Here is a 243,793-nt window from a genome sequence, read left to right on the forward strand (position 1 = left end):
CCATATCCAGTTGCTCCCAGTCTCTTTTACCTTTAAAGCCAAATGTGGGCATGAGTCACCAGTAAGATTCTGGTTACAGCCAAGAATAGTGGGAGGATGACGTCATGGACCTTGAGCCTTGCCTGAGATGCTCCTTGGAGCGCAGCTCAGGCACACACATGCACGGGGTGCGTCCACAGAGCAATGTGAGCCCTGTGGTGCTCAGGCTGCTGCTTCTGCCCAAGGAAAAGTGCAGAAAGAACGTCTGGACTGCAAAGAGCTCTTCCTTTTGCAAAAGTGAAGCTGGCCAAAGCCAGAAGCTCTGACTTCAGGAACACCAAGAGAGCCCCATACCTATGCAATCACAAGTCCTGGATTTTCCAGAATCATCTTGACTTCAAAAACCCTATTCTGGGCTGGGCGTGGTGGCCCACACCTGTAATCCCAGCACTCTGGAAGGCTGAGGTGGGAGGATCGCTCAAGGTCAGGAGTTTGAGACCAGGCTGAGCAAGAGCGAGACCCCATCTCTACTAAAAATAGAAAGAAATTAATTGGCTAACTAAAAATATATAGAAAAAATTAGCCGGGCATGGTGGCGCATGCCTGTAGTCCCAGCTACTCGGGAGGCTGAGGCAGAAGGATTGCTTGAGCCCAGGAGTTTGAGGTTGCTGTGAGTGAGGCTGATGCCACAACACTCTAGCTCGGGCAACAGAGTGAGACTCTGTCTCCAAAATAAATAAATAAATAAACAAAATCCCTATTCTGATTTGCCAAAAATTATCAAACTCTCCTAGAAGTTCCAACATGTCTGTCTCTAAACCACACCTAAGAGAAGCCTCTTGCATGTAAAGTCAATTTTTAAAAAATGATCTTTTGGCAGACAGTGTGTTTATATCTTATTTTAAATGATATGGGCAAGAATCCAAGTGTTTCAAAGAGCAACATCCCTCTGCTTGCTCCGGCCTACAGTTCTGCCACCAGAGCCGTGCGTATTCCCTTTTATCTTAACTTGTTGTCAGGCCTCTTAGCAAATATTCTGTCAGAGGTGCTATTTTAAACTATAATCAGATGTGTATCACTTAGTGGAATTGTGCTTTAGATTCTTTGCTGAAAGCGAAGTTTTGGTCAGAAGAGGGAAAGGCCAGAGCATCCGAGGAAGGATGAGGGTGGCATTTCTCAGGCTTGTAGCCATTGTCACTCCCCTCAAGAGTGTTCAAACGCTTCTGTGTGTGCTGTGCGTATGTCAGAGCTGCATGCATGACAGAGTGTGATTTTTTTCAGTCCCCTGAGAATCCGTCTCCCCACCTCGGGAGCAGTGTTCCCAGGCTGAGAAGCCACGACCCCAAGGGAAGGTGCTCGATGGCCACGAGGGAGGGCAGCAGACCCGCTCCCTGCATGGCGCTGCCTGGCTGGTGTGGCCACGGCCTCGCTGCCTCCTCCTGCTCCCAGGACAGACAGCCGTGCCCAGACGGCAGGAGCAGAGTCGAGCCCCTACAATCTGTCCTCGGCTTGCAGGGTCCCATTCTCCTGGCCCTGACTGTTCCTAGGCTAATGGCCCGGGGCAGAGACAGTGCTGCAGGGCAAGCCGGTGCCTAACCAAGCTGTCCATCTTAGTCCCACTGGGACTCACTGGGGCCAGCAGGAGGGCTCAGGTGCCCCTGAAGGTAGTCAGGGTCAGTCCAGAGGTCTGTGGGGAGGGTCTGCACTTGTCACCCTCCCACGGCTGGAGGGCGCTCCTGGCATCATGAAGCATGTGACTGGCAGAAAGGAGAAGGGAACACCAGTTCCACCCTCCTTCCATGTCTTGGGAGGCCACAAGACACTAAGAAAAATCATCACAAAATGCTCAGCCGGGGCCAACGTTGTCCATTTTCTTATAATACTAGTTACTGCCTTGGTAACTAGAAGTTGAAAGAGCACCACAGATGAAAGCTAAGAGAAGAAATACAGAGGAATTGGGACTCCAACAAGGCTAAGAACAACAGGTGAAAAGCTGCTCCACAAATGCAAATCAGAAGATCTCCCGGCCAGGGCTGGAGGGGCAGGAAAGCGCTCTCTAAATATAGCCGGAAAACAAATGTTTGTCTCGGCTGATGAGGTCACCACGTGGCTCATGATCAGGCTCTTGTGTTGCTCCCATAAATGAAGCTTGGAAGAGAGCAGAGATGGGACCAGAAAGCAGGCCCAGGTATTTTTAATCAGTTGCAGCCAAAGTCACTACACCGCAGCCTGGTCCATCTGGAAGGCGCCTGTGTTGTCGCTGACCTGCTGGCCCCGCCCACACCCTGCCCAGCACCGCACTGGCTAGTGGCTGACCCCTACTGGGCAGGAGGTGGAGGCAGACCCCTGAGGCTGGACACAGGCCTGGGGGTGGGAAAAGCTGAACAAGCCCTCATTCCCCCTTCCCTGGGACTTCCTTTTTCTCCAAAGGATACTCACCATATAGTCCAGGAGCCAGAGCAGAACTGGAGACCACCGCTGACATTCAGTGCCCACTGTGTGCCAGGTAGGGCTCTAGGTGTTGGGAGGAGAGCGGTGAACAGACAAGTCCCACCTGAGGGAGGCAGAGATGAGAGACCTGGGGGCAGCTGTGGACAGACAGCATAAACAAGGTACTCTCCTGCCCTGATAAGTGCTGAGGAACACAAGGTGGAGAGACAGTGACGCTGGGCTTCTTTAGCTTATGAGGTTGGGGTAGGCCCGTCTGACAGGGGGCATCAAAGTTGCAGCCTGAAAGGTGAGAAGGCCGGAGGCTGAAGGCCGTCACACACGGGGGAAGAATGTTCCAAGAACATTTGAGTCACAACGTCGAGTCGGAAAAGAGCTTGGCATGTTCCGGGGACAAAATGAAAGCCATAGGCCAGTACCATTGTGACCCAGGGGAGAAGAGGGCACAGCTGCAGAAGCAGGCAGGGCTAGGTGTGTAGGGCCTTGTGGCCACAGAAAGGGATTTGAATCCTGATGGACTTTTTTAAGACAAGAGGCTGTGCTGCAAACCTATTTTAGAAAGACCATTCCGGGCCAGGCACGGTGGCTCACCCCTGTAATCCTAGCACTTTGGGAGGCCAAGGCGGGAGGATTGTTTGAGCTCAGGAGTTCAAAATAAGCCTGAGCAAGAGGGAGACCCCGTCTCTACTATAAATAGAAAAAAATTAGCCAAACAACTAAAAACAGAAAAAATTAGCCAGGCACGGTGGTGGGTGCCTGTAGTCCCGGCTTCCCAGGAGGCTGAGGCAGGAGGATTGCTTGAGCCCAGGAGTTTGAGGTTGCTGTGAGCTAGGCTGACGCCTCGGCACTCACTCTAGCCTGGGCAACAAGTGAGACTCTGTCTCAAAGAAAAGAAAAGAAAAGACCATTCCAGCTGCTTTGTAGAGGATGGGCCAGAGAGGGCGAGAGTGGAGCTAGAAGACTTAGAGAGGGCATTGGTGCCAGCAGGGGGGGCGGAGGTTCGGATCTGGGTGGAGGAGGTGGAGGTGGCCGGCGGTGGTCCTTGGTAAATGCACCGGAGGTGAGATGCAGAGGCCTGGTGCTTCATCGCGAGATGTGAGAGAGGCGGAGAGTTACCGATGAGGCTTCTGTCCTGAGCAACTGAGTAAACTGTCGTTTCATTTAACATGATGGAGAAGACTAGGCAAGAGAAGGCCAGGGCTCGCGGAGGGAGGGAACTAGGCACTTGGTTTTAGGTTTGAGACGCCAGCTGGACGCCAAGAGAACACAGACGGCGAGGGGGCGCGCGGCGTGAAGCTCAGGGCAGGGCCAGCACGAGCCGCGAGGTGAGGTCGCCAGCGTTTGCGTGGGTCCAACAGCCGGGGGTGGACGAGCCCACCGCGGGTGTGGACGGGGGCAGCGTGGTGGGAGGCGGAGGACAGTGAGAGGACAGCAGGGCGCGGGGGCCGGGCTGGAGTGCCCGGAGAGCAGGAGGGGCGCGCTTTCAGAGGACAGCCATGGCATGTGTCAAGTCGCCAGAGGCGAGGCGGGGCGGGCGAAGGACAGTCAGTCACTGCGGTCAGCACGATGGAGGTCAGCCTCCCGGGGAGCCACGAGGGACGCCGGGGCCACAAGGAGCAAGGGTAGGAGAGAGGGTCACAGCCGGAGTGACGGCGAGGCGCTGGCTGCGAGGGAGTGAAGGCGGGTCCTCAGGAGAGAAGCTGTTGACCCGAGCTCTCGGCAGGGGCAGGCAGCTGTCTGCGCCCCAAGTCTGCGCATCAGCGGCAGGACCTCGGGCAACCCATGGCTCCCCTTCCTGTTTGAAATAGAACGGCACCTGCTCCCTTGGAGGAGGAATGCGAAGATTCGATGAGCTGGTTTGTGTAAAACAGAATGGTTCCTGCCACAGGGTAAGCAGCACGACACGAGCATTTGTTATTAATATTAATATGAAGGCAACTTTTTTCTTTTTAATTGCAAATGAGAGAGAGAGACTAAAGCTCTGGGAGAGGAAGGGGAGAAGCCAAGTGAGGAGAGGAGGGTGGTCCCCGAGTCCAAGCAGCAGCCCGGCGTGGGAATGGGGACACTTCTGGTGCTGGAACAAGGAGGCCCGCGAGGTCCACATGCAGCTGGACCGGGGCAGTCCTCCTCTGGCCACACCGATGCTTTCTTGGAGTAGGAGGCAGGCCATCAGCTGACAGGAAGGGCAGGGAAGGGGTGCTAGAGATTTTAAATGAGTGTTGGGAGTATGCAACTGTGTTCTCCAACGCCGGGGGGAGCTTACCAGGGAGTAGAGTCTGGCAGCGCCTCACACAGCGTGAGGCCGATCGTGCCGTTCATTCCAGTCACTTACTTTTAATTTTAATTTCAGTCGAGCAAGTTATAATGGGTAGCTGCTGTTCGTCTGGCACTGGGCTGTGCGCTCTCCAGGGATTAAGGGGGGACAAGGTATTGTGCAGTCTGGCTAAGGAGCAAGGTTCTGTGTAAATGGAGTAATCTGAAGACAAATATAATGCAATCTGGAGCCTAAAGACCGCACTACAGAAAGCTCGGTGCCAAACTGAGAGGACATGGAACCCGTGTGCTGGAGTGGGAAGGGGCGCCTCGGGGTGGCGAGCCGGGCAGGGCTGTGAGTGAGCTGTGCAGGGTGCATGACAGGAACTCAGCCTTCCCACAGCCAGGGCCACTGCTGCCATCATCCCTGGAACTTTGTGTCCATCTCTGTCCCGAATACTGCCCGAGACGGCTCTAACAAGTGAGAGAACTGCCTCTCCCGCTTTGTCTGACCAGGGGCCGTCTCATGCCCGCAGTAGAAATGGCAGCAGAACCTCCAGTTGGCGTCTGTTTCTCTGGGGGTGCTGACCTCCAATCCAAGAGAAGCCCCCTACCCTCCACCCCTGTCTTTGTTGGCTTTCCTCTCCCTAACTTCGTCACTTGCAGTGCATATGGGGAAGAGCTCATTGGGCAGATTCCGGCAGAAAGAGAATCGGAAAGGTCATGCTGAAATCCAACTACTTCTCTCTCCCCTGACAATGGGGCCCATGTTCTTGTTCCTTGCACAAAAGAACAGTCTGTTTTGCTGTCAATAATTATCAACCATATCCAACTTGGAGGCCTGACTTCCTCTGAGGCCCCTGGGACCTACCCCAGCAAAGGGCCATCAGAGTCTCCACTGCCTCTCTTAAGCAGGCAGTGGGCTAAAGAGTGACTGGGGAGATTTGGGGTTGAACTCCAAAAATGTGCTCCTCACAGTATTCTAGATAGAAGGAGCCAAGACTTGATCTCTGCTGGTGAAGTTATTTTTCAAACTGGAGCTGCTGGTAAGGCTGCTTCCCTAAAAGGCAACTCAAATCCTATCTTCTGTCTGCCTTTCCCTGGAGCCGTGGCTCCCTGCCATCATGCTTCCACGGGGACTTCTCCAGACTCTAGGGCACAGGGTTCCTTGAGTCCATTCTCCCCTATCTCAATCCCTTAACTCCCCCTTCATCTACCCTCAGCCCCGCCAGGATAATATCAAACATTTGGAAAACTTTTCCAATAATGCCCTAGAGAAACAAAATACCCCTCATTCCGTGTGGTACAGCCCAGCCCATGCTTTCAGACTCTGGGAGGGTACAAGGGTATCCTGGAGTCACTTTCCAATAGGCTTAAGTTCAGCCCAGGACACTGCAGAACCTACACCTGTGTGGTCCAAGCTGGTCTCAGGTTGTCCCTGGTTGTCCCTGGTCTATCAGATCACTTGGAAACCAGATGAATTCAGTTACCTCTTCCAAATGAGTGTGATCTGCTCAAAGTAGGGTGGCTATCACAACTGAAGGGAATGACGGGTTTATAAAAGGCTGTGGGTCTCCTCTTCTTTGCCCTCTGAAGAGTAGATTTATGACACCGGAGAAGGAGACATGACGGGAAGTACTTCTTACCACTCCCGAGGCCTCCCGAGGGTCGGTTGGGTTTACACACTGAGAATACGGACCGTGACCTAGACCCTGTGTGTAAAAGCTACATCTTGCCATCTTTCTCTGCTCTGGGTGCTGCCTTCTCTGCCTCCTTTGCCTGAGCCTTCAGGTGAATTCTTTCTTGGGTCTATCTGACTTCCCAGGCCAAGGGATGGTAGCAAGAAACAGGGGAAATTTCAGAAATCCCCATAAAAATGAAGTCATGAAGCCTTTGGAATAGGAGTGGGGACACTGCCATGTCAAAAAAATTTTTAATTTAAAATTTAAAAAATTAAAAAATAAAGAAGGAGTGGGGATAATAAGGGAAATCCATCAAAGGCAATATGAGACAGACAAAAATTGGTGGTTGAGAAAGGAGGTGAGTAAGGGGAATGGGGTGAGATGACAGGAGAGGAAGGAGCTTGATTTAATGACAGCAGCCGCAGGCTGCCCTGTGTGTTTGCTGTGCTCCGTAAATGGAGAAGAGCAGAAAGCATTTCTGTTTGCCTTGCACGGAAGCAACTAATCCCCTTGGGAAAAGAATGGGTTCTAAGAGTCTAAAGAACTGCTGGAGGCACCACAGGACTCTGCAGAAGTAAGGGAGCATAAACCAGCCGGAGTGCAGCTCATGCTCTGGAGTCTGTGGAGTCTGTTGTAGTTGTGCTGGCTTCCTGGGAGGTCCTAGATCTGGCATCTGCTTCCTGGATTCTTAAATGCATGAGCACATGGTGGGGACTTGACATTCTCAGGCCCTAGAGAAAATTCTTTTTTTTTTTTTTTTTTTTGGAGACAGAGTCTCGCTTTGTTGCCCAGGCTAGAGTGAGTGCCGTGGCGTCAGCCTAGCTCACAGCAACCTCAAACTCCTGGGCTCAAGCAATCCTTCTGCCTCAGCCTCCCAAGTAGCTGGGACTACAGGCATGCGCCACCATGCCTGGCTAATTTTTTGTATATATGTATTAGTTGGCCAATTAATTCCTTTCTCTTTATAATAGAGACGGGGTCTCGCTCTTGGTTTCGAACTCCTGAACTCAAATAATCCACCCGCCTCGGCCTCCCAGAGAGCTGGGATTACAGGCGTGAGCCACAGCACCCGGCCGAGAAGATTCTTGTTTATTCTCACTAGTTTATTTACATTTCATGACACCCACACCATCTCTGTAAGAAAATAAATGTGAGATGTGACTCTATAGGCACAGGGTCTATAGTGCCAGAGGGTGTGTGTTGAGATTCCAGAATATAGGCTATTATATCCATGCCGTTAGTGCTGCTTTAGAACCAACGTGCTTTGTCGGAAAGTACTGTAAGGGCTGCTCCCCTTAGAGGGCCCAGGGCTTTTCTGAGCGTCATTGCTGTTTGTGGAGAGATCCGCAGAATAACCTTCTGAAGAAAGTTCTCTGTTTTAACTCAGTCATTTGGGCCTTCAGGTTGATCTGTCTGTTTCTTTTTCCTTCTACAAATGACCATCTGATTTTGATCCAGTGGGAAGCCCCTAAACGCTATGCAGATACACCTTAACTTCAACCGCTTCAAGTTGCCATCTTGAAACAAAATGGCACGCAGCACAGGTTCCCGATGGCATGATTCTGCATTCGTCCTGAGAAAGCCCGGATCATAGGTTATGGGTCCCACAGTCTGTGGGTGCCACAAGGCCTTAAACATCATGCAACAGATGGGGAAACCAGGTCACTTGCCCAAGGGCACACAAGCAAGGTGCAAAGCAAGATCAAGTCTTTATTTCCACTCAATCCTGTAGCATTTCATGTTTCTTTGTAGATGCCATGATAACACTTAAAAGAGTTGATGGCCGGGCATGGTGGTTCACACCTGTAATCCTAGCACTTTGGGAGGCTGAGGTGGAAGGATTGCTTGAGGCCAGGAGTTCAAGACCAGCCTGGGCAACATAGTAAGACCTCGTCTCTACAAAATAAAGAATAAAAAAATTATCTGGGTGTGATGGCGCGCATTCAGTTATGCAGGAGGCTAAGGCAAGATTGTTGCTTGAGCTCAAGAGTTCAAGGATACAGTGAGCTATGATGACACCACTGCACTCTAGCCTGGGTGACAGAGCCAGACTCTGTCTCTAAAAATAATAAATAAATAAATAAATAAATAAATAAATAAATAAATAAATAAATAAATAGTTGAGAGATTATGACCACGGCTGACACAGTAGAAAGGCAAATCAAATAATTTTGGTGTTGCTTCAGTTTATCATCTTGAAAGAAAATGACAGCCAAAAAGTTTGTCAACAAAAGCCTGACTTTTTATTGGATATCAGTGATATCTGGCAAGCAGTAGAAGCTACAAAATGGATGTGTCTCATAAGAGGACAAAAGCTCAATTCTGCCACCTCAAAAATCACCCGTTGGATGTATTACTGCCAATATTCTGTTTGTATAAATTAAAAGGGTACAAGTATAGTTTTGTTGCACGGACACATTGCATAGTGGTGAAGTCCGGGCCTTCAGTGCAGCTACCATCCAAACAGTGCACACTGTGTACATTTAGCGATTTCTCATCCCCACCCTGCTCCTACCCTCCCACCCTTCCGAGTCTCCAACGACTGTTATTCCACATTCTGTGTTCACGTGTACACATTGTTTAACTCCCACAGATAAGTGAGAACGTGGTATTTCACTTTCTGTGTCTGAGTTGTTTTAATTAAGATAATGGCCTTCGGTTCCTTCCATGTTGCTGCAAAAGACATAAATTCATTCTTTTTTATGGCCGAATAGTACTCCATTGTGCATATATATCACATTTTCTTTGTCCATTCGTCTGTTGCTGTACATTTACATTGATGTAATGATTTCTTTTCCTTTGGGTAATTGTTGGATTGAATAGTAGTTCTATTTTTAGTTCTTTGGGAAATCTCCATACTGTTTTCCATAGAGGTTGTGCTAATTTATATTCTCACCAAGAGTATATAAGAGTTTTCTTTTCTTCACATCTTCGCCAACATCTGTTATTTTTTGTTTTTTTAATAATAGCCATTCTGACTGGTGTAAGATGATATCTCACTGTAGTTTTAATTTGCATGTTTTCTGATAAATAGTGATGTTGAATTTTTTTTTTTTTTTTTTTTTTTTTTTGAGACAGAGTCTCACTTTTGTTGCCCAGGCTAGAGTGAGTGCCATGGCGTCAGCCTAGCTCACAGCAACCTCAAACTCCTGGGCTCAAGCGATCCTCCTGCCTCAGCCTCCCAAGTAGCTGGGACTACAGGCATGTGCCACCATGCCCAGCTAATTTTTTGTATATATATTTTTAGTTGGTCAATTAATTTCTTTCTATTTTTAGTAGAGACGGGGTCTCGCTCAGGATGGTTTCGAACTCCCAACCTCGAGCAATCCGCCCGCCTCGGCCTCCCAGAGTGCTAGGATTACAGGCGTGAGCCACCGCGCCCGGCCTGAATATTTTTTCATATGCTTTTTGGCCATTTGTATGTCTTCCTTTGAAAAATGTCTATTTCATATCCTTTGCCCACTTTGTTTTTTATTTCAGCATATTATGGGGTTACAAATTTTAAGGTTTCAAATAATGCCCCTTTCCCCCCTCCCCCAACAAGTCTGACCTTCCAGTGTGACCATCCCCCAGGCAGTGCACATCTCACTCATTATGTATGTATATACCTGCCCCCCTCCCCCCCACCTGCCCAATACCCAATTACTGTAGTACCTATGTGTCCACTTAGGTGCTGCTCAGTTAATATCCGTTTGCTGGTGAGTATATGTGGTGCTTGTTTTTCCATTCTTGGGATACTTCACTTAGTAGTATGGGATCCAGCTCTAACCAGGAAAATACAAGGTGTGCTATATCACCGTTGTTTCTTAGAGCTAAATAGTACTCCATGGTATACATATACCACATTTTATTAATCCACTCATGGATTGATGGGCACTTGGGTTGTTTCCGCAGCTTTGGAATTATGAATTGTGCTGCTATGAACATTCGAGTGCAGGTGTCTTTTTTGTAGAGTGTCATTGGCTCTTTTGGGTAGATGCCTAGTAATGGGATTGCTGGATCAAATGGTAGATCCACTTGTATCGCTTTAAGTTATCTCCATATTGCTTTCCAAAGAGGTTGAACTAGTTTGCAGTCCCACCAGCAGTGTAGGAGTGTTCCTATCTCTCCGCATCCACGCCAGCATTTATTGTTTGGGGACTTTTTGATAAAGGCCATTCTCACTGGAGTTAAGTGATATCTCATTGTAGTTTTGATTTGTATTTCCCTGATGATTAGAGATGTTGAGCATTTTTCATGTTTGTTGGCCGTTCTACTGTCTTCTTTTGAAAAATTTCTGTTCATGTCCTTTGCCCACTTCTTGATAGGATTGTTTGATTTTTTTCTTGCTGTTTTTTGTGAGTTCTAAGCAGATTCTAGTTATCAGCCCCTTATCAGATGTGTAGGATGGGAAAATTTTCTCCCATTCTGTAGGTTGTCTGTTTACTTTCATGACTGTTTCTTTGGCTATCCTTTGCCCACTTTTTAATGAGTTCTGTTGTTGAGTTGCTTGAGATTCTTGTATATTCTGCCAATATTGTAATCGTTAACAACTGTCCTTTTCACCTACATTACCAGGATGTGTGACATATCAATTTATTTACATAGCAATACTTTTATAGTGCTTTTTCTGAGTATTTTTTTTATTATTTTTAACTCCCATTTAAAGGGTAGGCAAGGCTGGGCGCAGTGGCTTATGGCTGTAATCCTAGCATTCTAGGAGGCCGAGGCAGGAAGACCGCTTGAGCTCAGGAGTTCAAGACCAGCCTGAGCAAGAGCAAGACCCTGTCTCCACGAAAACTAGAAAAATTAGCTGGACATGGCTGCAGTCCCAGCTACTTTGGAGGCTGAGGCAGGAGGATCGCTTCAGCCCAGGAGTTGGAGGTTGCAGTGAGCTATGATGACGCCACTGCACTCTACCTGGGGCAACAGAGTGAGACTCTGTCTCGAAAAAATAAATAAATAAAAATATATAAAGAGTAGGCAGAAGTGAGTATTTTAAAACATCAAGACCCAGGAAATGTTCCTTTCCACCCTCATTGCTTCACTTGACCAGCCTAAAAAGAAAAAAAAAGACCCAGAGAAGTAAAGATGTCTGGTTTAAGGGTATATGGGCGATGCACTGTGGAACCAGCAATAGTCTAACCAGAGTATCTAGGCCTAGGGCCTGTGGTAGAACTAAGACTTCAGAAAGAAATAGGGACAGATGGGGTAGGGGTGAGTCAGGAGAAGTAAAGAAAGAAAGAGAAGGTTCTGCTTCTTCCTGAAGGCCTCCTAGCAGAAGCTGTCAGCCAAGAGCAGAAGCATTGCATAAAGAATTAGGAGCACGGCAGGCAGAGATATTTTAGCACTATGCACAACCTGAGTTTAAGAGTCTTACTGAGCTGGTTCTGGTATTCAAGTCACACAGAACTTACTGCACTTCCAAGCTTTACCCTCAGAGGGTGTCCTTCCCTCTCCTGTAGCCCCAAACTCAGCAGTCTCCCTGAGCTGTAAGAGTGCCACTTAGTCCTTCCAAAGAGAGGAAGAAGAGCCCGTGGGTTCCTGGGCCCTAGAGCTGCACTCGCAGGAGTTGAGAGGTCAGGAGGGTGGGAGGGGGTGAAGAGAAGGGGAAAGAAAAGAATTTCATCTCTAGGCATGGAGCCAGCTGGGGAGGAGAGTGATGGTGAGGAGAGTCTGGCTGTTATTTTTCTGCTGGGGATGGGAGTTCCTGGCAGCTGGCGCTGGCCCTGGCTTTGGCCTTTGTTTCCCCACTCTCCTCTCGCAGCACAGTCAGAGCTTTCAGTGTTGTGCTTTCAGGTCACATGGTTAAATCTTTGCACAGCTGCCTGGGGAAAAAGAGAAAGCAAGGGAAAGACTGAGACAGAGAGAGCACCCGCTGTGTTCTTACCATATATGAGGCTAAACAATTATTATTGGCATGACTCAAAGCCCATCAAGGCATTCTCTCCCTGACTCTTATCCCTCGTTATATAACAGACCACCTCTCACTCTGCTTCTGGGCTTTTCACACCCAAATCACGGCCTGCCCTCCACACACGTTTTTACTGACCTCCCCTCCCACTCTCCCCTGAGTACACACACACTCGCACACAAATAGCACAAAGGATGTGTGCATGTATTATCACACCTCAAAGAAAAGTCAACATTTTAATCAACCCGATAACTTGTGCACTTGATATTGAATAAATAGTTTGATTTTTTTTTTCCTAGAAGGTATCAATGGCTCTGGCAATGACACATACACACACTGTCATGTGTATGCCACTAGCTTTTTCCATACTATTTTTAAGGTTTTACAGTCCACATCCTTGGCTTCTCTCTCCAGTGCAAACTTGTGAGTGCCAACCTACTGTTTTTCCACTAATGCTTCACCTTTCCCATCAGAAAAGCTACGTACTATGACCAGACCTCACACAACCATGGTTTTTTTTCAAACTAACCCTCATGTCTCTCTAGCCCCCAGTAGGAAGTGTCTCCCTCAGCCTTTCCCACGGTACCTCAACCACTGCTCTGTTGTCTCTACATGTTTCTACCACTACTAGTGGCTTCTGTCACCTGCTGCAGGCAGCAGGAGCTAATGGGCAACGCCTGTAGGCTGCCCCGGGCTGCTTCAGGGTCCCACAGATCGGTCTATTTTAGTTTCACATCAGGACCGTCACCAGTAATGTGGTCTTACAAAGTGTGGTTATGAGCAAGATGATTGGTTTTCTTAAACAACAGACCAAGTCTTAAATATTCAAATAAAGCTCCATGTAAATCTTGTGATCAGCATCACCAAGACTGGTCTCTTCCCTCCCAAGGTCACCAGCAGGAAGGCAGCGTTCATTTAGATGTGAAATTGTTGTTATGTTGTTCCAAAATGAGTCTCATTATTTTATTGGTCCAGTTCTGCCACATCCAAGGAGGTTTTGAAACATATAGAAACACAAAGATAACCAACAAACACATCGTGAAGGCTCACATTGCTCAGACCTTGGGTAATTTGTAGAAATTGTTTCCCGTATAGGACGGATTGGCAGACTACAGCCTGGGGACCGAATCTTGATTTTGTATTCTGCAAGCTAAGGATGGCTTTGATATTTTTTAGATGAGTGGGGAAAAAAAGCAGAATAATGTTTCATGATACATGAAAATTACATGAAATTCAAATTTCAGTGTCTATAAATAAAGTTTTATTGGAGCACAGCCATGCTTATTTGTTTACATATTCTTTGTGGCTGCTTACGCACCATAACAACGGAGTCTCAAGCCTAAAATATTTATTATCTGGCCTTTTACCAGAAAAGTTTGCTGACCCCTGCTCTAGAATATAGCTTTTCAACCCTTAAATATCTTGGGGAAAATATATCTATCATTCAGGAAGAAGATTGGTTTACTAGAAAAAGAAGCCTTAAATAACAGTGGCTTAAACAAGGTAGGGGTTTATTTTCCTTTTATGTAAAAGAAGTCTGGAGACAGGCAGACGGGACGATACAGCAACCTGTGGTCATCAAGGACTGCAGCTTTTTCTGTCTTTCTCTTCTGCCATCCTTACTGCGTGGCTTTCATATTTAAGATGGCGTCACTGTCAAATAATGGTTACTGGAGCCCCTGCCATCACATCACGTTCCCAGCAGTAGGAAGCAGAAGAGGTCAGGACAAAGAGTAGGCCTGCCAGCTGAGTTAGTGCTCGTGAAACAGCCTCCCCAGAAGTTCCATCAAAACATTTCCTCTTGCCGGGCGCTGTGGCTCACGCCTGTAATCCTAGTTCTTGGGAGGCCGAGGCGGGCGGATTGCTCAAGGTCAGGAGTTCAAAACCAGCCTGAGCAAGAGCGAGACCCCGTCTCTACTATAAATAGAAAGAAATTAATTGGCCAATTGATATATATATATAAAATTAGCCGGGCATGGTGGCGCATGCCTGTAGTCCCAGCTACTCGGGAGGCTGAGGCAGGAGGATCGCTTGAGCCCAGGAGTTTGAGGTTGCTGTGAGCTAGGCTGACGCCACGGCACTCACTCTAGCCTGGACAACAAAGTGAGACTCTGTCTCAAAAAAAAAAAAAAAAAAAAAAAAAAACATTTCCTCTTAAAGAGACTGAGTTTTATAGCGGAGAACATGGCCACCCAGACAACACCAGGGTTCTGCTAGTGAGGCAGAAACAGAGAGCAGATAACGGTTGGATAACCCACAATCTCTGCCCTGGGAACAAAGGACGGATCTCCACATCCTTTTCCATATATGCTGCCTATCAGTTTCTTGTAAACATGGCTTCTGTTTCAAGTGCCATCTATGTCTTTAAGCACACATCCTCGCTCAACCTCCTCAGGTCTGACTCTTCATGAAGTGTTTGTTTTTATACATGTTGAGTCATTTAGTCTTTACAACAACCCTGTGAAGCCCAGTGACTACTAGAAAAATGAGGAAATTGAAACTTGGAGAAGTTTTTTGAGACAGAGTCTCACCCTGTTGCCTAGGCTAGAGTGCCATGGCATCAGCCTCGCTCACAGCAACCTCAAACTCCTGGGCTCAAGTGATCCTCCTGCCTCAGCCTCCCAGGAAGCTGGGACTACAGGCACACACCTCCGTGCCTGTCTAATTTTTCTATTTTTAGTTGTTTGGTTAATTTCTTTCTATTTCTAGTAGAGACAGAGTCTCACTCTTGCTCAGGCTGGTCTCGAACTCCTGAGCTCAAGCAATCCTTCTGCCTTGGCCTCCCAGAGTGCTAGGATTATAGGCGTGAGCCACCACGCCCAGCAGTGAAATGGCAGTATATTCTATATATTCTGCACCTTACTTTTCTTACATAACAGTCTATCTTAAGGATTATCCCACCTAGATCAGCCATCTCTATCTAAACCTCAGATCTGACCATGCCACCAAGCTGCTTAAAAGTAACTGTGTCACAGTACTGCTTTAAATATGACTTTCCAGTCCCCCTGAATGAAGTGCATGCTACTTAACTTAGCTTGGGGGTCCTCTCAACCTGGCTCCTCCTGGGTCTTCAGTCCCTTCTTTGCTGTTCACTGGCTCTTTATGTTCTAGTAGCTGCGCACTGTAGCTTGCCCTCAAGCTCACTGGGCTTTCTCACAACTCAGAGCCGTTCTAAGGCCCTTCCTACCTTTCTTCACCTTCTCCTTCAAGACAGTTCAGGTGTTTCTCCCCCAGGAGGCTTTGCCTGAACTCCCAGCCTGGCCCAAGGAGCCCTCTGTGCTTCCTGAGGCCCCTGCATACCTATGTCATGGCCCTCATCCTGTTAGATTAAAAGCTATGTTCAAGTGTACATTTCATCACTAAACTGCCTCAAAGCAGAGACTACCATCCCTTGTTCACTTTCGTACCCCCTGACCCTAGCACTACGTCTAGCGTATAGAAGCTAAAGAAACATTTATTGACAAGGACTGATTTGAACTACTGCACTTCCTCTAAGCTAAGATTAGAACCCGTTTTTAAGGCTGCAAGAGAAATGAAACAGGGGACATCTCCAGAAATAAGGAATTGTGACTCATAGTTTGGGATGGGGTTGTAGAGGAACTTTTTTGAAAAGTTGATTTGAACATGTTAAGGGTGACTGGAAAGTGGCCAGGGGGCAGGAAATAAGGAAACAAAACAACCATTAATGAAAGGAGAGAAGTGGGGAGGGGCTGCAGCAGGGTGGGGTGGGGGTATTAGGCCCTCAGTTAGACAAGCTGGGGCTAAGGCCACAGGAGGAGCTTGCAGTGATAGCTTCTAGTACAGGAGCTTTGTCTGCTGATAGGAAGCCCGCACATCATAGAAAAGGTCCCGCACGGGCGATCTCCGTAGTTCCAAAAACGGCCTTCTTTCCTCCACCCTTCACTCCCTGATGAATGAGTAATAATTCTCTTGATGGTGTGAAAAACAAAAAAGCTGATTTCTCACACTGACGAGCCAAGAAGATGGACATGGAGCTGATTAGTGACAGCCATGGTCAGCGCTCTGCCTGGCCGATGCAGGCGCTGCAGCACCTAGAGCAGGGGACCACCTTCTCAGAGAGGCCAGGGGAGGCGTCCTTCCCCGTGAGAAAAGAAGTCACAGCTGAGGCCGGGCGCGGTGGCTCACGCCTGTAATCCTAGCTCTCTGGGAGGCCGAGGCGGGTGGATCGTTTGAGCTCAGGAGTTCGAAACCAGCCTGAGCAAGAGCGAGACCCCATCTCTACTATAAACAGAAAGAAATTAATTGGCCAACAAATATATATAGAAACAATTAGCTGGGCATGGTGGCGCATGCCTGTCGTCCCAGCTACTTGGGAGGCTGAGGCAGCAGGATCGCTTGAGCCCAGGAGTTTGAGGTTGCTGTGAGCTGGGCTGACGCCACGGCACTCACTCTAGCCTGGGCAACAAAGCGAGACTCTGTCTCAAAAAAAAAAAAAAAAGAATTCCAACAACTCAATACCAAGTAAACAAATAAACTGATTTAAAAATGAACAAAGGACTTAAATAGACATTTCTCCAAAGAAGATAAATAAATGGCCATCAAGCATATGAAAAGATGTTCAAAATCACTAATCATCAGAGAAATGCAAATCAAAACCACAATGAGATATCACCTCACAACCGTTACGATGGCCACTATCAAAAAACCCAGAAAATAGCAAGTGTTGATGAGGATGTGGAAAAATTGGACCCCTGTGCACTGTAGGTAGGACTGTAGAATGGTGCAACTATTATGGAAAATATGAAAGTTCCTCAGAAAATTAAAATAGAATTACCATATGTTCCAGCAATCCCACTTATGGGTATATATCCAAAAGAATTGAGAATAGGATATCAAAAAGATATTTGTACACCCATATTCATAACACCATCATTCATAATAGCCGAGAGATTGGAAGCAACCCATGTTCCTCAGTGGGTGAATGTATAAACAAAATGTGAGATATACATACAATAGAATATTACTCAACCTTACAAAAAGAATGAAATCTGCCGCACTACAACATAGATGAACTTTGAGGACATTATGCTAAATGAAATAAGTCGGGCACAGAATGACACTGTGATTCTACTTACATGTGTTTCTACAGTAGTCAAACTCTTAGAAACAGAATGTAGAGTGGTGGTTGCCAGGGCCTGGGGATAGGGGAAGGGGAGTGTTGTTAAATGGTTATTGAGTTTCAGGTTTTCAAGATGAAAAAGTTCAGCTGGGAGAGGTGGCTCATGCCTGTAATTCTAGCAGTCTGGGAGGCCAAGACGGGTGGATGGTTTGAGCTCAGGAGTTCGAGACCAGCCTGAGTAAGAGTGAGTCCCTGTCTCTACTAAAAATAGAAAGAAATTAGCTGGACATCTAAAAATATATAGAGAAAAAATTAGCTGGGCATGGTGGCACATGCCTGTAGTCCCAGCTACTTGGGAGGCTGAGGCAGGAGGATCACTTGAGCCCAGGAGTTTGAGGCTGCTGTGAGCTAGGCTGACGTCAAAGCACTCTAGCCTGGACAACAGCGTGAGACTCTGTCTCAAAAAAAGAAAAAAGATGAAAAATTCTAGAGATCTGATGTACAACATTTTTATAGTTAGCATCACTATGCTGAACACTTAAAAATGGTCAAAATGGTAAATTTTATGTTAGTTTTTTTACCACAATTTAAAAAGCTGGTAAAAATGATAGCTTATATGGTTTATATACTTTACTACATTAAAGAAGAGACATCGCTCTCCCTACAGGGTGAGTTTAAGAGAGGTTAAGAGCATTGACTGGGTGTCGGGTAGGTCCAAGCACAGAGATGAGAGCTTGTGGCTGAATGGTGATGGCGGAATTGAAGAAAGTGCACAACATGGAGATCAATCTGGGGGGTAGAACAGACAGGTGATTGGATGGGTGGAGGCTGGCATAGAGACACACTGCTGCCCACTCTGCTGTCCCTCAGTTGGGTGAGTGGACGGCTATTTCCTGGGGGACTTGGAGTCAGGGCCCTGGGTTTTAGTCCCAGCTCTGGCTCTGGGACATCAGGAAGGTCACTCCCCTCTGTAGGCTGCAGTCTCATCATATGAAGCCCTTCCAATAAATGGCTCTACAATCAAACTATTAGACATTTACATCTTAGTGTAAATTCATTTCTGAGATGAGTTTTTTCCCATGGCACTAGGTGAGACGTGGCGTGGGCTTTGAATGGAAAGGCAGATGCAGGGGAGAAGCGACTTGACAGGGTAGGGTTCTGGAGGCCTGAAGGCAGCTCAGAGGGAGCGTGGAGACAAGGGGTGGGATCGCAAAGAGAAACATGCAGAGTGGACACTAAAGGGTGCACAAAACAAACTATTCCTGCACCACAGGCTGGCCGAGGGTCAGCCTTCCCCTAGAGGGAAGGTTACAAGGGAGGAATTTTGACAATGATTAATCAGTTACAACAGGAGAGAAAGCCTCAAAAATAACCAGGAAGAGGCCAGGTACAGTGGCTCACGCCTGTAATCCTAGCTCTCTGGGAGGCCGAGGCGGGCGGATTACTCAAGTCAGGAGTTCGAAACCAGCCTGAGCAAGAGCGAGAACCTGTCTCTACTATAAATAGAGAGAAATTAATTGGCCAACTACAAGTATATAGAAAAAATTAGCCGGGCATGGTGGCGCATGCCTGTAGTCCCAGCTACTCGGGAGGCTGAGGCAGGAGGATCCCTTGAGCCCAGGAGTTTGAGGTTGCTGTGAGCTAGGCTGATGCCACGGCACTCATTCTAGCCTGGGCAACAAAGTGAGACTCTCAAAAAAAATAAAAAATAAAAACCTAGCATGATCCAAATATGATGGGATTTCATGAGATCTCCCCCTCTAATCCACTTTCTTTTGCTTTGTAATTGATTTAGGTTTTAGCCAAAGCAAGTCTCCCCAGGTTAGGCTGCTATTCCCAACCTTATTCTCATATTTGCTTTGAGTATATTATCTCCCCAGTGAAAATGTGAGCTTCCAGAGGAATGAGCCTCATATTCTTTTTCTTTCATATCCTTATACTGTATCCATAGCAGAAGCACTGTAAGTGCTTATTGGTATATCACATCTAGAAAAGTTACTACAGAAAAATCATGCCTCACCTGGAGAATGGAGACATGGATGTGATGCCTTTTTCTCACGAGTTCAGTGACTTGTCACTCTTCCTAGAGGAGCTTTGGGGGCAAACTGAGGTCTTCTCTATAGAATGGGGGGTCTTCTGGCCTGTGTCTTGGAGGCTGCAGGCTTTCTTCGGGTCAAACGAGGCCCTAAAGCGGAATAAGAAAGGAAGAGCTCCCCACATCTGGGAGAAGAGGGGAGCCAGCAGATCCCACAGCTAAATGACGTCCCAGGGAAGCAGAGAAAAGAAGGCTTGTGAGCCAACTCTCCCACTGCCCTCACCCTGGCCTGCTGCCACCAAGCTAGCTCGCTTTCTTCCTCCCTTTGTGCCACAAAGAGCCATGAGAGCAGGGAGTGCCTGCAGCGTCTGCCCGCCTGCCCGTCACGCAAGGGCTGCGGAACAGGAGAGAGAAGTGAGAAATGGTGGCCCTGGAGATCCAGGGGTGGGGACAGAGAGGCCTACGTGTGTTTTCTAGGCCAAATAAAATCCTAGAGAGAGGACTGCAGATGTATGTGAAGCCTGCAGCTTCCTTATGTGAGAACATGCTTCTGACTTTCAGTATCTGGAAAAAAATCCAAACAGATAGGCTTTTCTATATATACACATGTGGTTTTACCTGTGTGTGTGTGTAGCATGACTCTGCTTGTCCAGGTTGTGTTACCTGCTTATGTACACATGTGATTCACACACACGGGGGACGCACGTCTGCAGAGGCTGGTTGTATCTGTGTCGGTGTGTGTCTGGCCAGCGAGGGAGGAGGAGGGAAGGGTGTTGAGCCAAGCTTCGTCCCAGGAGCCCGACTGTGCTTCCGGGCAGAGGAGGGCAGGTGAAGGCAGCAGGCTCTCCTGCTGCCAGGCCTCCAGTGCCTCGGGACGTGAGCTGGCACCGCGCCACTCCCCAGCCCTCTTCGCAGTCCCTCGTCCTGCTGATGTAGGAGATGATCAACCACTGTCTGACGAATGAGCCTGAGAAGTTCTCTGCCTCCCATAGAGTGGGCTGGGCGGGAGCACCTATGGGTGGCTCAACAGGAGAGAAGAGAGAGGGCTGCCAGGGAGCTGAGCCACGGGCCGCCCATGCTTCTGGCTTCCTAGCGCCTTTAACTTGCACCCCCAAAGCCTCTTCTTTCCATCAGGAGACATTTGATTGAATAGGTTTGAGACTCAAGAGATTGGATTCCTACTCATCTTCATTCAAGACCACACATTCTTTGCCCACTCCCATTTCTCTCCAACTCAAATTCTCAGTTTTAGCCAAATTAGCCTGAATATAGCTGGAGATTTCCTCCCTCTGAGTCTTTCTGCCTGCTCGTTCCCCTGCCCCAGAACACACCTCTTCACCACTAGTCCCATTCCCAAACACTACAGCAATGTCACTCCTCCAAGAAGCCTTCCCTGACTGCCTGGTTGAGAGTGAGCTCTCCCTCCTCAGAGCTTCCTGGCTCTAGTCCATATGGCTCACCCCTCCCAACTCTGCCACCCCACCCCTGGCCATCTACTGCTCACATTTAGGGATAGCTCTCTCCCTGGGCGTGCATCTCACCTCCTTAAACTAGATTACAAACTCAGGCCAGATTACAAACCCTGGCGTACCTGAGGCCCTACTCTCACTGTCTTCTCAGGCCATTTAAGTGTCCACAGAGTCTGTTTCAACACCTAGTATCTGTGACATTGCTTTTAACACACAGCACAGGCATAACAAAATGATCAAACAGAACACTCCTGCTAACCACATATGGCCCACAGTCAATTTGCAGCCCCTGACTTAAACCAAATATTAATCGATTAAGAGTTTATTTTTCGGGCCGGGCGCTGTGGCTCACGCCTGTAATCCTAGCTCTTGGGAGGCCGAGGCGGGCGGATTGCTCAAGGTCAGGAGTTCAAAACCAGCCTGAGCAAGAGCGAGACCCCGTCTCTACTATAAATAGAAAGAAATTAATTGGCCAAATGATATATATATAAAAAAAAATTAGCCGGGCATGGTGGCGCATGCCTGTAGTCCCAGCTACCCGGGAGGCTGAGGCAGAAGGATCACTTGAGCCCAGGAGTTTGAGGTTGCTGTGAGCTAGGCTGACGCCACGGCACTCACTCTAGCCTGGGCAACAAAGCGAGACTCTGTCTCAAAAAAAAAAAAAAAAAAAAGAGTTTATTTTTCTTAACTTGGAGAAACTCAGGAGGACTGGAAGTCTTTGTTTCTTGAGTTCTTTACTCAGAGCACTAAGTCTTAATAATCTTCTCTGGAAAATCATTTAAGGGGCCCACTGTTGTTTGTTTTTTGCTTTCTTGGTCTACAAACTCACCCCTAGGAATGGGTGAATATTAATTTGGGACCTGGCACTCTGGGTTCTGTCCTTACTTACCCACTAGGGTGAACTCCAAGGATTGACTGGCCAGTTTGGGAAGGATTTGAACCATCTGCACTGTTCTCCCTTGAGCACCCTGATTTTTTTCATAAACATCTCTCTCAGGGGTTGGTTTGGGTAACAACGGCATGCTTACTGCTAGGTCTCTCATTCCAGACACAGTAAGCAGCTAGCAGTGCAATGTTCACTAAGGATGAAGTTTCTGATACCAGAAATGTAGGCTTTCTCCCCATGAGCCAAAATTGTCTGCTTAGGAATCTGAACCAGCAAGCCTGGGTGGCCGTGGAGACGTGAGCAGATTCCACGTCTGCCTGGGGGTGTATATCTTTCCACCTGGACAGTGACACCAAAGGCTGCTGGGACAGGCAAGGACCCTCCCGGAGGGGGACTTTCATTTGCTCCAGCCAGCCAATGGCCAGATTGGAGGTAACTAGCGATTTCTGAGCGGTTCAGGATAGGAAGTCTCACTCTGTAGGGAGGCCTTGTCAAAGCACCTGCATGCTCAGCAGCTGTTACATCTGTCTTGGCTTTAGACTTTGTTTGAGATCACCTTTTGCTTGACACTGACTCTTGGCTGATGGTCAGCTCTGCCTGGAGGGGTCCTACCCCAGCCAGCCCTGAATTCTGTCTGGTTCTATTCCCTTACTAGGATGAGTATGCAGGTGCCTGCCTCTTCTGTACCTCGTATGTTCCCTGCAAGTTTGCACTGCACCTCATGGGCACAGCCCTGCCTGCCTGCCTGGGGTAGAGTATGACGAAGGAAGTGAGAAAAGAATGGCAGATCCCAGCCGGACTTGGTGGCTCATGCCTGTAATCCTAGCACTCTGGGATGCTGAGGCGAGAGGATTGCTTGAGCTCAGGAGTTTGAGACCAGCTTGAGCAAGAACAAGACCCCGTCTCTACTAAAAATAGAAACAAATTAATTGCCCAACTAAAAAATATATAGAAAAAAACTAGCTGGGCATGGTGGCGCATGCCTGTAGTCCCAGCTACTCGGGAGGCTGAGGCAGGAGGATCGCTTGAGCCCAGGAGTTTGAGGTTGCTGTGAGCTAGGCTGACACCACGGCACTCTAGCTCAGGCAACAGAGTGAGACTCTGTCTCAAAATAAATAAATAAATAAATATTTCTAATAATTGTTTGCATTCTCATAGCACTATGAAAGCTTACAAAGTGTTCTCCTATGCATTGCCATTTGCTCCATCACGCATGCCTGTGAAATGGGGGAGACTGATGTTACCATTCCCGTTCTATTCCTGTTTGACAGAAAAGGAAATATGTGATCTAGAGAAGTTCACTGATTTGCTCAAATATAAATAAACAAATAAATGCTACTACTGGAACTCAAACTCAGTGTCTAAAGACACTCTTCTTTTTCTTTTTTTTTTTTTTTTTTGAGACAGAGTCTTGCTCTGCAACCCTGGGTAGAGTGCAATGGTGTCATTATAGCTCACTGCAGACTCAAATTCCTGGGCAAGATTCTCCTGCCTCAGCCTCCTGAGTAGTTGGGACTACAGGCACACACTACAACATCCGGGTAATTTTTCTATTTTTAGTAGAGGTGGGGGTCTCATTCTTGCTCAGGCTGGTCTTGAACTCCTGACCTCAAGCAATTCTCCCACCTCAGCTTCCCAGAGTGCAATGATTAAAGGCAGGAGCCACTGCACCCAGTGTCCTCAAACTCAGTGTCTAAAGACACTTTTAAAGTACCCTTAGTGTTCAATTACCCTTGCTCATCCTGTAGCAGGGCCAGATCAGAAATGAAAGATCTGAACACTCTCTGCATGATTTCCTAAGTGCAGCCTCTGTCCAGCCTTGGTCTTGGCAGATCGGGCTGAGTCCACAGGGAAGCACGGAGTGTTTCCAGGCACACAGGCTCACTGTGCCCAGGTGGAGAAGAGCATTGACCTGCTCATTTATTGCTTCGAGCTAAGGAGCCTCTTCCAACACTTCAATACCCAGGGACCTCCTGCAGTGGAGAACATTCACTGGAATAGGGATTCACACGACTTTAGACAGTGTGTTTGGTGCCAGTGACTCAGCTGGTTAGCATGAAGGAAAGGGACTGACTCCTGGCTGTGTGGGAAACCTCATAAAGGAGGATGAGGTTCCCATGGGCACACCCTTTGCTTCTGCCTACCCTTGGGCTTAGCTGTATCTAGCAGGAACAGCAGCAGGAAATGCCAGGCACAGACTTGCCCCCCTTCCACCCTGGCCTGGACAAAGCCATAGGCAGGGCTTGGTCCTATCCCTATCTCCACCTGACATGAGATGTCATCATCAGAAAGCTCCTATTAAGCGTCTACCTGCAGGTCATAAGCAAAGAGCGATTTCTGCAACACCATGCCCTCTAGAAACAACACAGGCCTCTTGGTTTTGCAATACTGTGGGGTAATTCTAAGTATCCTTGGGGTAGGGTGAAGGGGCAGGAAGTGTTGATACATTTTTAAAGCTAAATGTATCAAAATTCACATTGATTTAAAAATAAATATATACCATCTGGCATTTTTAGGAAAATGAAGAGGTGGTGGGTTTGGGGAGGAAGAATTGCTAAATGGCACAGAAATAGGCTATAACCACTCCAAACAGATGTGAGTCACTCTACGCAGCTCAGTTGTATCTTTCATTCCAAAGTCCTGAGCCAAGCAGACCTGGTGTAGAGCTGGAGAGCAGCCAAGCCCAGGAGCTGGACTGGGAGGGGAAACAGCAGGGCAGCTTCTTAGCTGGTCTAGGGGAACTGAGAGGCAGAGGATGGGTAGAGGAAACCCATTACCACTTGGTATCTTGCTACTAAGAAGCCAGAACTCACTTCAGACTTTGGTCCCTTGGTGACTTAAATACACATTGAGGGTAGGCAACTTCCGAGAGACAGAAGGTATAGTGCGCTAGGAGCACAATATCTGGAGTTGGTAGGATGAGATGAGTAAATATACTTAAATCATCTAGAACAGTGCCTGCGTTCTAGGAAAGTGAATGTGAATGTTGGTTATTGCTACTGCTGGGTACAGTGGAGAGCTACAGAGGAAGGAAAGCCAGTGTCACAGGGCAGCAATAGCCTGCAACACAAATGCGTTTAGACAGAAACCTGTTTTGAAGGCCAGTAGATGTGATTATGTCATTTTGGGGCTTACTAGAGGCCAAGTTCATGCTACCTTATTGGAGCAATATAATATAGTTCCAGATTTGTGACTTGTAGCCTGAGCAGGCTGTAAGAAATCCATCTTCCATGAACTTTTCTACCAGATGTTGAGAAAAAATTAAGGAAAAACATTTCCTATTTCATCTTTAAGAAAGTCAAGTCATTCAAAATATGCTGAACATCTATTCTGTATAAAATAGTCTGGGCCGGGTGCGGTGGCTCATGCTTATAATCCTAGCACTCTGGGAGGCCGAGGTAGGCGGATCGCTCGAGGTCAGGAGTTTGAAACCAGCCTGAGCGAGACCCCGTCTCTACTAAAAAAAAGTAGAAAGAAATTAATTGACCAAATAAAAGTATTTATACAAAAAATTAGCCGGGCATGATGGCGCATGCCTGTAGTCCCAGTACTTGGGAGGCTGAGGCAGAAGGATCACTTGAGCGCAGGAGTTTGAGGTTGCTGTGAGCTAGGCTGGTGCCACCACACTCACTCTAGCCTGGGCAACATAGTGAGACTCTGTCTCAAAATAAATAAATAAATAAATAAAAATTAAAAAATAGTCTGATATTTGTTGTTGGAGTTAAAATGAAGTAAAAGATTTATTCTCTGTCATTAAGGATCTCATAATACCGTTAGGAAGCCAAAGCCAACACTAATACAGATGAACATAAGCATCTATGATATCACACATTTCTCTTTTTGCCCAGACTTTGAGCAACCTTAGGTTGAAATTCAGTGCCAAAATTCTGTAACAACTTACTTTTTCTCAGGGGTCCTCTGGATTGAATTTTTTATTAAAAGTTTGTTTTATTAATATATATATTCTAATATTTATAAACCATTCTTATTTGTTTTTGGAATTGCAAGGTCAAAAGCACTAAAATGTTATCTACTGGAGTGAAATAGCAGTACAAGAAAAATAGTGCATAAAGTCTCTCAAAATCTTCCAGTTAAAGGGGACTTAGAAGTCATGGAATCAACTTCTTTTCCAAAGTTCTTTTCTAACTTCTTTTCCAAATAAGCTCTAGGGTGCATGGATGCCAGCATTTCCCTGAACACACTTCAAGACCATTCTGTTGTAAGTCAGCAATATTGGAAAATTCTTTGAACAGAAATGCATTTCCCTTTAACCCCTATCCCTAATGATCCTCCTTCTGCCCTATGGAGTCACATAGAACGAGCCATCTGACAGCCCTTCAGATATATGAAGCCAGTACTCGTGTCCTGCAGAGGCCTCTAGGCTAAACATGCCCAACTGGCCTGGTCCCTCATCCTGTGGAGCAGTGCCCAGGCTCCTCACCACTCTCCTCTGGTGGATACATCCTAGTTTCTCAATGTCCCTCTTGGAATGTGGTACCCTGTACAACATGTAGTGGTACAAGTGTGACCTGGCTCACACTGAGTATTCCAAGCTGGTCACTCCCTGCACGTCGGTCAGTCTCTGTCCATTAATACAGCCTCTGAGGTGGCAGAGACTGTTTCAGTGGCTGCGGCCCACGTGGGCTCTTACTGAACCCATGGTTGACTTCACTCCCCCATCTTCTGTTTCTTTCTTTCTTTCTTTTTTTTTTTGAGACAGAGTCTCCCTTTGTTGCCCAGGCTAGAGTGAGTGCTGTGGCATCAGCCTAGCTCACAGCAACCTCAATCTCCTGGGCTCATGTGATCCTACTGCCTCAACCTCCCGAGTAGCTGGGACCACAGGCATGCACCACCATGCCCAGCTAATTCTTTCTATATATCTTAGTTGGCCAATTAATTCTTTATATTTATAGTAGAGACAGGGTCTCACTCTTGCTCAGGCTGGTTTCGAACTCCTGACTTCAAGCGATCCGTCCGCCTCGGCCTCCCAGAGAGCTAGGATTACAGGCCACCACGCCCGGCCCCCCATCTTCTGTTTCACATGAACTTTAGCCAAGTCAGGCCTGTACTGTGCCATAGATTTCCCAAACAAAAAGTGCGGGTTATTATATTTATTCATGCTAAACCCCAACTTATTGGTTTTAGCCTATCATTCCAGGCTGACAGTTTCAATGTTTATCCTATCAACTATAGATTAGAAACAAATTTTAATCTATTTCTATTAGTTATGTATCCTAGCTTTCTGTCGTCTACAAACTTAATCAGTCTGCCTTCAGACTTCCAAATCACTAAAGATTAGTGACCTTGACCTCTAGAGGCTTTGGTTTCCTTATATATAAAACAAAGAGGCAGGGAATGACCAGCTAGGTCCCAAGGAATTTCAATTCGTCTTATACAAATTCAAATGACCAGGTGAAAGATCAGGAAGTGGTAAAAAGAATGGACTGACCTCTTCCCCTTATGGCATAAATCGGTCAAGTAAATGTTCTGTGTCCAAATATATGGATTTCAACTGAGAGAAACCTCAGGCATTCTCTTAAAGAAATTAAACTCTGAAAACAACATGGTAGATCATTTCATTCATAATTAGACATTCAATGTTTTCATAGCTCTAGTTTGTGGGGGAGAACAGCTGCAAAGATTTACAGGCTTTTTGCCAATTTAATTGCAAATAAATTCAGTTCTTAAGTTCAGTATGCTATCTAAAACTACTTGAGGAAATATGAGTCTTATACTCACTTTAATGAAGCCAGTGCAAAACACTTTTTAATATTCAGAAATTCACTCAATGAGAGAATTTATGAAGTCTATTACCATGTTATATCCACTCTCATTAATTTTGCAGCAGCTTTTAGCTCTTTAGTAAAGAGCAAAAACCTTTTGGCCTGATCTGGTTTTAGAAGCTACCTTTTTAAATAGTTAAAAAGACTAGATCCCCCTTTCTCCTTGTCACACTTAGCTTTCTCAGTGGGGAAACAACAAATGTCTAAAAGGCTTGTGGAGATTCCAGGGTCAGTGTTGCCTCAGTCTCCTCTCTACGAATCCTCCATGCTTTGCCGTCTTCTCCAAAGGAAGAAAAAAGCCAGCAACAGGCTTCATTTTACCTTGGTGACAGTGATGTCATGCCGCCTTATCTCTAACCTTTGAAAGGTCTGGCTGCTTTTCTAAGGCTCCCCCACCCTGCCCATCTGAGCCCAACCCTCTCTGACAATGATTTTTAATTTACCTAATCATCTGACCAGTGGTAAACAGTGAAATAAAAATGTGAGGATCAGAGGGAAATCAAGGGCAGCTATCCTATAGCAAGAGTGGGCTGAGGCTATCACCAGAGTCAACACTGAATGAGCGCCAAGTTCTAGCACTCTTTACTGACCGTGGGACCCTGGGAAGCTTACCACTTCTCTCTCACATTTTTCCTCCTTAAGGCCTGGTGTTCATTTTTTTTTTTTTTTTTTGAGACAGAGTCTCACTCTGTTGCCTGAGCTAGAGTGTTGTGGCATCAGCCTAGCTCACAGCAACCTCAAACTTCTGGGCTCAAGCCATCCTCCTGCCTCAGCCTCCTAAGTAGCTGGAACTACAGGCATGTGCTACCACACCTGGCTGATTTTTTTTTCTTCTATTTTTAGTTGCCTGGCTAATTTCTTTCTATTTTTAGTAGAGACAGAGTCTCCCTCTTGCTGAGGCTAGTCTCAAACTCCTGACTTCAAGTGATCCTCTTGCTTCAACCTCCCAGAGTGCTAGGAATACAGGCATGAGCCACCACGCCCTGCTAAAATGTTTTTAAAAATCCTCAAGGCCTGGCGTGGTGGCTCACGCCTGTAATCCTAGCTCTCTGGGAGGCCGAGGCGGGCGGATTGCTTGAGGTCAGGAGTTCGAAAACAGCCTGAGCAAGAGCAAGACCCTGTCTCTACTATAAATAGAAAGAAATTAATTGGCCAACTAATATATATAGAAACAATTAGCCGGGCATGGTAGTGCATGCCTGTAGTCCCAGCTACTCGGGAGGCTGAGGCAGAAGGATTGCTTGAGCCCAGGAGTTTGAGGTTGCTGTGAGCTAGGCTGACGCCACAGCACTCACCTAGCCTAGGCAACAAAGCGAGACTCTGTCTCAAAAAAAAAAAAATTCTCAAAAGAGGGACAATTTTTCACAAAGTTACTTTAAACAAAAAGCAAGATGTAATTATATATCTTTATATATAGTCTTTTTTTTTTTTTTTTTGAGATAGAGTCTCGTTCTGTTGCCTGAGCTAGAGTGCTGTGGCATCAGCCTAGCTCACAGCAACCTCAAACTCCTGGGCTCAGGCGATCCTCCTGCCTCAGCCTCCTGAGTAGTTGGGACTACAGGCATGCGCCACTGTGCCTGGCTAATTTTTTCTATATATATATATATATATATTTTAGTTGTCCAGATAATGTCTTTCTATTTTTAGTAGAGACAGGTTCTCGCTCTTGCTCAGGCTGGTCTCGAACTCCTTCCTGAGCTCAAGCAATCCTCTCGCTTTGGCATTCCAGAGTGCTAGGATTACAGGTGTGAGCCACCGTGCCCGGCCTATATATAGTCTTATCTCGACTTAGTTTAAAGATAAAAAGCTAGGAAAAAGACTGAAAGGAAACATGAATATTAATCATGGCTTTCTTGGGGTGGTAGGTTTATGGATGATTTTATTCCTGTATGTTTCTATATTTTTCTAAAATAAACATTTTATTTCCTTAAAGACAAAATAAGGAAATAGATAAAATCAGTAAATGAAAGGTGGGAGAAATTATCAGAGATTCTGGACATCCTAGAAAGTTTTCCTCCAAGAGCCACTTGGGCCATATCCCAGTGGCCTCAAGCCTTCGGCTTGGCATCAGACAGGACGGGGGTGGGAATTCTAGCTTTGCTGCTTATCCAGCTGCATAACCTTACACAAGCAAGTCACTTACTCTTTGTGCTCTTAGGTTTTTTTTTTTGTTTTTTTCTTTGAGACAGAGTCTTGCTTTCTTGCCTAGGCTAGAGTGAGTGCCGTGGCGTCAGCCTAGCTCACAGCAACCTCAAACTCCTGGGCTCAAGCAATCCTGCTGCCTCAGCCTCCCGAGTAGCTGGGACTACAGGCATGCGCCACCATGCCCGGCTGATTTTTATATTATATATATTAGTTGGCCAAATAATTTCTTTCTATTTTTATGGTAGAGACGGGGTCTCGCTCAGGCTGGTTTTGAACTCCTGACCTTGAGCAATCCGCCTGCCTCGGCCTCCCAGAGTGCTAGGATTACAGGCGTGAGCCACCGCGCCTGGCCCGGTTTTTAATTTGTAAAACAGTGATGTAAAATCCTACAGGCTGACAAAAGGATTCGATGAAGTAGCTCATAAAAAGCCCAGGCATATTGTCAAAGCTCAGTACAAATATGTTCCCTTCCCTGTGTTAGAGCCGGAGCAAAACACCTGCAGATGGCAGGTGAAGCCAGCGTGAGTGCACAGAGTGGTATGATGTGGGAAGCCTCCCAAGGAGGAGCAGGGACTGCCTCTGAGCCCCAGCCCTGCCCAGCAGTCCCACTACTCACATTATGGAAATCAGGGAATACTAATGAGGCAGATGATGATCTGATTAAGGAAACACCAACTGGGACAGATAAGAGCCCCTTCTCACCATGTCACCATCTGGGAGCCAGCTCTCTTCTGAGAGTGCTGACTGGAGTCAGTCTGCTTGTGACCACAGCTTTAGATGGACATAACACTGAAGCCAATGATCCTTGAAGACAAAATAATCTCTTGGCTTCTTTCTGCTCTAGTTAGAATGCTGTGATTATAATAAGCCGATAGTGATAGGAGTTTGTTCGAATCCGTCCTGTCTTCCATCTAATTTATTTTCGTGCTTGGTGGATTTCATTCACATTCCATGGGCCGTGACCAGGCCAGGGGTGTTTGGATGTGTGGAAGAGGGCTACCCTGGCTCTAGCAGCAGGGCCTTTCTCAGAAGGGTGGGAAGGGTATGTTCTGAGACCTGGTGCCTCCTGCACCCGTAGCCTTCTCCCAGGGCCTGTGCACTAAGCTCCAGGCTGTTGTTGTAATAGCAATGATGACAACTTCATTTTATGGCATTTTTCATTTATAACACAACTTTGTGTCCCTTAATTATTCTGTTGGAATTTCACCACAATTCGGAAAGATTGACTAGCTCAACATCCAACACTTGGTTCCCGCTCCTGCTCCCCAGAGACCTGGACTGGAGCTGCTGCTGCTGGGAGCGGTATTTGCAAGGGTGAGACTAGCAGACATTTAGCTTTGTATCTAGCAGGATTCTCTGGGGGAAGGGGCCTCAGGATGGTGCTGGAATTTCCAGCCCTTAAGGTGCTAGTTTGTGTGTTGAGGTAGGGATTGAGAAAGGGGTAAAAAAGGAAAAAGACCAGGAGGGGGAGAAATGGTTTGGGTTTGGTTTTGGGTGAGCCTCCAGATAAGACTTTCTGGATGATACTATCCAGGAGCCCCACTTCTCTTAGGTCCCTGGTGGTTCAACAGCTGCCCAGGAGAGAGCCCAGAGTGTCTTCACTAATCTGTTACCTTTTTTTTATTTTTATTTTTTTGAGACAGAGTCTCCCTCTGTTGCCCGGGCTATAGCACTGTGGTGTCAGCCTAGCTCACAGCAACCTCAAACTCCTGGGCTCAAGCGATCCTGCTGCCTCAGCCTCCCGAGTAGCTGGGACTATAGGCATGCGCCACCATGCCCGGCTAATTTTTCTACATATATTTTTAGTTGTCCAGCTAATTTCTTTCTATTTTTTCAGTAGAAACGGCGTCTCGCTCTTGCTCAGGCTGATGTCGAACTCCTGAGCTCAAGCGATCCCCCGCCTCAGCTTCCCAGAGTGCTAGGATTACAGGCGAGAGCCTAATCTGTCACCTTTTCTCCACTGCCTTCCCCAGCGGCCGCCACGGGAGGCGCCCGCTCCGAGTTACCATGGCAACGCGCCGAGCCGCAGCCCGCCCTGCCGGGCGGATTTCAGCCTCGGCTGGGATGCTGCGGTGACCGCCGACCGGAGACGCAGGCACGGGGACCGCCTCCCTTGCTCAGCGCCTCGACCGCGAACCTCCTGAGAGAGACCCGAGGGAGAACTGGGGCGGAAGGACACGGGGCGGAAGGGCGACCTTGGAGCTCCCCGACGCTGACGACCGGGGGTTCCAGCTGGAGGCGGAGCGCGGCCCCAGGGAGCGCCGCCGGGCGGCCCTGTGCTCGGAGGACCCGCGCCCTGCAGGGGCGGCGCTCGCCCCCGCGGAGGAGATGCGGGTTTGAAGCCCTCACCGGTGAGTACCGTCAAGCCTGCCTTGGGTGAGCGCACGTCATAAAGGACAAGGTTGTGTGTCTTGACGGATGCCTTTAAAAAATCACATGTTTACATTGCTCGTGACGGGGACGCGTTTTCCTTTCCGACATCTTTGGGATTCTCGGAGCGATTTCACTTCCCTTCAAACGCGCTCCTCTCTTAACGCGTGGCAGCTACACCCGCATCCCTGTCCCGCCTCCCGCGCGACCCCCGTGCGGACACCGCGCGTCACCGGCCCTCCCCAGAGCGCACGGGGGAGCGGCAGGGCTGAGTCTCCCAGCCGTGAGCGTCAGTTTTCCTGACGTGCCGGTCCCGCAGTCTGAGGCAAGCCGGCGGCGGGCTCTCGGCGAGGCAGCGTCCTTCCTGGCGAGCCCGCGGAGGCGACTTGAGCTCCGCGGACAACGGCTCGCGGGCAGCGACGCCGGCCGGCCGGCCCAGGAGAGGGCGCCACGCGCAGCCCGCGCGCAGGCCCAGGGCGACCGCCGCGTCCCCGTCTGCGCGGCTGCCGCGGGCGCCCCGCGAGCGCTTCGCTCCGGAGTTTTAACAAAAGCATGGTTAAGCTCAGTCCCTGCTGGAAACAAAGGGAAGGCCAAATGACTTCTGGACGCCTGCATTTGTTTTCGACTCGAATGATTATGATTCCATGGCAAAATACTTGCTGTGTGTCAAGTGCTCTACTGGCCTTCCACCCATACTTCCTTCCCCCAAAAAAGCTTTCTTCCTGGTCTAGCACTGTGATCAACTAATTTAGAATTTTCTTTCGCTGTTGTAAAGATTCAAGGGAAGCGAGAAGCCTTGTTAAAATGGAAGACAGACTGAAGACTGAAATGCTGGGCCCTGCAGTACTCCCGTGGTTGCAGGCCCTGGCTGCATGTCGGAACAAACATCTAGGGGGCTTTAGGAAATACTGATGCCTGGGTCTCATCCCCAGAGACTCTGACTTAATTGGGCTACAGTGTAAACATTGGGATTTTTGTAAAGCTCCCGGGTGATGATTCTAAGGAACTAAGGTTGCAGCTTACCATTCTAATTAATCAGGATGACATTTTTCCAGGTGAACTTGGTGATAGTTTAGCTTCTCAAATAGGCGGCTGTTGTACGGCAGAGTATGTAACTCTCATGAATAAAGACAGCTGTAGGCAAAGAGAGCTGGCAGGGGCTTGAGCTGCTCAAAGGAGCTCTGGATGAAGGTGATATTTCAGAGCAGGGAGGAGTCATCTCTCTCTGAACAGATCTTTCACTAAATGAAATGTTCTGATGTACATTCCAGAGCAAGGGGAAAAGGAGATGCACACCTATGCTAGTCTATAGAGTAGGAAGCTATGGCCCCCTGTAGATTTGTGGATTTCATGTCTGCATATACTGGCCAGAGTCACATGTGTAAATGGCCACCCACCCACTGCAAGGAGAATGGATGCTTAGAAGAGTAGGGGTTGGGAATGCAGTGGTCATTCTAGAATCTAGAGAAGGAGGAAGCAACAATAACATCACCTAGAAATTATAAAGTGTTATCCTTCTCATGCCTAAAATCCCTCACAATGGCTTGAATGCCTCCTGAGCCTAAAGGAAATCCTAGAAACTTACTTTCCCTGAAAATTGGAGCACTAGGGCAAGATCCTCTCCACAAGTACTATTTGCAAACTGGGGGACAGAAAGGTTCTTCTAACCCTTGCATTCTATGCATTCAGCTATTTCATGAATATTCATATATGCGTGAAACAGTTGGGAGGCAGAAACCACACAGCAAGTCCACAATGACTAAGGTGCTCCAGGAAATTAGATAAGGCCTTAAAACTCTTTGGGCCTGGCCGGGCGCTGTGGCTCACGCCTGTAATCCTAGCTCTTGGGAGGCCGAGGCGGGCGGATTGCTCAAGGTCAGGAGTTCAAAACCAGCCTGAGCAAGAGCAAGACCCCGTCTCTACTATAAACAGAAAGAAATTAATTGGCCAACTGATATATATATAAAAAAAAAATTAGCCGGGCATGGTGGCACATGCCTGTAGTCCCAGCTACTCGGGAGGCTGAGGCAGAAGGATCGCTTGAGCCCAGGAGTTTGAGGTTGCTGTGAGCTAGGCTGACGCCACGGCACTCACTCTAGCCTGGACAACAAAAGCGAGAGTCTGTCTCAAAAAAAAAAAAAAAAAATTCTTTGGGCCTGAGACATTAGAATTTTAAATACATTAGAAAGTATAACCTATCAACCTGGGCCAGAACTTCACCAGGCACAGCTTCCTAACCCTCTTGCTTTAATTTTGGTTAAATAGAGAAACGTCTCCTTGGGAGATAGGTATAAATGATAGTATTAATACCATATCTTGGCTGGGCGCGGTGGCTCACACCTGTAATCCTAGCACTCTGGGAGGCCGAGGCGGGCGGATTGCTTGAGGTCAGGAGTTTGAAACCAGCCTGAGCAAGAGTGAGACCCCGTCTTTACTATAAATAGAAAGAAATTAATTGGTCAACTGATATATATAGAAAAATTAGCCGGGCATGGAGGCACATGCCTGTAGTCCCAGCTACTCGGGAGGCTGAGGCAGTAGGATTGCTTGAGCCCAGGAGTTTGAGGTTGCTGTGAGCTAGGCTGATGCCATGGCACTCACTGTAGCCTGGGCAACAAAGTGAGACTCTGCCTCAAAAAAAAAAAAAAAAAAAAATACCCTATCTTCTGAAACCTGTGGGCAAGGCTGTCATTCATTTCTGAAATGAAGATGTTCTTTAAAAAGCATATAACCCATCCGATGTGGATCACAGATCCTGTGTGTCAGGGGGCCTCAGGGAGTGGCTAGGAGGGATGGCCTCACTGCAGAATGGCCACAGCTCTCCCACTCTGCCCTGTCTGATCACTTGGCTCTGCAGCCCCAGGTACTGACTACACAAGCCCTCCCCTTGTAGCCACTTACTGTCTGCAAGCAACCTGAAACACTTATAACAACTTCCATCCTTCTCTTTTAGTCACTATTTTTCTAGTCTGTGCATACCACATACACACACATTATTACATTATTTTGGCCCCTCCTGGAGTTGACTTGATCTCCTTAGATAAAGCCTTCACTTCACCTGGGCCTCCCACTGGTTTCCCCAGCACCCACTCAGCTGAGTGGGACCTGCTTCTGACTGGTTCCATGTGAAGGAGGGCTCACAGTGGCTTCAGCTACTTCCAGCCCAAACACCCTTTCCTGACAGGTCACCTTGGGCCTGCTCCAGCCCTGCCCTCCAGGCAGGCCAGGCCAACCTGCAGAGGCTGCCAATCCAGTAGATGGCTAATCCAGGAGCAGCAAAGCCATGTCTCATTTTTCATTACTCTGTTATGACCACCAATATCTGTCCTCTGAAAAGGGCAATTTACTTCATAGGCCACTGGGAGAAAATATCTGGCTGATCTAGCTTAATCCATGTTGGTCAGTTCATCTCTAGGTACTACCTAAACTCGTAGTGGGAATATGGAGAGATTGTGATGCTTTAATAAAACCCTATTTTATACTTTTTCAAATTGTGGGTTGTGATTCATTAGTAGGTCATGAAATCAGTTTGATGGGTCATTTTAGAAAGAAAAAATAGAATAGAAAATATGAATGCATCATCATATGTAATGAAGGGAGGTTTTGTGTTCTGAAATTTGTATTTCAGTTTTATTTACTGTATATGTATATTTTTGTTTGTGCGTACTGAATCATGATGTGAAATATATTTCTCATTGTGGGTCATGCTCAAGGAAACTTTAAAGTCATTACCTTATGGCAAACACTGATGGAAACTAGAGTTGAATCAAAATGAAATATTAAAAAGTAAAATTCTAGAAGAGCTAGCAAAAAAAATAGATCAATATATTTCAGATCAGTGGATCATTCTGAAGTGATAGAAGAATCCATAATGGGGAAAACTTGTTTTTTGGTTTTCTTGTTTTTTTGGGTTTTTTTGAGATAGAGTCTTGCTCTGTTGCCCAGGTTAGAGTACCTTGGTGTTAGCCTCTCTCATAGCAGCCTTAAACTCCTGGGCTCAAGTGATCCTCCTGCCTTAGCCTCCCGAGTAGCTGGAACTACAGGTGTGAGCCACCATGCCCAGCTAATTTTTCTATTTTTAGTAGAGATGGGGTCTCATTCTTCCTCAGGCCGGTCTTGAACACCTGAGCTCAAGTGCTCCTCCTACCTTGGCCTCCCAGAGTGCTAGGATTACAGGTGTGAGGCACCATGCCTGGATCATAAGGGGGAAAACTTAATTCACATATCAAATTTCCATCAAATGAAAAATAGACAGAGTGGGGGAAATATTTGCATTATATATTACAGATTAGAAGTTAATATCTGTTAACACACTGACTGCCACAGGGAAAAAAAATTTTTTTTTCCTTGGGGCCATGGTGTTTTATTAGGAAAACAGAATAAAAACTTCAAAAACAAAATGATCCTTTCTAATTTAATGAGAAATTTGTTATTTTCTATTGTTTTCTGTTTGAGTTATATGCAACTTAAAAAATAGTTGTCTCGCCTCCCAAGGTGAAGAAATGTTTGAGTCACACATGCTTTGTGAGGCCCTGGGCTCAAAACTAGCAGTGAGTTAAATACAACTCACATGGCACTTAATGTGTTAAACAAAGAATCTATTTCAGAAAAGGAGAAGAGGTCTGTGTGTGGGGGGGGGTGGGGTGGAAGAGGGAGAAGCAGAGAGACTTAAGTATTGACTTGGGTCTTTGGAAAGCCCAGCTCCACATGGCTTTTTTCTAGGTGTGCTGTTATAGGAAAGTAAGTTGTAAGGTAGAGTTATACCTTCTGTTCCTCCTATGCCGTACTGTTCTTTTGATATTAAGCCAACCTATGATAAAGCATTTGGAATACTGCAGAAAGAAAAAAATCATTTAAAAAATTAAAAAAATCATTATAATTCCATGCATTACAACCTACTGTGTAAAATTCCATTTACATAATATTCTGGAACACACAAAACTATTGGGAAAGAAAACAGAGGAACCATTGCCAAGAACTGTAGGTATAGGGGATAACTTGACTACAAAAGGATACAAGGTGACTTTTCAGGATGATAGAACTATTCTATAACTGTATATATTTGTTAAAAGTCATAGAACTGCACACCAAAAAGAATAAATTTTATAATATGTGAATAAACCTCAATAAACCTGACTGGAGGGGGAAAAAGTCCATGGGTAAATTCACAGTCCATAACTTCATCCATATGAGGAAATGCAATGAACCAAAACATAGATGTATTCATTATTGACTGCAATCAAAAGTGCAAATTATAGGCCAGGTACAGCAGCTCACACCTATAATCCTAGCATTTTGAGAGGCCAAGCCGGGAGGATTGCTTGAGGCCAAGAGTTGGAGACCAGCCTGAGCAACATAGCGAAATTCCATCTTTACAAAAAATAGAAAAATTAGCTGGGCATGGTGTTGTGTACCTGTAGTCCCAGCTACTTGGGAGGCTGAGACAGGAGGATCCCCTGAGCCCAGGAGTTTGAGGTTGCAGTGAGCTACAATGACACCACTGCACTCTAACTGGAGTGATAGAGTGAGTCTGTCTCAAATAAATAAATTAATTAATTAAAAAGTGCAAATTATAGCAACACCATGGTACTGTTTTATTTCTTGCTAATGATTAACAGTTTTTAAAAACCAAAACACATCATGTGTTTGAGGTTGTAGGAAAATTGCATTGTTTATTATAGGTTGCATTGTAAATTGGTAAAATTTGGGGAGAATGCAACATGATAATATACAGGAAGAGCCATAAAATTACTACATCCAGGAATTTCTTCCAATAAAGTTAGTTAACAAAGACTTTTAAAATTCCAAATGCATAAAAAATATCCTCTACTGTGTTGGTTATAATAGAAAAAAAATAGAAATACCTGAAATATCCAATATTATAGGAACAGTTTAAAAATTTATGGCATATTAGTATAATGGAATATTTTGCATTCACAACCAAAGCCTAAATCCAGAGACATGTAGAAAGAAACATAAAATATTTCTGATTAAATGAACAATAGCAGGATACAAAATAGCAAGCAAAACATGTTTGTAATGTAAATAATCTGTTTGCATGTGGAAGACAACATCTACCTGCAAGTAGCTGTGCTAAAGTGATGGATTAGAGATGAGTCTTAAATTTGCAAAATTCATTTGCTATTGTCATATTGCCATTCAACAACGAAGAACCCTCAAATAAAACCTTCAAGATTAGAAGAAATGAATATAGAGGAGGAGAGGAGAAATCCCAGATATTATATTACAATGTAGAATGTTGTTTCCTTGGTCCTAGAAATCAGAAATATTGGAGAGTCACAATTATGGTGAATAAGTCAAAAGTATGTGGATTTTCTGTCACTGTTGCTATAAGCTAATGTTAACTTTGATAAAGTCCTTGCTTGTGGCTAGTAGTTTGTGAAGCTACTGACTGACTAAATGTTCAGGGCCATCTTTTAGTTGTACTTTTCACAATCACAGTCTTGGGAAAACCTGAATTTAACTCTAAAGAAGCATCAGAAATCTTAGTACAAATAACACTTTCATTTTAACTGTGTTTTAAGGGGACTTTAATTTTTCCAGCATAGGGAACACATCTCTGGGAACTTTTTTTCTCCCCCATTAAGAGGATTGTAAGAACATTTTAAGTAGGTCACAACTCATAGGGGAAAGACAAGTATGTAATGAACAGAGCTCCAGGGAAACTGTCTTAGAAATTTGCCTAATGTGGATGTTTACGTGATGTAGCTTTTTCTTTTTAAGTGGGAAAGAAGGAAGGGGAAGGAAGAAGGTGAGGGCAGGAGCAAAACCAACAACTTGGTAAACCTGTTCTCATCTTTCCAGGCTCTGGTATTTTCAGATCAAATGGCCTAGTATATAGTTCTTGGGTCCTCCTTAACCTTTGCTTTGCTATATAACCTGGAGACAAACATGTAGTGTCTCAGTGTTTCACTGTCACTATCCTTAAGAGGAATGAAAATTCTTACTCTATTCCTTCTCCTGAGGCAGGCTGGATGGAGGTTTAGAGTGTGCTAATATTTATGCACATCCTGTGCTCTTTTCCTGAGGGCATCTGAATTCTCTGGTAGGCCTTCCACAGAGAAGACACCAGGAAATGCCTAAGTTTTAAAAAGTTACAGTGGCTCACGCCTGTAATCCTATCACTTTGGGAGGCTGAAGTGGGAGGATTGCTTGAGGCCAGGAGTTTGAGACCAGCCTGAGCAAGAGTGAGACCTCATCTCTACTAAAAATATGAAAATTAGCCATGTGTGGTAGTGCATGCCTACAGTCCTAGCTACTCAGGAGGCTGAAGCAGTAGGATTTGCCTGAGCCCAGGAGTTTGAGGTTGGTGTGAGTGATGATCATGCCACTGCACTCCAGCCTGGGCGACAGAGCAAGACCCTGCCTCAAAAAAAAAAAAAAAGTAATGAGGGTGTGGGGACAGAGGTATGAAGGAAACTCCCATGAACAAAGCTTTGTGTGTGTGTGCATGTGTGTGTGTTTGTGTGTGTGTGTGTGTGGAGAGGGAGGGAGACAGATAAAAAGAGATTGTACATGGATCAACTCTGAATCAGTAATCTTTGAATTATAGAGAACGTCAATTACTCTGTTTAATTTACTATGCAGATATAATAATTTTAATTTTTAGTGAAGAGGCATTAATATTTATTAAGCACATACTCTAGCCCAGGTCTTTTCATATATATAATTTTCATCAACCCTCAACAGCTCTGTGAAATTTTTCTGATTTAGAGAGAGTTACTACGATTCAGAGACATTAACATGACCAGGGACTTTGTGTAGAAAGCAGAGAAGTGGGGATTTGGACTCATCTTGCTCTCACAACAAAACCCATGCTCTTGTCGTGTCCCCACGTCAGACGGAGTTGTGTTCAAAATCCAGCTGTGGCACTCATTAGCTATGTGACCCTGGGCAAATTTTTTAACTTCTTTGAAGCTCAACTACCTTATATTAAAATAAGGATATTGACAAAAAATGAGGTTCTTAAGAGGATTAGAGCTTATACCTCTGGGGATTTTTGGGTTGCAAACAACAGAAACGTAGACTATAGGGCTAACTTTGGGGAAGGGTAGAAGAAATTTATTTGAAGGATATGAATTAGCTGACATAAATGAACAAAAAGTAAACTAGGGAAGGCCTTGGGAAGGATGAGGACCCAGGGAGCTAAGGGGAGCCAAAGGATAGAAGGACAACTGGTTTACCTCTTTGGAGTATTCTTGACTGGGCGGATCAGCTCTGCTTGCTTTCAGTTCTGTGTCTCTCTCCTTAACACTTGAATTCCAGGAAGAGAGGTCAGACAGGACGAGGCTGGGCCATGTCCCACCTGCCTCATGGATGGAGAGCAAGGTCCCTTGGTGCATGTGCCCACCAGGCCTGCAGGCAGTGGGGGAAAGAGAGTTCCCACAGTAGAAGACATAGGTCCTGCTGCAGAGCAAGAGGGCCTATGTGCTGGGTGGGCAAAAGCTGCAGATGGCCACTGCAGAGCTGACAGTCAGACATCCCTGCCCAGGACTGAGCACAAAGTGGCTCTGTAAATGCTCGCTTTGGTTGGTGGTGTTTTCACATCACCTCCTGCAAGGTGGCAGTTGCAGACCAGTAAATTACAGTATAACTGCATCTAGAAATCCTATCTCAGTGCTTTCTGTGTGTCCTGTTACGATACATATAGAAGATTATATTTGAACAGCACCCTGGGATGAACTGACAAGGTACTCGTGCAAGAGGAGGCTGACTGGGGGGCTCTGGCCCTACCCAGCAGCTCTGGGAGCTGAGGGCATCAATATGTGACACCCATTAGTGACCCAGGGTGGGGAAGCTCAGCTTTGATGGTAGAACTTTAGGCCGCTGCCATTGCCTAGCTTCAGCTCAGCCTGCTCCCCCCCCCCGCCCCCCCCCCCAGTGTTTAATGAGCTTCCAGTGGGCAGGGGAGTGGAGTCAGCAGTGGTAGCTCTGCCCTGGCTCCACCAGTGATTGCAGCTGCCTTCTGTCCATTCTCTCCTTAGGGCTTTCTTTGTCAGGAATTCAAGCTTTTCAGGAAATAAAAGCAACTTCTCATCTCCATAGGGTTAGAAACATCTGGCCCAAGGGACTTAGACTGTCTTAGAGGCTTTATATCTGTGCATAGTGTCAGTTACAGTATTGATTGTTAAAGTCAATGATTGTGCTGTGATACACTCCCTGGAGGCACAGTGCTATTCTTGCTGTTGCTTGTAGGGTGGTCTCCAGGCAGGGCAAAGGCAGCACGAAGACCTGAGATCAAGGGGTGTCAGAGGATGGAAAAGACCCTTCAAGAGATAGATAAGGATCTTCTTCTCCATCTCTTCTCTTTTTTCTCTTTTTTTGGGGGGAGGGCTGTTGTTTTAAAAGTATGCTTATTTTTTTCTTAGTTACAAAACTGTTCCATACTCTATCTTCTCCCAAAATGAAAGCACAAATAAGCAAAAGAAGACAATTAAAAACACCCACATCCCCACCCATGCCTCTATTCATCTAGATATTAACATGTTAGAATTTATCTTTCCAAATACTCTTTCTTTCTAACCCTCCAAGCCACCTCCTCCCTGAGGCAATGAAGTGCCTCTCCTGAAAAATTCCTAAAGGAGGGTAGGAACTCTGCCCCTTCTCTGCAAGTGGGAACTAGGACAAGGAACGAGGAGGCTCACTTCTTGGAATAGCTTTTTTCATCTCCCCATGATGAAATCCTATCTTTCTTTTGAGAGACCACTTGAATACCCACTCTTCCATTAAACTTATCCCTGAGATAGACGTTTCCCAGGCTCAGGAGAGAGCAGTTTCTGTTAGAGCCAGTTTCCTTCGGCCCCAGGAACAGAGAGCAAGAATTGCTGAGGCTGCAAAGCACAAGGAGTTTATTGGCTAGCTCGAGCTAGGGTCCAGGTCCCAGAACGCCACAGCAGTGGCCTCCCTACGAACCAGGACCCTGCCCTGGGGTATAAGTCAAGCTTTTATACTTTTCCGCAAGTTATACACGCTGGGTACACCTTCCCCCCTCCCCCCTTAGTCCATTGGTTCCTTTAAAAGTGGCTGATCATGTCAGCTCCTGATTGGCTCCTTCAAAAGCGGTGCGCATCATTTAGGGGAAGGGTGCAGTGGGCGAAGTTTCAGGGAAACCGAAACTTAGGCCTACTCCAGGAAGTGCAGCCTGTCATGGAGTCACTCCTGCTCTCATTCCTGTGTTACAGTTTCCACCTCACAAAGACTCTTATTATCCATGTCTCACTTTCCCTGTACTATTGTTAGGTACTTGAGGTCAGAACCCATATCTAATTGTCGTTGGTATAGCTCTCAGCACCCAGACAAGTGCTTTGCCCATCACAGACACCAAGGAGGAATGAATGAAAAAGAAATCAGAGATTCAGATCAAGCAGAAGTTCACAAAATCTCAAATGGGAGCAAGGAGAAAGATTGCTCTTTGGGGTCCTGTATATGCCCTCACTAAGCAGAGTACAAAGGGATGTTTGACTTCTTACCCTTCCCCATAAAAGGTTGATACCCTTGGATGTGTCTTGTCTTAAATCTGAAAATGCCAATTTGTATGCTGGTAGTTTTGAGTTTGTTGGGTCCATTCTGAGGCTTTATCAAGGCATATTCTATCACTATTCTATTTCCTTAAAGTGTAGTGTCATACACTCTCTCCCCTTCTCTCCCTCCTCTTCCCTCAATCCTTTCCCTCTGTTCCTTTCTCACAATTGAAAACAGTGCTGTGTAAAGTAAATCATATTCAATTGGGCTGAACTTGACTTTTGCCACATGTAATTTTGAAGCTAATGATTTTATTTTGAAGAGCAATATGTCTGAGCAGTTTAGGAAGGTGAGATTGGAAAGACTGATAGCTTCTTCCCTGCCTGACTGCAAAAGGAACCAATCACTAGGGTGAATTTACTTCTTTTAGTTCTGGAGCTCTATAGCATTTAGTCTTCTCTGATGCAGGGCACAGAGTCCTAAGGCTTGTGCTCAAAGAATCTAAGTCCTACAGAATGTGTGTGTGTGTGTGTGTGTGTGTGTGTACATCTATATATATGAGATTTTTGTTGGTAAGTTTTTGTTAGATGTAGCTGCACATGAAGATATAAGTTCAGAAAAGCTCCATTGGCAAAGTTTGCTGTGTTTACTAGAGACATTCAAGTCTGAACTCAGTCTGAATGGGCTTAGGGAATGGTCTTCCTGCCAGTTACAGCAGGGCTGTAAGAATCTCTGTTTTGATGATGATGATGATATGGTGATTGTAGATTTTATTTTCCAGTGGCTTTGGTGACTAGAGATTTCTTTCACATATTGCCATCTTGTTTTTGCCTGCTTTCACGGCATAGAATTTCTGGCTACTACAGAACATATATATGCCAATGAGTTAGGGGAAACACCTTCCAAGTTTTTGCTAGAGTGTTATGAAAAATGCAGAAGTAGATTTGCAATTTTGTCAAGTTGCATTTAATTTTCTTCCTCCTGGCAGGGTAAAAACTTGCGAATCAGTCTGGAATTAGTTAAAAAGTAAAATATATATCTAATTTTTTCCCCCTCACTATGAGATGTTAGCCTAGAAATCAACCCTAGAATCCAGGATGTCATTTTCCAGCTCTGGGACATCCCAATCCATGGATTCCCTTAGCTTTCCTCTGGAAGTCTGAGTTGATCCCACACCAGTCCCTCAGCATAGGAGAGAGGCAAGAACATCAAGCCTTTCATATCCCATGTCTTCAGTCAGTCCATATGACAATGAATACAGCCCAGGAATTGAATCAGACCTCCCTGTTCCTCCTTCTTGACTCCCTTCTGCTGCAGATGGATGGGATGGGCTTCTGAGCTTATCCAGGGCATCCTGGGAGCCATTATGCTACAACATGGCTTGGGAGTTCCCTGGATGTATCTTAAAGCTGAACATCCCTGGAGGGCATGTTAATCAGAGCTGGTGGCAGGCATGGGTGTAGTATTTGGAATTCTTGGAAGGGATGAACTGAGTTCTATTGGATGGTGGAATCCATTCACAGCAAGTGTCTCAGTCATCATCCTTTGCTTTGCTAGCTAGTGACAGAAAGCTGACCCAAACTGGTTTAAGTTTAAAAAAAAAGAAAAGGAAGGAAGGAAGGAAGGAAGGAAGGAAGGAAGGAAGGAAGGAAGGAAGGAAAGAATTCATTATCTCACCTAACTGGCTTCCTATGAGACTTAACTCAAGGGCTCATAGATGTGAGCAGACCCAGCTTTCCCTTTCTCCGTTTCTCAACTCCCCTCCTTAGAGCTGGCTCTCCCCTGTGGCCCTTGATGGCTGCTAGCAGCTCCCAGAGCTACCTGCATCCCCAGCTCCCAGAGTTACCCATCCCTGATCCCACTCAAGTTCAGAGAGGGCTGTGGTCAATCCCAACCAAACCACACCCAAACTGGGAATGGGAAGGGGTGAATTCTTCAATACACTATAATAATTAAAACATTGAGATAATTTTTTTTTCATCTGTAAAATTGGCAAGGATTACAAAAGAAGAGAAATGCCCAGGATTGGTGAGGGTTTAGACAAATTGTTCCATTTGTCTATTGCTGGTGGCAACATAAACTGGTGTAAACTTCCTGAAAGATGATTTGGCAATATATGTGAGACATTTTAAAAATGTGCATACCCTTTGACCAAGCAATTCTATTTCTAGAAATATTAGGAAAGAATCACAAATATTTACATTATGGGCAATCCTTGAAGTTACATGTAATAATGAAAAATTGGAAATAATGACTAAAAATTGAGTCTTGGCTAAAAATCATAAGGTATTGCCATGTGATGAAGCCATTTAAAATCATATTTTAGAATAATATATAGTGGCACGAGAAAATTCCTAGCCTATTAAATAGAAAAGTAGATTGCAAAGCAGTTTGGTTAAATTTTGTTAAAAAGATACATACATACCAAAAAGAAAAAAAAGAAAAAAAGAAGGTACATATACATGTACACAGAAAAAATACAGGAAAACATATATATCAAAATAGCAACAATGATGTGCTGGTAAAGGTCATGGGTAATTTTTATTTTTTGTACTTTTCTCTATTTAAAAAATTCTTCTACGATGAACATGTAATATTTTTTTCTTAAAAATATGACAATACACCACAAGTCTTCTAATGGCCAAATTGTGGATTGACATTAGATTATTCTCCCTACTGTTTGATACATGTCCACTTATTTTTGGTACCCTCGACCTCTCTACCTTTCTCCCCAGTACACCACCCATTCCCCCCACCCCAGCCCTTTTCTAGAACTCAACCTAATGCTCACTCTCCTATTAGGGGACAGGACATTCCAACATGAGCTTGTACATTTCACAGAAGATGGGATCCTGTCATGCACTTTCTGAGGTGCTCAGGCTGATTCATTCCTTACTGATGTGGGTCTGATATTTATCACCTGATCCACTTGTTAGGTACACCTTTCATGTGTAATCCATCAGGAGAACCCCACACAACCTGACAGCTCTTTGCTCGTAGTGAGTGCTCAATAAATGTTTGAATGCATAAATAAAGCAGTCAGATAAACAGAGACATTTTAGAGCTCTCTGGGGATGAGAAGAGACAGAAGAGCTATGGAGTGAGAACTAACTGGATGGATTGCCTAAGGCTAGGCGAGGCAAAGAGCAACTCAGAAGTATTGGCTTCGGAATTACCCCGTTCAGTCTTCTTAATCAATATTAAATGTTTGCTGCTTCCACACAATTTTGCTAGCATGTCCACCCCTGTGAGGATGTCCACATTTTAAAAAGAATGAAATCATTAGCCCAGCCTATATTTTCAGGGCTGTGTTACAACTGCCAGTGGACCAGGCATATTGAGAACTTCCCCCAACTGGTTGACAGCAATGCTGCACACAGAAGCCCCTTTTTCATGGACATGGGGCTGACTCTAGCTCCAAGCATTCCAGGCTGTGGGGGAGCAGTTTTTGTGGCCCTTTGCTATTGAATTTGCCAGATATGTCAAAGGCACAATCTCATTGAAAGCATATAAACAACAAACCACGAAAAAGAAGTCCACAGTGCTTCTCACTCTTCAGAAGTCTTCCTTGACTTGCTTTCTGCCCCATTGTAAGCACTTCTTGTGCCACACTCCCTGAATGCCAAGGCATAGCTTTTGCTATTTTGTATTTGTTTCCTTGTTGCTTATAATTGTTCTCTGGTTGTTACATGTAAAAAGGTTGCATTAACTCAGCCAGCAGAGATTGCAGTGGAAAGAATGTACAACTTGGAAAACCAGGCACTATGATTTACCAGCTTGTTCCCTTAGCCAAACTGGTCATCCTCTCTGAGCTGTAGTTTCCTTCCTCGTCTGTAAACAAATGACTATTACCTCTCCTCACATGATTGTTTTGAAGCTGAAATGATATTACAGATATAGAAATAAACGTAAAACATAATGTAAGTGTATGACATTGTCTTTTGTATGGAATGCAGTAGATTCTCAAGAAATTGGAGATAGTATTGCATTGTGGGGTTACGAGGGTGGGCACTAGAGTGAGACCTCTGTTTGCACTCAGGCAAATCAGCTTTTGTAAGCCTTAGAATGATAATGGAACTCCACAGAGTTGACATGAGGGTGAAATGAAATAATGCATGCAAAGCATTTCCCAATAGTACCTAGCACACAGTAAGCCCTTAATAAATGTAAGCTGCTGCTGTGTCCCAGTGAGACAGGGAAATATGTCAATAAGAAATGTATATGTTGACAGAAAGCATGGAAAATTGGGGTTATGGTGGGGCAGACATTGTAGAAATGGGAGGTCTGTAAGCTGGCAGCTTCTGGTAATCTGGGAAGGCTTCATGGAGGAACTGGACTTTCTGGAACTCTTTGGATTATAGTTGGAAGATGAGTTTTCTCATCTTCCAACTTGGGAGTGGAGCTATTAGAAAGGGTGTCCCAAACACCTGATACAAGGTGCAAGCAGGTTGAGTGGAGGTGGGGTGACCAGATATGGGGAGGTGGGAAGATTCTGAAATGAAGAAGGTGGAGTTTGTCTGAAGCTTGGTAGCCAAAATGTAAGCCTAGCTGTCCTGTGTGAAGCTCTGAAATAGAGACTAGGCTCTCCAGGAGTGTTTGGACAGTCTTAAATTTGACATGTAGTGTGCCTGAAAGCACAATTGGTCATGCATAGCTGAAGGGCATGTTACAGACTTCAAACAGGGTCAAGCACTTCAGTGGCTCTAATGAGGGGTGACCAGTGGGATTTGTTGCTGAACACAGGAATGCTGAACAGTTCAACAGGCCAATGAATTATTAATAGAAGCTTTGATTATGAGGAGGAAGGGAAAGAGCGTGTCTGTTGGTTGAGTAGAAATTTTGAGATACTGGGGAGGGAGTAAGTCTCTACATCTAAGAAGAATGCTCTTCTTCAAGAGATGAGGGACCCAGAAAGAATGTTGAATTTGCCTTTACAAAAAGTGGGGTTGATACTGTCACTACAAAGGATTTGGTGTCAGACTCTACTTTCAACCAAAGTTCTTTAAGGTGGTGGTTCATGCCCCCAATTGAAGAAGATATGTAAATATTGGTAATCCCATGCAAAGATGGTAGGATCACAAAATATGAGAAGAGCCATTGGAGATCAACTGTAGTCCAATATCCTCATTGGACTAGATGAGGAAGCCGAGGCTAAGAGTTGGCATTACCCACTCAAGGTCATGCAGATATATCTGGTTCAATTCTCTCTATATTTTCTTTTAGCTCCTTCCTCCAAAAATTTGAAGTTCCCTTAATCTCTTTGTTTCCCATCTGGATAGGGTCAGGAAGAAAGTCCTAGTTTTGTTTTGTGGCGGCTACACCACAATAAGCAAGTCCCCTTTAAACGCCTCCTCTCTTCTCTCCATCTGGCAGGCTTTGCTATGCCCACCGTGTTTTCCCATTGGCCATTTCGTGCGGCTTCTCGCCCCCCCTTTCCTCACTCCCAACCAATCAACTCCTCCCTCTCCGGTACAGGCGGCGCCCTGTGGACTGTACCATATGGACCGTGCGGGGGCCGCAGAGGAGGAGGGGCGTGGCGACAGCTTATTTCTTTAGGTTATGCATATGATCCATGAGATTCTGGAAAATCTGAGCCTGCACGTAGCAACTGGGGCCCTGAGGACGGGATCCACGTGCCGGTCGCAGAGGCGCACTGAGATCGCCCGCCCCCGAGGCTGGGGTCCCGTGGTCGGGCCTGGAGGGCCGCAGCCCCCGCCCTTCCATGTGCCCGCCCAGCCACCGGCGGCGGCGCCGCTGCTCCTGCCGCCGCTGCTGCCGTTGCCCGCGCCCGACCCTGACCCTGCGGGCTGGGGCTGCGGGTCCCGGAGCAGGGCGGGGCGGCCCGGGGCGGCCACGGGACGCCAGAGCCGACGGGACGCAACAGCATGAGGCGGAGGTGAGGACGGGGCTTCGGGTTCGTGGCGGCCCAACCGCCCCTGAGGAGCCGCATCCCGCCCGCGCCCCGAGCGCGGGGCTCCGGGCCCGGCTGGCCTCCACGGGCGGCTGCGGAGCCGGCGGCCGCCGCGCCAACATGTGGGTGAAGCCCTCGCGCTCGGCGGCGGTGAGCACCTGGCGCCTCCTTCTGGCGGCCGCTTCCAGCCCGCTCGCTGGCGGGCGCGGCGCGAGCAAGCCCCTCCGGGCGCGCGGCCCTCTCGGCCCTGTCCTTGACCCTGGGGCTTGGACGTGCGGCTGGGAACGGCGGGCGGGTCCCCGAGTTCCCAGGCAGGCCGGCGCCGGGGCAGCCGAGGGGGCTCCGGCTCCTCGTAGGGGTCGGAGCGGACGGGAGGCTCAGGGGACGGGAGGCTTCTGGGGCGGGGCGGAGACGGCTCGGCTGGACCGGGGTCCGAGGTCCGTCCTGCTGCCCGAGCCCGGGCCCTGGGAAGCCGGGTCCTGGTGGCCCGGTGTGGAGCCTGGGGTGCGCCGTGAGTGAGGGCTGCTGCGCCGTTATGGCAGGTGGCCCCGAGGGAGCCCTGAAATGCTTTTTTAGTTTTTGGTGGCGGAGGTGTGTGGGTGAGGTGATGGCAGCCACGCACTGCACTTACCTAAGGGCCGCCCCCTCCCTTCGCTGCCTTACAAGGTGGTAGCGCTGTTGGAGGTCTCTGTACGCTGAAATTAGGTTTGAAAATCACCTTGAAGCCCTACAGAGGTTCGGGGCTTGCCTGGTGTTAGCAGAAAGCCCGATGTAGCGAAAGGCCTCAGCGTTGCGGGTTTCTGGCATCAGCTCTTTCACAAGTGTTTGCTGGGAGGAAGGGGTCTGCCAGACACCCCAGGCAGGGCCTCTGTACCTCATCCCAGTGAGGGACGTGGACCTATATCTTGGCTGATTTTTCTCCTGGGTCTGAATGCAGACAAAGTATTTCCAAGAATGCAAAACCACATTCATATTCTTTTCATGTTGAGGTTTAATGCAGACGTTAATTGTAGTTTGCATGAAATGGGTTAATGCAGAGAAATGTAGATGAACTGTAGGCGGTGTTTTTGTTTCTGGGTTTGTGTGTGTGTGTGTGATGGAGAGAATCGCATTTAAATATCAGGACACCAATGTTCATTGGGTCCCATCTGACAGTTTGCTACATAGACAATAATTTAGGTACCTTAGGGGGAGAATGAGTTGAGATTTATGGTGAGACCGAAGTCTTACTATAAATCGCTGTAGCCGGCAGGAAAGCTTCCCCTTCTCATTACCTGGCCACACAGATGCCAGTTCATTGTTGTGGTTGCCTTCTCCTGTGAGAACATCTCTGAAGGGCCTTTAAGAGAATATTATAAATTGCATACTTTTTTTTTTTTTTTTTTTTTTTTTACTTTTTTGCCACATTCTTCACATTTGTAATAAATTGCATACTTGATTATTAAATGTGCTACTCAGGTCAGAAATTTGGCCCAGATTGTTTTAGCCCTACAGTGAGTTTTTCTTTTGCTCCAGGTTGTAAACGTTCTTAATCTTTTTAATAGTGTATTAAATAGCATGAATTAATTTCAGAATTATAGTAAAGACATGATTTGGGTGTTCCTCTTATAAAGAATGTTTCAAAACTTGGACCTGGTTCCTCAGCCAAGGCTCTTTTTTGTTCACAATGCTAACATTTCGAAGTGTCTAGACTACAGATTGTGTCCCCCGCCCACCCATTTGGGATGACCCCCATTCAGTGGTGGTTATTTTGTGGTGGTTACTAGGTGTGGGAGAGAAAATGGGCTTTGGAAAGAATGTGTGTAAAGTACTTAGCACAGTGCTTGCCACATGGTAGATGTTCAGTAAGCATAAGTAAATTTTTCTATTCCTCCTTGGGTTTGAGACACCTGGGGATAATGAAATTGGATGCAGTTTTGATTGCATGCACCATCTATAAATTAGAAGGATTAGCTGCCCTCACTCCTCCTTCTCCAACTTCCTGCTCTCTGGACATCCTAATGGTAGGTTAAAAATGAAACACCTTGGGCCAGGCGCGGTGGCTCATGCCTGTAATCCTAGCTCTCTGGGAGGCCGAGGCAGGCGGATTATTTGAGCTCAGGAGTTCGAAACCAACCTGAGCAAGAGCGAGACCCCTTCTCTACTATATATAGAAAGAAATTAATTGGCCAACTAATATATATATATAAAAAAATTAGCCAGGCATAGTGGCGCATGCCTGTAGTCCCAGCTACTTTGGCTGAGGCAGGAGGATTGTTTGAGCCCCGGAGTTTGAGGTTGCTGTGAGCTAGGCTGACACCATGGCACTCACTCTAGCCTGGGTAAGAAAGTGAGACTCTGTCTAAAAAAAAAAAAAATGAAACACCATGGACTTAGAAATAAAAATAAGGAAAGATTGGCTCATGTGTTGCATTTTTAAAGAAAGGATGGTGTGTGCCCTGGAAGAGGTCTTATACCACTCAGTACAGGAGAGCAGATAGTAAGGATTGACCTTTTCCTGGGTCTGTTGAATAGTCCTGCAGCAGGTGAGGATTTTAGTTGTTGGTTTGACATGTCTAGGTGGAACTAGAAGCATTACCTGATTTCTTCTGGTACTGGCATCTTAGAAGTGGCTCAGGATGGTCAAGGCCTGACCAGTGCATAGGGATAGGGTCTTGGCTTTGATGGGCCCTGCCTCTAAACAGGGTTGTCTGATCAGCAGTCGTTTCCCTCCTCCTGCTTGTAGCAGGCTCCATGTGAGCAGATTAAAAGGCCATCAAACCTAATGTTCTTCAAAAAGTAAGGACCATTATTGGCTTATTTATGTCCTGTAATACTGGGTTTGGCATTTTAATAATCCTCTGGATTTACTTATTGCTTTTTCTTTGAGGAAGTGAAAGCTTTTTATCACCTGTTAACTCATTGATTCTTGTCTCTGAGGTCATGAGAGTTTAGTATGGTATATTATTCTCATTTTATAGATGAAATGGAGGTGATATGATTTGCTTTAAATTGTAAGTGAGTTGTCCCTGTGCTGGAACTTGAACTGGGTCTTCCTTCTTATATTACATTTCATTGATACCTTTGGAGAAAAAAGCCTGCCACACTTTTTTTTGGAAGCCAAAGGACTTAAAGAAGTGAAAGGCCATTGTGCTTTTCTGATTACTAGATAGCTAAGGATAGTTAACATTTATTGAATGCTTATCTGTGGGAGCCTGCACTTGGTGCATTATATTCATTACTTCAATTATTCCTTACAACGGTATTCAAGGTAGGACTTATCCTCAATTTTACAGGGTTTGGTGAGATCCCAGGTCAAGGGAATAACAGTAAGTGACAAAGCCTTGACTGAAAGCAAGGCTGGGGCTCAGTCCTGGGCTTTCTGATTCCAGAGTGTGTGCATGCTCCTATCTGCAATGCTTTAGTGGTGACTAATGGGCAGACCTCAGAGCCCCTAATACCTGCCGCTGCTGCCTCCCTGGGTCTCATAGGTGTCTGTGGTTAGATGAGGGCTTATTCTTCATTGCAGTACAGTTTTCACGCTCAGGTCTTTTCCTTTACCAGAAGCATTCCTCTAGCAGGTGGGAGTGTCATTACTTTAGAAAAAATAATCAGAGCTGAAAAACATCTACATTTGGAGAATACGAAGTATTTAATAAGACCACATGGGGAGATTAGGGACAGAGAGAGTTGAAGTGGTTTGTGAACAAAGGAAATTTCTGGTAATCTAACCCAGAGGGCATCTTTAGTGCCCAGGCTTTTTTACTTAAGCTGCTGGTTGAAATTGTAAAACCGGAGGCACAACACTTGTGCTAAAATCTGTGCAGCAGATAAGACTCTCAGTTTCTATTGTAGATGACAAAGTTGAAACTCTGATTCCTTTTTGGTCTTTAGCTTTCACAAATAATGCAGTGCATTGTAGGAACAGTAGGAATGTTGTTTGGAAATTTACCTAAACTCTCTGTGGACTTCCCCTTCCCTCCAGCTACCTCTTCTGTCATCTTTCGTCGCACTTTTCAGAATTCAACTCTGATCCCATGGAATTGGTTGGGGTGGGTGGTGGGAAATATCATTCACTCAGGTGCTTGGGATATCCCAGTGGATAGAACAACATCCCTGCATCCAACAACATCACTGCCCCGTGGAGCACAGAGATGTTGTTCACCAGTTGCTGTTTTCTTGCAGGTGGGATTTATTTAGCCATCTCTAGGTATAAAGGCATTGTTATCAGAAAGCTGGAAGGGATGACCAGGAAACTATCACCCCAAACCCTATATTTCATTGACTTTTTGTCATTGGTGAGTTGGAGTTTCATAGAGGAGAGAAAATTGTGCCATATCTTTAAAAAAAAAAAAAAGAAAGTGATCATTAGATTGAAGCAGAGAGAAGAAATAGGACTGTTGGTTTGTACCTTGGTGAAATGTAGAAGAGGAAGGGCAGGAGCTTCTGCTAAGTAGTAAGTTCATTGGGCAGGACAATAGCCTTTTTGGGCTCTGCTAAGCCGTGCATCCCTTTGCAGTGCCCAGCTCAGTGTCTGTCACAGGAGTGGATGGTGTGTCATGTGAGAGTGAAATCTAGCGGGGGAGGGGGACAGGGGCAGGGGCGGCTTCCTGCGTGAGGTGTTTAACTGTACATCCAGCAAAGGTTTCAGTCTGGTTAACTCTGGGAGGAGAGGAATAGCACAGGCAAGTGGGTAACTAGTAGCTTATATTGACTTTTCCTTACTGCTTTAAGAAAAAATAAAGGTGAAGTAAAACTTCAGTTGCTCCCAGCCTTGTCCTCTCCCCTCCCCTGCTGATTTAAGTCTAGAGGAGGCTTGGGTCCTAGGAGGCCTTCTCTATGCTATTGTTGGATGCTCGGGAAGAGAGGAGGAACGGCAATTGGGCAGAAGCTCCAGAGTGCTCACTCCTCGCACCTGCAGCTCCCAGGTATAATGGACCTTCTTTAACATGGACTGTCCCTGCCCTACAGAAAATCAGCTTACTAAGGTTCCAGCCAATACTCCTCCCTGCCTGCCCCCTCCTGTCCTGCCTCTACCACCAAAGCTGCCTTGTGGTGATCGAGCACTGGGCTGTGGATGGACAAGGGACAGGAGTGGGAAAGCAGCACTGATGCTGAGAGCGATGGCAGCAGTGGAGGCTTGGAGACCTTCAGCTGTGCCGGGTGCTGTCCTGCGTGTGTGTGTGTGTGTGTGTGTGTGTGTGTGTGTGTGTCTCAACGCATTCAGTCCTCACACAGCCAGTCAGGGTGGGTACTGCTGTGCTCCTAGCTTTACATACGAGGCTGCCGAGGCACAGAGGGCTAAAGAAAGTGGTCAGGATTCAGACTTTCAAAGGCATGTGGTTTCGGATGTGTGCCGTCACGGACCAGTTGAGGGCAGCTGTCTTGGGCAGAGACTCCTGGCAGGGTTATCTCCTTCCTGGGGGGGTCTCCCCTTCCTCTTTCACATCTGTCTCCTTTTCACTCTTGAGTTACAGATCTGCAGTGCTCCAGGAGAGGTGCATTTAGGCTAACTGGCATACTCCCTCAGATATTCCTGGCGTATTTTTCAGGGGCAGAGTCAGGAGGTAATTCTGAAGTACTAGGAAGAGAGCACAGGCCCAGGTGGGTTTCCCAAAGGGCACTTAGGGCAGTATCAGTGTCTTCAGGGACCTGGGGGCTGTGCCATGGGATGCACAAAGAGTGTTGAGTATAGCCCTGCTCCCAGAAAAGGTGAGGCAATCCTTCTCTTCCTTCTGGTTCCTAAAATGTAAAACTCAAGCAAATCCATCATCACCCTATCTAAACTACTTTATTTATTGATGACTTTTTAAAAAGAATGAGGTAGTCTGGGAGTCCTAACATCCTAACCACTGGATGCTTGACAAATTAACTTTTGGAACAGAACCTTTTGCCTAGTTTGGCTATGACTGGTCAGAGTCATTATTTCCTTGGGAAATAATTTCCTTGGGAAAAAGGAAAAAGGAAGCATTTTAATTAGTGATGTGGACTTGTGTCAATTTGTGTCCAAAACATAGGCTTTTCTCAAAACCAGCCTTGTAGAGGTAGGGAAAAAAGTCAATTTTCTGCGTTTGGTATTTTAAGTACCTTTAGACAAGTGGGTCCTGTGGATGGTTACATAGAATAGCCATATAGTTATCACTCAGACACTGTGCCAAGGGTTTTCTGTGCACACATCATTTCTAGTTGTTAGGTAGGTGCTGTTATCCCCTTTTTACAAAAGGGAAACAGTTCTAGCAAGGTTAAGGACGCAGTGAGATGCGGCGTGGCTGGGTGACTCCAAATCCAGTGCATTTAATCACCTTGCTGTGAGATGGAATGTTGAGGGAGCAAAGGAAGAGGAATGGGGGAGAAAAAGGCAGCATGAGATGAGAGAAATATTCATAAACACTGTATGCCTGGCCCTAGCAGGGAGGGTGGGGCACAGAAAAGCCCATGGGAGCCAGGAGATTTGGAACTGAAGAGCTTTGAAGGGCTTTAGTAGGTTACACACATGCACTTTTTTCAGCACATGTTTATTGAGCACCTACCATGTGTAAGTGCCAGATAATAAGACAGCATCCGCCTACAAGAGAGCACATATTTCTAGGGGAGGGAGACACTTGCAGTAACCTATAGCATGTTGTGATAAATGACTTGACTGGCCAGGGAGCCGCATGCATGGAGTGGTAAGCAGATTTATACTAACTAGCACAATACTCTTTGCCTCTGGTTTTTTTTTTTTTATCTCTTGCAGTTTGAGAATTTCTAGAATTTACCTACCCTCTGTGGCCATTGTCTCTGGAATGTTTGTGTTTTGCAAACAGGCTCTTGCAGCTCCTCCCTGAGCACCAGCCCTGTGCCTTCCTTGCGAGAAAGGCTGGGGCCACCTCTCCTTCCGGGCTGCCCTTAGTCCCATCACCACTGTGAATTAGTTGGGTGTGGTGTGATTGTCCTTGCTTGGCCAGCCAGGCTCACCAAGAGGTACAGGTGCTCCCATGGACGGGGCAGCCCTTCTTACGGCGAGCCATGCCCTTTCCCAAGTGTTGCTGCAGTGGTGGGAGCGGTACTGGGCGTGGAGGCGCCTCCTTGATGCTTTGGGCATTAACTTGACCATGTTGCCTCCAGGGCTCCTTTGTAACTCTAGGACTATGATACTGTGCCTATCATGGCCTTGGAGCCAGTCAGAGCCTTGTGGTGGTATTGGCCAGCCTAGTAGTACCCTCCCATTCTTCCATCTTCCTTAAGTATTTCTTTGTCATATGCTATATTTGGAAGCTGATGTAGTGTGTAAAAAGGCTTAACAGGACTTCTTACTGCTGGATGTGCTTAGTGGGATACAGTTTTTGTTTGAGTTTTAATCTTTATTTTCCAAGACTTTTGGATCACTTTGATCAGGTCCATTCAAATAGAAATTACTTATATCTCCTGGAAATTAGTTAAACATCTTCTGACCTCTACTTTCTGCTATGTTAATTGAGTTGACTCAGTTTGGTAGTAATATTTAGGACACTTTTACATGCAGTTAATGAAAAGTTCTCTCTGTCCATAACCAATGATCCCAGAGAAATGTTTATCAGCTCAAAGGTATTCCTTATGCTTTAAGCAAACAATTTATGGAAATGTGGATTTACCCCCCACATAAAATAGTATATATCTGTATTTCTTAGCTTTAAATTGAATACTTCACAGTGAAGGAATTTTGCAACAGAATTCGTTCTCCAGGAATGTAAAATTTTACTTCTTTATATATAACGTTTTCAGGCAGCCTGATCTGTCACTATTGGTGGGAGTGACTGCCTGTCCTTGTACCCCTACAACACAAACACATGCAGCCTCAGAGGCACAGATGCTACTGCCTCTGCCTTTGCAGTTTCCCAAGGTCTGTCGTCTGGGCCTGTTGGTACGGCATGCAGAACTAGGTGCTGTCATGGGCTGTCAGTCCTGGCACATTCTGGCAGGGCCTGGCTGGCCCAGCCTTTGCTCATACAGTATTCATTTGCACGCTGGGAGCCGTCTGGACCATCTCTGTCTGTGCTGCCTCACTCAGTTCCATGTGCAGTTGCTTTCCTTTCATGCTTGTCTTCAGGCTATTTTTGTAAGCTTTTATGAAGTCCAAGTGCTTAGGCATAGGCAGTAGGCAGGAAAATCCAGAATGGCATGTAGGTTGTTTCCCGATCTTAAAGGAGGTCATTTGGCTAAAAACCTCAGTTGTATTGGGATATGGGAAAGGTGGGGAGGGCACTGACTTATCAGGAGTCTGCTTTGTAAATATACTTTATGGTATGATCTACTTTACTCCTTATAACAATCTTACAAAGTTAGGTATATGGTGCTTACTAACAACAGGTTGGGAAACATGAGGCTCAGTGAGGTTAGATGACTTGCCTGAGATCTCTCAGCTGGTAAGTGGCAGAGCTAAATCAGATTAAGGGAATCAAAATGTGTAGTGTTAAGAGCATGGACTCTGGAACCAGACCATGCTGTCTACACCAGTTGCTAGAGTGTGTGACCTTGGGGATATTCCTCATCCTCCCTGGAACTCAGCTTCCTCATCCGTGCATTTAATGGCATAGCAGTCCTACTTACCTTGTATGGCTGGAAGCATTTACTATCCTGCCAGGCACACGGTATCCTGCAGTGAGCACCCCAGGTGTCAGCAGTGCCATATTGACCAGTGCTTAGGAAACCTGGAGTGGAATACTGAGGCTGTCAACTTCCTCTCATTCAGGGAGGAGCCCATGGGTCCAGGCTATACGGTGCATCATAAGCAGCTTTCTTTGCAGCGTTTACATGGGTGAGAGTGAACAGTGCCAGCCCCAAGGGGGAGATTTCTCCTGTCTCATGGCCTTTTCCCCTAGTCAGTCACACCCAGGGCTGACTCCTCTCCCTTGCTCCCTTCCTCTATCTGCCTTTCTCATCAATATAGAAGTGCCCACAAATGCCTGCTCTTTGTCTTGTTAGCCCCTGATGCTTTACATTGTTTTATTTTAAGCTATTCTTTGAACTTCCTGAAGTAACTTATTAATTAATTTTTTGTCTATTGGGCCTTGCCTCCAGATTTTGCACTGTACTGGGTATTAGGGCAGGGACAGGTTCATAGACGTGTATGACCTGTCTCTGATCATGACAAACCTATCTGCTTCAGAAGATCCAATACTAATATATACAACAATTAGGGGGAAGAAAAATGATGAAATACCAAAGTGGCATGGACAGTGTGATTTAGGTGTTTGGGGAAAGCAAGGACGGTAACTGTCACCTTTGGCCAAGTGCTAGTTTAGGTGCTCTATATGCATTGTAAGCCCTGCAGGTTAGGTGGTACTGTGTCAGCCCTGCCTTACACGTGAGGCTGGAAAGATAGAAGCATCTTGTCCAAGGGCACTCAGCGCACAAGTGGGAGGAGCCTGGGGCTTGAACCCTAGTCCATACTGGCTTCCGTGGGCCTACCAGGAGCTGTGACTTGACTGTTTCTCAGATCATTGCTAGGATTGTCTGGGTGAGATGAGGCATGCTGGGGTGAGCTGGGGTGGGCTCAGAGCCGAGAGTGAGCGGGATACATTCAGGGGCAGCGAAGAGGCCAGCCTGGCTAGGCTGGAGTAGAGCTCAGCGTTTATGAACAGCTGTGCCAGGTTCTTTCGGGTGATGGGAGATGAGTAAGATGTGTTCCTTGCCCTCTGGAATCTTGCCGTAGCTGGGGAGACAGACACACAAATAGATGATTTCAGTGCTGCATGGCAAGAACTGTGATGAGGGTAAGTATAGGGCGCTGTGGGAGGAGAAGATAGGGAACCCGAAAATGTTCCCAGAGCCTTTGAACAGTGGCAGGCTTAGCAGTTGAAGGCAAGGAGTGTTTCCTCAAAGGCAGAGAATAGAGTGAACGAAGGCATGGCCTTGTGGGCTTTTCTTGTTAAAAGCCAGTTTATGGTACAGAGTGGGGTCTATAGGCAACAGGGGGTCCGGCAGGGGTGTTTGAACACAGCACCAGTGTGGAAGTAGTGTTATCTTAGCTCAGTTAATCTGGTGGAGGCAGGAGAGGTGAGAGTCAGCAAGATCAGCTGTGGGAGGAGTCAACTAAGTTTTCTGTAAAGAGCTAAAAAGTAAAAGTTTTAGGTTCTGTGAGCTAGATGGTCTCTCTGATGCAGCTGTTCAGCTCTGCTGTTGTAGTGTGAAAGTAGCCACAGATAACACAGCAACGGATGGGTGTGGCTGTGTTCCAGTAAAGCTTTTAGTTTATGGCCCCCAAATTTGAATTTCATGTAATTTTTACATGTCATAAAATAGTCTTACTCTGATTTCTTTTTATCCCCCAACGATTTTAAAATGTAAAAATGACTTTTTGCTTGCAGGTTGGATTTGGCCCATGGGTCGTTGTTTGCCCACCCCTGAGTAATGAGTGATAATTCAGGTGTGACATGACAAGGAACTGGAACAGAATGTTGGCAGTGGAGATAGAGAGGAAGGGACCTGATGCCAGAGACATTTTGGAAAGAGGACACTGATTAGATAGAAGAGATAAGGAGAGGGAAGAGCCCCAGATAATGCTAAAGTTTCAGGTTAGGTGCCTTCCCAGCCCTATTCGTTTTCCCCTTGCCAAGAATATGACTTAATTCTGGAGAAAAACCCAGGGATAGTTGACGCCTTAGGTGCTCCCTGACTTCTGTCAGTGTTGTCAATTGTTCTGAGTGTGTCCCTTGAGAGTGTCACTGCACCAGTTGCATTTGCTGCCTCATCTCCCAGGTGAATTGGGCGGAGGCGGCTCCCACTGTCACTGGGACAGCATGCCCACTGTTTGCTGGCCACTGGTACAGTTTCTTTTTTGGTTAGCTTTATTTTGATAGAATTTCAATTTTATAGAGAAGTTGCAGAAGCAGTTCTAGGAGAGCTCCCCCACACCTGGTATCTAGATTTATTAAGTAGATTTTATTATTTACATTTCGAGCCATTCTCCCCCTTGCATTTTTTTCTGACCAATTTGAAAGTCAAAGACATTGTGCCCCTTTACCTTAAATAATTCAATGTGGATTTATCAAGAATAAGGATGTTCTCAGGTCACAACCACAGAGTGATCGGCATCAGGAAACTTAAGATTGGTGCCATACTGTTATCTAATTGTCTTTGAAGCTAGCACCCCTCCTGTAGCTATCACACACGGCTTACCTGCCATGCAGAAATTATGGTGTGGCAGATGTTATATCACAGGTAGGTAGGGGCCTGCCTGTGTCTGGGACCCAAACTCCGGACAGCAGTTCCCCAGCACCTGTGCTGGAGCTGCTCAGGGGGACAGCAGGCCCACCAGTTGCCTAAAAGGAGAGCAGTCTCATAGCTAAAGGGTCACTTGTTATCTTGGACTGCTAAGCTTTCAGAGGGCAGGGACTTTGTTTTTCTTCACATAGTTCCTACTATTCTCTGCTACCTTGGTGAGAAGATTTATCTCCTAAATGAAACAGCAGCACCTGAGATCTCAGTTATGGTTACAAACACGTTCTCTCGCACCTCTGCTCTCTTCTGCTGCATCGTAGCCTGTGGAAAATGATTCTTCTCAGGTGATTTTTTTTCTAGACTTACTCTGGAAAATAAAAAATGGAATTAATTTATTTTGGAAATAAAATGTGAGGAAAAAGGTATCATACCCTTTCTGACTGAGGGCAAAAGGGGATTTTCTTTTTGCTGCTTTAGAAGACTGAAACCAGAAATAGAGAAGTTTCTGATGCATATTCCTTAATTCCTTGCAGAGGTGAGTGGGAGCTGTGGGAAGGAATCTGGACACACTGCACTTGGTAGGCAGGAGCAGAGGGCGGCTCTCCGGTGTGCATTGGGGGACTCGCTGCGTCCAGCTGGATTCTCTGTGACTTAAGTGAATGCTTAGTCTTTGCAGTAAGCCTGTGTAGATGTGATTGGGGTCCTTCACTGTGTTCAGTCGTCACTGACCTCTCAATAGCCCATTCTTGTGATCCAGGACATCTGAAGTCCAAGACTCAAGAGTCTTCCTTGTCTTCAGGCTGTAGGGCCTTGTGCTGGGTCTGGGAGAGGGTGATTTGTTTGGTCATAGGTGGGTGAAGAGGCCAGTTGCCTCTGCACTCCCTGGGTCCCAGTCTAGATGAGAAAGCTTTGATTCTGCTGCGGTGACCCGTGAGGATGCCATGTCAGGTAGAGAGATGTTGGCTATCAACGGGTTTGAAGGGGCATACTGGGGACACCATTTGAGTATAAAATAGGGCAGATGTGACTTGAAATAAGATACAAGTACTGTGCTTGCTGATGTTTCCTTAATACAGACAGGTTACTGCCCACGGCTGGTGCAGAGGACCCATGGGCAGAGGTGTCAGAAGCTGCCCTGCTAATCCTCCTGGGCCTTGTAGTTGGTGGAAGGCAAGGCAGATAGATCCAGCAAACATCAACTTAGAAGTATCAGACACTTTGCAAAGGGAATAGAGGCTACAGGCTGTGTTTTCAAAGTTCACAGTTTGCTTTAGAAATGAAGATTAATAAAAGAGCAGATGATGAACACCAGGAAGATAAGGAGACTCAGGTCCAAACGGCACCTATGTGAGCATTCTGCTGCACAAAAGGCAATGGTTACAATCCCCTGCTCTGCCCAGGTTTCTCCATCTGTCCCTCCCACACTCCAGGCACACCTGCCTCAGGGCCTCTCGCAGACTCTTCCCTTTCCCTGGAACACTCTTCCCTATTACGTGACGTGGTTAACTCCCTGGGTGCCTGCTTGTCTTTGCTCAGATGTCACCTCCTCTGTGAATCCTCCTGCCACCCAGTTAAAAATTTCAGCATCTCCCCTTCCCCTGCCCCTCCAGATTCCCTTTTCCCATCTTTCCAAGCACTTTCGCCTCTAGCATGCCAGTCACTTGCTTATGCTTGTTGAGAGACATCAGGGCCTGGGTACTGGATCCAGGCTGCCTGGGTTAAGTCTAGGCTTCACCACTTGCTACTGGTGTGTCTCTGGGGAGATTGTTTAACTCCTTTGACCTTGGTTTCCTCATTTGTAAGAATAATACCTAACTCATAGAATTTTTATAAGGATTAAATTAATTCATATTATTATTAATAATAAAATGCTGGCCGGGCGCGGTGACTCACGTCTGTCATCCTAGCACTCTGGGAGGTGGAGGCGGGCGGATTGCTCAAGGTCAGGAGTTCGAAACCAGCCTGAGCAAGAGCGAGACCCCATCTCTACTATAAATAGAAAGAAATTAATTGGCCAACTAATATATATAGAAAAAATTAGCCTGGCATGGTGGCGCATGCCTGTAGTCCCAGCTACTTGGGAGGCTGAGGCAGTAGGATCGCTTGAGCCCAGGAGTCTGAGGTTGCTGTGAGCTAGGCTGATGCCACGGCACTCACTCTAGCCTGGGCAACAAAGCAAGACTCTGTCTCAAAAAAAACAAAAACAAAAAAACAACAACAAAAAAATAAAATGCTTAGCATAACACCTGACAGAGTAAGTACTATGTAAGTATTGGATAAATACATCTTTTATTGTCTGTTTCCTCTCACTAAAATGGGAGCTTCATGAGGTCAGAAACTGAATCTGTTTTGTTCTCTTGGGGACCCCTGACATTTAGAAGGAGGCCTGGGGCTGTCAGCATGCATCCAGTGAATGAGGAGGCCATGGGGTATGTGGTCTGGGAAGGTGTCAGGGAGCAGAGAGGTGTGGGTTGGCACTGTGGACAGCACAGGCCACCTCGGCCCCTACTCCAGTTCTGTATGTAGTGGCTGGTTAATTTTGCACCAGTGTCTTCATCTCTGCAAGTCTTGGGCTAACGCTTTCCTCAGAGGTGTTAGCAGAATTAGAAATAATGAAATAATGTACAATAAGTGCTGAGCACAAGTCTGGCCTGGCTGGTAGCAGATGGTCAGTGAATGCTAGTTCCTTTCTTTCCTCAGCACCCCTGGAAGAAGTGAGTCAGGAACTGGCTCTCAGGGCTGTGAAGGAAGTGTGTTGGTGGGGAGGGGCAGAGGAAATCCTGAGTCTGCGTGCAGAGAGGGGGACAAAAACAAGGTGTCAGATAGAGATGTAGTTGTCAAAGACCAGCCTGGCTAGAGTGGTTAATAAGACGAGCTGTTCATTGTTGAACTTCGATGCTAAGGTGACGGTTTGGATTTTCTTGGGAGGGAGGTAACTTTATTTTGGTATAATTCCAGAAAAGTATGGGAACAGCGCAAGGAACTCCTGTTTACCTTTTACTTGGAGTCACCAATGGTTTGCATTTTGCCGTATTCACTTTTTCATGTTTTTTCCTTGAATTTTGTTTTTCCAGAACCATTTGTGAGTAAGTTAATGACAGTGTGCCCCTTGACTCCTAACTCCTTCAGTCTCTGTTTCCTGAGAACAGGAGTATTGTCTCGGGGTCTGATAGGGAGCCCTAGTATAAATAAGGTTCTTCAGTAAGGGAGTGATAAGATATGAAAGTGCTTGGGGAAGATGGGCTAGCGGCCAGGAGGGCCATGACAGGCAATTTGGAGTGGTGTCCACTGGAGGGGTGGTGAGGATCAGGTAGCCACCAGAGATGGGGGGAAAAGGGACGTGGCCCCCAGAGGCATGGGTGTGGTCTTGGGTAGGTACTGCCTGGGGTGGGCGAGGAGAGGGAGCTGAGGAGTCTTGTGTGCTGGTAAAAGCAGCACTGCCTCCTGTGGGAGGAGAGTAGCATGCAGAATCTGAAAAACCAAGTTTAGTTTGGTGCTTGGGACAATGAAACATCCCCTGTCCCTTCTATCTATTTTCTGATCTACAGAAGGTAAAGTTCCGCCTTAGAGCAGTGGGCTGACATGCTTGTATCTGTCAAAGGCTTAGGCATCAACAGGTAGGCGATTCAATCTGAAGGAGGTTTTGTCAGGAAGATAACAGGTAGAGATGAGCATGCAGGTCCTCTGATGTGGACTTAGGAGTCACTAATGACAGCAGCAGGCGGTTAAGGATCATGCTAGAGGCGAAAGTGCTTGGAAAGATGGGAAAAGGGAATCTGGAGGGGCAGGGGAAGGGGAGATGCTGAAATTTTTAACTGGGTGGCAGGAGGATTCACAGAGGAGGTGACATCTGAGCAAAGACAAGCAGGCACCCAGGGAGTTAACCACGTCACGTAATAGGGAAGAGTGTTCCAGGGAAAGGGAAGAGTCTGCCAGAGGCCCTGAGGCAGGTGTGCCTGGAGTGTGGGAGGGACAGATGGAGAAACCTGGGCAGAGCAGGGGATTGTAACCATTGCCTTTTGTGCAGCAGAATGCTCACATAGGTGCCGTTTGGACCTGAGTCTCCTTATCTTCCTGGTGTTCATCATCTGCTCTTTTATTAATCTTCGTTTCTAAAGCAGAGAGTATGGTGGGAAGCTCGGGGCCAAAGGCAGCCTGGGGGTGTAGGGAGAACCCACAGGGAAACTGGGGGAGGGGAGAAGATCGGGAGAGAGTGAAGGCAGGTAGCAGTGGCAGTGTAAATAGAGACAGGATCAAGAAGGAGGACCCTCCAGGAAACACTATGGACAGGGAAACAAAAGATAAGGGGGAAAAAAAAAGAAAGAAGGAGGGCCCACTTGAGTTAGAAGAGACCCAGGGAGCAGGTGATCCAGAGGTTCCTTACCAGCCCAAGCCCTCTGGGCCTGAGGTGCTTGTTGGGCAGTTCTTTCCAGACTGGGGGCAGGAACTCAAGAACTTTACGGAACACCCTGTGACTAATGCCACCCAGGGTGCTAAATGAATCAGACTGTTGAAGGTTTTAAAATTCACCTCCTAGCTACTAAAGTGTTTTTGTGGAAAAAAATATCTTAGGGAGAATTTATTGCAGAAGATATTTTACATTTGAGCTTATACTAAGTATTAAAAAGACCTTTTTCCTTTTTCTTTTTTTTTAAGATAACGTGTTATGTGGGAGATTGTACTATTTTCTTTAGTTTTGAAAATTCCCAACTGTAGGAAAGTCTTGATTCCCCCTGGAGTAGTAGATTCTTAGGTGGAGGTAACTACAGGATTGTACTTTGTTTGGAGAAAGTACAGTAAGCACCTTTTGTATACTAAACACTGTGAATGTAGTAGTGAACCATGGCCTGCCAGAGCCAGCTGGTACCCTGTCATTAAATTTTTAAGGAATTTTGCAAGTTGGCTGTTAAATACACCCATTAGTATAATTAAATAAATTATAGTAAAGACAAGGGTAATAAATACTTAAAACTCGTCACTTCCTCATTATTTTAGCGTTACCTGGCTCTCACATGTACTGTGTTTATGTGGTGGAAATAGCATATAGTATGTACCGTGGCTCATCTCTTCCCACCCGTGTCTGCATCCGGAGATAGCCTGTTGGGGCTTGACGTTAGCTGTGGTGGGAACATTTACCCGATGGACTCTGGCAGACACTACAAGTCAGGGCTTGGTTTATTGTTTTGTTCATTGTCTAAGAAAGTGATGGAGAAAAATGTTAACATTGCAGTTTAAACTTCAAGTATTTTGTGTCTGTAGCCATTACATTGTGAATAGCATTAAAAAATTGAGTAAATATTCTTCTGGTGTTTGAAAACTAGTGTCCAATTCAGTAAAAAAGATGTTCATACTATGTTTGTTCTCTATCTTCCTTGTTTGGCTTTTGTTTTACTCCTTAAAGTAAATGAAAATATCAGCCAGCATTCACCCATTTGTCAGTTGCGTCCATAAGTTAGCCACAGATACAAGAGTTAGCAAGACAAAAAAAGATAAAAATAAATGAAAGAGGGGGAGAATCAATTGGCTATATGGAATTTATAATAAAGAGTATATGTTTTATTACTATACACTTTATTACAGTATATATTATAAAATAATATAATATAAAAATATATAATAAATAAAATATAATATAAAAACCATATTTTTATTACTATATTATATTTTTAACCATTGTGTACTCAGTAAAATTGAAAATAAATACTTATATTAATAAATACATGCACATGTTTTTTGAGGCCAGGCTGTTAAATGTTTACTGTGCACTACCACAGTGAGTTAAATAAACATGCCCCCCACAGAGTCCACAGTGTGTGTGGGAGACAGGTGAGGGTTGATGACAGACATATCTGTGTGCTAAGGGCACTGGTGAGAGTGCAGGTTGGAGGGGCTAGTCAGGCCTTCCCAGGGGGCGATGGTGGGGTGAAACAGGAGCCCAGGGTGACCGGTGAGTGGAGCTGCCTGTGGATGAGGCCGGGGGAGGTGTGCGGGCAGGAGTGGCAGGCAGGCAGCTTGTGGGGCTGCAGCATGATGATAAAAGGGAAGGAGGTGGGAGTTCTGGAGAAGAGGTGTTGCCAGAGTAAATGGGTGGGCACTTGTAGGTCTTGTGAAGGTTATGTTAACAGTATAAGGATGCTGTCTTTAGGGAGGTTGGCTACTCAGTTGCCACAGACACTTAACAGGCTTCAGAAAAGAGGTGTTAAAGTAATAATTTTTGTGACATAAGTACGTAAATTCAACAAATACAAATTGTCTGCTTAATGTGTACAGGACTGCTGATGATTTTCAAGGAGCCATTAATTTTGATTATGAGTTGGGGAAGGCCATATGGACAAGGCAGGATCATAGTTTGCAATAATTTCCTCGGGGGAACCCTAGAACAGTATCCCACCTTTTACCAAAGGCTCTCAGTGTCTTTATTTCTCAGTTCATCCCCATCTTTCACTGCCCTGAGTGTTTCTTATTTCACGAATGCTCATTCTACCTAGCCAGGTTGCTAGCGAGGTCCACATCCCATACTTCCCTCCTATCCCTTAAGAGCTCATATCATGCACTTTGAAAAGATTTGTTGGTTTTTAAATGTATTTATTTATTTATTTGTTTTTGAGACAGGGTCTCACTCTGTCGTCTGGGCTAAAGTGCAGTGGCGTTATCATAGCTCACTACAACCTCAAATGCCTGGGCTTAAGCAATCCTCCTGCTTCAGCCTCCTGAGTAGGTGAGAGTACAGGCATGTGCCCCCATACCAATCTAATTTTTCTATGTTTTGTAGAGATGGGGTCTTATTCTTGTTCAGGCTGGTCTTGAACTTCAGCAATCCTCCTGCCTTGCCCTTCCAAAGTGCTAGGGTTATAGGCGGGAGCCACAGCGCCCAGCTTATCTTTTATTTTTTTGAGACAGGGTCTTGCTTTGCTGCCCAGGCTGGAGTATACTGCAGCCTTGAACTCCTGAGCTCAAGCAATCCTTGTGCTTCGCCTCCCAAGTAGTTAGGCTTACAGGCTCATGCCACTGTGCCTGGCTAATTTTTTTTTAATTTTTTGTAGGCAGGGGGTTTCACTATGTTACCCAGGCCAGTATCAAACTCCTGGCCTCAAGTGATCCTCCTACCTTGGCCTCCCAGAGTGCTGGGATTACAGGTGTGAGCCACTGCACCTGGCCATTTTTTTTTTTTTTTTTTTTTTTAGTATCCACCAGCAGAGCTTCATAGCACTCAGGTTAAGAAGTGACTTTAGACAGAGAAGATGAGCCTGATGTTTGAGAGTGTGTTGGCCTGGGAGAAGATGCTAGAGGGAGCTCCCAGGAGCTCCTTTAGGCTGGGACTTTTGCAGAAGTCACTGGATGCAGCAGGGATTTCCTGTAATGAATTCTTTGCTAAAAAGACTCAACACCTCTATTCCTTTACCAACATTTATTGAGTACCTACTGTATGCCAGGCCCTGTGTTACTTATGAGAATACAGTGGCACATAAGACATGGTTACTGCCCTCAGGTATTTTTTTGGAAACAGCTTTATTATATAATTCCCATACTATTCATTCATTTAAAGTGTATACTCCAGTGATTTTTAGTATACTTAAGAGTTTTACAACCATCACCACAGTCAATCAATTTTAGAATGCTTTTATCATTCCCAAAAGAAGTCCTGTACTCATAGAAGTCACTCCAGCCCTGGGTGACTACTCATCTACTTCCTATCTCTGTAGATTTACTATTTTGGACATTTCATATAAATAGAATCATACAATATTTGTCCTTTTGTAATTGCCTTCTTTCACTTACTGTGAGGTTTTCAGGGTTCATCCATGTGGTAGCATGTATTAGAATTTCATTCCTTTTTATGGTTGAATACTCCATTTTATGGATATAGTATATTATCTTTTTCAACAATTGATAGACATTTGGGTTGTTTCTACTTCTTGACTATTTTGAATAATATTGCTATGAACATGTAAGTGCATGTTTTTGTATAGATGTATGTTCGTATTTCTCTTCAGTGTATACCTAGGAGTGAAGTTGCTGGGTCATGTGATAACTATGTTTAACATTCTGAGGAGCTGTCAAACTGTTTTCCAGAGTTGCTGCACTATTTTACATTCCCACCAGCACTGTAGGAGGGTTTCAGTTTCTCCACATTGTCACCAACACTTGATATTTTCTGTCTGTTTTATCATAGTCATCCTAGTGGGTACAAAGTGATATCTCATTTGTGGTTTTGATGTTTTGATTCGCATTTCCCCAATGGTTAATGATGTTGAGCATCTTTTCATGTGTTTGTTTTGGCTATTTGTATATCGTTAGAGAAATGCCTGTTCAAATCTTTTGACCATTTAAGAAATTGGGTTATTTTTTCATTATTTTTTATTTTTTTGAGACAGAGTCTCGCTTTCTTGCCTAGGCTAGAGTGAGTGCCGTGGCGTCAGCCTAGCTCACAGCAACCTCAGACTCCTGGGCTCAAGCGATCCTCCTGCCTCAGCCTCCGAGTAGCTGGGACTACAGGCACGAGCCACCATGCCCGGCTGATTTTTATATTATATATATTAGTTGGCCAATTAAATTCTTTCTATTTTTATGGTAGAGACGGGGTCTCGCTCAGGCTGGTTTTGAACTCCTGACCTTGAGCAATCCGCCCGCCTTGGCCTCCCAGAGTGCTAGGATTACAGGCGTGAGCCACCTCCCCCGGCCTATTTTTTCATTATTGAGTTGTAAGAGTTCTGTATACATTCCCGATGCAAGTTCCTTATCAGATATGTGATTTGCAGATATTTCCCCCCATTCTGTGAGTTGTCTTTTCACTCTCTGCATGGTGTCCTTTCTGCTTCAAAGCATACATGTTTTTTTTTTTTTGAGACAGAGTCTCACTTTGTTGCCCAGGCTAGAGTGAGTGCCGTGGCGTCAGCCTAGCTCACAGCAACCTCAGACTCCTGGGCTCAAGCGATCCTTCTGTCTCAGCCTCCCAAGTAGCTGGGACTACAGGCATGGGCCACCATGCCCGGCTAATTTTTTCTATATATATTAGTTGGCCAATTAGTTTCTTCCTATTTATAGTAGAGACGGGGTCTCGCTCTTGCTCAGGCTGGTTTTGAACTCCCGACCTCGAGCAATCCGCCCGCCTCGGCCTCCCAGAGAGCTAGTATTACAGGCGTGAGCCACGGCGCCCGGCCCAGCATACATGTTTTTAATTTTGGTTAAGTCAAATTTGCCCTCAGTTCTTGAGTAAACCTAGATTTATATGTCAGGTTTCTTTTCTTTTTTTTCAAATTTCTGTGTCTTAGATATTTCTGTTATATTTAACAAGTCTCTAGAGCTAGTCTGTAACAGTCTCGTAGCCTTTAATACTCAGAGCTTATGTTGGTCACTGTTTCAGCTTTTGGAAGCTGAAAGTCCTTTGAAAGCAGAGGCTAACTCACAAAAGCTTTTAAAAATATTTTAGTTACCATGCTGCTGATTTTTAAAAAGGCCAGGTGTAGTGGCTCACACCTGTAATCCCAGCATTTTAGGAGGCCAAGGCAGGAGGATTGCTTGAGGCCAGGAGTTTGAGACCAGTGTGGGCAACAATTGAGACCCTGTCTCTACACAATTGTAAAAAATTATTGGGCCGGGCGCTGTGGCTCACGCCTGTAATCCTAGCTCTTGGGAGGCCGAGGCGGGCGGATTGCTCGAGGTCAGGAGTTCAAAACCAGCCTGAGCAAGAGCGAGACCCCGTCTCTACTATAAATAGAAAGAAATTAATTGGCCAACTGATATATATATAAAAAATTAGCCGGGCATGGTGGCGCATGCCTGTAGTCCCAGCTACTCGGGGGGCTGAGGCAGAAGGATCACTCAAGCCCAGGAATTTGAGGTTGCTGTGAGCTAGGCTGACGCCACGGCACTCACTCTAGCCTGGACAACAAAGTGAGACTCTGTCTCAAAAAAAAAAAAAAAAAGACATGGAATTTAATAACAAGAAGTGAATCTGTGTTATGTGGATGAGTTACCAGAACGAAAAACTTAAACTACCTCCTACCCTGATCCCTACAACATATTTTAGCAGTTCACATTCTCATTTTGTTCAGACAAGATTAAAAAGAAATAAAACATTTAACTTACCTAATAACGTTGCTGCCTCATGTGCTGCCTCCTTTGAGCGATGGGGTGGTTCTGTAATAGTAAATCCTGTGTCCCAGAGATGAAGGAACAAGCTCAAGAAGGTGTTCAGGATGATCTGCCTCTTGTGCAAGGTCATGTGGCTCACTCACAGGTGGGACAGCTGGGTTCTCTGCTTGCAGCCACACTTCGGATGACTTGCGTATGTGCTGTTTCAGAGCCTCATTTGTTCTGTATCCCCTTTAGTTCTCTTTATCAGGTATTTCCATTTCTAAGTTGGGGTAAATGAATTTGTTGCATTTTTTCTTTGCATGTAATCTGAATACAAATCGTATAGCTGGGGGCTGGGAGTGGAGCATGGGAATGAAAACATGGAGTGCCTTTTTCTGAAGATCCGGCAAGATGGCGGAAGTGGAGCAGAAGAAGAAGCGGACCTTCCGCAAGTTCACCTACCGCAGCGTGGACCTGGACCAGCTGCTGGATATGTCCTATGAGCAGCTGATGCAACTGTACAGTGCGCGCCAGCGGCGGCGGCTGAACCGGGGCCTGCGCTGCAAGCAGCACTCGCTGTTGAAGCGCCTGCGCAAGGCCAAGAAGGAGGCGCCGCCCCTGGAGAAGCCCGAGGTGGTGAAGACACACCTGCGGGACATGATCATCCTGCCCGAGATGGTGGGCAGGATGGTAGGCGTCTACAATGGCAAGACATGATCATCCTGCCCGAGATGGTGGGCAGGATGGTAGGCGTCTACAATGGCAAGACCTTCAACCAGGTGGAGATCAAGCCCGAGATGGTGGGCCACTACCTGGGGGAGTTCTCCATCACCTACAAGCCGGTGAAGCACGGCCGGCCCGGCATCGGCGCCACCCACTCCTCGCGCTTCATCCCCCTCAAGTAGCCTCCTCAGCCAATAAAGACACTTCTCTAAAAACCAAAAACAAAAAAAACATGGAGTGGAAAGGAAACCTGGGTAAGGAAAAGTGGAGAATCTGACAAGTTCTGTCTTTCCAAATACAGGAAAGTTTTGGGAATTTATTGGATGAGAAGTGAATCTAGTAGGGTAGAAGACAGTTTTTAAAATTCCCAGGCTTGTTCATTAAGTGTTAACCGTGAGCCATCAGAATCCTTGGGTGAGTTTCCAGTGAGTATAATTTTGAACTGAAGCATGGTCCTGTTCCCATTTTGAATGGAGCTGCTCCTGATCTAGTGGAGGATCATGATGGTGGTTTCTTGGCTTGCTCTGGCTTTTTTTTTCCTGCAGAAATTAGAACCATTTCCTTATGATTTTGTGATCACAAGGCCAACCTGGAAACTGTCAGTTCTTTTAAAGAAGCCACTCTTGAACTATTTTTGGGAACTGTGCCTCCTTTTCTTTGCCGGCTGAGTTCCTTGGGGGACATGTTTCCATGCTTTGAAGATGGGTATGTTGTGGTTTCAGTGTGGGGCTCCAGAGTCAGGCTGCTCGAGTTCAGCTCCATCTTCTACCACTTAGGAACTGTATAACCTTGAATAAATGAACACATTTCTGTTTCTTCATCTATAAAATGTGGATAATAGTACCTATCTCATGAGTTTATTGTGAGGATTAAATGCAGTGTTGTGTGTAAAGTTAGAAAGAACAGCATGCAAAGTAGTGCTTCTCACAGTGGTAGGCACACATTATATGTTAGGTGCTACTACTATTGTTATGCAACAACCAAAACATTAATTTGGACACAGCTTTTGTAAATGAAGTGAGTAATCAGTTTGGGTAGCAGTATTTTTTGTAAAACACGAGGTTTGAAAATAACCGCAATACTAATAATTCTCGTTCATTGAGTGCCTTCTGTGTGTTGAGTCCTGTGACTTAGGTGCTGTTGTATATTGCCTCATTTAATTCTCACAGCAGCCATGCAAGGCATGTTTTGTCAGCACAGTTGAGGGACGTGCTAGGGCTCAGTCAGCCGCTTGTTGATAGAGCTGGTCTTCCTTATACATCTCTCGGGAGCTGGGCATTCCTCTTGCTGCCTTGTTACTTGCCCTGACTGTTTACCTTGGGAGCCAATGTAACAGTTGTTCTTTGCCTTGAACCTGTAGTATTGGCTACTCTCATAAGCCATGGTCTAGCGGGAGGTAAGATTTCCAGGACATAAACCTTTTTCTGGGTGAGTTTAGTCTTTTTCTTTTTCTTTTTTTTTTTTTTTTTTTTTGGCGACAGAGTCTCACTCGGTTGCCTGGGCTAGAGTGCCATGGCATCAGTCTAGCTCACAGCAACCTCAAACTCCTGGGCTCCAGCAATCCTTTTGCCTCAGCCTCTGCGGAGCTGGGACCACAGGCATGCTCCACCATGCCCAGCTAATTTTTTTTCTTTATATTTTAGTTGTTCAGCTAATTTCTTTCTATTGTTTTAGTAGAGACCGCAGTCTCACTCTTGCTCAGGCTGGTGTTGAACTCCTGAGCTCAAATGATACCACCCGTCTTGGCCTCCCAGAGTGCTAGGATTACAGGCGTGAGCCACCTCGCCCAGCCAAGTTTAGTCTTTTCTATTGTCATAATTAATTAGTTAGGAGGAGGACCTTAGAGGGCTTGTCTTTTAGCAAGGGTGATCACCTATTTCTAAGATGCCTGCTCTTACCTGCCCCCTGAGGGTGGGGATGAGGCTGGAAGGTGGCCATCTGTGGCACTCCCTGCTGCACCCTCCAGTGTCACAGTGTGTAGACTGTGTCTTGCTCCATCTGTGCCTCATGATGGAAGCAGGGTCTATGGCCATGCCTGTGTCCTAGACTCCCTTGGGAAGGTACATGTGCTCAGTTATATATTCTGCAGAAAGGAGATCCTTATCAGATATGATTTGCAAAAATCTTCTCTCATTTGTCAGGTTGTCTTTTCACTTTTATTTTTTTTTTATTTTTTTATTTTATTTTTTTAATTTTTTTTATTTTTACTTTCTTTTTAGCTAACTACAGTGAAAATGAATCTTTTCACTTTTATGATGGTGCCCTTTGAAGCACAATATTCCTTCTGCCATCCCCGCCTCCCACCTTGTTTTCCCATATGGTGAGGCTTGGCAAGCATTGGTATGCCTGAAGACATGAGCCAAGAGGGTGGCAGCAACCTCTCCATCCCATGCACATGCTTCCCTTCTCTCTCTTTCTCCCACCTGGTTGGTTAAGGTGGGGCAACTCACCCCACTCCACAGTAAATAGGCTTGGGGTCACAGCGAAGCTCTGCCTCAAAGAATTGGGGACTGTAGAGCATGGCCGAGGGCCCGTCACACTATGGGCAGCCCAGGTGAGCCTGAGCACAGTGGGCCTGGCACCCCTGGTACACACGGGTGCCTGACAGCAGGTCTGTGTGGCAGTATGTGGGCTCTTGGGGGCTTCGCAGCTGGCAGTGCCAAAGGCTACATACGCAGACAGGTCAGGTTACAGTTGCTGTGGGAACTGTGACCTTTGAATTTCTTGGCTTATGCATGGAATTTCAGTTGCATAATACTATAACAACTTGGATTTTTTTCCTCTTTTCTCCCTACTCTTTGGCATTTAATTTTTTATCCCAGTGAATGAGATCCATAGCTCTCTGTTCCTCCTTCTCGTCTTGGGACAGTCTCACTGGCTTCCCTCTCCCACTCCTCCAAGCTGTGCCCACCAGAAGACCATCCTGGGGCCTTGGCCTGTGGGAATATTCCTTGTTTCCAAGCAAGGCCTTGAGGAGGGAGTGAGCTGGCACTGTGGTGGACTGCTGTATGTTTTAGGGTGGGCTCAACTGTTCTGGTATAGTTAGTCCTCCCGAATGCTCCTTGCTGTTCTTGCTTGCACATTTCTGTTTACACTGTTCTATGTGCCTGCAGCATCCTCCCCAAGTGGCTTAGCTGAATGAATTCTCCCCAGACTTCAGTTTCTACTTGGAGTCCCACCACCATCTCTGGGGAACTCGTTTTCACTGCCTTACCCTGGAATTATTTCCCCTCCAATGAACTGTATGAGTTGAACATTTCATTCAGCATTTAATCAGACATGCCTCAGGATATATATTTTCATGTCTCAAGCTTTTTTGTTTTTTGGGGGGATAGGGTGGAATGGTCTGGTATCTTTTCTTCTACAAACCATATCGTAAGATCTTTGGGCCAAGATTTTAAGTCACTGCCTTGCTTGTTAAATAGTCGTTGGTTTATATTTGATTTGCTGAATCGAGCATTTCTTTGCTTTTTTTTCTTATTCTTTTTATTTGTGTGTCCAATCTATAGTCAGTGATGAACATATGTTTTCTTAGAGTCTGCCTTGAGGAAGGCATTGGGTTTGGGAGCTATGAAGGCCTTTGGTTACTGGAAGGCCCACATCCATTCTCACCTGGGGCCTGGGCACCTGTGCTGCCTTCTGCCCCTGCAGCGAGCTCTATACTGGGCACCCTCCCTCGGTGTGAGGCAGGACACCACTTTCTACCCACCTAAGCCAAGGGGTCCCTTTGGATAGTTTCTCTTATATTCTGCTGTTCTTTTGGTCACAGTACATAAGTATGAACTTACTTGTCTATGTATGTATTGACATTTTTATACGAACAGCTGTGTCCACCACTGTGCTTCCATTTCTGGGGCTCAGGAGACATGGGAGTTTTGTGCACATTCTGTACTCAGACCCAACACAATGCCTAGTACGTGGTAGACTCACAGGAGGTGCTAAATGAGAGTTCTTGTAGAAACGTGTACTTTTCTCTAAGGGACGAGAAGGAGATACGAAGTGACTAGTGATTTATCCTGTGTAGGTCATGCTGCTGTGGTTGGTCTGGAACAGATGGGCTCTGTGGAACCACCTGGCATCCCATCTCAGATAAACATTGGTGCTTCTTTGATCTAGGCAAAAATGCATGTGCTTTTTTTTCTTTCCTTCTTTCTTCCTTCTTCCCTGCCTTCTTTATTCCTTTTTTGGCTTTCTTAGAAATGATTTATGGCATCTTAGGCTCTTGATCTAAGAGGTGGGTGAGACGGGACTATTATTCTAGTCTGAAATTCTAGATACTAATTTTGAGACTTTTGGGATACTTACTTTTTCCTAAATTTAATCATTTTTGAGAAGTAGCCTATGCCACTGGCCAGAACAGCTAGGAGAAATACAGTGTTTAGAATCTCTTTGCTAACTCCCCTCAGGCAAGTCGGTATGTATGCTTTTCCTAATCTTTTAAAGAGGACTTAATATCAACTTTCTTTGTGTACTGGGGGTACTGTCTCTCTGACTTGCCCAAAGGGCCTATTGAAGTCATGTCTATGAAAGCACTAGGAGCTGTCAGAGAAGAAGGAGGTGCTCTGGGAAGTCAGAGCATAACAATTAATCAGACTTTCCTTTGGTCCACTTCTCTGCCCTGGGTTTGCCTTCTGCTGCTGCTCAGCCTGCCAGGATTAACATACGGAAAGTAACTGGGCCACCTCTCCCAGCCCCTCCTGGCGCAATGGCACAGACTGTAGATGAACAGAACTCTCAGAGCCACTGTTTGCAGTGAGGAACCGCAGATGACAGGGGCAACAGCAGTCTCCCTGAGTGAGCATGCTGCCACAGGTCTTGGGGTCCCTCTGGGGACTCTTGTTATGCCCCTCTTCTGGTAGTGCATGGCATTTTCAGCTGCCTTTGACACCACTTTTCTCTTTCACTGGCCCCGACTCGGGTACTAAATCTTTCAGTCTGTCCTTGAGTGAGCAGTTATGAGCTGTGGAGCCCACACTTGGGGAGGGGCTTCGTTCTCCACCCCAGGTCCCAGTGGTTGGAGATCCCTTTGGGAGTCAGATGAAGAAGTCTCATCTGCAGTCAGAGCTGTGTCCATTTTATTACAGGAGCACATCATCTTATGTGCTTTTCAATTTTAGTTTTCACTTCTTAAAATGCATGATATTTTAACGTTATTATCCTATATACATTTTTTTGTTTTGAGACAGAGTCTTGCTTTGTTGCCCAGGCTAGAGTGAGTGCCATGGTGTCAGCCTAGCTCACAGCAACCTCAGACTCCTGGGCTCAAGCGATCTTCCTGCCTCAGCCTCCTGAGTAGCTGGGACTACAGGCATGCTCCACCATGCCCGGCTAATTTTTTCTGTATATATTAGATGGCCAATTAATTTCTTTCTATTTATAGTAGAGACGGGGTCTCACTCTTGCTCAGGCTGGTTTCGAACTCCTGACCTCGAGCAATCTGCCCACCTCGGCCTCCCAGAGTGCTAGGATTGCAGGTGTGAGCCACCGCTCCCAGCCTCATATATACATTTTTAAACCTTCAAATTCAGGAGCAGAATTTGGTAATTTTCCCCTTACTGTCTCTTCCTGTCTTTGTCCCATCCCCCGATGCCTGGCATATTCTTGGCACACAATAGGTGCTTTAAACAGTCCTGAAATTGGGGGTGGTGGGAAGAGGTGCCAAGTCCAACTGTCTTTCCAAGCCATGTAAGTTAGCAGGACTTAAGAAAATGTAGAAAAACATTTTATTTGTTGTGTCTTTCCTGTTTCTATTTCTTTTGTCCTCTTTTGCAGGACCCCGCTGGCTCGCAGACAGTGCTTCCTGAACGGTGGCCCATGGGCTATTAAAATATCCTCTGGAGAAAATTAAAGAATCTTCTTAATAATATAAATGATTGAATTTTACGGATTTTTTTGTGTGTAGGGGAGGACAGTTTTGTTTACAAAACTTAAAAAACTGATCATTTTCTGCAACAGTTAATTTACCCATGAGACCATTTATTTGTGATTAATAAAATACACATTTATCTAAAATGTTGAATTCATAGTTTTTGATCACTAGACATTTTAAAAATTTGTCATCCTATGCTAATCAAAATGTACCTAACACCTCTTGTGCTCCTGTAGTATTCTTTTCATAAACTTTTTTTTTTTTTTCTTTTTTTGAGACAGAGTCTCACTTTGTTGCCCAGGCTAGAGTGAGTGCCGTGGCGTCAGCCTGGCTCACAGCAACCTCAATCTCCTGGGCTCAGCGATCCTACTGCCTCAGCCTCCCGAGTAGCTGGGACTACAGGCATGCGCCACCATGCCCGGCTAATGTTTTGTATATATATATATTTTAGTTGGTCAATTAATTTCTTTCTATTTTTGGTAGAGACGGGGTCTCGCTCAGGCTGGTTTCGAACTCCTGACCTTGAGCAATCCGCCCGCCTCAGCCTCCCAAAGTGCTAGGATTACAGGCGTGAGCCACCGCGCCCGGCTCTTTTCATAGACTTTTATTTCAAACTATTTTGGTGGTCAGATGTGTTTCAGGAATGCTAGACTAAAGCATGGAACTAGTCTGAACCTTTAAGACTTCTTTGTGGATTACCAGTAGTGATGGTAATTATATGTCACGCTTATTGAATATCTGTTGTCTTGGACACTATCCTTGGCACTTCAGAATGGTTGCTTCTTTTTGCCTCACCTTGAAGATCATTATATCCGTATGAGGCAAATACTATTATATCTTTGTTTAGCGGTGGGGGAAATGTAACCTGAGGAAGCTGGACTGAGGGTCTAGTGGTGGTAGGTCCTCGATTGGAATTTGGGTCTGTAGAACTCTGGGGCCTCTGCTCTTTCTAGAGCAGCTCCTGGCTTCTGTACCACTCACCTTTTGAGAAGCTGTGTCTCTTCAGTATTGTAGGTCTGAACTTTGTGGCAGGCTGCTGTCCTTTTCTACCTTCTCCCCCTACGTTCTCACAAAGGCAGGCCGAGTGCTTGGGTTTGCTACTGCACTTCTCCTGTGCCTCAAGTTAACTCTCTCCTGGTCCTTTCCTCTTCTCTCTGCTGAACTCGGTCTCACTCATCCTTTAGGATCTCCTCAAATCCACCTTTTCTTCTGTAAAACTTTCCTGGATCAATTTATCCATTTTTCAAGCATTGTTTTTATTATATTATGTACTTAGTTAAATGTTTATTGAATTAGATTTATCACATTGTTTGAAACAGCAGAGGAGCTCAGAAAGGACAAGAGGAGGTAACAGGACTCTGTGAAGGAGTCCGTAGGAGTTCTGTAGGTTTCCGAAGGAGGACTGGGTGGGGGGGGCATTCCAGTGTGGGGAAGTGCGCACCCCTACCTAGGCTCAGGCGAGGGAGGAGAATGTGCACCTGGGCGGTGGGGCAGGTGGCGGCTGGGCGGCCAAACTGGAGGGTGGGTTTCTCAGGGAAATTGGGATGAGGTTGGGTAACCACGGTCAGTAGGACTTGAAATCAGGCAGGAGACATGATGCAGTAGATAATGAGTAAATACATATGGTTTTAAGCAGGACGTGACAGGATAAAATTTCTGTTTCAGAGTGATGAAGTTGGCAGCAGATAGCAGATTCCTCAAGGCAGGATGGTTGTCTTCAGATTTTCTTGTCTAGTTCTTTTTCTTAATTATTCCGTCTCTGTGTGCCCTTGGGACCTAGTGTTACCTCTTTTAGTCCTGGGAACAGCTGTGTAGAGGTCCCACGTTTGTTGATCTAACACCTGGAGTGTGGTAAAGTGAAAAAGCACAGAATGTAGAGATCAGAGATCTAGATTTTTTTTTTTTTTGAGACAGAGTCTTGCTTTGTTGCCCAGGCTAGAGTGAGTGCCGTGGCGTCAGCTTAGCTCACAGCATCCTCAAACTCCTGGCTCAAGCAATCCTCCTGCCTCAGCCTCCCAAGTAGCTGGGACTACAGGCATTCGCCACCATGCCCGGCTAATTTTTTGTATATATTAGTTGGCCAATTAATTTCTTTCTATTTATAGTAGAGATGGGGTCTCGCTCTTGCTCAGGCTGGTTTCGAACTCCTGACCTTGAGCAATCCGCCCGCCTCGGCCTCCCAGAGAGCTAGGATTACAGGCGTGAGCCACCGCGCCCGGCCTAGAGATCTAGATTTTTGACTGCTGGCCCTGTAGCTTACTAGCTGGACAAATTATCTAGCTTTTTTTTTTTGAGACAGAGTCTCACTTTGTTGCCCAGGGTAGAGTGAGTGCCGTGGCGTCAGCCTGGCTCACAGCAACCTCAATCTCCGGGGCTCAGCGATCCTACTGCCTCAGCCGCCCGAGTAGCTGGGACTACAGGCATGTGCCACCATGCCCAGCTAATTTTTTGTATATATATTTTTAGTTGGTCAATTAATTTATTTCTATTTTTGGTAAAGACGGGGTCTTGCTCAGGCTGGTTTTGAACTCCTGACCTTGAGCAATCCGCCCGCCTCAGCCTCCCAAAGTGCTAGGATTACAGGCGTGAACCACCACGCCCGGCCTTATCTAGCTTTTTTTTAATGCTTGTTTCATTAATGCTTTTTTAATGCTTGTTTCATCTGTAATTTGCTGCTAATTGTAACTATTCATAGAGTCATTTCTGGATTAAGATGATAGCAGATAGAAGTATAGAGGCTGTTTAGTCCTAGTGGTTCCAGACTTATTGGGATCAAGTGTCAGCTATATCACTGTGTGACTTTGGGCTAGTTACTTAACCTCTCTGTTTCCTTTTTCTTATCTATAAAATCATGCTGATAATTATGCCTCACAATGAGAATTAATATCTTAAACAATCCCTGACACATAGTAGTGATTAATAAATTATAAATGTAGTTATTACTAATAATATCATCATCAACATCACTATCATTACACTGTGTGGTATGGAGTAGGTGCTTTCTCTGAGGTAGGAGACCAAAGAATGAAGCCTCTCAAATGTGTGGTAAGAAACTAACTTAAATCACTGTGTAGAAAATGATATGCCTTCAGTGCTTCTCTCTCTTTTTTTGAGACAGAGTCTCGCTTTGTTGCCCAGGCTAAATTGAGTGCCATGGCGTCAGCCTAGCTCACAGCAACCTCAAACTCCTGGGCTCAAGCCAGTCCTCCTGCCTCAGCCTCCTGAGTAGCTGGGACTCCAGGCATGTGCCACCATGCCTGGTTGATTTTTTCTCTATATATGTTAGTTGGCCAATTGATTTCTTTCTATTTATAATAGAGAAGGGGTCTCGCTCTTGCTCAGGCTGGTTTCGAACTCCTGACCTCGAGCAATCCCATCCCATCCCATCCCCCCACCCTCGACCTCCCATAGTGCTAGGATTACAGGCGTGCTTCTCTTAAGCACTGAAATTATAACCATGTTGTGTCAGTTCCGGGCTCTTTTATAGATTACAGGTATTACTGAAATCCTTTAAAAAGACAGGTATTGTTTTCTGATTTGGAAGAACTCTTTCAGTCACATCTTTTCTCAAACACAGAAGTAGTTGTCTTTTTTAAATAGAAAAGAGTGGGGGGAAGGAAAGGGAAAGGAGAGAGGAGAATGCATGGTTTTCCTGCAGTGGCAGTTTCCTCCCTCTTTCAGAGGACTTCCACAGTGCGTGGGAGACTCCTGCCAGGGTTGGGCAGCCCAGCTCTGCTGGATCTGCGCTGGAGTCACATGGTACCAAGGTCCCCATAAGGAGCTTTGTACCTGTGGCTATTGTGCTTCTGTTTTGGAGTATTTACCTTCACCTATTCCCATACCTAGGCTAGCCACATTTAGTTTTAGCTGTGCAGTTCCATTCAGCTGCCAAGGTCAGTGCCTTAGGGCTACTGCTTCTAAAATTCCCTAACCCCTTGTTCTTGAACCAACAGTGTGTCAGAGTCTTAAATTTATCTGTAGAGCGATTCTTTTTTTTAAACACAAATCGTTGGACCTTGTCCTTTGTAGATGAAGTGAGAGCTGCTTTTTGAGGACTGGCTCATTCCAGAAACCAGCTGGTTTTAAATTGCTGCAGATCTTTAAAGGGACAGCTTATTTGTGGACCAAATTCCATGCCCACAGAACCTTATTGTTTGGAGGATTCTAGTGTGCACTGTGACAGTGGGCTACAGCTGGCAGAAGTGCATGAGTTAGATTTTTAAGTGTTTGGTCTCACATAGAGTCAAAGTCCTGTGGAGCTAATCCCTTTGACACCCCCTCCTCATCTCCACCCAGTTATGGTTGGTATTCGTGTGGGTGTGTGCTGTGTGTAGAGGTGGTGGACAAAACCCAAAGACACACGTTAGTCGTGTGGGCAGATTGTCAAAAGAAGTAAAAACTCAACATTTGGGGGCTGCTGGCATTGGCAGTGGTGTCCTACGTGGAGTGATGTCCTTGGCTAGCAGCTACTTTGTAAAGGGCTGAAAGATTGGGCTTTGCATATTTGGCCTCAACTGTGCAAGATAAAAATGTGATGGGAAGGATGTGATGGAAGGGCCGGGTGCCACAGAACACAGAGTGACAGGGAATAGCAGCAAGCTGGCCTTGTTCCAGCTTTGCTCTTCTTGAGTTTCCCAGTGGAGCTGAAGAGGAGAGGCTGATTCTTTGGGTATTGTCCGGCTCCTTTCTTCATTCTTGTTAGAACATAGAATTACAACTCCAGTAATGACACCATTTTGAACACTCCATTTATAACGTCCTGTGGCCTGGGTTAGAAAACACGCTGACCTCTGTCTGCCATTGAAAACGACTTGGAAGGGAGTCTCTATGAGCACTTTTGTTGCTATTGCCATTGCATTAAAAAATATATGAGGGTCTCAGATTTTACTGTGTACTATAAATGTGATGTGAGTAGGGACACACACACTTAAAGTATGTCCCTGGAACCTTGTGCATGGTTGACCCTGAGCTGGTTGCTCAGTGGGTATAGTGGCCACTTGTCTGGAGCCAGGAGTATCTTACCTTGCAAGGCTGTTACCCAGCCTGTGGTATTGATTTTGGTGCGGGTTAGGAGGGGAGGGTGCAGAAGTGACTTTCTTGGCTCTCTTGATGCAAGTGTCTGTGTCTTTAGTGGAGCCTAATTTTACCCCCTTGCCAAGTTTGTGCTGATTCCTGTGGCTTATAGAGCATTTGACAGGGGTTTGGGGGCCAGATAAAAGGATTACCTCAGTGCCAAGGGGTATCAGAGCCTCAGCCCACTGTTCTGTTGGCTGTGGCAGGGTAAGGAGTGGGTGAAGTAGGCCCACCTCCTGTGAACAGCCTTCTTGCCGTATGCTTAGGAGCTGGGGATTGTCAACTCCTTCCCCCACATTTATGTAATCACTGTCATTGAGGAACAGAGTTGGTCGTCATTTCATCTCATGCATGGGTGTCCCTAACAGAGTCTTCTTTTAAACATTCTGCATCTAGGAAAGTTGTAAAGTTAAGTCACTGATTGGAGTATAGAAGTGTTTGTCACCTCCCTGCTCCTGAACAGCAGACAGAATAAATGAATAAAATCAGCAATTGGTTTACATACCCTGTGTATCTCATCTGCTTTGTTATTTCTGTCTTCAGAATGTGTTCAGAAATTGCTTATCCCCAGCATCTAAAACTACACCTGCCACAATTTGTGCTGTAGCATTTGTTAAATGATTTTCCATTTTAAAATTCTGGTTTCCACTGCTGCAGTTGTAATCTGGTCTCCCTTCATCCCATGCCCAGATGATCACCCAGGCTTCCATGGCCTGACGGCAGTTGCAGCTTCCTCAGTGCCACCCACCCTCCTGCTGTGGTTGGGCCAGGCTGCTTTGAACACTCCTGTCCCCCTCCCACATCCCTCATCAGTTCTCCTGTTGGCTCCCAAAGCTCCAGCAACCTCCTGCTGGGCAGCTCTGCCTCCTGGCCTCCCCCAGCCTCTCTGCCCCGCCAGCCTCCTCCAGCCTCTCTGCCCTGGCTATGCCTCCTCTGTCCCTGAATGCCCTGCTCTCTCTTCTCTGCTTATCCAAATCCTAACCATCCCTACCCTGTAGATGGCCTGGCCATGCAGTTTGGGACATGTTTGCTTGTTTGTTGTAACAGGTGCATTAGTTCTTTCCCTTGATTTCCAGGATCCTAAGCTTCTGGAGAGTTGGAATGGTGTCTTGCTTTTTGTGAGCCTCTTTGAACAGTCATCACACGGGTTATACTGTAAGCAGTCAGCAAACATCAAGTGACAAACTTACCCCCTCTGCAGTCATTGGCCTAGAGAATTACCTGTACGAAGCCCTTTCCTGTCTTTGCCTCTTTTGAATTCTTTTTTCTATAGGTCTTGTAGTCCGTCTCCATTTGAATGTCTAGGAAATGGGCTGTGTGGATTTGGCTAGGAACAGAAACCCCAGACAGTAGGTTTTCAAAGACAGTGTCATGGTCCTACAATGCCTCCTTGCTCTTGGGAAGGTGAGGTGGTGCTGAAGAGCAGCTGCAGGTGGCCCAGGCGGTGGAGCAGGTACTGGCAGCAGGGCTAAGGGGCTGGGGCCTGCCTTTGAAGGGGAGCTATCTCCAGGATGGCTAGGGGCAGGCACAGCCCCAGAGCAGGTTTGGGGTGCAGACCCTCTAGCCTCTCTTGCTGTCCTCTTCTTGTCCCCTTTTCTCCCCTCCCCATCCTGAGTCTGGGCCACCCCCTGCCATGTTGGAGCTATTACTGGCTCCTTAGTAACACAAGGGCCTCTGTGTGGGGAGGAAACTCCAGGAGCTCGTGTATGTGCGGAGGATGGGGCTTTTGCTTTGTTGGGAGCTCTGTGAGGACCTGTGTGGACTTATTCAGGGTTGATGAGGAACTCCAGCAGGTCCCGCTGGTGTGAGGCCTGTGCTATCCACTGAGGGAGGGACTGTGGGGTGAGAGGCTGGATCCAGAGCCTGGCACCCTTGGGGTGGGAGCTGAGGGGAAGAGGACTACCTGACTTCTCAGGGGCTGGCACTCCTGCAAGCGAGAATGGCTGGGGGCTAGTTCATCTATTCCTCTGCCCCTGGTGGGGCCACCAGGAAGGAGATTTATGTGTTTGTGCTTTTGTCAGTTTGTTCTTCATTTATCTTTTCAGTTCCTCAGAGCAAAAATCTTTGGAGTAGCCTCTCATTCCCACACCTCATATTTTACCCATTAGCAGATCCTATGAAGTCCACCATCGTGTTTTGATTCTGACTTCGACGTACACTGAGACTTCTCCAGGCCAGGCCATGACCATCTGTCTGTCTCCTGGGTTTCTGCAGCAGGTTTCTAACTGGTTTCCCTGTTCCACCCTCAAGTCCCTGAATATATCATCAGCTGCCGGCCAGAGCAGTCCTGCTAACATTCTCCCTTGTCCAACCCTCTGCGGTGATTCCTTGTTGCACCCCATGTGGCTAAAGCCCTCATGGGGGCCCATAGGGCCCCACGAGGTCTGCTTGTTCCCTGCCTTGCCATTCTACCTCGCCGATGCCATCTTTTTTTGAGCATGTGCTCTTCCTGTGCCGGAAAGGCCTCTCCCCCGACCGCCGGTGACCCCAAGGCTTGCCCCTCCAGCCTCTGCTCCCACTTGCCAGCCTGGGTGATGGTGCAGCCCCCTCCCCAACACCCCCTGCTTCCCTGTCCTCACCACTCGGCTTCTCCTCCACAGCGTGTTTCCTTCTCATGTGTCAGGGTCACTTGTGTGCTATCTCTCCTCACTAGAGGACAGGAATTTTTGTTTGTTTTGTTCATGTTCTGTCTATAGTGCCTGGCACATAGGGAGTGAATAATAGATATTTGAGGACTTCATTTATTTATTCTGCACCTGTTATGCACTAGGAGCCAGTCTCTGGGGGGCACACACGTACACACACACTCTTACATAAATGCAGAGGAGTAGGCCGCGCCTTGCTGTCCCCGGTGAGCTCACTGCCTGGCGAGAGTGTGGGGTGGTGAGAGACGGCAGTGCTGGGGAAGGTGGGCGCGCCATAGGGACACCTCAGCTCTGGAGGTGATGCTTGCCCCAAACCATTCTGCTGTTCTTTGGGCACATCTTGTCTTCCTATCTTCCCATGGGGCTGAGAGAGAAGCTTTCTGTAGCTAATCAGTCAGTCAACACATATTAAGTGCTTTTTGCATACATAGTATACTTATAGGCTATGGAACATTACTGGATCTTGAAGGCAGAGAAGGTATCATGATTTTTTTCATCTTCATGTCAAATGAGTCTGATTTCTTCAACCTTGCCTTATGAGGTCTGTCTTCTATCTAGTTAATCTTTTTTTTTCTGTACCCTTTCCATTTTTTTCCCCTCATTTATTTATCTTTATTTTTCTGTCCCACAGGATTCTCTCCATGTGGGGAGGGAGGGGTATTTATTTCCCTAACCTACCTAATTCTTTACTAGCAAAAACAATGCTGTCCCCCCACCCCCAACCCTTCTTCCAATGTAGGCTGTCGTTGTAGATCACTGCTAATGCTGGCTGCATTTAGAACCATACCTCTGTAAAACAGGCAGTAAGACCAGGTTACTACCTCTTAAGCCCCTTGTGGCAGTTTCGGCCCTGCTGGCTGTTGCGTGCTAGTGTTGTAGTCTACTCCATGATGGACAGTTCAGCATGACCTGTTGATGATTCTGTGTGGCTTCTGGGATAGAAAAGGAAGTCAGTTCCAGCTTTTACAGGGGATGAAGCTGAGGCCGAGGTGTCTGGCTGATTGAGACACCTCAGGCGGGAACACAGAACCTAGCTGTAGCTCTGTTTCCTTTCTTCCATAGCTACCTCCAGCCATTTGTTATCATCGTCACCATTACCTGGAGTGTGGTCAACTCTTTCTCTGTCTGTTAGAGATTTGCATTTTTTGGAACTTCTGAAACACAATTAGCAACATGGCCTGAGGGCCTAATGTGGCCCTAGTGAGGATGAGTTAATGAAGGTTTGAAGGTTTGTTGAGTTTTGTATTGGGAGGGGTTTTCTGCAGGAGACAGTAGAAGAAAAGCTCTCCTAAAAGTGTTATAGGTTAACTGTAATGGAGTTTGCATTATTTTAATTGGTGAGGAAAATGTATAGGTTTATGTCATCCAGGGTCCGCTTAAGAGATCAAATCATGCTGCTTCACTGGGTCAGTTTATTCTAAGACTCCAGTTATGGGTAACATGGAATATTTAATTTCTTAGGGATGAGTCTTCCTTGCCCTTAACTCCCTAAGAAAAGCTCTGCTCTTTTCTCAGTAGCAGGAATTGAAACTTAAACTCCCGGCAAAGCTCTTTTCTGTAAGCAGGACAAGCAGCTGTGGTGGGAATCTATTCAGTCTCCATCTATACCATTTTATCTCCTTCAGAGCTTCCCTTAGTAAATAAAGCTCTCTGTTTGGGTTATTGCATCAGTTAGGATTAGTTTTAGTTGGAAATTGCAAAATGTAGCTTAAACATGAAAGATTTTCCTCTGTAAAGGAAGGGAAGCCCAGAGCCAGTGTGGCCAATGAGTTTGTTTCTTTTCTTCTATCGAGAAAGATAGATGTTCTTTAGCTGCAGCATGGTAGTTGTGTGGTCCACTCTATGGATTGACAGGTAAGAGTTTATCTTGACCTAATCCTGCTACCCTCGCACATAGTTTCTATCCTTAAGGGTTACCTCATGGTCAAAAATAGCTGCTGGAGCTCTAGCCATCTTATATCTGTTTCCAGGGAAAACATTAAAGGGAAGAAATGAAGAGAAAGGCAAAAGGTGCTCTCCTATTTGAGAGACTCCTTTAAACAAGTCTTTCTGGAAGGTCCAGACACTGTTGCTTATATCTTATTAGCCAGAACTTAGAAAACATGGTAACAGCTAGCTTCCAGGAAGGCTGGGAAATATGATTTTGTAACTGAGCACATTACTGGCTCTAATAAAATTGGGGTACTATTTATAAGAAAGAAGTCTTTGCTATAGTAAGTGTGTCTGATATCTTTGCTGTAGTTAATGTGTCTACTATAATCACTTCTTCCTGTCCTGTCTCCTTTGCACATAGAGAGGAGCTGCATGTGTACACAATGATCCTCTCTCCAGATACAGGCTGGCTGTCCTTGTATCTCTCCTTTGTTCTCTTCTCTGGCTAAGTCATACTCTAATTGCAGGAATCAGTTTGAAGCCCTGTGGGTGACAGTGCATGTATTTCTGTGGATAAGAGTCTTAGTCAACAGTAATGGGTGGCAGTGTGGGCTTGGGCTGACTTGTGGAAGGTTGCTGTTACTAGGTCTCTGGGCTCTTCCTCCCCACCCGCCTTCTGAATCCCATCTGTTAAGAGGTGTGGTGGTCTTGATATGTGGTCCACTTAGCTTACCATTGCAGGGCTGGAGGAGTGGGCCCAGATCTATATGCAGCACCTCTGAACAAGTTGAGTTCAGCCAGAGGAGGCATTACGTGTATGTTAATAGGTGTGTTTATGTCCCCTCCCTGTAGCTGTACCTCCTACGAGATCAGGAGTTAGAGAACACTCTCTCAAGAGCCTCTCTTGCTGCTCATTTTCTTCCTTTGTGCCCATAAACATTCACAGACACCATTTAATGGTCCAAGATTTTGGCTTATGACTAAAAATCTGAAATTCCTAAATTCTCTCTGGACCCAAATCCTTAGGAAACCTGGAGTCTGCTGTCAGCTCAGTAAGTTAGTCAAAGATCTCAAATCTTTTCCAAGTCAAATGCTCAGCATCTCTGTGATGATGGCTTGGGGCTTTTCAGGCATAAGATCTATTTCCACCTCCCACCTGGGGCTGGAAGTTGTCCAGGAAATTGTCACTGACATATTGAGATGCATAGCAAATGGAGCTGTCAGGAGAAATGTAGGATTCATCTTGGAAAACGTTTCTCCCAGGAGCAGCTTGAGAAAGTGTTAATTTGTAAGAATTAAAAGAATATATTCTGGGATGTTGATAGGTGGGAATAAGTGTGTGAGTGAGTGTAGGAGAGCCTGTCTTGGTTCCCAGATTCTGATTGGCTCTCAGCTGGGGGCCTCTCTGGATGCCAACTGTTTTCCCTGCAGCACACAGCTTCTTCCAAGCCTCTTCCATGCTGGGTCGGCTTTGGTGAGTGTGTTGCTGCCAGTCCTCAGCATACTGATAGGCGCATCCTTTCCTGGGGAGGACAGAAGGAGGGTCTCTGTAGAGGGGGATGGGTAGACATGGCTTTCACAGGAACGAAAGGTCAGAGAGGGCGTTGAGGGCAGGGCAGACACACCTTTGGTGGAGGGGCAGGACAGATGGAACAGGGCTGCAACTGCCACTCCCAGATGATTCTTTATGGTGCCTGCTTTTCTTTTTCTACCCCAAACTAGGGAGATTTTTGAAGGAGTGGGGTAAGGGAAAAAGAAGATGATCATAGGTAAAAGTCACCATTTATGGAGAGCTTCTTTGAGCTAGGCATTCTCAATGGCCAAATGTGTTGTCATTTAGTCCTTAACAAGAATCTGTGGTGTGGGTATTGAGTATCAGAGAGATTGAGTGCTTAATTAAAGTCACACAGCTAGTAAGTAGCAAAAAAAAGATTTGAATCCAGTTCCTTTCGACTCAAAGCCTATGCCCTTAACCATATTGGATTTCTACTTCTCCCTGTCTTTCATTCATTCAGCAAGTGTTTGAGTGTCCACTGTGTTTCAGACATGGTTTGATAAAGATTCTTTGTCTGATCAACTTTAGTCAGGGTTCGGAATCTTCTCCTAGACCCATCTGTGCACTTCTTCGTAAAATCTACTTTTAGCACAGAACTCTTCTAAGTTAGTTTAGCCAGAACCCCTCATCCTTGATATCTGATCACCCTTGATATCTGATGAGGTTCTTTATCCTCCACCGACTCCCACGTGATGTTTGATCACCCTGGCCATCTTCTGCAAGAATCCTGTTAGGTCGGTTCAGCCGGAATCCCCCAACCCCTGGTGTTTTCTCTTACTCATTTTCCATCCGCTCACCCCTACTTCTCCTTGGCTATAAATTTCCAATTACTCAAGCTAGATTCTGAGTTTAGCCCAGTCTCTCTTCTCTACTGTAAGACCCTGTTGCAGTGGTCCCTACACCTACCGTTATGGTGGTCCTGAAGAAAGTTTTCCTTACTGTGTTTTAACAAGTATCGTTGAATAATTTTTCTGTAACAGGTTCTAGGTGCTAAAGGTGGTAGCAGTGATCCCAACAGATAAAAATTCTTATCCTCATGGATCTTATATTCTAGGAAGGGGGAATTTCCCACCTTCTCTCACAGTTTCCAGTGTTACAGCTTTCTAACCTCATATCTTACATAATGTCACATTCTTTCCCTAGCATGCTCCTTAAGTGACTCTTCTTTCTCTCAAAACCAGAGGGCAGGGTTTCTGTTTGTTGTGCGACATTGGGATATTGATACCTCCCAACCCAGACCCCACAGTCCCCTGTCCCAGAAACATCATATGTAGACACCAGGGCGGCTGAGATGCAGTGTTCTCTGGCAGGCCTAGGGAATCAGGCTTTCATCCACCCGCGCTTCAGGTCCCTTCCTGTCACACCATTTCTGTCTTTCTCAGGGAAGGGGACTTCTGGCTCACATGGAAATACTTTGCCCACCGCATGCCCCAGAAGTTATTTTTGAGGTGCGAGGAGAAAAGATCAAGAATCTGATAATGTCGATTCTTGCTATGAGCTGTCCTGAAGGTTGGTTTCAGAGAGGTTCTTGTGTTCAATTTATTTTAGCTAGTTAGTTAAGTTTTTTCCTCTGGCGTCTGGTTCTGGCCTTATGTGTATAAGAGAAGGTAAGTTGACTGTTTTGTTTACCTTCATATCATATTCGGGTGCCCGGAGATAGAGGAAAGAGTCAGGAGGCAATGAGGAGAGTACTTTCCACTAAGAACAGCACATGTAGAGGGCTTAGAGCAGGTTGTTCTTTCTGTGTTCATGAGACCTGTTGAATGAAGGATTTGGATTTGATGCTACTATTATTTTACTGAAGTTAGGAATGGAAGGCAGACTTGCCATCATCATCATTGTCATCTCCAGGCTTTATTGAATGCTTGCTATGTGTCGAGCACTATAAAAGCCATTTTACATATGTTACAGTCTTCCTCCAAGTTAGGTTTTTGTCATCTTTTGTCAGAAAAGGAAACTGAGAGGTTACGAAACTGCCCCAAAGTCACATGGATAGGAAAGGGACAGAGTTGGAATTGAAATGAGGTCCCCAACTCTTGTGCCCTTGACAGTGCTTCCCACACAGACAGTTGTCCTTTGCTCATCAGGTAAATCCTGTATTGTCAGGTGCTCTGCCTGGAGCATGCTCTGTGGCATTCTGTGTGACAGACCAGCTTCCGTGTGGATTTCTCTCTGCACAGCTCCCTTGCCCTAATAGCAGGTCATAAAAGTTCAGAGGCTTATTGTTGTGTTTTGTGGCATGTGATTGGTTGATCGTTGAGCCTCTCCTTTATATTTGATTATTCCCTCTTTCTGTTCCTACTCCTTTCCCACTCCCTCCCCAGGTTGGGTTAGTTCTGCCTACTCGGCTCCAGAATTGCCACAGATTTTAGGAGGCTGTGAGAGTGGAGTGGAGTGGGGAACTGCAGGAGGCGGCTCCAGCTCACCCTGCTTGCACACCTGCCCTACTGTCCTGGGAGGCCAGAGCTGGGCTTAGACACCGCTCAGAGGCTTACAGGGTGGATGCTGGAATTTCCTCGGTGGTTCCTCAAGGAAAGGAAAATATGAGGTTGCTGAGAGGGTCTGGGGAGAAGAGAATAGGATGTTGGGATGACTGGGCAGCACCTACCCCTACTTAGAGCAGCTTTTACCTATTCTAGGTGTTAGAGATTGGCTGCTAACAAAAGATTTAACCGCTTAGCTAGTCTAGTCCTGTCTTTTTACAGAAAAGGAAACTGATTCCTTGCCCAAACAAGCATTGTGTCCAAGGATGTATGGTCTAATAAGCCAGTGCTGGAATCTTGTTCTCACCCTTCCAGTCAACTCCACCCTGGGTTTTCATGTGTCAGATAACAGGAGGTGAATTCTAAGTGATTTGGCTTTTGTAGGGCACCTTTAAGAAATGTTAGGCTGGGCCGGGCGCTGTGGCTCACGCCTGTAATCCTAGCTCTTGGGAGGCCGAGGCGGGCGGATTGCTCGAGGTCAGGAGTTCAAAACCAGCCTGAGCAAGAGCGAGACCCCGTCTCTACTATAAATAGAAAGAAATTAATTGGCCAACTGATATATATATAAAAAATTAGCTGGGCATGGTGGCGCATGCCTGTAGTCCCAGTTACCCGGGAGGCTGAGGCAGAAGGATCACTCGAGCCCAGGAGTTTGAGGTTGCTGTGAGCTAGGCTGACGCCACGGCACTCACTCTAGCCTGGGCAACAAAGTGAGACTCTGTCTCAAAAAAAAAACAAACAAAAAAAAAACAAACAAAGAAATGTTAGGCTGGCTGGGCGTGGTAGCTCACGCCTATAATCCTAGCTCTCTGGGAGGCTGAGGCGGGCGGATCGTTTGATTTCAGGAGTTCGAAACCAGCCAGAGCAAGAGCGAGACCCCGTCTCTACTATAAATAGAAAGAAATTAATTGGCCAACTAATATATATAGAAAAAATTAGCCGGGCATAGTGGCGCATGCCTGTAGTCCTAGCTACTCGGGGGGGGGGGGGGGGGGGGGGGGCTGAGGCAGCAGGATCGCTTGACCCCAGGAGTTTGAGGTTGCTGTGAACTAGGTTGACGCCACGGCACTCACTCTAGCCTGGGCAACAAAGTAAGACTCTGTCTCAAAAATAAAAAAAAGAAGAAAAAGAAAGAAATGTTAGGCTGGGCACGGTGGCTCACTCCTGTAATCCTAGCACTCTGGGAGGCCAAGGCAGGAGGATCATTTGACCTCAGGAGTTTGAGACCAGCCTGAGCAAGAGCGAGATCCCGTCTCTACTAAAAAAAATAGAAAGAAATTAGCTGAACAACTAAAAATATATAGAAAAAAATTAGTTGAGCATGGTGGCGCATGCTTGTATTCCCAGCTACTCAGGAGGCTGAGGCAGGAGGATTGCTTGAGCCTAGGAGTTTGAGGTTGCTGTGAGCTAGGCTGGCGCCATGGCACTCTAGCCCGGGCAGGAGAGTGACACTGTCTCAAAAAAAAAAAAAGTTAAAATACTGATTTTTCTAGAGGTGCATTGATAGATTGCTCTCTAATTATTCTATAACAAAAATGTTTGACTTCTTGGCAACCTTTAGCAGTTGTTTTATTCCTCAACAATCATGGATTTGGTGTTTGACCCGAATAAGTTCATGGCTTCTTCTCTGTGCTTTGAGTTTTTCCCTTTGTGAAATAGAAATAATGAATACTAGGTCTGTACAGTGGCGTGTGTGATGAAGGGAAGAGTGTCATAAAGGGCCTGTCCTTATCTCTTAGACCCTTTAGGAATGAGGTCTTGTGTTTCTGTGGTACTTGACAGCATTTGAAGGACTTCCTATGGCTTTGAAGTTTATCCAAAATAGTAAAGTAGTAGATTCATTTTGTAAATGTGAAAATGTATTTAGAGAGGTTATGTAGCTTATTAAATGACAGAGCCCTGGTTCAGATCCCTGTCTCCTGATTCTGAATCCAGTGATCCTGGCCATACCACCCCGCCTCTTCACAAATATACAGTGTGTGTGCTGCAGGGTCATCCGGGTGATGTTTGCTTATAGCCTGGACATTCATTTCTGGTTGCTGAGGAACTTGTTGAGTAAGGGCAGTGCCAATTAGTCTGAGACGGCAGAGGAAGTAGCCCAGCCAGGAAGCTGGGCCACATCACCAAATAGCCCAGTTGGAGAGACCACTGTGCTGGCCTTTCCCCTGGGACACCCATGTTAGTAGGTGGCATAGGGTGGAGCTGACAGTGGGATTTCCTTTCTTGTTCATTATGGGATGGTAAGTATTTAAAAATGTCTCATGAGGCTGGGCGCGGTAGCTCACACCTATAATCCTAGCACTCTGGAAGGCCAAGGCAGGTGGATTGCTCAAGGTCAGGAGTTCGAAACCAGCCTGAGCAAGAGCGAGACCCCGTCTCTACTATAAAATAGAAAGAAATTAATTGGCCAACTAATATATATACAAAAAATTAGCCGGGCATGGTGGCGAATGCCTGTAGTCCCAGCTACTCGGGAGGCTGAGGCAGGAGGATTGCTTGAGCCAGGAGTTTGAGGTTGCTATGAGCTAGGCTGACGCCATGGCACTCACTCTAGCCTGGGCAACAAAGCGAGACTCTGTCTCAAAAAAAAAAAAAAAAAATCTGTACCCCCATAATATGCTGAAATAAAAAAAAAAAAAGAGTGAGACCTCGTCTCTACTATAAATAGAAAGAAATTAATTGGCCAACTAATATATATAGAAAAACTTAACCGGGCATGGTGGCGCATGCCTGTAGTCCCAGCTACTTCGGCTGAGGCAGAAGGATTGCTTGAGCCCAGGAGTTTGAGGTTGTGTGAGCTAGGCTGACGCCATGGCACTCACTCTAGCCTGGGCAACAAAGTGAGACTCTGTCTCAAAAAAGTAAAAATAAAATAAAATAAAATAAAAAATATCATAAAATAATAAATAAATAAATAAAAAATGTCTCATGAAACATTCTTTGGCTAGTGGCTTGTGGTGTGCCAAAGTTCATTACTTTAAACCTCAGGGCTTCATCAAGAATTAGAGTCACTGGGACTGCCCTCTGCAAGATGTTTATCATGAATGTTACTCTTTTTTAGATCAGCAAACAAAAGCCATTCCCTACTTTGAACTTATTCTCAGGCTAGTCAATAAAAGTCTTTCTTCAAAGAGAATTAGGAGTTCTTCAAAGAGAATTGAGTCTTGCAATTTCTGGCAATCAACTGTGATACAGTTTAGGAGTGTTTTTATGTTTTTTAAATAGATGGCGATATCCTAAAAAACCTATGCAGTTGTGCTTTTTTGCCTGACTTTTTTTCCCTTTCTATCTAAAATACTATTTCCTCTCTTCCTGATGACAATCTACCCCAGACTTCTCCAGATTCTACTTAGTGCTCTAAAGGCTCTGCTTCTGATTCACTTCTTGACCTTTTCTAGGCCCCCAGCCCAGGTAGTCTTGGGAAGCACTTCAGCTCCTTGTTGATCGGTTCATGGCCCAGAAGCTCATTAGAAGTGCAGCATCTTAGGCCCCACATAGACCTACTGCTTCCAAATTTGCGTTGTATTAGGTCATTAAATATGAAATGTCTCATTTAAAATAAGAAATGTAGTTTATTATATCTCAGACAAGAAGCAGTAGAGTTAATCAAAGTATGCACCTAAGGTATCTACACAGTTTTGCCATCTTAACGGTAGCTAATTTATGCCAGCCAATGAAGAAGCTTGGAGAACAAGTGGCGATGAAATCGTGAAAGGTGTTTTCCACAGCTTGTTGAGAATTGAGTATTTTTCCTTGAAGAAGTGGTCCAAAGCCTGGAAGAAGTAGTAGTCAGTTGCAAGGTCTGGTAAATACGGTAGATGACAGAGAGTTTCCAAGTCCAGCTGCTGTAGTTTGAGCAGTGTTGTTTGTGCGACATGTGGTTGAGCATTATCTTGCAAGAGGATTTTTGGCCTGTCTCTGTTGACCAATCTTGGCTGCTTAATCACAAGCATCCTCATCATTTCATCCATGTGGCTGCAGTCGACATCTGCTGTAATTGATTCAGGTTTTATGAAGCTGTAATGGATAATACCAGCACCAGACCACCAGACAGACACCATTAGCACTTTTTTTGACAAATATTTGGTTTTGAACTGTGCACTTCTTCTTTATCCAGGCACTGTGCCGAATGCTTGCAATTGTCAAAAAGAATTCATCACATGTAACAATACAGTGTAGAAGTGGCTCACTTTTATGTTGTGACAGCAAAAAAGGGCAAACTTTGAGACAGTTTCTCTTGATTCAAGTGGAACCCATCTTTCCAGCCTCTTTACCTTGCTGATTTGTTCAAGTGGTCCAATATTGTTGGAATAGTAATGTCATTCAAACCTTGCTGCTAATTCACATGTAGGTTGAGATGGATTTGTTTCCACTACAGCTTTCAACTCATCATTATCTACCTTGGTCTCAGGTCACCCATGTGGCTCATTTTCAAGATTAAAACCACCAGAATGGAACTTATCAAACCATCGACGTACTGTGTGCTCATTAGCCACATCCTTCCCAAACACTTCATTGATATTTTGAGCTATTCTGGCCTGCATTGGCTCCAGGACAGAACTCATATTTGACAATAACGCAAATTTTTGACTTATCCATGGTTTCACAAAAATCACTCAAAAAAAGTTTTGAAAGACAATTACAAACCAAGATGTGTGTTTAAAAGACTGAGGATATACCTTCACACTAAAAATAAACAAGAAGTGTCAAAGTGAAATGTCAAGAGATATCAACCGTCAAATTTAATACTTAAGGAAATCGAACATTTCATATTTAATAACCTAGTAACAGGCTCCCCAGGTGATTTTTGTGTACACAGAGAAGCATTTGCTTATATATCTCATATGGTACTTACTTTTCACTTTTTATTATTAACTGTTTTGCAGATTTCTTCATTCACTTTACAAATTCGTCTTTTGTTTGGATCTCTTTGCAGCACCTGATGCAGCTTTGACACACAACAGTCAGTATGTGTGGACTCGCTAATAGTCACCACTCATTAAAAAAATATGTCAGATTATATAGGGAATTGAATAAGAGATGTGACATGTACACTTATAAAAATTTACTATAGGCCCGGCGCGGTGGCTCATACCTATAATCCCTAGCACTCTGGCAGGCTGAGGCGGCAGTATCGTTTGAGCTCAGGAATTTAAGACCAGCCTGAGCAAGAGACCCCATCTCTACTAAAAATAAAAATAAATTAGCTGGACAACTAAAAAAATATATAGAAAAAAATTAGCCAGACATGGTGGCGCATGCCTGGAGTCCCAGCTACCCGGGAGGCTGAGGCAGAAGGATGGCTTGAGCCCAGGAGTTTGAGATTGCTATGAGCTAGGCTGATGCCATGGCACTATAGTCCGGGCAACAGAGTGAGACTCTGTCTCAAAAAAAAAAAAAAAAAAAAAAAAAATTACTACAGAAAGGGCAAGAAAAAGTAAGAAAGGACACAGTTAATAAATTTGAACCCACCAAGTAAGGCAGTGTTTTAGGAAGGGGGTATAGACACTGGAGCCAGCCAACGCCCAGTGGGTCAGTTCTCCCAGCTCCATCCATCACTTGCTGTCTGTGTGTGGCCTTTGTGTGTGTGTGTGTGGGGGGTGTGAAATTATCCTCCCTGAACCTTAATTTAATTGCTTATTTCTAGAATGGGGATAACATTATACTTACAATGTTATTCTGAAGATAAAATGAAATGATGCAGATAAAGCACATAATAAAGTGTTTACCACATAAATGGTACTAGATGGTACAAAATGCATTCAGCTATAGTGCATTCTGTATCATCTAGCTAGATGTAACTAGATGGTACACAGTAGCACTCAGCTGTAGCTAGAGTTTTTAGTTGCTCAATTGGATTCTTGTTAATCTTTGAGAAATTTTCTGTTTTATAAAAGGTACAAAATAGAAACAACTTGCTGAGAGTCATGTTCCATCTACCTCTTGTATTGTTTTATGATTTCCAGGATGGGCCCTCAGCTTCTGAGGAGCAGGGACCCTGTCTTGTGTGCACATCAAGCTCAGGGAGGAGAGCCTGGTGTCAAGTGCCATGTGGCTGCTGTATGAGGACTTGGGGGAAGTAGGAGCTTGACAGGGAGGGCATTGCTGCCTTCCATGTCTTGCCTTGGATATGCCACACAAAACCAACTACCAAAGGTAAAATGTGCCTAAAATGACCATCCTCAGGAATCCAGCTAGAAAGTCAGCAAGCTTGTGGTAGCACAGTGGAAACATCCTCCCCCAACTCTTACACTTCCTCCCACCTAAGGAGCTGCTTGCAGAGCACTGGCATAGGTGTGGAGGGAATAAGAGCTGCACCATGCCAGAGCAGGGCAGGGAGGGATAGTGGGGACTTGCTAAGTGGCACCATGATGTCCTCTCCAATGGCAGGTGGTGGGAGGAGAGATGGATGGCATAGGCATCTATCTGGTAGGTCAGTTCCGGTGATCTTGTGCCTTACTCTGTAGGGCTGTAGTCCTCCACCCCTGGCCCATGGACTGGTACCAGTCAGTGACCTGTTAAGAACCTGGTGTAACAGCAGGAGATGAGATGGCGCTTCATCTGTATTTACAGGTGCTCCCCATTGCTTGCCATTCTCCACCCCTCATCCATGGAAAAAATTATCTTCCATGAAATTGGTCCCTGCTGCCCAAAACACTGGGGACCACTGCATAGGAGCAGACGCTTGAGAACCTGGAGACCTTAGAGTAGGTGTCCTAGATCTATACTGACAGGCTTTTTTTTTTTAATCTTTTGCAGTTGAACATATTATGTCTGTCTGGCAGAAGACATGGTATATGTGGATGAATACACAAATGTATTTCAGGCTCTTTGAAGATGAAAATCATTAAGTTAACTAGCTGGACTATCATTTTCTTTACTATTGATTTTTAAAAAAGAGGATATTCCAGCCATGTTTGGTAGCTCTTGCCTGTAATCCTAGCACTCTGGGAGGCTGAGGTAGGTGGGTTGAGACCAGGAGTTTAAGACCAGCCTATGCCTGTCTCCATAAAAAATTTTAATTATTAGCTAGGCATGGTGTGCACCTGTAGTCCCAGCTGCTTGGTAGGATGAAGCAGGAGGATCACTTGAGCCCAGTAGTTTGTATAAGTCATGTCAAAATTTTTTTAACTCTTTTTTTTGAGACAGAGTCTCACTTTGTTGCCTGGGATAGAATGCCGTGGCATCAGCCTAGCTCACAGCAACCTCAAACTACTGGGCTCAAGCGATCCTCCTGCCTTAGCCTCCCGTGTAGCTAGGGCTACAGGCATGCACCACCATGCCCAGCTAATTTATATATATATATATTAGTTTTCTAGCTAATTTCTTCCTATTTTTTTAAATAGAGACGGAATCTTGCTCTTGCCCAGGGTTGTCTCCAACTCCTGAGCTCAAACTATTCACCTGCCTTGGGCTCCCAGAATGCTAACATTTACAGGCATGAGCCACCTTGCCTGGCCAAAATTTTTTTAACTCTTGAGGGGATTTCTGTCCTTCTGATTTTACAATGACAGGTCTATGAAAAACCAAAATGAGCAGAATTCACTTTTCAGTTCACGTTGACATTCTTTCAGAGCTGCGTGTATGAAATACTCTGAGGTTTAGTGAAGGGGCCATATCTTGTAGTTTAGAGTGAGGCAGGTACCCAAGTCTTTTCCCTAAAGGATCTTTTTACTCCAAATTACCTGCTTTGTAAAGGGAAGATGCTGTCTTCTCGGCAGTACGGACATGCAGTGGGTTGGTCTGCTCTTTGGGGTATGTGGGACTGTCTCAGCCTTGCCTGTTGGAGTGCAGGCTGCAAAATTAATGCGGGCAGTAGTGAGCTGGATTGGGAGAACAAAGAGAAGAAGGTATGACAACCTACCCACATGGCACGGTGGCCTGGCTCTGATCTTGTGGACAATAGGCATTTTATGTGCAGTGTTTCTCATCCGAAGTCACACTCCTACTTTCCTTGTGATTTAAAAAATTTCTTCCCTTCCACTTTTTGTCCCAGCTCCTCAGTCCTTATTCTTTGAAATCTGAAGTATGGAGAGGCAATACCAGGGCCTTCCCAGGCCACCTTCCTGCTTGGTGGTAAGATCCTGTGCTCCAGCTGAGCAGTTTGCTGGAGAGCAGAGGGAGGGGCATTCCCGAAGGAGGAGGGCAGGAAAGACCAGGGGCTAAGAATAGGCAACTGCTAAGAACCTGCTTATAGCTCTCAGGTCAGATATGGTCCTCCTGAGATACCACACTCAGAGTGGAGTACATTTTTGGAACAGAGAGAAGAAAAATAAATTAATCCTCATTAAAATATCACCACTCAATATTGGCTTTTACTATGTGTTCTAGATAAGAGGAACTTTCCCAAATCACCTGGTGATTTTGGATGTGTAACCCCTGGTACTTCTGGGGATGTGTGTGTGAATGTGCATGTGATACGTGCACATGTGTGTGCGGTGCCTGGGTCTGCATGTGTGTGGCACTATGATGGGTCAGAGTTTCAGGCACTGAGGCATTCTTGCACTGTGGATGAGTATTCTCACGGAGGCTTTGCCCGATAGATCTTTTGTACATATAAAGGTGTGTCCCATGTACAAGGCAGCTTCCTTACACTAAATGAAAGAAACTCCTCTGGGTCATGTTTGTAAGTAAATACACAGCTGGGGCCATTGCTGCACACAGGAGGCGTCCTGGTTGCAGAGCAGAGGGCCAAAATGTAAGCTGGGCTAGCTATTCTAATGTGGTTGACAAGCTGCCTCGTTCCGTTTTTGTTCTTTTAAGAAGTAGAGTTTTTCTCTCCCAAAGCCAACGGAAGTGAAGGCTTCTCTGGCCTCTCAGGCTGTAAAGCAGAGGGAGTACAGCTGCTCTGGTTAAAACTGGCAAGAGTCCCTCTACACTCCCTGGGACAGCCAGAGGGAATCCAAAGAAAACTCCATGAAGTACTTGAGATACTACCTGCTTTAGGTAATTTATACCTGCTAGTCACATCCTCGTCTGAATATTTAGTACCCTCTTTTTACTAGGGAGGATTTTCTGTCCCAACTTTCAGACTGGATTTTGAATAACTTAATAAGGTTATTGCTTTTGTATCCCTCTGGGCTTGTTTCTGCTTTTCCCTGTAACTGAGAAAGTAGCTATGCTCTTCAGTAAACTGCCCCCAGCACTGATTCTGCAGCTCAAGGATGGCCCTTCTGCTGTGCTGAGCAGCGGTTAAGTGCTTGTGTAGTGTGTGGCCTGTGTGACTCATTTCGTTCCTTTATCTTGGTCTGCCAGCTAGCTATATATAGCCTCTTCGGTCTCTCATCCCTTCTTTTTCTGATCTCTGGGCAGAAGAGAAGCCTTGCCTATGGCCTTTGATATGGGAGGCTGGGCTGGGAGGCATTCTTGTGTGGGTGGGGGCTGTGTGGTGGAATTGTGGCATGCTGGGCTACTGGTAGGCTCGTGTGGAGAGGGTCCTGGGGCTCGTACAGAGCCCATTTTGCTCCCTGGGCAGTGGGGTGTCCATTGTCACTGTTGATGTCCAAGTCTCTAGGATTAGCTTCTCCGGGAGAAAGAAAGCAGTTCCTCATGCGAATCTTGCTGTTGTTTTATTTGGGGAAACCTGGGAGTGTGAGTGGTTTAGGACCTTCTCAATTTGGTGCCTTAGTTCTGATGCTTCTTTTTTCTTTAACAGGTGCAGAATGTGGGTGAGGTGCTCAGAGAGTCCACACAGATGTGGGTAGCACATGCTGCAGGGGAACTGGCCAAGGACCCTGCTTTCTACCTGGGCCCAGAGCCCCAGGTGTCCACTTAATATAAATTTTCATGTATATTAGTAGATGAGGGCAAAGGGAACAGAGGCCCCTCGATGTTTTCACACTTAGGCTATCAGCTGGCAGTCTTTTCGCTTCCCCACTGGCTGAGCTGGGAAGGAAGGAGGTACAGATGGATGCTCCCTGTGCCAGGGAAACAACCCTTGGGAAAGGTAAAGACTGCAATGGCAGTGTGAGAGGGGTGAGGGCTTTTCTCCTGGGAGTCATGGAGAATTGTATTTGACAGCAGCCAGCCCTAAAGGTCGCAGGTTGAGTCTAGCCCGAAGTAAGTATTAGAGTGTATATTTCTTGGCTTGATCTTAATCTTAATTTTACACCTAGTCATACTGTTTAAAAATATAAACAAGGTCCAACTGCATGTCAGTGAAGCATTCATACTTAATGGCATTTGATAGTATATTTATCATTTACAGTAAGTTTTAAGCACTCAGAGGTATGCAGTGATATTACTGGAAGTAAATAGTGCAGTGATTTCTTAGTGACTGAGGAGAGCCCTGCTCTTGCCTAGGGCTCTCCCCTACCCCCCCAACACTGTGGCCTGTGGTGGCCCTAGGTGGCTGCTGGAGGACCCAGCAGTCTGTGCTTCTTTTAATATGTTCACCTGTAATCCTAGCACTCTGGGGGGCTGAGGCGGGTGGATTGCTCAAGGTCAAGAGTTTGAAACCAGCCTGAGCGAGACCCTGTCTCTACTAAAAACAGAAAGAAACTAATTGACCAACTAAAAATATATATACAAAAAATTAGCCGGGCATGGTGGCGCATGCCTGTAGCCCCAGCTACTTGTGAGGCTGAGGCAGAAGGTTTGCTTGAGCTCAGGAGATTGAGGTTTCTGTGAGCTAGGCTGATGCCATGGCACTCACTCTAGCCTGGGTAACAAAGTGAGACTCTGTCTCAAAACAAAAAACAAAAAAAAACAAACAAAAAAAACATGTTCACTTGCACTCTGTCTTCAGTCAAAATGTGATTTCTCCCATATGCTTCTCCCTATAGCTGTACAAGAACTGGTTCAGTGTCCATCTCTTGAAACATAGTCTCTTAGCCAGGTGTGCTGGCATGCACCTGTGGTCCCACCTTCTCAGGAGGCTGAGGCAGGAGGATCACTTGAGCCCAGGAGTTTCAGGTTGCTGTGAGCTATAAATATGATGAATGCCACTGCACTCTAGCCTGGGCAAGATAGCGAGACCCTGTCTCAAAATAAAAGAAAGAAAAAAAGAAACCTAGTCTCTTGAGCCTTTAATCAGTAGAGTGTGGGTACTCCCTCCCACCTGGCTGTGCCCAGCAGTCTCAGCTGCTAGAATCCCAGGAGGGCTGGCACACACCGTTGCCAGAGCAAATTTTGCATGGAATGTTGCCCTCATGCCATTAGCAAAGCGGAGGCTGGGTCGGCTGTGCTCTCCCTGCCTCCGGCTTTATTGTTTGGGACTTAATGTAATAATATGCTTGAACAGGCAGAGAGATCACATTAGCTTGGCTCTGCACTTATAAACAATATTTGCTCTGTAAGTTTTCTCCTCACCCCCTGCTCTCCTGGAGCCCCACCACCCCCTCTCTCTTTGCACATTCTGACCTTGGCTAAACAGCTTCATTCATAATATGGCTAGTGTTTTCTGGGAAGACAGTGGACTGAAAACAACCAAGTCCCAAGAACCTCCAGCTGTGATGCACAAATAAAAACTGGTTAGTTTCTGGATAGAGATTTTAACTAATGTCTGCACCAACCAAAGTCTTTTGCTTTTATTCCCCACTCCCTTCCCTGCTTTGGAACCCTATTGAAAACACACACATACACATAACACACACACGTGCTCAGGTAACCATCAACAGCTTTCCAAAAACTCTGGCTCTGTCCTTGGCAGAGAGCACTGGAAAGACGCCACTGATGGCTTTCTGGAACAAAGGCTTCCACTGTGGGTCTTGGCAGGGGTGGGAGGTGGGGAGGTGTAGGGGCACAGGTACATTCCTGGATGGTCTGTTGCTTAACACTGAGGGGCTTTTAGGCTTTTGTGTTTTTTCCATAGGAGGTTTTTGTCCCCTGCTTCTCAGTTTCTTCTATAGTTTAACCCAGAAATAGGGTAAAAGGATAACCCCACCTCACACCTGTGTTACCCTTTGCAGTTTGACAATTGTAGTGGTTGGTTTCACAGACAAAACCTGCTCCACTTTCCCTGTGTTGATTGGTGCCTGATGATGTCATGGCATAAAACTCAAACTGATTGTTTTCTCTATGGGAAAAGCCCCCCAAAAAGCAGATAGCAGAGCTCTTGCCCTTTTGTTTCCTCCAGTTCACACTATCAGACAAGATGGAAAGGTGGGAGCAGAGCCACGGTTGCAGATTGCTCTGAGTTATTTATGAAGCTCAGTCTCCAGCACCTAGAGTAGGAGGGCTTCTCAGATAGGGAAAGAGCCTTTGTTTTTCATGAGAGCACATGGTACTTTTTGCAGTGAAGAGATTTTGGTCTGTTTGCCTTAATCTTTTCTGTTAAGAGAAAGATAGAGGCATTTTCAAAGAAATCATATTCTACTGACCCAAAAAAGGTTAAGAAGAGGAGTTTCTTTCAGGAAAATAAATAATAATCAGAAAAATTTCACCTGGTTCCTTGCAGAACTTGGGAATTATTCCTGCCAACAGCATGTGCCCATGATAGAGGTAAACTTCAGCTATACAGTAATGACTCAGATGTGTTAATTAAGGGGATGATACAGTCTCAGAGTGTTTCTTCTAGTTAATGGGAGGAAGTTGCTTGAGAGTTCACTCTTGAGTGGACTTGATGAGATATGCTTTCACCTGGGACCTTCCTGGGCCTACTGTGGTGCAGGAAGAACAGTTGGGCTGCTGGTGACCCAGCAGAGCAGGCCTGGCCTGAATCTTGTAGGGTGGTACCCATCAAATTTGAACCTTCCAGGACTGCCTTGGTTGACTTGGTAGATTGTGCTCACCTTTACTGCCCAGTGGAATTACTAGAATTGCTAGGTACTTGTCATCTGTAGCAGCTTGGATCATTTGGAAGCCTGATGTAAGGTCAGGTTCCTTCAGAGGGCTTCTGCAGCAGATAGTATCAATAGCAGTGCCCGCATGGAGCTCTCTTTTTCATCAGGGATCTGCTGGTGACTGTTTTAGACTTGATGAGGTCTCTGAGCATCTGAAGGCCATTCTCGTATTTTACTTATGATCATTGCCAGTTCATGATCATGGATTAGCACTGACCTTAACAGACATTTCTAAAAAGCTTAGTTGGAAAAGTTATCCCACTCTGCTGAGTGGAGGAGGTGGAATATGTCTGACAGGAGGCATCATTGGTAGGTAGAAGACTAGACACGTGTTTCTCCCAAACCACAGAGCTATCCTTGGTGGGGCTGGGCTACACTTGCCCTTCTTGGAGCACCCAGGACTTTGATTTGTTGGGCGAGAGGGAACTCTAAAGCTAGCCAGGCAGCCATAGTCACTCAGTGCCTGGTCTTCCTTCGCCCACTTAAATTGTGCTTAATTCTCTGCTTCCCTGCAAACATACAATCACTAGGCTATCTTTAGACATGTTGTGGTGTAACTTCACCTCAGGAGAGACAGAACATTACAGCTGGTTTACATTTCCCTTAACAAAACCCACATGCTCAGAGGTTAGGCATGTTGTTTCCTTGAATTCTGTGGATGTTACTCGGTTCTTTGGTTGGGCAACTCTCCTCTTGTTATTGTTGTTTTCAGGTTGGAGATAGTAGACATTTGCCAAATAGGAGGTTGACATGTTTGTAGGAGAGAAGGCCCATTTGAAGGTAGAAGAACTTCCAGTTATTGGCCTGAGTGTGTGTTGCATTCCCAGATCTTCCTTCTGTTTCCCTTCTTCTCAACCCTGGTGGCACATTAGAATCAGGGGCAGGGGTTGCCCACACCTACCCCATGCCACCACAGAGATTTTGATTTGATTGGTCTGGAGTGGGGACTAAACATTGCTGTATTTTTTTGAGGTTCATTGATGATTCTGATGAGTTTTATGTATACCCTGGGAAGGTCAACCAAATAGCTAATCTTAGAGTATAGTGAAATACAATAATATTTTCCCTCTCTCAGTTCACATACCCCAAAAGTGGCATATATAAAGCACATGGTAATTCTTCTTCAAATTGAGAATTCCCTGAATTTTATGAGCAATGACAACTGTTGCTCTCGTGTGGCATTTGAAGCTCAATTTGTCTCTACTTTCCCTTTTTTTACTTATCTTTGTAGGGGATCCCCTTGTCTGGGAAGAACCTAGTTATGGGGTCTGCTGAGGGCTTCTCTAATCCACTAGGCCTCCCTCCAAGCCCCAGGTACTTTTCTCCAGAAAAGCTGAGAGTGAGGGCGTGCTCAGACCACAGCCTGTCACCACCTCAGTTGGTGCCTTTGTTCACTGTTCTAATGCTGGACTCTTTCTGGGCAGGAGTCTTCTGAGGTTCTTAGGGCAAATGCAGGCCAGAGAAAAATAACGTAGAACAGCTCTGAGCCTGGTTTTCTCCCAGGTAACCCAAATGAAGACTTGTTCTAAGTCTATGAGAACAAGGTGAATTGTGGGGTCCAGTTGGTGTTGATAACGCACCTGTTGTGTCCATTATAGGATGAGTAAAAGAAGTCTCTTTGGTCCATTCATGTTGTGGCCTCTGGGCATAACTGTATATCTCCTACTTTCTTTAATGGGCAGGTGTGAGAGGAGTAGGTCGACCCATCACTCTACCTGCCGTTATGATATCACGGGAGTTTTTGTGGTGTTTGATTTGTTTTGTATAATTCATCCTATCCTGATTAAATAGCTCTCAATGAGCATTTGATGCTGGCCTGTCCCCTGAGGCAGAACTTACAGCTTTTCCTTTGAGCAATTAGGCCACAGATCTGGAAAATGTTCTTTAACTGCTTGAATATTCTCTACCTAATTTCTTCTCCCTCCTCTGTTTACTTTCCCTTTCTGGTCCCCTCTCAGACTGCCATTACTTTTGTATTCATGCATCTTGGGCTTATGCTATCTTTGCACCTTTCCTTGTGATGAATTTATTTTTATTCTTTTACTCCCAAGTTTATTATATATTTCCATATATTCTGCCACTAGACTTGACTATTTCATGGAAGTGGTAGTCCTTCCCAGTTCCCTTTGCTGTTTGGGTCTGGTTTGGCTTTTCTAAAGTTGCGTTGTATGGATTTTTTTCATCAGGATCAATTCTTCCTCCTCCCTGCTTTCTTCCTTTTTTAATTTTAGAGATGGGGTCTCTCTATGTTGCCTAGGCTGGAGTGCAGTGGCTATTCACAGACATGGTCTTAGTACACTGTAGCCTCAAACTTAAGCAGTTCTTCCACTTGAGCCTCCTGAATAGATGGGATTATAGGTGTGTGCCACTGCACCTGGGAGGATTAGTTCTCCTCTTTATAGGCTGACTCACAAATACTTCTTACCTATAAGAAGTCTTGTTTTTGAGGTTGTATTCAACTGGTCCAGGGCAGATACTAAAATGGCAGCTGATTGATACATTGAAAAAAAATCAAACTGTGGCACTAAGGACAAAAGACTGGCCTAGGCTTTTGTCCTTAGCTTCAGAGGTATGAAATCCAGGAATTTCCTACAGTGATAGGAAGGTATGTTCTGGCTTAGGAGTATGGTGCTGCTGGTTGTGATGCTATGACTTCTAGGGTAGTATTAATATCTTTAGTAAATGTAGTATGTGCTTACTTCGATTCCTCTTAAAGGGGCTCAGATCATTAGTGTGTGCAATAGTGTTGTTGGCCTTGGATGTCTTTTAACCACTTCGGTATGAGCGTCGACTATAGTTGACAGCCACAGATGATCGTGCATAGCTACTTTAGCCAACAGCTGTGGTATGACTTTTCTAATTTTTCATTTATCAAAATAAAATTGTGAACATTTAAAAATAACATAATGAAAACATATATGTATATGTTACCTATTCTGATTTACATTACAAGTAAAGCTGCCTGTAAAGTAAAACAAGCTTTCAGTGCTTTAAAGCTTTCCTCGTCACACAAGAGCAAAACGAATTCGTCCTCAGTGCACAACACAGACTACCGTGTGGACTGTGAGTGCCGGCTGTGGGCGAGGTTTCGTGGCCGGTGAGCGCGGTCCTGAAGTAGTTAAGTAGGGTGTCTATGTTTCCATAGTACCTTGAATGGAGTGACTCTTTCTGGGAGTAGGCAGACAGTAGAGCAGGGGTCCTGAAACTTTTTAAACAGGGGGCCAGTTCACTGTCCCTCAGCCTATTGGAGGGCCGTTGGAGAGTGGGGCGCACATTCCACAACGCGCACTGTGGGCCCAGGATTAGTCGCTGCTAAGCAGGACAGGCAGCGGCAGCAAAAAAACACCCGGCGGGCTGGATAAATGTCCTTGGCGGGCCACAGTTTGAGGACGCCTGCAGTAGAGGATGAGACTCTTTGCTATAGAAGAGGGCAGTTGTTCTAATTTAATATAAAGAAAGGAGCCTGGGTCATTCCTAATATAAAGCTCCTAATATAAAGAAAGGAGCCTGAAGTCATTCTCCAGGCAGGAAGAGCTTTTCATTTGTAAGTAGGGAAAGAAGTATTTGTCTGGCTCCTTTGGAAATGATTGCTGCTACCTCAGAGTGGCAGAGAGAGACGGGTCTGTTCTTCATTAGGCACACACAGTTGAGTCAGAGCCCTTCACCTGGCCTAATTCACTATCCATAGTCCAGCCCTGCTCTCACAGGATTCTTGTCCTGCCTCTGGTGTTTGGCCTCCTAGAGAGAGGACAGGAATGCATAGCCACCCACATACCCCTATGCACCTTTGTGAGAGGTATGCACCCGTTTGTCTGTGTGGGTGCTGCTCGTCAGCAGGTGTGTGGCTCACTGAGTAGGCTGGATCTCAGACCCTGCTCCTTCCATCCCTGCCCCTTGTCTTTGTCCATTTTCTGTTGCTTAGAACAGAATACATGAAACTGGGTAATTTATAAAGAAGTGAAATTTATTTCTTATAGTTATGGAGGTTGAGAAGTCCAAGGTCAAGGGGCTGTATCTGGTGAGGGCCTTCTTGCTGTAGGGACTCTCAGCAAGGTTCTGAGGGGGTGTTGGGCATCACATGGTGAGGGGACTGGATGTGCCAACTCAGGTCTCTCTTCCTCTTCTTATAAAGCCACCATTCCCACTCCCATGATAACCTATTAATCCATTAATCCATAAATGAATTCATCCATTTATGAGAGCAGAGCCCTCATGATCCAATGACTTCTCAAAGGCTTCATCTCTCCATACTGCCATATTGGAGATTAAAATTCAACATGAGTTTTGGAGGGGACAGACATTTGTACTACTGTACATGTTAGCCAAGGGTGAGAAGCAAGAGCCTGGTATTCATTCAGGGTGATGAGCTCCAGTGCCTGTGTAGACGTGTGTTTATCCTTTATTAATTCTTATCCAAATGGTTTTTGTACGAGTGCTGAATGTCCTTGAGATTTGAGCTAGAGCCAGGAGTGCTGGCAGGGGAAATAGTAGACTTACCTTCACAGGTGAGAAGTGGCCTCACCCTCTGCCAAACTTCTATTGAGTCCTTTCAGACTCTGGTTATCAAGCATCATCTCAGACCAAGGGACTCCTAATTCATCTTGACACTCAAACCTTTTGTCCAAAATTGTATTTGGCACTAGAGTATAGCACAATTATCTGCCAAGTTTAAGCTCTTTGACTACACAGGAACCCAGAGGCCAAACGCAGTCTCCTTTTTGGTAACGGCAGCATTGTAAGGAAAGACAGCCCACCCCTACCAAATCTATCTGTGGAGCTGTATTCATAGCTGAACCCTGTGGACCTTGATGGTATATAAAGCTATTGAGTGATCTAAGGTTCAAAACTGCTTCCTTCCCATTGGGGTATTCTCTTTTCCCTATGGAGATATAAATTTATATTCCATTTTGGACACAAAATAAATGGTCTTTGGGAGGAAGCAGAATAATTTGGGCTTTAAAGTGAGGCACTCCTGGGTTTGAATGTTGTCATCTTCAGCTTATTAGCTGGACAAGGTAATTACCCTGTGATCCTTAGTTTTCTCATCTGTACAATGAGAATTGTAAGAGTTCTTAGAGGATTGTTCTGAGGACAAAATGAAAAGATTTCTATAAAGTGCCCAGTGCAATGCTTGACATGTAAGAAAGTCCAGTAAGTGGTGACTGATTATAATCAACAAGAAACAACCGACAGACTGCTTATACCTCCTCTTTCGAAAGCAGGGAGTATTTGCAAAGTCCTATACTTAGTTCGATATCTGATTGCTATAACTCTTTGCAAGAGAGAGAAGAGAATATGAAATATTTTGTAAGTGATGTGTTTGTTTCATTCATATCTTAACTGCTTTAGTGCTGAGAATAAGATAAGATGTGGTCCTCATTCCCAGGAACTCACAAATCTGGGGAGGCAATCCTACAAACTGGTTTCTAGAGTATAATTAAACTTTATAGGTGCCATGGTAGAAGTTAGTTTGGAGTTTGGGATATGGTGACACTAACAATCTTTTAATATTTTTGATAGCAATCTATCTTTTTTTATAATCATGGAACTGAAGTAAATGGGGAAAGCTAGGCTTTTGCATCATCCAATTTAAAATAATGTCCTTGGAGAATTGATGGGTCCTCAGAAGGACCTGTAGTATAAATGTTAGAGAGTATTTCTTTGGCTCACTTAAAAGTAATGATGTAAGGAAGTAAAGGGAGGTAACTCAGAGAATTTACCATTTAAGTGAGTGCCATTGGTAGGTTGCTGTATGACTGAGGACAGGTTATTTCACTTCTTTTGACTTCTGTTTCTTCATCTGTCAAGAGGAGATGTTAGCTCTGCCCCTGATACTCATAGAATTGTGTGAGGAGTAATTGGGATAATCTGTGTAAAAGTACTTTAAGAAGCATGAAGTGTTGCCCACATACCTGGTGGGGTTGGGGACACATGAATAGACTCCATGTTTGCCGAAGGAAGATAGGATTGGGAATCGGCCAGAGAGGAAACCTATGAGAAGATTCGAGACCCAGCACATGCTCTTCTTCCCTCTTATCCTTCAGACCTCTGCTTTGAGTTACTCAGAAAAGCTTCCATGACCAGCTTAGGGCCTTTCCTATTCTTCTAAGTCACTGTAACCTGTGCATTTAGTAATTATATTCATGTTTGTTTACTTGTTTATTTCTATATTCTCTACTAGACAGTAAGTTTCCCAAGAGCAGGCACTGTGTTTTCATTCACCAGTGTAAATATAATGACAAGCATAGGGCCTGACATATATACTATGCACTCAAATAATTTACTGAATATTATGAAAGGTGGCAAGACATGTTGGTCTTCTGCCAGGAAAACAACTGCTTTGGGGATGCTCAGATGTACATCTCACCAGTGGGTTCTCGTGCCAAGGATGCAAAGGAGTGTCTGTGTCTGAGAATGGTATAGCACCACCAAAACACAGGCTCTAAATGCCACAGGCTGGATTTGTGACTCGTGTCTGCCCTTCCCCACATGTTTCTTTCTGTGCATTTAGAGATGCTGAACTCAACTTGCTTTCAGGGTGCACATTGAATTTGGTGACTCTGTCCCTTCAAAAGAGAGAACTCTCTCTGGACTACAGAACTTGGTTCCAGGGAGTTGCTATCTTGCCAGGCAGGGAGCATGTATCCTTTTTGCTATTTATAAAGCATACAACCCTGCCTCTGGTGAGAAGCCACACCCCAGTGGGCTCCCAGCTGTCTGCCACATCTTATGCCAAGTAGTGCTGTATTGGGTTCTTCCTTAGGATGTGAGGCATAGTGTGGATTCCGTTTACGTGTGCTGCTGGGTGTCACTCAGATTGCTGTTCTTTCAGGACGCTTAAAAGATGCCCCATTTTTGGTTTTGATTTTAGGTTTTTTTTAAATGGTACATATATTCTGTAAAGGTGCACAAATCTTGAGTGTACAACTCGAATTTATATATGTATTAGCATGTGTGTGTGGACAGGATTCAGTCGGGGGGCCGAGCCACTGTGACATTTTAGGAATAAAGGACTTAAGGCCAGATGCGGTGGCTCACACCTGTAATCCTAGCACTCTGGGAGGCCGAGACGGGCGCATTGCTTGAGGTCAGGAGTTCAAAACCAGCCTGAGTAAGAGCGAGACCCCATCTCTACTATAATTGAAAGAAATTAATTGGCCAACTAATATATATAGAAAAAATTAGCCGGGCATGGTGGTGCATGCCTGTAGTCCCAGCCACTCCGGAGGCTGAGGCAGAAGGATTGCTTGAGCCCAGGAGTGTGAGGTTGCTGTGAGCTAGGCTGACGCCACAGCACTCACTCTAGCCTGGGCAACAAAGTGAGACCCTGTCTCAAAAAAAAAAAAGGAATAAAGGACATAGCTACAGGAGTTAGCCCTCACACAATTATGGGAGGAGTTGGGGAAGCTGGGAGGTCAGAGAGGAGTCACTCACTAGTCTGCCTGAAGCACTGGTATGGTAGGCACGTCAAAGCTCACAGGGACATCTGAGAAGACAAGTGTGTCTGCTGCTGAGGTGGAGCCACAGGTGTCTGGTGGGAGGCCTGGGGCTGTTGCTAGCCAGCAGGGTTGTGTGAGAAAGAAGAGCTGGTTGTGGCACTGAGAACAGGGACAAGCTGGAACCCACCAGGCCCCTGTGGCTCATTACCATATTTGACTGTCAGGACCTTCAGAGAGGAATGGCCATTGCTTCAATTCCATCTTCCAAACTTACAGGATTTCTTCTTTTGGCCAGTTCTTAGAGTTGGGGTCCTGGGAAACAACTCCCAGCTTAACCAAGTGGACAGAACACCACCGTCCAGATCAAAGTCTGGACCACCAAGATAACCACTATTCTTTTTTTTTTTTTTTTTTGAGACAGAGTCTCACTCTGTGGCCTAGCTCACAGCAACCTCAAACTCCTGGGCTCAAGTGATCCTCCTGCCTCAGTCTCCCAGAGTGTTAGGATTACAGGTGTAAGCCACCACGCCTGGCCAGGTAGCCACTATTCTGACTGACATCTGTGCCCTAGATTTAAGTTTTGTTCTTGATCTTCATACAGGTGGAATCATACGATATGTTCTTTTCTGTGTCTGCATTCTTTTGCTCAACATTACTCTGAGTTTTATATGTGGTGCTGAATTTATACTAGTTCATTCCTCTTCTTTGCTGCATGATATTCTGTTGCATAACTGTAACTGTGCCTTAGTTATCATTTTGCTCCTGTTGGTTATTTAGACTGTTTCCAGTGTTGGAGTATTATGAAAAAAGCTACTAGGAACATTCTTGTGCTTGTCTTTTGGTCAACACATGGACATTCATTTCTGTGGAATATATCCCCACGAATAGCATTGCTGGGCTTTAGGGTAGATATATGTTTAATTTCAAGAGCCTCTGCTAAACAGTTTTCTACAGTGGTTGTGTGAGTTTACACTCAGTGTCTGAGAGTTCCAGTTGTTCCCTATTCTTGCCTGCTCTAGACATTGTCCGTCTTTAATTTCAGTCATTCTGATCAGTGTGTAATAGTATTTCACTGTAGTTTTGATGACTTTTTCCTGATAACTAATATATAGAGCACCTGTTCATATGCTTTGGCAAGTTGAATGTCCTCTTGTGGTGTGCCTAGACAAATCTTTTACCTGTTTTTCTTTTGTTGTCTGTTTTTTTCTTTAAAACATTCTGTTTGTACATAATTTTTATATATTCTGGATATGAGACTTTTCTCCGTTACATGTAGCCCTTTGGTTTTTAAAGAGGTGTGTTCCTTGTGACAGAGAACACATGGAGTTTCAGGAATATTTGTAGAGGGAAGCCTTTGGGGAAAATGTGCTTATTTATATCTGTCCTTTCTCAGGGAATTGGAAGTTAAATAACGCAACCTTACACATGGTTTTAAAAACAAAATACTGGATCCAAAAGTATTTCTACTGCTTTTTAAAAACATAATTATCAAAAGAAGTTCTAAGAGTGCTAGTCATTTATTGCATCAGGGTAGTGTTATTACAATGACTGATCATGTGCACTACCCTGTGGTACATGTAACACAATATGTAAAGCCACATTTGTACAACATCTTCCCAAGTGTCATAGTTATTCCATTTATCAGGGTAGTGCGGTTTCACTGAGTGAATGTTCACCCCAGTATGGTGCCTGTATTACATTATATAAAGTCATATTTATAAAAAATGTTCCAGCCGGGTGCGGTGGCTCATGCCTATAATCCTAGCACTCAGGGAGGCTGAGGCAGGAGGATCACTTGAGGTCAGGAGTTCCAGACCAGCCTCAGTAAGAGTGAGACCCTGTCTCTACTAAAAATAGAAATAAATTAGCTGGATAACTAAAAATATATAGAAAAAATTAGCTGGGCATGGTGGCACATGCGTGTAGTTCCAGCCACTCAGGAGGCTGAGGCAGGAGGATCGGTTGAGCCCAGGAGTTTGAGGTTGCTGCGAGCTAGGCTGATGCCATGGCACTCTAGCCCAGGCAACAGAGCCTGATGCTTCAAAAAAAAAAAGGACGTTCCTTAAATGCTGCTTGTACATGTGAATGAGAACAGTCTTATATCTGTCAGTGGATGAATGTGGTTACCACACTAGGTGTAACTAATATGCTATGGGAAGACACGTGTACAAGAGAGTTTGCTAAGTCTAGGTATTCCTTTCATCAAGGTAGTGTTACTGCAGTGTATGAATATGTACACTACACTATGTTGCCTGTAATAAACTATGTGAAGACATGTAAAAAAAACCCCACAATTTATCTTGAACACTCAAAGTATACATTTATAAACCAAACTTTTAATTCATTCCTTAAAGATCTGAATGTGTGTTGTAGGTCTAGCACTCTGCTAAACTCTGGGAAAAGAAGCCTGACAGAGAGAAACTTGAGGTCTTCTAGGAACCCAGAGTCTAGTGGGAGGTGTTTGGGGAGCAGAGGAGAGAGGTATACATAGGAAAAAGGAAGAGCAAAGTTGTTCAGGGAAGGGCTCAGAGGTGTGATACTAGAGCCCTGATGGTTGATGAGTAGGTTGGTGGTCATCATCTGCCTTAGTTCAGAGAAGATTTAAGGAGGTTGAAGAATGAGCAGAGGTTCAGGAATGTGTGTGCCTGGTGGGGGAAATGTGAAAACAAAACGTGCAGGAAAGATCATGGATGTTACTGGAACAGCAGGCCACTGTGGGGGGCTGAGCACAGAGTAGGGACTCAGGTCTTGTGAAGCTAGGGTGGCGGGAAGCTAGCCTGGCAGTGAAATGGTGTCTTTCAAAGTATGTAAACGGGAATGGCGTAAATAGATTTGCTTAGAAAGGTCACTTTGGAAGAAATACGGTATATGAATTAGAATCTCACATTTGCGCGGGGTCTGCTTGTGCTCCCGTGTTCACAGTAGCGTTATGCACAATTGCCAAAAGGTGGAATAACCCAGTGTCTGCTGATGGACGAATGGGCGAGCAGAATGCTTTGGGTGCTACAGTGGAGTTATTATTCAGCCATAAAAAGGAATGAAGTTGGGATTCATGCTCCAACATGGATGAACCTTTAAAACACTATGTTATGTGAAATAAACCAGACACAGAAGGATAAATATTATATAATTCCACTTATATGAGGTACCTGGACTAGGCAAATTCATAGAGACAGGAAATAGAATAGAGGTTATCAGGAGCTGGGGGAGGGAGGGAATGGGGAGGTATCATTTAATAGGTATAGAATTTCTGTTCAGGGTGATAAAAAAGTTCTGGAACTAGGTAATGGTGAAGGTTTTACAACATTGTGAATGGACTTAGTGTCACCAAATGGTACATGTAAAGTTGTTTAAGATGGTAACTTTGTGTTGTTACATGTCTTGCCACAAGAAAATAAACCAACCAAAAATACCTTGAGGAAGGGTCTACGTTTAGGAGACTGTCGTGAGAGTCCAGGTGGAGACGGTAAAGTTCAAGACAGTGAGGTTAGAAAGGAAGGGTGGATGAGCGAGGGATTGGGAAGAGCAAATGGGAATGTGTTCTGTGTTAGACTACCTCCCATGGTACTTAGCAGAGTCCAGTCCCCTTCTCCCACCTTAGCAGTGGGAAGTAAGGGAGGTGTGCCGGCCAAAGCTTGGAATTCTGGCTCAGATGGATGGTGGTATTACTAGGGGAAGGGGTAAAATTGGAAGAGAAGATGAAGAGTTCTGTTTTGAGTAACCTGACTTGGGGGTGCCCTGACATATTCTGATAGAGAGAGTCACAAAGATGGTGCTAGGATGAAATGAAAAGAAAGAGGGCCAAGGACCAGGGAGGGCCCTGGGAGCCCTCATCACTCATGAGTGTGGCATAAGAAGCTGGAGGAGTAGCTGGGAGAAACCAGAGGAGGAGCACTCAGCTGGGTAAGCCTTTGTTGTTTGCCAGATTGGCTTTTTGGATGTTCTTAAGGGCACACTTTTCCCTGGGGGTATTCCTTTTCCAAGCCAGGCTGTCCCCAGGAGGGCACAGACATCCTGGAGTGAGGCAGGTGAAGACTGAGAAAGGGGTATTCATCTTCAAGCAGTTCGGTTGTATATTGGGAACTTGTAGACCTTTAGTCTTCTGACTATTTCTAATTTGTTGGCTCCACTATCCCTTCACTGCATCTTTTGCTTGTATTCTGTATATAAAGAAAAATTGAAAGCTTTGGCCAATATCAATGTCAGGATACAAGACATCTGCAAAACCCTATAGTCTGGCTGGGCGCTGTGGCTCACACCTGTATTCCTAGCACTCTGGGAGGCCAAGGTGGGAGGATCGTTCGAGGTCAGGAGTTCGAAACCAGCCTAAGCAAGAGGGAGACCCTGTCTCTACTAAAAATAGAAAGAGGCCGGGCGCTGTGGCTCACGCCTGTAATCCTAGTTCTTGGGAGGCCGAGGCGGGCGGATTGCTCGAGGTCAGGAGTTCAAAACCAGCCTGAGCAAGAGCGAGACCCCGTCTCTACTATAAATAGAAAGAAATTAATTGGCCAACTGATATATATATAAAAAAATTAGCCGGGCATGGTGGCGCATGCCTGTAGTCCCAGCTACTCGGGGGGCTGAGGCAGAAGGATCACTCAAGCCCAGGAGTTTGAGGTTGCTGTGAGCTAGGCTGACGCCACGGCACTCACTCTAGCCTGGACAACAAAGTGAGACTCTGTCTCAAAAAAAAAAAAATAGAAAGAAATTAATTGGCCAACTAAAAATACATAGAAAAAATTAGCCGAGCATGGTGACGCATGCCTGTAGTCCCAGTTACTCAGGAGGCTGAGGCAGAAGGATCGCTTGAGCCCAGGAGTTTGAGGTTGCTATGAGCTAGGGTGACGCCATGGCACTCTAGCCCGGGCAACAGAGTGAGACTCTGTCTCAAAAAAACAAAAACAAAACAAAACAAGAAAACCCCTACAGTCCCATGGGTACCATTAATTAAGATGTCTATGTGTTTATGTTTTCAAGGTCACTGCATTTTTTCTCTATAAATTTCATTTCTTTGATCAGTGATTTAGAAAATTATTGGGTTTAGTATTCACAACCCATTGCTTTATACTGTTTTTAAAAGCACCCAACTGTCAGGAGGACGGGGCGATCCCTGTTTCAGGATTTAACTGAAACGTGTTTGATTCCTTGGCTTTAGTACTGAAATCTGTTATAGTGAAAGGGGATTTGTTCAATACTACTACTCAGACGTTGTTGGAGGGAGGCAGCCAGGAAAATAGACAGATGAAGAGATTCTTCCTTTTAGTTTGGGAAGCACTATTCTCAGCAGTAGTTACTTTAAGTAACTGCAAGTTTCTAGGTCTCCTAGCCAAGCCTATTTGAGTGCTTTTCATATAGGAGCAGGAAGGCTGTGACTTCCTCTGTCTTTTGCCTGCTCTGAGTTCCCTTGTGTTGCTGAATAGGCAGCAGCAACAAGTAGATACAGACTTCTTTCTTCACATTTATCATCCTCTTAAACCTGACTAAACTGTAATTGTCTTCAGGTTTGGGAATTATTAAAAGTCCTCTCTAGGATGATGGAAGTGTTCTAATACTAGATTGTGGTGATGGTTATACAACTTGGCAAATTTACTGAAAATCACCGATTTGTACACTTATATTGGGTAAATCTTATTGTATGTAAGATACAATAAGACGGGGTGAGGGTTCATTTCTAGAGCAACCACAATAAAGTTGTTTAGAAAAACATCCCCTCCAGTTCTAAGTACTAGTTCTAAGCACCATTTTTCCAGCCCTATTAAGACTCTTTGGGCAGCCATGAAGCCCTACTCTAAGTCCTTTCGGCTTCTTCACCACGTCCTGCAGAGGTTCTGATGTCAGAGCACAGTCTGTGGCTCCCCTCCTTGCTCTGCCCCGGGTGTTGAATGCTTAGCATGGTTGGAATATTTACCTGGAATAAGCCAAGCCCATTTCTGTTTCTGGCTAGAGGGTGTAAAGTAAGAAGCTCAGGCTGTCTGGCATCCAGAGGTCAGTGTCCAATTTGTGATATTTTGGGATCCCATGACTCCCTCACTGCACCCCTTGCTGTTTGGCTGGTTAACACCCAGGTTACAGGTAAGTGGGGAATTTCAGTGAAGCTAAAATCTCGTAGTTTGGCCTTTCTCAGCAGTTCCATCTGATGTAGTGAAGGAGGCTGCACCTGTGGTTGAGCAGAGATTTCTGTTGTCTGTGTGTTCTCCAGCTCCCTTATCCTCTTTCTCCTGCTCTCCTGAAGTTACCGAGGTGATTGAAAATGAGGTAACACATGTTCCACGCCTTCACCCAAATGCCTCTCCAGTTGGATTGCAGTGGCATGAAACAAGTTTGTCTCACTATTGGATTGTTGTTGACTTTCTCTTCAGGAGCCATGAGCTTCCATAATAGCAAAGATCTTGTCCACCTTCACTGTTGTGTGCCGGCTCTTTTCACACACTAGGTTGTTAGTGAACAGATTTGCTGTTGCTAGCAGAGATTGAAGCTAAATATGAATAAGTGGGTTAAATTGCCCTGCAGGGAGAATGCAGAGCACAGACTGTATTGTATTACTGTCATATTTCTGTGTCATCCTATAGTGATGTTTATTGAATTCATACTGTGCTCACACTGTGTTTTGAGATGCTCTGGGGCTTCTGGTCAGATGTCTTCTGAAATATAGCGTTGCTTAGTTAATGCCCTTCAGTGAAGTGTTTATGTCTGTAGTGTTTAGTGCGGGTTGAGTATCCCCTATCCAAAATGCTTGGGACACGGAAGTGTTTCAGATTTCAGATATTTTCTGGATTTTGGAATATTTGCATTATACTTACTGTTTAAGCATCCTTCATTCAAAAGTCTGAAATCTGAAATGTTCCAATGAGCATTTCCCACGAGTGTCATGTTGGCACTCAAAAAGTTTCGGATTTTGGAGCATTTCAGATTTCGTATTTTCAGATTTGGGCTGCTCAACCTGTATCTGGATCAAATATTTATTTAACCACTTCAGTACCAGCATCGACTATAGTCGATAGCCACAGATGAACGCACACAGCTGAGCGTTGGCTATAGTTTACAGCCACAGATGAACGCGCACGGCGACTTTAGCCAACAGCTGTGATATGAAGGTGCACAGCTGAGTGTTGACTTTAGCCGACAGCCATGATATGACTTTTCTAAGTTTTCATTTATCAAAATAAAATTGTGAACATTTAAAAATAATGTAATGAAAACATATATGTATATGTTACCTATTCTGATTTACATTATAAGTAAAGCTGCATGTAAAGGAAAACAAGCTTTCAGTGCTTTAAAGCTTTCCTCGTCACACAAGAGCAAAACTGATTCGTTGTCAATGCACAGCACAAACTATTGTGTGGACTGTGAGTGCCGGCTGTGGGCAAGGTTTCGCGGCCAGTGAGAGCAGTACCGAAGTGGTTAAGTTAAGCAGAATACATTTGCTTTTCCCTATCCTCATGGGTAGTATTTCTAAGGTGATATAGTTAATCTGTTCATGAAACAGGGACTCATGGGGGTGAAACACGCCCTGATCAGCTTGGCCACACATGGTATGTCATAGTCCTATGTCATAGTACTTGGCTGCATGCACAGAACCTGTCCAGAATGCATGAGAGGGCTTCTGGCATCCTTGGTTGCTTTCCCATAAGGATGGCTTTCTTGGAGTTAGACTTGTTTAAGCCACAACTGGTGAGAGGGTCACAGCAGTAAGTAACAGTTTCTGATATCTCCTAGGGAGCACTTGGTTCTCTCAGGTTTTAGATCTCAGTCCACAGAACTAGCCAGATTGCTGACCTTCTGTGTCCTAGAGCCAGCAAGTCAATTAGCAGTAGTCCTAAGCCTGCTGTAAATTAGACAAGGGCGTTAGACAATCAGGTGGTGGACAAAGCACAATTTGTAACCTGAGATTGCTGCTGGACCTGAGCAGATGTAGGAAGGCAGCCCTGGGCCAGAGTGGCATTGGCTATCAGGTGGTGGCATTGTAGGACAGGGGTAGATGTGGAATATAGCCTGTCAGCCCTTTTGGGTCTATATTGAGTAAAGATTAATAAATGTTCTGTAGAAAAATTTTGGTGGATTGCTGGCCGTGAGCTCAGAGCAGTTGGAATTTTGGAGCCCAAAGAGTCCATGACAGTTGGTTTTTGGCAACTGTCTCTCTCTTTTCTTTGAGAGAAAAGAAACTAAAGTTTTGGCTGTAGTTCAATACGCCCCTGTACAGGGCAGGGGTTCATCCCTAGGGCAGGGGTTAGTATGAATAGGTAGAAGTTGTGGGCTGTGGACTTTAAAGACCCCGACAGAGGTTAGCTTGGGGAATTTGCAGTATTCCTTAAGTGTAAGAAAGAAAGCTTGTTGTTATTCCCTTTCTTTGAATGTTTCATTTCCAACCAAATGGGTCTTCTTTCCCAGGTAAAGGAGTTGGGTATGTAGCTGGGGGAGTGATATCAGAGTATAGCAGGAATCAGGGAGAGGGTTGGCCTTGAGAAGTGTTTGATCTAGAGAAAACTTGCACTGATCAAATTATGCCTAAGTTCCAAGCCCTTTTAAGCTAATTTGGAAGGGAAAATATATTCCACTGAGCTGGTTTAGGGTTAGCCCTCTAGGTTTATTTCTGCTTTGGAGGGAGCAACTGAGATTTCCTCCATGAAGATAGTTGCAAAAAATCATGGCCTTGAAGCTAGTTAGCCCCCATTCCCTTCTGTGGCTTAGAACCAAGACAGATTTAGTCAGTTTGCGTGATACATGGAGAGGAGGTGGAGGTTGCACATCCATCCACCTTGTTGGAGAATAAATACCCTTTTCCTTTGTTAGTGGCCACCCTCCTAAAACAGCCTTGTTCCCCTACAGCTAGGGTCTTCTCAGAGAGTGTCTACTTGTACTTGCTTTCTCTCCTCCTTTTGCCAATTCCATTCCTAAGAAGCCTATGGGGCATGAGTCTTCCCCTCCAGCTGTCTAATCCTTGGGAGCTTCAGCATCACAGTACCAGTGACTTAGGGAGCCTCTGGCATCTGAAAAAAGTAACTGTCATCCTGGAATGTGAATTGAAAACAACAGTCCTTTTCATAATTAGGAGCTATCCAGAGATGCCTTAGGGAACTCAACTTTGGCCACATCCTTGGCCTTATTTCACCCCCTAAATCAATAACAAGTTAATAACAAACTTGTAAATGCCTTCTCTCTTTTTTTTATAGTTCTGTGTCATTAGCCATTATTGCTCAGGTAAGGTTTCCATTTATCTTTTTTCTTCCATTTATTTTTTTCCTGGCACCTGCTATACTTAGGCCCAACTTTTCTGCTTGCCTCTGTACTAAGTGCAAGTATGAACATGAATCGTCTTCCTGCTAAATAGAGCCACACAAGCTAGTGGTTAGACAGACACAGACATAATTCCAGAGCAAGTGGTAAGTGTTCAAAGGGAGGTACGCAGCAAGGCTAGAGGGAATGCAGAGGAAGAAGTGATTAACTTTGCTGGGGGATGGAGTAGGTGGGGTCATTTCAGGGAAGCCTGGAAAGATGAGCAGGAGGGGAATTCTAGGCAAAGAGGAGTGAAGTGGAGGCTCGTGAGCATGTGGCAAGTTCCAGGGACTGCAAGTATGACTGAAGAAAATGGTTTGTGTTTGGCAGTGTAGGAAAGAAGGCCACTGCTAGATCTTTATGGAGCTTTCGAACATTGCTGAGGGTTTGGATTATGTCCTGAAGTCAGTGGAGGGCTAAAATGGGATCACGTTTGCTCTTAAAGACAACTCTGGCACTTGTGTGGAGCATGGATTGGAGGGGGTTAAGATTAATGGCCTGTCGTGATAGTCCAAGCTAGAAATCTTGGGTGCTGCCACCAAGATAATGGTAGGGAGATGAACTTTATAGAGGTCCTAGAAAGTTAGAATCAACCAGTTGGATTGAAGGAGTGAAGACCAAAGGAGAGTCTGCGATGACCTTAAATTTCCATTTGGTGAGTGGATGGTGGTAGCATTAACTACCTGGGGGCGTGAGTTGTGGGAGAACAGAAGCATTCAGTTCAGTTTGGGGCTTGCTCTGTTGGAGGTACCTATGAGATGTCTAGATGGAGATGTTTAGTAAAGCATTTGGATCTCACAAGCAAGGTCAGAAAGATGAAAATTTACAAGTCACCCAGTTTCCTGAAATAGAGCTGTAGATGTAAGAATTGAGCCACCTGAGAAGAGCTAGGGGCAGGTTGGTGGTAGCAGCAGAGGTGGGTGGCCCAGGGCCACAGGAGGGCAGCATATTTGGGAAGAGCTAGAAAAGGGAGCAAGTAAGTTAGGACTGAAAAGTATCTGAGCCTGACTCAGTTGGACAGCCATTGCCCACCTCAGTGGAGCGATCGTGACAGAAGCCAGCTTGAGGGGGAGCAAATGGATGACGAGGAAGAGTCGTTTGGGGTTAGGAAGTGGGGACAGCAGGGCTCAGTGGGCTGCTCTTCCAGGGTGCTCACCTCTGGAAGCCAGAGGTAGAGGCTGGTGGCTTGGAGGAGTGCAGGGCAGGCCAGGGCTCTGTGTGTCTGTGCAGGTCTGAGAGAGACTCCAGCATGTGAGTAAGCCAACGGGGAAGGAGGCTGGGAGTGAGGAAGAGGTTGAAAATGTATGACAGATTGACGATGGTGATGGCTGCACAATGTGTAAATGTACTTCATGCCACTGCCCTGTACTCTTAAAAGTGATTAATAGTGGACAAAAAGTGTATGATAGTAGATGGAGGCAGATTCAGAGAACAAAGGGTAGGTGGGGCAGCCTTTGACTGGCAGGAGCCTTCTCTAAGGCAGGAGTGGCTGAGGTCATCCTTGCCATTGTCTTCTCCACCACGTGAGGGCAGGGTCATTGGGGATGGGGTGGGAGTGGGCGACCTGGGGTACAGCTGGGCTTGGAGGAACCAGCAGGGGTTCCAAGAAAGGATGCCTGGGCAGTGTGCAGAGGCCCCACCTGGGGCTGGGGATGATGGTGCGGGCGCAGCTGCTGTGGCTTTCTTTTCCTCCAGCAGTGTGGGAAAGGTGCTTTTGTCCTACCCCATTCCATTTGTGAAGCTGCTGTTTTAAGCGTCAAGCTTTCTGTCTCACTTGCCTCCATCCCTTTCCACCTGTCTCTGGGCGACCTTATCAGAAGTTGGTGAATGTGAAATGCACACTAACCCTTGGGTCTTCTTTGTCATGGTGCCTTGAATGAAGAAGTGCTGCCTTGTCAGACACTCTGGGCTTATGACAGCTTCATGGTTTCCTGATGCAGATTTTAAACACACACACAACTTGGAATTAGAAATATAAGTCCTTCACTTATCTCTCTGGGAAAATGGGCTGGGAGCTGTCACACAGCATTTCATGACACTGATACCATAGTTCTTTTCTAGAAACCAGTTTCTTTTTATAGGGGACAGTTACTCTGTGAAACTATTTGGCTGTTGAAACAAAGCTGCCTCCAGGAACTTCCTGCTGTCCTGCTCTCCTCCTGCTAGCAAGAACAGGTCCTGAGCTCGGGGGTAGGAGAACTGCTGGGCATGTGTGTGGAAGTCAGGTCCAGGGCAGGTTGTGGTCATGGAGAAAGGGGGGGGGGTGTCCAGAGGAGCGTCTTCCTCCTCGGCAGAAGCCATCTGCATTCCCCTTGTAGGATTACCAGATCCCTGTGTACTCCTCCCAGCCTGGTGGCACTTGCCTGAAAACATGTAATCTATTCTCATTTGATATGACTTCTGTCCCATGTCCTAACAGAATTCTGCCTGGATCCCTGACGTCTGGGCAGGCGAGAGACGTTCATGTAGCTGGCCATTCATTCATCAAGTGGTAGTTATTGTGCACCTGCTGTGGGCTGGGAATGATTCTAGATGTGATGATATGGCAGTAACAAAATGGCAAAAATCCTTCCCCTCCTGGAGCTTACATTGTAGAAAGGAGACAGACAATAAGTAAATACCATTTAGAGAATGTCAAGTTGCAGTAAGTGCTTTGGAGAAAACCAGGGAATGAGGATAAGCAGTTTAACAGTGTGGTGAGGGAAGTCCACACTGAGAAGCTGATGTCTGAATAGACAGTGGCAGCTCCCTTAGAAGGCTCATGCCCTGTAAAGCAGAGATTTTTTTCTCTGTTCACTGCCGTATTTCTAGAGCCTAGAAAAGTGCTTGGCGTGTAATAGATGCTCAAGAATATTTTTTGAAAAACGAATGGATCTGGGGAAAGAGTATTTTTAGACAAAAGGAAGTACAAATGCAAAGGCTGAGGTGAGAGGCTGTCCGGTGTGTGTGAGGGACAACAGGAAGGCTGGTGTGGCTGGCAGGGATGAGGAAGAGCTGGCAGTAGGAAAGGAGATGATAGAAGGAAGGTGTGTATGGGCACAGGTCTTGTAGAGGTTCCCTGAGACCTTTTTAGGGGCTCCACAAGGTCAAAACTATTTTCATAATAATACGAATTGATGGTTACTCGAGGAAATTTAGTGAAGATAGTTAAAGACTCTGATGGGCCTTGAGAACAAAGCGCATAAATCCAGGGTTGGGGAGACATCCTTCAGAAGTGACGCCTTGGTAGTAAAGGACTTTGGGCATGTACTGCATGGTGTGTTAGCAGCTCGGGGCACGTTCCAGCTCAGCTCTTTCCTCTCTTAGCTAGGGCTTACTCCTTCTAGGGAGGTAGACAGCAGACCAACCAAACGTACTGTCGGGAGAAGCCCAGGGGAAAATCCGCAGGTTAGGGCGTTAGGAGTGATAGGGCAGGGTGTACTTTCTTATAGGTAGCCAGGGAAGGTCTCTGTAGTAGGGGCCGGCAAGACCTGAAGAAAGTGAGGAGCATGTCACGTGGCCTCTGGGGAAGGCATTGCTAAGCAGGAAGAGGGCCAGTGTAGCTGGACCTGGGGATGGGGTGTGGGTGGTCATACATCTGACTCATGCTTTAAGTGGACGCTCTGGCCACTTTGTGCAGTGTATTCTGGGGGATGGGCTACGGGACAGGGCAGAAGCAGGGGGAGGCTGCTGCAGCGATGCAATTGAGAGATGCCTTGATGAGGGTGGTAGAGATGAGATGGCAAGAAGGGTTGGGTTTGGGCTGTATTTGAAGATAGAACAGACAGAATTTCCTAAGGAATGGACTATGGGATGTGACAGAAATGAGGATAATCCCTAGATTTTTGGATTGAACAACTGGGTATGTGGTGGTGCTGTTTGCTGAGATTGAGGCCACTAAGGAAGAAGCAGCTGGGCAAGAGTGGGAATCAGGAGTTTGGTCTTATGTGTGTTAAGTTTGAGGTGCCTGTCAAATGTCCAAATAGAAATGTCAAATAAGCGATTGGTTGTTCAAGTTCAGGAGAGAGGAAATAAATATTTGGGTGCCATTGGTAATCTATGCTGTATAAATAGTACTTAAAGCTGTGGGATGGGAGGAGAACATCCTGGGCAGAGTCTTTCAAAGTGTGATACATCTCATTAATAGATAATGAAATCAATACAGAGGAGACCAGCTTTTTTTTTTTTTAATTAGATATAGGATAGAAAACACCAGACTATCTCTAGTAAGGGGTGTTGTAAAAATGTTTGCTTTTTTGCTGTTTGAGATGGGAATTTTGCCCTATGAAACTTCAAAAAATTACATTTATATAAAATAGAGAACTGTGTGTACTAGATGAAAGTATAAAACATTTTTTTAAACTGCAGGTCACAGTTTAAAAAGTTTGAAAGCCACTGATATAGGGAGAGAATGTAGGTTGAGAAGAGACTGAGTGCAGGGCCATTTCGACACACACAGGTTGGGGATTTGTCTGGGACGAGCAAAGGACACAGGGAGGGAGCTAGTGTGGCAATAGGAGGGCCAAGGGAGTAGTGTCTCCTTGTCCTGAAGGGCAGGGCCGGTCAGCTGTGACTCGTGCTGCAGACTGGTTGAGGAAAACTGGGATTTAGAATTGACCTTTGGATTTGATGGTGTGGAAATCATTCAGGCTTTTGATGAGACACTTCTGTGGAGTGTGGGGATGAGGTCTAATGGTTGTAGGTTCAAAAGACAGTGGAAGAAGAGAAAATCATAACCAAAAGCACTGACAATTCTGTCAGGAGGTTTTGCTATCACAGGACTTGAGTAGTTAGTTGGTGGGGATGGGGCCAGGACTGGGTTTTTTTTTTTTTTTTTTTTTTTTTTGAGACAGAGTCTTGCTTTGTTGCCCAGGCTAGAGTGAGTGCCGTGGCGTCAGCCTAGCTCACAGCAACCTCAGACTCCTGGGCTCAAGTGATCCTCCTGCCTCAGCCTCCCGAGTAGCTGGGACTACAGGCATGCGCCACCATGCCCGGCTAATTTTTTGTATATATTTTTAGTTGGCCAATTAATTTCTTTCCATTTATAGTAGAGACGGGGTCTCGCTCTTGCTCAGGCTGGTTTCGAACTCCTGAACTCGAGCAATCCGCCCGCCTCGGCCTCCCAGAGAGCTAGGACTACAGGCGTGAGCCACCACGCCCGGCCCAGGACTGGGTTTTTAAAGGGGTCTTGCACTGATGTTTGTAGTTCAGTGTGGGGTTCTGGAGGGGTTGTTCAAGAGAAGGAGACCAGTGTGGGGGGACAGTGGTGGAGGAAGAGAGATGAGCTCGGGTGCACAGGTGGGGAGTTGCTGCAGGTGGGCCTGTGGGTAGTTGTCTGTTGTCGTGGGAGAGAAAGCAGGTATGAAGGAAGGTGAAGAGACTAAAAACCAGGTCAGAAGAGAAGTGGTTGAATAAACTGAAGAGAATGTGTAGAGAGCAAATATTTGGAAGGATGTCATGTGAAAGAGGAATAATTTTGTTCTGGATACCTCCAAGTAAATTGTGATCCACTGGGTGAAAAACTATTTTGGTCTTCTACATAGAAATTCAATTCTTTTTTTTTTTTTTTTTTTTTTTTTTTTTGAGATAGAGTCTCACTCTGTTGCCGGGCTAGAGTGCCAGGGGCGTCAGCCTAGCTCACAGCAACCTCAAACTTCTGGGCTCAAGCGATCCTCCTGCCTCAGCCCCCTGAGTAGCTTGGGACTACAGGCATGTGCCACCATGCACGGCTCATTTTTTCTATATATTTTTAGTTGTCCAACTAATTTCTTTCTATTTTTTTAGTAGAGACAGGGTCTCGCTCTTACTCAGACTCCTGAGCTGGTCTTGAACTCCTGAGCTCAAATGATCCTCCCGCCTTGGACTCCCAGAGTGTTAGGATTACAGACGTGAGCCACCGCGCCAGGCCAGAAATTCAATTCTCGAGAAACTAACATTTCAAACTGATTACCTCATAAAGCAGAAAGTTGTCTGTCGTTGGAGCTGTTTGCATGTCATGGATGGTTACAAGGGTCAAGTGTGGGGTGGCTAAGGCGATCTTTCAGATGCTGCCTAGCCCTGAGCACTATATTTTGTGATTTCACAGCGGTGAGGGCAGGCAGACCAGACAACTGAGAAACCCCACATTTTGTTCCAGGTTAATCTCTTGCCAGGCGTGTGTTGGGCAAGCATGATAAAGCCTTAGTTGCAGGTTCTGCCCCTGGGAAAGGGAGGTAATTAAGACATTACAGCATGTCTTTGTAGGAAATTAAGGTTTTTTTCCTGTGGATTGCTGGAGCCTTGGTGTCTCCTGAGGCCCTGCATGAGCTGCCCGGAGGTTGCCCTGTGCAGCTCACCAGCCAGCCAGCTTCTTGAGTCTGTACAAGTGTAGGTGGCTTAGGAGCCCTTTTATCAGTAGAACCTCATTGAGCACCTGCTATTGCCTGGAACTGGGTACATAGTGCTGAGCAAAGTAGATTGGAGCCCAGCCCTTGTGGAGAACTGCTTTTGCTGGGGATTCTCTTTTGGTTTTGTTTTATCACATCTTCAGTGAGGCTTTTTCCCCTGCCAGACGCTCTCAGCCTAAGAGCCTAACAGTGCTGTTGGACTAGTAGGTCAGGAAGGTGTTGGTCTTTTGGTCTCTTTGTAACTCACTCTGTACTCTTGGTAGTGGGTAATTAAGGTTCAGTTGCTGTCCTGCCCTGAGTTCCTATAATGAATGGAGTGGCATTGGGTGATTAGAAAATGCTGTGTAATTGACTCCTCACAGGTGTTGCTGGTGGCTGGTGCTAGAGCCTGCTGAAGAAAGCAGATTGATAAGTGCTGTGTCAGTACTATTTTAGTTGCCTAGACTTTCAGCAGCCAATAAGAATTACTGTGAAACCAGACTGCTCTTACCTCCATTTGTGAAAGGACTCTATTTCAAAGGAGCAGATGTGGCGATAAATCGTGAGAAGAAAAAGAATCCTTATTGTGTGTCCTTGCTATATTTACTTGAAACTGCATATCCATTGATGTCTGGCGGCTATCTTCCTGGCAGACAGGGTCCGTGTGTATACCTGCAAGTCCCTCCTCTCAGGCAGCAAGGGACTGGGAACATGCATTCTGATGCACTTCTGTTTCACAAGCTGTATTCTCAGGTGGTTTTGTGTAATGGCTAAGGACTTGGGCCCTAATATAGACAGATCTGGATCCAGAACATGGCTGCACTGCTTTCTCCTTGCTTTGTGACCTTTAAACTTCTTTAGGCTGCAGTTTCCCCATCTGCAAAATAGAGGTAATAGATTCTACCTCACAGGATCGTGGTGAGGATGTCATAAGATGTGGATCTGTCACTGGTAACTATTCAGTGTCTTTTCATCATTGTGGATGGCAGTCCTTATAGCTTTCTTGTTTTAACATTTAAGTTTGGCAGGAACTTACGACACAGATCTTAGTCCTTTAGCCCCTCCCACTCAATACCATCACCACACCTTGGGCCGGGCACGGTGGCTCACACCTGTAATCCTAGCACTCTGGGAGGCTGAGGCGGGCAGATTGTTCGAGGTCAGGAGTTCGAAACCAGCCTGAGCAAGAGCGAGACCCCGTCTCTACTATAAATAGAAAGAAATTAATTGGCCAACTAAAATATATAGAAAAAATCAGCCGGGCATGGTGACGCATGCCTGTAGTCCCAGCTACTCGGGAGGCTGAGGCAGCAGGATTGCTTGAGCCCAGGAGTTTGAGGTTACTGTGAGCTAGGCTGATGCCACTGCACTTACTCTAGCCTGGGCAACAAAGTAAGACTCTGTCTCCAAAAAAAAAAAAAAAAAAAAAAACCATCACCACACCTTCTAGAACAGATAGAATGGAGAGGGAAGAGAGTGATGATAGAGCAAACAGAGTTCCAAAATGTTTTTCTTTACTTCAAGAAACAAGCTCTCTGAGCTCAATATTCTGTTATATAGTAGCTATTTATTTAGACTGAGTATAAGCTTTCGTTGTGGGGCTTATTTACAAACTGCTAGATAATAACAGCACTACCATTGATTGGGCCGTGCACATTTATTACCTTAATTCCTACAAAACCCTCTGATACTGTCAGTTTTCATTTTATGCATGGGGAAATGATTTATAAGACATTGCACCTTTTATTCTTTTTTGGTACTTGTTTTTGTGAATTATTTGGGCAGGCATTGGCATCAGCATCAGTGATTGTGTTCATTGGGTGCTTGGTTCTGATTCGGACATTTAATTGTGTGTTTGGGGCAATAGAACCACAAGGCAGAGGTCAGTTCATGTCTGACTCACTTCATTTCTCAGTTGCACAGGTTGCACAGTTCATAGGTTGCATTTTCTCAGTTGCATAGTTCTTAACTTGGTTTTCATGAAGAAATAGGTTGCTTGCAAGGAGTAGAAATAAAAGGTTAGAGAAGATATAACATAGGGAATAGGGCCATACCACTGTGTTTCAGAATTAGAGATGTGGAAGAGAACCCAGAGATCATCTAGTCTAGGCTCTTCCCAGATACCTCTAGGGAGGGATGCTCCACAGCCAAGAATAATGAAGATTCATGGTAAAAGTTTTTGCTGGTTGCTCTTCTTAGGTTATCACTATCTGCCCAGGCTGCCTGTTGCATTCTTAGATACTATATGTTAGTAGTACATTAGAAATCTCTCTGTTACATTTGCCTATTTCTCCTTCACCTTCTGCTGCCATGCAGGCCGAGGCTACTGCTTTTCCACAGGACCTGTCCTTCAAGTATAGAGCTACTTGGCTCCATCTTCCCTTTATCACCTCCACAGAAACATAGTTTGTTTCTATTACAGGTCAGGCTGTAGTTGCAGAGACCTCGTCCCTGCCCTAAGGAAGCTTACAGTGTAGTTAATGGAAGAGAGAGACATTGAATAATATCCTTGCTGAATGTCAGGTGTGGATGAGGAGTACTACTTTAAAGGGCAGGTCCATGGAAGCAGGGAAGTGGGCACAGAGCTGGGGATGGGTACTGGTTTCCTATTTCCTCACCATCCTGCCCAGTGTCACTTTGATGCTAAATGGAATGGGAAGTCAGAAAATATCTGAGGAGGAAATATGTGCAGAAACAAGAATACATGAGGATTCAACACCCTCTGATGATAAGAACACCCAACAAACTAGGAATCGAAAGAAACTACCTCAATATGGTAAAAAGCTATATATGAAAAACCCATGGCAAATATCATACTCAATGGTAAAAGACTGAAAGCTTTTCCTCCAAGATTAGGAACGAGACAATGATGCCCACTTTCACTATTTCTATTCAATATAGTACTGGAAGTTTTAGCCAGAGCAATTAGGCAAGAAAAAGAAATAAAAGGCATCCAAATTATAAAGGAAGAAGTAAGATTATCTCTGTTCATAGGTGATATGATCTTACATGTAGAAAATCTTAGATTCCACCAAAAAAACCTGTTTGAAGTTAATGTGTGGAATTCAGCAAACCTGCAGGGTATGAAGTCAGCATACAAAAATCAGTTTCATCTCAATATGCTAATAGTGAACAATCTGAAAAGGAAATTATGAAAATAGTTCTATTTACAATAGCATCAAAAAGAATAAAATACTTAGGAATTAACCAAGGAAGCAAAGGACTTGTACAATGAAAACTAAAAAACATTACTGAAAGAAATTAAAGAAAACTTTTAAATGAGAACACATCCGTATTCATGGATTGGAAGGCTTAATATGGTTAAGGTGCCAATATTACCTAAAACAATTTGCAGATTCAGTGCATTCTCTATCAAAATACCATGACTATTTTTACAGAAATGGAAAAACCCATCCTAAAATTCATATGGAATCTCAAGGAACCCCAAATAGCCAAAACAATCTTTAAAAGGGAGAACAAAACTGGCCAGGCGGTGGCTCACGCCTGTAATCCTAACACTCTGGGAGGCCAAGGCGGGAAGATCACTTGAGGTCAGGAGTTCAAGACCAGCCTGAGCTAAGAGTGAGACTCTGTCTCTACCAGAAATAGAAAATATTAGCTGGGTGTGTGGTGGGCATCTGTAGTCCCAGCTACTTGGTGGGCTGAGGCAGGAGGATCACTTGAGCCCAGGAGTTTGAGGAGCGACGATGATACCACTGCACTCTCTACCTGGGGAAACGGAATGAGATTGTGTCTGAAAAAGAAAGGAAAAAAAAAAAAAGAACAAAACTGGGGGACTCATACTTCCTGATTTCAACACTTTCTACAAAGCTACAGTAATCAAATAATGTGGTACCAGCATAAAGACAGACAGATAAACTAACGGAGTAGAATAGTCAAATATGGTCAAATGATTTTTGACAAGGGGAAGACCATTGGGGAAGGGGAAAGGACAGTCTTTTCAACAAATCATAGTGGGGCAACTGGATATCCACATGCATTAGAATGAGATTTGACCCTTTTCTCTCCCCATATACAAAAATTAACTCAAAATAGAAGAAAGAGCTAAATGTAAGACCTAAAACACTATAAAACTATTAGAAGAAAACATAGGAGAAAAGCTTCACAACATTGCCAATCATTTGGCAATGATTTCCTGGCTATGATACCAGACAGGCAACAAAAGAAAAAATAGACAAATTAGACTTCATGAAAATTTTAAGCTTTGTGCATCAAAAAACACTATCAACAGTAAAAAAGCAACACACAGAATGGGAGAAAGCATTTGCAGATTATATATCTGATAAGGGATTAATATCCATAATGTATAGAGAACTCTTAAAACGCAACAAGAATATGAACATCCCAGTTAAAGAATAAGAAAAAAACTTGAATAGACATTTCTCCAAAGTTGGTATACAAATGGCCCATAGGTATTTGAAAAGATGCTGAACATCTCTAATCATTAGGGAAATGCAAATCAAAACGATAATGAGATACTGCCTCACACAGTCCAGTAGGATGGCTATTATTAAAAAATAATAAAATATACTAGAAGAAAATAAGTCTTGGCGAGGATGTGGAGAAATTGGAACCCTTGTACACTGCTGATGGGAATGTAAAATGGTATAGCCACTGTGGAAGTCTATATGGAGGTTTCTCAGAAAATTAAAAACAGAACTACCTTATGATACAGCAATCCTAATTCTAATCCTAATCCCCAAAGGAATTGAAAACAAGGTCTCCAAGAGAGATGTATGTCCATGTTCATAGCAGCATTATTCATAACAGCTGAAACATGGAAGCAACTCAAGTATCCATCAAGGGTTGAACTGATAAGTCAAATGTGGTCTATACATACTGTCAAACCTTAAAAAGGAAGGAAATTCTGCAATATGCTACTCCGTGGAGGAACCATGAGGACATTATGCTAAAGGAAATAAGTCAGTCATAGAAAGGCAAATTCTATAAAAATTTTCTTATATGAAACACCTAGAGTAGTGGAAATTTTAGAATCGGAAAGCAGAATAGTGGTTATCAGGGGCTGGTGGGAAGGGAGAACAGGGAGTTATTGTTTAATGCATACAGAGTTTTGCCAGATGAAAAGAGCACTGGAGATAGATGGGTGGTGGTGGTTGCACAACAATGTGACTGTATTTAATACCACTGCACTGTACACTTCAAAAAGGTTAAGATGGGAAATTTTATGATATGTGTGTTTTACCATAATTTTAGAAGTTGAAAATAAAAAATGCATAAGGAAGACAGCTTTCCTTATTGTATTTTGAGCTTGCTTCCTAGGTCCCCAGAACCTCATCTAAGAGCTGTGCAAGACAAGGAGCTGGGAAGCAGAGTGAGCGTCTACGGGGAATCTTGTTCAAGATGGTCTCTTCCAAGTCAGCTCACTGTCCCCACGGTGCAGGCCCAGGGTCCTCACCCATGGCTCAGCAGCCTGTCACCCGTGTTGCAGAAAGGCAGGTCAGGAGTGCGAGGCATGTTGGCAATGCCTCGTTTGGTCCTCGTTTTTGAAGCAAAACATGAGGGAATCTCAATAATCTGAAGTGTGTTTTCATCACAGTTTCCTCCTGATGGTGTTCCAAAACAAGCATTCCTATACACCTACTTCCAAGACTATTTGGACAAGACATACCTCTCTGACTGAGTGGGTTAGGGAAGGGAGCATTTCAGATTCCTTTTTAAGATTCGGAGATTTGCACATCATCTGGTATATTAGTGATGCAGTGGCTGAGGAGAAAATTTACTAAGTTTCACTCTGGTCCCATAATTGTGGATGGAGTGTAATTCTTATTTCATTGTTTTGTTTCTCTTTCCTTTTTCTATTTTTAAAGATAATTCTCTTCCCTAACCCCTCCAAAACCAACCACACACCTATTCTGAGAGCTAGATATGAGTGTTCTCATAAACAGCCAGGAGTCAGTGACAACCTTTGACTATTGTATATAGAAACATAAACTCTGCTCCTGCATGCACTTCATAGGCTGTCTCTGCAGTGCTGTCCTCCACAGCCAAGGAATGTGCTTCTGAGTCAGCAGTCAGCTGCCGCAGGACAAAACATGCAGGATGTTGTTAGCTGGCAGAGACTGCACAGATGCCTGGAAACCCGGCCTCACCTCCTCTTCCTCTTCCCTCCTCAGGCTTCTCACTTCCGTTACCCCTTCCTTCCACACCTTGGCTTTTCAGTCCGCAGGATTTCTGGCACTTTCTTGCCAGGTTTCCTACTCTCTAGGTTCCTGTGATTATGAATGCTGATTGTCCCAGGATACTGGGATGAAGAGTACATAGGAGTGGTTCAGGAGAGGCCAGGAGGAGTATGATCTGGCTTTGACCTTCAGGAATGGGGGAAATGAAGGTGGTAACATCAATGGCTCTCCTCCTGCCATTCTTCTCAGCTGTCAGAGTGCAGGAGATGTGATCATTTGGCTTTCAGAGTAGGAAAAGTGAGGCAGCCCGAGGGAATTAATCTTGTGTAGTCTTACCTTGGGTGCCTGTCGCATTGTTCCAGGAACCAATCTACCTCTATTTATCTGTTGTCAGGTCGTAATCCCTTAGACAGGGTACTTAATACTTGCCTGACACTGGGAAACAGGCGCTCTGCAGCTCTCTGGGAGATGTGGCTGAAACCTGTTAATTTCAAAGTATTTTACAGCAGCAGAAGGATTGGGGGCAGTTACTAATGAAGGTGTTCAACTGTGGTAGGGTTTGATTTGGAGATATCCGGTGGTGGTTGGCATCTCTTTGAAAGTGAATATTTATTTCAAACAGAGTAGGCTACCACCAGCCAAGGAGATGTTAGGCCATATGGCAGAATCCTTTGAAAGTAAATGCCTAAGACTCTCTTTTAGGGGAGGTGTGAGCACAAGACAGGCATTATGACAGGGGAAAGAAAGGCTTTTGGAAGTATATGTTGTGGGACCTTTAATGTGATGGTTTCAGCAAGAACATCTTGGTTCTGAGTGGTCTGAATCCTGGCAAGGAGTGGAAGGTGGCTGCTGTTTAGGAACAAAGAAAAGTCATTTTCTTCCTTGACATAAGGTAGAGATAGATCAGACCAGGTGTATTCAAAGCTTGCCAAACACTGTGACTCCGGTGGAGTTAAGATTGGTTAGTAACACAAGTAGAGTAGGCAGGGTCAGGATTGCACAATGCCATCTACTTGCCAAAGAGCAAATAAAGCTGATGAAATCCCCACCAAGAAGGCAAGAGGCAGAGAAGGCCCCTGGTATAGCAGATGATCTGGGATCTTTGTTTTTAGTCATTGGTTGTTACCTGTCACTGTTGTTACTTCTTCCTTTGGATAAGCACATCTGGCCTTTCCCACCCTTATAAGCCATCTGCCATTTTGACTATTTATCCTTTCTGGGATAAGCCTTGGCTTGTAAGAAAAAGAATGGGCTCTCTTTAGGAACTTTAAAATATTACTGCTTGTTGCTACCTAGAATAAAACTTTGGAGAAATTGAATATTAGTTCCAGTTAATTCCATTTAGTGCTTGACTCTTGGCCATGTGAATATTGGGACAAGTGTGTTTATTAGCAGTGCAGTTTTTAATATTCAGCGCTGGGAGGGGTTGTTCAGTAAGTGATATATCTGAGGTGAGAAGCCAAGTCAGGGTGTTTCAGGTAGAGAATTACCATCTTCGGCTCATCCTCATGGTATGTGAAGAGTGTTGTTTCTCTTACAAAACGTAAGATGCATCTCCAGTTGGTTTGGTTGGAAGTTATAGTATCATGCTGAGGTGTGGAGAGAAGCAGAATATTATTTCTGTGTCACACAGGGGGATTCTGTTGCTCATTGACTTACCCAGAGTGAGAGCTTCAGGACAGAGCCCTGGGGCTCTTTCGTGTCATTCTGGAATGTGGCTCCCATCCCCTTTGGGTTGGTGCACTGGACAGTGGGGCGTATCTTGCTTCTACACCCCTTGTGAACACAGTGCATCAACAGCTTCCTCCGTGGCCGCCACCCCCAACTGCCAGTCCTCTTTAAAGCAAAGCCCCAAGCCAGCCATGTTCACACTAGTGGTAAGCTGGCAGTGCACCTGTGATGAACTGCCTAGAGCACCAGGTGTGAGTGCTGTGGCCATGATATTCTCAGCACTAGACTCAGAGGACTTCAGGACTGGAAGAGAGTTTTAGAGATCATCGGTCTAACCTCCTCATCTTACACAAGGGACAGTTGAGGCCTTGTGAGACAAAGTGACTAAGCAGGATCAGGCAGCCAAGGTCTGGCACATGTGGGCTCAGTGCCACAGCTGTCCCACAGCTCGTCCCACTCCTCCGACCTACTGTCTCTTCTCCTATGACTTAGTTTTGCTCTCTGGCCCTTTGCTTCTATCACTTCCCAGTGATAGTTCAATAGTGATGATCATAGAATGTGGTAGCAAAATGGAGCAGGACCAAGGCGGTGGACGGATGAAGAAGCACATATGGTGCCATCTCCCGTCTTCAAGCCTCTGTCTAGCAGACAATACAGGATGGTGGGTGTGTGGATATTTTTGGTAAGTAGAAGGTACAGCCATGATTGTTATTGTCAAATATGATTGTGGGCAAAATGGAATGGCTATAAAATCACACTATACTGTACACAGGACTTTTTTTGAGACAGAGACTCACTCTGTTGCCCATGCTCAAGTGCCATGGAATCAGCCTAGCTCGCAGCAACCTCAAATTCCTGGGATCAAGCAATCCTCCTGCTTCAGCCTCCTGAGTAGCTGGAACTACAGGCATGTGCCACCATGCCTGGCTAATTTTTTCTATGTGTTTTTAGTTGTCCAGCTAATTTCTTTCTATTTTTAGTAGAGATGGGGTCTCACTCTTGCTCAGGGTGGCACACAGGACTTTTTGAGTTCTTTAAATCCCTGCTGTCTTTAACATTTCTGAACTTTCTGCTTCTTTGACTTCAGTGACACTGCCCTTGGTTCTCTTCAGACCTCTCTCCACTCTTCCTCAAATCTTTTTAGAGGGCTCGTCTTCTCTGCAGCCTCTTCTAGGTTAGTGCTTCCCAGATTTCATCCAGAGCCCATGGCTCCTTTCTCCCCATGGACTTTCCTTGTTGATCTTACCTGCTTTTCACAGGTTTAGTCATTACCTGTGTACCAGTGACTCCAAATCTTGGCCTGCATCCCCAGCCACTCCCTGAGCTTCATGCTTATGCCCAACTGCCTAGTGAGCACCTCTCCTTGGGGAGCTCAAGGGGAACAGATGGAAAGGGAGCTCCCACTGCACCCTCTTCGGCCTTTAATCCACCACCAGCCTGGCATCAGTGTTCACTCAGCGGCCAGAGCTGGAAACCTGGAGATCTGTTAGTGACTCTTTGATCTGCACGAGTCACTCACAGGCCTGCCTGTTTTGCTTTCTTGTGTCCTCACTTTTTCTCTGCCTGGCTAACGTTTATCCTGAAAGACTCAGCTGTAGCCTCTCAGAGGCTCGTCTTCAGTGGGGACCCCAACCTCCCTGTGATTTAGATACTCTTACTCTGTGTTCCCCAGACCCTTTTGGCTCTCTCTTTAGTGGCACTTAGTATAGGACATTGAAACATTCTATTTGCGTGTCTATCTCATCCACTAGACAATAAGATCCTTGAAAGCAAGAGCTATGTTATCATCTCTCCATCCCCAGGGTCTTGGAGAGGGCCTGGAATATCGCAGATGTACAGTATACTTGTTGCATGAATGAATGTTAACACTTGGGAACTCTACTTTGAAAAAGAGTATGTCTCCTAAAAATGTCTGTGAAGACAACAATATTGACCATTTCTTTTTCTTTCTCTCTTTTTATTAGATTAATGTGACAGTGTCAGGTGGATCCACGGCCATCCCACAGCCCCCTCTGTGGGGTGCTGAGGGCAGGCAGCATGGAGGAGAGAAAGCATGAGACGATGAACCAAGCTCATGTCCTCTTTGACCGATTTGTCCAGGCTACCACCTGCAAAGGAACCCTTAAGACCTTCCAAGAACTCTGTGACCACCTGGAACTGAAACCTAAGGACTATCGCTCCTTTTATCACAAGCTGAAGTCCAAGCTTAACTACTGGAAAGCCAAAGCCCTCTGGGCAAAGTTGGACAAACGAGGCAGTCACAAAGACTACAAAAAGGGAAAAGCATGCACTAACACAAAGGTAAGGATTTGGCTACTGTCGGGCCCTAGAGTCACTGATGTGAAGATTTAACCAGATGCCAAAGAGAGAGATTGAGTAGGGATAAACTGGGTTTGAACCAGCAGAGTCTAGCCATGGCCTAGCATAGGAAGGCAGGCTTCTACCTTGTTGAAACTTGGTGAATCTGTTACCTGTATTTATTTGACTTCCATGTTCCAGACCCTATTCTAAGCATATTTCATGCATTTACATGTTGAACATTCAAAGTTTCAACTATTTAACAACAACCCTGGCCAGGCATGATGGCTCACACCTGTAATCTTAGCACTCTGAGAGGCCAAGGCAGGGGGATTGCTTGGGCTCAGGAGTTCAAGACCAGCCTGAGCAAGAGCAAGACCCCATCTCTACTAAAAATAGAAAGAAAAAAAAATTAGCCAGTCAACTAAAAATAGAAACAAAAAGTTAGCCAGGCATGGTGGCTCACGCCTGTAGTCCCAGCTATTTGGGAGGCTGAGGCAGGAGAATCGCTTGAGCACAGGAGTTTGAGGTTGCTGTGAGCTAGGCTGACGCCATGGCACTCACACTAGCCCAGGCAACAGAGCGAAACTCTGTCTCAAAAAAAAAAAAAAAAAGAACAACCATGAAGTCAAGAGGCACAGTAACATTTTATTTTGCTAATGCTTTCTTTTGAACATCACATTGTTAGGAGAATGTAGGTCATGTAGTAAGGACATAGCTAAGCTCTGTTAGCATTCTATCTGAACATGTCTTACTGGTTCTTGGCATGCTGTCTTTACCAAGTCATCATTTCATATTCAGTAACTAATAAGGCATAGTATTTGCTAACTTGAGAATTTGCCACAAGCTTCAGACTTCTTCTCATCCATATTCCAAAGTCTATTTGGATTCATAAGCAAGGTCTTTGTGAGCTGAAGTATTTCTGTTGTTTTTGTCATAATGTAGAGAAATAGGATTTCCATGAAATAGGTAGGCCTGGGTAAAGACCTATGATGTGCACTCACCTGTGCAGGGAAGATGTGAGGAAGTGGAGAAGGAAAAATACATTTCTTACTTTCTTCCTTGGAAAAAGCTAGCAGGGACACAAATTTGCAGATGACTTTCATGGCTATTTTATTATGCCCTTTTATGAGCTTTTAATTGGCCCTTTGTGAATACCTAGAGACTACCACCAATGGATTTGCATTTTCATCAACAAAATCCAAGAAATTTGAAGGCATGACTTACATGAGTGAGTGCTGGACTTTTATTAAGAACAAAAGAAATGCAAAGCCAAAAATTGCATGTATTCCTTCTACACATACAGTGCAAACTAGTTAAGATAAGGGTCCAGTTTCACCGTAAGTACTTCCCTAAAGTGTGGATTTTCATGATCATTTCCCTGGACTTTTAGTCTAGAAATAGGGATTTTGGAACTTCTTTCAGCACATAAAACTCGGACTCTTAAAAGTTCCCTTGAGTGGTAGAACCATTCTGGGACTCTAAGATTGCCTAGACTGTGTATCAATAATCTTTGTCTCCTTAGTTAGAAATCTGCATGGCTTAGAAATCTTCTAAAAGGTCCTCTCCTGTTGATACAAGATTAGATGTGATTTTCACATTGTTTGTTGAAATGATGACCTATTTAAATATGTTGCAGATCTGTGGGGTTTACAGGCTGTCCAAGGTGAATATGTGCTGAGTTTGTGTCTAGCACTGACAATTCAGATCTTCTCTATCCACAGCAATCATTAGCTTATTTCTCAAGCCGTTGACCCAGATGGGTGGTTTCCACCCAGATGGAAGTGGGTAGAATAGCCCTATTTGGGAGCTTTAGAGAATGATGGTTATAAGATCTTGAAACTTCTCTAGAAATGTTTCTTAAGAGGTGCTGCCTTTGCCCTGAAAACAGCTGTTTTTGTTTGTTTGTTTCAGTGTCTCATCATTGGAGCTGGCCCCTGTGGTCTCCGCACAGCCATTGACTTATCCTTACTGGGAGCCAAGGTGGTCGTTATTGAGAAACGAGATGCCTTCTCCCGCAACAATGTCTTGCATCTTTGGCCATTCACCATACATGATCTGCGAGGTCTGGGTGCCAAGAAGTTCTATGGCAAGTTTTGTGCTGGAGCCATTGACCATATTAGTAAGTAAAACCAGTTCTCCTGCAGAATTCCCCCCCTAGTCCTGCCCACTTGTTCAGTAGAAAGAGACAGGTAGATTATCTAAGGAATTCATACTCAGCTCAATTTGTTCTAATCTCAGTAGTATTTGTCTCGTAACAAGCACACTCTGCTTGGGGTAAAAATACCTGCCATGCAGTGGTTCTGTAATCTAGGACTTTTAGCCACAAGTATATCTCCTATGAAATGTAGAGTTTGGCACAGAGATTTCTAAATTAGGTCTTGGACTCTTGGTGAGCACTTATAGTGCTTAGGATGCACCCTGGGGCCAGGTGTTGGAAACAGACGACCAGCTTGGGCCTGGACCCTCTGTAGTTCTTAGTCCAGTGGAAGGAGTATGCAGGCGTGCAGCTCTCTGTAATGTGATCTGATATACGCTCTGCTACTATAAGAACAAAGTGCTGTGGGACCCAGTCCTGGGGAAGCCACACTTAGAGAAGAAGCAGAGTCCTAGCTTGGTCATGAATGGCAAATCAACAATGGGATTCCTTTGGTTAGGTGGTTCTTGTGAGGTCTACAGCAAGAACAGCTCTTGCTGTACTCTTGTCATCACAAGCTCAGCTTAGGCCTGTGCTCTTCTGCGATCCCGTAGGGTATTAGTTAATTAGGCAGTGCTGTTTGTTTACTGTGAGTGCCCTATCTGAAAAGCAATTCAGAAAAGACAGTGTCTGTGTTGGGAAGCTGAAGTCTTTTTTATTGATTATCATTAATGATTCCAAGAAAGCCTTATCAAGGAACCTTTGTTTGAGCTCCTCCAGATGTGTCCTATAAATATATTCAACCACTGAGCCTTGTGCTGTTTGAAGCAGTGGTGCCAGTTTATCAAACACTGGCCAATAGGCACCACATTCTTCTCGCAGAGAGAGCATTGCCCATCTGTCAGCCTGTAATTTGTAAAGCATCTTGGAACCCACAGTTGTCTGCAAAAATAAAAATGTGTGCTAGCACAGGATTTAATGAGTCTTTGGTAGTGTGACTCAGAAGGGTGGTGGTTGTAGTGAGCTGGGGAAAATGACCAAATGACCAAGAGGAGGATCTGTATGTGCTCCTTGCAGATTAGTCATGGGCCACAGGTAAGTTTGGTCTTAAGACCAAGTGTCATTAATTCAGTGGATTTTTCTGCCTTCTGTGTGGCAGGATTTATCTGAAAGCTGAGAGGGTCTTAGTTCAGGGACTAGATTCTTATCTCTGTGTACCTGAAGTTGGTTTCATGTCTGGCACCTGGCAGGCACTCATTGGACATCGAATAAATAAATAAATCTTACTATAATAATGAGCAAGATTTGCTGTTATTATGGGCCTCAGTTTCCACAGCTGTAGACCAGTGGTGGGAGGGGGATGGTAAGCGGATACAGCTGGGTTGTGATCTCATTCACCTGCTAAGAATGTGAAGGTCTGTGAGGGCATGGGATGGGAGAGGGGCTGTGGATGTCTTAGGAAGTGGTGCAGCAGCTTTGCATCCGACTGTGAAAGCACACCTGTGGTGCGCATCTTGTCTCCTGTGGTAAATGCCATGTCCTGTCAGGATTGTAGATGCTGCTGGTGTGATGGCTCTGGATAAGGGGAACATGGAACAGAGCGTCTCCTGTTGGCCACAACCCCATGTTGTCTCATGCTGTTGATTGTCAGAACACCTCACCCAAGAGGTGGGAATGGCCTGCATGTCTCTAGAACATCTCTTCTACCAGATTATATCTGCCCTTTAAAAAGAATGAAGAAATAAGTTACAGCACGGAGGCAGCTGTCCCCAATCTCTTTGGCATCAGGGACTGGTTTGTGGAGGACAGCTTTTCCATGGACCACAGATCACGGAGGGGATGGTTTTGGGATGGTTCCAGCACATGACATGTATTGTGCAGTCAGACCTCTCTGCTAATGATAATGTATTTGCAGCTGCTCCCCAGTGCTCGCATCACTGACTCAGCTCCACCTCAGATCATCAAGCATTAGATTCTCATAAGAAGTATACAACTTAGATCCCTTGTATGTACGGTTTATAGTAGGGTTTGCGCTCCTATGAAAGTCTACTGCTACTGCTGATCTGACAGGAGGCAGAGCTCAGGCAGTGATGCAGGTGATTGAGAGCATACAGATGAAGCCTCACGTGCTCACCTCCTGCTATGTGGCCTGGTTCCTAACAGGCCACGGACTGGTACTAGTCCATGACCTGGGGGTTAGAGACTGCAGGTATAGAGCATGGCTTGGGAAATGTCTCCTGTCACAAAGGCTTTGAGAATCTGAATGAAGGATGCTTAGGTGGAAGGCTGGAAGCCTGAGCAGTGGCTAATGACAGGCACCCCCTTCTCTGTGCACTCCACCAATGTAATCTTCGTGTTTGCCCAGGTATCCGTCAGCTCCAGCTAATACTGTTGAAAGTAGCCTTGATCCTAGGCATTGAAATCCATGTCAATGTGGAGTTCCAAGGACTTGTACAGCCTCCTGAGGACCAAGAGAATGAACGTAAGTTGGATTGGACAAGTGAAGAAGGCATAAAAGGGCATTGAAGTGTGAGAAAAGGAAGAAAACTAGATGCACCTACGGACTGTTTTTAGAACTAGCTATGGGAGGCACCTGCCTTTGTACAGCCTGCGCCCTTGAGGACTTGGCTTACTGAGGGGGCCTTAGACACAATATTGGACATTGCAGGCAATAGTGTGGTGGGGAAGGTCCCTAGTGAGCCCCCTTTAAACTTCTTTCTTTCTGTGGTTTGTCCTCAGTGCTTTTACACATAGTGTTTTTGTCTCAGGGTTTTGTGCAGTCTCTATGCCTGGGTATCTAGAGGTGTTCTTGGATGTGTAAATATGGTCTGGGTGATGACTTCCCTTTTGGCTTTGATCCACAGGGATAGGTTGGCGGGCACTGGTGCATCCCAAAACTCATCCTGTGTCAGAGTATGAATTTGAAGTGATCATCGGTGGAGATGGCCGTAGGAACACCTTGGAAGGTACTGATTTATGCTTCTTTGCTGGTTTGTAGCAGAGTGAAAGCTGGCCCTGTCCTACCCTGGGTAAGAGTTTATGTCACCATCGTCCATGCTTCTGAGAATCTGTGTGTGCTGCCCACTCTAACTGAATGGCAGGCCTGCCTTCTTCTAGCCAGCCCATCCTCGGGCTGCTTCTCAAAGGGCACTTGTGTTAGGGCACTAGGAGATGAGCCATACTTGGAGTGCTTGACACTGCAGGATTTGATCTATGTATTAATAAGTGCCCTCCCCCCTTTTAAATGGAGTCCCTAATACAGAGTAATGTTCTGGTCAGTTATGTTTCAAATTATTTGCAAATGGTGTAGGAGACTTTGACTTTTTTCCAGAATTGTCATGTTCTTTGGTAGGCAGATACCTTATTTTCAGATAAAGGAGAGCTGCCCTAAAATGTTTCCATTGATTCTCATCCCCCATTTTCCCTAACATCTTCCTCAGCACCCCCTTTCTTGAAGTGATCTTCCTTCCTCTCTAGGTAACTGTTGCCACCTCTGAGAGTTTCTTTCCCTCCAGGATTTCGTCGGAAAGAATTCCGTGGCAAACTGGCCATCGCCATCACAGCAAATTTTATTAACCGAAATACAACAGCAGAAGCCAAAGTGGAAGAGATCAGTGGTGTGGCTTTTATATTCAACCAAAAATTTTTCCAGGAACTGAGGGAAGCCACAGGTTGGTCTAGATGCTTCCAGAGCAATTAGGATAAAAATTTAAATAACTACTCATCACTTTCCTCTTGGGAGTTGGTGGGTGGTTGGCCCTTGGTATCATTACTGTGTTGTCAAACCCCACCCCCTGCTCTCTCTTCACTCCTCACACCCTGTTCTAAGCATGAGGCTTCCCACAGAACTTGTTTCCTACTCCAGTATTCTTAACCCACATCACAGTGACTGGGCTGCTCTGGGTTTTATCTTTACTTATTTGTTTTATTATAAAATGTTCAGTTCTGCCTTTACCAATCTTCCCCAATGCCTTATCCTATACTGCAGTGCTCAATGTAGCTAGCATGCTGATGCCTGGTAGTTCCCTGGTTTGATTGAGAACCCGACTTTAGGTATTAAGTGTGTAGTCTTCTTTCTGGGTTCCAGTTTGAGCTTGAAAGCAAAGCATGTGCCAGACAGGAATGAGATTGTTGTGTGATAGCTTTTGAATAGATTAACTTAGATATTTTGCTAAATGTGCCTTCATTCTGTCTTCTAGAACTTGATTTCTTTCCACCACATCTATTTTTTGGATTAATTAAATTAAAAAGTCAGTAGTTTACTCTCTGCTTGTAGGCATCGAGTTGTCTATTCTGTTCTTAAGAATCTAAGAAATTCCTCCAGTTTCCTTGATGACTATTAAAGAGGTTTGACCTGATAACTAACCCAAACCTTCCTGTAGAGGTTAGCCCCTTTTTGATTTGTTTTGGGGTTTTTCCCCATTTTTATAGCTGTTTACTCATTGTTTTGGGGATAATTTAGGGTGTCAAGTGAATTATAGAGCAGTACAAGGAGAAACAAAGCTCCCCGTATTTTCATGAACCAATTATGCAGGAAGTGAGAATCTGGGCATAGACATCTTTCCCTGGCTGGAGTTTTACAACCCCTATCTCTTGTACAACCTTTCTGGCCACCTTATGCACCTTTTTCTCAGCAAACTCTTACATGCACACGTTTGTTTTCTGGTCCCAGGTATTGATTTGGAGAACATCGTCTACTACAAAGATGACACGCACTATTTCGTTATGACAGCCAAAAAGCAGAGTTTACTGGACAAAGGGGTGATACTGCATGTGAGCAATGGATTTCTTTCAAATCTCCCTTTTGTTGAACTAGTTAATAAGAGAAAGAATTTTATTGTCTGATGGGTTTTTCCTACAAGTGAATGAAAGTGAGCCCTGAACACATCTCTTGGTAATCCTTGATGTTTTCAGTTGAACTTTAACAACTTTGTTATGGATAAATTCAAATGTAAATAAGAGTGGGGAAAACAGTGTAATGAACCTTCACGTGCCCATCATCCAGCTTTAATAGTTAGCAGCATATGACCAGTGTTGTGTCAGTAGTGCCCCAGCCCACTGCTCCTCCTGCCATTGAACTGTTTCAAAGCCAGTCTCAGATAGCATTTTATGCATAAACATTATCAATCTAATTTTAGGTGATTTGTTTTTGGTTTTAGTGAATTCTATACATGACCAGTTATTGTTTGATTAATAGATTACCTTTTAGTGGGAGTTATAGAGGGGAGGGGGGGTTGACCCAGAAGCAATAATTGGTGTTTGTGGGAGCCTGTCAGTGGTTCTGGTGTTACTATAATCATGGTATCAGAGTTCTAGGCAACACTGACTGGATCAGGGTGTATTTAGGTCTCTGTGATTGAACACCAAGGGCTTAATGTCCATCCTTAGCCATGTCTAGCTGAGCCATTGTTCTAGGTGACAGTTGCATGGTGAATCCTGAGATGATGACCCTGAAACATGAAATCAGAGAATCACAGGATGGATGGTTCCTTAAAGAGTTTGTTAAAGTCTTATTTGGTCTCATTGGTCTACATATGAGAATTACTATCCCCATGTGACAAGAAGGGTAGAAGCAAAGTGTCACCAGACGTGCTGATTCAGGCCTGTGGAGTTCCCGACAGAGACTCATTAGCTGAGCTTCAGGGAGTCCTTTGTCTTTGCAGGATGATGATGAATCAAGTCACTTTGGTCTGAGTGACACTACTGTCTTATCTAGGGCAGAATGGGGAGCAAGTGACAAGCACGTGCCTGCCACACTAAGCCCCTTTCCACCCAGAGCCCTGTGACTGCTTCTTAGCACAGCGGTCCTGTGTGTGCAGGGAGAACCAGGACAAAGCAGTTTGTATAGCCCATGCTGCCAAGAGCATAAGCAAGATATGTTAGGTTGGATACCCCATAGAATTGGTCTGTTGATTATCTGGGGCTCTGTTGGGGTTACATTGCTGTCTGTAAGAAACAGCCAGTGAAGTGGTTTGTATGCCTTGGGACTAAGTTAAGATCTAAATCTACCATCAAAACAGAACTGTGGTTATCAGTAGAAATTAGGTAGGGACAATCAAAATGCCAAGTCCTGATTTACTGTTCCTTTTTATTTATTTATTTTTAGAGGGCAGGGGCTATGTCTTCTGTATGTACTGCTAAACACTAAACCCATTGTGGCCGCTTGCTAATGTTGAACAAACAGTATTTCCAGGACCAACTTGAGTGTTTGTATTTTGACTTTTAACATCTTGTAGTGGTGGTTGAAAGTACATGAGGGGCACTTAAAAACCATAGGCCCCACTTTAAGAGAATAAAGACTTGTCTCAGGCCTGTAATCCTAGCACTCTAGGAGGCCGAGGCCGCTCAAGGTCAGGAGTTTGAGACCAGCCTGAGCAAGAGCGAGGCCCTGTCTCTACTAAAAATAGAAAGAAAATTAATTGGCCAATTAAAAGTATATAGAAAAAATAGCCAGGCATGGTGGCACATGCCTGTAGTTCCAGCTATTCGGGAAGCTGAGGCAGAAGGCTTGCTTGAGCCCAGGAGTTTGAGGTTTCTGTGAGTTAGGCTGACGCCACGGCACTCTAGCCCGGGCAACAGAGTGAGACTCTGTCTCAACAAAAAAAAAAGACTTGGCTCAGTGTGCCAGGAGCCTCCAAAACAGCAAAGGGGTTTTTCAGTCCTTTATGTGGAAAACCCTTTTTCTCTCATCATTCTTCTTCTTTGTTGGTGGATTCCTGTAGAGCCTTTCAGAATCTTATATATTATTTTAAAAACCTCTGTTCCACATTCAGTATGTTTTTCCCAGCCTCCTGAACTGTTGCTTCCACCTCTGTGTCCTTTGGCACTAAGGCTTCTGGGTTCTTCCTTCAGGTCTGATGTACTATGGAAGACCGAGCGTGTCACATGGTCCTGTTTGCCAAAAGCCACTTACCACTCAAAAGATGATGATTGCTGACAATACCAAACAATAAAATGTTCTTTCAGTCCACAGAGTACCATCCCATAAATTCTTTTATTTGATATTCAGAACAATTCTGTGAGGTGAATTGGACAGGATCAAAGGAGAAGCAATTTGCTCTAAGGAAATGGAAGAGCTAGGAATGTGTTTTTAGATGGCAAAAGCTGTGTTTTCTTTAAGAGTCCCCTCTCCCCCTTTCCTTTTTAAATTGTGTGAAAGATTTGGTTTTGGAATGTGAAATCACTTTAGGGGAAAGAAAAGCTGCAACACTGAGTTCTGTCTGCCATGGGTAGCATGGTTCTGGCTGGCTGAGCTTGTGGTCCCTGCTGGGGCTTTTCCATTGCAAGCCTCTTCTCTCTCTGGAGACAGGACTATGCCGACACAGAGCTCTTGCTTTCCCGAGAGAATGTGGACCAAGAGGCTCTACTCAACTACGCCAGGGAGGCGGCAGACTTCTCCACCCAGCAGCAGCTGCCATCTCTGGATTTTGCCATCAATCACTATGGGCAGCCCGATGTGGCCATGTTTGACTTCACTTGTATGTATGCCTCCGAGAACGCCGCCCTGGTGCGGGAGCAGAACGGACACCAGTTGTTAGTAGCTCTGGTTGGGGACAGCCTTCTAGAGGTGAGTGCTAAGGATGGCAGTGCTTTATGGTGGAGGCAGTAATAATTAGGAGTGAATCTGGGCGTCCTGGGTTGTGCAGCACAGGCTAGTTCCCCGCAGGAGTTACACAAGGAAATAGGGAAGGGTCACAGGCTGCTGGGAGCCTAGACTTAGTAAGTATGGGTGGAAGTTCTGCAGCTTTTATGCCTTGCCCCACTACCAATTTGGGAAGTAGAGAAGTTCATTATCTGAACAGTTGTCGAACACTACTGTCAACAGCACACTCTCTTTGGTCCTTAGTTTAGTTTTCTTGTTTTAAAAGGTAATTTAATTCTTTGTTTTATATCTCCTTCATAGCCTTTCTGGCCAATGGGAACAGGAATAGCTCGGGGCTTTCTAGCTGCTATGGACTCTGCCTGGATGGTACGAAGTTGGTCACTAGGAACAAACCCTTTGGAAGTGCTGGCAGAGAGGTAATGGGAAGTAACCCTGAGTCCCTTCCATGAGAAAACTGGTAGAAGGAGTGGTTCAAGCTCTTCCTTCTCTCTCTCTCCTTTCTTTTTTTTTGAATTTTTAAGTTTTACATTTTTAAGTGGTGGGGGTCTATGAGGAAGGGTGTTCAGTTGCCTTGTTTGTTTTTATTGAGACAGAGTCTCCTTTTGTAGCCCTGGGTAGAGTGCAGTAGCATCATCATAGCTCATTGCAATCTCCAACTCCTGGGCTTAAAGTGGTCCTTTTGCCTCAGCCTCCTTGGTAGCTGGGACTACAGGTGCCTGCCACAATGTCTGGCTGGGTTTTTTTTTCCTTTCTCTTTGGTAGAGACAGTGTCTCACTCTTGCTTAGGCTAGTCTTGAACTCCTCCTACTTTGGCCTCTCAGAGTGCTGGGATTACAGGCGGGAACCACTGCACCCAGCTCTCTCTCCTTTCTTAAGTAAAGATATTTTCATGTTTAAGAGAGGAAAGGCAAGATACTCTTTCATAAAATCATAGAAACCTAAAGATTAATCTACTGCTCTTTTCTTATCCCTTCCCGAATTAAATTTATTACTGATGGAGAAGAAAATAAAAGTGGTTTTGAAGTCAAAGGAAACACCAAACTGCTTATAAACGTTTCTCAAACCCCTAAATGTCAGATGTTTTGAAGCAGATTTTTGCAAGTGAGATAAAAATCCTAGGATTTGCTGGATGATAAAGAACTAATGCCTTGACCAGAAGAACTAGAGAGACAAGATTTCCCGGATGAAATTGGTAGTTGATATCATTTTATCATTCAAAGTCTGTTATTTAAGCCATTCTAGCTAAATGTGGTGGCAAGTTCTTTTTTTATCTGTGATTTTCTTAAAACTTAAATATTGGCTTACTTGAAAAAAGCAAAACAGTAAGCTAGTTGCCTTTTAGATAAGAGTCAGGCATTCCTTATTGCTCATAGCATTGTACCTGTTCTTCTCCTTGCCTCTTAGCAGTCAGCGCCCTTGGGATGAAGGGGGTGGTGGATATAGGAAGCAAGGCCTGGTTGAGTAAAGTGGTCAAGGATGAGGCTTTGTTGTATATTTTAGACAATTTGGTAGACTGTCAAAAAACAGAAATACTACAAAAGGAGAGGGAGATGTTTATGGTGCTTGTCACTGCTCTCAGTATATTGTTGTATATTATTGCAGGGAAAGTATTTATAGGTTGCTGCCCCAGACCACCCCTGAGAATGTGAGTAAAAACTTCAGCCAATACAGCATCGACCCTGTCACTAGGTATCCCAATATTAACATCAGCTTCCTCCGGCCAAGCCAGGTAAGAGCTTTCTAGTCAGTTTATCTGTATCTGGGCCCATTCTCAGGACTGATCAAAACTCTGATGTATTGGAATGTATAAAATTACCAAACATATACAGGACACCTTTTTAGTAATTCAAGTAGATCTCTTTTTGAATTGGTGGAGGTAGTATTTTTCAGGTTATTTTCCATCAACAGATTGAGCAGCTAAGGCATAGAGTTGTTGATTGACTTGCAGAAGATCAAACATGACCAAAAATGGTGGATCCAGGATTTTAATTCTATACCTCCTGATTCAAATTGCATATTATAGGAGAAAGAACACTTGTCCAGTAGTCAGGAGATTTGACTTCCACTTTCATTCTAGCCGCTAATCACCTGTGCCTTGGACAGGTCATTTCACTTTCTGTGAACCTCAGTTTCTTTACCTGAAAAATGAGGATAATAATCCCTATCTATTCCCAAGACCATTGTGAGGGCAAGTGGAATTGCTCACATGAAAGAACTTTGAAAGATGAAACACTATTGAAAGTGAAAGATACTGTTAGTACTATCAGTTGATTTTTTTTTTTTTGTCCTACTGAGTTGCTTCTCAGGATCCCTAAACCTCAGTACTACAATGAGGATGACATCTTACAAAGCACAATAATCACCCAAACTAGAGCAATTGTTAGAAAGCAGCCCATTCATATATTTGCCTGTGTTCTAGCGTAACTTCTAATTCGCCTTCTGCTTGAAGTTTACACCTTTAGGTCTTCTAAATGTGATAAGTTCTTAAGTTGTCTGTAAAACCTGCTGTTAACGGGCAGCTTAATGATCCAATAGAGACTCTCAGAGGACTTCCGTGGCCAAGTAGCTAAGTTTTAGCACAACTTCTTACAGTTAATACACATGTGTTTCTCTATAACCTCATCTCATTCCATAAAGAATTTAAAGGCATCATGGTAACTTCTCTCTAAACTTTGCCCAACTTGCTTCCCAATCTTAGCCATTCTGCTTTTAGGTGGGGATTTATTACTTGATGTTTGCTTTTTATCATGTTTGACTTTGTAACTTTCTGCCAGGTGCGCCATTTATATGATACTGGAGAAACAAAAGATATTCATCTGGAAATGGAGAACCTGGTGAATTCCCGAACTACCCCAAAGCTGACTCGCAATGGTGAGTGCTGGCAGTGGCCTTTTGAAATGCAGGTAACCTATTCAGAGAAGTCTGTATTCATTTATTGAACCATTATGTGTGTATAGTACTGTCTAAGACAGTGGCTGTCAACCAGGGGTGATTTTGCCTTCTAGAGGACACTTGGCAGTTTCTGGGGACATTTTTGATTGTCACAACTGGGGCCAGGTGCTACTGGCATCTAGTGGGTAGAAGCCAGGGATGCTGCTAAACCTCCTACAGTGCACAAGGCAGGTCCCCACAACAAAGAATTACCTTGGTCTAAGGTGTTACAACAATGTAGAGATAAACCAGATACACATGCTGGAAAGGGTGTGGGGGGAGAGAGGAGAAGAGCATGAGAGCTAAGGTTTTGGGGAAAGACTTTACAGAAGAATTGGTGGCATTTTAGCTGGGTCCTGTGGCTGCCCAGATTCGATGACGAAGATGAAGCCCACTCCGTATGTTGTGTGTACTGAAGATGTGGAAGCAGAGTGAAGTGAGCACACCTGATCAGTTGCATGTAAGAAGACTGGAGAAGGGAAGTGCCAGAGGCAGGGAGATGAGTTAGAAATGCACTGTGGTGGTCAAGCTAAAGGTGGGAAAATCCCAAATCTGGTCCTAAAGCTGGGGGTGGAGAAGGGAGAAGTGGGTAGAGAAGAACTCAGACTTTGGGGCCAGATGCAACTGAGTCTCAGTCCAAGCTTTGCCATTTGTGAGGTGTGTGGCCTTGAAGAGATGATTAATATCTCTGACCTTGGGTTTCCTTGTCTGTGAAATAGGGGTGTGATCATGAGGGTTCTTTGACTGTGGGGAGCACTTATTACAGTGCTTGGCATATTAGGGTGGTCGTTGGCATTGATAATCATGTGAGAGAATATTAAGGAGGTATGGGCAGCTGTGGGGTAAGAGGCAGGTGTTTGTGGATGGTGCGGCATCAGTGCAGACAAGGCAGGGGAGAGTTGAGAAGGTGTGAGAGAAGGTTTGAGTTCTGTTTTGGACATTTTGAATTTGACGTGTTTTTGGTATATCAGGATGGATATAAGGACCAACAGGCAGTTGGAAACATTTTCATATTTTTCCACTGGGACGTCATTTCCTTGAAAGCTTTCCTTGAAACCATCTTTATTCAATATTCTTATTTTAGAACCTGGAATACTGAAGTTGTCCAATACATGTTGTATGGTTGGATATACAGATTTTAGAGGCATCTGAATAAAGTTAATTTCTGAGCCAAGAGATGGCACTAGAAGTGGTTCTATCTGTAGTTTCAGGATACGTTTTCACTGTGAAAGACTTAAACAGGATTTTTGTGATATACACTTTTTATCTTATGTTCATAAATCGCTAAATGACTTAGCACAAAGCTAAATATTTTCAGCTGCTTTAGGTAAGGAAACGGACTTTCTTGGACACAAGTAGGAGTTCACAGATTCTCTTCAATGCTGCGCATCAGAGATCTTCTGATGTAATTTTAAAAAAAGATTGCTATAAAGCCTGTAAGGGTTTTAGAACAGATATCAGGGAACTGTAAAACATGTGTTTGCCTATTCAGTTTTTAAAAATGTGATAATTTATAATACAAGGTACCAAACTTGGGCTTAGGGGATTGTCTGGGGTTCCCGGCTTTGTCAGTGTAAAAACTCTACAGAATTTCTTCACTTGGCAAATTGCTTGCTACCTTGGAAAGTGTAAGAGCAAGACTTTGTTTACTTTTGGTTGAATGTGCTGCTAGATAGAGTGGAACCTTTTCTTATCTGTTACTTTGGAGGGAAAGTAGCCTTCCTCAGGCTCTTGCCAAGCAACTCTCCAGGGAAATACTAGAACGGTTGCAAGTGGGGGTGATCGCTCAGTAGGTGGCACTTTCCATCTAAGTCAGCATCCGTCAGTGCCACGGGGACACTGGGCTTCGGTCAGGTCCAGACCACCTTGAGTGTGATTTATCAGTCTGCTAGGGGAGTGGTCATTGGCCTTAGAGTCTGGATAAATTGGTAGTTTCTTGTCTATCTATAATAGCACTATCATGATACCAGCTACATAACCTTATTCTTCACTGTTTTCTTTTGAGATCTAGTGATAACTATTTTGTCCCTACCCTCAGTAATTTTTCACACTGGATAATATGTACTGAAGAGAGAATCCTATATCTGGTGGTTACCACACTTCCAATAATGATTGTTGTTGTTTCAGAGTCTGTAGCTCGTTCAAGCAAACTGCTGGGTTGGTGTCAGAGGCAGACGGATGGCTATGCAGGGGTAAATGTGACAGATCTCACCATGTCTTGGAAAAGTGGTTTGGCCCTTTGTGCAATTATCCACAGATACCGTCCTGATCTGATGTAAGTCCTGACCAAACTTTGTGTTTTATTTTATATTCCCCAAAGATCTCAGAGTACCCTGCTATCAAGTAGCCAAATTGTGTCCTTTCTCCGACCTAGAATAAGGCACATAGTAAGATACTTCCTCCAGAAGGCAGTGATATTGATTTAGTTATATTTATAAATGTCATATGTCATGCATCATATAGCTCAACCCAGGAATGATCAGGTGAATTTTTGAAATCATGGCACTCATAAGTTAAAGACTGGTTTTAACACCAACCTGTGCCTATTAGATTCACACAAAGGAAAACTGTTTCTTGGCCCTGAGTTGAACTCTTCGATTCAGCCAGCTATCTCTCAAACTCTCTCGATCACAAGGGAAACCTGGCTAGAACATTTGGCTAGCTCAAGGCAAATATGTCACTACCAGCAAAACAAAAAACAGTGACTACTTCCCCTATTTATGATGGTTCACTGGCATTAGTTAAAGACTGTACTTTTTGCAAACATGCACTATCAGGTCCATGAAACTCTCATCATGTTACCCACCTATACCGGTAACATCTCTTTTGGCCATTCCCTACTCACCTGTCTACAGAATCAGTCACTAGGAGGACCCCAAGCCAGCTGCAGGGACCAGTGCCCTCAGATTTCCCCCATCAGCATTTGTTACCATGGAAGCCAAACAAAAAGATTCAGAAACAGAAGCAGAGCATGTTGAGTTATTTTGGCCGCTTGTCGTTTTTATCATTAGGTCCACTTAAGGGCCTAGTATCTGTTTGGTTTTTTTTAAATGATTGCTTAAGGAATTCTAAAAGACATAACATAGTCCCTATTTTTATGATGGTCATAAGCTAATGAGACAAGAGCTACTAAAAACAGCCTTGCACGGTGTGGATGAACAATGGGGATTTCTGATATGCTTGAGTGACGGTAAATGTCCTCCTGTGTTCAAGTGCCTTAGCTCATCCAGAGTTGGTAAAAGGTAAATGAAAGCAGGGGTTTATCACTCCCACCAGAGGAATGGGGTTGGGGGAAGTGGGGCAGCTTGAGAAAGATTGTGCTCAGTGACACTGAAGTGCTTTAGAGGATGGGGCCAAGTGAATCAGCATATTCCAAAGGCAAGGCAAGAAAAAGAGGATGCAGTTAAAGGTAGTTGAGGGTGCAGATTGGATGGAGGGCAAGTGTGGAGGCAAGAGTAGGTATGTCCTGTTAGACCAGGCTGCCTAGAGGAGGTCTAGGGGAATGAACTCATAGCAGAACAGAAAGCAGTGGGGAGGTAATTGGCACTGTTTAGACTATAATGACTTCATTTAGGATGAGTCTCCATAGTTTAATAGGCTTAACCTACACAGAAAAGGAATTTGAAGAAAATGCTATGGTGTCAGTAGGTTAATACAAAATAAGGACTGCCAGGTTACCCTGAAATCACCTAAAGAACAATGCTATTAGTTCTTACTCTGAGTAGCAAGGAATAACCCAGTAGGACATGTTTGTTAATCTAAATACTTGGGAAAACTCAGGAAATTTAGCAATGGAAAAATCTTTTGAGGAAGGTTTTGAAATTTCCCCTCAAGAAGAAGGCTGAATAAGATTTACAAGAGCTGATTAAGTACATCAACAGCTTGTCAGGTCCAGTAACCATGGCGGTGATAATCCTAGGTCTTCAAGAGCAGTCTGATCCAAATAGGATATTTGTCATTATTTGACATAAGTTTAATATGTACCACACGCAAGGTACAAGAGCATATATATTAAAGATACTTCCAATTCCTGAGCTTATATTTTAGTAAGAAATTTGTGTTACTGGAAAATTGAAAGGAGTTTTTCAACTTTTCCCCTCTTTTTTCTTTTATTGGGTAGATGTTTAATCATTTTTTCTTGAGGATGCTCTGTATTTCCTTAATAAAAGGAAAGAGAAGAGGTGAGATAAACAGATTTGCGGTCAGATTTCGGTAATGCACTGCATTGACTTTTGGCTAAAGTCAATTTTAGCCAAAAGACTGACTGGGAAGCGATGATGACTCCATGATACTATGTTCTCCACTTTGGGGATAGTCTACCCATCTTGATACATTTTTCTCATCCTGTTCTCAGAGATTTTGATTCTTTGGATGAGCAAAATGTGGAGAAGAATAACCAACTGGCCTTTGATATTGCTGAGAAGGAACTGGGCATTTCTCCCATCATGACAGGCAAAGAAATGGCCTCCGTGGGGGAGCCTGACAAGCTATCCATGGTGATGTACCTGACCCAGTTCTACGAGATGTTCAAGGACTCACTCCCCTCCAGTGGTAAGGCCTGGGCAGTGCTGGTACAGAAGCCCCTGTGGCCTGCTGTGTTGTGACCTGGCTTTTCTTTCCTTCCCACTGTGTTCTTCATCAGTGCCACCAAACACACACAAGCTGACTGTTTTTACTGGTTGGCCATCCTGGAAAATCTCTGGAACTTTTCTCTATTATTTTACCTTCTCTAATAATATGTTCTCCACCTCTCATTCTTTCCCAAATCTTTCTCACTGAATCTGTAACTATGCAAAAATCATTCCTGCCCCAAGTCTTTTTCCTTGACTCTACCTCCTTTTCATACCCTTTCTCTCAGAACCAGCCTTTTTGAAAAAGTGGTTTGTGCTTGTGGCTTCCACTTCCTCAGGGCCTAAACTTAGTAACACTTTGTAACCTGGCTTCCCTTTGTGCCACTTTACTGAAGCTGTTCTCTACAGTCAGGAAGAATCACCAACTCTATTCTTTTCTCATCTCTCATTGCTCATGCACTTGGCTTTTCTGCGTTGTTCATCACTGTGGAATGATGTCCTTTTTCTTCTCAGCTGCCACCCTGAGCCACACTTGGCTCGTTCTCCTCCTTCCTTCTGTAACCATGCCTCCTCTGGCTTCTCTTTTCTCCTCTTAACCTCTTAGTGTTTCCTGCAGATTTTCCCTTAGCTTGCTGCCTGTCACAGTGTTATGAAAAATGCTTCTATTGTCATTAATTGTCCTTTGGAGTAAATGTAGCATAATGCTAAGAGTATTGACTATGGTGTCTGACCTAAGTTTATATCCCAGTACTTCCACTTGTTCAACCTTAGGCAAGTTACTAAATTTCCCTGATCCTCAGTTTCCCTGTATGTAAAATGGGGATGATACGTATAATTACATTGTGATCTGCTAACAAGAGTGTTTGGCAAATGGAAGCACTTAATAAATGTTAGCAATTTATTAGTAAGTACTATTTTTAAAATTTTGTTAATAGTAAAACATTGGAATCCACAAAATTTATGGTACTGCCCTCCAGTGCCTTCTAGCTTGTGTACTTTTATAGGCATCTGTGGCTATTCCTGATTAGGTGTGCAGTTCTTACAACAGAAATCCACAACTCTAACATTACTATGCCCATTCCTGGAGAGCCCCTTCGTGTGCAGCTCAGAGCATGGCATCTGCATGTACCAAAACTGAAGATTCCAAGTTAACTCCTGATTTCTCGCTCCCTCTCTGTCCTGAAGTTTTTTGTCACAAAGGTGAGGCTTCAACACTGTGCTGTAACTAATGATCCCAGGCAGATTCCAACTTGTGAAAAGTAAAAGCACAGGTTTTTGTAACTGAAGTAGATTGGGGGAAAGAGTTATTTTCATTTATGTGGATGGAAAAGAGAAGGTTCCCCGTGTAGACCCAAGTGTGGTTTCTTCTGCAGAGTTCCCTACTGAGATCCACGTGCTTGGTCATAGCCAATGAACCTTGGGAGCTTCCGGAGATTCTGTGAGCCACCTGCAAGGGAGAGTATTTCTGGTCAGAACTCTGGCACCCTCCAGGGCTGTCCTTGAACATCGCTGATTTCTGTTCACAGACACCTTGGACCTGAATGCCGAGGAGAAAGCAGTCTTGATAGCCAACACCAAATCCCCCATCTCCTTCCTAAGCAAACTTGGGCAGACCATCTCTCGGAAGCGTTCTCCCAAGGTATGTGGAGGAAGCCTTTACTGGCTACAAAGCTAATGGAAAGGTACAGTGACTAGAATAACAGTTTCCCTCCTCTCTTGGTATAGGATAAAAAGGAAAAGGACTTGGATGGTGCTGGAAAGAGGAGAAAGACCAGTCAGTCAGAGGAGGTGAGATTCATCTGGAGTTTGTTAGAATGATGATAATAATACTGAATTGTACCCTTTTGGTTTAAATCCTTAATTTCCACATTGGTATTGCTAGATCTTCATATTTGTCCTTTATGAGAATTTCTGAGGCCAGGTGTTTGTTCTCTGGGCTTTTCATTTGTTTAATTTTCTAGAATGCATTCAGAGAACATACACGTGTGCACTCAGACCTTCTTGTCTCTTTGGAATCCCACATTTGACAAAGCCTAATGGTTCTTCTGGGATATGACAATACCAGCACCAGTCTGAGACCTCTTTATACCTCCGTGTTTACCAGAGTCTTGCTGACTCCATGTGTACATTAGAACCTTGAAGAGAGCTGCTGAGCTTGACTTAACGCCAAACTACCAGCCACTGTGCCAGGGCCTGACCACACTTCTTCTTTGAGGGAAGAACATTTGGAGCCTCCTGTAAAAGAGCTGATTCTTGGGTGCTTGGTGTTCTTCAGGAGGAAGCTCCCAGGGGCCACAGAGGAGAAAGACCGACACTGGTAAGCACTCTGACGGACAGGAGGATGGATGTTGCTATTGGGAACCAGAACAAAGTGAAATACATGGCGACACAGCTGCTGGCCAAATTTGAAGAGAATGCACCTGTGCAGTCCACTGGCATACGGAGACAGGTAAGCCCCATCTCACACTTCACCTGTCCACATTCGGTCAGGTCACACGGAAGGAGCGGACTTTAGAGTCAAGTGAGATGGGCTTTGTCATGGCCCCCAGGGTTTATGGGTTCATGACTGATGTCTGGCTTTCCCCTTGTCTGACCAGGGCGGTGAAGGGAGTTTCAGAAGCTTGCCTACACATTCAGGCCTGCTTTGTCCTCAACATTCTGATGTGTCTGTGACAAAAATCATCAGAGGGGTGTAAAACACATAAGTCTGTATCTATGTATCTACACATATGTATACACAGACATATTTAAATTATAAAAAGTACATGCTTATGAAGGAAAATGTTGAAAAGTATAATAAAGGTAGTTAAGGCACTTAACAGTTCTGTTAATATTTTGCTTATTTCTTGTCTTTTTTAAAAGTGCTTTCTTATTTTTATAGTTCAGGTCATTCTTAACATACACTTTCTCTTCTGCTTTTTTCATTTATCTTTAGACATATTCCCATGTTGTTCCAAACTCTTTGCAAGCCTCTTTTGAAATGTGCGATATCATGCTTTTCTTAACTGTTGCACTAGTGTTGGATGTTTTAGTTGTCTCTCATATTTCTTGATAAAATACAGAGGTAAACATTCTTGCAATAAAGTTTCTTTTGTGTGTTGCAGATTATTTTCCTGAGATATTGCTAGGAATATGAATTTTCTGGGTAAATGGGACTCCCATAAGTCCTATGTGAGGTTCTAGGCAGTAGCATTTGACTTGAGGTGTCTTTGTTAGGGGTTGTCTAAAAAGTCACTCAGACTTCATATAAGAAGAGAGGCTGTTTTGAAATTCACACTGGAAGTTTCTTGTAAAACTCCTTGATGACTGGGGAGAGCAGCTGGAGGCCAGGTCACTCTCTGCATTCTCTCTCTCCCCCTCTCTCCCTCTCTCCTTCCCCTCTCTCCTCCTTACTCAGCATTCCTGTGGACTGTGGGTGGGGGGAGAGGGCTTTGCGTGGAGTCTGGCACAATTAATTTCTTCTCACATAGTCTTTGCACTCCAATCTTCTCATGTGTGGCTCACGGAAAAGATGGTGATATTCGTGTTGACAGTTGAGGTTGCCTGGAGTCTCTGGCAGCCCCAAGTCCAGCCCCCCTCAGGAAAGCAGGAATGCTCTTTGTTAGAGGAAGGGTGCTTCCCTCATTTTGGGTGGAAGAATTAGTTTTCCAAATCAGAATTGGTACTTTAGACTCAGAGAGCATTGAGTTAGGGATAAGGATAACGAGAATCACAGCTCCAGTTTTCCTCTTTTTTTGGCATTTGCTTTTAGTTTAGAGGGGAGCCTGTTTTCTTCCCTTTGTGTGACTCTGTAGGAGTTGATTCTGCCTCTTGCTTTTAGTTTAGAGGGGAGCCTGTTTTCTTCCCTTTGTGTGACTCTGTCGGAGTTGATTCTGCCTCCTTCCCCCACAGTTCACAGATGTGTGTCTGTCTTCCATGAGTACCAGTGTCTTCTCCCACTTTGACCTATTTTATTCTGTTTTGTCTCCATGTCCTGTCCCTGCCCACACTTGGCCCGTGTGTCACAGCCGACACAAATGCGTTGGGCCAGCCAGCCGTCCTGCTGCCTGCCTGAGCAGGGTCGCCCTGCTCCCAGTCCCCGGTGGAAACAGGTAAAGGAGCTGCCAGGTGCCTGCACAGGCCTTCCTACCCCTTTCCTCCTCCTGAGCCAGGCAGTGCTGAGACCTGAATGCTAGAACCCTGGCTCACAGGGCAGGAGGTCTCTGCGCTCATTTAAATAGTGACTCTGGGTAGACATTTAACAGATAGTGCTGATTGGATTCAATAAAGAGTGTATTGTTAATTTGGCGTGGAACTAGCTTAAGCTATGTGGTAAGTTGTTCTAGTACCTCAGCCCCTGGGGTTTTGCTGTTTTTCTCAAGCTGCCTTTTTGCTAGCAATCTCCTCGTGACCGTTGGAGGGAGAATCCTGACTCAGTCAAGGCTGAGAGTTGGGGCAGCAGAACCTTTCACATTAAATAGAAAAATGTTATCCAAGAAAATAGTCTTGAACTATTGATTTTTATTTGTTTCAAATCCTGGACAAAGGTTTTCATGGGCATTTTCTTGGTGTTCTACATTTAAAATACTCTTTGGGGGAATTTTCTCTAAAACCGTTGTAAGATCTCCTGGAAAACTGCTTATCCTAAGCAATGCTGAATAGGGAAGATGATGGCATGGCACCTGGTATGATAGAAAACCAGTCAGGGAGAGCGGAGGCCACTACTATGTTTTCTCCCGTGTCACATTTGAGCAAGTCCCTGCTGTGGGGAGTGGAGCCTGTGTAGGCTGTGTCATGGTTTATATCATGAGGACTTCCACGATGCTGAGCAGTCAGATGAGTTGATCCTTGATTCCATCAGCATCTTTTACAGTCGGTTGTGCCAGCCTGTTGTACCATAAAGTGTCATCTGCCAGCAGGTGCTGGAGAGTGGCAAGTTGAATTTTATTGAAATTATATTCAGGGAAAATGTTCCTTTCTAACTATTCTTTGATTAATATGCCACATTAGTCTGGCCATAGTGGCTCATGCCTATAATCCCAGCACTTTGGGAGGCTGAGGCAGGTGGACTGCTTAAGTCCAAGAGTTCGAGACCAGCCTAGGCAACATAGCAAGACCCCGTCTCTGCAAAAAAATTAGCCAAGCACAGCGATATATGTCTAAAGTCCCAGGTATTCGTGAGGCTGAGGCAGGAGGATCACTTGAGTCCAGGATATCGAGCCTGTAGCAAGCTATGATCTGGCCTGTGCACTCCAGCCTGGGCAACAGAGCAAAACCCTGTCTCTTAAAAAAATTAAATAATAGTAATATACCACATTAAAGGCAGGACCCATGAAGGAGAGATGGAACTTTGGGAGCAGTATCCAAATTCACAATAGAAGCCAAGCTTCCCCTTTCCCTAGGCTTGGAGGAGGTCTTCTGAAAAAAATTCTTCAGAAATTTACTTGGGTTTTATTTTCTTACCCTTTGCCTTGAAGTCTAGGTGGAAGGTATGATTAGAAAGGTGATCTTTAGTTGAGTATCTGTTGAAGGGGAAAGTGAACTCTAAACTAGATTACAAAAACTCTAGACTCCTATGATGTTCATAAAGGTTGCCTGAGATTGGAGGAGCAGAGGGGAAGGGAGGTGAGGAGTAATACACTCTAGTGAGTGAACAGATGCTCCAGGGTGGCATGTGCCTGGAGCAGCTTCTCGGGGGGCTTGCTGGGGACTCTCGGGTAGCAGGTGTGTCCTCAGCCAGCCAACCTGAGGCCTCAGTCCTGATGATGAGTCACACATTGGCTTCTCATCTGATTGAGCTATACTGAAAGGGTTCCAGGGGCTTGGTGTTCATGGGACTGCTGTGTTTCTCCTGTTTAAGTGTCTGGTAGCCTCTAACTCCCTGGAGAATGTTGTTAGTCCCAGCCAAGGCAGCTTGTCATCTGGGTGATCATGATCACAGTCAATAGAGCAAAAGACTGCCAGGCTGAGGGGCAGCAGAATAGAACCTTGAAGTCAAATACAGGTTCTATGTCTACGAAATGGGCCCCAGAGATGGCAGTTAGAAAGAGTCACTGGGTGGGTATATGAATGAGGCTTGGTAGGTGAGAAACCACAGTGAATATCCTATGAGGTCCTCAGGTGCTTTGGGTTATATAAAGTGTGAACTTAGGCAGCTGCAGGGAGATAGCACTGTGAACCCTGACTCATAGTTCTTACATCCAAGTAAAATGTACAGTATTCACACAGAATGTTTTCTGAGCACTAAATCATGAATCTTTGCCTTCTAAATCTATCCCCTGAAAGAGAGTTGGAGTTGCACTGCCAGGTGCTTCAGAAACTTGGGGACAGAGGAACTCCAGTGATGCTCAGGGCCCTGCTTTGACACACCCCGATGGGTGGCCCCAGTGTCTCCCATCAGGAGTGGGGGCTGGCTGGCAACACCTCACTGTGACTCACATTGTGCTCCTCTTGAAGTGGTTCAGACAGGGACAGGAGGATGTGGCAAGCACAGCAGTGATGGCAGAGTTGGCACAAGGACCAGTTTCAGCTTAGGTCACGGTGTGGAGAAGGGAAATGAATTACTCTGCCTGCCAATGACTTTTCTTTTTACCTTCCTTTGTCGACACTGTGGCTCTTCCCTTCCCCACGTTTTTGCCTTTTGATCTCAGAAATGTGTCCTGAAGGCCAGCAATGCATTAACCAGCCTTGGTTTGGAAGTAGATTGTCATGTGAGTTGGGAAGAAGCAGCAGAGCTGTTTCCCCAGGCCTCATGGCTTCCACAGCCTCCTTCCCTCCTGGGCCTTACCTGGACCTGCTCCACACAGCCATCCGGGCCAGGGAGTGAGAATTCCCCCCGGAAGGGATCAGAGAGGCCTAGGGACATGGAATTATTTCTGCAGTGCAGAGGGGCCCTCTGAATCAGAGGCAGACTCCCAAGGAAGGATGTACAAGAGAGAGGGGGAAGAATGAAGATAAGACATGAACATGTAAATGGCATTCCATTAAGGAAAGATGTTTAATTTTTCTATCCTGTTTCCTATACTTTCTTATATTTCCTTGATGGTTTTCCAGAACCTTTTGAATGTGTGTGCAGGGCTGAGAAGAGAGCAATGCTGCTCTGCATTGAGGACACATGTGACCAAGCCGTGGGAGGGAGCCTCCGTGTCACCTTATGGTGGTTGGCTTGTTAACCCTTTTGCTCCACTCATAATCAAGCCCATTTCTTCTGTCCCCCAACCTCCCTGATGAAACCCTTGATCCCTGGCATCTGGAAAGTACTACACTGCAAGTTCTAACCAGCTACATAGATGACGTATGCGTCTGTGCCTAACAGAAGGTATAATCCTACCTGGGGGCCAGGAAACTGACAGGCCACCCTCTCTGGCAGCACAGGGGTTTGCTGTTGAGGATGGTGGGGCAAGGAAAGGGGCCTGTTGGGGCACTTTGGCAAATCCCCTTCAGTCCTCCCAGAACCTGCCTTCTGGGAGGAAACATGGCCACTGTTTCAACAATGTTCTCTCTGTTTGTCTGTTGGTGTAAAAGCGACGGGAAAAGGAGCGTTCTCGGACCTGCCCCAAAAAAGTGATCACGCTCTCTCCTCTCCCTACTCCACCTCCCTGTCGGGCACCTGACAGCCAGCAGGTGATCTTCTCTGCATGCTCTATTGTCCTTGTCTGCGTCTTCCTGCCTGCCTGTGTAGATGGCTAGTGTAGACACCAAATCAGCATTTAGTCTCTTCAGTGATAACTGTTAAAAAATAAATAAAAAGAAAGACCATCCATGGAAACCGTGTGTAGCAGAAGCACCATGCAATCACAAACTAAAAGTTAAACTATAATTTACACTACTTGTCACAGATCGAAGGCCCAGAAGCTCTAAGAGCAACACATTTTTCTAAAACCTCATGTAAGGCTGGCCATTTTTCTCTTGCTGCCCAAAGAGGTGCGGTTAACACTGGCATTTGGGAGCTCTTATGAGGCTTCACTACATGAGTTTTGGCCCTTCTGGTTCTGAGCGCCCTGCCCCTTGCCCATGCAGCCCCTCCTCGTTCACACCACTCACCCTCCAGGCAGATCGTTCAAGAACTGCTTTTAGAGTGGTCCACCACAGACGTGGGTAAGGAGGACAGCAAGTGTCCATTTGTGGCAGGCACATTTATATAAAGTATATTTATAGAATGGCTTTGGTGGACCTTTGTAGTATATTCCTCTAAAATAAAATGCTATTAATGATTTTAAGGGCAAGAGCTATAGAAAGACATTTTCTCAATTAAGGTGGCCTTTTAAAAAGGTGGCCACTAGTAACATGTCTGATTTTAAAGGCCCACCTGTGTCCCTGGGTCTAAAAACTTAGCCACGATAGGCTTAGTAAGTGTGCTATGCCTGGCCTTTGAAAAGAGTTAAAAAACAGGAGCAATTACTATGACCCAGGCAATAATCTAAGTTCTTTTCATGTATTTTCATGTATTATCTCAACCAATTCTCACAACACTGGGAGACAGGTACTATTATTATCTCCATTTTACAGATGAGGAGACTGAGGCATAGGGCAGAGAAGCCAAGTGGTTTGTACGAGGCCACACAGCAAGTAATGGAACCAGACTTGATTCTGGGTCATGTGACCCTAGAGCCTGTGCTCTGACCTCATCCTGCCTACAGAGATAATAGATAAGAGTAGCCACACCAAAAGCTTCGGATCAGTTTTTCCAGCCATATGTGGCTAAGGTGAACCCTTAGTTCTCTGAAGAGTGATGAGAGTGGTCTTCCTGTTCCCGTGACTGCCGTGTTAGTGGTTTCATCAGATCAGCGAGGAAGCTGTGTGCCTATGGATTTCATCTCTCACCTACATATTCCTGTCTGTCAGCTCAGGACACTCCCAGTCTTTGTCCACTTCTCCCTTAATAAATTATGCTTTGCTCCTTTGTTCCTGTTCAGGTACCACTCCCCAGCCTGCAGTTTCCTCTGGACTGTTATAATGGTCTTTTATTCTACCAGTGTCTGTCTCCCCACCTTTCCTTTCTAGTGTCTTGCTGTGGAAAGCAAGACCCTTTTAACCTGACTCTTTTTCTAAACTTTCCATTTAACACCTCTGATCTTATGCCACTGTGTGAAAGAAGTATGTTCGTTCCACCTTTGTACTAACCATAGTTTGTTCTTTATCTGTGAGCTGACCAGGTGGGTGGATTGGCTGTGCAGACAGCTGTCCTTGGGTCATGGTGTTTGACATATACGAGATTATGGTTATGTGGGGTGGGGGTCAGTAGGGGCAGGGGTATGTGTTGAAATGAACTCTGAATTTCTGGCCCTGAATTTTTCACTATCACTTAGTAGGTCCACATAGAGCATTTGGATGGAGCTTAAGTTTCTACTTTGTTGCCAACAGACATACAGGGATCTTGATGCTGACAACCATGGCAAGCAGAGTCCCCGACATGAGAGGGTAAAAGAGCATGAACCCATGGCATGGGATGCTGAGAGCCAAGCAGATGGGGCACGCGTGAGGGGGTGGGGGTGTGCAGAGGGAAGGGGGCATGGGGAATAGCCCCTTTCCCTTTGCTTTTTGCACGTTCTTGTCACCTAGCCAAGAGCCAGAATTCTTTTTGCTAGCAGTGTTAACCCCTGCAAGTAGCGTTCACTATAGAGCATCATCTACCCGGCATTCAGGTGGATGTGTTATTGTAAGTGTGTGTTATTATTATTGTATGTGTGTGTGCTACTATAGAGGGCCTCATGACTTCCCATCTCTGCCCACCTTTCCCATTCCAAGACTATACTACCTCTACCCCCAAAATATATGCCAGTGGTTGAAGAGCATTGGACTGCCTGGTACAGCTTCTTAAGAGATGGGTCTAGGTCAGTAAGCAGGCGGCATTTGACAGTCACAGATCTTGATGTAGAAATGCTAAGAGAGCCAAAGCTCTTATCAGTGTGGGGATTTTTCACGTATGAAGAGATTGATGGGAAGGAGGGTGATGATAGGATGGGGGTATATAAAGAAAAGCTTTAGTCTTCTGAACAACTAAGGGGGGAAATTACTAATTGCAACTAGCCATCATATAATTTGATAAATGGCAGAGATGCTCAATTAAAGAGGCCCTTTATTTTATGAAACTTTTGTTGTTGGTATTCCTACCTTTAAAGAAGATCTCAGAGTGGGGATAGCCTGCAGCTAGGGTAAGAAATTATATCCTAGTTATTAATCTTACAAAAGCCTTTATTTTACCTCCTTTTCTGCCTTTGCTGTCTGAGAAATACAGTTATGGGTAAGCAGTAAATTAGGTCACTCATCACACCCAGTAGGAAACTGGTCATAGCACTGTCTTCCTGTGCCCTGTGACCAAGCTAACAACAGGCAGTCCATGTGCTGCCAGGGTCAGGTGCTGGGTCAGGGAGGAGAGAACGGGGTGGAGGTGGAGGGTGGGACCCTGCTCCACTGTGCTCCCCCTTGTTGGGGCTGCTCTTTTCCATGGTGCAGACAGAATGTGTCCGGCCTCTTCCTCCCTTCTCCTTAGGCTGTATCCCTCCTAAAAGGGGCAGTAGGCATTTTCATTGAGCAGGGTAGTGCCCTACATTTTGGGGAATGCATATTTAATGAGGTGCTGATGATTTTAAATGAAAACAATTCCTAAAAGAAGAAGGGAGGGAAGTATGTGGAATAGAAGGAGACATTGGCATGGAGGAACAATTTGAAGTCTAGGGCTGTAGTGTATACGAGAAGGGTAGGACTTTGAGCTTAGGAGGCAATAAAGATGCAGGGATTTTCTTACTTTTTCCCTATGAGCTGGTTTCTGGATTCCTCGGTGCCTGGCTGGATACTTTTGAGGGACGTAGTTTATGTTGCTTTCCAGGACCCTCCCTCCACTACCCCATGGCCCTGCATGTGCACATGCCTGCTCTCTCCGCCCCACCTTGTCACCAGTCCCCCACTTCTCCCATTAGCTCTGACTGCTCCATCACCCCAGGGGGATGCTCAGCCTTCTCTCTTGCTTCCTTTTGGTGGGTGGTGCTCTTCTACAGATATCTTCCCCAGCTCTCCCTGGGGCCTGTGTTGCTGACTGCTCCCCAAGGGCTGAGCTCAGGGCCAGTGGGCTGGCCGAGTGTCTGGAGCAGAGGCTCAAGAGGCACCAGGTAATGCCACTTCATATTGACATGCCACGGAGCTGTGAAGGAAGAGCAGCTGAGTAGGGGGTGTGACGGATCTGCTTGGAGCTGGAGAGCAGGGGGCTTCTTAGTGCCATGACTGTAACTCTGTCCCTGACACCCTAAAGATAGTTCGCTCTGAACCTGGTGGGAAACTAAGCAATTACTGCTTGCCAAAGCTTTCAGCCTTCTTGCTGTCTGGGACTGGAGAGTGCCTGGCTGCATGGGACCACCACTGAGGAAGACCCTAGCCTGCTTTTGCTACACGTGCTGTGTGTAGCCTGTAGAGGACTCTTGGGAGTTCAGGTCTTTTCTACTAATTGTTGCTTGGGATTCAGCTGGCTCCTTGGCAAGCAGAGCTTCTCTGATCACTAGCAGTAGAGTGAAGAGATGCCACATTTCTGGCCTTTATGTAGAAGACACGCACTTCGCTCTAGATTTGCTGTCTCTACTGCCTGCTACTTGTGGAATGGAGTGATGGGGTGGTGGTACAGTCTGTTTGCCCGGGAGAAATCCTGCCTCAGGCCAGGGAGAAGGCTCTCTGCAGAGCACAGAGAGTGTGTGTGTTAGCAGGACGCCACTGTGCTTCCCGTCTCCTGGCTGGCAGCGTTACCCACTTTAGAGGGTCACTGGAGTAAGAATACTAAGCAAGACTGGGTGAGGCTTTGCTGGGTGGCTCACAGCTGTAGGTCTCTATTCCAGAGCACACTCCGCTGTAAGCATTAGGGAAGGGGAAGTTAAAAGCAAAATGGAAGCCATGAATGAGCTGCTTATGCTTATATTTGGGTCAGTATGTGACTTTTAACCTTTCCTTTGATTTTTTTTCTCCATCTTATATTTTATAGCCAGAGCTTGAACCTCCTCGTCGATTTTTTGTCGACCAGTGGGAGCTTTCTCTTAGCCTGCGTTCCTCCCGCCCCGCTTCTCCCTCCTCCGACTCCCTCCGACAGGTAGCATGGCCAGGGCCTTGGCAAACTTTTCCCTCTGCAGCCTCCGCTCGCTTCACTCTCACAATTGTCACCTGCTCTGAGTGGGTTGTAGAGTTCTGGACTTCGGCCTATCTCTTCAGGAAGCCAATGTGCATGTGTCTGTTTTGCGTGTGAGGCCTGTGGGAACACACCTTGGCTAAAGAGGCTGCTGGCTTTGATTGAACTGTGTGTAACACATCAGATTCTGTCCAAGTAAACCCACTTTGATCATATTTTAACTATATCAAATAATGATAAGCATTTTTCAGCCATTGGCTTTTTTAACTTCTAATGTCTTCATAATCATGTGTTATAAAATATGAACCATGGCATAATTAAATCTCTTAAATGGAGTGGTGAATGTGCAGTATCCTGGGTGCCTCTTGACTTGTAATCATTTGAAGAATGAACCCTGCTCTTGCCCACAATAGCGCTGATCCAGTTGTAGAAGAGTTTATAGAGAGATTGGAGGGTCTTTTTATCTTGTTTATCTCCCGTTCTTGAGACAGTACCAGACCACATGGGGTGTAGGTGTGGGGGGGCTGTGAGTGGGTGTGGGTGGGTGGTATGCAACAGTATAAGTGCAACAATTGCTACACTTTGACTGTTTTAAGAGTGGGAAGAAGGAAACCATCTGCTTTTCTTGGGTCTTCTCATCTCTTGGAGGTGTGCTTGTCAGTATTACCACATTTTTGAAAACTGAATGTGACAAATGCCTTTGTAGCCTGGGGCTGTTCTGGTCAGGAGGGTCAGGTCCTGGCTGAGCAGTGAGGGCCTAGGGATTGCTCACTGTCCTAGCCTCATATTTGAGGGGTTTGGTCCACACTCTCACTTATCTGCTGCAGAATGAAAGAAACGTAATTTTCTGCTCCCTTGGTGCCAGCTATTAAATTATGTGCTCAGCTCTGCCTGGTGTGTTTCTGTTCCAAGCCTAAGCTTCTTTAATGTCCCTAATCTAAAGAAGGCTTGGATCTAAGAGCCACTTGTTTTTCTCAACCACTAATAGGCATAATCTGTGAAGTTAATTGGCAAATGGCATCAATCCTTGGAAATCTCCTTATTTTTGAGTTGAAAAATATATAATTGATTCCTTAGTTCCAGTTGAGGCTGAGCTGAGCCAGACAAAAATAGTTTTCTCACTTGTGTGTCTGTTCCCATATTTACATAGCACTGGCTCCCCTCAGAGTACTTCTGCTGTCTGTCCCTGCCCCGCTAGGCCCTGCTGTTGTTCAAGGCTGTGATTCTCCTATATGTTTGTCCATTCAAGCCTTGTCCTGAAGGGGTTGTTGGCACTGCCAGGGTAACTGCTCCTAGTGCAGATCTGAGTCAGAATTAGAGTCACGGACAGGGAGCCCCTTATTTCACTAAGTTCTTGAGAGGAGCACACATGTAGTAGGTGCCATGGTCATCTCCATGTAGAAGGGTGACCTGGGCATGGAGTCTCTAAAGGATTTCTTCCTGGGAACAGGCTCAAGGTTAGCTGCCTGAAACACCCAGCCTAGGTATGAGCCGATGACTCATGGTGAAATGTGGACCGTTTCACCTGTTACTTCTTTTGCCAGAAAGTGGATTGAGTTGGTTGGATTTTTTTTTTCTTTTATCATTTTTCAACCTATAAAAATAGACCAGGTGCAGTAGCTCTCATGCTGTAATCCTGGCACTTTGGGAGGCCAAGGCAGGGAGTTCAAGACCAGCCTGAGCAACGTGGCAAGACCCTATCTGCACAAAAAATAAAAAAAATTAGCCAAGTGTGGTGATACATGCCTGTAGTCTTAGCTACTGAGGAGATTGAGGCAGGAAGATTGCAGTGAGTTACGATGTTACCACTGTACTCTAGCCAGGGCAACAAAGACTCTGTCTCAAAAAAAAAAAAAAAAAAAAGAATCCCTCCTAGACTAGAAATACATTCTGACTTCCCAGGACTAATTGTGAGCAACTTGTCTGCATGACCACAGCTCATGTTTAACTTGTCCAAGCCAGTCTAGAAGGCTTTGACCTTAGCACCTGGGTGGATCACATGGGCCTCAAAATGCTGCGCTAAACCCACGTTTGAAGATCAGTAGAGAGAATCGGTTCAGAAGGCTCCTTCCAGTAAAGCTTGGGAATGTTGCTGCATATGACGGTGTCATGATCAGGTGTTAATAATGAGGAAGGAGATTATTACAGGTAATACTAGAGTTAGTGACATATGTTGCCTAAGTGGAAAGTCAGCCTTTGGAAGAATGAGCCTAGTTTCTTTCTAAATGAGGAAATAGCTTCCCAAGCCGTCTCTCATACCTTGAAACATGTGGCCAGTCTGGGCGTCCACTGTTTTTCCATGGGGGTTGTTCCTCTTGAATTCTTTAAATGTAATCTGAGTCACCAGGGTGTGTGCCTTTCTTTCTTCTCTGTTTGCATTCATCCTGTCTTCCTACCCCCACCCCAACCTCCTGGAACTGTATATTCTACAAAGACAAGAAAGACCAAGTTCTCCCCTAAGGAAGACACTTTTCCCTGCAGCTGCTGTTCCCACACATGCTGGTGCCTCTGTGTGGCACTGACACGATGTTTTTCTTACCACCCGGGTTGCCTGCTTGTGAGCACTGTGTTGGCATGGTTTGCTGCTGCACCTTATATTCATTCATTTTATACCTTTCTAAGATTTTTTTCACTGTCTTCTTAATTTATTTATTTTTTCCTTCTCATTTCCCCTCATTCTGGTCATTTTATAATCTCCAACCAATAGAAGTATATAAAGATGTACACGGGCGGAGTGAGCTCATTGGCTGAGCAGATAGCCAATCAGCTTCAAAGGAAAGAGCAGCCCAAAGCCCTTCTAGACAAGAAGGAACTGGTAAGAGATGTCTCAAGGGCACTGCCTAGCTAAACATGACACAGCTATGGCAAACAAGCTTGGTTTGTTCTGAGTAGTCAGTATATGTCATGTGGTAATTTTTTGGAGGTTGTCTGAATTTTGATAATTGAATTTCTAGGACTGCCATAGTTGTTTAGAAAGTTGTATGGAAAAGTGATCCATCTAGAGTCCAGGGGACCCATATATATGTGTAGAATCATTTGAAAACTGAGTGTGTTTGTGTGCGCGCGCGCGTGTGTGCACGCACGCTACTCTCAGAACAGAATTCTGTCAAAATAGTTTGCTTTAATGGCTCTGAAATTCTGTAATCTTGGGTCTTTCACCAGAAGCAAATGACTTAGGTTTTCTCTCGGCTGTTGGTTAACCCTGAATCCACCTTGTGCTAGTGCTCTCCGGAGGCACGTGGGATGCGGCTCCTGCAGTGGTGCCGCTGCTCTTTGGGAAAGCCAAGAACAAAGTAAACTGCAGCGTTCAATACTCGTGGTCTGTCATGGAACAGAATCACTTAGGGTCAGCTTCACCTACAAAGGGCTGCAACTGCGGGAGCGCACCTGCGAGGCACTGCCCTGAGGTGTCCCTCCTTCCTCTCCCCCTCCCCATTCCTGCAGGGCTCCATGAAGAAGGAGTTCCCACAGAACTTGGGAGGCAGCGACACGTGCTATTTCTGTCAGAAGCGGGTCTACGTGATGGAGAGGCTGAGTGCTGAGGGCAAGTTCTTCCACCGGAGCTGCTTCAAGTGCGAGTACTGCGCTACCACCCTGCGCCTCTCAGCCTATGCCTATGACATCGAAGATGGTGAGGTGGCTTGCTCTTCGGGCCATACTTAGAAACAGTGTCTGAGGCACTTTGTCCATTTGAGCTGGGGACCTTGGGAGCCCTTGCTGCATTCCTCTGTGTGCATTTTTTTCATTCTACCTCCCTCAACCCTTCCCATCCATCTCCTTCCATCCTTTGTTTTTTCTCTAAGACTCTTTCTTATAAATATTTCCCAAAGTTGCCAAGCTGTATCATAGCATTACCCAGCAATGATGGTAATGAGAATGGCATGCATTTGCCTGTATCATTTCCCTGACTCCACAGATGCTTACTTGCTCTCTGACTTCATGGTGGGATCTTGAGATAAAAAGGACACAATGAGGATAAGTCTTCTGGTCTTTATAGGAGGGGAATCACAGCTCTGTAGAAGTCACATTTCTTGTCTAAGGTTGACGACCATAAATTGAAACTAGATCCTAGGCCCCTGGTTTTTAGACGTCTGCCTGTTGGAGACAACTGCACATTGCCTGGTGTTACCACTTTTCTCTGGCATAAGCATCTCACCGTCCTGTATCTGATGCCTTGAGAGCTCATTTCACAGAGCCTGAATCTACTTTGCTATGGTGTTCAGGCCTGGTCTTTTGTGACACTTGTTGGTTTTTACAGTGGAAAGACTGATAGGGTAGAAGGTAGTGAATGATGCCCGCAGATGACAGAGTCTGGTGGGCAGAGGCAGGCAGCCCACCATGACAGGACCCTGCACTCGTGGCTCCTGCACCTGTTCCTACAGGACCCTGAAGAGGCTTCATGGGAGACAGTCTTACTGAGTTCAGAGTAATAAGGGGACCTAGATTAATAGAAGAGAAAGTAAATCCTCAGAGGGTGGTCTCAAGTCCCTTACATTGGTAGGTGACTTCTTGACTGTGAGGAGATTGTAAGGTGATGTCACATAGGAGAGGACACCAGACAATTAGGACCTAGTCACTCCAGCCGTCCAGGCCCTCCTAATAGTGACTGAACAGGCAGCTCTGTCAGAGGGAGCAGGAAAGGAGCCCAAAGTAGTGAACTGAGAAGGGCCAACACCTGTCATTGTGACACCTGGTCCTCTATGCATTGCGGGGAGATTAAGACTGTTGTTTAGATAAGGAAGGTAAATTGTTAGGTATCAAATCCTCTGTTTCATTTTTCCCACACAACTACTCCTTGGAAGCGCCTTTGATCTGCAAGGATCGGGGTTGGCGGACAGAGCCTGCCCACCTTTGTGTGCACGCCCTTCGTGCTTAGGTTGTTCTAATTAGCCTCTTCCAGGCGTGTCTGCATGGAAAGAAGATCCCCCAAGGTCCAGCTTACTGGTCTACAGGTATTTTTGCCTGTGGATGTGTGCTCATCTGTGCTACCTTCTCTTGAGGATACAGGCGGAGTGTAAAGTATGCCTCCAGGAGCTCCCGTTCTGACAGGAATGAAAAACAGTGCACGTGAAGCAGTAGCAGACAAAAGAGGATAAGATAGGGCTCAGTTACACAGTCTAGATTGTAACTTTGTAGAAGTTCAGAGGAAGAAGAAATCAATGAAGTTCAAAAGCAGTCTGGAGTAACCTAGCTGACCATGGCTAGACATGGAGAGAGAAGCATGTGGTATCTAAGAGAAGGGCAAAGGTGGCATATCAGGCAAGAGGGCGGCAGGGGCTCAGACAGGAGTGGCCACAAGGCTGGTGGGTGAGGCTGGACAAGGGTGGTATGTTATTCTTGACTGGGCAGGGAGGACAATGAGTCTAAACCAGCTCCCCAAATTTGGACCCAGATAAAATTTTCATCAGCTTAGCCCTTCTTGGGGAATTGTGGATTAGAGACAGGAGTGGAACTTTAGGGGCACTGAAGTGATCAAGTAATTCAGAAATAAAACTGAAGAAACTCAGATAAGAAAAGAAAAGGCTGGGGAGGTTGAAATGAGTGCAGGGAAGTCATCCAGGCATTGTGCTAGGCCCTTGAACACATAGCACATCATTTCATCCTCATAACAGCCCCAAAAGGTAGCTGCTTTTATAATTGTAATTTTACAAGTCAGGAAATTGAGTTCAGAGGCAACATAAGTTGCTTGTCCAAGTTTATGTGACCTCTGAGATCCAGTCGAGGTTGGAGGTTCGAGGATTACAGGCTCTAGGCCCATTGTCAACTCCATACTGGTAAAGTGAGTATCATAAACTTCTAGATGTATCTGTTTTACCCTTGTCACTGTTTGTTCTTCCCTTCAGTCTGTTCAAACACAGAGCTACTCTTTCTGTTGTCAAATACTAGCTCATTTGTGATTGCTGCCAACTCTTAAGACAAGGACTCCAAATTAGACAGTTTGTCAGACCTGTCCTTGTCAGCTTGAGGAGAGAAAACTTGCTGCCTGCCGAGGTGGTCTGTGTAGGGTAGTCCTCAGCAGTGACAAGCCTGAGCGTCTCCATCTCTGTTGAGTGCCACCCAGGTCAGCCACTGCGCCTTCCATCAGCACCACTGGCCTCCCTGCCTCCATTGCCCCTGACATGGCTGAAAGCAGCGCAGAGGATCTTAAAAGGTGTGAGTCAGATCTCACCGATCTCCTACCCACGCCAGTGCAGACAGAGCCTGCAGCCCTGTCCCAGTGGAGAGGCGTTGCACGTCCACCCTAACCATCCTGCCGTCAGCTGCCCCGGCTCACTGCACTCTTCACACTGGTCTCTTTCCCATCCCATAAACATGATGAAGCCACTGCTCTCTTAGGACTTTGCCCAGCTGTGTCTTCTGGAATGCACTTCCCCCGATCTCCACAGGATGGGCTTCCTGTCATTCACGTCTCCACATGTTCCCTCCCCAGAGAGGCACACCACCCGTGTAGCCTCCGTACAGTGGGCACTGCTGTCTCATACTTACTCATATCATCTGCTCAGTCCAGGCAGAGAGCTTTGTCTGTCTTCTTGCCTGGAAGACTCTCAGTGTTTAGATTGGAACCTGTCGCAGCATGGCATCAGTAAGATGGTGAATGAATGAATGAATGGCCCCATTCACCTTAGGCTTGCCCTGTAGCAGTCTGTTTTCCCCAGTTCCCTTTTCCAGTCACTCCCATATTTAATTATTGAGATTCCTTACTTTAGACCAATGAAAATCACTCACTGAACCATCCATAATCTGTAGTTAATTTATAACATCAGGGTGTCTAGATTTACTAACATGAGACGGGCATGATAGGATAGTGGCTAAAAGTGTAGGCTCTGGAGCCAGCTTCCTAGGTTCACATCTTGCCTCGGAGGTTTGCTGACTCTGGGCAGGTTGCTCAGTCTTTCTCTGTCTCCCTGGAAAAGGTAGATAATCACAGTGTCTGTCTTCTTTGGGGTGGTGATTAAAATGGTGTCTAGCATATGGTAAATGTTAGATAGAAATCAGCTTTTTTTTTTTTTTTTCATCTAAAAAGCAAAAAGTGTCATCAAGTCGAGTTTGAGAAGGTATGAAGAGATATATTAATCAAGCACCTATACTACATGACATGTGATATTTGTGTAATTATCTCAGCCTATGAGGTACCGTGTTTCCCTGAAAATAAGACAGGGTCTTATATTTATTTTTCCTCAAGAATGTCTTCTTAAACCCTAGGGCTTATTTTCAGGGGACTTTTTTTTTTTTTTACGGTACAACAATCTACATTTATTCAAATACAGTAAAGTCATCCTCTGATACATCATCATAGTAAAATGGCAGCCACAGCTTTCCTTCTTCCCCCTGGGGACACACGATACCTGAAGCGGAGTGTCCCCCTCCTCACTTCACTGAGGAGACTTTCCCCTCAAAGCCTCAGCGTGCAGCACGCACAGGATGGCCGGGACTTGGCAGGGGGAGCCGACCTTGTTGGTGGGGCTGCCCGCACCTTTCCAGTCACCTCTGGGATTTATTTGTTAATTTAGGATACTAGCACAGGATTCAGTGAGGATTCAATTTAATTCAATTGAGTTGTATTTTAAGATCTGGGATTGTGGCTAGCATGGTGGCTCAGGCCTGTAATCCTAGCACTCCGGGAGGCCGAGGTGGGAGGATCGCTTGAGCCCAGGAGTCTGAGGTTGCAGTGAGCTATGTTGATGCCAGGGTACTCTAGCCTACCCTGGCAACAGAGTGAGACTATCTCACCAAAAAAAAAAAAAATCTGGGATTCTACTTTATCAGAAAAAAACCTCATAAAACAAATAAAAGCAGGAAAAAAGTAGAAGGAAGGAATGAAAGTATAAATAACATTATATTTCTGATAATGTAATAAACCAGACTCTTGGTTACAGGTTGTAGAAGCTCAAGTCAGATTGACTTTTAAGCATTAGAGTCATGGATCTTCCTTCTAGATAGCAGTCTCCAGAGAAGGGCTGCCCTTCTCCCTTATCCGCCATAATGACCCTCCAGAATGGCTCTGGTCAGCCTGATTTTAGTCACTGGCATGTGACTAAAATCAGCACAGTGACTGACCAGCCTGGATTATGTGTGTCCACTTCTGGGCTGGGTAGCGTCAGGGCACATGGTTGATAGCCCCCATCAGAATCCCATGGAAGAGGTAACAAACAGACCAAAAGAAATCATACGTGATTCAAGTACTAATAATATATTTTGTTTTGGTGGCCAAAATTCAGAAAAGCAGAGTGGTTTATTACAGATCATAAAAGGAAATTGTGGCCAAGCTGAAAATTATAACCCGTGACTGGATTCCTCTCACAAGAAACAAAAAGATTGATTTGGGCTACCAAGTGTTCCTAACTACAGATGTTGTGTCTCTGAGTCCTAGTTAAGTGCCAATAGCTAGTGGAAAATTCTGTTTTGGAAAATATACTATGTATTATGAACATTATTTAAAATCTATGGAATTCCATAAATTTAATTTTTTTAACAGATTTATTCAGCATGGGAGGGGAATTTCAGCTGAGAGAAAATAAGCTAGCTACTTTGAAGAAAAAAAGAAAGAATCAGATCACCATGTGAAGGAGGAAAAGGAAGAAGGAAGAATACCATCTCATCTTCACTTTCTTTGGCTGTTAGGTCCCCTTATTTTAGCTTGTGATCAAGAAAGCTCATTTGTCTAAGGAGTACTCTCTACAAATGAAAAGGATAAAATGGGATTACTTCTGTTTCAACAATTTCTGTAATCATTTAATGTTCAAGAACATTTGAGTAGGCCGGGCGAGGTGGCTCACACCTGTAATCCTAGCACTCTGGGAGGCCGAGGCGGGTGGATTGCTGGAGGTCAGGAGTTCGAAACCAGCCTGAGCAAGAGCGAGGCCCCGTCTCTACTATAAATACAAAGAAATTAATTGGCCAACTAATATACATAGAAAAAATTAGCCGGGTATGGGGGCACATGCCTGTAGTCCCAGCTACTTGGGAAGCTGAGGCAGTAGGATTGCTTGAGCCCAGGAGTGTGAGGTTGCTGTGAGCTAGGCTGATGCCACGGCACTCACTCTATCCCGGGCAACAAAGTGAGACTCTGTCTCAAAAAAAAAAAAAAGAACATTAGAGTAAAGAAAGAGTCAGAATAAAATGACTTTGTGAGTTAATTCCACTACCAGTGTCCTAGGAAAAGCCAAGACAGTGTTATTCAGACTTTTTTGGCCACACCCCCAGTAGGACCCAGTAAACACATGTAGACATACTTGAAAGTGCTAAGAAATAATATTTGACTCTAATTATGCCACAGTATGCTCTGGTTTTTATTATATTTTGTTGTGTTCCATTCTACTCATAGTCCATTACAGGATTTTTTGATTTTTGTACTAGTTTTCAATGTTGACCCTGATTGTCGGGGGCCGGGGGTGGGGTGGGCATCATAGCCTGCAGTTGCACCCACACTGGCTCATGGGTAGGGAAGGAAGGAGTGTGTGGGTGCAGGGGGTGAGCAGCAGAGCTGATGCCCAGCATTGTCCACCCCTGCAGGCTTCACGCCTCCACCCACACTTGTATTCATCCTTGGTTTCCCCAGAAATGCTCCTCCCCATTTTTCATGTGGCCACATCTTTGTTCTGCACACACTGCCACTTTGTCCGCTGGCCCTGCCCTGCAAGCCTCACATCTCTGCTCTGGGCACTGATTGGGTGACAGCTCAGTGGCCTTCTCATTCCCAAAGGAAAAGACTCCCTCCCCCTCACCTTGAGGCAAGGGGACAGGGGGCCTGTAATCAACATTCATAGGGAAGGAAAGGACCAACCTCCCTGGACAAGAGACTGGGCTGGGTGATGGCCTCCTGTGGCTAGAGTAGAGGGATAGGAGGGACTGAGACCCGGGGTCGTGTTCAGAATCACTGAGTCTGGCTCACTCCCTTGTCCCTTGCTTCTGTCATCTGCAGGTAAATTCTACTGTAAACCACACTACTGTTACCGACTCTCTGGCTATGCACAGAGGAAGAGACCAGCGGTGGCTGCTCTGTCTGGAAAGGTAATGGTGATCCATCCTGTAAGTGGGGAGAAGTGGTGGGCGCCAGTGCGGTGTGGCCACGGGCCAGCTGTGCCTGAGCAGGGCCTGTGGGTGCCCTTGCAGCCCTGCCTCTCCTGTGAGGCGAGGGCCTGAGACATGGTTGCGGTCCAGTTTGGGGAGGGAACCAGCTTTTGCAGTATGCTCTGATGTTGTAATTCACTAAGGTAATGTTCCATCTGACACCTGAGCTGAACTTGAGAGATTATGTAGACCCTCCCCTCTGTTCTGTGCACATTAAAGATGTTTGCCCTTGTAAATGAGCATCTCTCTGAGAGAAGGATGCCCTGCTATTAAGGGTAACTGGCTACTCATTTTTATGACTCTCATCAAGGAAGGCAGTGGTGGAAAAGAGGCAGTGTGAGGAGGAGCTCTTCCTGTTCCTTGGCAGCCCCACCCCAGGGTCTGGGGGCAGGTGGGAGCAGGTGTTAATCCCCAGCCCATCAGCTCCTTGCGTTACCTTGTTTTGTGAGTTACTTATCTGAGAATTTGCTTCTTTCTTACTTTTTTTTTTTTTATTGGAGTGGCTTTCTACCAGTCAGTTGAGCCCAGTAAGCCCTTTACCACCTGATGTCACCTTGTCAGCACACAACTAATTCAGGCCTCCTTTAGAGGCTTCACTGAGGGACTTATGGGAAGGGGTACACTTAGCTGGATCTAGACTCAGACTCCTGAGGACTTCCATGGGGAGTATGTCCTCGTTTTTTTGTTTTTTTTTTTTTTTAAAGAAAGACTTACACTGTATGAAGAATACAGCTCTGGGTTACCTGGTAAGATCAGCAGAGACAAACCAGCCCATTACATTGTCGTTGCAGCCTGAGATTTGAGTGCTTCAGTGAGAGTCACTCTTTTTCTTATGGACTTTCTTAGGAGGCCAAAGGACCCCTGCAGGATGGCCCCACTGCAGATGCAAATGGACGGGCCAGCACCGTGGTCAGCTCGGCTGAAAGAACCCCAGGTAGCCTCACTTCCTTGTTTGGCTGGGTGGTGCGTCACTCTCTTGGCCTCTGTGACAAGGCCAAGGGCATGAGCCAGCACCTCCAAAGCAACATTTCTTCAATTGGGCATCAGGTGGCCCAAAATCCTTTGGACTCCTTTTTCATGTGCCAGCTGCTTGCATTTGGAGTCCCCTTTCTCTATGGCCTGTCAGAGGTGCTGGTACAAATTGGAGGGGAGTTCCACTGGCAGACTGTGAGCCAGTGAGGGTCCATCTGGTAAGCAGCATCGCCCAGGCTGTGGGTCATGTTTATTCAAAGTCTCAAAGTACTATTGCCCCATCCCATATCTATCACACACATCGGGGTGGCTGGTCCAAATCCCATGAAGGCAAATAGGAATTCAGAACACGCTGCCCTTGCCACTGAGTCAAGTGGGTATCCAGAGTTGCCAGGCCTTCATGTGGTTCCTTGTTTTTAAACTCCTTTGAAACAGGGTGGGGAATTGTGATGGTTAAGGCTCCATGGTCTGGATATGCCTTCACTTGAACTTGAAATTCTTGCATCCCATTCCATATTGAGGAGTCTGGATAAGCTGTCACTGCTCTTCTGTTTGACCTGGACCCATAAAAGACATGACCTCTGACCACTCTGGGGCATTCAAACTTCTAATGAAGATCAAGCCCTAATTCGTCCCACGTCCATTACCACTTTCTTTTGTCAGGAGGTGAATGACACCATCTCTACTTCTAAAAATACGCTTAGAACACATAGTGGAGCTTATGGGCACAAGGCCTGTGGGAAGAATTGTGTTTCTTTTTTCCTTAAAATAGCCTCTTTAGGCTCCCTGTAAAACCAGCCCATGAGATGTATCCACAGCCCACAGATTGCCGTGGCCCTGCCTCCCCAGTGCAGCTCCAGACCATTCCCAGCCTGGGTTGCTGTGTAGGCAAGAGAGGAATTCAGAAGGGCCACGATGTCTGTCGGTCACATTTTCCTCTGGCTTAAAATGAATATATCTCAAGCAACCACTTGCAAACTCATGTAAAAATTCAAGATTATCAGCCAATGCCAGAAACCAAGGAGGAGTTGGTAGTGGAATTTCCATGATGGGAAATGGGAAGAATTATCCCCTTGACCTTCGCTGAGAGGTTCTCAGAGTTGCATCTTCTCCCATTTGTAAGAGCTGGTTAATGTCAGTGCTGTGGTGTTCATTCTGGGAGAGGGAGAACTGCCCAGAGGCTGGGCAGTACAGCCTGGGTGCAGTGATCTGGAGGCTGATACAGCAAACCTCAGCCGAGGTAGGTGAACTCGGCATCTGCTACATGTGCCCTTACTATAGTCTGATTTTTAAGTGCCCTGCAGTTGGGACCAACATTTTATAGCCATGTTAAGCCATGAATAACTTTTAAAGCTTCTACAGTCTTGAAGATCTTTATAATCTTTCTTATGAAGTGCTGACAGGTCTTTGCAGTCAACACTCTCAGAGCATTGGGGGAATCACCGGCAGAGAAAAATAACCAAAGGTTTCTAGACAGAGAGTTTGGCTCTATGCTGTAGAGTGTGCATTTGATCAGGGGAGAGCACCACCTTCTTGGTCCAGGCCTTATTCCAGCAGAAATGGATTTTCCAAGGAACCTGACTACTCAGTAAAACAACTCAAAGAACTTAAACTCTCCGTTTGGGTATGAAGTACTGAACATTCTTTTAAAAGATTTAAACATGATGAAGTTCAGGTTGTTCCTGAACAAGCCATGTTTGCTCACTTTCCCATCTGGTTCAGGTTACCATTCTTACTGTCTAATTGAAGGTATAATGGATTTCAGGGTTTTAGGAGTTCTAAAGAAAATAGGGTTCCTTAGAGAAGGAGAATATTCTACAAAGCAGGGGGAGAGCATGAGAGTTGGCTGTGTGGTTAAAGAATCAAAACAACCAAGAAAGAAAGCCCTGAGGACATCTCAGTCCCCATGGTTCTTGGTTCTGTGCTAGAAGGTGACTTGCCTGGTATAGCACAGGGGGTTCAATATGGTGTCCCAAAGGAGTTGCAGCTTGATCCCTTAAGGTGAATGAAGCAAGCGCTGTCCCCCCAGTTTAAGGTACCTTCTAGGCAAGGGAAGGCCAGAGAGCTTAGGACTGAGGGACTTCTGTTAGTGTCCTCCTCTGGAGGCCTCAGCTTTTTGAAATTAGAGCTCTGAGTCCTGAACAAAGCACTGGAGCTGACTCGTTTTTGCTAGCATCTGTAGAAAAGGAACAGAATTGTGGGTGGTATTTTTTAAGTTGGCATGAAATAGATTTCTTTTTATCCTTTGATAGAAATTTTCTTCATTAAATCCCAAAATAAAGCCTTAGTTACTTAACTAGAATTTCCTTTTGTAAAGCTTCAGAAAAGCTCAGGTGTTTCCAGGGTCCAGAATGTGTGTAGCGAACAGTTATTAACCGAGATCTGGTAGGTCTCCTCACTGCACTGGAGACCACAAAAGACGATAAATGAATGAACTTGATTGTGTCGTGTATAATGCACCCATCCTCTCTAGATCCACATCCCTCTGCAGAAAGGGCTGGGAAAGCTGTGGTAGCATTCTACCTTGCTGTGTGCCCCATATGCCAAAATTCTTGCTGTTGCAAAAAAAAAAAAAAAAAAACACAGCCCAAATACAACCCACAAGTTCAAAGAACCCACTCTAGGCCTGCTTTAAAGTCTTGTCTTTCTCTGGTAACATAATGTGTAACTGCTGCCTAATTTAGTGTCTGGGAGACATCGTTTATGGTATTTTTTGTTTGTAATGTGCTTTTAATATAGAAATCCTCTTTTTTGTTTTCAAATCTGTAAATGCTTTGTTTCCAAGCTTATACTTACTACTGCAGATGTGTGGCCCCTGGCACAGATTTTCTTACCCTGACCTGATAGTACCTGCCATGACTTTAGAAAAAGCAATAAGGCAAAGAAAGAAAAACCCCAAATGGGCTTGTTTTCCCTTGGACATGAGATCCTCAGTTGCAGGTTCTTTGGATTCTCTTTCACCCAGAGGGATCCTCTTTTTATCTCAGACAGTTGATAACTAAAAATGCAGCATAGAGGCTGTGGGGTGTAACTGGAAGGGAACAGAAGAGCGTTTCCCCCAGGGCATTCGTCATCTGAACATTCACTATGCAGGCAACAGAGAGAGAGGATGGAAGAAACACAGTCGTTTTCTGTCATCTCGTGGAAAAGATTATCTGAACTTAAAAAGCCACAGGTCACAAGTGGCAGCTGCCTGCTCCTTGTGCCCAGACCCCCTTGCATGATGCCGATGGGCTCCATAGTTTGGATCCTGAATGGGCCATTAGGAAATGCAGGCATTTCCGACACAGGTAGAAGAATAGCCAAGCCATATAAGGAATTTCATTCAACCCGGAGTTCCTGCCTGATAGAGGGAAGTTAGGAAATCTTTTTACTGCTTCCTTAGTCCTCTTCCTTTGTAGTTATTTCTGGAAAACCTTTCAGTAGAGCAAAGAGAATTCTGCAATCCAGCTTACCTCTCCTACCCCAAAGTCATAGTTGATGGTGATGTGTGAATGTTTCTATGTATGTACACATTTATATGTATATAGATCTGATTGCACATATATGAGTAGATATTTATTTATATATTGTATTCTAAATAATAATAACAATAATAATAATGAAGCTGTTTCCAAAACTGCTTTTTCCTTGGGTGCAGAGGCTGAGGGGGCTGAACACTGGGAACCATGTGCCTGGCCGTCCTGTGCTCCGGTCAGGACACTGAGGGCGCGTGATGGCCTCACGGCAGCAAGTCCGTGAAGGTGAGCCCTTGGGGTGGGTGCTCAGGACAGGAGCAGCACACACCTAACCTCACGAAATTGACCCAAGAGCAAACTAGGAAGCAGGGGTCTGTTGCTTAGTGGGGTACCACAGAGAACTAAGCACCCCACCTCCCTCTGTTTTGCCTTCAGGCTTTATATATATTGGCTCTCCTGCGTTAGTTATTTCAGCTTTCCACTGTCTGTGGGTGTTCAGTGTGTCTTCAGCTGTTTTTTGCAGCACCATAGAACATTCCTCGGCTCTCCTAAGGGGCTGCACCATGGCCTTGTATATCTAACCAGTGAGTTAAAGGTTTACTTTTTCCCTGAGCCGTCCAGCTTAGGGTGGGGGCAGAAGGGGACGGCAGCAGGCCAGACCCCCACGGCAGTGGTACAGAGGAGCCAGAGCAGGGGAGGATCAGCTGTGCCAAGGAACACGTTACCCGTCGCGCCTGGCCTTCCCGCAGCCTTTGTTTTTGCTCTTGTTTTAATCTGTACTGTTGTGAGTTTTTGGTGTGTTTCTTTGTGAGTTTTTAATTTAATTGTGTAACTTTGTTTTTGCCGTTACTGTGAATCCAAGGTGTTGTGCTTTTAATTTTTTTTAAAACAAATGTTATATTCTTATTTAAGAGAATAAATTCCAAACAATCTTCAGGCTTCTGAGTTTTTCTTTTCCTTCCTTTTTCCTGATTGCAGGGTGGGAAAGGGGGACACTCAGTTAGGGCTCGGGAGCAAGCTGGAAAGCCGCAGTGCCTCAGACTCTCACTTTTGGGGTGGTCAGCAAGAGAGCATAGAGGGGAAATGGGGAACAGGTGTGTATACCTAACGTAGAAACTCCTGTTAACGGAAGGGCCCCTTGTTGAGGGGGTTTGGCATGGTGCAAGATGTTTTGCTCTGCAGCGGCTGCAAGTAGAGAAGAGCAAGAAAGACGTCACCTGTGCCCCAGGGGTCCCACATGCGGTCAGCCAGCAGGAGGAGTCTGTGGGCCAGGCAGGTGGAGGGGCAGAAATTCTGTGTGGAGCTGGGGCTGCATGGGGATGTATGGCTGGTGCCTTCCTCCTGTTTCTCTGACTGTAGCAGGCCGCTAAGGGCAACGGGACCAGGGATGTGTCTGTCCTTTGCCTTGAGGCTGTTGCTAGGGGTACCCTCAGGCTTGGTGACCTTGCTCCTGGTGACAGTGAAGGTTCTTGCTGTTTCCTCCCCAACTGACGTCTCTTTCATGCTGTCTTTGCTGTGACCTGGATGCTGAGCTAGGATATCCAATTATATTTGGCCCCTCAAAGCCTGGAGGGATCATCCTATATTAAAAACCAGACTGTCCCCTTCTGACACACACACACTGATAATCTCCATGCCAGCCACAGTGGGCACAGGCCCAGCTCTGGTGCTGAATTCAGCCAAAAGATGGCCCTGTGGTAGATGCCGAGTCTGCTCCTACTGAGCTCTGGGAAATTGGATGGTTTGATATTAAAAGGCCTTGCTGGCCTCCATGCACCTCTTGGAACTCAGAGAGGTTTTGGGCTTCACCATAGAGCAGAACAGCAGAGTCCTGGGTTCTCCTTGGCATTCTAAGTAACAGTCCCTTGTCAGAGAGGGTCTGCTACATGTGTAGCTCATAGCCCTGCTGTAATACTGTGGTCTGCTTCATCTTCATCAGAGATTGCTGGTTCTGACTTCATCCCAGCCCCCCAAGTCTGTAGCCTCTTATGCCCCTTTCTCTGATATAGTGAGCCATTGTCCTGGTGTCTGTGGAAGGGAGAGAAAGAATTGGGATGTGGGGACTGCAATAAATGACAACTAATAAGTTGACCAAGGATCAATAATAAGGGAGGATACATACATGCATAGAGTTTTCAAATTGTAAATCTTTGCTGCGGTTGCTTCCCACCTCCCAGCAGTTGTGGGGGGGTGGGGGGCATCGTCATTTAGAACAGTGTGCCAAAGCATCTCACAGGAGGGTGGGACAGCCAGTTAATTCTGTGCTGCCCATTGTGAAGACCCTGGAGAATTCTCTTTGGATGGACCTCAGTTTCTTTCTGAAACTTCTTAAAATCCAGTCTCTTTTTTTCTCATAAATTCCCTGGCAATTTCCCTGAATAACACGCTCCCTCAGAGGGACGCTGTGGCGCAGATACAGGAGAACAGGCCATGAAAATGGGCCACTCTATTTTCATGCTGAAAAAATAGGGCAGGATGATGCTTTTTAGGATGCTAGTCTCACAGTTGTCCCTGCCTGCAGTACAAATAGAAGAAAAATACCCACGTCGAGCTCTCTAAAATGCAGCAGCCAGGCAGAGACCTCAGAAAGAATCTTATTCGAATTCCGATCCCTGTCATGAAGCTCTAAAACCTCCCTGAGACTCCAAAACAGGTCCTTACCTTGCCTCACCCAGCCAAGTACCCTACAAGCACCAACAAGCAGATTAGTCATCATGAAATGAGGGTACAGCCAGACTGGCACACCCACTGGATTAGATCACTGCCACCCAGAAGTCTCAGCTATGTGTGTTGCTGCTGGCACCCCTGTCTTTACAATTGCTCCTTGTCTACTCACCACTTACTTCTGGGGGATGGGGGCACATCACTTTGCACAAGTAGTTTATAAACATTTTCTGACTGTTTCTGAGGTACTTTAATAAGGGTCTCCAAGAACGACAGTGGGCAAGAGGTTGAGTAACTACCAACATCTAAACCCTATCTCAGGCTAACTAAACCCAACCTTGCCACTGATGTTCTTTTCCTCCAGACAATGAGATGCATGCAGAGATACAGTCAGAATGTTTCCAAAACTGTGAAGAAAGCTCACGCCCCTTAGAAGCCCCTTATTGGTATGAAGAGGGTAGTTTTGGGATACCTTTCAACAGAAAGGGAATCTAGGGCTCTGGCTCTGCCTCTTGGAGCCATGCTAGATGATCACTAGAAAAATCCTTACAGATTGAACCAGAATTTTTATTGGCCTCTTGTGGATTTTTTTCTTACTTTCCTATCTTTTTTTCTTTTTAAAGGCAGGGTCTCACTCTATTGCCTAGACTGGAGCACAGCGGCACAGTCATAGCTCACTGCAGCTTCGACTCCTGGGCTCTAGCAATCCTCCTGCCTCAGCCTCCTGAGGAACTAGGAATATAAGCATGCGCCAGCACACCTAGCTAGTTTTTTTATTTTTTGTAGAGACACGGTCTCACTATGTTGCTCAGGATAGTCTTGAACTCCCTCTAAGCCATCCTCCAGCTTCGGCCTTCCAAGGTGCCAGGATTACAAGTGTGAGACACCATATCCATCCCGTGGCCTCTTGTGTTTTCTTTACCTCTGTTTCTTACTGTACTTGCCCAGCTTGTTGTGAGTGTACATTTATCACATGAAAGTGTCCCAAGTGTGACTATTAAGTGACTGATTTCCTTTTCTTTGATTATGTAAAATATCAGGCTTCTTCCCACTTTATCACTATTATTTCATAGTTAGTACAACCTGATTTCTTTTAGGCCCTTGCCTGAAACTGTTGGTCTTTAGTAATTATGTCATGTTACGTTGTCCTTGTCACCAAGAGAACTCCAGGCCTTTATACCCAATGCCACCTGCTTCTCTGATTCTGACACCTTCTGTGAGGGCTGGGCTATCCTACACGTGGGGTCTCAATGTTACTGGGCCTCTGCCAGCACCAGCTCCCTGAGAGGGGTGAACGTGCCAAGAGGGTAAGGGTCCAGAGTTGTTCTGGTGACAGGTGCTCCTTAATATAAAAGTAATTCTGGAAGGCCAACACACCAGGCAAGGACCCAAGGGTACCAGCAGAGCTCAGGGCCTTAGTGGGTTTTGATTTTCCTCAACAAACACAGAGCAAAACTAAGGCTGTTTTACTGGCAAAGGCCTGAATACTTGTGTTTTCATGCGGTGCTCATGTTCTTTCAAGGTTAATAAAGCCAGGAACACTGTGGAAGTGAATTAGAGAGAGGGGAGTCCTCTTGGCCTTTGCTGGCTCCTCAGAGTTCAAACTTGAGAACTAGAAAGTGTGATTAGGTAAACTCTAACTGGAACCTTAGGGAGAAGAGTTTATCTCTCAGAAGCAAAACCATAATGGGTTTCATAGACTGAGCACAGCCTAGTAACAAAGGAATAGCTGATATTGATTATAACAGGATAACGTCTGTTTATTCTTGTTTCCCTATTTTCCAAAACTAAGTCAGAATCAAGAAAGACCATGTTGTAGATAGACCAGCTGTAAAATTTCTCTCCCACCGTCTTACCAACCAGAGACTAGGTCAGAAGTTTCTTTTTTTAAAAGTAAACATTCTCTCCTAGAGGTCAGTCTAACATAGTCACTCTGGCGAGCTACCTGTCTTCCTTTCAGCTTGTTCGCCTCTCTCAGGGAATTGGCACTGGTTGAGGCACAGCAGCGCTGGGACAGGAGTTGCAGGGAAGGTGACTCTGGGCAACCCAGACCTGGCAGAGGCGTTGGAGTCTCAGAGAAGCAGGTGGTACTGGGTGCCCAGAGTGAGGGAGAATGAATGGGTTGGGGGAGGTAAGAGCCAGAGTGGCACTGGTTTGCTGTGTTGCCAAGAGTCGTCCTCCATGCTGCTAAAAGTGCCATGCCAAGGAGCTGTCTGTATTTACAATCAAGAAACCCTCTTCCCTGTTGAAGTATTTTCCTCAAATAAAAATACAGAGCAAAGCTTGATGTGTGCTCACTCCTCTCCTCTACCATCGTGATTAATGCTGGTTAAGCTACCATTGTGGCCCTTGTCACGTTAACTCATAGAAAGTGGAGTAGGAAGACACATAGTGATGACAGCAGCCGCAGCAGCAATAGCTAACATGTAGCACCTGCTACGCACCAGGCACTGTCTAGATGCTCTATGTATACGACTCACTGGATCCTCACAACAGCCCATGTGGGAGGCTCCATTTTGCAGATGCGAAACAGCGCACAGAGTTTATTACTGTGTGAAAGTAATAAACACAGAGTTGGGTAGGGTCCATCCAGAGGACCTGAGATCAGTGTTGTACCCACTGTGCCACATAGCTTCCCTTCTTCCCTTCCCCGTGACCTCAGCTTGGCATGTGTGCTGACAGGCAAGAGCACTGTGTGTGAGTGCCCAGAGTAAGCCAGTGAGTTTCACTCTACCATTCCTGGGAATGCAGATATCCCAGGGCTAGGAATGTGCCTTTGGAAAGGTAGTAGATTAAAGGGCAAAGGATTTCATCAATGATACGTGAAGGGGGGAAAATCAAAAGAAATTGAGGAAGAGAGTAATAGCCATCTGAAATTGACTGTAACATGAGATGGACTCTCTTCATTTTCTCCATATCCACCCTCTTTTTGTCATCTCAAATAAAATCAATCCTAAATTTGTATTATTAAGAGTAAGCCCTTCTTCGTTCCCTCCAAATGGACACACTCCTGCCAACAATCCAGAGGATTGGGGAGTGTGTTTGGGGAGATGTTTGTTGTTCTCTGGGCCCCTATGTAACACTTCTAGCTTATAAATCTGGTAGCTTTTCTTATTCCCTACCATCTCATTTTATTATACTTTTTAAAGGCCCAGTGATGGTTGAGCTGACCTTTTCATTCACTTACAGCTTTACAACTGCCATTCACAGGCTCGAAAGAAATTACCTGCCCTGGCTCTGTGTGGGGTTTAGGGAAAGAGAGAGATGAGTTTATACCTCCTTTTGTACTGACAGTTTGAGCCAAATCACCTATGACAGGATAAAAATACAGAAATCCTTATCTATTCAAGTTTGGGCCACTTTGGACTCAACTCACACTTAAAATGACTTCGAAATTTTGGGGTTAAATGTATAATACATGTCATTCCAGATGAGTTTTGGTTGTGCCTTGTTGGATGAAATTTGGTTCAGACACAGATATGCTTTCAGGAAGTCTCCTGAGCATGTACAGACACAGCCTTGCCCCAACCTTGGCAAAGCACACCATGACAGGGAACCTTAGAGCTCACAGGTAGGATGTTTCTGGAAAGTGGGAAAAAAGAAAAGCTGAGAACATGGAAAGAAGGTATATTTTTCAATGTTGTGTTCTCAAGTCTAGCTTTCTTCCTGGGTTTAGTGAGAGGAACTTTGTGTAATGTCAGAGTATAATGTTTAGAGTCTTCGGGAGTCCAGCTAGGGGAGAGTGAGTGAAAGGAGAACATTTAATCAGATTCATCTTGGGGTCTCTTTTAATTCTTGCCCTTGGCCTCACAAGACAGACATGGAGGGGGGTAGGGGTGTGCAGGGTGCCCAGGTGGCACTGGGAGAGGAGCAGAATCGTCTGGTCAGTAGAGTCATGCCGTAGAGTGGTAGGTGCCCGGTGAAGGGTTCGTCACTGAGCATCTGAGCATTCCCCCGGCTTTCCTCGCTGCGGACAATAAGCCAAGAGCTGTCTGTTCAACTTGGCAGTTCTCAGATGGTCCTTCATGTGGTGCATTTCATTGGTCAGGGGTCTCATCTTGGCAACCAAAGTGAAGATTCATAAGCTCACTGTTCTTAACATACCTCGTCAAATCAAGCCCCAGTCAGAGTGTTTGGTGGGTTGGTTGGCCTGTTTGGTAAGAGATTAGAAATACTTTGATATAACTTCTAAGCCAGGGATTCTCAAGGTCAACACTTGATATTTTGGGCTGGATAGTTCTTTGCTGTGGAGGGCTGTCCTTTGCACTGTGGGCTGTCTGGTGTATCCTTGGCCTCTCTCTGTTAGATGTCAGCAGCACCTCCCATCCCAAGCCGCCGAGAGAGACTGTTTCCATACACTGCCAAATGATCCCTGAGAAAAAGATTGCCCTGGTTTAGAAGCACCAATCTAGACTAAAGTCAAAAGAAGAAAGGACACGACACTGACATGCTGTTAGCCAGCAGGAGAGGAGGGAAGAGAGAGAATGAGAACAATAAAAGTGATACAGAACAATGTTTCGCTCTTATAGCTGTGGTCCCTGAGCTGACCGTCTGCCTCTTTAAGCTGCGAGCACACGCCGCCCGGTGTATGCGCTCACCCACACACAGGCCCCTGTGCTGTGTGTGCCATCGCCATACAACACATTTTAGAAGGCAGTTCTAGGAAACAAGAGTAGAAGTTCTATTGTTCTTTTTCTGTTCCCCAGTGGGTTGCTCCTGCACCCCCAGAATGTGCTCATCCTTCGGTGGTGACCACAGCCTCAGAGAACTGAGCTGGATCTAAATGGAACAAGCATAGATCTTGAAAACAGAAGACATTAATTTGAGTTTCAGTTCTGCTGCCTGTCAGCCTCGCCTTCTTCAGTCATGACCTCTCTGAGCCTCAGTTTCCCCATCTATAAAATTATAAAGTGGAAAAAATGCTTCCTGCTCCTCTCTACTTGGTAAAGTTGTTATGAAGAGCAAGCACGCAAGCTAATATGTATGAAGCTTGTTTATTTAAAAGCTTTACAGGTTATCAAATATGATTGTCAGTGGCAGGGGTTCCAGAGAATGCTGGAGTAATTGGTGTGTGAGAGAATGAATTAAGATGGTTTCTGCTGGCTGGCTGATGGTCCCCCTTTGGTCTGTGCACCCTGTGGGGTTGGGGTAGGCTGGCCCATCAGCAAGTCTTCCCAGCCAGCAGAAGTTTGGGGAGGCAGAGCAGTTGAGAAGGGCTTGGCTTCCCAGTCTGCATCAGAGTGGGCTGGGGTTGGCCCACATTGCATGTCAGCTCTTTTGAAGCATTTTAAATCTCTGTGACTACTTAGCTAAATTTGGCATTGCTTTGCTCTCAGCCTGCACAGATGAGATGTGACGTCACCTACTAATTCTGTGACACTCTGTGGGCTCTTCACTATAATATCGAAAGCATAAGCAATCCTAGAAAGGGTTCATTAAGCTAAATTTTCAACACCTAACCTGAAGGTCAGAGGTTTGAGCAGGAGATGGTTAGCTTTCTCTTAGGCAGACCAAGGGTTCACATGTGGTCCTGGGGTCTATCTGGGAGTGTGCTGGTTTGGCCTACAACCCCCATGCCCCAAGAACCTCGGTGTTACGTTGTGGCCCATTTGCAGGAGAGGGGGCTGATTTCCTCTTGTGGAATCAGTGCATGGAAGGGTGCTTTGTGGGTGACCAGAGAGCTGTAGCTGCCCAACTGCTGCTGATTCTGCAGCATGGTTCATTAGAAAGGGTGCCCTGAGCCTGCGTCAGTGCACTCTTGGCCCATCAGCCTTTGTTCTTGGTGTCTATCTTCTTGTCTAGCGCCTCTCTGTCCCTAGAGACTAATGATTCTTTTCCAGGCCAGTCTCAGTGACCTCCTAACAGATGAAGACAGAAGCAGGGCTCTGATAGATGTGAGTGTCAGGGTAGTTGTGGGCGTTGCTGCAGGCAATTTTAGTTCCTTTCCAAAAATACATCTTTAGCTAGCCAAGGGAATGCTGCATGTGTGATTTTTTTTTTTTTTTCTATCTTTAAAAGGAAAAAGAAAGACATCTGAACCTATGCCAGAGGGCCTTTTGTTGGGATACGGTTTTTGTCTCTATTGATCCTGAGAGGTTGGAAATCACTTTCATGGCTTGGGAACCAAGCCTGCTCTGGGGCTGTGCAGCTGGCCACGTAAGGGCCACATCAGAGATAGCTTTGGACACACTCTAGACTAGGAGTGCCATGGACACTCCGCTCTAGAGGACAGAGGGATTGGAATTTAAACCAAGTGTCTTGGGAAAAGCACATCAGCCTGGACTTCCTCACATGCTGATTCGTGGTCCTTCTCTGCCCTCCCATCTCCTCACTCCACTCATCACTACTGCGTCTGGTCTTCTAGCTAGCAAGCTGGTCCCCGAAAGTAAACTGTTCTCCACTGTGAACATGGAATAAGTATTTTAGGGTAGAACATCATTTGAGATAGTCTCTTCTCTGGACCTTGATGCCACGTATCTTGTAAGCCATTGGTGTCTTCAGTGGAATTTCTGTTTCTTGGATGGTAAGAGAATCATTACTGTTTTGATAGATTGCCCTTTTTGGCGGGTGGGTACTTCCCATTTGTTCTCCGGGCCCTGTACAGCGTTGAGCTCCTTGAGAGACATGGCGATCTTAAAGGCTCTTTGTAAGGAAACAGACACCAGAATATGCTCAGCTGGTTTCCTGAAATTATGATGAAGGGCATGGCATGGCAGCTCATGCCTGTAATCCTAGAACTTTGGGATGCTAAAGTGGGAGGATTGTTTGAAGCTGGAATTTCGAGACCAGCCTGAGCAAGAGCGAGACCCTGTCTCTACTAAAAATAGAAAAATTAGCAGGGTGTGGTGGTGCACACCTGTAGTCCCAGCTACTCGGGAGGCCGAGGCAGGAGGATCAGGAGTTTGAGGTTGCAGTGAGCTATGATGACACCACTGCACTCCAGACCAGGGAACAGACTGAGACCCTGTCTCAACAAAAGAGAGAGAGAGAGAGAAAGGAAGGGAAGGGAGAAAACAAATCACCTTGCCATAGCAGTGGCTCGGAAACTTCATTTCCAGACATGGCCTCAGTGCTTGTGAAGTGTTTAATGCCCTCTTAGAATGAGTAGCTACCGTGTTTTCTCAAAAATAAGACCTACCCATAAAATAAGCCCTAGCAGGATTTCTAAGCATTTGTGCAATATAAGCCCTACCCCCAAAATAAGACCTAGTGTTGGGCGTGGCTACGCAGTGCATCTGCACAACCCATGCATTTTGTCATGGAGCAGTAAGGAAGATGAGCAGCCCTTCTCATCTGCCCCATGAGAGCTCTGTTGCTCAACATGAGAGATTGGGGTCAGTGGTTCTAAAGGAAATACAGTTGCAAGAAATTCAGGATAGAATTCGGGGTTTGGAGAGTTATGATGATGTTACAGAAGAAGACGACTTAACTGTATTTGAATAAGTGTCGATTATTGTACTGTACTTTAAAAAAATAACACATCCTCTGAAAATAAGCCCTAGGGTTTCTTCTTGAGGAAAAATAAATATAAGACCCTGTCTTATTTTCGGGGAAACACAGTAGCTGTAAACATAGTAAAAATGTGAGACCAGTCAAGCAAAGTCTGCTAAGGCAAATGAACCAGGGGCAAAAGAGGAGAAAAGCCCAAGTTGGTGGTACGAGGAACCTTACAAATAAGTCAAGGAAGTCCCTTTGCGGGACCTTTTAAGTAGCCCTCTGTAAATCTTTCCAACCTGGGCGTGACCTCCTCCTAACAGGGTAAAGTCTTCTCCCACAGACGCCAGATGATGCACAGCTTGCTAGAGTAGTGATGAAGTCCCCGAGGAAGGTGGTTACCCATTCTATTATTTTAGGTTTGTAAGTTGAGATGGTACCCGAGTTGCCTATGGGAACATGAGCTCAAAGTAAAATAGGAGTGAACTAATTTCCAAGTGGGTTCATCGCTATATTATGACGAGTGCAGCTCAAGGCCATGGAAGCAGAGCCCAGGACCTGGCTCTGTCCTCAACAGGAAAATGTCTCTGGGCCAGACAGTGATTCTGAGCATTTCACAGCAGCCGTACTCTGATGAGTTCGTCCACATTTCCCAGTCTATGAGGCAGTGCGGGGAGTGTACAGACTTTCATTTCTAATGTGGACAGAGAGACAGCAAAACGGGGGCACCCTGGTTTCCCAGGGGGATTTTGTGAGCATCTGAGGGCAGTGAGTCAGGCAGTGTGAAAGTCACTTTAACAAATTTTGATGTGGATCTAGGAATTTAGATTTATGCTGCCGGCCTGCTAGTTACTTCGGGGGCTTTCGTATTCCTTAACATCTCCCCCAGACCCTGCAGTTCAGACCTGGTCTGTGGCTCGGTGCTTTCCTTAGTGCAAGAATGTCATGGGCAGCCGAGCCTTCAGTGGGTGTGTGGGAATGCATCTGAAATGACTTTAGCTGATCTTTCTTAAAAGGAAAGTGAGAACAAAAATATGCAGTAACTTTTGATAAAAGAAACAGAAGAGGGAGCAACATTAAGGGAGAATCTCTGTTCCTAAATGGCCGGAGTGTGTTTCTCTTCCAGTGGACCGATCATTTCAAATCAAAATGCTGTTTTTACTGGAATGTGGCTTTGTCATCACTGCAGGAAGTGGGGTGCAGAGGAGCTTCCTGCTGAGGACCTGGGACAACACTGCCTCTGAAGTGTCATCCATGTCCCACATCTCTCCAGGAATCAGACGGCTACAAATAAAGCCTTCTGGCAACCCTTGCACATCAGCTGAGAGCAGCTTGTCCTGTTAGGAAAAACATATCTTTCAGGATGATGCGTGGAACTCATGGAGGCAGTGACTATTCCAAAACAGAACCTTAGGTCAGGCCCAGAGCCGTTTTCCTATTTAGGATAGGCCCCGATCCTGGGAGCTGTTTCTTTTTGGTATGTGTGAAGCTGTAACTGGCCTCCCAGTGACCTGAGAACTGCCTGCCCTGACTTAGTGAAGAAACAACCTTGGAAATTACTTTAGATTTTCCCCCCTCTCAGCTGGAAAGCCCCTGGCTGCCTGTGGCTGCGCTGAAGCACGTGAAGCCGAGGGCTGGGGGTCTTGGCCAGCTGGCCTGACCTGGCGGGTTGGACTTGGACTTTCCAAACCAGCGTCTGCTGGTTGTTTTTAATCTTGCCCTGCTGCCATCTCTCCTGAGCTCTTCCAGTAGGTGCTGTTGCCACTGCCTTCCTGATATCTTGGTTTATCATCTCTGCCTGGTTAATCTAACAGAGAGCCCCTTGCTCAGCGCAGAAAATCAGGGATGCTGGTTTCATTGATTTATTTATTTCCCATGGCATTGTGAGGTTAAGGGCTAGAAATGTTCAGCATATTTTGGCAGTTGGTGAGTTTTGGGTACTTGCCAAGTATCCTCTGCCACCTTCCCATTGGAAAAAGTGACCTCCATGGGGACGTAGCTCTCAGGGAATGTCCTGCCACTGCGTTCCCTGGTGAGTGAGTGACAGCTCTGCGAGGGCGTGGCCTCGCTGGGCCTAGAGCAGCAGAGACGACTCTACTTCCTCCCACCCCGATCTTTACAAAAGCTCCCGTGAAACGTGTCCTCAAGCTTTCACAGCCCAAAGCATCCTTTCTCTAGGGGACTGATGTGTGAACGATCAGAAGAGCTCTGAGTGCTTCTGGTTTCTTTTTTGTTGGTGATAGCCAAAACTAAAATTAAATCAACATTTCCCCTCCCCAAAGCCCAGGCTTTGGGCTTGGACTGCCCAAAGTGGTGGTTTGATGACCCGTTAGTCTGCAGAGCTTATAAAATCTCCAGAGAAATAACACTGGGAAGAGGACAGAGTGTCTGTTGTTCCAGATGCCAGATTCTCTGCTCCAAGAAGCTTTCATGAAATGCCATGTCCTTCATCTTGAAAATTACAGTGGAGAAGAGAGCATGATGGAGACTCCCACAGGGGAAAGCAGAGCAGGGCTGTTTGTGGAAGTGCACCTTCTGTTTCTTCTCTTCATAAGTCTAGGCATAGCATGCAACCTGAATGATTGCTTTCCTCCTCAGATGGGAATCTTGGCTCTGCTGCTCACTAGCTGTGTGACCTTGGGCAGCTTACTTACTGTCTGTGAACTTCAGTTACTTTATCTGCAAATCAGTGGTACCTGCCTCACAGAATTTTGTATAAGCTGGCTAACTTTGCATTCCTCCAGAACACACCTGTCTTGAGTCCTTAGGTGGACCAAATTGCCCTTTTATGTACGGGCACACATCAGTGATAGTACTTGATACCTTATACCGAAATTGTTCCTATAGGAGCCAGCCTGTAGCTAGCTACAGCTCTTTAAGAGTAGAGAGAGTGTTTTAATCTGCCCGCCACACGCCCTCTGTTGTCCTTGCATTCCGTGTCCATCACTTGTCATCAGAACATTGCACCTTTGCTTGTCCTGCAGGTTCAAGTGTGAATGGCCTGGAGGAGCCCAGCATCGCCAAGAGGCTGCGTGGCACTCCGGAGAGGATCGAGCTGGAGAACTACCGCCTGTCGGTGAAGCAGGCCGAGGAGCTGGAGGAGGTGCCTGAGGAGACGCAGGCAGAGCACAACCTGAGCAGCGTGCTGGACAAGGGCACAGAGGAGGACATCGCCAGCAGGTCAGCCGGGGCCCAAGGCCCCAGGGCGCTGACCTTGTGAGATACTGCCTCAGTTTGGGAAGGCGGCACAGCGCCGGGTCAGCCACGTGGAGTCTGAGCCAGACTGTGGACTGAGCCAGATTCCAAGCCTGGATTCGAGTCTTGGTCTGGCCACTTAGCTGCTGTGCGACCCTAGGCAAGTTAAGTGACCCGTGCCTGTGAAGCGGGGTAACACTAGTAGCTTCCTCACAGAACTGGGGGGAGGTTAATGAGCTGGTGTGTCTGACCGCAGTGTCGAGAACAGTGCTTAGCTTGCTTCTCATGCTGCTGGGCCACGTGAACAGGGCTTCCTTATCCATCACCACATTTGGTTATCCTCACAGGAGTCCTGTAAAGTGGCCGAGGGCACATGTTTGTCACCTTGTAGGTGAGTAAGGCCAGGACCAAAGCACCTGGGACTGGAGCTGAGATTCCCACTGAGGCTCTGGGGCTGAGCCCGAGACGCCTCCCATCTCCCCTGCTGCCCGTGGCCCGCCCTCCGCCACCCCTTTGATGTCTTGGGTCCCCCTCTCATCAGCCAGTGAGGATCGCGTGCTCTCAGCTACCTCAGAGATGCAATGAGCGTTCACTGAGCACCTGCCATGTTAGCCACTGGGAAGAAAACAGGAAAAATAAGGCACAGCTTCTGCCCTCGAGTTGGGGTTCACAGATTCAGTGGGGACAAAACAGCCACTGCGGGAGGAGAGCAACCCCAAGCAGCGCACCATGCGGGCAGGCAGCTCTGGAAGGGGCATGGCTGGGGGTCAGGGCTGACTCAGCCACCAGCTCGCTGTGAAGTCTCGGGCCAGCCAGAGGGCCTCTCCAGGTAAAGAGAGGGGCAGAAAACTGTCCCAGGGGCCACACACAGCAGCAAATGTGTTCATGCTTAGCCATCCCAGTGTTTTCATTGTGTCACCCCAGAGGGTGATGCCTCTGGGGACATGTACACTACCCCTTCCCCAGGACTCCCTGTATCTGTTGTTTTACACCCGGGGGCTTCCAGTATCAGTGCAGAAGGGCTCAGAGTGCTCAACAGAAGACTGTGGAGGGTGCCGCGGAGGGGCTAGGTCACCATAGGGCAGGCCGTCCTGCAGGGCTTCAGGGTGGGTGCCCTTGCAGCTGCCTGGACGGCAGAGGCTTCAGGTTGGCATTCGAGAGCATCTGAATCACATCTGAATCACATACTGGGTACTTTCATGCAGCTATGATGAAGGAAATATGTGGAGGTAAAGGAAGCAGCACATCGTTTTTGAGGTTCAAGAGTGCTTTTCAGAGGGTGTTTGCCAGGCAGAGCGACTTTCAGGCGCATCTAGCACCTCAGTCCTGGAGTCAGACGCTGGCTGGACCGCGCCTCTGTGCATCCCAGGGGCAGCCTCCCCAGGGCCTCACCCGGAGCACCGTGGAGACGCACCCCTGCCTGCTGTGCCCAGATGTGGGGAGCCACGCTCTGCACTGGCCCCGAAGTGGGCATAGGCAGGCCTGTGTGCCAAAGCACATTTATAAACCCATTATGAGAGCAGAGCTGATGGCTTGACATCGGGCTGAGTGTGTGTCAGCACCTCTTTCCCACAGTAATAGCGTTTCCTGATTTATAAACTCTGAAAGGCAGTGGGACAGCAAGTTCATATAATGTAGCAAGGGCATTCCAAGAAGACCAAATCATGGCATTTATAGTAGGTTGTGACAGGAAGGGCTCCACAGAAACATGGAATCAGCGTCTACACAGTACAATAAATGCCCCCAGTGTACTTAAATTCAAGGGGGAACAAAAGCCAAAACTAGCACTAGATGCTACATAGAGTGAAACCATCTCTAAAAGTGAAGCCCAGAGGAAGGAGCTGCAGATTTTGTCCTATTTCCCTAGGAGGCCACAGTGTGCAGGAAGTGTGTTGTGTCCTTTCCACCTTCCCTACAGCCCCAAACACGGAGTTAGGTGCATTCCAGCCCTCAGTCCTTCTGTGCAGAGATGTTAGACTTGAAGATGAGAAATGACATAGTTTTAAAGAATTAACCTGTCCAGCCCAGGAACTCACTTTCCACGAGTTTAGAGAACTCTTAACTTAGTATCTGCCGCCAGAGGCAGTGTTGTAAGGTTTCAGAACAGGACTTTGGAGTCAGCAGATCTGGGTTCGAAGCCCAGCTCTACCACCTGCCATTTATAGGCAAGTGACTTAACTCTCTGTGCCTCAGTTTCCTCATCCACAAAGGGCTCTCCTCCTCATGGGTTTGTTGTGAGGATTACATCAAATAAAGCAAGGGACACAATGCCTGGCACATAGTGAGCACCAGTCACTGCCAGTTACCTTGCAGCTCTCAGCAAGCACAGGCCTCCCTCAGTAGGAGAGGCGGGGCCAGGGAGTCTTGTACTGGTCTCCCCAACAGATGGGTTAAGTACCAGAAGTTGGGTTTGGCTCAACCTTACCCTGTCTGAGGGCATTGGTAACTGGGTTTGCCATGCATCAGAGTCACCCGGAGGTCTTATGCAAACACAGCTTGTTGGGCTGAGTTTCTTATTCAGTCCGTCTGGGGTAAAACCCCAGAGTTCTCATTTCTGAAAAGTCCCCATGGGATGCTGTGGTCCAAAGACCACCCTTTGATAAATGCTGCTCTAAGTTTCTGCATTCCCTGATGATAACCACTGCCTGGCACCTGGGACACTTGGCTAAACAGTAACTCCTGGGCCCTCCTCAGGGTGTCTAATCCAGTGGGTTTAGGGTAGAAACAGGAATGTCTGTTTTGAATAGGCACTCCAGGAGATTCTCATGATCGAACCCATGGTTTAGTTCACACAAGCACCTATAAATCTTAAACCTTATCTCAAGACTGATCAGCTCTGGGACTCCTCCTTGCTGGCAAGGTGGGGCCTGTCTTCGGGAGGAGACCCTGGAAATAGCACTTCTGTTTCCTGTGGAAAGACCAGGTGGCCAAAGACAAGGGAGACTGGCTTTATGATTGCAGTATTGTTTTTCCTGATGCTTAGCCAGGAGAATTGCCCCAGGCAATGAAGGTGGCTTGTGCAGTGCCCAGCTGCTGGAGTTCTCTAGTGTTAACAGATTCGTGGCTCTAAAGAACGAGTCAGGAAGGCTGGAGCAAACAGGTATGTTTTCCGGGTGGGGCAGCCAAGGTCATTGAGGACTCCCCAAAAGTCGATGGCACCCAGGCCCTGCCCTTACTCAGAATAACGCCGAGAGGAAAGGCTGCTCCTTCAAGGCTGACCGTGAGTGAATGGGGCTTCCTGCCCAGCCCTCTCCCTCCTGCCTCACCACTTTTCTAACAGTCAGTAACATGAGCTGTTGCTGAGCAAGATGCTAGTTTTAGCACCAAGTAAATTTTTGCCATGTGAAGGTTACTGACTGGTGTGCACCTTCTCCAGCGCTCTGCGTAGCAGTAGAGTGTTTGTGCAGTTGTCAGACAGATGGGACATGGCAAAGAGAAGAGGATTTCACGGTCTCTCTGATCGTGAGTGGGTTAATTTAAAAGTGAAAGCCATAGCTGCCCATTTCCCTTGGAAAGCCACCCAGGAAGTTCAAGTGGCAATTCCACGCGGCAGCCTGCCTCATTCATAGGAGGGCCTGCCTGAGTTTCTGGTCTCCACTACCTAAGGTTGGATCCAGGCAGCTGGTAGCTTCATTGCGGCCTTCTTCCTGGACTTGCCACCCTGACAGCTGCTAGTGGCCACAGAACTCTTGGGTTCTTGGTGAAACACCCAAGAGAGCACAGCAAGACAGTGTGGACTTCTTCTCACGCAAATGATCCAGCCTCCTTAGGCATCAGTTTCCTCTTTTGTAAAAATGAGGAAAACGATAGCAGCTGTACCCTAGAGTAGTTGTGAGTTTCAGGGAGCTAACCCATGGGAAGTTCTGCACCGCACGTGGTCGGGGCTCAGTGGCCGTTGATCATTGTCCTCAGATCTGCCCCCCTTGACACAGCAGAACCCCTGTATAGCTCGTGTAAGCTGAGCAGAGCTTGTCTTTTTAGAATCTAGTCTATGTGCCATTGGTCTGTTTCCTCCTACCAGGCCCTGTCAAAGCCTACAGCTGAGGGGAAATTCAAGGAAGGTGCTTTGAGATGAGTACTCGGGTCTCGCTGGAGGCAGGGAGGGTTTTGCTAGATATTCTCCTAAGTGGAAAGGACAGCTCTTTCTGATAGAGGCTTCACCAAAGAGGGTGTGGGGCTTCATCCCTAACACCTCTGAAATTAGGGGAACCTGCCATGGTGCTCACTGTTTGTGGTCCCTTGTACATTCTCGCTGTCTTGGCTGTGCTGGACCCTATGAGAAGCACAACAGTGGCCCTGTCCTCAGAGAGGGTGCAGTCCAGGGTAGAGGCAGACCTGGATCAAAGTCACACAGGACAATAGATTGTTACTGGTGCCAAAACACATACCTACTGGGAGGAAAGGATGGTCTGATGACTAGAGTTTCTGGTCCCCATCTCTCCTAGGAGGCAGTGACTTGAGAAGTTACCCTTTCCTCCCAGAAGGAGGGAGAAGTTGGTCATCTATATTGCATTTCTTTCTGGTATAGTCATTCTCTGTGCTTAAAAAGTTTCCAGACTATAGTCCAAGGGGGTGCAGGTGCTGGGAGCCTGAGGTACTACTGAGTTTACACCACGAACCTTACATGACATACAGGGCCTGGCCAGCCCCAGATACTGACCCAAGAAGCTGTGAAAATGATAGCCTGCAAAGGCACAGCTGGCAGCCTTGCTGGATCTCCCTCTGTCCTTCACAAAGAGAGGGGGGATGCTGGCTTGCCTGCTGGGAACTCTGGAAGCAAGTAGCAGGACCCCTGGGAGTTGCTGAATTGCAGCTTGCGAAGAGAGGCGAGGCCTGGCCTTCTGCTCTCTTCTCTGTGTTCCTGGCCTCACTGGCTGCACTCCCATGGACCTTGAGGTGTCATAAAACTAGCCAAGGTAGTGGTAACAGCTATAAGTAGGGTGTCGTGAAGGTTACTGGCCATGGCATTTATTCATTTCCCATGTTGTGCAAATGCAGCTGTCTTCATGACGTGGTGCAGGGCAGGATGGGGCTGTACCCAGGCCCCTCTTGCAGCAAGCCCACCGCAGCCTGTCCTGCTGCCGACTCTGGGTGGCCCTGCTCAGGCCCTGGATGCTCAGCCAGGAGGAAGGGAAAAGATGGTCTTCTCTTTCCCACTGAAGATTTAAGATGAGCATAGACATGTCCTTATCCTTCTTTCATGTTTGAACAGTGTTAAATGACATGCACTGGGTTACATCTTATTAATAAGAAAGTAATTTAATGAAAACACAAAGGTAAAGCAAAAACAATACCAATAAAAGAAATACTGAGAAAGACTCAAACTCCAGATGCCAAGCTTTTCATGGCTCAAATTCCAGCGTTCACCCACTTTTAACTGCACCTTCTCAGCCCTTTTGTCATGGTGTGTGTGCATCTCACCTCCCTTGAGAGGAAGGATCTTTTCCATGTCACCTTTGTATTCCCTGCAGTATCCAGCAACTGCATCGTAAGTAGAAGACACTCTGTAAATTTTAGTCAGGTGAATGAATGAGTGAAGCGAATTCACGGAACTGAGCTTGTGGTAAGAAGCCAGCTCTGTATCCACTGGCCGAGCTCTAATAGGTGCTCAGGGATGTTCCCCGAGTGAATGAACAGGTGTCTAAAAGAGTGAACAAAGCAACAAATGGCTAGAGTCCTAGAGCGTGACATAGGCATGACGAGAATAATAATCCCCCGTCTTTACAACATGCCTGCGAGGCAGTTGTCAACATCATCTCCTTCCTGAAGAGGAAACTGAGGCTCTGAGAGCATAAATAATCAAGTCAGAGTCCCACCACCAGCAAGCAGCAGAGCTGGTGTGGCGCTATGAGTTAGCCGAGAAGGGGGAGTGCAGCCCAGGAACCTGCCCCACTTCTGACACCAGCTGCAAATGCCAGCGTCTCCTGGAACCACCCTCAGGTTTGATAATTTGTTAGGAGGACTCCCTGAAAGCTCTGTTGTACTTACATTATTTACAGTTTATTGTTGCAGAAGGATGTAGATTTAAATCAGCCAAGGAAAGAAGTGCATAGGGTGGAGTCTAGGAAAGTAGCAGACTTGGAGCTTCCATTGCCCCTGCCTGTGGGTACAGGACAGCATTACTTTCTTGGTATGACAACATATAAGGCGTACCACTAGCCCGAGACTCGGTGTTCAGAGTTTTTATTGTATAGGCAATGATTGATTGGTTGGTCGGTTCCCCATATGGTTGATCTCAGTCTCCAGATCAGCTGATATTGTGTGACCCAACCCCTCACCCTAAACCACATTTTAGACTATCTACCACGACCTGAGGTCCCCAGGCAAACAGCGGTAGCATGCCCAGACAGGGCATCCCAGGGACTTACAGTTTCCCTCCCTGGGCCAAGGACAAAGGCCAGGCTTTCTCTGGGCAACGTGAGATTCTCTGCCACATAGCACTGATCGTGGATGCCCTCGTCCTCATCACTGTATCCACTGGCTCGCCCTGTCACACGCAGTAGGCTGTGGGCAGGCCCACCCTCATTGCAGCAAGTCAGGGCTTAGACGCCGCCTCTCCACCTGGTGCTTCTGGGGCTTGGAGCTCCCTTGTGTTGGAGGTCAGGCCATTGCTTTATGGCAAAAGCCAGATTTCCTCCAGCCCAATACACACTTCTCACTGAGGGCATGGCCTCTTCTGAAAGTGACTCTCTGGGAATTATCAGACCATGAGCTGGGAAACTTCCCCACTTGTGCAATGATGATTGGGGTTTGGGGCCTGCACTGGCACCCCATGCCACTGTAAAGACCCAATTCTGTTCAGGTACTACCTCTCTGTGGGGCAGGGGAGTAGGATGTAAATGTTCTGGGAGGGTGTCCTAGAGAGCGGAGAGCCATGGTTTGGGCTGGTGTGAGTCACGGCAAGTGTGCTCCCACACGGTGTTGCGTCCTTTTCTAGCCGAGCCAGCCTGTGCAGCGGGGAGCAGTGTGGACAGTGCCGCAGGCAGGCGGGAGGGATGACCCCATGGGTTGGGCTCTTTGTCTCTGCCCTTTCCTCTTGTCCCTCCTGTAGCTTAGCAGTGGCCATTGCCTTTGCTGCCACCTCCCTGTGTGTTCCCAGCATCCAGCTCAGGGACTGGCCCTCCGTGGGGTCTGAAGAAGCACAGGAGGTTGAACCTGTCGCATCATCTCCACCCCTGCCGGCCACCCCTGCTAGCCAGTTCAGTCCGGGCCATGCATGTCCTCCTTCCCCGCACACCCTGGGTCTCACAGCAGGCATCTGGCACGCCATCTCAGCATGGGGGACCTGCAGCTTCAAGGCCACGTGTCCCTCCAGATCCCCACATGCGACCCCATCAACCAAATCCAAACTTCACAGAACAAATCCCTTTATTAAAAGGATTTGTTCTGGCTGGGCATGATGGCTCACACCTTTAATCCTAGCACTCTGGGAGGCCGAGGCAGGAGGATCGCTCAAGGTCAGGAGTTTGAAACCAGCCTGAGCAAGAGCGAGACCCCATCTCTACTAAAAATAGAAAGAAATTAATTGGCCAACTAAAAGCATATAGAAAAAATTAGCTGGGCATGGTGGCACATGCCTGTAATCCCAGCTACTCGGGAGGCTGAGGCAGGAGGATCGCTTGAGCCCAGGAGTTTGAGGTTGCTATGAGCTAGGCTGATGCCACGGCACTCTAGCCCAGGCAACAGAGTGAGACTCTGTCTCAAAAAAAAAAAAAAAAAAAAGGATTTGTTCTGTAAAATTTGGATTGGGTCAAAAGGCCACAGGTTCCCCTCCTGTCAGGACAAAAGAAGACTTTCTCTTCTTTCTCAATTCCCAGGGTCATAAGTTTATTTCAAACTTATGCCTCTACCCAAGGCCCTCTGTGAAACTTAGCCCAGTGATCTTGGCATCTGCTGGACAGAAGCGCCCCTGGGCGAGGCTGTCCCCCAGCCTGTGTGGGTCTGTGCAGTGGTTATACCTGGGTGAGTGTCTCCTGTCCCACCCTGATAGCCACCATCTCTCCTCTCCAGCCCTCCCTGGTCAGGGAGAGGTGCTGGCCCTCCCTGCCCAGCAGGTGCTTTAGGCACGGTGCCTCTGATCCTGACTCATAGCCTCCCTTCTCGTTTTCATCGTTCCCTTACTCTGGCACATGGCTCTCTCCTCACAGCAGTTCTGAGTCTGACATGGAGGAGGAGGAGGAGGAGGAGCAGGAGCCGCAGCTGCCCCCCTCTGACCTGGGCGGCGTCCCTTGGAAGGAGGCTGTGAGGATCCACGCTCTTCTGAAAGGGAAGAGCGAAGAGGAGCTCGAGGCCTCCAAAAGCTTTGGGCCTGGGAACGAAGAGGAGGAGGAGGAGTATGAAGAAGAGGAGGAAGAAGAATATGACGAGGAGGAAGAGTCCAGTGAAGGTCAGGAAAAAAAATCCCTTCTCCTAAGCCTGGCCCCATCCCCGCAGCGATCCATTCCATGTGTGCGTGTATGAGGTTTCTGAGACTGATGTCACACAGATGTGCCTCCCAGAGCCTGGGACGCTTCCTCCCGACCCAAGATACGGGAGTGCAGGAGAGGACACTGTGGTGTCTGGCCACCGATAGTGGGAATGGTGTACCCTGTGCACACTTTCATTAGAAATTGCATGTGGAAGGCAGAGGGCCAGTCTAAGAGCTCCATCTGAATTAGGTCACTCGTTCTTGTCTCCTCATTTTTTTCCTTTTTCCTTTTAGTTTCAGTTAAAGAAGTTTATTTTAAGAAAGGAAAAGAATTGAGCTTTCTAGAGGATTCCTTGGTTCCTAGTCTTGGATGTTGGCGGCTGATATGAGCTTAGGTGCCCACTGGACGGTTAGAGTCACACTTTAGGCCAGTGTCATAGTTCAGTATCCAGTCACTCTGGTTGTTTCTGAAATATTCTCTTGTCTTGTACTCAAAATTTTTAATTCTGTCCCCGTCTCTGGCTTGTGTGACCTTCAGTGATGAGAACGGACTTGTGGGGCCTCTTCTTCTTGACTGTGTAAAGAGAGGGTCATTCTTTCCCTGTCTGGTTGTGCGGAGTCTGGTGGGTGATGAGGAAGGAACCAGGACAGGCAGAGGCCTGACTCCCCTGCAGACAGGCATGAAGTGAACAGGAAGGACATGGCCTTTAATGTCTGAGCACCGAAGCCTCCCAGCTGGTGTCAAAGAATCAGATTAAATCCTGGACAGGCCCCGGCCCCATGGAGCTGGCACCGACTGCTCCACTGTTCTAGTGCTTATCTCTGTTTTTCCTGGAACTTAGTGTGCTTGCTGCCCAGTCCCATCCCAGGGTCTGTTTTCTTGGGCAAGGCCCAAGCCCTTGCCTGACACAGCTCACATTCCTCGGCTGGGCCCCAAGAGTGTGTGGCTCTGGGACACGGGCCCCGATGAGGCAGGTTGGGCAAGAGGGAAATACACCCTGTGTCAGTGTGAATAGTTAAGGTCAGAGCATTTCCTCAGATCACTAAGGAGCTGCTCTTCTTGTTGTCCTGCAGGTGGAGGGAGGCTGGGGCAGGACCCACAAGGTGGCACGGGGCAGCCTGCCCCTTCCTGCCTAGTCTATGTATGGGAAATGGGTAAGATCTGTGTGAGCAGGAGGCAAGGCCGAGGCCTGTGCTGGAGCCGTGAGTTCCTCCTCCACACCTCGGCAGGCCCGGAGTAGCTCCCACATCCCGCTAGTCAGAGGGGTGGCATGGTCACAGCTCATCCAGGGGAAAGGTATTTTGTTTGCACTATTCCAGACATCATTACTCCATCTGATGATTAATGCTTAGAGGCTTGTAGCCCGACACGGCTTAGGGTCAAAGCTTGTTCCCTTTTCAGGAGTGTTAGCCCAGCAGTTCACGCAAACTTCATTTTCCGGCCTTGGACCTAACGCCAAGACCAAACCTGTCGAAAATGGGCTTTAACTAGAGAAATATATACTGACAAATGCAGCCAGATTCTGAAAGTTCCCAGACAGGAGTCTGTGGTCCTTGCCCATAGTGTGTCTTTTGGGCAGTGGCCTTCAGTGCCACGTAGGCAGGGGCAGGACGCTGTTGCCTCCAGCTGAAGAAGACTCTTTCTGTTCTCTTTCCTCCCTCCATTTCCCTTTATTCTCCATTACCCTGCGGGATGCTTGACGCTGTGGTGGGTGTATGGCTCCCCCTGCTGTAGAAGGGGAGTACTGTCCCCAGGACAGAGAACTCCTACAAGGCCAGTGGCTCCAGCATCTCTCAGGGGAAGAAGACACGGGTACATGTAAAGGTACCCACGCTGCCCCCTTGCCTGCCTTCTGCCCCAGCTGCCTATTAGCCATCCATAATTTGCCTCCCAGAGCAGGTTTCACAGGACAAGCCTGCACTACCAGGCTTTGCACACGTCTCGCTGGGCCCCTAGCCCTGGGCCCACTGCACTGTGGAGTGGCCTGTAGAGTAGCATGGGAGTCAAGAGAGCTGCAGGAGGAAGTTGCCTTACTGGGCGTGGCCCCATCTATGTCCTTGTGTGTTTTGCTGCAAGTTCCCCTCTGCCACTTCAGACTCTGTATCTTCTCTGTGCCGAAAATCTCATGCCCCACCACAGGTGCCTTTAACGTTTCTCTGAGAAAGGAGGAAATGCTGGCTTTGTACTGTTGCTAAGCTCCCAAGGCTGGAAGTCTTATCAGGAAGAGAACATTCTCAGGTAGAAGGGAAAGAGGTCCTTTATTTTTCTCTTTGCCTTACCTTCTTCAGCCCAAAGATATCTAAACCTTTGCTGCGATTCAGCCCCATCCAGCACCATAAAGGCAAACAGACCTTAGAAAAGGTCCATGAATATATAGAGACCAGTAGCTTCTGTAAGGGAGTATGAGAGGCACTAAATACCCCACAGACAAGAGAGCATAGTGTGAGCATCCACATTTGGTGGTCTTATTGGCAATTTCTGCCCATATCACATTCTCTGTTGCTTATAGTTAAGAGGGTGTGGTTACAGTGACTAAAGCAAGGCCAGATTGTCCAGGGAGACTGCTGAGAGGAGGTGTGATGTACATTCCCAGATGGAAGCTGGCTCCTAGCAGGGCCTCAGTCCCTTTCAGGTCAGGTGGCACCTGTTCTTGCTGCCTGAACAGCATGTCCCCTCCCCACAGGTTGCTAACTGTCCCTTTATCTTAACCCATCTGTGTGGCATGATCCAAGCACTAACTAAAGGGGTCCACAGGACAGGGCTGCATGTTCCTTTGGCTCTGACAGCAAGGATAATCTAAAGGGCCATGGGTGAGTTTTCTCTGAACTGAGAAGCCAGGTCTTGTGTCCAGAGGGTATCAGCAGGACACTCAATGGAGTTCTAAGGAAAAGGTCTTTGACCTCAGAAAAAGCAGAGAGGTATTGGTCTTGTTCCTACCCGTGAACTCCCAGAGCTTCGAGAATGTACAGGACAGAGTTCTGCTCGCCACCCCGGCCGTCATCTCCACAGCCCGTGGCCTTGCCACAGACCCAGCATGCAGCCCAAGGCCCTTTAGGGGAGGGGAGTTTTTCTCTGTCGAAGCAGCTCTAGATCCAGAAGATAAAAACTGAAGTATTAAGAAAGTACACTCTGTCCTGTGTGAGTTGCTGGCTCATGACAGAGCAACGTAGTCCCCTCCCACCTCTCCCTTGTTGCTTGGCTTAAATCTCAAAGGAGAAGCAGCCAGCTTGGCAGGTGGAGGTAAGCACCTTCCCATGTGACCAGCAGCAAGGGCATGAATGGTGTGTCTTTGGGGTCTCCCTGTGCTAGGTGACAGAGCTGAGTCCTCATGACCCCTGGAGGGCTGGTCCTGCAGAAGCCAGTTGTAATCTGCTCTCTTCTCCCAGCTTGGCGTGGGGGCCCCTCCAATGCACTTTAGGATGAAAAGAGCAACAGAAAAGTTCTCTCTGTATTTTGGGTTGGAGCGTGTGAATCTCTTCTTGGAAATTAATAGTATGTGCCAGGCTTGAAATGACTTAATCAAATTGAATGAGCAGAAGCAGTTCATGTATGTGTGCGTGTGTGTGCACACGCACATGCTCTCAGTGCTTACCTCTTGCTGATCATACTGATCCTGCCAATGCTGTGACTTTTCTTTCTGTTTCCTTTCCTGTGGTCTTTCATTCCCTCCTTCCCTTGACTGTTGATTTTCTCCCTCCTTCCTCCCCTTCATCTCCTCCACCCCTTGAACCTGGTACACTAGCCGGGAACCAGAGACTACAGCAGATCATAAACCCTGCGGATCCCTTGGAGATCCAGGCTGATGTGCACTGGACACATATTCGTGAGAAAGAGGAGGAGGAGAGAATGGTACCGACTTCTGAGTCCTCTACTTCTAGAGGTAACTGCTTGCAGATCCGAGGTCCCAGAGCAACTCTGAGGACCCCCAGCCCCTGCCTTTCCCCACCTGCCGTGCCCCTCCCCCCCATTGCTGCAGATGACCTTTCTGTTAGGGCCAGGGCCACAGCCATCAGTTTAATCAAAAGTAGGAGCCAGCAGAGCATTTCATTGTCCTGATGTTAATAGTAACAACTGCCCTTGCCTGTCATTTAAGGATATGTAAAGTTCTCTATGGATTAAGAGGTTGTGGGCTCTTTCTCCATTGATACAAAATAGTACAATGAGCCTGGCCTTGGGAAACCAAAATTTGCTTTCGATATCCCACATTTCCAGGCAGGGTTACTCTTTCCCCACTTTGTAAGTGTTCTGGTGCTTTCCTCATGGAGTGTGTCTGGGTGTGAATGTGCATTGGCAGGAAGCAAGGAGAGCACGTTCTGAGGTGAGATGAATTTTTAGGAGGAAATTTATATCTAGGTGGCCCCTACAGTAGCTAGCATAATTCCCAGCTCCAGTGGGTGCAGTGACCTGTGTTGCACGACAGGATGAAGATGTTGCCTTATTCCGGCTTCTTTTAATAAAGGAATAGCAGTAAGAGAAAAAATGGAGACTCAAGAGACGTGGTAGCTGCCATGCCGTCCTCCCCGGCGACCCTTGAGCTCACAGACTCTGCCTCCCTCTTACTCATCTTCATGTTCTGTCTCAGCACCAGTCATGCCGTGCCCCTGCAGGGTTCCGAGCACACTAAAGGGGAGGCTCCTGCTGCCATGAAACTTAGCCTTTAATGGGACATTCAATCCTCCCCAGCCCCAAATCTTCACCTACAGGCAAGAGCAGCCTCTGCCACTGGCTTTTGTGAACATCTAGCAGCTCTGCAGAGGTTGATGAAAGAGGCTCTGCTGACCAGAGATGTCTCACTGCTGCAGAATCGGAAGAGCCCTGCAGCTCTGCACTGACCCGGACCCCCCCTTGATTCTCTCTTCTCTCTTTGCCCTGGACAGCTGCCACACAGGCTAACTACCGGCTGTTACCCCTCACTAGTGCCCGATGGGCCTCTTATAATGTCATCTTGGTTTCTGTGTTGGACTTTAGGGACAACCTCAGATCTCCTCGTCGGGGACACTTATTGCTGTGTAACTGTGTGTTTGTCTGTTTTAAATTCAGTGCCCGACCTTCCCTCCGTACGCCGCGCGGCAGTGCAGGCCTGGCTGGAGACGGTCTCCGGAGGTAGTCTGGTGATGTTTGCTCTCTCCCCTCGCTGTAACCTCTCTCTCTAGGCAGCTCTGCTGGTACCTTAACACTAGAACCCTGGGCCTGTCACTAGTGCATGCCAGGGCAGCCAGAAGCGGGTGGGGGCACGTGCATGCCTCACCCAGGCAGCCGTCCTTGCATGGGCCAGATGCGCACCCCATGTCCTCAGGGCAGCTCAGAGGGAAGCAGTGGTGTAGGCAGGACAGAGGCAGATGTTTGTCATTAATAGAAGTTGGGGGTCTGGGAGGCCGAGGCGGGCGGGTTGCTCGAGGTCAGGAGTTCCAAACCAGCCTGAACAAGAGCGAGACTCCCATCTCTACTATAAATAGAAAGAAATTAATTGGCCAACTAATATATATAGAAAAAATTAGCCGGGCATGGTGGCACATGCCTGTAGTCCCAGCTACTCTGGAGGCTGAGGCAGGAGGATCGCTTGAGCCCAGGAGTTTGAGGTTGCTGTGAGCTAGACTGATGCCACGACATTCACTCTAGCCTGGGCAACAAAGTGAGACTCTGTCTCAAAAAAAAAAAATAGAAGTTGGGGGAAAGGCCAAAGCTAAAGGGATGTTTTAGCACAGAGGCTTAAAGTCTGTTGAAATTAAATTGGGTAGCAAGTAAGTGTGAAAGTCGAGGAATCAGATGATATTCCACAAACCTACCAAAGTATCAGAGAAGGAAACAGTCACAACTCGGGATATTTATGGAGAAATGATCGGTGCAGAGGGAGAGTGGAGGGTTGGTAGATATTGTTCAGCTAAAGTGGAGGGACAGGCTCTCCAGACTGAAGTCCAGGCATCTCTTTAAGCACGGAGGCCAAAAGAGAGTTGAGAAAGCTGACCTGTCCTTCCTGAATTTTTCTGGAAATGTGTTTCTCAGTGAGGGGCTACTGTTGTTTGGGGCTGGACAGTTCTTTCCCTTGCAGGAGGTTTAACATCCTTGGCCTCTGCCCTTGGAATGTTGGTGTAGCCTCCACCTCACCCCATCATGACGACACCAAAGTCTCTCCACACGTCATCAAACGCTGCTCATGGAGGGGCACTGTCACCCCAGCTGAGCATACCATCAGGTGGCTGCTTCTGGGACGGGCAGATTGGAGCTGGTGGACCTTTACCAGCCTGTCCCTTTGTCCTCAGCAGCAGCAGGGAGAATAGACAGGCACTCGCAAGTCGGGGGGGGGGGGGCTCACGCAGCTGTGAGGGGAGAGAAGGCCTCCCCTGAGCCATTAGTTCTGTGGGTAGGCATCTCTAGAGTAGGGGACAGGGCTGCGCTTCAAGGACTAAAATGAACCAAGAACTAAGTATGTCAGCGAATCCTGGCTTCCATGGTGTGTGGCTCCTCAACTTGTGTGGCAGCTTCTAGCACCCCACGCTAGCTCCATCTTAACCTGGATTTAACCCCAGTTCCATCCTGAAGCTGCATCTCTTTCAACACCTGCTGTTGCTGTGTTGATGTTTCTCACCTATTTGTCTTTTGATGTACATGACAATTGTTCCTTTCAAGGTACTGCCAAGGAGTGTAGACTTCTTACCCTTTGACTCTACCACAGACGCTTCTTGGTGGAAAGTCTCAGTACGAGAACTACTCGAAGGATGGGGGCCTGGCACCGAATCAGGCTGCTTCAAGCATGCCTTGGACTCTGCCGGAGTGGGGGGCCTGTGGGGCTCTCCTGGGTCCTGGCTTCCAATTCCCTGACCAGTGAGGGCGTAGAGTCATCTCACTGCCCAGACACTCAGAGTTGTTCAGGCAGACGCAGCAGGCACAGGGCTTTCCACAGGAACAGCCAGGTTCTGTTCCCACCAGGGCTTTGATCCCACCAGCCTTCTCAGAAATGGTGTGGTGCGGTGATGAACTCACTACCCAAATAGAAAGCTCAGATTTGAGGAGGGGCCCAGAGGAGATTGGCGATTTTGGTAGCGCTTTTATTTGTGCCTCCTGGCATTTGATGCACTGTCTTCCTTGAGTGACCAAAAGCAAAGCTATCACACAAAGGTTTTAACCCATGGAAATAATTGAGTAGTTTTTCCCCAGTATTTCCCCTAGCAAATGCCATCATCATAGAAAAGCACCTTGGCATTGCCTACTCCATGGGCTGTTTTGGTGTCTTAGGCGGAGGGAGATGGCATTAACTTTGCCAGCTTATCCTGGGGCTCCCCCGTTCCTCCCCCTAACCTGGGCCACCTGTCTATTCCATTCCAAATCTATTTCATACAGTGCTCCAAAAGCTAGATTTGAGCCATCATCTTATGAGCTGTCATAAAAGATGAGTGTATAGTTTAAGGAATTATTAAAGAAACAAGGCTGGGCGTGGTGGCTCACGCCTATAATCCTAGCACTCTGAGAGGCTAAGGCGGGAGGATTGCTCAAGGTCAGGAGTTCAAGACCAGCCTGAGCAAGAGCGAGACCCTGTCTCTACTAAAAATAGAAAGAAATTAATTGGCCAACTAAAAATATGTAGAAAAAATTAGCCGGGCATGGTGGCGCATGCCTGTAGTCCCAGCTACTCGGGAGGCTGAGGCAGAAGGATCGCTTGAGCCCAGGAGTTTGAGGTTGCTGTGAGCTAGGCTAATGCCTAGCTCACACTAGACGGCACTCCAGCCCGGGCAAGAAAGTAAGACTCTGTCTCAAAAAAAAAGAAACAAAAACTTTCTTAACAACCCAGGTCAAGAAATAGAACATCCCAAGCACCCTTCAAGTGCCTCTTCCTGATCACAGGCCTTTGCTGCCCACCCTAGCCCAAAGTTAGTCCGTCCCTGCTGTCATCACACTCTGACCTCACTCTCACACACATCCTCAGGGTGCTGGGGGTGCAGATGCATCCGGCTGCCCTAGGAAAGAGTCTGTTACCTGAGCTGCCCCTCCCATTTGAGTGTGGCTTTCTAAGAGATCCACCTAATCCTCCTGGCCGTGCAGCTTGTTCCTCTGCCCCCGCCTACTTGTAGGTAGTGATACAAGTCAAAGCATAATGTGTTTCCTGAAATGAAAGCCTGTAGGAAAGATTTGAGGCTGGCTGTGCTTAGACCCCTAGAAGAGCCCGTAGGACCCCTGGCAAATGGGTCCTGTCAGTCTCAGGTGACACAGGAATCTCACAGCATCCCTAAGGCCATGCACGTTGCTTTCTCAACTGCTCTCTTGCTCCGAGCTGCGAGTGCGAGCTCCGAGTGTGCAGAGATCACGGGCCGGCGGGGACATGCGTTCACACAGCTGTGTGCTCCGGCCGGCTCCTTCTGCAGCACTGAAGGGCCCCTCTTGAGTCCAGAGAACGAACTTTACATACCCCTCAGGCCCTCCTCCGGCGCTTTAACAAACTATTTCTCTACATTACCCCAAGAGAAGCCGCACCTCTGCCAGCGGAAGGGTCGGGCCCTCGGGTCTGTTGCCCACTCACTGGTGTCACCAGGGCCCCACTGTGCCTGCTGGACCGGGCCATGTGGCAGAAGCACGTCACCTAAACCATCTGGGCCTCGGTTTTTTCGCTGAAGGGAAGGAATTAGAAACGGTCCCTCTAATTGTATTACAGGTTGAGTACCCCTTATCCAAAACGCTCTGGATCCGAAGTGTTTCAGATTTCAGACTTTTTTGGATTTTGGAATGTTTGCATATATGTAATGAGTTATCTTGGGGATGAGACCCTAGTATAAGCGTGAAATTCATTTATGTTTTATCTGAGCCATATCTACGTAGCCTGAAGGTGATTTTATACAACATCTCTGATGATTTTGTGCATGAAACAGAATTTTGCCCGTGACTCATCACATGAGGTCAGCCGTGGAATTTGCCACCTGTGTTATCATGTCAGAGCTCAAAAAGCTTCAGATTTTAGAGCATTTCAAATTTCATATTTGGGATACTCACCCTGCGTTATGAGGACTAACTGGCTCACGGCAAGTGAGGTGGTCGGCACAGCGCCGGCACATGGGCACTGATGGTGAGAACAGCACCTCAGCCGCCTCTTGGTGCCTGCTGGGCTGGGCCGGGCCAGAGAAGTGGTGTTCCCCTCTGTCCTTCTCCAACTTAAGGCTCTTGCAGCAGCCTTTGGAGGAAGAGGGAAAGTGACCTGGCCTGCAGCTGCTCTTCCCCTTCCGCCAGCCCCACTCGTGTTGGGAAGGGCCAGTTCCCCGTGGTCAGGACAGGTCTGGGCCTCCCCAGTGCCCACACCATCTATGTTTCTCCCTACTCCTGGCCTGCAACGTTACAGCCCCGAGGAAAGCAATGCCTCTTTCCCACCTGCAGAGGCAGTCTGCCCATCTGTCTTTCTGTCCTTTTCTACCTTTCTTTGAACATTTCTGCTTTACAGTCCCATTGGATGAGAATGACCTGGAGGAAGATGTGGACTCGGAGCCAGCAGAGATAGAAGGGGAGGCAGCAGAGGATGGGGACCCAGGGGACACTGGTGCTGAGCTGGATGATGGTACGGCCTGACCTCCCCTCTCCCCATGGTGACACCTGTTCATCACTGGTAGCAGGACCAGAGTGATTGAAACTCAGGAAAGATGAAAACAACACACTTTGTTTAAAAACCAAAAGCAAGGTGCTCAGGGAAGGCAGCCATTGGGTCTCCTGGTTCATTCTTTGAACTGCCCACTGGTGACTTGAATGTGTCCCATTTCACTCTCCTGGAAGCCACCAGTTGGTGTGGCCTGCACTCATGGTGCTGCAGTTGGGATCCTGAGCAAATCTGGAGCCTTATGCGGGGCTGTTAATGCTGATGACGCTGAAAGCTAGGTGCCAGGAGGTGGTGTGCTCAGAATTGCCATGTGGTTGGTGGGGGAAGGAGGCAGGGACTGGGCTGGGGGGAATTGGGAAGGAAAGCCCAGGCAAGACCCAGGAACACAGACCCTGACTGCAGAGTTGGGCTGCAGGTCAGGACTGGGGGGAGGAGCAGGAGCACAGTGGGGCCGGAGGCCAGGCCTGCCCTCCACCGGTACACCCCAGCCAAGTCTTTCCCTCTCTGCCGGGGCCTGTCACATGTCATCATTGCTATGTTTAAAAGAAATGGAGCCCCACAGGCTCTGAGACACCACACTGCAAAGGACAGTGTGCTTGGGGCTGAGCGTGCTGTTGGGCCGCTCTCTGCGGAGATGGGAAAGCTGCGTGACCTCACTCAGGATGTGCACCCAGGTCTGTCCCTTCCCTCTGCCAGATCAGCACTGGTCTGACGACATCCCATCAGATGCTGACACGGAGCTCCACTTGCAGCGCCAGGCAGAGGTGGAGGCGGAACTGGAGCTGAGGGTGTCAGAAGATGAGGAGGAGAAACCACCTGCCTTGCCAAAGCGACAAGAGAGAGGTGAGTCTACTTGCAGCAGGCAAAGTAGCTTCCAGAATTCCTGGAGAGAACCTCGCGAGCAGAGTGGCACAGAGTACCCAGCCCTGCAGAGCGGAGCGTGCCATGCACGGGCCCCCAGGGGCAGGCAGCTCCGTGCCTTCTTGCGCCTGCCATGTGCCCTCGGCCCCTCTACTTGTGTTGTCTGGGGCCGTGGAAGGGTAGAAGGTACATCCCAAAGCTTGGGACACAGGCCATACATGTGAATAAGCACTCTGGCATAGTGCTGACAAGCGTGCCGCAGAGGAGGGTGCTGGATAGCACCCTGGGAGACGCGTTCCAGGATCCCTCGCCTCTGAGAGGACCCGTTCTTTCCAGAGATTAGCAAGGAGCAGGCTCGGGACTGTGCATGAGCTAGCTCAGCTTGGCCCTCTACCCTCCTTCCCTCCTCTGCAGACAGGCGCTGACAGCATGACACCCTTCCTGGGGCAGACAGAAAGGGGTTCCTCTTATGAGTCCCTGTGTCTATTCTTCTCAGATCCCTTCCAAGCATCCTGCCCCATCCAGCCCCCTCAGGAGCAAGCCCTGCTGCTCACCCCAGTGCACAGCCCTGTGGCAGAGGTAAGAGTTTGGGGCTCACAACGGGGATGGAGAACCAATGGGACCCTGGGGGCATGTAGTAACCTCTTAGGGCCTTTGGCATGAGGCCCACAAAGACCAGAGCGGAAGTAACCCACTGGCCTCCTTATGCTAAGGAAGAATAAAAAACATCTTCATTCCTTGTGCTAAGTGGAGCTGTTGGCACATGAGCGGCTTTAGGGGCCCAGTGCAGCTCTCATGGGGACAAGGCTTTCTGGGCAGCACCTCCCAACCCTGCCCCACATGGACCCCAGACCCAAGTTGTCCTTCCCTGTGACACCCTTCCAGGTCCACACACTGCTCGTGTTAAAAATAAGTTTAGGCTGGGCGCGGTGGCTCACGCCTGTAATCCTAGCTCTCTGGGAGGCCGAGACGGGTGGATTGCTCAAGGTCAGGAGTTCGAAACCACCCTGAGCAAGAGCGAGACCCCGTCTCTACTATAAATAGAAACAAATTAATTGGCCAACTAATATATATATAGATAAAATTAGCCGGGCATGGTGGCGCATGCCTGTAGTCCCAGCTACTCGGGAGGCTGAGGCAGGAGGATTGCTTGAGCCCAGGAGATTGAGGTTGCTGTGAGCTAGGCTGACACCACGGCACTCACTTTGCCTGGGCAACAAAGCGAGACTCTGTCTCAAAAAAAAAAAAAAATAATAAGTTTAGTTTTGGGCCTGGTGTGATGGCTCATGCCTGTAATCATAGTACTTTAGTACTTTGGGAAGCTGAGGCAGCCGGATCACTTGAGCCCAGGAGTTTAAGGCTGCAGTGAGTTAGGCTGACGCCACGGCACTCTAGCCCAGCAACAGAGTGAGACCCTGTCTTAAAAAAGAAAAATAGTAGGCCAGGTGCAGTGGCTCACACCTGTAATCCTAGTACTCTGGGAGGCCAAGGCGGAGTATCGCTCAAGGTCAGGAGTTTGAGACCAGCCTGAGCAAGAGTGAGACCCCCGCCTCTACTAAAAATAGGAAGAAATTAGCTGGACAACTAAAAATATATAGAAAAGATTAGCCGGGCATTGTGGCGCATGCCTGTAGTCCCAGCTACTTGGAAGGCTAAGGCAGGAGGATCGCTTGAGCCTAGGAGTTTGAGGTTGCTGTGAGCTAGGCTGATGCCACGGCACTTACTCTAGCCTGGGCAACAGAGTGAGACTCTGTCTCAAAAAAAGTATACAGGTTGCCCTCGGTGTATAAAGCACACATTGAGCATGCTATCTCCTGTGGCATGTGGCTCGGCAGTACTCTCTGCAGGACGGATCAGGGAGAAGGCCAGAAAGCAAGAGCTGCGTCTTCTGGATTTGGTCTTTGAGACTCTAGGAAGCGAGTAACTATTGGGTGATTTTTGTCTATGAAATGGGGGCTTTGTTTACTGAGATGCTTGGATGGGGTGATACGTGGGTTAATGCAGGAATATCTGTGCACATCCTTGAGCTTCCTAGAAAGGACAATTTGATCATAATACAGACTGATAAGTAACTATCTTCAGTCTTATGGCACTGGCCCCTCTGCACATAAGTCAGGGATCTCGTCTCTGGGGGTTGCTGTGGGGCTGCGAGCTGCATTCACTTGTGTCCTTTTGACCGCTATGCATGTCAGTGGACAAAGAATATAGGATGTGCTTGAGATGAACCACACCTGAAAACCCAGTCTGTCTAAACTAAGTAGAGTAGCTCTAAAAATCAACAAATAGAGCAGAAAGTGAGAAAGGTTCTCCTGGAACCATTCGAATAATAGTGAAAAGGACACAGGCAGGAAGTTATTTCAACAGGCTTAGGCCCTTTGATCGAGAAAGCTCCCTAAGGGATTGTGCTGCCCATCAAAACCCTTACCCTCTAAGTGGCTTCTGTCTTCCTTTTCTGTAGGGGCCGCAAATCCCACTTGCCCCTGTTACTACCAAGGTGAAATCGCCAGAGGAGCACGTTTTCCCTGAGCCTTCGCTCCCTAAAGAGAAGCCCAGAGCCAAAGCCCCCGCTGATCTGAGCACTGTGCACTCTCCCATCCGGTCTCAGCCAGTGGCTCTGCCAGAAGCCAGGACCCCTGCCTCGCCAGGGAGTCCGCAGCCTCTGTCGCCACTGGCCACCTCTGGACCCCACTCCACGCTGCTCCCCATCTGCTCCCAGCCTCAGCCGTCCTCTGAGGCCACTGTCCCATCCCCTACCCTGTCCCCCATACGCTTCCAGCCCGTTCCAGCCAAAACCTCAACCCCCCTCACCCCGCTCCCCGTCAAGAGCCAAGTCGACACCAGGGATAAATTGGGCAGCCCTGTCCCTGTGGATGAGGCCCTCAAACGGAATGACCTGGTGGAAGAATTCTGGATGAAGAGTGCTGAAATCCGCCGCAGCCTTGGGCTCACGCCTGTGGATCGCAGCAAGGGGCCCGAGCCCAGCTTCCCCTCGCCTGCCTTTAAGCCAGCGTCCCTAAAAGCCTATTCATTTGAAAAATCCACGCAGGATGAGGGTCTCCATCTTCTAAAACCTCCACGTGTTCCTCAAAGGCTGGGCCTGCCAAAGTCAGAGGGCATCCAGCCCTCCCTGCCAACTCCCAAGTCACCATCTGACCGAGAACTAAGAAGCTCCCAGGAGGAGCGGAGGGACCTGTCCAGCAGCTCTGGCCTGGGCCTTCATGGGAGCTCCTCCAACATGAAGACCCTGGGCAGCCAGAGCTTCAACACCTCGGACTCTGCCATGCTCACTCCACCCTCCAGCCCGCCTCCGCCCCCGCCCCCCGGCGAGGAGCCTGCCACTCTGCGGAGGAGGCCCTGTGAGCACAAGGATGCCCAGACCAAGGCCTCGGTGGCCCCACCACCCCCACCTGCCGCGTTTATGCGGGCCCCCCTGGAGGCTGCCCAGCCCCACCGGGAGGAGGTGCGGAAGTCATTCGTGGAGAGTGTGGAGGAGATTCCCTTCGCCGATGATGTGGAAGACACGTATGATGACAAGACTGAGGACTCTAGTGTGCAGGAGAAGTTCTTCACACCCCCTTCCTGCTGGCCACACTCTGAGAAGGCCCTCCGCTTGCCCCTGGCCAGGGAGAATGGGCAGCTGCCTGCCCTAGAGGGTACGCTCCAGCTGCAGAAGAGGGCACTGCCCTTGGTCTCTCCACAGGCCAAGGAGCTGGCGGAGGAGCGCATGCGAGCCAGGGAGAAGTCTGTGAAGAGCCAGGCACTGCGGGATGCCATGGCCAAGCAGCTGAGCAGGATGCAAGAGGTGCAGGTGGCAGCCGAGGCCCCCAGGTCTCGAAAGGTGGCCTCAGCACCCTCCCAGGGCAAGGACCATGGGGCCGAGTCCCCCAGACGCCCCGAGGAGCCCACCTTGAAGCACAGAGCCCCCAGTGAGGAGGCCCTCTCCCCTCCGACAGACTCGGGGGGCCCAGACGGTTCTGTCACTTCATCTGAGGGCTCCAGTGGGAAGAGCAAGAAGAGGTCATCACTCTTCTCCCCCCGTAGAAGCAAGAAAGAGAAGAAGCCCAAAGGTGAGGGCCGGCCCCTGGAGAAACCCAGCCCCAGCCTCCTAGAGGAAACAGCCTCCAAGCCCAAGTCCCTGTGGAAGTCAGTCTTCTCCGGGTACAAGAAGGACAAGAAGAAGAAGGCCGATGACAAGTCATGCCCTAGCACTCCTTCCAGTGGCGCCACGGTGGACTCCAGCAAGCACAGGGTGCCCCCCATCATGAGGGCAGGTGGGTTGCCGCCAAGGGCCGCAGCGGGCAGAGCAGGAGGCTACTGTCTCTGAGTTGTTCTCGAAAGAGCCCCTTCACGTGCTGCCCCCTAAGGTTCCTAGGAGCTGTGCTGATGGGGGGAAGGGAACCAAACCATAGGGTCACAGGGCATGTCCCTGCTTCTTGAAATAACTCTGAAAACCACCCTGGGACTGGATAAGGGAGACTTTGGAGGTTTGTGCCCTTCCTGAAGTCACACAACCCCGGGGAGCGTGGGGGGTGCCTACCAGGAGGGAGTCAGCAGGTGAGTGTGGGCTGCCTCCGTCCCGACAGGGCCAGCGTCCTAGCTCCTGCCTACGCCCTGGTATGGAAGAAGAATCACTTACACTAAAAAGAAATCAACTCTCCACCTCATCTGCCAGGCTGTGTGTGAAAATATAGAAATTGGGGAAGAGCCGTGCGCGTGGGCTGGCCACTGTCCTCACTGGGCCTGTCCTCTCCTCCCACAGAGCTGCAGCTCCGACGCCAGCTGAGTTTCTCGGAGGATTCAGACCTCTCCAGCGACGACGTCCTCGAGAGGGCCTCCCAGAAGTCCAAGAGAGAGGTGTGTGGTCCCAGGAAGAGACAGAAAGGGGGTCTTTTCGCGGGCTTTTTAAGTGAGCAGCTGGGTGGGGGTTGTGCTTCCTCCGTGGCAAGAGTTCTTGTGAAGAACACCAGAGGCATTCCGTGCTTCAAGCGTCTCTTCACCTTTAGGAAGCAGCCCGGTGTTGTCGTTTGTTCTTTGTTCTCTCAGAAATCCTGCCTAGCACGTGGCATCCGCCAGTCGCCAGCGTGGCGGCGGAAGGGCTGCCCATGCTCGGGGTGGGGATGGGGATCTGGGGGCTGAGGCAGGCCCTGAGGGGTGCTCCTGGCCGTGCTGCTGCTCAGCGGCGTGGTACCGGGAGGACTTTCTGTTCTTAAAGACCTGGTCCAGGAACCCGGGCAGGTGTGTGCTGGGCTGACCTGACCGTCAGCTGCTCAGGGCTCAGGAGGAGATGTGGTCGCCCCGCGCCCTGAGGAGTAAGTCTCAGTGGAGCTTCCTCCTCACAAGCCTCCCTCAAGTGCCTGTTCAGTCTTCTGATTTCCAAAGGGCTCTTAGTCTAGGTCCAGTGCAGTTGGAGGAGGGACAGGAATTAGAGACAGTGCCAGGATGGGAACTAAAACCCAAGAGGCCTGAGCAGGTGCAGCCATCCCACCCCACCTCCACCCTCCAGTCCTGGGGCTCGGGCTCAGCGTCCTGGCCAAGGTGAAGGCCCGGCTCCTTTTGCCTCTGCTTTTGAATGAAGACTGTTGCCAGAGCATCACGCACCTTCTTTACAGGCTTCTCAGGGCTTGGACTGGAGCCCGCCCCCCACTTTGACTTCCAGGAAGGCTTGAACTGTTGGCCAGCAGCCAGCCAGGGAGGGCTGCGGTGGGCCTGAGCCCCTGCACAGGCCTGCCTGGGGAAGGTGGCTCTAGCCTGTTCCAGTTTCCTCCTCCCTGCCTGATCAGTTCCTCTTTAAGTAACTCCACCTACTGGAGAAAGCAAGTCACTGTTTCTCATCTCCTTGATGCATTGGTTTCCCCTGGCCATGCCAGCTCTTTGTCCACTCTCCTAGGATGCCAAGAGCAGGCCAGTGCTGAGTGAAGGTTTGGGAGTCGGCATTCTCCCTCGGGCCGGGTGGAGTGCGCCCCTTGTGAGTTTCCGCAGGCAGTTGCATTGGGCCTGGACTAAGAATTGCTTCTGGATTTGCGTGCGCGTTCCCTAAACACATCCCAACAGTGGGGAGAGGTGCTGCTTTAGGGGGTCCTGAGAGTGTCAGGGAAGAACGGAGAATGTGGTCCAAGGTTCACTGTGCCTCAGTGGTCACCATGGGGACATTCAACCAGTTGTGTCATGTTGGTCAAAAACTTCCACCTGTGGCTGCTGGTGCATGCAGGTGTCTCTACTTTTTCTCCATTAATGAAACACTTGTGGGGATGCTGCACAGCAGCCGCCAGAGCTGGCTGTGCCAAGGCTGTTGTCTCAGGTGGGCTCTCCCAGGGCCCTGCAGGTGTGAAGAGCAAGGAGCCCTCCTCCACCTGTCTCTGTGAACAGTCGCAGACCCCAGTGGTAGAAGCCTGGAGCCAGAGAGGCCTTGGAGACCCCATGCTTCAGGTGTGCACACAGTAGCAAAGCCGTTTGCTGGAGGTTACATAGGAAATATCAAAGCCCAAGCTGAGCCAAGGAGATGACTAACCTCAGAAACAGCTAACCTGACTCCACCATGGTGTGGGGCTGGCCTGAGCAAGAGCAGAGCACTGTGCATTTTCAAGACATGGACACTAAAGCAGGAAAACAAACCAAAACAAAAACAGCTAGAAAAGGGTGGGTGTGGTTGCTCACGCCTATAATCCTAGCACTTTGAGAAACAAAGGCAAGAGGATCATTTGAGGCCAGGGGTCTAAGACCAGCCTGGTCAACATAGACCCCTATCTCTGCAAAAACTTTAAAAATTAGCACGGGGGTGTGCTCCTGTAGTCCCAGCTACTTGGGAGGCTAAGGCAGGAGGATCACTTGAGCCCAGGAGTTCAAGGCTGCTAACCTGGATGACAAAATAAGACCTTATCTCTTAAAAAAAAAAAAAAAAAAAAAAAAAGCTATGAAGGACATTTTTAGAATAATTAAGGAGATTTGATCATGGACTGTATATAAAGTATAAATAAATAACATTATTAGATCAATGTTAAATTCCTTACAAGTGATAAAGGTAATTATGTGGGGAAAATGTCTTTTTTCTTATAAAGTACATGCTAAAATTTTGGGGGATGAAGGAATCTGATGTCCACAAATGACTCGGGGAAAAAAGGCTATGTGGACAGAAGACATACATATGCATGTATACGAAGCATGTGGTAAATGGTAACATTTGGCAAATATAGGTAAAAGGTATGTGGCTATTCACTGTCTCCCTCTTTCAACTTTTCTGTAGGTCTGAAATTTTTCAGGGTAAGAAGTGTGGGGAAAAAAAAGAAGAAATATGGGAATAGGGGCCCCTGCAGTGAGGATGGCATCGGACCTGGGACCTGCCGCGAGGGGGAGCCGCTGGCTGACAGGGTGCGGGGGGTGGCCTGCTGTGACAGCACGGATAGGGCACAGATAGAGGGGACGGCGCCTCTGCGCCACAAACCCCATCTGAGTCAGGCTCCTGTGAGACCAATGCCTGGGTTTGTTTTGTTAGGGGAAAAAATCCCACTCAAAATAACTTCTATTTTTATTTAAAATGTTCATTATAGAAAAGATAATGCAGGTTTTAAAAAATCATCTATGGTCCTACCAATAAGAGAGAACTCTCATTTCCCTCTTTTCTTTGCTTCAACCTGACTTAAAATACAATTAACTCAGCTAATCCTTGAGCACTGTGACGCAGGCTCAGCTCTTGCTCTGGCCTTCTGCTCTTGGGCCCACTGAAGATGTGTCGTGATCTCACCCCTCTGGTCACCACCTATGCCAAGCTGGTGCCAGCCCCAGAAATGGGTACATGTGGAAAAGGCAGCCACTGCCTCCACTCCCTATAATTTTATCAGCCACAGGTAAAGATGTTAATGCTATTCCTTAGGTCGCAGTTAATGTATTCATAGTTCCTGTGTAGTTTTTCACATGCTGCTTAGAAAAACCATTAGTCTTTTTTTTGTTTTTTGAGACAGAGTCTCGCTTTGCTACCCAGGCTAGAGTGAGTGCCGTGGTGTCAGCCTAGCTCACAGCAACCTCAATCTCTGGGGCTCAAGCAATCCTCCTGCCTCAGCCTCCTGAGTAGCTGGGACTACAGGCGTGTGCTACCATGCCCGGCTAATTTTTTCTATATATATATTAGTTGGCCAATTAATTTCTTTCCATTTATAGTAGAGACGGGGTCTTGCTCTTGCTCAGGCTGGTTTCGAACTCCTGACCTCGAGCAATCCGCCTGCCTCGGCCTCCCAGATGCTAGGATTACAGGCATGAGCCACCGTGCCCAGCCAGTCTTTTGTTTTCTTTTCTTTTCTTTTTTTTTTTTTTTTTTGAGACAGAGTCTCTCTTTGTTGCCCAGGCTAGAGTGAGTGCTGTGGCGTCAGCCTAGCTCACAGCAACCTCAAACTCCTAGGCTCAAGCAATCCTCCTGCCTCAGCCTCCCAAGTAGCTGGGACTACAGGCATGCGCCACCATGCCCGGCTAATTTTTTCTATATATATTAGTTGGCCAATTAATTTCTTTCTATTTATAGTAGAGACGGGGTCTCGCTCTTGCTCAGGCTGGTTTTGAACTCCTGACCTCAAGCAATCCACCAACCTCGGCCTCCCAGAGTGCTAGGATTACAGGCGTGAGCCACCGTGCCTGGCCAACATTTCATTGTAGAAACAGGGTCTCATTGTGTTGTCCAGGCTGGTCTCTAACTCCTGGGCACAAGTAATCTTCCCATCTCAATCTCCCAAAGTACTAGGATTATAGGCATGAGCCACCATGCCTGGCCCTTTTTCTTTTTTCTAACTGGCTTGTTCTAATGATGACGTTCTTCCTCTCACTCTGATTTGTGAGAGAGATGGTCAGCCTGAGGCAGGACAGATGTGCTCAGCTTTGAAGGAGGCAGGCTTATTCTTCTCCAGTGCAATGTGCTTGTGAAATGTAGTCCCCACTAGTCGGCCCATTGCCCAGAGAAGCAGTGAGGGCGGCCAGCGTTGCAGCCACCCTGGAGCTTTCAGGACCTCCCAGCTCTGTAGGCCTCCCAGAGCTCAAACCACTGCTTTCTCTCACTCTTTTATTGCCTTTCTGTCATTTAATATGAAGACCCGGAAAGCAAATGTAACTTGCCTTGGCTCTGGGAGCAGCTCTGCTCAAGGTTTAGTGGGGTGATAAGAGGTTCACGTTATTATTTAAAAAGTACTTTTTGTGAATAGCAGTTCCTTTCCCTGGGTACAATCAAGAGGTAACACCTGTGGTCCCGGTCCGGAACACTGCAAGAGAGTCTCTCAGGAGACAATGTTCAATTCGATGCTAGTTTTGCTGTGTGTCTGGATCTGTCTGCCGCCCCCGGACAGCAGGAAGGTCTAAGCGTCGATAAGCAAATGGGTCACTTGAGAAGAAATAGCACGCATGGCCCACACGTGAACGGTTCTGGCTTATACACGGGGAGATAGAGACAAGAGGAGGTCTGGGGTGGTGAGGAAGGAGCTACTGTGACTCAGTGAGTAGAAAAGTGAACCTGGCCTTTCTCACAGCCGGGTTCACCCAGACACTGCCACTAGGATCGTCCTCAGGCAGTCCTGTGTGACACTGTGGAAAATAATGGTGTGTTTCAAGTCTTGTGTGTTTGTTTTAAACTTCTAACTGATTACCATTCTGTGTTCTATTTTTAATTTTTTATTCATCATCATTACTATTATTCTGTTTTGTTTTCTGTTGCCATCCATTTAAAAGTCGATTTATGTACCACACGCCTTGGCATTCAGGAGATCATATGCATCAAAGGTAGTGTCTCATTCCCACTGGCTGTCATGTTGCATGCCTGTCTGTGATTAACCACCGAGCAGCCCTGCCCCGGTCCCAGCCACGTCCTCACTAACCGTGTTCATCCATGCTTGGGGCACAGCAGATGTTGGCAGCAGGACTTTCTTTAGCTCTGTCATGGGAGAGAAGGTGGATAAGTTACCTGCTCTTCGCCAGCTGGAGTGCATGTGGTCATTTTGCTCCAGGTGCCCGGGTGGGGGACAGAGCTGCCCCTGTGGGACCGGGCAGCCCAGAGAGGGGCGCTCCACCACACGTAGCTCTGTGAAGGGCCAGGGAGTTGCTCAGGGCACTAGAACACTGCTGAGGACCCGTAAGAACCGCCTATTTAGTGGCTCGAGCATGTGAGCTCTCAAAGTAAAGATCAGGAGTCTATACCCCTGGGTTGAATGTGTCTCTTTTAAAATCTATAAAAGTGTCCTCATTTAATTTTCTTAGAGGCAGTAAAAAGGGTCTTGTGAATAAAAGCAAACCCCCAACCATGGCCACTCTGTGGTTGCCCAGTGTTTATTCAGAATGTCTGACCGTCCGGTGAGCCCTTCTTGCCCAGGTTGGCAGGCGGACTCAGGCAGTCCCATCAGTGGACTTGCGCCAGGTTTGGGCCACTGCCTGCTCGATTCCTGATGGTGCTGGGCACAACAGCCCTGGGCAGGCTGCATCCTCTTCTGCTCGGCAGCGGACTGTTGCCTCTGTAGACCCCAGCGTCTGCAGAGACCTCTGCAGTTCCTTCTTCAGACTATATTAGTTTAGGGTTCACCAGACTTAAAAGAGAGGCATCCCTGTTTTCTCTACATCAGGTGTCACTTATTAAAAGAAACTTATGAATGCCGCTCATTTGAAGAAAGTGGTTTTTGATACCAAACAAGAAAATAAAAGAATCCTGATTTTTCTCTTTTTCTTTCCCCTGGAAGCCTTCAAGGACCAGAAGGCTTGGGGAAATATTTTACCAATATTTTTACCCCCACAAAGTCTTAAAAAGAGCAGACATCCTCGTTCAGGAAACAGATGATCTTAGTGATAAAGAAGCGTATGTCCCTTTGCTGTTTTAACTTCCCAACAATCAGTCCCCACACGGCCCCCTCTCCTTGTCACGGAGAGAAAATGTCTCACCTTGTAGATCTGTAGTTGTGCCCTGTGGCATTGAGGGCTGCTGCAGGCTAGGGAGTCTGCAGGCCTCGTGCCCTTGTCTCTGGCACCCCCTGCCCGTTGGCACTCTGCCTGCCAGGGCACCAGCTCCAACTTTGGGGGCAGCCCTCCCTGTGCCCCTGCTGCCCAGACCTATCTCAGGTGTGCGTGCACCTGACTGAGGGCAGGCACATCTCTTGTTCTCTCCAGCCAAGAACCTACACAGAGGAGGAACTGAATGCCAAGCTGACCCGGCGTGTGCAAAAGGCAGCTCGGAGACAGGCCAAGCAAGAGGAACTTAAGCGGCTACATCGAGCCCAGGTAAAACGCATAGGGTGGGCCCACGACACATGCAAACGGAAACCTCTCGTGCAGCACCTTCCTATTTGGTCCTCATCCACAGGAAGGGCAGGCTGAGAAGGTAGAGCAGAGGTATGTGGGCATCCTTGTCATCTGAGGTGACAGGCCCAGAATGCCTTTGGCTTGAGGCAGTGGCAGGGGCCCCACCTTTGTGGAGCCATTGGTAAAAGGGGGAGTGGCTTTGAGTTTCCCAAATTCTTCTGTCTACAGTAATCATTGTAAAGTCAACTAGTTCAATTCTAAGAACTGTTGTCGAGCATCAGTCTGTGGCCTCTGAACCTCTGGTGGGCCTGGGATTTTGTAGGAGGTCAGAGCTCTTCTCCCAGTCGATAATCTCTGTCTTCAGGCTACACAGATCATTTCTTTTTAATTTTTTAACTTGTAAAGGCAGGATTTCCACTGTGCTCTTCCAGGAGCCTTTTCCAGCACTTCAGCAAGGCCTGAGGTCACAGTACTTCTTCCTGCAGAGACTATGTCCACTTCCTGTCCTTGCCCTGCCCCAGGAGGGGCTGCACTACTTCACCTACAGGCCTTGATGCTGACTGCCAACGGCCTGGGGCCTTGTCTGCACAAGTGACAAGGCCAGAGTCCTCTGAGCACAGTGCCCACAGACTAGAGCCTTTTTACCAGAGCTGTGACATCATTTATTTTTCTCCCTCTTTGTGTTTGGATAGTTAGTTTTCCCCTTGAAGTCTAGAGATGAGACCAGGTTGTGAGCTCATGCATTCTGTTTGTGGGCAGATCATCCAGCGGCAGCTGGAGCAGGTGGAGGAGAGGCAGCGGCAGCTGGAGGAGAGAGGGGTTGCTGTGGAGAAGGCGCTCCGTGGCGAAGCAGGTACTGTCCACCCCTCTGTGCAGAGGTTTGCTCCTGAAGGAGAGCCCTCCCTCCCCACTGTGGTAGGCTAGTTCCGCACCACCTCATCTGGATTCAGCTCCTTCGCCAAAAGGATTTTCTGGGTCCATTCATCACTGAGATTTGGGGCTAACTATTAAAATAGCAAGAGAAAAGAAAAGCACCTGTGTCTGGAATGGCCTCTAGAGCCCAGACCTGCCGCTCAGCCCCTCTCATGGCTTGCCATGTCCCTGTAGAGTCGAATTTCAGTCCCCGGCATCTGTTGATGGCAAGTCCTAGGCCTCCTTCACCGAACCACCTTTCCCACCCCACTGTTTTCTCTAGGAGAAAATAACTGGGAACGAGGGAGATTGTACTGCAAGGAGCCATCACAGAACTGCAGTGAGCAGGTCCCCACCTCCTGTCTTTAGGTTCCTGGGCCCTCTCTGCCCATGCTGGACAGAGCGCCCCAGGACACAGTCCCACAGAGCCCTCACCATTGCCTGTTTGGGGCATGTGGCTGCCCTTAGCACACAGAGATTTCCCAGGGGTCATCCAGGTTGTGTCGCATGAAGGCCAGTCACTTGGAGCAGGTCCGGAGAGGCTCGGGGGACTGTGACAGGCTGCTGTTCCTGGCAAGGAGGAGCTCAAGGGTGGGGTGCAGTCACACCCACTCTGCCACCCACGGAATCAGTGGGTTTGGGGTCAGCACAGTTGGACGCAGAGAAAGCAAGAGAGTGCCGGAGTCATCTGTGGTCCCAAAGGCCCAGGAAGTCCTGTTGTTTCAGGACCTTGAAACCACTAGGCAAACATTAACTGTAACCCCAGCCCCAGGCATGGAATGACTGTTCTCTGCTTCCTTAAGCGTCCACGAGTCCCGATCTAGTCTCTGGATGGGGAAACCTCCATCTCTTTGTAAAGAGAGCCTGGGAGCCACAGATTCAGCATTCAAATCGTGAGGCTAGAGATAAAGAAAGGCAGTGACTTCTTATTACCCCTCACTGTAGTGTGGCAAGAGGGGAGCAAGTGGTACCTCTCCTGGCAGGCAGGCTGTCTGTGAAATGGAAGAACTGGGAAGAGGCCACCAAGAGCAGGATCAGCAACTTATCTTGCTCAAAAACTGACCAATGGGCTGACCTCATGGAGCGTGCCTAGTGTTAAGATGAGTCCCCATGGTTCTACAGGACTGAAGGTCATGCCACGGGGAGTTAAGGGAGTCAGACACAGACTAGGTCTCCTTTTCCAGGCCCCTTAAGGCCTGGAACGTGCAGCTTATCCATCGACTCAGCAATGACCTTCAGGTGAAGAGACGGGATGGGGGAGAAAGATGTTCAGAATGTGGATGTTCTTGGTTTTGTGCCTCACCTGATGTTGGACTTAATCCTTGAAGCCCAGGCTGCCAAAGGAAATGCAAACCGCTTAGCATCCAGTAAGCCAAAAAGACTGAGATGTGTTACTGCGAGGCAAGCACTGGCAAGGATGGAGATTCAGGTTCACCTCAAAGGGAGCCAGGCTACCCAGTGAGCCTGGGGTGTCCCCCACTGTCTTGTGGGTCCCTCCCCGACCCTTATTCTCTGACCCAACCTCCTTGATTACACCTGTCCTAGAGGGAGCTAGCCCCAACCCACCAGCGATGCCTGTGCCCGGTTGCACCCTGGCCCCAGCGTTCCCCTCGTGGCTTTCTTCTTATTGCAGAAGATACCAGGAGGGAGCCTGCGCCCACCATCATTCCTTCTTACCCTTCTCCACAAATTGCTTCTGCCAACATGGAAAGTGATGGATAGATCTCTCAACACATAGTGAGAATAGCTCAACAGGTGTATGCATCTACATTTCATAGTCAGCATCCTCCAGGAAGAGGAAGATGCTCCTACCCTGCTCCTCCCTCACTAGGTTCTGAGGTTCAGGTGGGTCCCATTGAGCACCTGCTGGCTGCCATGCAGTTTGAGTCTAAAATAATACTTCAGTACTTCTGTAACAGGCCATGTTATTGAAGCTTCTGCCAATGGGCCAGAAATAATATACTACTGGAGATTGGTATAGGATTTTCCCAAAATTCTTCCTCCTACTTGTTTAGCTATACAACCCGAATTTCATCTAAGTCAGTGGTTTTCAAACTTGTTTCTTAGCAGCAGAATTTTTTGTAAGATTATAAGTTCAAGTTTAAAATAAAAAAGAATTACTCCAAGATATTAATGAACACAAATTTGAAAACAGGTTATAGGAGAGAGCCTCAGCATCCAGTTGGGGTATGGTGTGGAGTACACCCTTATACACAGCTGGTCTGGAGTTCGACCAGTGATAATAGGGTTATTTTAATAGCTCACTTAGAAATCTCAGGATATCTGCAGTTTAAATGATATAGATGCTAAAAACTTAAAAATGGAGCAATAGCATTTTTTTCCACAGTTGAATGATAAGAAATATAACAACACTTCATATTCTTTATAAAGAACAAATCTTCAGGCAGCAAGTTCCCAAACATAAGCAGAAAAACCCAACTATGCTATGATATTTTCACAAATGTGTTACTCACCTAAAGGACCTCGCTGACAGGAGCACGCTGAAGGGTGGGCCTCTCACTGGGCTCTCCCCAGTGCTCCTGTTCCCTGGCACATGAGCAGTGTACTTGCAGGCCAGAGCATAAGTAAGTAAAACTTCCTCTTCACTAATGCATTTATAGGGAGTTCAGATACTTGCACACAGAGAGCAGGGTAACTTGGTCCTGAGGGCCCTACAAAAGTGAGTTTACCTGGCAGCACAAATTAATGTGTTGACAGTCCTCAGTGGGTTAAAAGTTGGCATGTAAAACATTTAAAGGTGATTTATCTCATTTAAATCTTTTAAAAGAGTTAAAAGTATTTGTAAATCAGGTATTTGGGAGACCCCTGGAATCCCTTTTGAAGAACCCCAGGGTTCCACAGAAGTTTGAAAACCACTGTTCTAGTCCAAATTCCTTCCTTTAGGTAAGTCTTCACCAAAATATCTCAATCCAAAGACATGCCTTCTCTGTTTTTATTCATTTATTTATTTTTTTATTTTTGAGACAGAGTCTCACTTTGTTGCCCAGGCTAGAGCGAGTGCCGTGGCATCAGCCTAGCTCACACCAACCTCAAACTCCTGGGCTCAAGCGACCCTACGGCCTCAGCCTCCCGAGTAGCTGGGACCACAGGCATGCACCACCATGCCCGGCTGATTTTTTTCTATATATATTTTTAGTTGGTCAATTAATTTCTTTCTATTTTTAGTAAGACGGGGTCTCGCTCAGGCTGGTTTTGAACTCCTGACCTTGAGCAGTCCGCCCGCCTCGGCCTCCCAGAGTGCTAGGATTACCGGCGTGAGCCACCGCGCCCGGCCCTTGCTCTGTTTTTAAAGATGGGCCATGGTAACTCTGTAGGGATATTTCCCCATGATGCATTTGAGAGATCCTGAGGATATAGTGATTCCTACCATAAGAATATACTTTCAAATATATTATTTTCCTCCTCTTATGTGAATACATCACTTCCAAGGCTGGTCCAATGTCAGAATTCCCCATGGCCCTGCTCCTGCTTGGCAGATACCATCTTTGGAGCTCACGTGTGCACCCTGGCTGCTCCTTTCTCCCCTGCTTCTGCGCTCCATTCTGCTCCATTGTCTCCTTGCACCTGGCTGAGCCCTGAAGAAGGCAGCCTCAGCTGAGCATGACAATCTGGAGTCTTCCAACAGCGGAACCCCTTCCCTGGGGGTGGTACTGAGCTGGCCAGAACCTGCCATTCTGTCTCACTTGATGGTCTCAAGCTTCCATCGCTGTCTGAAGGTGTCAGACTTTGTTAGCCTAGCTTCCCTACCAGAGAAGAGATCTGATGCAGACCTGCCATCCCATTCATCTCAATTTTTCTAAGGTTTATGTGTATCCAAGCCACAAGGATTAGCTTCCAAGCCTTTGAGCCTAGGGCAAGACCAAGACTTATGTGATTTCTGGTCCTGGGGCACCTGAGAAGCTTTTTTTATTTTTTTCTGGTATCCTGATTCAAACTTAAAACCACTGGATCATCCTTGAGCATGAGTTGCAAAGCCATTGCAGGATTGCATTTTGCTGTCTAATGAGTTCTTAAAGGGCAGACCTTCAGGTAGAACAAAGGCTGCCAGGATCCGCATTCAGAGTACTAGGCTTGGGGGAAGGGCAATACATTAGCAGTTGAATGTTGTGCTCTGCATCTCTTTATTGTTCCATGGAGATGAGGACGCCTGCTCAAGCCGGCCCCTTGCAGTGCCCAGTCTTTGCATCTCAGGCATGGGGAGAACCTAGCACCCTTGGCTGGGTAGCCAGAGAGCTACCAGGCTAGGGGTGCCTGTGGCCAACAGGCAAATAGTCAGGGGAGGAACTCTGCATAAGCCACAACTCTTCTCCCACTTTTAAAGCGAAGCCTGACTGAAGCTGGGGGCCTAAACCTCAGAGGAAACAGGATCTCCTTCATCTCAGACCCATTCAGCAAAAGTGATTCTGCAAGGAGTTTGATATTTTCACCAATGGGGTCACCTGTGAATTCTTGGCAAAGCTCTGACTGCACTTAAATCTAAGGACTGGCATCCTTGCAGAGCTTTTGTAGGATGTTGGCATCTTGCCTCTAGCCCCTCTGTCTGGGGCTTCTAATATTTAAAAACTAAGAAAGTAAGTAGCACTGATCTACCCTTGAACTTTCTTAAATCTTCTTAGTTAGATAAGGTTGAGTCCCAGCTGGGTTGGAGTTTCTAACAACTGATCTGAAGCATAAACAGGAATCATATTGATAATGGCTATTAACTCCATCACTGGTGGTTTTGAGTGCATTTCCCCCTCCCCCCACCACCAGGTGTGCAGATGTAGCATGTGCGTGCATACGGAATACAGTGCACTTACAGAGATGCATGCTTTCCAGCTGTTCCTCCTTGCCTTCTTCTGTACCTCTGTGTTTCTTATGCTTCATGCTTTGGGTGTGGGGACAGGAGGGTTATCTGATTGAATAACTCTCTCTTCACCAATTCCTTGTTGTAGACTATTGGGGAGAGTCTTATTACAGTGACCTCATCGACTTGCATCTGGGTGGTATGTATAGCAGCGTCTTTCACTGACACTAACCCCGCTGACACCCTCTCCCCCAAACCCTTGCTCTTCCCAGTCTTTGCTCACAAAAACAAGGAGAAATCAACCTGATAACCAATGGCCAAAGCACAGACCCTTTTCCAGCTCAGAATGGAGCAGCATGCCAGATCTCTCCATTACCTATACATACTCCAGAGGAGGATCTGAGCTAGCTTCTGCCTGGGGCTATTTTAATTTTTTTTTCTTTTTTTCTCATTCTGCCTCTGACTTCTATATTTTAATTTTTTATAATAAAACTTCACCAACTCCACCTCATCAACCTTGCATCTGCATCCTGGTCCCCCTAATATTGTTTGGTTGTTTGACAGCAACACACACGCTCCAACATGGCGTTGCCCTAAATTTCACCCCTCACAACTAGTAGGTATCACACCCACTGGGAAGCTCACTACCAGTCACGCTTAGGAAGCAAATATATGAGGAACTCAGCCTCGACCATTTTCATTAGCGCGTGCTTACACTTCCCCCACATTCACCACACTTGAGGCCAGGTTGACAAATGCCTTTCTCGTTTTGCCCTGAGACCGACTTTGTACTTCTTTTCAATAAAGATAGGAAAAGCTTAAGGCAGTGGTTCTCAGAGTGTGGTTCCTGGATCAGCCGCATTACCTGGGAACTTGTTAGAAATGCATATTCTCTAGCCAGTGATACTCTGGGCCACTCAGACAGTAGGAACACTCAGATTGCCTCTTTTGGATTCTGTACCACTTTGGATGAGTAATGGGAACAGTTCCTTCTCTAACTTTCTAATAAATGTGACCAAGATTCATTAAAAAAAAAAAAAAGAAATGCAAATTCTCAGCCTCCCACCCTAGACCTGAATCAGAAACTCTGGAGGTGAGGCCTGATCATCTGTGTTTTAACAGATCTTCCAGCTGATTCTGATGCATCTAAAGTGGGAGAACCACCAGCTTAAAGGAATTCCATATATTTGATGTCTTGCTGTACTAAGCTCACCATTTGTATTAGCCCAGAGAAAGGACTGATCCATGAGCCTTGTTTCTAGGCTTTAGGCAGTTTTCCTCCTGGAAAGCTGCCATTGTGTCAAGAGGAATGTCAGGCAGCTGACACTTAGGTGAAGTAGAAGGGGACTCTGGCACCTTGTTGTCCCTGTACCTCAGTCAGGCAGTCTGACCTTCTCCTTTTCCTCTCCCCTTGAAGGCTGTGTGCCTAGAAGTGTTTTGAAACAGAAAAGCAGGCAGGGATAACTCTCTCATTTTTTTATCCCAACCCTGTTCTTTTAAGAGAGTCACTTATTGGCCCATTCATTTAAAAACCAAAGCTGTGATTCCGACTGTAAGACAGTAGGACTGTAAGACAGCTGTGATTCCTACTGCTCACCAATCCGGGGTGGGGCTCTTGGCCTCCTTGGAGAGGGGGAATGTTGCTGTCTCTACTCTCTGTGCTCTTCGATCCCTGCCCCTGTAGACTCCGTCAGGGTCCCGAGCTCCTGGCGTGTTCAGCGGCCTCCACACCACAGCCATGGATGCTGTAAAAGGGCTGGTGCTTCCGTCCGATTAACAGACCCCGCTCCCCGCCTAACGCCCTCCGGCTTCCTCCTAACACTTCCTAGGGAACGTTCGTGTCGATTCTACGTGAATCTCAATGTATGAAAGACTTTTTTAAAATTCAGACTCTCCTGGAAGGAGCTGTCAAAGCCCATTTCTCTGCAGGCATATTCGCCCTTCCCTCCCAGCTCCAGATACTGTTGCCACGCTGATCATCTCATGTCCATCTCGTTTGTCTTTTTTTTTTATTTCAGCATATTATGGGGGTACAAGTGTTAAGGTTATGTATATTGCCCATGCCCCTCCCTCGAGTCAGAGCCTCAAGTGTGACCATCCCCTAAACATTGCACATCTCACTCAATATGTTTGTATATACCCGTCCCCTCTCCCCTTCCCACCTTCCCGACACCCGATAAATGTTACTCCTATATGTCCACTTAGGTGTTGATCTGCTAATACCAATTTGCTGGTGAGTACATGTGGTGCTTGTTTTTCTATTCTTGAGATACTTCACTTAGTAGAATGGGTTCCAGCTGTATCCAGGAAAATACAAGAGGTGCTGTATCACCATTGTTTCTTAAAGCTGAATATACTCCATGGTATACATATACCACATTTTATTAATCCACTCATGAATTGATGGGCACTTGGGTTGTTTCCACAGCTTTGCAATTGTGAATTATGCTGCTATAAATATTCGAGTGCATGTGTCTTTTTCATAAAGTGACTTTTGATCTTTTGGGTAGATGCCCAGTAGTGGAATTGCTGGATCAAATAGTAGATCTACTTCAATCGCATTAAGGTATCTCCATATTGCTTTCCACAGAGATTGAACTAGTTTGCAGTCCCACCAGCAGTGTAGGAGTGTTCCTATCTCTCCACATCCACGCCAACATTTGTTGTTTGGGGACTTTTTGATAAAGGCCATTCTCACTGGAGATAAGTGATATCTCATTGCAGTTTTGATTTGCATTTCCCTGATGATTAGAGATGTTGAGCATTTTTTCATATGTTTGTTGGCCCTTATTCTGTCTTCTTTTGAAAAATTTCTGTTCATGTCCTTTGCCCACTTTTGATAGGGTTGTTTGATTTTTTTCTTGCTGATTTTCCTGAGTTCTAAATAGATTCTAGTTATCAGCCCTTTATCGGATGCGAAAATTTTCTCCCATTCTGTGGGTTGTCTGTTTGCTCTCTTTTTTTTTTTTTTTGAGACAGAGTCTCGCTTGTTGACCAGGCTAGAGTGAGTGCCGTGGCATCAGCCTAGCTCACAGCAACCTCAAACTCCTGGGCTCAAGCAATCCTTCTGCCTCAGCCTCCCGAGTAGCTGGGACTACAGGCATTCGCCACCATGCCCGGCTAATTTTATATATATATTAGTTGGCCAATTAATTTCTTTCTATTTATAGTAGAGACGGGGTCTTGCTCTTGCTCAGGCTAGTTTCGAACTCCTGACCTCGAGCAATCCGCCCGCCTCGGCCTCCCAGAGTGCTAGGATTACAGGCGTGAGCCACCACACCCGGCTTGTTTGCTCTCTTGACAGTTTCTTTGGCAGTGCAGAAACTTTTTGATCTTTATCCCTGTTGCACAAGTGAGAAAAGGTAGCAGGCAGTTTTCACTTCTATCTCTCTGGACTCCAGCTACTAGCTTTTTGGATTTAGAATCCCAATAAATTCCAGGAGGAAATGAAATAAATATAAAAAAGAAACTTAGTGTGCCTTCTGAACTCTAAGACATCCCACCCTGACCATCTGTTGAAAATGGTTCTGCTCGACCCCTCACTTCCCCCTCTGCCAGCCCATTAGGGTTTTATGTAAAATTTAGACTTCTCTTGTGGGTTCTGCTCACCACAGAGAGGCTGCTGCCACCGCCTACCAAGGAAGCATGAAAGAAACACTGTTCTGGAGGGAGTCACTTTTGTACTTAAGGCAGCAGAAAAAGTGTCCCCAGGCCCTGTTCTCATCAAGCCCAAGGCAGAAGACATAGATGCCAGGATTTGTTCCCTTTTCCATTTGTGCTGGTGCTTCATTTTTGGAGCACTTGGTAATATTTGGGAGGGGGGGAATTACCCTTAGGCAAGGTATGACGTACGTAACCTGGTTGCTCCTATGCTCTTACATCCCCAAAAGGCCCCTGGAAGCCCCATTTCTGAGCCACAGCCCAGATCCTGTTTCTCCAGTGGGTGAGACAGAGCTCCAGGCAGCATGAGGGGTGCCAGGATTTCCAACTCCTGCCCAGAGGAGTCCAGGTGCCTGACCCCTGCCCGGGGCTCTGCCTGTCACACTACGTGACTTTAGTGGGCTCTTCTAGTCACTCCCTATCTCAAAAGTCTCTTTGAGCCAGAGCGGAGAGAACAATTTCCCTTCCTCATGTAGCTTGACCTTGTGCTTTCACAAGAAAACATTAAAGGACACAAAATAACCCTTGGCCCAGGGAGGAAGGGTCCCCAAGCAGCCACTCCCTTCCCCTCTTCTTCCCCAGGACACTGAACAGGCTCAGCGCAGCCCAGCACACACTTGTTGCAGTAGGACAGAGATGACTAGAAATCTGCAGGGGAAAACCACATCTCTTCTGAAAAACTTCAGATTAAAAACATATGTAATTTCTAGTTTCATAGACCTCACCTCTTGATTTATGTGTCTAAAAGGGATATTTAAAGAATATGGAAGGTTTGGAAATGTAACAGGACTGGAAAGCAGTCCTTCATTGTTGCTAATGAGATAGGGCTGGGGTTGCAGGGAGGCTACCCCAGCCAGCCCCTTACCCACTTCTGAGTGAGTACCCTCTCATTCTGTTTCCGTTAATTTGCTGTTGGTAGATTCTTGGTTTGCCTGCTCAGTCTGAGTGTTAGCCTGGCTCTGCTTTGTTTAGGAACTTTGGAATCCTTGAGGTTTCTCTGTGTGTGTGTGTGTGTGTGTGTGTGTGTGTGCGCGCGCGTGCTTTGGATCTCAGTTCTTACATTCTTACATGCATTTTGGGGGGTTGCCTTCATTTCCTCCCAGTCTGGAGATTCATTCTACACTGAGTTTTTATAGCACCAGGCATCTCCTTGCCCTGTCATATATATATGCTAGCATGGCCTTACCGGACCAACCTGGCTATCACGCTGCCTGCTGACCTCTCTGCAACATTGCAAACCGGCCAGGCTGAATCCCTGTCAGGGCCACAGTGTTTGTCATTGCCCCCAGGTTTGGGGCTGGACCTGTGCCTTGCAGTGCAAAGGCTGCCTCGTTCCAGGGGTGTGGTGTTGGCACTGCTTTAGTACACGTCACCTGCCCAAGACAGAGCAGAAAATCAATGAAAACCCCATTCCTCATACCACCACCAAGAAATTCTTCCATCCCTGGGCTCTTTGCCTTCTGCAAGTTTAGTCAGGTCTATTGAGCGTGGGTGTGACAGGTAATGCCCCTGGAAAAGGTGAACAAAAACTCTGCAGTGTCCATAGCAGGAGTTAGATGAAAAGATATTGCTCCAGTGCTGGGTCACTTACCAGTAAGTATAGTGGCACTACTGCCAAAAACAAGTGTGAGAAGTGGCGAGTCCACCTCAGCAGGCTGAGGGCTACACAGGGCTGGCCCAGAGTGGCAGGAAAGTGAAACCTCGAAATGTTCCTGAGAAACGAGTGTGTCTCTTTCCTGGCCCTGACACCTTGGAACGGTTGTTCAGAGGCCAGAGGAAGTCAAAACCAAAAAGAATCTCTTTGTACATGCAGGATGTTCAAAAAGCATAGCTAAAGGGGAAGTAACCTAACCCTGGGCACTTTACAGATGATTATCCATGGAACAAGCTGCAGTGTATCAAAAGGGAAAAATCTTTGGGGCCAATCTCCAGCTTTTGAAAGGGTGACACTCTATAATGTTCTCAAGCTGATTTGGAATTCCATATTTTCATGTGGGCCGGGCGCTGTGGCTCACGCCTGTAATCCTAGCTCTCTGGGAGGCCGAGGCGGGCGGATTGCTCAAGGTCAGGAGTTCGAAACCAGCCTGAGCAAGGGCGAGACCCCGTCTCTACTAAAAATAGAAAGAAATTAATTGGCCAACTAAAAATATATAGAAAAAAAATTAGCCGGGCATGGTTGCACATGCCTGTAGTCCCAGCTACTTGGGAGGCTGAGGCAGAAGGATTGCTTGAGCCAGGAGTTTGAGGTTGGTGTGAGCTAGGCTGACGCCATGGCACTCACTCTAGCCAGGCAACAAAGTGAGACTCTGTCTCAAAAAAAAAAAAATAAATAAATAAATAAATATATTTTCATGTGGAAATGCAGTTATAAATGTTGACTCAGCTCATAAAAAGCCATTTTCCCCATCATGTGTCTGTAAACAATACTAGGCTGGTGACACCCCAGGACCTAACCACTCCTGGGGAAATGCAACATTCCAGGCTGGGAATTCTGGGATCTAGAGTTTTCCTTGGCAGGCCATGGCAGAGCCTGGGGCTAGAGCACAGCTCTAGACCAGCTCCCTGGCCGTCCCTTTCTTTTTGTGAGGAATTTTTGAGAATGGCCCAACAACTTGCTTTCCTTTTGCAACTGCCCTCACCTTTGCTTCCAATGAGAAATTCTTTCCTGCTTTGGCTCTTAAAGCAAACGGGGCTTCTGCATGGCTGGCACAGGGCGTGGTGCAGCAGAGGGCTCAGTACACATTTCTCATAAGGATTGTCAGTCTCTCACATTGTCCTTAAAATAAGCCCATGGTCCTTACAAGGAACTTCTAATTGTTCTTGATATTAACACCAATGTAGAAGCCAGTGGCTTAAATATGACCCAGCAGAATTGAATGATAGAATTGGAAATGCAGGGCCTCAGCTGATGCCCATCCCAGCACACGCTGTACCTGGTGGTCATCAGGCTATGGACAGAGCTAGGCCTTTGACCTGGCCCCTTCGGGCTTTGTGATCACATCCTCACTTCTCCTTGTGAGAAAGGCACAAACTTTTCTCTACCTCTCAGGCTCGGGAGTAGGGCCCTTGGGATTGTGACTACCAAAAGGACTGAAGTAGGTTTTGTCTACATTTCAGATGAATATCCAAGCTCAGTATCTCGAGGGTTCGTGTGTTTGTTTTCTCCAGGCATCTGAACATCTCGTTCGGTGGGATGACGGTGGGAGGGGAGGCTGCAGTGTGTTAGGTCTTGTGCAAGGCCTTCATGAGAAAGCAGGGAGAAGGTAGAAATGTAGAAAGGACATGTTCTGAGAAGGGGGACTTGCCACAGAACAGTCCACTCTTTCTCCAGCCTGCCAGCCCTTCCGCCCCACCTGGGCAGGGCCAGGTGGCAGTGTGGGAGCACCCCCAATGGAGGAAGGTGAGGCCTGGATTCAGGCCCTGCCTCATGACCTCCCTGGCCAGGTTTCTTATCCTTTCTGGGCCTAGAGACAGGGTAGGAAGGGATGGCGTACCTCCCGTCCGGGAGGAGACGTGTGGCTCTTGTTTGAGCACTTTGAGTAGGCCCCGTTCGTTAGTTTTGCTTAGAGCCTGTGTTGGCCCTTTACAGAGGGCAGGCTCTTAGTTCAGAGTAGGAAAGGAAGATGTGGGTTCTAGTCCAGGCTCTGCCGCACTTAACTCCTGTGAGCCTCAGACCCCTTGTTGAAAATGGAGATCTAGGGCCTGTCCAGAGAGCCAGCGTGAGGCCAGGCGGAGCCGCAGGTGGAGAGCGCTTTGAAACTAGAGCGGCCGCCCGCGTTCACGCCACGCGCCACACCGGAAGAGGGTGAAGCAGGCCCTGCTGTTGGATGGCATTCTACCTTTCAAGATTCAGTGGCACGTATCACCTGCACCCAGGTGTCAAGCAAGTGGGCACTAAAGAGCTGCCTGTGGGGTCACATTTCAAAAGGCTGTGCTGCTTCAGAGGGGAGATCCAGCTTGGGCCTAGGCAGAAAGGGGGCCTGGGCTGCTGGCAGAGCGTGGCAGGCAGGCACAGCCAGGGCCGCAGATGACAGCGAAGACCCCTGGTGAAGCCTCCAACCTGGGCCGAGCCCTAGGGAGCCCAGAGGAGGCAGGAGTGGTTTGAGAGGTGACAGATATAACTGTTAGCAAGACACAGAAACCCGTTACCCTGATAGTAAAAAAACCAAAAACTTCTATTTGCTGTAAGCTTGCGGATATCTTTGTCCTTAGAACCAGTGAACCAAATCATCTATGTCTTACATCTCCTTAAAAGGCAAAGAGATCACCATCCAAAGCAGCGCCCGGCCCTGCATGCTCAGCAGTGGCAGTCTGGGGTGGAACTCCCCTTGTTTAACTGGGTTTTCCCTCCCATTTCTTCTTTTGAAAATACGATTTATTGGGTGTTTTTTCTGATTATTAAAGTAATATACATTCATTATGGAAATCTTAGAGCATACAAGAAAGTCTAAAAAAGAAAGCAGTGATTGCTCACACTGTCAACTTGCCCGACCCTCCAAGGGATGCTTTGGCCTCTCCCAGTCTGCCTCTGCCTGTTGTCTGGGACACCTTTTCTTTTCTTTTTAAGCACTTGCTTTACCTGATGTATCCTTTTTCTAATTTCATTTCCTAATTTTGTTCTCTATATTCTGTTATATTATATTGTCCTCTGTATCGGAAAGGGTGTATGAGGATGTGGTCTACATAAAAGGAGCTAAAAGCTGTATTTTGTGATGTCTAGAAAGTAGAAACACATTTTTTAATCTACAGGTGGAGGTGCCTGCTTCTTTGTTTCGGATGGTTGGTTGTGTATCCTGGCGTTGTCCCTTGCTAACGCATATGGATGCTGTCCCCTCCGCACCTCGGCCTCTTCACATGTGACGAGAGTCCTGGGAAGCAGCAGGGTGCTCCTGCCGTCGTATCTGATGGGGTCCATCCAGGGACTTAGCCTCAGCACCGACACTACACTTTGAAACCAGGAAGGTTGACTGTAGATTTGCTGTAAGGCCAAGCACACTTCTTAGGAAAGAAGCCCTTCTCCCTCACCCCCACACATCAGCTGGTCTGTCTAGGACACTGGAGGGTCAGCGTTTCCTTCTCTCTCTCTCTCTCTCTCACACACACACACACACATACACATACACAAGGACTGTCTCTGGCTTTAGTCTGGAAGGGTATGAGAGTCACTGTGCACAAAGCACATTCAGAAACCTGTGGGGTTTTTAAAAAGAGAGGACGTGTACCCGCATTTATTTAGCACGGTAGGATGGCTTCTCAACTAACAGTGTGTGTTTGGCCCCTCTGTTGACTAAAGCAAGGCTGTTTCTCCAACTGTGTCCTTCCCATAGACTACACACTGATGCCCTTGTAGGCCCGAGGCCCTGTCCCCCCGTGTGTGCTCCTGTGGTTCTGTGATGGTCCCTTGCTACCTCCTCTCCCTCGTCCTTGAGTAGCCATCAGATCCCCGGGTCCTAGAGATGTCTCTGCACACTATCTCTCCCAGTTCCCCGTCCACCACTCTCACCAGTATCATTCCTGTAAGTTTTTGGCATGTCCTGTCAGCTCACACCCTTTTGGTCTCACAGTCCAAAGTGTGACAGCCTCCCACCAGTCCCTGTCACTATCCCCAGACCCCCATGTGTGGGAGAGCCAAGCCATCTTCTGGCCCTGCCACCCCTCTGTGGAGGGTCCAGTGCCACCACTGGGAAGTCACCTCTATGTGTGTACATTCCCCCAAATTGTCCTGGCTCAGAATTGGAAGCACTGCAGGTGTCAGCCCCTGCGAGCCCCTCACAGGATCAGGCGCAAGATTCCTTCCTGCGTGCATGGCAACCTGAAGCAGATGCCCCGCTTGCCCCTTGATTTATCAAGGCTGGTTCTATGTCAAGCACATATGCCTATGGTGACAGAATGTTCCTCCCAGGTTGTCACCTAAAAACCTGGAGCAGTGTTGGCCACTTATTTAATACAGTCTGTCCCACAGAGGCAGGCAGCTCTCTCCAGGTGCTTCGGGCATCTTTGAGGAGGGAGCCTAAGACCCAAGACCAAAAAGCCACTGTATGGCAATTCCTGGATGCCACTCTCCCCGCCCCCAAGGAATAGAGGGAGCAGGTGCGGCCACCGTGAGGGAGCTTGTGCGTCTCCCGTGGGGACTGTGCCCTCCCAGCCTGTGCCCGCCGGTGACTGCTGCCTGGCACCTGGGCCTGCTCTTGTTCAGTTTCTGTGCTGAAAAAAGGACTTAATTCATTTGTAGACTTTGTTTCCCTTGTTTCTGCTTCTCCATTTCTTGTATTTTTTTTTCTTTTCCTCCTGTTGTTCCTTTCTCACTTCTTACGCTTTTTGTCCTCTGCTTGTTTTTTTATTTCACCTTCTCCCTGTCCCTCTCCACTTCCAAATTCCTCCTCCTCTTTTTCCTCTTCCTTTTTTGTCTTTCTCCATTTCCTCCTCCTCTCCCTTGTTTGGTCCTTTTTGAAGTTGAGCCCAGTGGCGGGACTCCACGGCGTAGACCTCTCTCCTTCTGCCCTTGCTGTGTCCAGGAAGGTAACGTAACTCACCAACCTCATCCCCACTGCCTCAGAGGGGCCGTAGCAGCGTTAGTCAAACAGGAGCCAAAACCCAACTCTCTCTCTGCCCCTTGATAGCCCTGTTACAAAATGTCATGAGTATGTGGCAGTTTCGTACAAGGCACAGTATCCCTTTGACTGTCTAAGGGGAGGGCTGGGGCGCAGAGTGAAGCCAGAGCACCCCTAGGTACTGGCCTTTCAAGGCTGCAGGAGGACTTCTACAGTATTGTCCAGCCGTTCATGGTTTGGGCCTTTAAGTCTCCAATCCATCAGGTAGAGGGGCCAGGAACACAGGTGAGCAGCCTCCCACCTGTGTGGCAGCTGTTTGTATCAGCAGAGTCAAGGAATACTGTCCTTACAAAGACTGGTCTACACAGCTGCCCTCGGTTCTTCTCCAAAACCACCACTAAAAGCAAACTTCTCTACCTTGTGTCTTGCTGAGTGTGGGTTTTTTGTTTCGTTTTGTTTTGTTTTTTAAGTTTGTCTGATTTGAAGTCTGTTGTGGTGATAAGATTGTCGTTGAAAAGGCATGTGGGGGGTGTGGCCATGACTAACCCTGCTAACCTCTTACCTGCCCTCTACACCTCACACCGACTCTCCCCGCCCACCACAGCCCTGCCCGTCAGCTGTGTGTGCGCTCTCCTGTGGCTCCGGAGCACTGTTCACAGTCTCCTGGGGGGTTTTCGTCTCTACACGTGGGGAGGGGGGTAGGAGGGAGAGCCTTCCCGGTGTTGTCGCGGCATGCCGCACTGGGCAGCTTGCATGCCTGGGCTCCATCCTCCATGGCCATGTGGGCACACTGTGCAGAGAGGCTCCGGAAGGAATGCATGGAACTGAGCTGCGGGCTGGTTTGAAAGCCAAGAACCAAGTCTATTGGGCTGGGTGAGGAGAGCTCTGGCCCCTGGCGTGCAGGCACGCCCTCCACAGCAGCAGGCTGGGCAGGTGGGGGTGTCCATTCCCTCCTTCAGAGCAGGGCTCGGGGCAGGGCTCCCTGTGGGGGCAAAGCTGTGTGCACGGGGCACAGGCACTAACCCTGCTTGAGTGAGCACCATGCATTCTCCTCCCCAGAGTGTGGCCACCAGGTAAAGAATAATTGGCTTAGGCCTCGTGTGTGTCAAGCTGACAGCACCACAGAAAGAGATTTGTCTGTAGTGAGGAGGGAGCTTGACCTGAGAGTCCCTCCCGAGGATGCACCCCCTACGCTCCTGGGCTTGTCTCAACAGGGCTGCAGCATACCCCCAAGCGACTCAGAAAGTGGAAGGGACTTTGAGAGATTTCCCAGGCCAGTGCCTCTTAACCTGGGATTCTGTCTGAAGTTGTTTGGTGTGTACTCATAAGTACTTTTCTAGGAAGAAAGTCCCTAGCTTTCATGAGATTCTCAAAACAGTTTGTAATCCAAAAATATTGGAGAACCACTGACATACTCTGTATTTCAGGCAGGACCACACTTTTGCCATGAGCTTCTTTGTACGCCAAGGAAAAGGAGTTTGTTTCCTCTTTGGGTGGTTTGATCCCTTGGAGAGTTCTTCCTTCCACCCTCCTGCTACGGCCAAGCCCAGCAGGTCAGGCCGCTCCTGGTGGAGATTTAGATGTCAACTGTGTGCTGGTTCAGGGCACTTGAGCCTAGTAGGCAGGCAGCCCAGACACTGCTGTCAGACTGGATCAGAGCAAGGCATGGCCACCTGCTTCAGTGTCTAGGCTCTGCCGCTGTTTCTCTGCTCTTGGTGAGAAACCTGCTAGTCATCCTGGGCTGCACTGCACAGCCCCTGAGGATTGGGTGGGAAAGTGCCAGGAAGCTTGCTAGGCTACAAGTTAAGCAGAGGTGTCTTTGTGTCAGGATACAAAGAAATGATGTAGCAGTGGCCCCAGAGAAGGGCACTACCCAAGGAAAGAAGTGGGTTAAATGAGCATAACTTAAAACGAGGGCAAGATATAGTTTATAAATCCACATTTGCTTCATTTATTAGACTGATTTCCACAAGGAGACCAAGTGCCAGATAAATAATAACTGAAGGGAAAAAAAGAGAGGGGAAAGCATTTAAAACATACCAAAAGAAAACCATTGAGCAGGAAAGGTAAAAGCAAGCTCCCAGGAGGCAAGAGTCACCGCCGGCCAAGGCCACTGATGGGTAAGGCAGGGCTGGGAAGGACAGGTAGAAGCTCAGGCTGGGCCAGGCCCTGGGAGCGTGTGCCGGGGCCTGCCATTCTCTGCCCCTGCCGTGGCTGTAGGCAAACTTTGGACCTGGCTTGGGAGTGTTCCGGCAGCATCTTGCTCGGCTCTCTTTGCACATTTGCCCCAGTGTGACGATTCCTGAGGGCTGGGGTAGACCGAGGGAGACACTCCCTGCAGCCGACACATGCTCTCTCTTGGCAGGCATGGGCAAGAAGGATGACCCCAAGCTGATGCAGGAGTGGTTCAGGCTGGTGCAAGAAAAGAACGCCATGGTGCGCTACGAGTCTGAGCTGATGATCTTGTGAGTGGCTTCAGGCCAGAGGGCCCAGCAGGGGTGGGGGTGGGGGGACGTCAGCCCCATGCCTGTCTCAGCAGACATACCAACCCTTCCTAATTTGGTGGGGAAGGGGGGGTGGTCCCCAAGTCACTGTTGCTTGTTTCCCTCCCTGCCCCGCAACCTCAGTGCCCGGGAGCTGGAACTGGAAGACCGGCAGAGCCGACTGCAGCAGGAGCTCCGGGAGCGGATGGCGGTGGAGGGTGAGTGGGGGGTGCACGGGGAGCCGTGTGGCTCTCGCCTCCAGGCCCTCACACCTGATGTCTTTGGCTACTCTCCAGATCACCTAAAGACTGAGGAGGAGTTGTCAGAGGAGAAGAAGATCCTTAACGAGATGCTGGAGGTGGTAGAGCAGAGAGACTCCCTGGTGGCCCTGCTGGAGGAGCAGCGGCTCCGGGAGAAAGAGGAAGACAAGGACCTGGAGGCCGCCATGCTGTCCAAGGGCTTCAGCCTGAACTGGTCCTGAGCTCCCACTCACGCTCGCCGTTGGTCTGTCGGCATCTGCCTGACCGGGCTGCGTCTCCAACCCGCCCGGCCCGAGACCTCAGAAGGCCCGACCCTCCGTGGAGCCGCACGCAGACGCCCGTGTGCCCCTTGAAAGGGGGTCAAGTCTCGTGTGCCGCAGGGAACCCCCGGTGACGAGGATCGTCCAAGGTGACCCCACCTCCAAAGAGACTTCCTGCTCGGGAGAGAGGAGCATGTCGCGTATGACGTAGGAGTGGGGGACCTGACACGCTGCCTGGGACACGCCAGCTGGGGCCCCTCTTTCCACGTTTGGTAAGAGAAGAAAGCTGCTTCCCGTCTGCCGGAACCACGGCCACCACAGAGCGCACCTCCACGGAGCGGGAGGGCAGCCGTTTCATGCTCCCTGAAGCACCACCAAAGAAACAAAAAATGCACCCCACAAAAGCAAGATGCTTTTGCCACAAAAGCAAGATGTGAGTCGAGACCTGGGAGGGCAGTGGCCATCAGAGCAGTGTCCACCCAGCATCGCACAGGACACTGAGCGGCAGGCAGGCTCTGGAACTTACTACGCAAGTGAGGGCTGGCAGAGAGGGTCTGCTCCCCAGCCCTGACCCCACACACTGGACCGCGTGGCCAAACGCCCCAGGCCTCTCTCTGGCTGTGGGCTGAGGCCTGGGGGTGCTACATTTTGCTTTCAGTTCACAACCATTTTGACACTGGAAAATACTGACTTTGGGGGTCAGGGTGAGGCCTTGCATTTCAAGGCCCCAGTTACAGACAGGCATTGTCACTGATCAGTGCCGTACGTCAGGGAAGGGCATGACCGTTTCCTGGGCGTTCTTCCTGTGTTTGCACATTGAGATGAAGCTCACAGCCTGGCAAGATGCTCAGCCGCTTTGGACCCTTTTTGTCAATTAACTTATTTTTTTAATACTTGAAAAGAAACAACTTCATTTTTATATCTGTCCTAGAGACATTGATCATCTGGCACCTGGGCAGGAGTGACAGCAAGGCCTTTGCTGCCTCTGGCACAGCCTGGTCCAAAACTGACCGAATGACCAGATGTTTGTCAGGCGCGCCTATTTATTAGCCTTCCTCCTCGTGTTACTGGCCTGGCTGGTGTCACGGAGCAGCCCGGGACCCTCATGTGGTTCCTGCTCACAGCTTTCTGTCCCCTCCTGGAACCGTGTCTGGCCCTTCTCTGCCTGGTGCCACGCCCTCACTGGGGTGCTGGGCCGGCCAGAGAGCCGCCGCTTGCCGGACGCACTTCCAGCGCCATCTGGGGCCAAGCCAGAGGCAGAGCTGCCACCCTTGCCCCTCCCTGTTGGAACCCTGGCTCTGCATGACCCCCTTTTTCTCAGTGTCAGTGCCAGGGTTTTACCTCCCTTGGCACGTTTGTTAAAGTTTCAGGGTGAGGCCCCTTCCTGGCTGGCCAAGACACTACACGGTGGGACCTTGTCATTAGCGTGGCTGATGAGAATTCCCTCTGCCCACTGAAGACCCAGCCAGAGAGAAACACACTCGCTGCGGCAGGTGTCAGGATTTAGGCTGGTCTCTCCCAAGCAGTCTCCAGCCCTCCCTTCCCAGGGTATGGGAGCCTTCCCTGTGCCTGGACCTTCACGGGGCGGTAAGAGGTGACACTAGCTCTGGGGCCAAACTGTTCATTTCTCACAATTCAGGCTGCGTACAGTTCGTCAAGCCACTGACTGAGAAAATTGAAGGGATTGGGGTCTTCAAAATAGCGCAGAGCCTGGGAGGGACCCTCCAGTTCCAGGCAGCCTGGGAGGGGCTCTCCAGCCACCTCCTGGTGGGGAGGGCCATGTAGGGAGCAGGCCGGGCAGC

General features: G+C 46.7%; 1 protein-coding gene, 1 long non-coding RNA gene and 1 pseudogene across 19 annotated transcripts; 2 read left to right on the top strand and 1 right to left on the bottom strand.

Annotated features, from left to right (window-relative positions):
• Positions 1-13,752: 13,752 nt before the first annotated feature.
• On the bottom strand, positions 13,753-20,267 carry LOC105861858 (uncharacterized). Its single transcript, XR_012921496.1, has 3 exons — positions 20,034-20,267; positions 19,356-19,520; positions 13,753-13,908 (listed from the first exon to the last, which is right to left on the bottom strand). It is a non-coding gene; the product is annotated as an uncharacterized LOC105861858 (long non-coding RNA).
• Positions 20,268-31,601: 11,334 nt separating this feature from the next.
• On the top strand, positions 31,602-242,899 carry MICAL3 (microtubule associated monooxygenase, calponin and LIM domain containing 3). Of its 18 annotated transcripts, none has more exons than XM_076007774.1 (38): positions 31,602-32,004; positions 135,511-135,847; positions 137,759-137,966; positions 140,347-140,463; positions 140,846-140,947; positions 141,497-141,652; positions 142,654-142,754; positions 145,291-145,548; positions 145,885-146,000; positions 147,187-147,313; positions 148,359-148,455; positions 150,643-150,790; positions 152,870-153,066; positions 154,613-154,725; positions 154,812-154,874; positions 155,362-155,535; positions 157,094-157,177; positions 160,590-160,688; positions 162,429-162,485; positions 168,616-168,802; positions 175,094-175,182; positions 176,089-176,176; positions 192,755-192,950; positions 201,113-201,351; positions 205,116-205,253; positions 206,414-206,476; positions 210,795-210,908; positions 211,641-211,787; positions 212,302-212,384; positions 214,264-216,076; positions 216,565-216,659; positions 221,505-221,555; positions 222,927-223,037; positions 223,818-223,911; positions 238,891-238,956; positions 241,354-241,453; positions 241,616-241,689; positions 241,768-242,899. In XM_076007774.1, exons 2-38 carry the CDS (start codon positions 135,584-135,586, stop codon positions 241,950-241,952), a joined length of 6,414 nt encoding a protein of 2,137 aa, XP_075863889.1. In that variant the 5' UTR covers positions 31,602-32,004; positions 135,511-135,583; the 3' UTR covers positions 241,953-242,899. The 18 variants fall into 18 exon arrangements, 17 of the variants coding, with proteins under 17 accessions (XP_075863889.1, XP_075863890.1, XP_075863888.1 ...); XM_076007775.1 differs by lacking the exon at positions 31,602-32,004 and adding an exon at positions 47,032-48,401 and having other exon boundaries at positions 201,116-201,351; XM_076007773.1 differs by lacking the exon at positions 31,602-32,004 and adding an exon at positions 47,033-48,401.
• On the top strand, positions 70,019-70,619 carry LOC105861847 (small ribosomal subunit protein uS19 pseudogene; annotated as a pseudogene).
• Positions 242,900-243,793: the final 894 nt, after the last annotated feature.

This window comes from Microcebus murinus, chromosome 10, assembly GCF_040939455.1.
Source record: "Microcebus murinus isolate Inina chromosome 10, M.murinus_Inina_mat1.0, whole genome shotgun sequence".
Lineage (NCBI taxonomy): Eukaryota > Metazoa > Chordata > Mammalia > Primates > Cheirogaleidae > Microcebus > Microcebus murinus.

Excerpts from the sequence above, each read along its gene's own strand:
- MICAL3 (XM_076007774.1), top strand. The coding sequence starts at position 135,584 with ATGGAGGAGAGAAAGCATGAGACGATGAACCAAGCTCATGTCCTCTTT. Across the intron at positions 140,464-140,845 it reads TGAGGACCAAGAGAATGAAC|GGATAGGTTGGCGGGCACTG; the intron begins GTAAGTTGGATT and ends TTTGATCCACAG. Across the intron at positions 223,912-238,890 it reads GGCGCTCCGTGGCGAAGCAG|TTGAGCCCAGTGGCGGGACT; the intron begins GTACTGTCCACC and ends TCCTTTTTGAAG.